We start from the raw sequence: 223,706 nt of genomic DNA on the forward strand, positions 1-223,706 counted from the left end.
TTATTTCATTGGACTTGTTAGTAGAAATGAATTGGGACCCCTGATAGAATAATTTTTTTTCTTCAAATTCTCCCTTTTAACTAATTTTCTGTGTTCTGCAATCTCAGATATGATATAGAATCTAAATATCAATAGATTTGTGGTATGAAAAGTCTTAAATTCTACAATTCTGAGTTTGCCAACTACAGTATGCCATAAGGTAGCAATAAACAATTATGAAAAAGTATCAAAATTTGCACTCACAAATTTTACATCCCCTTTTCATTGCTTTCTTGCAATATCAAGCTTACTGTTTGTGTCATATATGTGCATATGTATGTAATCAGAATCTTCCATAGATTTTATATCCAGTATATAAAATGGAAAAATATAGTTTCTTTTGGGTGTATCTATAGCAACAATCTGAATTTATTTGCTATAAAATATTGCAAAAAGGGGTGAAAAGATGTCACATATTTTTCAATCGCTTGAAGTAATACCTTATCTGAAGCTGTTTATATATATCTTTCAGTTAATCCAATGAAAATCATACATCTTTCGTCTCATTTTTTTGTAAAATTGTGTCAAGAGCTTTGTGTAGAAAAAAAGTGTCCATTAATTTCTGTACCGATGGCTGGTCTAGCTATGAAAATACGGAGAGTCAAACAGAAAATAGCCAATAAAACATGTAAAAAATAATCTTGATGATCTTATTAACCATTTTTGAAGGCTAAATTAGTACTCGGCTATCTAAAAATGAATGTTATTGCACAATAACTTTCATATTTAAATATCCACCAGGGCCAAAATGCGAAACTGTGAATGCTACCTTATTGTTATTTTTCTGTCATAACTGGGTATGACAGTTGTTCCCTGTAAAATTTTGACATCACAAGAGGATATTTATGAAGCCAAAAAGTAAAGTGATTTTTGTCTGATATCATTAGTAGATCTAGAAGTGTCTCAAATTCTCATGTCTAAATGTTATAGATTCTGGGAAAAAAAGAATTTATCCTTTCAGCTTATTTATACATTTAAGCTTTGTTAAAATTTGTTACAAAATACTAGCATAGATATAGTGTTACATTAGACTCTTTGGTTAACTTGCAGAAAGATCATCTTCTGAACTAATCAATTGAAACCAAAGGAATAAAAAATATTTCCTTGAAAATTGGCTAGAAGTATATGGGAGGGTTGGGATCTCACAAAACTGTCTACCCCTGTTTCCCCAAAGTTTGTGAAGCTCCAGCCGTAGTTTTATATTTTCATTTAAATTTTGGTTCAATTTTGTGTTTCAGAGATTAGTGAGGTGTCCATGTTTGCTGAACTAGTAAACATTTTTGTTTAGGGAGCCAGGTGAAGACTGCCTCCAGATGGGTTTTTTTACGCTGTGTTGAAAACCCTTTGATGGCCTTCAGCTGTTTTCTGCTCTTCGGCCAGGTTGTTATCTCTTTGACATATTCCTCATTTCCATTCTTAAACTTTCTTTTGTGTTTTATGGCCAACAAATATTCTTACAGTGGGAACTGAAATGAAAATAAATATTCTTAAGATCTACAATTGAAACCCAATATGATAGGAAAATCCCTTTTGAGGTAGTGAATGTGAAACTTTTGCAATGTTCTCAGGATCTCCACTGATCTGTCTTAATTAAAAATGTCAAGCTACATGATGGATTAAAGTATGATTATCTCCCCTACATGAAGTTTTGATAATGTTTGTAAAAAAAAAGAGAGAAGATACCAAGGGGCATTCAAAAATCACAAGACCAATGAAAACAGACAATACCATGGTCAAAAACAGACAAGACCGATGAAAACAGACAATACCATGGTCAAAAACAGACAAGACCAATGAAAACAGACAATACCATGGTCAAAAACAGACAAGACCGATGAAAACAGACAATACCATGGTCAAAAACAGACAAGACCGATGAAAACAGACAATACCATGGTCAAAAACAGACAAGAACAATGAAAACAGACAATACCATGGTCAAAAACAGACAAGATTGATGAAAACAGACAATACCATGGTCAAAAACAGACAAGACCGATGAAAACAGACAATACCATGGTCAAAAACAGACAAGACCGATGAAAACAGACAATACCATGGTCAAAAACAGACAAGACCAATGAAAACAGACAATACCATGGTCAAAAACAAAAATGATGTAAGGACTGAGAACTATACAAACTTACAAATTGTACATAAACTAGAGACTAAGTTCCTGCTTCACATGTGACGCCGAGTGTGTTGTAATAGACTTCAAATTGAATATTTGTTCAATAAGAAGAATTCAAATTGAATATTTGTTCAATAAGAAGAATTCAAATTTAAATACTTTCTCAATAAGATTTTTATGCTTCTGGCATATCAGTTTATGACAGGTCAACAATTTCAGAATCTGGTTTCACTATGAGAATTTCATGTATTGTAGGTAAATTGACCAAGATGTCTAAACCTCATTTTCATTTTCTCAAAAAAAACTATTTTTTCAATTGAGTTTCTTCTTTAGAATATAAGAACAGGTAAATAGGTATAAACTACTAGTCACTAATAAAGGCAACAGTAGTATACCGCTGTTCAAAACTCGTAAATCTATGGACAAAAAACAAAATCGGGGTAACAAACTAAAACTGAGGGAAACGCATTAAATACAAGAGGAGAACAATGACACAACATTAAAATGTAACTAAATTGGAAGATTCAATGAAAAACAGCCTTGCAGAAAAGATTAATGTAAATAATGTATTGAAACAAAGACAATCTTTCTTATTAGTGTAGTGACCATGTTGTCTGAGTAGTTCATCTATATTTCACAGTGATTGCTAGCATGTCATCACTGAGGTTGTGAGTTTGGGCCCTCCTACAATCAGGTGCATTTGAATCCAATCTTAATTAACTAGGATAGCAAGTTTTCCTGTGTGGAAGGTCATGGATCTCTCAAGTTCTCCACTATAAAACAATCCACTAAGATCTAGCACAGTGCATTGAAAGTTGCATTAAAATCAACAATCATCATCAAATCAAGAGTGATAGAATGGACACTTCTCTCCTGCATAAAAAATGCAATTCAAACAGACTCCATTAAATAAAAATCATTTATTAAAAAATTCCTAAAGCTTTATCAACTGCTTTTTGTTGTTCTATTTCTGACATTTTCTCATAATGTGAGAACTCCATTGTAAAATTTGCCATTCCATGGGTATTGCTCCTTAAAACAGTAGAAAAACCCAATGTTTCTGACAGAGGTGTGATAGCATGTACCAATTTGATATCTTCTTCACTATCAACATTTTCTATATGGCTTCTTCTTTTTCCTAAATCAACCATCACTGCATGTAAATTGTCCTCATCTACAGTTACCTGAAAAGAGAACAGCAAAGAAGTTATTTCTGTTATACCTAAAAACTAGAGGCTCTCAAGAGCCTGTGTCGCTCACCTTGGTCTATTTGCATATTAAACGAGAGTGCACACGCTGAAATGTCTTGCCTTCTTTACTATAAATAATTGATATTATGTTGATGGTCCTAAAAATAAAGCTTTATTACAACTGTCACAAAATGTTAACATTAAAATTAACCAAGAAAACTAAACATTAACCAATGAACCATGGAATGAGGTCAAGGTCAGATGAACCATGCTAGGCAGACATGTACAGCTAACAATTCTTCCATACAACAAATATAGTTGACTTATTATCGTGTAGTCATCTGTTCTCGATAGTAATCAGTTCTCGATAGCAATGGCGTGGTTAAAACAAAAGTAGTTTGCAAAATCGCACATGTTTTCTATTTGTCGATATTTCAAGGACAGAATAAAAACTAGCTTCAAGCAAGCATTAATTTCAACATTTCAAGTTTTCAGACATTTTACAACAGTTAAATAATATTTTCCGATGTTAACCTCCTTTTCCTTATTCCCAAAACAATCCCAACTTCATCACACACGGTTCATAAATAGCACGTTTTCAAATGTGAACAAAACTTAGCTCGAAAAGAAGGTCAAGTCCACATACGTAATACACAATTGTAAGATGTCGTGTGATGTCGATATGAAAAAATAAACCAGATGCTCTGCAGGGCACAGCTTTATACGACCGCAGAGGTTGAACCCTGAATGGTTGGGGCAAGTATGGACACAACATTCAAGCTAGATTCAGCCCTAAATTTGGATTGTGATTAAATAGTTGACACAGAATAGGTTTCTGACACAGAATGAATGTGGTCTAATGAACTTAAAATATTTTTTTTGCCTTTGAGCAATTCACTATGCTGTTAAATATTAATCAATCCTCTCAAAAAAATGTTTGAAGAAATTTTCTTTTTATTTATGAAATCTGAAATGAGAAAAATTTACCCCCCCCCCCCCCCCCATTTTTTTTCACATCCCCCTTTCCCTTTTTCCAAAACTGATCTCAATTCAAATTTCTAATGGAGTTTGCAACAATAACTACTTATCTAAATACATCATAAAATTTTAAAATGTAAAATAAAGTGCTTGTTATCACTGAATGGTAAAGATTGTTTTAATTTATCAGTTGGTAGTAAAAGTGAATATACATTGTATATTGTATAAAACAATGATTTAAGTTGATTCAACTACTATTCTAGACAAAGAAAGATAACTCCAATTGAAAATTTCTTGCTATTGCACAATATTGTGCAATTACATATTTCTTGCTATTTTGCAATACTGTGCAATTGAAAATATTTGCTATTGCATAATACTGTGCAATTGAAGATTTCTTGCTATTGCACAATACTGTGCAATTGAAGATTTCTTGCTATTGCTGAATACTGTGCAATTGAAAATTTCTTGCTATTGCACAATACTTAATATAATAATTTTGGATCCTGATTTGAACCAACTTGAAAACTGGGCCCATAATCAAAAATCTAAGTACATGTTTAGATTCAGCATATCAAAAAAGCCCAAGAATTCAATTTTTGTTAAAATAAAACTTAGTTTTATTTTGGACCCTTTGGACTTTAATGTAGACCAATTTGAAAACGGGACCAAAAATTAAGAATCTACATACACAGTTAGATTTGGCATATCAAAGAACCCCAATTATTCAATTTTTGATGAAATAGAAACAAAGTTCAATTTTGGACCCTTTGGGCCCCTTATTCCTAAACTGTTGGGACCAAAACTCCCAAAATCAAACCCAACCTTCCTTTTATGGTCATAAACCTTGTGTTTAAATTTCATAGATTTCTATTTACTTATACTAAGTTATGGTGTGAAAACCAAGAATAATGCTTATTTTGGGCCCCTTATTGGCCCCTAATTCCTAAACTGTTGGGACCTCAACTCCCAAAATCAATTCCAACCTTCCTTTTGTGGTCATAAACCTTGTGTTTAGATTTCATTGATTTCTATTTACTTATACTAAAGTTATTGTGCAAAAACCAAGAAAATGCTTATTTTGGGCCCTTTTTGGCCCCTAATTCCTAAGATGTTAGGACCAAAACTCCCAAAATCAATCCCAACCTTCCTTTTGTGGTCATAAACCTTGTGTTAAAATTTCATAGATTTCTATTCAATTTTACTAAAGTTAGAGTGCGAAAACTAAAAGTATTCGGACGACGATGCCAACTTGATACTAATATACGACCAAAAAATTTTCAATTTTTGTGGTCATATAAAAATGTATGGAATGCAGATTGGGCCATATCTGATGAACTACAATATCTAATTCAATTCAATTATCGGAAAAGTATTGGCCAGTAAAATATTAATAACAGCTGTGACAATATCTTATAACATTTTTGAATTGGTTCAATAATTTAAAATCATCTAAAATGAATATCAAATGCATATTTTTGTCCTTGAGTGATAATTCCTATGATATCGGTTAAAGATTCCTTAATTGATCGAAAATGCTAAAATTCATAAAAAAATATGTTTTCTAGAGACAAATGATAGTTAATTGATATTTTTCCTCAATTTGCCTCATTTTAAATTTTCTATTAATATCAAACATGCTCACCATACTATACTTTTCACAACTATCGAGAACTGATGACGTATTGCACACAATATCAAAATTGAGCACAACAACAGATGTTTTGATTTTTTCTTGATTTACGCAAAAGAAAATCTTGAGGATAATAGGAAAAGAATAAAAGTATCTACTAAATTAACACAATCAGCTTTGACCACATTTATTTGAAGAATTGGCAATACGGAGCAAAAGTTTGCCACACTATCGAGAACCGGTAAAAATAGGATACTTATAGTTTAAAAAAGAACAGACCAAAACACAAAATCTTATCACCAAGCAATGAACTGTGAAATTGAGGTCGAGGTCAAATAAAACCTGCACTACTGACATATAGATCATAAAATATTTCCATACATCAAATATAGTTGACCTATTGCATAAAGTATTACAAAAAAGATCAAAACTTAAAAAAAATAACTTTGACCACTGAACCACGAAACTGAGGTCAAGGTCAGATGACACCTGCCAGTTGGACATGTACACCTAACAGTCACTCCATACACCAAATATAGTAGACCTATTGCTTATAGTATCTGAGATATGGACTTGACCACAAAAACTTAATCTTGTTCACTGATCCATGAAATGAGGTCGAGGTCAAGTGAAAACTGTCTGACGACATAAGGACCTTGCAAGGTACGCACATACCAAATATAGTTATCCTACTACTTCTAATAAGAGAGAACTCAACATTACAAAAAATTTTAACTTTTTTTTCAAGTAGTCACTGAACCATGAAAATGAGGTCAAAGACATTGGACATGTGACTGATGGAAACTTCGTATCATGAGGCCTCCATATATAAAGTATGAAGCATCCAGGTCTTCTACCTTCTAAATTATAAAGTTTTTAAGAAGTTAGGTAACACCGCCGCCGCCGCTGCCGGATCACTATCCCTATGTCGAGCTAAGTCGCAGGCTCGACAAAAATCTAATAAATTAATGCATAATTGAGTGTTTGTGAAAAATAGTGGGCAGAAAAATAAATAATAGAGAATAATGGGGTGCTTTGTAAATAAAAAGACAAGAAAATCATGGACAATATAGTATACATGGCTCCTATCCAGACTTTGTATTGTGTTCCCTAGTCAAAAATGGCTTAATATACTTCTCAATGAAATTTAATTTGCTGAGCAAGCTGATTTTATTCATTAAATAACAAAATGGTAACCATTGCCTACCTCCATTTTCATCATAGGTTCTAATAAAATAGCTTTGGCCTCCTTCAGTGCTTTGTGTACACATTTTGAAGAACAAGCTGTGATCATGGCTTCTGTGGTAGACCTTTCTATCTCAGCTTTATATAATTCTACTTCAACATCTACCACAGGAAAGTTTAAAATTGGACCTGAAATGGAATATCAAAGAACCAATGCATTTTCCATAAATTACAACTTTACTTATAATAACAAATTACATGTAACAAAATAAATTTGATGTACCATATGTGCATAGCCACATACTCATTATTGCTCATGTCTAAAATGTGCAAAATTCAATATCAACAAGTGAAACTGCGAGCTACATTTGTACAGCTCACTGATCATACCCCCGCCGCAAGTGGATAATATTAATAGTGTAAAAATATGCAAGTGTTCGATAAACAGGAAGTTGTCGAATGATGAATCTGAAAACGCATCACACGATATAGCTGACTTATATAAATCCTGAAACCAAATTTCAGAAATCCTTGTATTGTAGTTCCTGAGAAAAATGTGACGAAAATTTTCAACTTGGCTATCATGTGTAAAATCATACAAGTGTTCGGTAAACAGGAAGTTGTCAAATGATCAATCTGAAAACGCATCATACGGTATAGCTGACTTAGATAAACCCTGAAACCAAATTTCAGAAATCCTTGTATTGTAGTTCCTGAGAAAAATGCAACGAAAAACATTCATGGGACGGACGGACTGACTGACGGAAGGACAGACAGAGGTAAAACAGTATACCCCCCCTTTTTTAAAGCAGGTGTATAATAAAAAAAAGCAACACACACAAACACAATTCAATCTAAGGAGTACTTTTTATGGTTAGATTAATACATTTGAATAAAGCTATTTTTAGCATTAATATATGAATAAAGCATATTTGATATTAAAGGTGACAGAAATCCAAAACCAGATGCTCCGCAGGGCACAGCTTTATCAACCGCAGAGGTCGAACCATGAACAGTTGAGGCAAGTATGGACACAACATTTAAGCTTGATACACCTCTGAATTTGGATTGTGATTAAATAGTTGACACAACATAGGTTTCTGACACAGAATGAATGTGGTCTAAGAACTTAAACTTAAAAATTCTAAATTGGACATTTACATGTACCTATTATGGTCCAATATCCAAAATCAAACTACATGGTTAGAATCAAATAATGTTCAATTTTAGACCCTTAAGATCTCAATGTGAACCAATTTGATAACCGAGCCCAAATATTAAAAATCTAAATACATGGTTAGATTCAGCATATTAAAGAACCCCTTATATTCAATTTTTGTTGAAATCAAACAAAGTTAAATTTGGATCCCAATGCAATTTAAACCAACTTTAAAACTGGGTCCATAATCAAAAATCTAAGTACATGTTTAGATTCAGCATATCAAAGAACCTCAAGAAATCAATTTTTGTTAAAATCAAACTAAGTTTAACTTTGGACCCTTTGGACCTTAATGTAAAAAAAAACAGATGCTCTGCAGGGCGTAGCTTTATACGACCGCAGAGGTTGAACCCTGAACGGTTGGGGCAAGTATGGACACAACATTCAAGCTGGATTCAGCTCTAAATTTGGATTGTGATTAAATAGTTGACACAGCATAGGTTTCTGACACAGAATGAATGTGTTCTAATGAACTTAAAATTTTTGTTTTCTCTTAGAACAATTTACTATGCTGTTGAATATTAATCCTCTCAAAAAAATGTTTGAAGAAATTTTCTTTTTTATTTATGAAATTTCAAATGAGAAAAATTGAACCCAATTTTTTTAATCACATCCCCCTTTCCCTTATTCCAAAACTAATCTCAATTAAAATTTCTAATGGAGTTTGCAACAATAACTACTCATTTAAATACATCATAAAATATTAAGATGTAAAAAACCTGCTTGTTATCACTAAATGGTAAAGATTATTTTAATTTATCAGTTGGTAGTAAAAAGTGAATATACATTGTATATTGTATATAACAAAGATTTAAGTTGATTCTGGACAAAGAAAGATAACTCCAATTAAAAAAAAATCTTGCTATTGCACAATATTTTGCAATTAGATATTTTTTGCTTACTATTCTGGACAAAGAAAGATAACTCTAATTAAAAAAAAATTTCTATTTCACAATATTGTGCAATTAGATATTTCTTGCCATTGCGCAATACTGTGCAATTGAAAAGACTTGCTATTGCACAATACTTAATATAATAATTTTAGATCCTGATTTGGACCAACTTGAAAACTGGGCCCATAATAAAAAATCTAAGTACATTTTTGGATTCAGCATATCAAAGAACCCCAAGATTTCAATTTTTGTTAAAATCAGACTAAGTTTAATTTTGGACCCTTTGAACTTTAGTGTAGACCAATTTGAAAACAGGACCAAAAATGAAGAATCTACATACACAGTTAGATTTGGTATATCAAAGAACCCCATTTATTCAATTTTTGATGAAATCAAACAAAGTTTAATTTTGGACCCCGATTTGGACCAACTTGAAAACTGGGCCAATAATCAAGAATCTAAGTACATTTTTAGATTCAGCATATCAAAGAACCTAACTGATTCATTTTTTGTCAAAATCAAACTAAGTTTAATTTTGGACCCTTTGGACCTTAATGTAGACCAATTTGAAAACGGGACCAAAAGTTAAGAATCTACATACACAGTCATGACAGTTAGATTCGGCATATCAAAGAACCCCAATTATTCAATTTTGATGAAATCAAACAAAGTTTAATTTTGGACCCTTTGGGCCCCTTATTATGTTGGGACCAAAACTCCCAAAATCAATACCAACCTTCCTTTTATGGTCATAAACCTTGTGTTTAAATTTCATAGATTTCTATTTACTTATACTAACGTTATGGTGCGAAAACCAAGAAAAATGCTTATTTGGGTCCTTTTTGGCCCCTAATTCCTAAACTGTTGGGACCTAAACTCCCAAAATCAATACCAACCTTCCTTTTGTAGTCATTAACATTGTGTTTAAATTTCATTGATTTCTATTTACTTAAACTAAAGTTATTGTGCGAAAACCAAGAATAATGCTTATTTGGGCCCTTTTTTGGCCCCTAATTCCTAAACTGTTGAAACCAAAACTCCCAAAATCAATCCCAACTGTTCTTTTGTGGTCATAAACCTTGTGTCAAAATTTCATAGATTTCTATTAACTTAAACTAAAGTTATAGTGCGAAAACCAAGAAAATGCTTATTTGGGCCCTTTTTGGCCCCTAATTCCTAAAATGTTGGGACCAAAATTCCCAAAATCAATACCAACCTTCCTTTTGTGGTCTTAAACCTTGTGTTAAAATTTCATAGATTTCCATTCACTTTTACTAAATTAAGAGTGCGAAAACTAAAAGTATTCGGACGACGACGACGCCAACGTGATAGCAATATACGACGAAAATTTTTTCAAATTTTGCGGTCGTATAAAAATTAAGAATCTAAATACACGGTTAGATTTGTCATATCAAAGAACCCCCCCCCCCCCAATAATTCATTTTTTGATGACTTTAATGTAGACCAATTTGAAAACGGGACCAAAAATTAAGAATCTACATACACAGTTAGATTTGGCATATCAAAGAACCCCAATTATTCAATTTTTGATGAAATAGAAACAAAGTTTAATTTTGGACCCTTTTTGCCCCTAATTCCTAAACTGATGGGACCGAAACTCCCAAAATCAATCCCAACCTTCCTTTTGTGGTCATAAACCTTGTTTTAAAATTTCATAGATTTCTATTTACTTATACTAAAGTTATTGTGCAAAAACCAAGAAAAATGCTTATTTGGGATCTTGTGTTGGTCCCTAATTCCTAAACTGTTGGGACCAAAACTCCTAAAATCAATCCCAACCTTCCTTTTGTGGTCATTAACCTTATGTTAAAATTTTCTAGATTTCTGTTTACTTATTATTTAAGTTATTGTGCGAAAACCAAGAAAAATGCTTGTTTGGGCACTTTTTGGCCCCTTATTCCTAAACTGTTTGGACCAAAACTCCCAAAATCAATCCCAACCTTCCTTTTATGGTCATAAACCTTGTGTTTAAATTTTATAGATTTCTATTTACTTATACTAAAGTTATAGCGCGAAAACCAAAAGTCTTCGGACAACGACGACGAAAACGTCATACCAATATACGACCAAAACATTTTCAATTTTTGCGGTCGTATAAAAACACAAATATGTAAAAATAAAATGTAGGGTAAAAGCTTGCAAAACATGTATTCAGAGAGCTAAAAAGAGACCAAGATTCAAAAGCAGTGAAGTTAATATGCAACTGATAATCTGATAAAAAAAATTCAGAAAGCTGCATTTAAATTATTAACAAATATAAACGATAACTTTAAGGATGATTTTTTTATCCTTATTTATACAAAAATATTTATACTTTACCAGAACTGAATGCAGATTTGATTCCTATTTCAATTGCCTTCAATTGGTTTCTATGTAATTTTTCAAGCGTATTTTCACGAGACTGAACAAGCTTAACATGTTTGAATTCCTTCTCCTGTAGACTAAAACGTATTGACATTCCGAGGACCACATGTTGTTTAACATTATTGATCACTGTATCCATTGTTTCTTCCCACGATGATTCTCCTTCACAAGTTTCTCTGTAAGCGACTTGTAACGGACCCATATAAACATCCAACTTGTACTCTGTTAAAAGTCTCTGTCTTATTATGTCCAGGTGTAGCTCTCCCATGCCTCCTAATATGGTCTGACCTGTTTCTTCATCTACTTGTACCTAAAGGATAATTTTTTAGTTAACTAGATAGTTTAAAAAAAGGGAGATAACAATATATGAAGATTTTTTGGTTACCAATTGGCAATTTATTGGTTGCAAATTAATTTTTTGATGTGTCTGTAGAGTATGTAAATGAATATTCTAGTGGCTTTAAGGAGGCTTGCGGGTACAAAAATTTTAGCAAAAAATTAAACATTGTTTTTTCATTACAAATTTTATTTATCACACTATATTAAAGTTATTACTTTAAAGGGGCACTAGCTGTCAAATTCATGGTCACCGATTTGACTCAAATTCTCATATTTGATTTATAACAATGTAAAACATTTATCCAAATTATCAAAAGTCTAAAATAAACAGTTTACAGAGCATGGGGTAGATAATATATACCGGTAGGTTCGTTTCGTGTGTATTTTAAATCAGATGCCATCTAATTAACTATTGATTTGACCTCAGATGACCATTATAAGTGATGTAAACATAAATAAAGATATGAATAGATTAAACCAACACGTGCAATTGGATTTTTATAGGTCTGTTTGATTATATTTTATAGATTAAAAATAGATGTTTCTCATTGTTTTTAACCGTATAAGAATGATTTTATGTGCATTGAATTAGTAATCAAATGATTTACCGTAGTTTCACTTGCATTGTTGACATTCTTTTTTTTTTTAATAACCAGAACACGTACAATGCATGTGTTGTCAATCTCTAGCTAGGGGTTAAATTGAAGTTCACATGAATACGGATTTAAAGAGGTCGACTCAATCACTTGCAAATGAATAGTGAATAACTAATTAACAATGTTTCTTAGCGTAATTTGACAAAATTGAACATTTTCGGCTGCAAAAAGCGAATTGTTATTTCACTATTTCACTTTCATTATTGATTGAACAGAAAAAAATCAAACTTTCGATTTTTTACATATCTTGTAGCTAGTGCCCCTTTAAGATATGGTACAAAAATAAACCCCAAAAATCTATTCAGTTTGGCCCCAGATGACTTTTTAAATGTTTACATCATTGAAAATGCTCCCAATTATCTCCCTTCGGTGCAAAAATGCCATTTTTTTGGCATTAAAACTGAAATATCTTTTTAAACTCATCAGTGATCTATATTTTTTATTATTGTTTTTAAAAAAGCTGTACATAAATTAAATAATTGTAAAATTTAAGTGATTTCTGTTATTTAGTTCTTTTTTTATTTCGATATTTCTCCTATTAGTTCAACAGAAAAAAAGGACATTAAAGGGGCACTAGCTACGATATATATATAAAAAAATAAAGTATGATTTTTTTTAGATCAATCATTAATAAAATTGGAATAATGAAATAATAATTTGCTTTTAGCAATCAATTTCCTTTCCTTTTGTTGAAATAAGCGATTAAACATAATTTTTGACTGATTCACTTGCAAGTGAAAACGTCATCATCATTCTAACCGGTATTCATGTGAACTTCAAGTTAACCCCTAGCTAGAGATTGACAAAGCATGCATTGTACGTGTACTGGTTATTTAAAGAAAAGAATGTCAACAATGAAAGTGAAACTACGGTAAATCATTTGATTACTAATTCGATGCACATAAAATCATTCTTATATGGTTAAAAACAATGAGAAACATTTATTTTTAATCTATAAAATAAAATCAAACAGACCTATAAAAATGCAATTGCACGTGTTGGTTTAATCTATGCGTATCTTTATTTTTGTTTACATCGCTTATATGGTCATCTGAGGTCAAATCGATAGTTAATTAGATGGCGTCTGGACTAAAATACACACGAAACGAACCTATATATTATCTACCCCATGCTCTGTAAACTGTTTATTTTAGACTTTTGATAGTTTGGATAAATGTTTTACATTGTTATAAACCAAATATGAGAATTTGAGTCAAATCGGTTACAATGAATTTGACAGCTAGTGCCCCTTTAACAAAAATGTTTACTTCTTTCGAAGGCAGCTTGTGCGCTTAAATGAATGGTGACCCCATTTTTTTATTTCAATTATCTATTAAGTATATGATAACATTCATTTATAGAAAAATAAAGCGAAATCATATACATGTATTAGAAAAAAAAATGATTTATACCCGTGAGCCCCCTTAAGTGACAATGTTAATAAACTGTAGACACAGAGAGATGTGGCATGATTCTCAATGAGACAGTAAACCATAAACACAGAAAAAAGATGGTTCACCAAGAGCCAGATTCTCATGTGATTTATTTTTGTACACCAACTTATAATACAAATGATCCAATATTATTTTTTGAATATAAAAGACAACTTTTGCTTAGTTAATTATATTACAATGCAAACTCTGTCGTCCCCATTTTTAAATCAGTCAGATAAATTAAGGAATTATCCATAGCAACTGTTGATCAACTTACAAAAAGTGCAAGATTAATTGATCAAATTTCATTAAATATGGCATACAAATATTGTGATCATAGTTTTTAACAAACTAATACTTATCCCATCATAATATCTCCAATGATAAAAACATCACAAATTACTTCTCAATTAGCAATACCAGTATATTTGAGTGATATATTACTATACAAAATAACTATTGAGATACTCTACCGTGAGACTGGGATCCTCTCTCTTTAGACATTCCAAGGCTAAATCTAACTTTCTCTGAACTGAAGGAGATTCTGATTCAACAGAACACAGGAAAACTGGAGGGTGTATATTGATACCACCAAGGACTGGAATTTCATCAGGATCATGTTCTGTCAATCCTTCTAGTTTACGATGATGATGGAGGTTTTTAGCTGCCATCTCTGCTGTAGCCTTGCTTGCTGTAAGAGTGTCACCAGTCTGGGTCTATAAAAATTAAATATACTGTTTGTGACAGTTTGTGACAGATAAGACAAAATTTATGTGAATAAAAAGTCATAGAGTGGCTAGGATATGTTATAATTTTCACTTCTGATACATAATAATAATGTCCTTACTGGTTAAAAGTAGTATATTAGTGTAAATTTTTTTATAGGATTTGGTACCTAAATTAACATATCTATATTAGGTCTCAATATAAATATACCTTCTTGAGTCCTGCTACACAGATGATGTTTCCTGCCGTGGCTGTGTTTACATCATGATATTCATTAGAGTATACTTGAATCAGCCTTGATGGTTTCTCTCTAATATTCTTATTGGCATTATAGATCTCACCTAAATTCATAACACCAGAATACAATCTAAGAAATGTAAGTGGTCCCCTGTGTTTATCATGTATAATTTTAAATGCATAGGCGCATAAGTCTGTCTCATAGAACTGAACCAAATCCATTGTTTTTTCTAAAGGACTAGGTAAATAATGAGTAACAGCATCTATCAATGGCTGCACTCCGGCATTTTTTAGTGATGAACCACATAGTACGGGAACAATATGTCTGCTGATGGTGGCATTTCTCAAAGCTAAATCAATGTCCTCGGCTGTAATGGCACTGTCTGTTATAACACGGTCTGCTATATTTTCGCAGTAATCTGATAAACTTCCAATTAAATTGTTTCTAAACTTTGATGCTATTTCCCAAAGTTCTGGATCAGATTTAGAATCTAAATCTTCTATACGGAACATTTGACCTTCAGAACTCCTTTCAAAGTCATATGTAATTTTTTGCATTTTTATAATATCGATAATGTCTGTAACTCTATTACCATCAAGTATAGGAAAGTTGACAAGTAGAGGTTTTATTTTCAGTTTATCTTGAATTGATTTTAAACATTTCTCAACATCTGCTTTTGGTTTGTCCATTTTATTCAAGAAGACAATGCTAGGTACTTTGTACCTGTTAGCTTGACTCCATACTGTTAAAGTTTGAGCTTCAACTCCTGTAAAAAAAAAACACACAGAAAGAAATAATTTTGATATTTTTTTATCCTTCATACTTTTCAATTATAGGATCTAAATCTTATATGACAGTTTGTCCCCAACTCCCTATATATTTGGTAAAAACTGACTCATAATAGATTTCATTATGAACTCATGTCTCTTAGAACCTTTTGCATACCACAATTAGGAGCTGTTAACCAACAATCCCAATAAGCTGATTAGAAGACGAAAATAATCCATATAAAAATAAGAAGATGTGGTAGGATTGCTAATAATTATTAAACTAGAAAAAACCCGTGCAAGGGCAGCTTGAAGACTACTTGAAACGATTATGATGATACACAGATTGGATTTGTTTTTCTCAAACTGTTTTTATGCACTAATGCATTATGTTGATAATTTTTATTAGTTTGTCCAAGGATTTGTATAGTAAGACTATACAAATCCTTGGTTTGTCAGTTCTTCTTCCATATGAGTTTGAATGTCCAATTAGTAGCTCTTGTCTTGATGTTGCACAGGTGCTCCTAGAACAGAGCAAATAACTCAGAGAAGGACAATCTAGAACTTTCAGATCATTTAAACATTTCTCAGTGGCGCTAGTTTGTAGTATTTCTTTTGTTTTAGAAAGGTGTGAGTCAAATTCTGTCTCTGTGTGATACAGGTGCTCCAAGAACGGAGGAAATAACTCAGAGAATAAGAAGACAATCTAGAACTCTCTGACGATTTAAAACATTTCTTCGGTGGTGTGAGTTCTGTCTATGTGACTGGGTGCTCCGAGTAAGGATTAACTAAGAGAAGAAAACAATCTTATTTATAAACATGTTTCTCAGAGTTTGTTATAAGTTTTAAGTGATGCAACTTTAATAAAGTTATTCAAGTTGTAATATTTAGTGAAAGTGTTTGAGTGATGCGAGTTTGCTGTGGGCTGAGTTGTAGGCAGGCAGTAGGTCCACAAAAGTATATATAAAACACAGATCAATAAGGGTTATCCAAATTTGGATATTTTCTAAAAACTTGTTTTTTTCTGAGGAAAAAGATTGTTTCAAAAACAAATTTAGGAAATACAAAACACTGCATCTACACATCATATCACAAATATTTCAGACTTTTTTTTTTTTTTTTGAGGACTTGGTAAATAATGAGTGTTTGTGTTACTTAAAGTGTTTATAATGAGTTGTGGCTCAATGAAATCGGTCTCTTTCTTCAGTAGCATAGATTATAAAATTTTTGAGGTTTAATTTGTACTCCACATGTCCTCTTTTCACATTTATCTTACCAGCAGAAGCATCAATAATTGTCACAGCTCCATCCAAAACTCTAAGGCTTCTTTCAACTTCTACTGTAAAATCTACATGACCTGAAATTATACACATCTGGGTTATTTTTTTAATTTCTGCTGCCCAAATAGTATTTCAGAATTATTCTCTTTCCTCTTTAAAATATTTAGCAGGTCAAATATGCAGGCAAAACAAGACAATATTTTGGTCCATTATTCTTGACACACTTTTAATATTGTAAGAGAACTAATTAGCTGAATACTGAGGGAAACTAAAATATATGCATTTTCATCTTGATTTATATAAAACACTAACTTCTTTAAAGGAGTAGGTCCGGTAAGGACTCATTTTGGCCTCAAATTTCAGTTTCATCTGACGAAAGATTTTGACCACTTTTTAAACACTTAAGTGTCTATTTCACTTGATTCAATTAGTTTATGTGAAAGATTTTAACTGATTAAGTCATTAAAAACGATCTGATTGAAGCTCAAATATGAAAAATCTCTCAAATATGCAAAAACCAGGTGCTCCGCAGGGCGCAGCTTTATACGACCGCAGAGGTCGAACCCTGAACAGTTGGGGCAAGTATGGACAAAACATTCAAGCGTGATACAGCTCTGAATTTGGATTGTGATCAAATTTTTGACATTACATGTTTTTTTTTACACAAAACAAATGTCAAGATTTTACAAATCAATTAAAGATTTCTTCTTCAAACTTTTTAAATCTAAAATTAAATAGTTGACGCAGCATAGGTTTCTGACACAGAATGAATGTGGTCTAATGAACTTAAAATAATTTTTTTGCCTTTGAGCAATTCACTATGCTGTTGAATATTAATCCTCTCAAAAAAATGTTTGAAGAAATTTTCTTTTTATTTATGAAATCTGAAATGAGAAAAATTTAAACCCCCCCTTTTTTTTCACATCCCTGTTTCCCTTTTTCCAAAACTGATATCAATTCAAATTTCTAATGGAGTTTGCAACAATAACTACTCTTTTAAATACATCATAAAATATTAAAATGTAAAATAAAGTGCTTGTTATCACTGAATGGTAAAGATTGGTTGGTAGTAAAAGTGAATATACATTGTTTATTGTATAAAACAATAAAAAAAACTTCATCAGCAACATTTTATATTGGCAAATTTCCAATGAAGTTATTTACATAAAGTTATTGGCAAATAAAAATAGAAAATGACATCATAGTCATGTCTGGCAAATGTCCAACATACATTATCTAAAAACATTTTAGATAAGATAAGGAAAAAAAGCTTCATCAGCAACATTTTATATTGGCAAATTTCCAATGAAGTTATTTACATAAAGTTATTGGCAAATAAAAATAGAAAATGACATCATAGTCATGTCTGGCAAATTTCCAACATATATATCAACTTCTATTCTATACAAAGAAAGATAACTCCAATTCAAAATTAATTGCTATTGCACAATATTGTGCAATTAGATATTTCTTGCTATTGTGCAATACTGTGCAATTGAAAATGTCTTGCTATTGCAAAATACTTGATATGGAATCCTGATTTGGACCAACTTGAAAACTGGGCCCATAATCAAAAATCAAAGTACATATTTAGATAAAGCATATCAAATAAGCCCAAGAATTTAATTTTTGTTAAAATCAAACTTAGTTTAATTTTGGACCCTTTGGACCTTAATGTAGACCATTTGAAAACTGGACCAAAAATTAAGAATCTACATACACAGTTAGATTTGGCATATCAAAGAACCCATTTATTCAATTATTGATGAACAAAGTTTAATTTTGGACCCCCATTTGGACCAACTTAAAAACTAGGCCAATAATTAAAAATCTAAGTACATTTCTAAATTCAGCATATCAAACAACCCCCAGGATTCAATTTTTGTTAAAATCAAACTAAGTTTAATTTTGGACCCTTTGGACCTTAATGTAGACCAATTTGAAAACGGGACCAAAAATTAAGAATCTGCATACACAGTTAGATTCCGCATACCAAAGAACCCCAATTATTCAATTTTTGATGAAATCAAACAAAGTTTAATTTGGACCCTTTGGGCCCTTTATTCCTAAACTGTTGGGACCAAAACTCCCAAAATCAATACCAAACTTCCTTTTATGGTCATAAACCTTGTGTTTACATTTCATAGATTTCTATTCACTTAAACTAAAGTTATTGTGCGAAAACCAAGAATAATGCTTATTTGGGCCCTTTTTTTGCCCCTAATTCCTAAACTGTTGGAACCAAAACTCCCAAAATCAATCCCAACCTTTCTTTTGTGGTCATAAACCTTGTGTCAAAATTTCATAGATTTCTATTAACTTAAACTAAAGTTATAGTGCGAAAACCAAGAAAATGCTTATTTGGGCCCTTTTTGGCCCCTTATTCCTAAAATGTTGGGACCAAAACTCCCAAAATCAATCCCAACCTTCCTTTTGTGGTCATAAACCTTATGTTAAAATTTCATAGATTTCTATTCACTTTTACTAAAGTTAGAGTGCGAAAACTAAAAGTATTCGGACGACGACGACGACGCCGACGCCAACGTGATAGCAATATACGACGAAAATTTTTTCAAATTTTGCGGTTGTATAAAAAGGGCACTTTTCAGATGGTTTTTGTCAAAAATGAAAGTGGCCGCATCCGTGTTCATCCACAACCTTTATATATGTTATGTATTATCATAAAATACAACTTACATTGCAATATTAAGGATGAACACGAATGCGGCCACTTTCGTTTTACACGGAAACCGTCTAAAATTTAACTAAAATGATAGAATTTTGAAGATTTCAGTAATTTAGCATGACTTAATGGTGCTACAACCAGATATATGTGCATTGTATTGTCAAAAACAGCCCATATTTATGTAGCAGAAGCATTCAACTGTCCAATAAATAACTAAAAGTTTACATTTTAACAATTTTGTAAAACTGTTATATTTTTGGGCCAAAAAGGGGCCTTACCGGACCTACTCCTTTACATGTTTCAATAAATGTTTTCAACTCTTAATTTAGTATGGTAAGTCTTTATACTTTAATGTTACATATTGATATCATATCTGCTAACCATTATAAAAGTTATGCAGTTCAACACAACTGCCAGTTTTGTTGGATTCATGTCAGAACAACAATTATATAATATGTGTTTGGATCTCCTTATGCTGTGACTTCGTCAGTCAATTTCCATCAAATACTGTAGATAAATGGAAAGAAAACTTTGAGGTGAGACGGTGACATGTCACAAAATACATGTTTGCTTGGATTGTTGCGGTGGAATTATTGTTTATGCATAAGATCAATTGAATTTAATTCTAAATTCCATTTTTAACTTTAGAAAACCATGAAAAAACGTTGTACGTCACGGTCACATGACTAAATTATGTCTATGGGCTGATAACAAAATAACTTCAGCCAATCAGAAGTCGCGTTACATCCAAAATTAAATTATACATTGTATATTTAAGGCATGACTGTAATATTTTTTCTGTCTATCATGTCTATGAAGAAATAACATAAAAAATTTGGTGCACACTGAATAACGCACGTAGCGGCTTATTTAACAGTGTGCACCACATTTTTTATGTTATTTCGATATGATATCAATATATAATCATTTCTTATAATTTAATTCTAAATTCCATTTTAAACCGTAGAAAACCATAAAAAAACGTTGATGACGTCATGGTCACATGACTAAATTATGTCTATGGGCTCATAACAAAATAACGTTAGCCAATCAGAAGACGTGTTACATCCAAAATTAAATTATTTAAATATAACCAGACCTGGTGTATCTATAAGGTTTATTTTGTGTTTTTTCCAATGAAGTGTGATTGCTGCTGATGATATTGTCATTCCACGATTTCTCTCCTGTTCCATGTAGTCCATCACAGTATCTCCATCATCAACATTACCTACAAAAAGCAGATACAAGAGAATATTTTATGATAATCTAACTAGCTGATATTTTAAAACTGAGTCAATCTAGTAAATAATATTAATGATGAGAGGGATGATATTTGTATAACTCAAAATACTTTATCCATGATCAGGACATTGAGCTTGATATGAAATAATTTTGTTCTTATATAAATTTTCAATTATAGAAGCATCTTTTAATTTTGACATAGAAGATATGCAAATAAAACCGAAAAGCAAATACACAGAAAAACTTGGGCATTCCAATACATATAAATATTACAATAAGTGAAAATTTTAAAGCATATGATTATATGGATTTTTATATACAACATGTACAAATAATATTTAAATCTTATTTGTTAATAAGCATTATTGTGTTATCATGTGTTCAAAATGAGTACTAATCTCTGTTCACCAATGTATGGATCTAAAGCACTAGTGTAATTAATCCCGGTATAAAATAACTAGTGCAATCATTAATCTGGTACAAAATCACTAGTGTAATATAATCATTCCTGGTTCAAAAACACTAGTTTGAACATACCTTGGATTGAAAACTTTCCACTTCTTACATAAATCATCTATGCAAGTTTCAAATACACAAAAAACTATTAAACCACATTTTTATATGTATTTCCCCTTCAAAAAATCCTTTTTAAAACCTTACATGTATAATGTTTTACACTGGACCAGGATAGAAAAACCTAGTGAATCTTTGTTGGTGGATAAAAAATCAACTGGAATTTTCTTCTTCTGGATAAAGTACACTGCCAGAGTCAAACCACTGTTGCAGAAGTAGTACCCCTGTCAGACTGTACTAGTTCTAAAGGTCCTGTCTCACTCTCCCATGTAGTCCAAATAATAACATGTATGTTGTCTTGAATGGCTATTTTATTTTTTGGCTACATTGTAAATTATGCTTTGCTGAACCTTACTTAGAAATGCTCATAGCAGAAAAATAATATAGCCATTCAAAACATTGGAATTATTTGGACTTCCTCCCAGCAAAGATGTATATAAGATATTAGTTATACGTCCTTGCTCCCAGGTTGAACTAAACTATTATGTTTTGTGACATTATTGAGAATTTAGTGTTGAAGGTAGATCTTTGATAGTCTGTAAATGAAATTGAGAATGGAAATGGGGAATGTGCCAAAGAGAGAACAACGCGACCATAGAGCAGACAACAGCAGAAGGTCACCAACAGGTCTTCAATGCAACGAGAAATTCTTGCACCTGGAGGCGTCCTTCAGCTGGCCCCTAAACCAATATACAAGTTCAGTGATAATGAACACCATACTAAACTCCAAATTGTACACAAGAAACTAAAAGTTAAAATAATACAAGACTGACTAACAAAGGCCAGAGGATCCTGACTTAGGACAGGCGCAAAAATGTGGCGGGGTTAAACATGTTTGTGAGATCTCAACCCTTCCCCCATACCTCTAGCCAATGCAAAAAAAAGAAAACGCATAACAATAAGCACATTAAAATTCAGTTCAAGAGAAGTCAGAGTCTGCATGATGTCAGAAGATGTAACCAAAGAAAATAAACAAAATGACAATAATACATAAATAACATCAGACTACTAGCAGTTAACTGACATGCCAGCTCCAGACTTCAATTAAACTAATTGAAAAATTATGTCTTCATCATATGAATATCAGGCACAATCCTCCCCGTAAGGGGTTTAGTATCATACCATCATAACATATATGAGAAGAACATAACCTGTGTCATGCCAACAACTGGTTTATTAATAATAAATGTGTTTAGTTTCGATGCAAAGACCCTACATGTATAAGTGAATTAATAATAACGGCAAAATATGCAATCTTTAATGACCTGACAACAGTATCGTAACTATATCCCTTCTTAATAAGTCTATTTAAAGGTTTTGTTAGCTTCTGAGGTGAATACTGACATTTTGTGCTTTATAAAGAATATTTCCATAAAATATTGGAAGTGGAATACCTGAACGTATAAGAAGTTTGCATGTTGATCTATATTTACGAATGATGTCCTTAAATACCGATGATAAAATTTAGTAAAAAATTTATTCACGACTTTTCATGACTCAGGGTGATTTAGAGATTGGTATATTTTATAATTTGACATCTATGATCTACCTTTCTTTTTTAGCAAAAAATAATTTGTTCAATGTCAGACAGTCGGACACTGTCATCTGTCAGTCCTTTTGTATTTCTGTCACTTTTTTTTCAAGAACATCTTGTGTGCAAAATGGATAACAATGAAAAGTGTAGATTATTGTTACCAATATGCCTTGTGAATCCAGAGTAAAATAACATTCTCTCTGATGTTGTTGTTTTTCCGGCATTGATGTGGGCCATGATGCCAATATTTCTGATATTTTGCATTGGTTCATCCTTTAGACCTGTCTTTGTTGCGGACGACTTTAAACGTTTAAAATGTTTACAGAAGCATGTTAATTTGTGCAAACAGTATCGCCTGTACATCATTTGGTGAGGTATGATCGAGATTCTTGAGGCAGGGGAATATAAGTAAGAGGGAGGGAAACCAATGATAATTTGTTAAGAATATCTAAAAGTCACACCATCATACGGACGTAGACTGGATAAATACGGAATACGATCTTTACGTTTTTTCCCTTCCATTCTGCCCTTATTTGTATACTTTAATATTTGTGTTCGATATAAAAGTCATACATGTATCACATTATTAGTTAATGTCAGTATCACTTATCAGTATATATGAGGGATCATATGAGGGATAAGGGGACATGGGAATGAGGGGAGAGAACCTAGAGTCAAGGGGCGGGAACTGGGGTAAGAGTGTAGTCAAATAGGGATATTCTCATTTTCAAAAAATAAAGCTCGACTAGTCCAACAGGCAAGGAGGGCCATGTTCTATGTATTGTGTAAAGCGAGAAAGCTTTGTTTACCAATTGATATTTTGTTACAATATTATTTGATGCAATGGTTGCACCTATATTAGTGGTGCTGAAGTGTGAAATCTTTGCAAAAAACCGAAGATTAAAAAATGTACTCCAAATTGTATTGACTTAATTTGTTTATGGAGAGCTTGCCGGTAGAGTACCTAATGCACGGCCGACACTCGGCTAAACGAGAGATTGGTCGGTTAATCTATATTGAGTATGCGGCTATATGGGAGATTGGTCTATACGTCTGTTAAGAGTAAAACGCACAATTTAATGTTAAACTCTATTAAATATACAGATTTTTGGCATATTATAAGAACCAAATCAAAAAAAGAAAAGTGTCTGACAAAATGATATCTATCATAGAACATTTTCCACTTGTAAAAATATTTCATAGTCTACGCAGTTTTCAGTAAAATTAAAAGGCGTCGCGCAAGTATGTAGTATTGATGCTTATACGCAGAGCATTTTTTTTAATAAAAGTCGAAACAGTTAAGAGTTATTTATCCACAGTTATTTTTGTTACCTTTAAATTTTCCCATAGAAAAAGTTAAGAATGAGATGTTCCTGAGTAAAAAATGATAATACGGTGCAACAGTATCCTACGGAAGCGAATTAGCGCCACACATTTTTTTTTTATTTTTCTTCCTATATTTGCGTTATAACGCAAACCTTTGCGAAATAACGCAAACCTCAAATATCTTGATTTCAATTGTTCATTAAGTTTTGTAAAAAATGTCCGTCTGATATTCATTTCGGTTGTGATTTACTAGTGAAAGCATTTTTATTTTGACTTTCTTTGCATTTTATTGAAGGGTGTGTCACTTCAATATAGCTTAATATGGATTGGCCGCTGGAATATGCATGAATTTATTATTAACGTTTTCAATCAGCCTCAATTTTTGTGTCTGTTCAAAGTAGCACGTTCTCTCAAATCCGACTGAAAGTGTCTTTCTAATACAACACAGGGTACATATAACGTGTTGTCATTCACATATGCACATGATATTTGTCACTGGACGTTAAACCCTAATTCGTAAGCATCATCCAATTGGTTCTTTATTTCTATTACTTAATCATATGTTGTTTACAAATCATTCTCAAGAAGTAAATGGAAAGGAGCGAATGCAGCTACATTTGGTCATCTTAAGTTTTAATACATTTTATTCCGTTTAGTTCCTTTCTTCATAAGTGTAGAGGAGAACGGCAGTTGTCCGCATGTAAACTTCTAGCATTTGTCAACAATATGAGTGCATCGCAATCCGTTACTGTTTCAACACCCAGGGGTGTTTCATGTCTGTATTCTTAAACAATTATTATTTTTTCTCTCTTTTTTAGCAATGCATCACTCTCTACTGTCCTTATATATTATTCTATATTCTGCTATTCCATCCAGATTATCGTGTATACCATGAGGGTTCGGATTGGGGGTGTTGTTTATTTCTGTATTCTTTAAATTGTTATGTCACGTTTCTTCCGTGACTTTTTTTCCTTTTACCTTTTATTTATCTTACTCATTATTCTTTCTCTATTCTTTATATTTTAGCATACAAATATATTTTACCTACTGATGTTTAGTTACATTACGACGTTTATCTCTGATTTATATACTGGTTACCAATGTAGATGACAAATTGGTGTCATTCATGACAATTGAACAGAATCCACATGACATATGCGACCATTCTTGGATGAAATTAACATTACTTTTAATAATATAACACTTTTTGACACCGTTTTTATCAATTTTCAATTTCCATTGTTTAAATTGTTCATTGTTCATGTGTTGTTTCCGTATATTTTATGTTTCATTGCTCATGTGTTGTTTCCGTATATTTTAGCCTCTCGTCTTGAGCCTACCCATTTGATCCGATAACACCCCATATAGCAATAAAATTATACTTTTATTGCCATTCATAACTCTTAACAGACCAATTAACAGACCGGGTTTTATACATCCGACCCATTAACAGACCAGGTTTTGAATAAAGATTGATTTATGTCACCAAAATACAGATTTTCGTGAAGATTTTTCATACAATGATTTCAGTATGGTTAACAAACATAATGCCTGTCTTTTTTCGATGTTCAAAATATTGCATGCACGTAAATTCAACTAACGTGTCATTTTGTGTACAGTTTGTGTGTGTAAAATGTGTATAAATTTATTGATGAGTAACCCGCCTTTTCATTTTATAGATCGTACATTGAAGCTAGAAAACTGATAATTACACCACTGAATTCAGTACATTGAATTGTTTTGTTAGACATGAATATTTTTTATGATAAAAATATATTTAAAAAGTTATACAATGAAACATGCTGAACTTTCAATGATTCTCTCGATAACACCTGATTAACAGACTTTAGCCAACCCGATTAACAGACCAACCGCCGATATAGCCGCATACTCAATATAGATTAACCGACCAAACTCTCGGTTAGCCGAGTGTCGGCCGTGTAATGTCTATTTGCATTAAAGCCAGAATGGTTGGTTTTTGGCAACGTATTTTAAATGGTAAAAAAGAGAAAATATATGTTGTATAGACTTGACGAAGGTAATGTGCATCACTCTAAATGGTTATCATGTATCACTGAAGAAATTTTACTTGAATGAGGTTCACTATTTTATATTATAATCATTGTTCAGTGGAATAACCAAACAGTGGAAAGAAATGTTATTCTGTCAAGACAAAGTTAAACAGTTTCTTCATGAAAAATTTGTTGAAAATTGGAAAGCACAAATATTTAACTCACCTAAGTGTATCAATTATAGAACTTTTTAGACTGAATTTGGTTTTGAGAAGTATCTCTCTCTCTTCTCCCACCTGATCTGATGTATAATATTATTACATTTAGATGTGGAAGTTACAAGTTTCCAATTGAGGCTGGTAGATTTTTTTCTATTGATAGGTCTGAAAAAATCTGATCTATGTGATAAGGAACAACTAGGTAATGAGTTTCATTACATATTTAACTGTAACTTTTTAGTGCTGAAAGATGATAAATTTATACCTGTTCATATCTATAGCAACAGTAACATTAATAATCACGATAAATATACACTTATAGGCTTGACAAAATTTTGCAAAATTGTTATGTCTGTATATAAAAGAGATGTTAATAGAATAGCAAAAATAAAGTAATCTCTCAAATAGAGACTGCTTTTGTTTTTGTGAAAAAAAACAGTAATAATCATCTCTCAAATAGGGATTGATAAAACTGTAATAATCATCTCTTAAATAGAGATTGATAAAACAGTTATAATCATCTCTCAAATAGATATTGATAAAACAGTAATAATCATCTCTCAAATAGAGATTGATAAAACAGTAATAATCATCTCTCAAATAGAGACTGATAAAACAGTAATAATCATCTCTCAAATAGAGATTGATAAAACAGTAATAATCATCTCTCAAATAGAGATTGATAAAACAGTAATAATCATCTCTCAAATAGAGATTGATAAAACAGTAATAATCATCTCTCAAATAGGGATTGATAAAACAGTAATAATCATCTCTCAAATAGAGATTGATAAAACAGTAATAATCATCTCTCAAATAGAGATTGATAAAACAGTAATAATCATCTCCCAAATAGAGATTGATAAAACAGTAATAATCATCTCTCAAATAGAGATTGATAAAACAGCAATAATCAACTCTCTAATAGAGATTGATAAAACAGTAATAATCATCTCTCAAATAGAGATTGATACTCTGAGGATTGATAATGCAAGTTATTCTCAAAAAGAACATATAATAATCTCTCAAATAGAGACTGCTATTAACAGAATAGCAAACACTGCTTTAATAAGTAAATTGTTCTCAAATAGAATAACAAAAAAAGATATTTAGTATCTGAAATAGAGTATTAAAAGCAATGAGAAAACGTTTTACATACAAAGAGACATAATAATCTAAAAGAGTATTTAACTGATTCAAAGAAGGAAAAAATATTTAAACACGAAATCAATAAAGAAAAGATAAAGAACATTAAACTAACTGCAGAGCTTATTACTAAAAAAGAGGAAACAATACCAAAAAAATAGAAAGAAGAAAAAAGATAAAAAACGAATGTATAAACAGGTGTCGTATCCCCATAAGAGAAATCAAATTTGAACTATTCTATATGTTACAAAGGAGGAAACATATAGGCTCGGGATACCTGATTAGGATAAGCCTAGGTCTACATGACCATAACCGAAACACCTTTTTTTTAGTATACACACATCAATTCTACTACAATCATGCAATTGTGAATTTCTAGAAAAATATGGAAATAAATGCAGAAGAATGTATTCCATAAGCGGAAATATTTATCATATATATACACTGAGTTTACCAGCTCTTAATTACTCTAAATGTATGCACATAGGAAATTGATATAAAAACGAAGGATTATGATATATATACTGGATTGGTCGTTGACCCGATTGATTTTAACAAATCATGTTTGTAATATTCAACCACCAGCTGCAATTACATCAACTTCATATGTATATGTTTGTTCATGCATTAATTATATTTGTTGTTAAATTGTTGGAAAATTATTTGACGGAATTTCGTCATGGAGTAAAGTGGTAGGGAAACTAATCTAACTTAGTAAAATAACAAAAATACCGAACTCAAAGGAAAATTCAAAATTCGGCCCCGTAACTTGCAAGTAGAAGGATAAGGGGAGTGACTCATGATTTGTAGTAGGATATGGATGTGGGAGTTGGATAACAGAAGTGGGAATCAAGGCCCCCATATACATCATCATTATGTATACATATAGTTATAGAATTATTTGCAGGCATTTAATAATCATAAGAAAGTATATAAGCTGTTTATCAGTGGCCCAACTTGATATATCTAGTTCAAAAAATCATCGCTTTTAAACTTATCTAGTCATGTCGTTTTATACCCTTCTAACCAAATATGGAAAGCGTAAACTGATAAATAGACATTTGAGGGTTTTTTTTATGTTTCAATAGCACTGCTTACTTAAAGCCGGCGTGCATTTTGAGTTTAGACGAATATAGACTGACGTTCGCGTTATAGCTTTTCAAAAGTTTTGGTTCTTATACATCCTTGGATTTCAAATATTCGGCTTTAAGCGTTCGAATTCCCGGTGAAGGTAGATCATGATTCAGAAAAGTCAATGACTTCGGACGCATAAAATTTACAAAGTTTTCAATGTTTTCATATCCAAGTTCTATAACCGTCGATACTATCAGTCCCCGATGTATCATGAATCTATCATTAGCTCAGTAGTCAGTTATTCGACACTGACATGATTTATAACAATCCCTTCTGAAATTGTCTTTTTACTTTTTAGTCATAAAGCTCTTCAACTGTTTCGATTCATATACATCCCTGGCTTTCAAATATTCGGATTTGAACATTCGAATTCCTGATGCAGGTAAACCCAGAAAACCCTTCAAACCTATATATATGCATTTTATAAAGCTTTGGTTTTTTGTTGTTGTTTTTTTTTTTTTACAGCAGTGGGTCGATACCGCTCAGTCCCCGAGGTTTCAGTTGCTCAGTAGTCTGCCACAGGATTGACATGATTAAGAACAAACTTTTCCGTTAAATTGTCTGTATATAAAGTATTACGGAACTAAGGTTTAAACTCCCAAGGCAAAGACTCTTTACAGGAGTTCAGCAGGTCACATGTTTTCATCCGTTTGGTTATGTCATGCTTTAGATTTATGTGGCATATACACAAAAACTCTTACTGATTCGGGAGGTTTCATTCGGGAAAGATCTCCACTTGTCTGACAAATAATATTGCATATTACTTAATATTCGCGTCCTACCAAAAATCACCCTTCTGTCTAGACGAATAGAGAATGACGTTCATGTTCATGATGTATATGGCAAAATGTATGTGTTGGTGGAAAACCATGACGATATGCAAGTTCTTAGCGACTAACCTTTGTTTGCTTTGATAGGAGTAAATGACAAAGACATGAAATAAGATAATCCTCGAAACATTAATTTTGTTTCCAACCGTGAAAGTCTATACCAAAAAGATAGTTTATGGTTATTGCATAAAAATCTTTGAATCTTATGGGAGTTTATTGCAGTGCAAAATTCAACAAAATTCCTTCATGCCCGCGTCACACTGTCCCGATTTTTACGCCGATGGCAACACGATTATGGAAATTTTCAAAATCGGGACTGATCGTATCCAGATCGGGCTATTCGTAGTGCCATCTTTACCCATCGTAGAACCATCGGCCACTTTTTCTTGACTTCGGGGACAACTTCGGGAAGGGTTCTAAATTTTTTAACATGTTAAAAAATCCCCGAAGGTGCGTCCGATGTTGAGGGTTCGTATTGAGTTCGTATCACCATCCTCACCATCGTAATGTCACCGGAAATGCATCTTTGAACATCGTATTGCATTCGTGTTTCCATCGTTTCCATCGGGCAGTTTTGACATTACGATGTCTACACGAATGAATCACGAAGCTACCCGAAGGTCTAACGATGGCAACACGACATCGTGAAGACCGCGTAATCTCGTCGTGTTGCCATCGAATAAAAGTACGAAGGCGACAAGATGGAACTACGACGGCAATAAATCCAGCTAAATGTAAGTTAATTTTCGCGATAAAATACATTTAAAGTGCCATGCGCGATATGCACTGGTCAGTCTAATACGACAGTTAAGGAAGACGTTCACAAAACATGGAGCTCATATCATATGATTCTATGAGAACAAGAAAGGCGACAGCGTTGTTTCTATTAATTCAAATGGAACAAGAAGAGCAGCTATTACAGGCTCAGGATTTACTTTTACAAGTAAAATATTATTTTTTGTCAATTTTTCATATCAAGTAACATAATGAATCATAACCGCGCCTCGTACACCAACACTGCAGGTACACGTATATAGGGAAACCAACTTTTTCTTCATTATTCTGGTTTTTTATGTATCGTCTTAGTTGTTGTCACACGAATGTTTACTCCATAACCATTTTGTTTTCTATATGTCATATTTTGACGCATTTGTTGCTTTCCCCACATCCTTCCTTTTGTCTATATTATTATGATATTCTCCTGGAAAGAGCTCTTTTTGAATAAAAGGGATCAACGAACCCATTACTTTACCTTTAAGATAGATCAGTAAACATGGGCATAATTATGGGTAATTATTCAGACTAGTGCACACATTTTACAGTTCAAACAAGGCAATGCCGAGCGTGGCATCCCCTCGTATGTAACATATTGGGGACAAATATGGACACTTTATTTGTATATGACACATGCAGAAAATGGTAAATTGAATATGCATATTTGATACATAAACTATTTTTTTTAGAAATTAACCAAAACATTCAGTAACTGGAAGTACCTTTAATATTGTCTTTAGAACCAGCAGGTAAAAAATGAGCAACCGATTTCCTGTGTATTATGCTATTTCAAGGAGAAAAATCTGGGGTTGATATTCCCTAAATATTCAATATTGTGTTGTTCAAGGAGAAAAAAACAAGTCCATCTGCATGACCTTGACCTTTGGCCTTGAACGAAAAAAATGTCAGATCATTACAAGGAGGAACAATATACCAAATGTGGTTAAAATCTTTTTTGAAGCATATTGGTTTTAGAGTGTACACAAGGGTGATATTGCCTTGTATTACAAGTGCCACTGTGACCTTGACCTTTGAACTTTAAAGTCAATAGCGCTTAATATATTCTTAACGAGTAACACCATACCAAGTTTTGAGCATTTTGGTTCTAGAGTGTCCATAACAGTTTTATCTACACGCAACTTACATGTAGTAGGCGAGGGGATAATAAACTAAGTTTTATAAGAATTTGACAAACAGATCGATTTCCCGCTATACATGGCAGACTTGTACAGAAACGATATGTTTTCGAAATTCTGTTCGTATCATAAAAAAGTTCAAAATAGGTAGAACGCATTTTTAGATCGTTTGTACATTGTACACTTGTATTATGTACATACATGTACTTACAATTTAAAAAGCGTGATGCCTTCGGTATATAATTTAAATGCATGGTAAGCTGTACACGACGTCTTTTAGACATCGTATGGCCATCGCGCCATCGTGTAGCCTTCGTAATCCATCGTGTAGGCTTCGGCGGAGATATGAAGCTTAAATACCCGTCTTCGGTTAACCTTCGTATGTCCATCTTTTGCTATCGTATATAATTTCGGCACCATCGTATAGACTTCGTTATTCATCGTACTTGCTTCGGTCACTTTTTGGTATTTTAACGAGATCGGGACCAACTTCGTACGAACTTACAATTTTCGCATTCGGGTATCCGTCGTATATAAAAATCGGGACAGTGTGACGCGGGCATCACTAAAACATGTCCGCAATGAATGCTGACAGAACCGTCGGCGTCGGGTATGTTTTGCCCGGTATGTTTTCCCGTGAAAGACAACTTTCAAGCGTAAAAAAAGAGAATTTGAAATATTGTTCAAGTTAGTCAGATAACTGCGAAGATGGACGACAAAATATTTAGAAATCCAAAACTTTGAGAAAAAAAATGACAAAATTAGCTCTGAAACGTAATTACTGTAATAAATTCATTATTTACTCGCAAGACATTCAGTCCATCTACATGCGACCTATTATCTCCCAGCCCTCCGCCACCCCCTGCTAATCAAGCTGTGTTTAGAAGAATAAAATCGCCTGATGAAGAGCAAAATTCAATAAAATTATTTCAGATAAACACGTAACTGCTTACTAGGATTTCAAAAGGTAGACCGATATTACTGGCACTATTATGTTTATGATTTTTTTACATCGAATTAACCGATTGGTTTCTTTTCGTTTATTAGACATGTTAGACAGTAGAGTGAAACCGAAAAAGTTTAAAAGCAACAGTTACACAACTTCAGTGTAAAGGATGTAAAACAAAAATAACAAAATTGCACGTTTAATCTTCACATACCGTTTTCATGTATGTCAGGAGAGTAAACAGAACTTGATAAATTGAAAATACTTTTTGAACTAGATAACTAATACTTTTTGAACTGGATATCTAGATTACATATCAAGTTGGGCCATAAACAGCTTGTACTTGCTTATGCTAATCAAATTTTTATAACTCTTACATATTTGTGATACTGCATACTGAATTAATCTTTACTAATAATAGGGTGTATAAATTTTACAACTTGGAGGCAGTGTCCGATATTCATTGTGTTCTTTATAATAGACGCCTGAATTAAGTTTATGGTTGACTAACTCGACTTTAAAACCGCCGTATTTATACTTTTAAGTGAATTTTGAAGCACGCTAGAAAAATATTTAATATATAGATTATAATGGCTCGAAAAGACAACCGTCGGAATATATGTATGGTTTTATGTTTTGTGACAGTAGTCATTATTGCATTACTTGCTGTAGTTATATACCTTGCCGCCAGGGGGACTAACTGTCCAGGTAAGTAAAGCTTGTGTTATTATTTACAAATCTTTTTATAGATACATATTCTTAGATAACAAGGTCACTTCTATTCTACAGTAAGACAAGACAGATGTTATGCATTCCGTTAGAATTCATGCAAACTTATAATTCTGAGAAAACAATTGAACACGAAGCTTAATTGCTCCATTTGATATCTATACTTGTTTAGATCAATCACTCATCTGAATCCAAATTTAAAGTAATGATAGTAATTTCACAGTCTCGTGAAAGGTCACTGCTTAACAAAAGTACAAATTCTCTATTTATCATTTAAAAAAAATCTTCAAGTTTTGTGTACTATAATTTGCTAATAGTACGAGGTCGTCATAATTGTTATTCAGTGTATGATTTCATACTGCAAACATATAGTAAATAAAACAAGTGTTGTATGTGTATATACAGTGAGTGACACCTTGTATTGGCTTTTTACAGAAAGTGAAATGTCTTCGATCTTAAAAGAAGAATATGGAGAGTATAAAGGAGAACAGGTTTTCCAGTAAGTTACTTTATTTCATAAAATTTAGGTCAACCACTGTAGCGTAGTTTGACTCTTGAATTGGTGCTTATAAGACAAATAATTTGCAGCTGCTAGTCTCATGTGTCAGTCAAAGAAAAGGGGCGGTATATCAGTTAACTTATACATAAAGGCTTTAACTTCTACATGTTCTAATGATTAGAACCCTAAGGTGACTGGGGAATAGAAATATGGGCATTTTGGGTCTTCTTTCGACTGGAAACCCTAGAGTAAAATCAGTGTCAAACGGTGAGTCGCAAGTTTGATTGTAAGGGATGTATAAGTACACGGCCACGTCAGTCAGAATGGGGAGCGGCTGAATCCGAATACTGGTGTTAAGAAATCACTGCAGTCTCTCGGAAAGTTAAAAACCGTCCACCTTGCAACAATTCTCCTGTTGGAATGATTGATTTTCTGTCCCTATCCAATTGATCCTAGTTTCCAGTGTCAGTCCAAAAAGTCATAAAGCAACCATTTATAAATAATCATGGACAATTATGGTATGCTATGATCTAGTGGGGGGGGGGGACAATCACCGTGTTAATTCGGATTGATTGATTGTTGTTTGCTTAAACATGTATCGTCCAGTAGCAAACGTGTTATCCATATTTGATACGAAAACAAAGCAACGATGAATCGAATAAGAAGGTCATGTAATGCTAGTCAACGGGAATGAATTTCAAATGATATATAGTACGAATTAGGGAGCTACCATTTGATTTTTATGGGGGGGCTAGGATGAAATTTGAAAAAAATAGGCAGGACAGGAGTTTTGAGTTAAAAAAAAAAAGGCAGGATGAGACACTTTGCAAAAAAAAAAGGCAGGATGACAATTTAGGTAAAAAAAGTCAGGATAAACTAATAAAAAAAAGGCAGGACCGAATAGAGTGAAAAATAAAAAGGCAGGACAGAGATTACAACTAAAAAAAAAGCAGGACAAAATTTTTCATCCTAGCCCCCCCCCCCCCCCCCCCCATAAAAATCAAATGGTAGCTCCCTTATGCGACGTCAAAGAGGAAGATTTGGAATGCATATTGATGAGCTGAATGTAAACGGACAAAAATACAATACAGAAGGGGGAATATTGGAGGGCTTTAGAGAACACTTTGCAAATATTGCTAAACAAAGTGATAACAGTCAATTCGACCAAGCATATATTGAGCAGGTAGACAATGAATATGCTACTATCATAGATATATGCAAACATGACTTCAGGCATATTCCAGTAGAGAAGCAAGAGATCATGAATGCCATTAAAAGTCTTAATCGAAACAAATCCCCAGATACCTATGGAGTCACTGCTGAAAATTTAATTCATGGTGGAGAAATAATTGCCTCATATTTACAAACTCTACTAAACAGTTCTTTTGAATTCTGCTTTACACCCGATGTTATCAAATTTGGAATATTAACACCAGTCTTCAAAAATAAAGGCAACAAGAATGACGCAAAAAACTATAGAGGCATCACAATAACTCCAACTCTATCAAAGATCATAGAAACAGTACTTAAATTTCGCATCAATCCCAAAATTATATGTATACAAAATCCACTCCAGCGAGGCTTTACCAAGAATGCATCTCCTTTATATTGCTCATTAATTATGGAGGAATTTCAACGAGAGAACAAAGATCTGAAAAAAAGAAACAATATTTGTTATGCTAGATGCTAAGTCGGCCTTTGACGTAGTAAAACATTCGAGCCTTATAAGTAAATTATTACACATGGGACTCACACCGCAAGAAATACTCTTGGGGCTGGGATGAAATTTGAAAAAAATAGGCAGGACAGGAGTTTTGAGTAAAAAAAAAGGCAGGATGAGACACTTGCAAAAAAAAAAGTCAGGATTACAATTTATGTAAAAAAAAGTCAGGATAAACTAAAAAAAAAAAAGCAGGACCAAATAGAGTGAAAAATAAAAAGGCAGGACAGAGATTACAACTAAAAAAAAATGCAGGACAAAATTTTTCATCCTAGCCCCCCCATAAAAATCAAATGGTAGCTCCCTTAGGAAGGAATTATTACAGTGTGAACTAAAAACTATACATTTTTATTAAATAACTGGGTCATCTAAAATATCATGCACATGTAGCAACGCCACAAGCTGAGCAAGAAAACTCAATCTTTAATAATGCATATCATCAGATACATATACATTAGTGGAAATTAGAATGGAAATTAGTATGGCGTTCATTATCACTGGACTAGTATATATTTGTTTAGGGGCCAGCTGAAGGACGCCTCCGGGTGCGGGAATTTCTCGCTACATTGAAGACCTGTTGGTGACCCTCTGCTGTTGTTTTTTATTTGGTCGGGTTGTTGTCTCTTTGACACATTCCCCATTTCCATTCTCAATTTTATGTAATGCAATTATATGTATCTGTCATCTGTAAGTGAAAACAAGGACATATAACTAACATATAATATACGTCCTTGGTGCAGATGATGTATGTTTTTTTTTCTGTTTTAGATATACACTACAAAACAAGAATAACGTAAAAGTACAGATCATTAACTTTGGAGGAATAATTACCAATATTTTTGTTCCCGACAAAAATGGAAAAATAGCAGACATAACTTTAGGATACGATAGTTTAGATAGTAAGTTTACTTTATCAGACTTTTTGCACTTTTTTATAAAGGCCGATGACATGCATTTCATGCTGAGTTGGTCAGTTAAAAATGAATATCTTGAGAAGCCATACATACAGATGTGTTGCATGTTATAAATGAAAATAACGTGAAAAATGATAGGTAAAGTAGGTCCTTTAGAGAAGTGTATATCTTCCATTGCGGTAGTCACTTGCTATTGCTATTCTTATCGCAACCATAATTATCTTCTCCAAATATTAACAAAGCTTATTACTTTGAAAATGGCGATATTTCAACAATATGTAGATACACTGTATATTATCATATACTTAGACTAAATAACATATGAGAGAGACTAAATAACATATGATTTTTACTGTATGATAATAGCATTAAATTAACGTAAATTCCATATTTTTCGAATTGGTGCTTAGCGGGCTGATATGAAACATCGAACAATGAATTGAACCATTAAGTTAATCTTGCTTTTGATTTTCGTGCTCACTTTGAAGTGCATGTCCTACGTAGAGAACTAAAATCGTTTAAATTTAAACTTATTATTCTGTTGTTTAGGGTACACACAATCTGGTCCATATTTTGGTGCTATCATTGGACGATATGCCAACAGAATAGCTAATGGTACATTTGAGCTGGATGGAAAGAACTACACGTTAGAAGTAAATAATGGTCCAAACGCTCTACATGGTGGAAAGTTTGGATTTGATAAGGTATGAACAATTGAAATAAAATGATAAATTGCATTAAAAATATATCTTTGGTCAAGTCGCCAAGTTTATATGAGACACTTGGCAACAACAATCAAAAAAATATATATAAAAAAACTAACAACATGACCGAAAAACAAAAAGTTAACACACAAAAAAGACAACAAAGCTATAGGCCAGTAAACTAAAATAACTTCAACGATAAACATGCAATTGATTTGGAATTATTATAAGGTTGTTTTACTTTTCATTTATATTATCGATGGCATTGAGCTTTTTTTTTTAAGATTTCAAGGGTTTGAATGTTATCACATCCATCCTATTTTTAACATGAATGGACATCTCTCTCTGATCTTCAAGGGAGTGATCTGATTTCATCTATAGATGAATGTATTAACAGATTGTTATGCCTACTTTATGGATATTGTGGTTTCTGGTCTGTGCGTCCGTTCGTCCGTTCGTCTCGCTTCATGTTGAAGTTTTTGGTCAAGGTAGTTTTTATAAAGTTGCAGTACAATCAACTTGAAACTTAGTACACATGTTCCCTAAGATATGATCTCTCTAATTTTAATGCCAAATTAGAGTTTTGACCCCAACCCCACAGTCCACTGACCATCGAGAATGATAGTGCGATTGGGGCATCCGTATACTATGGAAACATTCTTGTTTTTTTATGTATTGTACTATTCTATCTCCACGTTACCAACTTGTCATAGGAATGACGAAGAATAGAATCTAAAGCCAGTTTTTTATACAGCCGATTGCATAGAGTGTGTAGGCAAAAATAACATATTTGGTTAGCTTGCTTGCTAGCTGAACCGTGAAGTCATTATTTTGTTAAGTAAACTACCCTCCTATAAGAGCAGACTAGTCCGGCAGATAACCAGTCTATGTGTCTGTTGGACTAGGCTACTTTGAAAGATGGGTAGTATACCTGAACTAATAATGACTTCACGGTTCAGCTAACAAGCAAGCTAACCAAAGATATTCCCTTTGCCTACACACTCAATGAAATCGGCTGTAACTTCTATTTCAGAAATTGTTATTGCACTGTCTGGTTCCACTTTAAAATGAAATAAAAGAAAAACCTTGTAACTATGTAAATGTGTTTCAGAAAGTATGGGAGGCTTCAGAAGATGATGATATCTTAGCCTTGAAGTATGTCAGTGCTGAGATGGAGGAGGGTTATCCTGGAGAAGTGACAGTCGTTGTTACCTACATGCTGACGGAAGACAACGAACTTGTCATCCATTATACCGCTAACACCACAAAGAAAACTGTCATAAATCTTACTAATCACGCATACTTCAACTTGGCAGGTCAGGTAAGTGTTTGTAAAAGAGAAGCGAAAAATACCAAAGGGATAATCAATTATTGATTATTTAAATTGATTGATTTTATAGGGAATCATTGAAGCATGACTGTAGCCCCCCCCCCCTATATAGGTCAGTCAGCGGGCCCCTTAGGAAAAGTTCTGAATCCGCCACTGAAATACTTGAACACTTGGGAGTTATTTAGTGTGCTTAGTAAGCACATCATGCTTCACATGTGGCACCACCCTGTAAATAAAAGATTAAAGGCTTTCTAGCAAGGGAGAGTGATAATAAAAGTAATTGGTGACAAACCCATTAAACAGCAATTTGAATGTTATGTTTAGTTGATAATACATAAGCAAGCAAAAGCTGGTCACTTACCATGCTGCAAATAATATCTTTATATGATAATGACCAAGAGAGTGTGTTAAAAGATTGATACACACAGATATCAAACTTGCATTATAAGAGACATGATTGGCTTCAACAGCCTCAGGAATATAGAACAAGCAAACAGAAGGATAGTTAACAAGTTGTCCATTTTCTATTCCTGAATTGTGAATTTTAAATTCAAATTAACTGTTTTATTTAAGCTAGAGAACCACACATTCTAGTGAACTGAAGTTTGCCATCCTCCCCAAAATTGACCAGACCAATTTTCTGTTCAAAAGACGGTGTATGTTTTCATACTAATAATACGAAATGGTATATACTACATTGTATATAGCTATAGCTTAGAATTGATTTTTTTTACAGTTATGTGTAATAAGTAATTTTTATTTTTTTAATTTTTTTCAGGGAACTGGTGATATTTTGAAACATACTGTAGAACTGAATGCCGACAGATACCTTCCCGTAAACGATGTTTCTATTCCAACAGGTTCAGACATAAAATGATTTTACTTATCCCCTCCCCTATCCCTTTTATGTCCCAAAAGTGTGCATCTGTATATTGTAATGGAAGGAATTATAAAGTTACCTTTTCTCCCTTGAGAAGTATGTACATTGATTATTAAAGATGTCAGATTCTATAATATCTTTGATATTGACAGAATTAACTGTTGGTGACATGCAGTCCAATAGTTAATGCAAATCCAAAAACCTCCGAAACATCGGCGTAGTTTCATGATTTAACATTGGATGAGCAGTTACTGCTTATGTTTATTGTCGCCTACCAAACACCCTCCTTTTCTCTAATTATGATGGGCATTCAAACTGGTTCTGATCAGTTTCATAAATTTTGATAGAAACCACATTACTCAAAGTTGTATCTTCCAATTTCTCGCCATATCCATATGGAACTTCTCCTATTTTCATTAGAGAAAGAAGATCACTTTATAATGTTAACTTTAATATAATATTCATTAGAGAAAGAAGATCACTTTATAATGTTAACTTTAATATAATATTCATCCACTTTCCATATTTTTTTTTAAATTTTAAATGTATTATACAAACACTAATAAAGTAGTTTTGCAGAATCTATATATATTTATAAATGAGATGCTCGTCAGATAGACAAGTCTGACCAGGAACACTTGAAAATTTACTGTTCCCAGGTGTGACCAACAAATAAGATGTTGAACGATCATAGCTTTTATTTATCTTTTCAAAGGCGATCCTGAAACAGTAGAGGGAACTAAAATGGACCTCAGAACTCCCATAAAGTTAGAAACAGTGATTAATGATGTGCCAGGCAATGTAGGATATGATCATTGCTATTGTTTTAATGATGCTGGCTGGAAGAAACTCAGAGCAAGGTAAACTAGCATTTAACTATGATCATCAAGATATCTTACATCGTCGAATCAAGACCATTGAAAAGGAGTGTGTTAGCTTTTTCATATTGGAATACGATTTGTATTCGTAATTCCTTTGCTACTTGCATCAACCATACATATATGTTTGCTTCTTCATATAGGGACAAGACTCCTTGACCTCTAAATCCACTATTGTGTTTATGATTACAGGTCAAACTTTTATTGGTACACAAAAAAACCCAGTCGACCTTTAGCTTTCTGGATTTGAAATTTAGTGAAATTTTGAACTGTAAATAAGAAGAGAATAACGTCTTCTGATGAAAATTGAGAAAAACCCAGTCGACCTTTAGCTTTCTGGATTTGAAATTTAGTGAAATTTTGAACTGTAAATAAGAAGAGAATAACGTCTTCTGATGAAAATTGAGAAGCAAAGCGATACCATAGACAATATTAGTTGATTGGAATGAAATATCTGTCCATAAGTGTTAACAAAGATGTTTCAATGTTAGTAGCATCATTAAATTCAAACAACATATTTTTTGTCTGTAAGATGTTTCCGCCTTATAGCATCATTAAATTCAAATAACATATTTTTGTCTTTAGATGACTCGAGTTATGAAGCAACTTCAAAATTCTTTGTAAGATGAGTAATCTTTCATATGCATTCCAAAGGATTATGTGGGTTGCAGGGCCAAATCAGGACACTTGTTTTTTTAAGAATTAAAATATATCAAAATGATGCCACCAAACACGTATCACTGAAGGGTAATGACTTTTTTGCAGAGTTTATGAGGAGGTTAGTGGTAGGAAATTAGAAGTATACAGTACTGAGCCCGGTATGCAGTTCTACACTGGGTTTTATTTAGATGAACCCGGTAAAGGAGGTGGACATTATCATAAATATAACGGGTTTGCATTAGAAGCACAACATTATCCAGATAGTCCAAATAATGTAAGTACGAGCCTAGAAGTGTTATATTGACTATAATTATACTTATATGGTATGAGTCTCTCATTACAAGGCAAATGTCGTGACCTTAAGATGCTCACTTAAGGTCACCTAATTCTGTCCACCACGTGGTCTCTGGTGTCTTCGCATTATGCAAAAAAAGTTCAATTAATGACAACAGAGCACTGCACTGTTTCTGTCAGTTATAATTTGTCAAATTAATTATCTATAATTTATTGAAACGTATCCACGAATCGTAATTACAATCCCTTCCTATTCACTTCGATTTGGAAATCACTGATTGAAATCTTCATCGAATTTGTACTTATCATAGACATATGTATATTTTATAATTTCCCATCGTGGTGCCCTAAACAGTGCAGTACAATCATACATAACCAGATAAACAGATTGATAAATAAAATAGAAAAGTGATTTTTATAATTGAATATTTAACAGAAAGGAGCAGAGAAAAAAAACTTACTACCCGAGCAACAAGACAGGTGTATAATGTTCTGCGTATAACCCACCAGTCTAGAGCACCTGCACGAAATCACCCTGGGGTTTTTGTTTGGGTTGGCATTGCTCAGTGTTTATTTTTCTATGTAGTGTTAAGTAGACAGATGTGTATCTTTACATTTTTTTGTGGTCTCTCTTATTAGTTTTGATTTTCATTTTATTATCGCCAGCCATTTATTAACATTGTGATCAAAATTCATTTTTTTTTTCTTACAGAAAAATTTCCCATCAACAGTGCTATCACCAGGAGAAACCTATTTACAGACAACATCATATAAGTTTGGATTAGTATGAGGAGTATAGATGAAATAATAACAGAAAATGACACAAATGTTTTGAGCATTACGACTCAGTAGCTGTCAGACCCAGAAATGATAGCTTAAACATGTTATTGAATGCTTTAAAAAAAGATGGAGATTTACTATGCAGTCTATTTGTTGGGTTATATGACTTTACTTATACTAAAAGTGTGGGTTTTAATGAAAATGTGTAACAATTTGTATGAATAAAATTCTTTTGATATTTCTTTTAAATATTAAGCTTTGTGGGATCCGATAAAATGATGATGTAAACGACACTGTCAAGTAAAAAAAACAACACTTTTTTTACAATTTTATTGACCTTCCGACATGAAGTTCACATTTCTACCTTGTCACGTTTATACATAATCATTTATCATATTTATCCTAAAATGAACCATTGAAAAAATACACGAAGGCCAAAGTATCATCCTTTGTCTGTTTCGGTGTCTTCTTTGTCTTTCGATAAAGCATCTTGATAAATAAGAGCTACTATTTCTTCTAAGTTCTGTTGTTTTCCAGTATGCGCTTTATTTACCACTGCACCATCTAAACATGGATCTTGTGAAGATGAATGTTGAGTATTTCTTTCCAATAACTGATGCATTTGGCCTTCTTTCGTTTTTTCGAGAGCTGAAAGCATTTCTTTGGCAGTTGGCTCCTTTGTCTGATGTCCTTTAACTTTGTTAAGTCGTCTCTCTAGAGAACAAAAACAAGAAAATGAGGAAACAGGTTCATTGCGTATGTTATGGCTAAATGAGCATGAATAAATAAATCGATAAAAAAAAGTGCTGACCAGTATAAAAGAATGCAAATGACCATGGATGAGGGTCTACATGAGGTTTACAGAATAGAGAAATATTGACCAAAAGTGCAAAATAAGTTGAAAAAAAAATGATAAAGAAAACGGTTTCAATACGATAATACATAACAATAAAAATATATGATATTTACTACATGCAGGCTGCGGACCCTTAGCATGATGATGTGTCTGACAAACTATTTTTTAAAGTTTAGTAACTACAAAAATTGCACTGATATTATGTTACTAGTAACCAATATAATACTTATGTAATCAGGATAAGGGATTTGACTAAATATATTGTTGACCAGCTATTTGCAATTTTTCTTAAGCAATTTATCCATCCCATGCACTGGAAAGCAAAAAAGAGGACAAGGCTACTTTCCAAAACCAAACATGTCTTCATTCTTAACACTGTAGACTGTCAAATATAATTAGAAATAATCATACCTAGTTTGAAAGAGGGGCGTAAGATAACAAAGGGACGTACTAACTGAGAAGCCAGAAAGCTGACACCGCTATATAAAAAACAAAATACGACCAAAAGACACAGAAACAAAAGTTTACAAAACTCAACTAAGAAAACTAAAGACAGAGCATCACGAACTTCACTAAAAAACCCGGAGGTGATCTCGAGTGCTCAAAAGGGTTAGCTGCTACAGCTCAACGTATTTAATGCACAAATACATTGCACTGGAGCCTAAAACGTAAGGCATGATCATGCAGCATATTTTATTCGGACATTTAAGGCTACTCAAGGGAATAATTAATATACAGGAATTAAATAGTGTCGACCGAATATACATATTTTATAAGAAACCGAAGTCTTAACAAAACCTAAGAATATAGGATATGCATATTGGCGGTAGCACATTTTTGTCTCTAGATTAGAAACCAGGCTTCTGTGACACTATGACAACCCCACTTGCATTGTTCCCAGCACCCTAGACACCTTGGTTAAATAGCCTATGTAAAACATAGCTTTCATTATTCGGTTGATGCTGTTTGATTTCATCTAGGGTTGTAACTCTGTGCATGGCCAGCCATGTTGACATGCTATGTATAGATCAGCTGTTACTTACAATGCAGTCACATGCATCAATATCGTTCTAGTTTGTAGTTGTTAATACAATTGTATAAATTATTACATTTATTACTAATTGTTAATATTCGATTCTGAATTTACATGTACTAGATGAATTGTATTATAGTCTATACAGTATATTATGTTTTCACACTCCTTTCAACAACAAAAACACCAACTATCATTGGCCTATCATGAATACCTACTTCGGATTAGGACTATTTCAGAGAAAAACGTAAAACTTAAATTGATTACTGGAATAATAAAATGAAGTTTAAGTTTCAGTGTCAATAACAAGATGCAAAATGAAGAAGAGGCGAAAGATACCAAAGGGATATTCAAAGTTGTTTTTTTCAAACTGAAACTGACAATGCTATATGGCAAAAACGACTTGAAAAATAATCAAAAGACAAACGACAGCCTGAGTACACAACTGACAATGCTACATGGCAAAAAAACGACTTGAAAAATGATCAAAAGACAAACAACAGCCTGAGTACACAACACACAATTTAGAAAACTAAAAACTGAGTAAGAAGCCCAAGAAGAACGTTTTTCACAAACAAACCAAAATGATTTTGCTTACCTATGATTAAAAATAAGATTAAGAAAATTAATACTTCTATTGTATACGTAGAAACCTCATTATCACTAAACCAGTATATATTTGTTTAGGGGTCAGCTGAAGGACGCCTCCGGGTGCGAGAATTTCTCGTTGCATTGAAGACCTATTGGTGACCTTCTGCTGTTGTCTGCTCTATGGTCGGGTTGTTGTCTCTTTGGCACATTCCCCATTTCCATTCTCAATTTTATCGTATACCTTAAGGATTGACCGGAGTACAGCAAATATGCATGAGATCAAAATGCATGACATATTTCCCACTGGACGTTGAGAAAACCAATCTTTTACAATATAGATCAAATAATAACAATCTAAATCCCCGAGCCTCTCTAACTGAATATCTCATATCTGAATCACTTTTAAAAAGACATGAATAAATCATTTCAGATAAACTGACTGTACGCCGACCTATAATTGTTATATCTTCTTCATTTTAAATCTGGTGTATAATTGTCTCATGAATAATAATACCACATCCTTTAATTTTAATATTGATCAGCAGTATTAAAGATCTGACAGAAAACTGAGATCATTCTACCGCCCCAACTACATAGTAAGCATGAATAGAGACATAAATATAATATTATTCTACAGTACACGATTAATCAGCATGAATAAAGGTGTGAGTATATCACTTGAGAGTACATGCAGAATCATCATAAATAAAGATAGAAATAGGTCAGACGTTAACGCACAGCGGCGAATATTACATGCCTTGACTTGACGGTAATCTTCAGAAAATATAAAGTGAAAATTACATGTTTAACATACCTAAAGAGTCTATGTACCGCTCTGAACTGATAAGATCATGTAACGGTTCAACTGGGGGTCCATTTTCTAATTTATGTCCTGTGCTCTTCATAATTCTTGTTACCCGGAAGTAAATAAATAACATTGAAATTTTCACAAATGGTTATTTCCCTTTTGCCATTGAGTGAACAAAAATAATCCATTTCATGTGCAAATGTGTTTTCAACCTGAAACTAAGATAAGACTGTTCTTGGCCAGAGGAGGATTTAGGGGGGGGGGGAGGGGGCTCAGCCCCCCTTTTCTTGGAAAAATTTGGTTGCTTATATAGGGAATCACTGAAGCGTGTCCGGAGCGGGGCCCCTCTTAGGCAGTCAGTGGGCCCCCACTTATGAAAATTTCTGGATCCGCCACTGCTTGCTAACTTTTGCTCATAATCTATCATGGAACAGATGTTTCTATAGATCTCTATATAATTATATATTGGTTTGGATGGTTTTAAGTAATAACTTACCGTACTAGTAATTTACCACTTTTCTCTATTTTTATTCATTGTTGTAATATTACCATTACTAGTATTGTCTTTTCTCTATTTTTATTTATTTTTTAATATTACCATTACTAGTATTGTCTTTTCTCTATATTTCAGCATCCCGTTGTTATATTCTTGATCTATTTTATTTTTTGCTTATTTTTATTTATTCTTAATAATTTTTTCAATTTATCCTGCCTGCACTTATTCTCTATTCTGTCATCCCATCTGGCCTAGACATTCGTTTAAAATATCTATATTTCTACTGGGACAAATATTAAACAGTTGTTCCTGGCTAAATGAAGGGTATAGGGTTTTTGTCCCAATATGAACAGGTCATGTTAGCATTGTTTATAAAAGTTTCCAAAGAACTACTGTTAGATTGGACAATTATACGTCACAGTTGCAGTCTGATCGCAGTTGTTCCGGTATTCTAATCATTTGATTTTTGCTTGGTAATTGTTTCTTGTGCAATAATACCACATTTCCTTATTTGAATACGTAAGACGGCAACACCGTATCCTAAGCGCCTTTTCTTTTATTTGAATTTTCTGAGTCAGTGAGAGGTTTTGTGTTATGAACTAATAGCCTACAATCACAGGCACTTGTATCAGATTTTCTTCCCTTTATACCTTTATATAACACATTAAGGTATAATGGGGGTACTGAGAAATTCTGAGACAAGTCAGCGGCCTGTGCCTATAATACGACGGTCTTAAAGGTTTTTTTGTTTCTGTATTCTTTAGGTTTTTTTATGTCATTATTCTTTATATTTTGGCAAGCCATTCTACTCTGTATTTTAAAGTCCTATTTTCTGTATTTGTTTCATTTCCTGTGCTCTTAATTCTGCACCTTTTGCCCATTATTCTCTATTCCACATCCAGACCCTCATTCAATCATATAATATTTTGTCTTTTCCATTACAATACTAAAAGTTGTCTTTTGACCTCCTTTTCCCCAAGATAGAGAACAACAATAAAGTGTGTTTTCTTGACTTTTGGTTGTGTAAAATGCTTGTATGGATTTTATGTGCCTTTTTTTCTTTTTTTCATTATACAGTTGTTCACTGTGTTATTGTACAATTTAGGGAATACATATTCCAATTGTTGTTTGTGGTGGGAGCGTGGCCACAACAAAGAAAATATTGTTCGTCACAAGATCATCATTATTTCGATAAACAGGTTTGGAAAAAGACATAAGTCAATTATGATTTATGATTTACATGTACATAACCATAAATATTTATAGATGACGTGATTTAACTTTATACTTTAAATCAAATTTCCATATTTATGAATGATAGTCCTTTAAACTGATCAAAATCCAAGTTGAAAAATAGTATAACGAGATTTTACCGCTACTGTAATCATCGTACGTTAAAAAACAACAACAACATGTAAAATAGTTACGTGACAAGAGGTGAATGACCCAAGAGGGGTGATTGTCAATACTTATGACCATGATCATACCAGTCAGTATGCGTACTGATTCGTGCTATCCTTAACAAATCATTCAAACATCTTCCGGTAAACAGTAGCTCAAATTCATTTCTATTTAGACTTGTCCCTGTTTATACTAAATTCATGCAGTAAATGATATAAAAATGCACATTATAATAATTGTTATTTGCAAAATACACCCATGTCGGTCAAGTATACACAAATACAAACATATCTAATACAGATGTATAACACACTGTCCTAGACTGGACCAAAAAGTAGAAAAGTAGACGGGGCCTGTCTTTCTTTCTTTCTTTCTTTTTCGAAAAGTAAAATAAGAAAAATACCGAACTCCGAAAATTCAAAACAGAAAGTCCGTATTCAAATGGTAAAATCAGAACCTCAAACACATCAAACGAATGGAAAACAACTGTCATATTCCTGACAGTAGATGACAAACACAGTCGTTCATACTACTGTAAATTCATTCAGTTTGTTGATCAGCCAGTTAATGTTTTCAACCTCCTACTATATATATGCTTCATGATTGACTGTAGAAATATTATTTGAATAAGGATGAATATGAATCAATTGTATAAATTATATTTAAAACATTGAATATAGTTAAAAAGGTTATTGGATCTTTAATGTGTAAAATCGGCCTTTCACTGACTGTGACACACCTAATAACCTACATAATGGCATATAATTTCGATCAAATGCACTTACATTATGTCAGCAGAACATAAAAAAAATATTGGAATTATGATATAATTTGGTTAATGAGTCCAACATCAAAGTCTATTTCTTTTCTTTTTTTGCCTATGAATTCTTACTCCTGTCGTCATGTACGGGTTAATACATGTATAAACTTTTAGGTTATCATGGTGCTCACCAATGAAAATCAAATAAGACCTAACGTTCAACATTTGAATTGTAGTGGTTGGAATACGCTTGCTTCTCAAAAGCCAATGTTGTCATTATCTTCGAATCGTATTGAATTTACCTAGGCTATTGTCAATATTGTAAAATGGACTTTGGCAATACAAGTTGTAAAATGGACTTTGGCTACTTTAAAATTGACTTTGACTACTTAAGAATTCGAAATCGTATCCAAAAGATCAAAAGTACACTCTTGAGAATCAAAGCAAATAAATGAATGAAAAATTTATGTATAAATATCTGTAAGTCTAATTGGCATATTTTTAAACAATATAAAGAGGTAAAGCAATATACATTTCGCAATTTTGATATATGTTCTGCGTTCTGCTTATATAATACACGTACAAACACATCGATCAAATTCAAAATATTGTTCAATGATTGAACAAGGGCGATACTGACTATACATATACAACATTCTATTTTGAAGCAGGTTCTGTTCAAAATTATGCACCTATGCATGACTTAAATTTGATTAATGAGTCTAACATCAAAGACTACAAAGCAATTAAGATACACCTGTGAATAAGGTAAACCTAATTTATGTGATGGCAATAGATGTATGAATTTCATAAATGATATTGAAATGACAATTTAAGTGACTCCATTAAAATATTTTAAGTGAATGTCAGTTGCTTAACCTTTTGATTTTTAGTTTAAGCTAACCTTGATAAGGTCAGTCATCAATGTTGTAGCAAGATCCTGTTACAAAGAAGACATGTACAACTGCATATTTTTTCGTGTTTTATATCTAAATTCATGAAAAGAGTATTAAAATAAAAACGCATAAGTACATAAGTACATAATGATTATGTATCAAAGACTTTGGGGTAAAATATGCATTTCCTATGTTAGCTGAAACTAAATCGAAAGGTTAAGTATTATAACAGACATCCAATTGAACTGATCTATAATGGATCAACTTTACTTTTCTATCTAAAAAATATTTAAGTCTGTTGGTATACATTAGAGAAAATGGGTTTTGAACTAGCTTTAAAAAACTTTAATTACTAGTAAATGTACTCTTAAGTCGGTGCGTTGTATCCTTTTGCTAGTTGCTTTTGGCTTAGTAACGATCGATCTGATTAGCTAATCACTTTTCAACTGATGTGTACCGCTTGGTCATATGTTGTTCTGTCACACTACTGTCCTATGTTAAGAAGAAGTTTGAGTTCTCATATAAATTTTTAAGCCCCCTAAATAGCACACAACTATAGATCACATACCATCAAATAAGTCCTCCGTAATAATGAAGGCGTAACCGTGTGGTTATGTTGGATATTCATGCACATGGATACATTTGTGGGTTTTCCCGTCTGGTCGCAGATCATAATTATATATTTGAGAAAGTTGTTTAACGAAACTGGATGTTTATAAAAAAAACCCAGAACGTACGCATAAATCGCAAAAATCTGAATAACATTATTTGAAGCAAGACTAAGGTTGCGTTCTGTATAGCAGAAATAGTTGCCTCTGGACATTCTAAAAGTAAGCAAAAATCTCTCAGTGACCAATAAATCTTTCTTTTATCTTATTCGTGTTGTTCGATGGTTACTAGAAGCTCCCTTTACTGAGGCGGATTTAGAGGGGGCAGGGGGCCTGTGCTCCCCTCTTTTCTGGAAAAAAATTTTGGTTGATTATATTGGGAATCACTGAAGCATGACCCGAGCAGTCTAAGGCAGTCAGTGGGCCCCCACTTATAAATTTTTTTTTGATCCGCCACGGCTTCAGTTCTTTTAAACTAATTTATTCCTAGGTGACCCCCAAAATACGTAACGTGATGATTTGATTGATTGTTGATTGCTTTACACCACATTAGCACAACAAGTCTATATCGTAACGTGATGATAAATCCGTGCAGAGATGAATCTATCATCGGCAGAAAATTAAAGATACTTTATTTGTTTACTGTTTCGAAATTGTTATTTTTTGTCAAAACATCCTGTTTTAATCAACTTGATATTTTAACTTATCTTCTTATTACTGTTTATATATTCTTATATATAACCTATACTGTAAATAAACTATGCTGAAAGGTACATGATGATAATAAAAATAGACTACATTTCTAAAAATAATAATTTAAAATAGATATATTGAAAGATTGCATATAGATATGATCTATATACAACTAAAGGAATTTTGCCCAGTTGCAATGCTTCAAGTTGCGTGTTGGCAATGAATATATTTTGTTCGAAGTTAAATAAATATAATTGTTTAGAAGTATAGCTGACATTAGGCTTGGTCTAAAATAACTGTTATTTGAGTAATTTGTACGACTGCACGCTATGTTAGTTCAATTTTAGGTATAAAGTAATACATTTATACTTATTACAATATATATGGAACTAATGAGGGCATTTACCTACAAAATCTACATATATATTTAATGTAATTACATGGAGTTATTCAAATAAAACAAAACAATCTCCGAGCAGCACGTAAAGCCCAAACAGGGGCAACTTACACCCGAAAAACCGAAAAAAACGATAAACATCAATTGGCAACACCCAACAACAAGAAAAAACAAAACATCTAGCAGACAGCATACAGTTTCAATAAAACCCGTCTTGATCGCACGAGCCCATAAAAGAGATGAATAAACAAAGGGATTACCAAGAATCTCACATCAATACCACTTCCCACAAAATGCCAAAATAAGTACTATCAAACTAGAGGCTATCAAGAGCCTGTGTCGCTCACCTTGGTCTATGTGCATATTAAACAATGGACACAGATAAATTCATGACAAATTGTGTTTTGGTGATCATGATGTGTTTGTAGATCTTACTTTACTGGACATTATTCTTGCTACAATTATCTCTATAATGAACTTGGCCCAGTAATTACAGTGGAAACTATATTCTAAAAATTTACAAAAATTTACGAAAATTGTTAAAAATTGACTATAAAGGGCAATAACTCCTTAATGGGTCAACTGACCATTTTGGTCATGGTGACTTTTTTGTAGATCTTACTTTGTTGAACATTATTGCTGTTTACAGTTTATCTCTATCTATAATAATAATCAAGATAATAAGCAAAAACAGTAAAATTTCCTTAAAATTACCAATTTAGGGGCAAATCCCCCCCCCCCCAAAAAAAAACCAACAACAAGAGAAACAATAGAAACAACAAACAACACGAACTTATCAAAAACAAATGCATAATGTCCAAGGTCTGGGTATTACATCTCTATAATTCTGTATTAAAAATCAGAAAATAAAATAAAAATAATTGGCAGTGATACACATATAGAATAGTTTTACAAAATTTGTCATTGTTTTTTTCTTTCACAATAATAAAAACAAGACAAATAAATAGTTGTTCATTCAAAGAAATAACAATGCAAGCAACAAATACGAAATTACAAAACAAATTGCATGATGTCCAATCCCAATGTCTGAGTTTTACATCCCTATAATTCGGATATTTAATCCTTATCGAAAATCAGAACAGATGGCATAATTAAAACCAAACAAAAGTTCAAATTTTAATCAGATGACCAATATTATAAAACTAATCCAGTACTTTGTACCGAAAACCACTTGTTCTGTCAAAGTGGTCAAAATCTGTAAATAGTTGTATTGTATTTAAAAAGATTGAGAGTTAATGAAATGATAAGTATTTATATGTCTTAATGTAAAATTGAAAAGAAATTCATTCTAATCTAAATCTTGGGATTACATGTTGAAAAGAAATAAATTCTATACCGCAAAAATTTTAAAAGACATTTTGGAATGGAATTACAAATATGTTTTATTTACACTCAAATGATTGTCTCGTGATAAATTCATAATTAGAAATTCAATTCTTTCCATTAAATGACTGAATATATAATTTGTCAATCTATCAAACTTTTAATTTTTGAATTTAGTCATCAAATTTATGATTTGTTTTGTGTATGACTCTGCTTGCTTTTAGTCATACTAGGGGTACTTTATGATTATTAAGTACATTGAAATAAAATATGATGGATAAACAAAAAAATGTTAAATATTCCGTGAGACATAAGAAAAACAGAAAAAAACAAATTACATAACTATACAGTAGGCTAAGAATTGTTAAAAATCCTGTAAACAAAATCATAAAAATAATAAGAAAACAAAACAAAATACAGAACTATAAGCTACGTTTATTAGAGTTGTTGACTTCTGTGTCATGTTGGTCTCTGGTCAATCATTCCACATCTTCTTATTTTTAAAATTACGAACTATGTGCGTCAAAACCCTTTTCTAGATAGAATCATTTTTATTACAGCGTGGACAAGACCATTTCTTGGTGCGCTCAGGTTATCAATTGACTGTGTCAGATTAGGTGAACGTTAGTCTGTTACGATCATTTGTCATGTCGTACGTGTTATAGAAATTTATACTGTAGGGTCGCCAAAGGTTCTAAATGCCTAAATCAAATAATACAAATAACTATAGCAGAGGACTTTACCTTGTGTGTTAATTACTTAAACTTTTTTTTTTTGCTTCTCGTGAACCTGCATGTATTTTACACTTTTATACTATTTAAATCCCCATATGAATGCCTCTGACAGACTTGGTTAACGCAAAATCACAGTTATCGATAGCCGATGACAAACAAGTTTGAATAAATAATTCATCATTCAGTTTTATTACCAACAAAAGTATTGCGGTTGTCTACGCTGTTATGAAAATGATTCTAAATACACCAAAAACATAAGTTTTCAGAACGAAGACATTTGATTATTCTTTCATTAAAACTCGAGAACTTAACTCCAAATGTTTTTTAAATACTTACTAGTAGTAAATTCATATTCGGAGATCAATTCCGTGTACCATTCTAACCACGTCATCTTATGGATGTATATATGGTGTACCAGTAGTCGGTCGGTCTGTCAATATGTAAATGGTGTATCTACTGCAGAGATGCCAACTGTTTAATGGTCTGTCAATATGTAGCCGGAATCTGAATGGCCTATCTACAGCAGAGAAGCCAGTAGTCGACCGGTCTGTCCATGTGTAAATGGTACACATACAACAGAGATGCCACTTGGTGGACGATTTGTCTATATGTATCAGAAATCTGAATGACCTATCTACCACAGAGAAGCCAGTAGTCACCGGTTTGTCCATGTGTAAATGGTACATACACAACAGATATGCTACTTGTTGGACTGTATATACCAAGAATGTAAATTTTCTATCTACACCAGAACAACAACTCTGTCCATATCAGTGTAAAGGGTATATCTTCAGCAAAGATGTATATCTGCAGCAAAGAAGCAAATTGTTGAACGGTCTTTTGCAGAAACGTGAATGGTATGTTTGCAGCAGAGAGGTCAGCTGTCTGTCTGCATATACCAGGCATGTGAATCACAAAGGGACATATCTATAGACAGCATGCAGAGAAGTCAATTTGAAACGGTCTGTCCACGTGGAGCAGAAGTATGTTACTACAGTTTCTACCGCCGAGATGCTTATGGTCGAATGTTGTCTTCATATAGCACTAGCAGGAATATAAATGACATATCAACCTCAGGGAAGTCATTTGTCGAACGGTCTATCCATATGGTGGAAAGTTAATAAATTAGTAGTACATAGCTTTGAAGTCAATCCTATGAATATCTCAACTGTCATTACAAAAGCTGGAAAGGCAATGTAATCTAACTAATCTTGGTGAAAAATCTCCTGTTATTTCTAAAAGAAAACAACAATATTATGGTCAGTTCTTTTATAAATTGTTATCTTAAAATTATCATTACCCAAAATATGCCGCATTTTGCACTGACAGCCGGAAGTAAGCAGTCCATATCAGCACATCCAAATTGATACACCTTTATCGATTGCTTTACGCGAGACCAAGGCTGATAACCCCTTTTCTGCATTGGTAAACTGATATGCAATTCTTACTTCCGGGTCTTCAAACAGGAAATGTAACTGTAAATTCTGTCAAATGAACATTCAGATGCTTCGATTGATTGGAAACTTATTGGCATTATTGACAAGATTAGAATTATTGAAATGAATAGCTGAAATGAATAGTCGACATAAATAATTAAAAAAAATAAGCTGAAATAAATAAATGAACTGAACAGCTGAAATCAAATGTATAGCTGAAACGAATTGCTCAAAAAAATAAATAAAGAGAAAAGTTGAAATGCATAGTTGAAATAAACAGTTGTAATGATTAGTTGAAAAAATATTGATAATTTGATACCAGATATTTATGTTGATGATCATTGGAAAGTACTCTTGAGTTGATAATATAAAAATAAGGATTAATATGTGGTATCCTTGGCTATGAGACAACTATATATCCACAAGAGTTCAAATGACGAATAGGAAAGTTTCTTTTGTGTAAATTTATAGTGTCTATGTCCTTGGCATCATTTTATTACATTATTGTCATTATCTCACTATGCGGTATGGACTTTGCTCATTGTTGAAGGCCATATGGTGACCTATATGTGCTAATTTCTGTATCATAAGGTGTCCTTTGAAGAGTTGTCTTATTGGCAAGTGCACCACTTCTTTTTCTAAATCTGAACTAGAGGCTCTTAATAGCCTGTGTCGCTCACCTTGGTCTATATGCATATCAAACAAAGAAAACAGATCGTCAGATGGATTCCTGGATTCTGTTTTTGTGATGGTAATGTGTTTGGAGATCTTGCTTAACTGAACATTCTTGCTACTTACAATTTTGTGTATCTATAATGAAATTGGCCCTTTTGTTCCAGAGGATTTTTTTTGGTAAAAACAGATGAAAATTGTTAAAAATTGACTTTGAAGGGAAATTACTCCTTAAGAGGTCAACTGACCATTTTGGTCATGTTGACTTATTTGTAGATCTTACTTTGCTGAACATTATTGCGGTTTACAGTTTATCTCTATCTATAATAGTATTCAAGATAATAACGAAAAACTGCAAAATTTCCTTAAAAAATACCAATTCAGGGGCAGTAACACAACAACCAGTTGTCAAATTCATCTGAAAATTTCAGGGCAGATATATATTGACTTGACAAACAACTTAACGCCTCGTCAGATTTGTTCTAAATGCTTTGGTTTCAAAGTTATAAGCCAAAATCTACATTTTACCCCGATGTTCTATTTATAGCCATGGTGGCCATCTTGGTTGGTTGGCCGGGTCACCAGACACATTTTTAAAACTAGATACCCTAATAATGATTGTGGCTAAGTTTAGTTAAGTTTGGCAGAGCAGTTTTAGAGAAGAAGATTTTGTCCTTCAGGGTTTAACTGACCATTTTGGTCATGTTGACTTATTTGTAGATCTTACTTTGCTGGACATTATTGCTGTTTACAGTTTATCTCTATCTATAATAATATTCAAAGTAATAACCAAAAACAGCAAAATTTCCTTAAAATTACCAATTCAGGGGCTGCAACCCAACAACCGGTTGTCTAATTCATTTGAAAATTTCAGGGCAGATAGATTGTCACTTGATTAACAATTTTACCCCATGTCAGATTTGCTCAAATGTTTTGGTTTCAGATTTATAAGCCAAAATCTACATTTTACCCCTATGTTCTATTTTTAGAAATGGCGGCCATCTTGGTTGGTTGGCCTGGGTCACCGGACACCTTTTTAAAACTAGATACAATAATAATGATTGTGGCCAAGTTTGGTTAGGTTTGGCCCAGTAGTTTCAGAGGAGAAAATTTTTGTAAAAGTTAACGACGACGGACGACGACCACGGACGCCGGACGCAAAGTGATGAGTAAAGCTCTCTTGGACCTTCGGGCCAGGTGAGCTAAAAAGTCGGTATTATTTTTTTAGTTTTTTTTTGCACGGTCAATTGACTTAATCTAACACTAATATATCCTACACAATCTTCCCTGGCGAGATAAACTGTATATTTAGTACGTATGGCTTAAGGGCTATTTGACAACATCAGCTATGATACAAGAAAATTACATCACATACAAATTATTACGGTGTATCCTTTGAGTTCTGACCATGGGTTCACATTACTTGTTTTAATTACTGTGATCGAGGCGCTATTTACGGTAATAAACTGATAAAGGACCGACCTTTGTAGATGTTTATATCACATTTGATTCTAAAATAGTATCATGATAAAGATCGTCATGTATTGATACGGCTTTGGGCTTATAATAAAATCCATCAACTCAATTGCTTATATTACAAATATTTCAAAACATGGCAACTAAATTCGTTTCTTTGATTTTCTCTTTATGATAACAACTAATTTAACACTTTTGCTGGCCTGGGGACTGTTCAGTTTTTTTTCTTCCATCCGAGAGCAACTTAACGTGTGATTAAATTTCAGAATTTCAAAAATTTTAAATTAAGAATTGTTATAATTAAATCGACCACAGACTAAAAGTTAATAACTGCAAGTGGAAAAAACTAACAGAAATTCTTGATCAATAGAAATTTTACCTTTTGTGCAAAACTTGACAAGTGAAGAAAAAATATTAAAAAGAAATTTAATAATTTGATATTGATTTTTGACAATGTACATGATGATAGCCAATTTAATTAAGTAACGCTGCATGGCACAGTTTTCTGCGGTGGTCTACCCCCTTTGGAATACAAACATTAGTGCGGTTTAAATTTTGCATTAGTCATGAACTTAAAGTTTGGAAAAATGTTAAAATATTTTAACAAAAGTAGTTTCTCGTGGATAAAATATAATTATCAGTTCAATCTGATAGATCAAACAATTTATAAATATTATATCTACTGTGAAGAAAAAATCTTCAAATATTTGAATGATCAATGCGGGTTTCCTATTTAGTTCTTTTTATTGCAAATCATCCCTAGCAGACAATAAGCTCAGTATATCATAACATATGTTTTGCCTTTTCGGGGGTGACTTTATGTCCATCAGGTCTGAGATCCTTGTAAGACGTTACAGAATAAAAAAAAAAGACATAAGACTGAAAAAGCACCAAAAAAAGATTACCAAAACATCGGTATTTTTTTCATTATTCATCGTTTTCAGAATCTGAAGAGCTATAATTAAGAAATTTCATGTTTTCTTACACCAAGATAAAAATAACAATACTTCATTGGTCAAATTCCAAGTTAAAGGACGGAAGAATTTGTTAAAAAAACACACTTGATTAAAACGAAAACAAAACTTTTATGAACTGGTATCACCAAGATACTTGATTTTTTAACAGACAACGTAATTGTTATGGTTTGTAGATCATGTGTTTCAACAGACAATCCTATGAGAACCAACTGTGCTCCTCATTTTTTCGACTCCCGCGTTTATTTATACAAGACAGGCTTCATACAGGAAAATCTTAGGAAGAATTTAGATAAGCTAGAATTATTATAGTTCTGCTATATAGATGATGTTCTCATTATAAATCAATTTAAAAGTGTGGTGACTGTTGAACGCATCTATCCAATCGAGCTTGACATAATTTATACACGATGATAGAGTGTAAAGTATGACAAGATTAAAAGCTTTAAAAAGTATCTCGAAAATATCAGTATTCTTTCATCCTTTATAACTGTTTCCAACTATTCACATGCATTTGGTATTATATGATCTGGTCATTTTAGACACAGGCACTTGTCTCAGAATTTTCCCCCCTATATACCTTAATAGGTTTTTTTTCTAAGACAAGTGCCTGTGATTTTAGTGCAAGAATATTGATTTTGATGTCACTATATCGGGCGCGACATCCCTAACCCCCTCCTTATAAAAAAAATTGTAAAATGTATTACCCCCCCCCCCCCCGGGCCCCCAAACCCCTCCTTATCATTTTTTTAAGATGTTTTCAAGTTACAGCTTATAAAGTCAATCCGGTATATAAGACTAAAATGTCACTATTTTTTTCATCAGTTCAATTAACCAATAGGCAAAACGCGACACTTTCATACCTTTTTCGTCCCAAATTATTTAATGTTAACAACACAATAAACTAATATAAGCAAACATTTCATTTTAACATAAATTATTGGTTTGGACAGTTTAAAAGCAAAACAAAAATAATCAGTTGTTGGATTTCGTCAAAATGTTGATAAATGATTGAATAGTTCCTGCTTGCTTTTAGTGTTATTTTTTCTCTTATTTATCAAATATGTATTCACCAAATGTAAACTGATTTTATTTTGGGTAAACATCAATTTTACGGCTTTTTAGAAGATCGATTAGCCCAGATGTCAGCGGTAATGGATATAGGAAAACATTTATAACATTTATGATTTAATAATACAGTTGACGAACTTAGGCCTAGGTATAGTCATTCATTCGTAGCTACTATAGGGGGTCTTATATTCATACACCAGTGTAATTCCATATAGTCAAATATGATTTTGTATGGAAATATAAGAAGAGCGAACATAGTTCCGTACCATTTATTGGAAAAAGTAGTGTCAAAACTATGTGAAGGAAATATCTAGTTTTAACTTTCATTTATATGTATGAAAATGACATATAGGAATGCAAATATTGTTTGCCAAATTGAAATATGGCCAAGTTGAGAAGATATTATAAAACGTTGCATAAAATAAATCTTTATATTATTATGAGTAGAGACATATAATACATGTATATATTTTATGTCTCTCACGGCTATGGGTGACCTACATATATATAGCTGTTTAAATTTTCTTGCTTTTGACTCTATATGATAGATGTCCCATTGGCAGTCACACCACATCTTCTTATGTTTGTGATTAAAATGTTCTAGATTATTTACATATTGTAATTAATTTATTAATTTGATTTTAATTTGAAACGATTGCGTTATACTGTTTTATATATTATTGTAATTGTTTTTTTTCTTTTTTCAAATGCTTCTGCCACAAGGAGGATTACTGTTGCAGTATGTAGTATATGCTGCAACAGTGTCTCCTGAAGCATCGCCCTTTGGTATCTTCCGCTGCAGATGCACAACTATTTATCAGCTAATAATGATGTTATAAAAAGGGGAAAAGGGAGTTTGCCATTTTCATTTTAGATACGACGAGAATATCGTACAGGTTCTAATGAACTATCCCCTATATGTGTCGTTTGCAATTAACGAACTGACTCTCAACCCCCCGCTAATTATATATAATAAGATAAGTTATTTATAACAGTAAACATCTTCTATGATATTAATGATGATGTGAACCCGAGCTGCATCGCTTAACTGTACTTATTATTATGTTTATTTATATATATATTGCAATATCTGTCAAATTATATTATACTGTATAATGTATGTTGCTTATATTGCATATGTATTCAATAATTGAAATTGTTGCTTGTAAACTATATATCGTGAAACTAATCGGGATTTTCGATTTTCATATACTTTATACTGAAAATGGCACGATTCACAACTATATGAACTCAAAGAATTAATAAAGAACGCATTTTCAACAATAATATTGTATCTGCTATTGAAGATATATTCGAAAATAGAAGCCAATATATCTCTAAATTAACGGGGTCAAATTATTCTAAAGCCAGCTAATGACCGTTATCATTACTCTTGAAATTCGGTATACAGTATATGACATGTGGTCAGCGTAACCGATTAATAATATATACACTTGCAGCCGATTGCATACAGTGTGTAGGCAAACATTTCATATTTGGTTAGCGTGCTTGCTAGCTGAACCGTGAAGTCATTATTTTGTTAGGTAAACTACCCTCCTATAAGAGCAGACTAGTCCGACAGATAACCAGTCTATGTGTCTGTTGTACTAGGCTACTTCGAAAGATGGGTATAGTATACCTGAATTGATAATGACTTCACGGTTCAGCTAACAAGCAAGCTAACCAAAGATATTCCCTTTGCCTACACACTCAATGAAATCGGCTGTAAAACACTGAACGTTTCTAAGTAAGCATTCCTTCGTATATGATATAATCTAAACCCTTTTGGCATATATTTGTACTCCCGAAAGGAGAGTTAGCTACCAGAAAATTGGAGCAATATCGTCAGAAAAGAATGCTTAACTGCTGATTAGGTATCGGGCATTAGAAAGCTGATCATGCATTATTATAACGGGCAGAAGTGCTGCTCACGCACTGAAAAAGAATTCTTTAAAAATGCTGATCAAGCATTAAAAAAAGGATTTTTCAAAAGTTCTGATCAAGCATCAAAAAGGGACTTCTTAAAAGTGGAGAGCATGCATTGAAAAAGTACTTTAGCGCTGATCGGGATTTGAAAAGTACAGTTTCTCTCTTACGAAAGCTAGTACGCTGAGTGTAAGGTTAAATTAAAGGTTCGACACATAAGCTGTTAGAATATTGAATGTTACATATCTTTTTTCACTATCAACCCGAAGGTTAAACTTGTTAGTACATTTATTTATGCACCTATATATGCATGGTACAATGTGATATGAATCCCAATCACTGACGTCATAGACTAAAAATTTAATAACAGTTGTATTATTACATATACTTTTCTTGATATATGCAGCTGAGTTTCCCATCAGATATTTTTCTTTCATATAAGCACCTGGTAAACAAGTGACTTTATATATGCTTGTGTATTTAAAATGTATTTGAAAATTCGGTCAACGGAAATATAAGATTTTAAAAATGCCTTCAGGTGAATATAATAGAAATCATTCATAAAATAAGTTGTATCATATTCAGGGATTTAATGTATGTGCCGACAAAAGACTGCCACTGGAAAGTATATATATAAGTATTTGAAAAGACGTTTAATTTTGTTCGTCTTTAACCATGTGAGGTCATGGATGTTTACAAAAACATATGTATAATCTCTTGTTAATTGCATAAACAATGTTTAATCTGAATGGGTAAAGATCGTATGGGGATGGGTCGGTTCCTAACACGAGCTGTTACAGAGGTGTACTTGGCCTTATTAGTTCGGTTCATTATAAAATTACGTTGATACTCCTTTAGAACAACCTTATTAGTTCAGGTCAATTCATATCACTTAATTCACTGATAACCACGGTCCACGGTAGAGTAAAATGGATTACAGCTAAGGATTATCTCATCGTACTATTTAAAATACTTAGATTATAGTACTCCTGTTTTACTAAGTACGGGGAGAGCGAATCCCTTTGTATTAGGTGTGCACTAAGCAACTGAGACTTCGACAAAAATTTTAACAGTGCAAACCCTATCATACATTTTTAACAAAAATAGACGCATAGCTACATAACACGATTTCGTAGAAATTTTAAATAGATTTGACAAATATCTGATGACTGGATTTAGTCGTATCTTTTAATAGACCGATTGATTCATATCTGATTCAGTACTTTCAGATACTAAGTATAAAATTAGCAACTGTATCATATATATAATCTAAATTCTGAAGCTAAAAATGGTGGCTCGTTCTTTCCACTCAGTACATGTGAGTGTCCCTCCCTTACTCCCAACCCCCGGAAACTTCAAACATTTTTATATTGGTAATGGAATATCAGAGACACCTCTCCAGCAGAGACAAAATGACGTATATATATATAGAAGTTATCGGTAATTATATTATGTTACCAAATGGGCTACATAAATAAGGCCGTTCGTTTTCTCGTTTGAATTGTTTTACATTGTCATTTCGGGGCCTAAAATTATAGCTGACTATGCGACATGGGCTTTGCTCATTGTTGAAGGCCGTACTGTGACCTATATTTGTTAATTTCTGTGTCATTTTGGTATCTTGTGGACAGTATCTCATTGGCAATCATACCACATCTTCTTTTTTATATTCAACAATGAGCAAAAAATGAGAAAATAAGAAAACAAAATTTGTTTAAATGTAAAAATTATATGATATTTAAAGGGAACCTTCGAACGTCATACATTTCATTTCATTCAAATTCAAATTTATTTCTTAATATTATTGAATATAGTCCAATATACTGAGGTAAAGTTTGCAAGATAAAACAAACAAGAATAATAATTATATCAAACTGTATGTATGTTTTGTTTAATATTAGTGTGCTTTTATTTGTCTGTGCGTTTTTCTTTCTTTCTGACAAGTATAGGTCATTGACGCCAAGATAATTAAAAAAACAATGACTTTTTTTATATGAATACATAGCAGCAATAAACCATATCTCAGAACATTAACAAAATAACAGAAATTCTTTCGAGTGAAAAAAATAATATGGTCTTTAAGGGAATATTTATATCCTTTTATATGTCAAATGTACTCCTTAAATTTTTCATAAAATATACTAATTTGAAGTTTTAAAGATGAAATTGTAATAAAGAAAAAGTATGTTTAGTTTAGTATTGACGACACGTGTTTGTATTTGGGTGTACGTTTTTCTTCCAGACGGACACGTATAGGTGTACGTTATGCCAATGTGACTTGACGCAAAGCAAATAAAATAAAAACCAATGACCTTTTTTTATATATGAATACATAACAGCAATAAACAATATCTCAGAACATCAACAAAATACAAAACAGTAATAAAAAGTATCTCAGAACAATACGGATCACGAGATCAGTTTGTCACAAACAAATCATCAAAGGTCGGGGAAACCCAAATTTAACAAGATTTAAAAGATACACGACAAACAACATCTGATATAAATGTATGTCTTTATTTTCTGCATCCTGTTTGAAAATTCAATAATGTGAACCTTGAATGAAAGTTTCATGAAATAACTTTCGTTGCGTACCACCAAAGACGAAACATGCCGACGAACAATAACAACAAAATCTCCAATTTCGATGTAAGATGGTTTAATCAGTCTGTGAAATTGAATGACGTAAAAGGTTTAATAAACCACCGTGTTGCACACCATTTCTAATGCAAAATATTTTAATAAATCCAATTTAAAATTGGTTTTCATTTTCAAACTGAAAACGACTTTAATCTCTTTGTAATTTTTAAATAACAATGGTCGTTTAATTTTCACAGTGAATAATAATACTAATATCTTTGTACCTCATTCACCTGGAAATAAGAAGCCGCAAACACTTTTTATTACTGTTTAAAAAGTATTTATATGTTTTTAAAGCACCTTAAATTAATATTTCACTAAATGGTAAAATTGATGTTATCTTTAAAACTCTCGTTTTACAATGAAAATCTTCAATATACTAAAATGCCTAATAAAACCCCTAACTGTTTTTAAACAGTGTTCGAGATATTCTTTTCCGCACCAGAAGCTAGAAGTACCGAGTAGCCCCTATATATAGATGATTCACATCACCGGGTAGCCTGTGAAATAGTTTCGTATTCAAATGGCTTGGTTTTATATACTGTATTGTCGTATAAATCACCCATAGATAAAGGGTTAACTGTTACAAACCCAATCATCATAAATTCACACTGTGTAGGTAGCAGTACAAGAAGGGTTTTACACATCTTCGCTGGAGGTCTGTATATAAACTTCGTGGGGACTATGCGGACTCGTGTGTCCGTTCGGGACTATGGGGAAATAATATATTCTTTCAATAACTAACATGCAGTACAATGTATATAAGGTTTGTCTGTAATGATGAACGCCTCATTGTTCTCGTTGAAGGGTACTTGTCTCGACTGTGGTTGCTGGAGGTCGTTGGTTCGATCCCCGACTGGGTTAAAACATAAAGACTAAAAACATGTATACTAGTAGGTGTGAGATCAGTATTTGTCGGGTCGGAGACAGAATAGGTTGTCCGAATACAGTAAAATTTCTCTATATATATGAACAGTTCCTTGTTAGCTATCTAATAAAAACAATTACTCAGCGTGTGAGTCTGATACAAAACATAATATCTTGGCGGAGACCTCGTGAGCTTAAAAGTTGTGTCTTGACCATGGTATTTTCTTTTGTTAAAACGTCTTCACAAAATGAAACATCGTCGTCTTGTCTGCAGTCTAATTAAAATATAGATCTCTGATTTCGTTATACTACGCTATATTACAAATGAGTATAGCGTAGTATAACGAAATCAGAGATCTGTATTTTAATTACTAGTAGATTGTGTTTTCTGGGTCTTTTGTAGCTGTCTATATCGTATGGGTTTCCGCTTTATCGAAGGCTGTATGGTAATATGTTTTCATCTTTGAACTTTTGGAAATGTTATTATATTTAAGTCGTTTTTAATTTTTATCACGTTATCTTACTGTTGATTTTTATTTGTAAATAATCAATTTGCTTTAGTCTAGAATTTTAGTATATTGAAGGACTTTTTGTCTTATTTTAAAAATATGCTTTAAATTGTAAAAATAATCGAATTAGCTCTCGCCGCGATATAGCCTTTTTGTGATAATGCGGCGTAAAGCAATCAACAATCAATCAATCAATCAATCAATTGAAGTTTTGGCCTTTAGTGGATATAGGTGTCCAATTCGCAATAATACAACAACTCTTAATTTTGTCTTGGAGGAATACTTTGATATTTAATGAGATCACAGGAGAAGTTTGCTCAATACCTCTGCATAATCCACCACAAGAGTGTTTTTGGTTGTTAGTTACTGAATTTGGTGACTGGCTTACATATTTAACAGCATTAAATCCATGTTTACACCTGTTCAGTTTTTACCACCAATAAAGTCCCCCGACCCCTTTCGTGCTCTTAAAACATACAAATGGGACAATTTCTCCATGTTTAGCCCCACCAAACGGTTCCTCGTCTTAACATGCAAGTAAGTGCAGTTTTCAAGGAAATCTACAAAGTAATTAGTGTGTCTAAACAAGGAAAATGTTACATAATAATATAAATTTAAAACTAGTAATGCACTTATAGAAATTACATGTAAATATAAAATCAGCAGGGGAGCATCTCATTACATGTATGTCAATAAATAAATCATTTGTTACCGGGATATCCATAAGTTAATGTATGTACTTCACAAAATTAGCCATATATCTATGACTTTATTTCGTTGTATATATTTACAATAATTTGGCGGTGCTGGGGTTTCATTCACAAGGTCAAATTGGGCCATTTCTTCTAAATAATCGGGTTAAATATAACCATTTAAACAATTAAACAAGAGATGTTTACAAAAAAAATATAGTTTAATTGAAGGATCAAAAGTTTGATTTACACATTGAATAAATTTTAAAGAATGGTAGAGCACCATATTGGTGACAATAAAAACTGCAACTTTTCTTACAAAACGAGCTAAGAAGACCCCATACATCGTTTTTTAAATATCTTCCTGTCACTGAAGTCTTGAGACAAACAATAGTCCCAGCTATAAGTTGTCACCCCCCTACTGTTAGATGTTACCTGTCTGTGACTCACTTGTTATAATTATAACACCTGTTAGACTGCGGTTCACACATTTACAAGATTTATTTTTTCCTTTTGAGTCATCACATCCCTCATCTGTTTACTGTAGATTATTGTTCTGGACATGATAAATATGAACATCATAAACTTTAAATGGAAAAGTAGCCACACGAAATCCGGTAGCCCAACGACATCCGTATGACGCTTAGGATGTGAAAAACCCCTAGGTGTTCACCAAACAAAAGAAATTTAACTGGAAAAGAAGCCACAAAACTTCGAATGACGCTTAGGATGTGAAATAAACCCACTTCGTATACCCAAGTGATTGCAGCAACGGAGCTACTGTTTTAAATGTAAGATGACAAGTACACCCAAGTATAAAACAATACATACGAATGAAGAAACACTGAAAACGATAATAAATGGTCTGCTGGCCAATGGAACAGGGAATACCCCTAAATTTAAAGAAAAAAACTTCAAGCTGTTGTTTTTTTAATATTCGTAGTTCATGGTATACCATACCTTGGTATTAAGTGTAATAAGAATAAATTTATTAAGAGAAAAATGAGTCCTTTACCGTCCATCTGATCGCGATCTTTCGTTCGTTCGTCAGTCCGTCCGTCCATATCTATCCTTTGAAGCTCATCTTGGCGAGTATCAATAATTGATGTTCTCCAAGGTTTCCGAAATTGTCTACAATATTTTATTTTATCATGACAAATTCCATTCCATTGGATCTCTTTTATATGTCGTTCCCGTTTTATAGGACTTCAATCGTACTATTAAACCTCAACAATTTGAGACATGTCTCTTGGTATCAAATCGATTAAATATAAAAAGTATTTGATAGCTAGAAATATAAAAGTTATAAGAATTCTGACTTGCGATGTGATGTAAATATATCCAAACTGACCGAAATATCACTGGATTGTGGATTAGAAGTGCATGTTACCTCTTTAACGGAGTTTTATATTTCAAACAATGGCCAACCACGATGATGTGTATTCTTAGTTATTGCTACCACAATGGGAAGTTGATTTTTTGATGCGGTATTTAATATTTATATTTTCGACTTGTCTTTGTGAGAACGTCAAAGTGGTTCAACAATTTTAAATGACGCACATATTTTTATAATTTTTGTAATCACGTGTGTCATTTGAGAATCGGTTATTCTATTGTTGCGAGCAACAAAAGACGGATTTCCTCCATAATTAAATCTTCTTCAACAATTAATACATTCTCGTCAAACCTTAATTATAGCAATTCACGAAATATAAAGAATACACATACCTCAATCAAATCGTTATTGTATTATTTCATATTTATAATAATTGATTTGATCAATGTTATGTCATGTTTTGATATCTCATTTTGCGTATGCAATCAATACGGTTAGCAAAGCTTTTGTTCTTATAATGTGTATATGGATTTCAACCTATCTGATCAGTTTATGTGGCATGGGAAAAGGGGAGGGAACAAGAGTAGGGGGCAAACTATTTTGGTTCCCCAATCCCCCCCCCCCAAAAAAAATGAATATGTTCTATCATCAAACTTCAATATCCTACCATCAAACTACAATGTTCTATCAAATAGCGAACAGCGGTATCATCAAACTACAATGTTCTATCAACTACCGAACAGCGGTATCAACAAACTACACTGTTCTATCAACTACCGAACAGAGGTATCAATAAACTACAATGTCTGTCAACTACCGAACAACGGTATCAACAAACTACAATGTCTGTCAACTACCGAACAGCGGTATCAACAAACTACAATGTTCCATTAACTATTGAACAGCGGTATAAACAAACTACAATGTCTGTCAACTACCATCAAACTACAATGTTCTGTCAACTACCGAACAGCGGTATCAACAAACTACACTGTTCTATCAACTACCGAACAGCGGTATCAACAAACTACACTGTTCTATCAACTACCGAACAGAGGTATCAACAAACTACAATGGCTGTCAACTACCGAACAGCGGTATCAATAAACTACAATATCGGTCATCTACCGAACAGCGGTATCAACAAACTACAATGTTCTATTAACTATTGAACAGCGATATCAACAAACTACAATGTCTGTCAACTACCATCAAACTACAATGTTCTATCAACTACCGAACAGTGGTATCAACAAACTACAATGTTGTATCAACTACCGAACAGCGGTATCAACAAACTACTATGTCTGTCAACAACAGAACAACGGTATCAACAAACTACAAGGTTAACGCTATTACCAACGCACGTCAATGATCTATCAACAAACCGAACATCAGTATCAACAAACAAATGATCTGTCAACAACCAAACAATGGTAACAACGAAATAAAATGTTCTATCAACAAACTAACAACGGTAATATCAAACTAAATCTACAATGTTCTGTAAAAAAAAAGACGAATAAACGAACAAAGCTTCTATCGACAAACCGAACACCGGTATCAACAAACGACCAACGGTATCATCGAACTACAATGTTATATCAACAGACTACAATGTTCTATCAACAAACTACAATGTTCTATCAACAAACCAAACTACTCCATCAACAAACCCGACAACTCGATCAACAATAAAACATTTTCAACCAACAAATCAAACTGCTATAATAACAAACGGGCTCTGCGTTATCTATATATCAACAAGTTGAGGCAGCTTCTCCTTCGGCAGCAAATTATTCTTTATCAATAAGCACCAAAATTCCTATTCTAAAAGATATTGATTAATCAAATCTTCATTACGTCTCTATGTATATTGGTTTAACAATCCTGTAGGCCAAAATGACATAAGCTCTATATATATTGAGTCTAGTTATAAAATAGTAAGACAAAAGTCTTAATCATAAAACTGAATTCTATGCACATCTGGACAAATTGATTGGCTTAAACCATCTTAATTACGCATGTTTTTAAAGTGTATAAAGCTAAGCAACTAAATTGACTTAAAACAAACGATATTCGATTCATTCGTTGATTTATGAATAAGCAGGGCCCAAAGCAACATTTGATGTTCATAGAATTCGTATAAAGAGTATGTGTCTGCTTTTTGTGAAAATGCAACGACTGATAGCTTGTCAGTCGCACAATTGCTTAAAGGTGAGAAAAACTAGTTCCGTAATGCTCACGATTTCTTATTTAAATTAATCTTTTATGACAAATTCAAGACTATCAATAATCATTAATCATATGTTGATTTTTTTGTCTTCTGTGTCATGTATGGGAACTCCGTTGATCGAGGAAAATGAAACCGTCAAACTACGACAGGTGAAAACTTTGATATTTTACCTAGGACAGTTTTTATGAGCAAACATGTATTATTGTCAACAATACACATCATAAAAACAAAGGTGTAGATCAACGTAGATGTCATTTATAGCTTAGAAATCTGTAATTTGTCCGCTCCATTACACCAAATAATAAGACTTGATATTCATAGACCTATATAAACTAATCAATCTGATTTCTCACAAAATATATAAGAGAACATAACATAAGAAAAACTATTCATACACGTTTCAATAACAATCATAAAACGTCACAAAGATATGCTTTATCAACATATTTTCGATTTTTTGCTTGCTTAAATTATTTTTTTTCCCATCGTTTGTGTGGTCTGTAATACAGGGCATTTTGAAGGGTAATATGATATTCAATTATAGTTTGTTGCCATTTTAAGCAAGTTGATAAGTGTGTGTGCGCGCGCGTGTGTGTGCGTGGGTGTGAAGCAAACAGGGGATAAGTAACCAAGACGCATGCAAAACCTATATAAGTCGAAGAAAAACTGACAACAACAATACCAAAAGGAAAACGCAAACGGCACAGAATCAGGCCCTAATTTTCAAAACAATACACGGAACACTAACGAATGAGCAACACAAACTACGTCACTAAAAATGATAAACCGGCTTGGATGCTCCAAAAGGGTAAGCACAACAGTTGGTGCCTTCATGATATCCATGACAAATTAACATTTAGTGGTCACGTATTATATGCACAAGTATTGATACTTTGCCTAGAAAATACTTAGCTTAAAACAACTTTGCAAATGTTCAACTATTAAAAATTAAAATTCTTTGATATTTAATATGTATTTCCTTGTATCTCATTACGGAATCAATCAAAAGATCTGAACCTAGTCCTTTCTTTTTCGGTATCATATGTTTGTTTCTTATCAAATGATCTTTTTGTAAACATAAAGTACATTTGCACCTCCTCTGGTTTTCTATGTCCCAATTATACATTATGGTATTCTCTCGTAGATGCGTAAGCCTTAAATTCAAATGGATATTTATCCGTGATTATGAATTTACGAAATAGGATCACCGTGTATCATCAGTACACCGGATATAGGTACTAAGCAAGCGGGCATGAACGATTTTGACCTTACACGGTAACGAAAATCTTTGTTTTGCTTGATCAATATTCAATGTACATTTCTCAACATTTGAAATTCCTGCTCCCAAATAATTTTTGCATCGACTTTTTCCTATTCATAAAACAAGTTTGATATTCTAATAAGAACAATTAACTTGTACAAGCGCAAATAGTTGTGAAAGTCAACACCAACTTTCAATTTCGATACAGTTGTTGAGACATTTACATGTTTTATCTGAAAGAAACCTAATACAGGGCAAAAGTAATAGTCACCAATCATAAACCTACCTGTGATTACTCATTCCTTGAAACATTTTGGGTAATAAACGAGTATAAAAATAATGTTTTTGTGTACGGTGTACAACAACATAACTATGCACCGTACATAAGGATTTATGTGGTCAGCTAAACACCGTACACAACACTTTTTTAGGGATAAAATATCGAAAAATAACATATGTATGAAAGATTTCAATGCCAATTATTGAAACAGCAATACTTATTACACACACACATTGACCTTCTATCGAAAAAAGAGTTGCAATGAATATAAATTTATATCGGAAGAGACGAGGGCCAACTTCTTTGACAAGTATTTGCACATGCTTTTACAATGTTTAAGTAATCCCTCTTGTTTTGGGAAAATAATGAGACATCTCTAACCATCAACCTACGTCTAAATCATTTCTTAAAATAGCAATTATGTTTAGATTGAAGTACACATTGATATTGTGTGAACAAAACAAAGATTTTCGTTACCGTGTAAGATCAAAATCGTTCATGCCCGCTTGCTTAGTACCTATATCCGGTGTACTGATGATACACGGTGAGGATACAACTATAAAAACTGGATACTTTTTGTCAGGCTTCACAAATGAAAAACTTGCATAGTTAAAGCTGCTTAAGCATTTAAATTTAAGTAAATCCAGTCATAACCAAATGAAGCTATTGGGACACACTGTAGTAGTCGAGTAACTTAAGTTATTTAAAACTACATAAAAAGAACCCCAACAATTCTTCATTTCATGAAGAAAATTATCACATCCATAAGCATTCTAAGTCTAATATAAATTTCCATCTACTTTGTTTTAATATGTTTTTCTTTATTTTTGTAGCACCGTTCAGCCAAGCGATTTCAAAATAGATTCGTACTTAATGGATGACATATTTTCCATCGATCGTGTTTAACAAACAATTATCAATCAACAATCAAGATATAGGGACCAAAGGGTTGAGTAGAGTATTGAGAGATATATACTTATACCTAAACTTCTCCCATCCGACAAAAATACTCATCCCGGGAGTCCATGTTGGCTATGAAGGAAGTACAGACGCGGTTCCAGCCATTTTAAAAGGGAGGGGTCCCAACCCAGAGTAAAGAGGGGGGGGGGGGTCCAAGTATATGCTCCCATTCAAATGCATTGATCGGCCAAAAAAAGGGGGTTACAATCCCCGGACCCCCCCCCCCTTTTCCCCCTGGATCCGCCAATGAGATATAGATACAAAGCCTGGTACGGTCTGATAGAGAAGGTTGAACATCCAATTCCTCGTGTGAGAAGAGTTCAATGTTATTTGTGCGAAAAACCTTTTCTGGGGTTGCATGGTGTATTGTTATTACATTATGTATGTCCATACCCGAAATATCTATGGACTAATTCTATAGTGGCATTCAAAATTTCCTGTCTTTATTCGTCGATCCAGTTTCCAAACCTTAGTAACAAAACGGTTTATTGCAAATTATGTTTTTGTCTTGAATATGCATGAACTGATATTTCCTACTGGACGTTAAACAAATAACAAGCAATCAATCAAAATAAGTATCTAAGCGCGTGTATGATTCCTTCTATAAGAAGACGCCATCTCTGCTGTGTTTAGAAAATAGAGGAGAAACCAGAAGACCCATCAACAGTCCAATTTCAACAGAAATTAGCATGGTCAATCAGAAAAACATTAAGACAAATATAACAGACTCAATTTTCCACAGAAAACTAAAGATTGAACAACACGAAACCCACAAAAACCAGGAGGTGAACCTTAATGCTCCATCAGGATGAGTAGTTTCTGCTTCACTCGTGTGTTCATTATGTATTAAAGCAAAAATTTTGGAAAAAGAGGACGGCATTCTCGTAACGATAAGTGTAACATACCGTTGTAAACTAATACTGTATCAATTGGGAATATACACTTCATGCATATACAGGCGCTACACATAAATGGAAAGTTCACAATGAGAAAATTGAAATCATCTCTTTTTCATTAAATTTAATTCCACTTGAAACAACTATCTAGAATTTCCTGTCCGACAGTATGATAGATTAAGCACCGAATTCGAATGCCAAACTTAAGTCGATCCTTGTATAGAGCACGGATTCAACAACGACCGTCAAAGATCTTACTGAAACACTAACTACTGAGGAAACGGACAAACAATTCTAAAGAAAAAAAAACCACAAGGGACAGAGCGATAGAAAAATATCCAAAGTAACAATTGATGTATATACTGTTAAAGATAGTTCACATATTACCAGTGTTATATTTGTTTGGCCGAGAATGATGAAACATTTCATAAATGAATACCGACTTAATAAAATGATTGTGGCTATATTTTTCTGACGTTAATTCAGTAATCTAAATGTATGTTTCTGATTTTATTGAACCTATATGCTGAGAGTACCATGAGATGCGCACGCAGATCGTAGAGGTCACTAGCGTATTTGGTCGTATGAGGTCAAGTCATGGAATTTATCCCTCTTATGTTTATTTGAAAATAATGGATATCTTAATTGTTTTGAACTGGAATTTAATATAATTGTGACATTTGGAATACAAACTTTACGATTTGATATAGTTTTTGGATGGATTAATATTCTTACGATGTAGTTGGTGATGGATAATTTGTCACGTTGTCAGCAAACATTTGTTAATGAAATGGCTGAACATTCGAGCATTGACTCGGTATCAGAACTGTCTGGCACGGCCAAGACTAGTTCCAAAAGTGACAATATTTTTAGCATTATGAATGACCACAGGCAACTTATTTCGCCAGGTTATGATAACAATATCAGTGGGTTTCAAGCAAGCATTGAAAACATTAATGTTGGAGGAGGAGCCATAAGCAATGCTCCTGCCACTCACACTCCGGAAGTGGTCATACCTGATATTTACAATATGCTACTGCAAAATCAATTGTATATCCAAACTTTGATGAAAAATCAGAATTCTAAAACTGATCCTATACAAAGTTCAACAAAGGTAAACCCTAGACAATCGGCAACAATGGCCGGACCAAGAAAGGTCGTTAAAAATAAACCTAAAAAGGATGATTACCAATCGCAATTGGACAGTTTGTTTGATAATGATATGAACAATAATCAAACTAAAAACATATCTGCACCGTCTGAATTATATTCAGATATTTCGAGTGACGAAAGTTACGATAGCGATGATGAAGCATGTTCTGAGAATGAAGTGGATGTTGAAAAGGCAGAAAATGAAAATGTCTTGGAATCCATGAAAGACTTCATTAGTTCAGACGAAAAGACTGGTCCAAAAATTAATCCTGGTTTAGCCTCATACATGAACCAGGGACTGAGGACACGAGTCAATGAGGAAAAATACAAAGACCTCACAAAGAAATATGATAAGCCTGCCAATGTGAGCAGTCTAAAAGTTCCACGAGTCAACATAGGTGAGGATTTTAAATGCAATTAAATTGCAATTTAATAAAATTCATATTTTTTGAAAAATCAAGTGTGCAAATCAATTTATTATAAATAAAATAGTTTTATAAATGATTAAAAACTCGCAATAATATGTGAAATGTGTACACGTATGAATATTGTGTAAAAATCATTTACATACACACTATAATTTTTTTTTAGTGAATATATTTACTAAATTTATATTATAATTGTAGGTATTTGGAAACAAATGTCACTACGAAATAAAGATGTGGATATAAAATTACAACGATTACAGAATCTCTTGTCTAAAACAGCGTGTCCATTGATGTATATGATGGATATGTTTGTGGAAAAATCTTCAAAGAAAGAAGGAATGTCCAGAGAGGAACTGCAAGCATATGCAGTCACGTGCAGAGATACGTACCAGCTATTTCAAGCGTGTTATAGTGAAATAACCTTCAGGCGAAGGAGTTTCATCAAAGACGACATTCAAACCCAGTATAAAGGTCTATGTGATGATACCACACCAGTCACTGACATGCTGTTTGGGGATGATATTAAGGAAAAAATCAAAGAACTAGATGCAGAGCATAGTGTGTGCAAAAAAGTTGGGAAGGACCATAATTATACATATGATAATCCCAAGAACTCATATCAGTCTTCTAACAGGGGACGTAGCCATCATGGCCATGGAGGGCGTGGATTTCCTCATAAGTTTGGGAAAAGGAAACGCCAAATTGATGGAGGAAAACCAATCAAAAGAACAAGAAAATATGATGATGATGGTTTTTTAGACCGCAGCAAGACCTTCAACAAGAAGAAAAACAAAGACAAAAAGTAGATCATGTTATTTCTGAAAGTGGTGTAAGTACAAATGATCACTTGATTGATTTAACTGCATTAACAATTCAAAATCTTCCTAATAATTTTATTGGGGGGAAAATTTCAAAGTTTTTTCATCAATGGAAGGAATTAACATCAGACTATTGGATTTTAAATATTATTAAAGGTTATCAGTTAGAATTTGAAAACATTCCTACACAGCTTATTATGCCATACCCACTTGTATTCAGCAGTGAAGAAAATGAATATGTACAAACTGAAATAGATAAGTTTATTTCAAAAACAATTATTCAACCTGTTACTCCAATTAAGGATCAGTATGTTTCAAATATTTTTGTGAGACCCAAAAAAGATGGTACTTATCGAGTAATTTTAAATTTAAAGCAGTTAAACCTTGATATTGAACAAATACATTTTAAAATGGAAACTTTTAAAACAGCAATAACAAATATTACACAAGATTGCTGGTTTGGTTCTGTTGATTTAAAAGATGCATATTATTCTGTTAGCATCAATGAAAAAGATAGGAAATATCTTAGATTTTATTGGAATGAAGTTCTGTATGAATACACTTGTTTGCCAAATGGATTAACAACAGCACCGCGAATTTTCACAAAAATTTTAAAAGTTGTATTTTCCAAACTGAGAAGTAAAGGACATTGCAACACACCATATATTGATGATAGTTTACTTGTGAGCAAAACCTTTTCTGGATGTCAAAGTAATATAATTGACACAGTACAATTATTAGATCATCTTGGGTTTACCATACACCCAGATAAATCTGTACTTCAACCTACTCAAATTATTGTATTTTTGGGTTTTGTAATTAATTCAATAACAATGTGTATTAGAGTAACAACAGAAAAGGCAGACAATATAATTAAATTATGTAGTCGGTTAATTCTCAAGAAAGAGATTACGATAAGAGAGTTTGCACAAGTTATTGGAAAATTAGTAGCAACGGAACCAGGTGTACAGTATGCACCATTATACATAAAGTCTTTAGAAATTACAAAAGATTTATTGTTAAAACAAAATTATGGAAATTTTGATGCAAAAATGACTTTGTCAGATGGAAATATTTCAGATTTAAATTGGTGGGTTAATAATATAAATAGTAGTTTCAAGCCAATGACTTTAACAGATCCGCAATTTATTCTTAACACTGATAGTTCAAACACTGGTTGGGGTGCAGTTGTGCAAGATACATTGTTCAAAACCAAAGGGTTTTGGTCAAATGAAGAACAGAAAAACCATATTAATTTTCTAGAGCTTAAGGCAGCATATTTAGCTTTAATTTGGTTTTGTTCGTCAAGAAACAACGTTCATGTAAAAGTGTATTTAGATAACATGGTCGCAGTGAATTACATTAATAAAATGGGTGGCCGCATTGTAAAGTTAAACAATTTGACAAAGGAATTGTGGATTTGGTGTATACAAAGGAAAATTTGGGTTACTGCTTGTCATTTGCCAGGAGTTGCTAATATAGAAGCAGATAGGCTATCAAGATCAATAAATGTGGATATTGAGTGGAAATTGCATGATGATGTTTTTAATATTATTGATTGTTTATTTGGACCACATGATGTGGATTTATTTGCATCTAAATTTAATCATCAATTACCACGTTATTTCTCTTATTTGCCTGATAAATATGCTGAAGCAGTAGATGCATTTTCTGTAAAATGGAGAAATATTAATTGTTATTGCTTTTCACCTTTCAGTCTGATTGGGAAGATATTGCAAAAGGTGGACCAGGATCAAGCAGACATGACATTAGTGGCACCATTGTGGAACACTCAGAATTGGTTTCCACAAATACTTCATCGGATTGTGGCACAGTCATTCATCATAAACAATCGAAAAAATCTTCTGTATCAACCCCAGACTCCAACAAAGGAGCATCATTTGGTGAAATTGCGATTAGCAGTTTTCAGGATATCGGGGAAATCTTGCAAAATTATGGATTATCAAAGGAATCTTCCGAAATCATCATTGCATCTTGGAAACCAGCTACTCGACAACAATATTGGACATATTTCAAAAGATGGTTGCTATTTTGCAGTGAACGGGAAATTAATTCATTTAAAGCCACTGAGTTAAATGTTTTAGAATTTTTAACTTCGTTATATGAAATAGGTTTAGGTTACAGTGCTATTAATACTGCCAGAAGTATGTTATCGTCGTTTATGTCTGTAAATCAAGAGAAAACTGTTGGACAATGGCCATTGGTTAAGCGATTTTTGAAAGGCATATTCAATCTGAAACCATCATTACCCAGATATCAAAGAACCTGGGATGTTGAAGTAGTGCTGAAATATTTGAAAACATTATCACCAGTTTATATGTTATCTTTGCGTGTTTTAACCTATAAGCTAGTTACACTGCTATTATTGTTAACAGGTCAAAGGTTACAAACCATTCATAGCTTAGATTTAGATGATATCACTGTTACAGATAGTAACATATATATAGATGTGAGAAGTTTATTAAAATGTTCAAAGCCAGGGAGGCATTTACAACCAATAGAGTTGCCAGCTTTTATTGAGGATAAAAGTCTGTGTATTGTAACTGTTCTAAAAGAGTATTTAGCTAGAACATCATGTTTTCGGAAAACTCAAAAGTTAATTTTGAGCTGTATAAAACCATACTCGCATGTGTCTAAAGACACGCTTGGACGTTGGGTTAAAATTGTATTGCAATCGGCTGGTGTAGACATAACTATATATAAACCACATAGTACTAGATCAGCAAGTACATCTGCAGCACTACGGTGTGCTACTTCAATTGATACAATTTTAAAAGCGGCAGGTTGGTCAAATGAATCAACATTCAGAAAATTTTATGATAAACCTGTATCAAAACAAAATTATAATGATAATTATAGTGTGAAGGTTTTGAGAAGTCATATTTTATCAAATGCTGATAAGTCTCATGTATAACATAAGTATGATAATGCATATGTTAGATTTACTATCAATGACATTTTAAAATTTAGCATAACGTGCATTATATGTCAATGTGGTTTGATTTAATTTACTTTTGTACTTTGATAGAATACAAAGTTGATACAACATCTTGTGTTTTTTAAGCCTATAATAAATCATGATTGATAAGGCTGTAAATGAACTTGAGTAACAGATCACATATCTCTGAAATCTCATGGTACTCTCAGCATATAGGTTCAATAAAATTGTACAATTAAATGAGACTTACCTTAAGTCGAAATTTGATTGTAATTTTGTTGAACCTATTTATGCTGAGAGTTAACATGCCCTCCCTATCACTCGTATTCCCACCCAGTTTTCTTTCGGTGTATCATGTGCTTATGTGCTCTGTTACATTCTCTGAAAAGTGACCTCTACGATCTGCGTGCGCATCTCATGTTAACTCTCAGCATAAATAGGTTCAACAAAATTACAATCAAATTTCGACTTAAGGTAAGTCTCATTTAATTGTACAATTACTGTACATCAACACGATAAGTTTTAAGCACATTCTTCCCATCATTTGACCTACAGTAAAGGACTGGCAACTGGCCATCATATAACAATGCATTTATCTGTCATAAATTCTTTGTTTTATTAAACAGCAAATAATATATCAACTTCAGGGACATATTTTTACAGATAACAATAAATAGGTTAACCATCTTCATTTGATAACCCATAACAATAAAAATCCGGCATCCGGCATCTTAAAAACATTCAAACAATTTGTTTACAAATATCTTAATGTAAACAACAATAAAAGTGTCTTGACCTAACATAACGGTGGGAAATTTCTAACCTCCGTAAAATCAATTAAGATAAGATGTAAAATACAAGAACAATCAATCAATTAGCAAGTACATGTAATAAATTACTTATTTACTTATTGACATCATAATAATCTTATATCAAAGGCATAATGTAAGTTCAGTGGGTCGAGTTTTTTTTATTTACATATTTCTACACTAATTTTTTTAAATCTTAGAAAGACAAATAGTATTATGCTAAAGTTTCTGTTCATTTCGATGTAGACAAAAAGCGGGGTCTTGAAATTTGAAATTAAGTTGTCCATATGAAAAATCGAAAGTAGGACGTACGTCTATTAACACAAGACCTCACGTACAAAATTTAAAAACTACATGCACTAAAATCTGGACTTTAATCTCATTCAAACACGTTAAACTCGACAAACCTCGGTCGTAGTCTTTCTCCTTTAACTGGAGGAATCGAATCGACCGAGGTGTGACGAGTGGACCCTTCGATTTAAAATAAAAGGGGGATAATCCAGTCATCAAGTGCATGTGGCATGCATGTGGCAACATGCAAGTAACATGTATGTTTCCCCAAACAGTGATGGGTTTGTCTATTTCACATAAAACCTGTTCCAATAATCATGGATTGTTATATGGTGTTAGTATTGCAAACATTTAGTGTTGGTTGTTAAACGTATTGTGCAGTTAATATTTGCACTAGTTATTAATCACACCATGAAGTCGAGATTCGGATTAAAATCCGAAATCAGGACATGTTGATATTGTAAAAGATACCTCCATCATGCATACAGTGCAAGCACTTTAATACAATTGTGTGGTTTATTAGCTGGAACACCAAACTTAGTGTTTAATCTTTTTGTAGTCGGCGCTAAATTAAAGGACAAACTTCAATCTCACTTCAATATATCCATGGGAAATTCAGATTAATATTATATAATGTTTTCAAATCTAATATAAATAGTAAAATTATCAAAAGTTTTAATATAAACATTCTTTCAATTTACATTATCAGAAGTGAAATCTGTCCTTTAAATCAGATTGGAAAGCTACAAAAATCGTACCCATCACCATTAAAATTATTGTACCTCGTTTTAAATTTCAAAACAACTTTGTAATCGGTACAGCCAAGCACCAAACATATATAAACCATGCCAAAGACATAGCATAATAAATACTGGAAAAAATTGAATGTCCGAATAAATGATTTCATTGACTAGTTAAAAGATTAAGATTTATATGTCAAACAAAACGTAAAGAATCGAAGATTTTCGGTTTGTCAATAGTTATAACTAGGTCAAGGGTCTATTTGTTCTTTCAAAAATAAAATTTATGAACATGAATGTTTAAAAAAATCTAATTTTGAGCACTATATTCCTTGAACCACTTTGAGAAAAGGTAGAGATTTCAATCAATAGTAAATAGATTAAATCTCCATTGATTCGACAATTTGAAAAGTTATGAATGCATTTCAATATGCATAAAGTAAATAGTGTATAAAAGGATGGTTTAAATCTTTTCAAATAGGAAAGGAAAGAGACACAAAGAAAAATCAGATATTTTGAAGTCTTAAGAAATTTTTGGCTGATTTTAAGATACATCTTTTTACAGAACTCGTTTTCCCACGAATATAACAAGTTCTCTGGCAAAATTTGAGCGCTTGTCAACACGACATTCAGATAACTAGATTAAAACTATTAGGATCAGCTTAAATAAAAGATCATAAAACATTCCATGTTGGAAGCTCGTTAAACTATGACCCATATTGATTTTAAGACTGATAGAAACTATAAGCAGATAAAAATCAACATGCTTAAAAACCTACAGCATTTAAATTATGCAAAAGATCAGGGCTAATAATAGTCCCGTCTTAAAAAAAATCAACTCAAAATTTACAAATTAAAAATTGCACATGCGTGTATCATCATTCAAACATATCTATTACTTCACATTGGCCAGCTGTTGTAGAAAATAAAAGCTTTGAAATTTCTATATCAATTAACTTGATAAAAAAAAAGCAAAGCTCAGAGAACAAATAAATTAATGACGTATATTGCATTGCCCTTTTCTCTACAACGACCGTTTGAAACAGTAGAATCTCATTCATTCTTATATAAATTAAAATCATTCTTGGCATCTGGAGACTTCTTTGAAGAATCTCACTCAATAAAAACCTGTCAAAAGTTGTAATCATCAAAAGCAACCATAATGGCTACCAGTTTTTGATTTAATTGGTCCCATGAATCATACGTTCATATTTTGCATAGAGAGTCAAAACAATATTGCAACTGGAGATAAGCAAGGGAAAACGTTCCATTGCACTAAGCATGCGTTATAAAAAGCAACAAAGTCGTTTCCAGGAGTTCTTTTTGATACACTTTTCTGTCGTTTTGACTGGCGGTGAGAGTTTTTTCTCCTTTTTTGATCTTCGTACACTTTTGTTTCTTTTGATAGGAGGTCCAGAGAGCGCCGCAATGATGGCAGTGTCAAATACTTCTTTCAGATTTTTTTGCGTTAAAGCTGAACATTCTACATAGTCTGCAGCTCCAATTCTTTCGGCTAAAAGTTTGGCCTCACTTTCCGGGATTGGTTCTTCTTTGTAATGAGCAAGTTCTATCAACACTTTGACGTCATTTCGCAAGTCACTTTGTGTACCCACTAAAACAATGGGTGCTTTTGGGCAATGTTTTCTGATTTCAGGAACCCATTTTTCTGTCACATTGTGAAATGACGTTGGAGTCACAACACTAAAACACAGTAAAAAGACGTTGGTATTTGGATAACAAAGAGGTCGTAAGGAGTCGAAATCGTCCTAAAAAAGAAAAAAGAAAATTCACATCAGCATATTATATTTTACAATTCGGAAGCAAAAACACAAAAACTTGATCATTAGTGTACGGTTTTTTAAGGAAGTTAAGCAGACATCTGACAAAACAAGCAGTGCATCTGTCATTGTTTTGTCGCGGGAAATTTTTGCAATACCTACACAACTAAGGATACATGTTGTGTTTACCTGACAGTTTACATAAGTCATCCGGATCCTATACAGTTATTTGACGACAGCCAAAACATTCTTGTCACTTTCAGTTCTCATTTTTCACTTGCTTGTAAAATGTATTATTAAGTAGTTATTTTTTTCACTCGTGAAATATTTTAAAAGCCATGTTAAGTATAAATTTCGCTTGGTTGAATCATCTAAATACTTTAATCGTTTGTTATAAAATGTCTACTCCTTAATACGGTTAATTCTCTATTTTTCTACATAAATAGGAGATTACTTCACATTTATTAATAACAGAAAAGTAAAATTTTTATTCTCAAGTGAAGTGAAAACTTTTAGATAAAAATGACAGAATTTTTTAATGTAACATACGTATAGTTGCTGCAATAAATCATGTGACATATTTATTGATATACCATATACATGAAGTCATCACAGATGTTTATAGATGTAATTAATTACAGAGAGGTGCAAATGATTTCTATGAACTTTATGAGGTTAAAATTAGTATGCAAATTTATGCATAAATAAGTACTTAATGGCGAAACAGTTTAGAAATATTCTCGACATGGTGTTACCAAAAGGTTTATGATTTTTAAAAATAACAAACCCATTCAGTGTAAATTGTCCGTCGTTTATGAATGACTACAAACACCTCTTTTCACATTTAAAATTTTCTTAAGTTCGTCACTGTTTGAAATGTAATTTTTATCTCTATTCATAAAGAATATTTAAATTTTACATGATCATTCATGAGAGATACCTACTAAAGTATGTAAAATCAAAACTTCAAATATTCTCCCTGTCCTTAATGATTCACTTCAATGGGAATTTTATTGGTATTTTATATTCGTTTGGATAATATCCAGTTAGTTTTAAAATTTGTTTAAAAAAATACATGATTAAATTTCAGTATTTGTTTTTTTTGTCAATGATGAAAAACGAGAATTTCGTAATCCGGGAATTTGTTTTGAAGTACTAAAGCATTTATTGCAATATTCTGTTTATCTACTTAGTGTTTCAACTTCTTTCTTACGTAAGGCGTGGGTAATACACAGTTTAAATATACATTTTCCAAAACTTTTTTTACATTTAGAGTATCAAATTGTATCATGCGTAGGACGGGGATAAATAGAATTGCAACTTTTGTTCAGTGTATTAATAAATAATGCATACATATGTAAAAAGGATGGGAACGTTTTTCATCCTTTCTTTTTGGTAACTATTGTTTTGGGGAATATTATATAATTGTCGAACTAGTTAATGAGGCGAAAAAACAGAGACGGAGTATACGTTAATCGACAGCAACCCAAAAGTCACAAAAATAGCATAAAAAGACGAATATTTAGTGGAAAGATCGTGGCAGTTGAATTGAAAAAATAGACACTTCTCAAATGACACGCGTGACATGCTGACATATGATCAGTGTAAACAATAAATTATGCCCTTCAGGAAAACAAATAACCTCTGCATATCTCCATTTGTTCATTTATTTGCATACCGCAGCGTAACTGCGTGCGCTGCAACTGACAACTTTTCAACTGTGCAATTTGAAAACATGTTTTCATTCCTAATCCCATGTTTTGTATTTTGTGCTTTGACACGAATCAAGGTTATATAAAAGATGCTTTAATTTTTTTAAAGGCCACAGTTCACCATTAATATTCATATCAAATCTTTTTATTTACCAACAAGGTTTCTGCGGTTCTAGGCAAGACTAGATTTGATCTATTAGATAGATAAAGCAACAGTTAAAGCTTACTTTTGTACTTTTATGGGACTAGTCGTTAGTATTCACACTTCACAGTAGCAGAATAAAACTTATTGTCAACAATATTGTCACCTTGAATGGACCAGTTTAAAATGTATTGTTCATTTCAAGTGTCCCCCCGCAGGACTGTTTTTGTACTGACCAATTCGATCGTCTGGTGTCCATGTCATGTATGGCGAATCTCCCTACAGGTTTTCAATAAGATATATCAAGAGATAAAGTACTGACCACCTATTTTACAACTGTTTTACACCTGGTACGTGGTTATACAAAACAATCCTCAGTCAGTCCCTATCATTATTACATACATATTAATGATAAACAGCTGATGTCTTCAGGTTAAAAATTCAGACTAAAATTTCAACTGTTTCTATTTGAATTTTCTTTCAGTTGTATTTACATAATTGCTGTACGTATTAAAATGAACTGACCGCTTTTCATAAGTAACAGAAAGAATGTCAAATTATTACAAAAGAGAATTATTAGGACTCGAAATACAATCCGTGAAATTACTAGCTCCCGTAAATCATTCACTTTCTGCTCTAATTCGACTGAAAGAATATAAATTAAAGAAATCCTTTCTCTTTTCAAATCTCGAGAAATGGGTCAATAAGAAGAATTTCTTATTATTTAATCAAGTAAAAATGTTTGAGAAACTGCCAGCTTTCTAAATATTTCTTATGCTCTAAATAAGAAAAAAATGTGGCACAGACAACAGGTCATTTATTACCCAGTTATATATTTGGAAATAGAAACTAATAAGAAAATAAGCACGCAAACTTTAGAAAAAAAATAGAATGATAGCGATCACAAAGTGTTTCTTGTCGATGAAGAACCAGTATGTAGGTAGACAAGAAACTCAACACCTGAAGGCCGAAATGGTACTATGCCAAACCCCTTGATGTAGTATCAAAACATTACCCAACCGATTTTATAATTCAGTACTAGTATACCCAAAAAATAATGTCGGTCGACAAAAAAAAAAATCAGAACACTAACAAGCCGAAAATGTCCAACGATTTAACCCTGGATGTAGATGTATCAAAACATTTCTCAAACAATCTTCTAATTGCAACTTATATCGAAAAATATTGTCGGTCCCCAAAAATAAATATGAACACCAACAGGCAAAAATTGTCCTAAGCCATAACCCTTGATCTTGACATATCAAAACTATTCGCAAACGATCTTCTTTAGTTCAAGGTATTCAAAAAAAATGTAGGTAAAAAAATAATTTCAAAACATAACACCAACAGGCCAAAACGGTCCTATGCCAAAATCATTGATGAAATATCAAAATCTTTCCCAACCGACTTTAAAATTTCAGTATATCGAAATTGAATGTCAGTCGTCAAAAGTTTTTTAAACACCAACAGGCCGAAATTGTCCGATAGCAAACCCTTGGCTTGATGAAGTATCAAAACCATTCACAAAAGATATTCTTATTTTAGGATATCTAAAAATAATGTAGGTAAAAAAAAATAACTTAACATCAACAGGCCAAAATGATCCTATGCCAAAATCCTCAAGTTGACGTATTATCAAAACATTTCTCTAACGAAATTCTAATTTCAGCACATCCAAAAATAAGTTATTATTCCGTTTTGTCATCTCCCTGTGGGAGCCTTGTTTTACATTGATGATTCATCACCAGAAGCAAATGTAATATTCTGACAAAAATATGAGTTAACCAAAATATAGATAGGAATAGATACAGATAGAGCTGATAAAGTATACACTGCTGAGTTTTCAATCAACAGTTTTATCAACATCACATACATGTAGGTGAAATATTACTTTGTATATATAGATAATAGATTTCACTCAACTGATCGACCTTCAGCTAGATTTTTTGTATTACTCATTGTAATTTTTCATAAGACAATCTTGATTGAACGTGTTATATGCTTGCATTCAATTGTGAATGTTTAACAGTTGTTTGCGACTTCTACAGTATAAAGAGGACCTAAGAAATGCAGCGATTTCAATGGGTATGTCCTATGACTGCCTAACTTCATAGTACAGAAGGATTGTCAGAGCTTCTTACACAATGCTGTCTCCCAATAAGTATGTTTGAGTAATTCTGTCAAAATGTTTAACCCCGGTAAAAAAAATATACAGGGAAGAAAATGTCTAAGTAAAAACGTTCGGTTCTGGTTCCAAAATGAAAAAAAACAACATTTCTGTGGTTAATTTGTAATTCATGATGTATATTGGCCATGTACCTGGTGAGATAATCAGCTGATCGATGTTACAAATGCTGATGATTAATACCTTCAGGTAAACATGACATAATATATCAAGAGATTATTTTAGGTATCAGAGGGTCGATTTTCTAGATAATTGTAAAGTTCATATCTACATTGCAAATATGATATTCAAATAACACAATTATCCCACGTTTTAAAATTTATTTTTTTCAATGAAATAAATAAATACCAATCATTTTCTGTTTTAAATCGTTATGAACAATAGTGTCACCAATACCTTAATGACAGAAAATTGCTTCCAGGTGTGCTGCGACATTTTTAATAAGGCATTAAAAATTCTATAACATGACAGTATTTTGGCATTTTCAGCACTTTTCAATCTTATCAATTATTAATTAAGATAACTCACCTGGCCAGCAGTGTCACATAGTTGAAGTTGGACAGGTGCTTCGTCAATTGTTATAACCACTGAAATAAAAAAAAATAGAATATATTATAATTAAATAAACTCAATCAGCTAGACATCGTTAACAGATGTTTCTCGTCTAATTTTGATTTTGCAGTTTTCATGTTTGGCTCATAAATATTTCACATGTAAATTACAGTATAGTATTTCATTTTTGTACATATAAATAATGAAAAATTAAGTTTTTCTGGCGATGTGTGAGGTGCGCGTGCTTTTCCTCTATTTCTGAAGTTATAATAAATCTTTCAAAAACAAAAAAGAAAAGAAGACAAATAACTGTCAGAAGAAAAACTTACCCGAAAAGTTGTCGAAAGCTGTTGGTGTGTATTCCGTGGGGTATCCATTTGTAGTATAACTAACTACTAAACTGGTTTTACCTACAGCCCCGTCGCCTAAAAGAACACATTTCATCTTTGCTTGAGGGTTGGGTTCATCACCCGCGGGTAACAAATTAGTATTATGGTCCATCATAGATTGAGGCGGCATCGTCAACTATTTAATTTTCCTATTAATTTAATTTTCTATGTAATGTCATAACAAGTGTTTTTTTCTGCTTCAATTATATTCCCACTATATATCAATATGTTATTGAATAATTTTCCAGATGTATATTTTTGTTAATCCAAACACTATTTAACACATGGAATACACATTACTTCTCTTATGTACCGTGTTTACCTGTGTTCACGTTATTCTTGTCAAATGATATGTGTTACCTTACTAATATGAATCACTTAGAAAATAGACTGTTTTCATTGGTTCAAAACTGTGACGTAAAAACATTGACTGATTCATTCAGTCTGTCAGTTCCATTTGCTGTATATTAAGAAATCTATAGATCAAAGAAAAATGCAAATAAATAGTCACCACATTTTAAATCTACTAAAACCAGATTTTAGTAATGAAATTAAAATGAGGTTAATTTCAACTGGACTAGTTCATCAGTATATCAAAATACCATAAACAGAATAATTGAAGCGTTTAATACGGTCATGAGAAACGATTTTCTGTTGTGAACCATATACATACTTCAAAATTTCGGTTTTCCTTACGCTAGTAAAAAAAGCTTCAAGGGTGTCATTACTGAAAATGGAAAATAAACCGACGAGCGATTCGGTTTTTATTGCCCTCTTACTAGTCCCCCCTTTGGAATCAGCTACTATAACATCTCGTTATCAAGGACGTACGTATATGTTAGACAGTAAGTTAGTTAGAAGACCTTGAAAGCATGGACAGAAAGAAAAAATAATCTACTACGATTTTACAATTATATACAATATAACGCTACATCAGAGACATATAATATTGTATTATATGTCTCTGGCTACATTAACTTATCTTGTACACAATTCATTTTGTTTAAACTTTGAAAGTAGTTTCCCCCATTCTCCGTGACTAAACGCTTGTGTGCATATTACTAGGGTGTTTATTTTCTGTCGTTTAGGACTAATATCAATACGAACATACAGAGTTCGGATTTTATAAGTTATATAGAATCCGGCTATGAAAAGTACTTTAATATGAATGATATTTAAAAAATAATCAGCGATCTTTTTAATTTAAGATTTCAATAATGATCATAGACAATATTGCGTGTAGATTCTATACCTTAGTTCTGTTGACTAGGTGCCGACTTAAGAACAAAGACTTGATGAAATCTTTATCATAATCCGATTGAATATTTATAAAGTAAATCTCTTTGATATGATATAATTAGCTGTCCGGGTCAAAGTAAGGCTAAGGTAAATTGATTACCTAAAAGATACTTATGATTCAATTAAGGTGTTAAAAGGCTTAAAATATGTCATTTATTTAATAAGTAAAGCAAATATCGCAAAAGTACAATGTCTGTGAAACAAAAGCTGGAATGTGCTAAAGCCAAAACATAAACATCTATTTAAAAAAACAACTTTTAAGTGTCCGCAGGTGACAAGACTTTTCATGATTAATTCCATTGCACTTGACTAAGGTCAGATAACTCGAAATTTTTCCTCGTTATTTTCGCACCTTTAGGCATCAACAAAATTTTCGTGTATTCAACAGTCATCAATCAAATGTTAACTAGAATTTAGGACAGGTATCGCACAATATTATCTTGATATTTTGTATTTCGAGTTTTCTTTCTCGAATATCGTAATATTTTGTAATACAGTCATTTCTCTGATACCTTAATTCTTTGTAATTCAGAGCATTATTTCTCTAATATCTTTTAAATTTTGTAATTTAAGCATTTTTTATCTACTATTTCAATGTTTTGTAATGCAGCATTCTTTGAATAATCCTTTATATTATTTTTATCAAGCATTCTTTCTCTATAATATCTTAATATTTTATAATTCAAGCATTCTTTCTCTAATATCTTGATGTTTTGTAAGTCAAGCGTTCTTTCGTTATTATCTTAATAGTTTGTATTTCAAGCATTATTCTCTAATATCTTTGAGTCCTTTGGACATCGTTCACTCGTCATTATTTTTTTTCAAATAAAAAAAAGATTTCTTTCAAAGTTTCCCACGTGCATTTTAACAAAATTTTCCCGAAAAAGGTAAAAAAAAACAAACTGAACAAACTACTGTGTTTGACATATTTCGTTTGTTTGGCAAGTCACAGTTATCCGTAAATATTGAAAACACAGTAAAATCGCCAGAACATTATCGTTTTCGATAATAGCAAACATTGAAACATTTAATTCAGTGTCAGGCAGTCATTGCCTTTTAAAACAAAGATAAGTCAAGCCCGTTACTGAAAAAGAAAAATCTTCGTGACTTTACAGACATTTTCGAATCTGAAGTTCATCGACATTAAAATTGGGAATGCCGGAAATCGGTAACATGTCAAAGAGACAACAACCCGACCAAAGAGCAGATATGAGCCGTAGGCCACCAATGGGTCTTCCAACACAACGAGAAAATCCAGCACCCGAACTCCAAAGCATATACATGAAATAAAGTTAATAAAAAACAAAAACATACAAGACCAAAACAAACTAATGTGTAAATTATGAGACCATATACAGACACATTGAGTTCGAGGATTAATAAATAGTGCATAAAACATGAATATATATTAGAGACACAGTCTTGCTAAATACTGCATAAAACATGAATAATGACGCAGTCCCACTTAATATTGCATGCACAAAACATGAATATGTAAAATATGAGGCCTTATAATAGACAGTTTCACTGATTACTGCAAAAAAAAAAAAAAAAAAAAACGAAAATAAGAGTACTTTAAAAGCAATCGGAGACATATTATCATGCAGACATGCACGGGAATAATGGGAAAGGCCTTCCAACACATATAGTGTTGAAATGATCAGTGTGTTACAGTATATATTACAAACCATGTACTATTAACTAGTTTACATTTATGGGACGTACATATTTATAACAAACATGTATAAAGAAAACAGATTAACATAGAATATCAACGTATTCGTCAACAGGTTAGGAAGAAACTTTGATCCTGGTAGCATGGCCTCTAAAATGTTCTAACGTCTGCTAACCACGCAATACGTTGTCAGCTCGTCTCTTCAAATATATCGTTTTACATGTGAACAACGTAATAGTTACTTAGAATTTGTATTAAACACAACCAACCGTATATCATATAATAACAGACTCGGTATTTTATTAATTCTAAACTATTATTTCGCGTGCACATTTGAAATTTTTGACGATTCACGCGGCGCCGGGATCAAGAATGGCGAGCTAAAGTGAACTTTATAACACGTAATATTATATACAATACCTTGGATAAAAATGGACAAATATATCTTGTGACAAAAAAATAACATAGTTTGTCTATACCATCAAATGTTCACGATGTTTGTACCCTTTCACAACTCCCACTATCCGCTAACAGCGAGTTGTCTCCTCAAAAGGAATGTAAATTGACGACAATCGGTCTACTTTACAGAAAGCATCGAATGTTTTATTTCCATCCCAAAAATTTCTCGATTATCAGCTTGTGTGTGTCTTAACACCAGCATACACTAAAGGTAAAACAATCGAGGCCCAAATGAATGGCATAAACCGAGGGTGCACATATCGTATTCTTTAATTGGAAACAACAAAACCTGACAAAACGCACCTGAGTGAAAAGGCACTTAGTTTCATTACGTCTCAATGGAAGAAATAACTTAGTTTCATTACGTCTCAATGGAAGAAACTACGAGTACCAATATTATTACAAACAGGAAGTATTGCAATCATATTAGATATAAGGTCTACCTTAATAAATCTAGAAACAAACCTTTTCCAGCCTAACCAGGATCAGGGATCAGTGAAAAGTCCTGGGTGATCCAAGCCATGCAGATGATGTGTATCTAAATAATTTCAAAGATTAAACAGGCATTTTGCATAACTTTCTATGGGGACAGACATCGCCGCTGTTTTAACATAGTCACACACTATCGAATGGACCCCTCCCCTTTTCATTAAGAGTGGTTCTACCGGATATCAGATTCCCATTTAACGTATAGAACAAGACATTTTATATCTGAAAGGAGTTACATTATTAAAATACAATATGATACAATATGGTTTATAAAAAAAATGGTACAAGTAAAATGTCAATAGTTTAGGTCCAGTTGGAGAAACTTAACTTGATGAGCAAAACGACGGGAGTTGCACGTGGAACAGTGTCTGCTTATATTTCGCGGGTACATGAGATCACATCCGTTTTTTGGTGGGGTTCGTGTTGCTTAGTCTTATGTTATGTTTTGTACACTTGTATAGACTGATGTTTGTCTTAAGGTCGTTTTTTTCGGTTTTCGTTTTTTTTTTTTTTTTTTTTTTTTTCGGTTTTCGGGTAGGTTTTTTTTTCGGTTTTCGGGTGTTTTTTTTTTCATGGCATGGTCAGATTTTCTCCGACTTATATGAGTTTGAATATCCCTTTGATATCTTCCGTCTTTCTTTCATTTATTATTTATCATATTGACAATTTTGATGCATGATATTTATTCCTGGACAGAGACACATGGTTATTAAACTGAGATGCCGTAACTTTGAAAACCGGTGGAACTGGATAAATGGAATATTTATAACGAAAAACATTAATCTATATCTCATTTGCGTCACAAGATTAATTTGGCACTTAGTTTCATTACGTCTCAATGGAAGAAATAAACACATTCCTCAGTATTGCATATACTTAATGCCAACAAGGGTCAATGTTTTCTAGTAGAAACGTTTAACAGTTCAACTATATCGAAACACAAATTCTCAAGTCCTTAATTTCTACAGATTGTCATGCCATTACTCCTTTGATGTCGTGACAAAAACATGTTTAGTTTTTGTATAAACTTAGTTCACCTTATATAAAACATTTAATAAATTAATATCCATTAGAATTTTTAATATTGGTTCGTACGTTTATACTTCATTTAATTGCGTAATAAACATAAGTATCCTGTTACTTCAACGAAACAATTTTATTGTCATCAGATATGCACAAAATCCTCCGCGGCTTGCGTGCAGATATTTCCTATTTCTTCCGTTACTGGACTTTTTTTTTCTCATAACAATTAACAAATAATACTAAGAGTCAAGTTAGTACAATATCAAACAGAGGGGATATGTTGTAATTCTTTCAAATATTAAAATAATTCATTAAACATGTGTTTTGCAGATTTTGTTAATAAATTGTAAAAAAAAAAAGATTAAAAAAAAATTAATTGTGTCGATAAAATTAAACGGCTAAGACTGTATGACGCTTTCATATCGAATGACATTTCCTTAATTGGAAAATACCATATTGAGTTAAAACTGTCGAGATCATTTATTAATATATCTTTGTCATAGATAACGTGAAACGTCATCCAGTTAAGACTATACTAAGTAAATATATTTGTACATATATGTCCCATTAGCACAGTTTAACACCTTTAAGTATAAATATATTTATTATCTAATTTTCCATCTATGGAAATGTCGACTCTGTTAAATGACGTGCTTCTTAGTCATATCTAAGTCCAACAAGAGTGCACACGCTGAAATGTCTCGCCTTCTATACTAATCATTGATATTATGTTGATAGTCCTATAGGTATAAAGCTAAACTTTATTACAACTGTCACATCAACTTAACATTAACCAAGATAACTAAACAAAGACCAATGAACCTTGAAAATGAGGTCATGGTCAGATGAAACATGCCAGGCAGACATGTACAGCTAACAGTGCTTCTATACAACATATATAATTGACCCATTACTTATAGTTTAAGAAAAATAGACCAAAACACAAAAACTTAACACTGTGCAATGAACCGTGAAAATGAGGTCACGGTCAAATGAAACCTGCGCGACTGACATAAAGATCATAAAATATTTCCATACACCAAATATAGTTAACCTATGGCATATAGTATTAGATAAAAAGTCAAAACTCAAAAAATTCACTTTGACCAATGAACCATGAAAATGAGGTCAGGGTCACATGACATCTGCCCGCTAGACATGTACACCTTACAATCATTCCATACAACAAATATAGTAGACCTATTGCATATAGTATGAGAAAAACAGACCAAAACACAAAAATTTAACTATAACCATTGAACCATGAAAATGAGGTCAAGGTCAGATGACACCTGCCAGTTGGACATGTACACCTTACAGTCCTTCCATACACCGAATATACTAGCCCTATTGCTTATAGTATCTGAGATATGGACTTGACCACCAAAACTTAACCTTGTTCACTGATCCATGAAATGAGGTCGAGGTCAAGTGAAAACTGTCTGACAGACATGAGGACCTTGCAAGGTACGCACATATCAAATATAGTTATCCTATTACTTATAATAAGAGAGAATTCAACATTACAAAAAAATTGAACTTTTTTTCAAGTGGTCACTGAACCATGAAAATGAGGTCAAGGACATTGGACAGATGACTGACGGAAACTTCGTAACATGAAGCATCTATATACAAAGTATGAAGTATCCAGGTCTTCTACCTTCTAAAATATAAAGCTTTTAAGAAGTGAGCTAACGCCGCCGCCGCCGCCGGATCACTATTCCTATGACGAGCTTTCTGCAACAAAAGTTGCAGGCTCGACAACAAAATAAGGTTTTTTTGGGGGGTCAAAAAGCAATTTTAAAGAGGTAAGGCAGCAACCATTTGATTTTCTGGGGGGGGGGGGGGGGGGGGCTATGTTTTTTTTTGGGAAAAAAGTTTGTTTCCAGTTTTTGGAGAAAAAAATAATTTGTTTTTGATTCTGAGAAAAAAAAAATGTTTGTTTCACCCTCAGCTGCCACTATATGTAATGCTAAAATTGAAAGAAAAAAATTGTTTTCGACTTGTCGCGAAAAAAATATATTGTTTTTCGCCGCAGGCGAAAAAAAAAGTTTGTACAGAAAAAAAAAACATAGCCCCCCCCCCCCCCCCCCCCCCAGAAAATCAAATGGTTGCTGCCTAATGAGCTGAATATTGTGAGATTTTTTTTTAAACAGAATCAACTTAATTGGGTAAGTGAGACAATATTAACATTTTGGTAAAAATATAACATATTAAAAAGAAGATGTGGTATTATTGCCAATAAGACAACTCTCCACAAGAGACCAAAATGACACAGAAATTATAGGTCACCGTACGGCCTTCAACAATGAGCAAAGCCCATACCGCATAGTAAGCTATAAAAGGTCCCAAAATAATGTTAAACAATTCAAACAATTCAAACGAGAAAACTAACGACCTTAAAGAACGCTCTCTGAAAAATGCTTGACCTTTTTAAACTGACATCCACAGTAATTTATGCCAAAGACTTTTATAGACTGGACGATTTAAAACTTGACATAAAAAGATATCTATACCCGTGGTCACCTGTCTTGTGAGGACTGCAGGTTACCATTTAGATGAATATTTTGTTCGTTATTTATGGCGTAAGATTGTCGTCTTAGTTACGTGTGCTTCTATTATTCAAAACAATTACAGTTTTCCGTAACTGTCATAACTATCAAAGATGTAATCCGCTGTACCAGGGACTTTCTATACTAACTTAGTATAGAAAGTCCCTGGTTGTACTATAAATTAATTCGGGTCCTCGGCAGAGTCGGATTTAGGGGTGGGGTTCCCAAAATTTCTAGATATGCCACTGCTCGGTGCCTAAATGGTCTAATTGTTCATCTATGCAGTGTTCACTGTCAAACAAGGGATTCGAGTTCGAACCCCACTCGACTGATAGCATAGAAATGTCTAAAACGATGTTACAACTGGGAACAGATCTAGAACTCCCCGTTTAGGGGCAGATGCAGAGGGAAGGGCGTTTGTACACCCCATTTTGATCGAACAAGAACTTCAACTTCATCTAAAACTACCTTGATCAAAACTTTTAACCTGAAGCGGGACAGACGGATCGTGTCGAACGAACAAACGGACGGAATACTTAATGCCCCAAAGTTAGGCATATACATTCGCGTAATTTTGAAGCTGTGAAGTTATAAGTAAAATATATAAAGCAAGACAATTCAATCTGATTAAAATTTAGATCTACACTCGCGTGCTCGTATATGATAGGATAACGAAATTTTCATTAGATTGCAAGTCATTTTGTTTTATTAGGTTCCCATTCCTATTGAACTGTAAAGTAACAACACATCTCGTCAAGATATATGGCTGTCTTAAAGGTCGTTTAACTTCGTTAAAGTAATTTCAGCCAACGTAAAGATCTAACCCGAAGAACCCACATACCATTTTCATATTAATCGCCATGGTCTAGTCTAATAATCTAGATGATAAAAATCAAGACCTCCTAAACTCACGTTATCTACTGTCACTGTGACTTTCATTTTCCTTTGTATAAGGACTAAAGAACAGTACTATAATGCATATGTCATATTGCACAATACCTATACATGTAAGTTAAAACACTGCCAATCACTGATCGTTATCTTACTGCTTGTTAAAATAAATTGGATTGTATATAACTGGTATCCCTGCAACCTTCTAGAGTGATCGATATTCATGTTCAAATGTTTGTTTTTCACGCTGTTTATCGAGGGTTAGAAATGGATTCTGTCTGATGACAATTAATCAAAGCTTGTCTGCTGACAATTTGGCAAAGGAACAAACATACACCTTCTAAATAAATAAAGTATACATGATGACGTTTACGTAAATGGTTTAATTGCATATAATTAACGGAACAGTACTGGACAGAACTGGCGACTTTAGGGTAGTGTTCCGGACATGAAATTACTCATATATGACCATTTAATAATGAAAAAATATCAGCTAGTGTATCTATGAAGAAATCGTATATTTTACAGCTTTCAATATTTTTATCACATTTTTAACTTTGATTGTAAACTGAAAATAACAATGCTCGATTTTTGGTGCGATTCGCGTTGCTCAATCGTCAGTTTTGTGTGTAGTAAGTAGTGTGTGCGGGTTGTTGTGGCTCTAACATATTCAAATCCGATTTGCGAGCTTGCGACCTGATGTCTCATTTAATACAACCTGTGGCCTGTGACTTAAAAAAAAAAATGTGAAAAACTTCACTTTAAGTATTTCAGTACTTTAAATAGTTTGCCGTTTACATTGACCTAGTGAACTAAGACACGGTTAAAAGAGTTCCTGAGACCTAAGAGGGTATCCTACTGGAGCTTCACTGTGTGTGTTCGTACCCCCTTTTTGGGTCTTGATGTTGTCTGTTTTTTTTTGTTTTTTTTATGAAATGTGGTTTACAATTCCCTCTGGTATTTTCCGCCATCTCCTTTTTCTTTCTTCAAAAATATAACACCCCCTAGAAGCTGAGTGTTCAGATTAAAACTGTTAATAAACTTAAAATTTTATTGCTGAATTTCATCCTTGTGGAGATACGTTACCAAATGAGCTATACAAATTCATCGAAAAGTGAGAGAAAATACCAAAAAAAAAAAAAAATACTCGCCATACATGGTTAGGCTGAAAACACCTGCAGTCATGTTCGTCATATTATTTCAGCAAATGTTTACTTTAAAAACGAGCCGCCTGAAAGAATAAAAAAAAACCTAAATGTACTCTCAGGTGCAGAGGCGGATTTAGGGGGGCCCGGCCCCCCCCCCTTATTTGGGAAAAAATTTGGTTGCTTATATAGGGAATCACTGAAGCGTGACTGGAGCGGGCCCCCTTTTAGGTCAGTCAGTGGGCCCCACTTATGAAAATTTCTGGATCCGCCACTGAGGTGTATCATGTATAAGCAAAACTACTAATATATTTTTTTAGAAGATATGGAATGATTTCAGAGAGACCCAGTCATATCCACCAAAGACCAAAATGATAAAGATGTAAAGAACTATATACCTAGTATACAAATCATCGTACGACCTTCAATTTTCATATGACCTTCACTTTCAACCTTTTTTGCGTGCACATTACAATTGTAAAAATAAATTCGTCGTCATACATTTTCTCATATCCTGACCTGAAGCTGATCTACTTTATCTCATTGGGGAAAGTTAAGAAAAATAACAAAAACGAGGAAACGGATGTCTATTGAACACGTTTATTCCGGCTCAGAAATGCAAAACATAAGAATGAGCTTTTCCTCATGCCAAGTTTTCCCATTATAAATGTATATAACCAGTCTGATTTAATTTTCGTTAAATTTTATTTGTACAAATGAATGCTTTTAACATCATGGTGTAAAAGTGTAATTTAATTGATACTGTAGGCGATTTGTAGCCCCGGTTTCGTAACTATATAAGTAAGAATACATTATATATCTTGTTTTTTGATCAATCAGTTTATTCTTAAAATTACAGATATAATGAAACTTTTACAAAGGTGGATCTGATAAATACAAAGTATTAGTCAACACCTATTGTGAAGTAAGTGTCTCAATAATAAGTGGACCAAGAATTTAGTTAGGCAATTGTTTAAAAGGTTGAATATTTGACCATAAAAGACCATCTTCACGGATGTAGAGTCCCGTTGTAATTTTTATTTCATTGTCGACCTTAATATAAAAGATTTGATATTTGGTCTCGTAAAAGTTGCTTTTAAAACATTTCTCATGATGTTAAAGTACATTCTCCATAAATAATTAACTATAGTATGCCAAATCACGTTCCTGATTGTGTATAATTGAAGGTTATCAGAGTTATCTTAGAGATGGTGGTAATGAAAGAAAAACTATTATTGTCAAGAATCATAAGTGACCCGGATGTAAAAGATTAGCACCTTTTTGGTATAAGTTTGGAACATAACGTGTTCCACCGTGAAGTGGGACACTGGGAACTGTTTACCTCCTGGGTCATCTGATCTGAGCACACCAATTGTGTTTTCGTGTTTTGTGTGTTGTTATGACTGTTGTCAGCTTGTCTGACACTTATGTCATGGTTTTGTTTGTCATGAACATGTTGATTGTATTGCTTAATTCATTTTTTTTATTCCTATTAGATCTTTATTATACAGATAAATTACGCATAAGTACCAAATGATTTTATTTATTTTAAAATGAGACTACTATAACACAAAAATAACCGCAAGACTAAAATTCAAAATCACAATACGTCCTATGGTTGATACTTTGTCACAGTTTCAATCATGTTTTTTTTCTGAATGTATTTAAGCCTAACACCAAGAGGACACAAAACAATGAAAAACTCGAGATGATTTCCTTAGTTGAATAAACTGTGATAATTTTTGTATAAAACGATGTCTCGCTTTCACAACTCGAGTCGCAGGCGAGACAGAACAGTTGGCCACAATCACGCGATTTTCTTAGTGTAATTGGACTACAAAGTATAAGTAACTTCCCCCTTGTACATAATATGAATCTCAGAACATGCTATAAATAAGTTGATTTATTGAAATCTTACAGGTAGGCGTTGTGATAGATAATTTGTTTCACAAACGCTTTGATCTATATATAATTGTCAGGTCACATTATAATACAATAAATTAAATACATTCATTAATTTTCTCTTTTCTTATGTCAGAATTGAATATTAAACCATAATTATGAGTACCTCCCATAATTTATCAAACAAAAACGATAATTATTTGAAGTCAGAAAAATATCAGAAAATCCGCATGACATTTCTTAAAAAAAATACCATTCTAGATGAGATGTATAAGTAGGTTTTGCTAACGTATTGGTTTGTGTGGTTTCAAACTTTTGCTGTAGATTCCTGTAGGTAAAAAATATCATCCGAATATGGTTGCAATATCACTTTGAAAATATTCACCTACAGGTATTAATCGCGATTGGCAATCTTGACAATTTTGGTATATAAATTTTGAAAATATATAATTTTTTTCAATCATAAAATTATCCGGATTTTGTGAATAACTGTATCTTATGGCACTGTTTAAGGGAAAATGTTTTTCTGATTAAGTTTAGTTCAAACAAGTTTCCACATACGACATACGACAGGAGACGCAAGAGAATGGTTTGCACCTGGGTCTGATGTCAGTTTATCATAAATCTTTCATCAGTTTGAAATTTTTGCAAATTGTTAAATAGTTATCAAAGGTTCCAGGATTATAATTTAGTACGACAGACGTGCGTTTCTTCTACATAAGACTCATCAGTGACGCTCATATCAAAATATTTATAAAGCCAAACAATTTCAAAGTTGAAGAGCATTGAGGGTGCAAAATTTCCAAAAAGTTGTGCCAAATGATGCAAATTTATTAATTTTTTTTCACAAATGATTGTATAACTTGATTCTTCAAACATTTTTTTCTTAGTATTTTTCCACATTTATACAAAGATTGGAACTATGTTCAAGGTTATTTAACTTTAAAAGTACACATCGCCTAATCATTGTATAGTAAGGGAGATAAGTCGGGTAAATAAAAAAAAAATAAGTCAGTAATTTGAATTAAATTGTCTCCCATGTACATAGCTTCTAGACCGTTAAATTGGCCAATATAAAAAAGAAGATGTGGTATGATTGCCAATGAGACAACTGTCTTGTAATATTGGTAGAGGCCATCCGGGATGATGGTCAGGGAAATTCGGACTGCCACTGGAAAATGAGGGTTTACTGGATAGGGACAGAAATTTGGCTTTACACAGGCAACCTACGGACCCCTCTAAAAGCTGTTGTAAGGGTTCTTAACGTGCAAAAAGCGTGGCACTCTTTTTACATGAGGCATCGGATTTCAATCTAAAAGATTCACTATATCCACAAAACACTAAATCAACAACACAAAATGTCGACACTTTTGTTAACATTCTTTCTAAGAAATACTTATAATTGAATAGCAGTATTGTTAAGAAAAGAATGAGATATAAACCTAAAGTTTCACAACTTAATTTGTGTTTGCTTTATGCAGACATTGATAACTAAAAGCATTTCAAATTGGACAGCGGTATTGAAAATTTGTAATGAAAAGAATTAGATGTGGAACAGAATTCCTGATTATTTTTTGTTTGCTTAAGATAGATCATAGGTATATGTTTCCCCTGAGATATATTTTCTTATACTTTGCCATAATAAAGACTTTACTATGCTCTTTTCAAAAGTAGAATAAAAAGGATGGGTCACTATGCTATTTTTCAAGCTATGAGTCGTTGAAAATTGCCTTAATTTTCTTAGAATGATCATGAAAAAAACACATTTTTGTGAATTAAAAAAATCTGAGATAGAATTTTGCAATAAATTGTGAGAAGATATATATAGATTTATATGTTTTAAGAAAATAAAAAAGAAAAAATATGTTAACGAAAGTGTTTTCTTGCTTCAAGTAAAAATTAAAAATTTCCCCATCATTCCAGTATAAATTTTGAACTAAGAGTTATTTCCCCTTACATGGCTTAGTTGAAAAATTGATTCTAAAACACAAATGCTTGGTTATTGTTTAAATATTTTGATTAATGCTTTAAATCAGCAAGATTTCTTTTGTATAAATAAACAGTCTAACCAATAAAATTGCACATCTGTCTACAAATTTGTAGATTTAAGCAATTAACTAGACTGATTGTGTACTGAGATAGTGACAACCCAAGATGGCGGTTTATACAATGAATCTATCTACCGACCGTGCAAAGGCTGTATAGCCAGTCAAGGTCGTTAAAAACTTCCATATATATAATCTATCTTAAGAATGAATTCTTTTATACAAAAAAACCATGCATATATATAGCTTTAAATCCAAAAGAATATTCATTTTGACTTAAATATTTGGATAAGGAGAAGAAGGTTCACGATGACCTAAAGTTGACCACAAGATCGCAACAATTCTACCAAAACTCACTAGAAACAGGTGCGCGAAATCCCGTGAATACTATTAATAAAAAAAAACCTTCTGTTTGTCCTAAAGCATGTCTAATATTATAAATTACGAAGCAATGACCTCTAAATTACGCATAATTTCAATAATATAACGTTAGTTTTGGTCCAATCTTTCCATAATTTACAACAGTTTTTCGCATAATCTTTGTTTGACGTAACCTCGGCGAAATTTAATGTTTCTAATGATAAAATATTAATCTTATAACCATTTAGTAGCAGAACATTTTACATCGTAGGCTTCAGTCAAGGTTTTCCAAAGTTTTGATGAGAAAAAAAAATATGCAAAAATCACGCATTTTGATAATAGGTCCTTTCTCAAAATCTGTCAAAATGTCTGGCGATTACAATTTGGAAATTGGTTGAGAAATAACAATTAAATAAGTATTTGAACCTAAAAAAAAAAAGAAGAATTAAAGTAACTTAGTTAATATTGAAAGTCTTTGAAAATGGCCTTGGTGCGAAATAAACTGTTCCCGATTCTTTGAGAGGACACTTAGTAGTCTGCATGAAATCCTTTATATTAACTTTTTCACAGATTTTACAAGGCGTCTCAACTTTTTGTTTGCTAACATACTTATTAATTTTACACTCTCTATGCACATATTAACCTTTCATGACTCAAAAAAATAGAAAGCAATTGACACATATATGACTGCATGTGTAATGTGTTAATTTATTGTAGATGTAAAGTTGACCAATTATTTCTACTTTATTTGAAGTTTTCTGAATTCATTTAATCTTCAATATTTCCAAGTTTTCTTGAATAAAAAGCCAATTGGACCAGAGACATTCAATTCAGTGTATTATATGTTTCTGATTGAAATAAGCAGTTCTACTTAAGTTGATTTCATTTCAGATGGTTAAGTACTTTGAGTTCGACTGAGCATCTTTACAGTAACTGCAAGCATTATTTTATACAATGTGTTATACTTGTACTTTTTGTTTTCCATATTTAATCAGAGATTTTGTACTATTCCTTTATTAATTCTTTTGTGTATGTTCTTTTATTTACCATTAGTCATTTTAATCGTAAAGATAAACTAGAGGCTCCAATGAGAATATGTTGCTCACCTGATATTTTTATTTACAATTGATGCATGAAATAATTCAACTGTTTTACTTTTGCTTTAGTTTCAGAGATATAAGTCAAAAACTGCATTTCCCCACTATGTTCCATCTTTAGCTATGTCTGCCATGTTGCAGGCAGGGTCATCAGACACATTTTTTAAACTAGATTACATAATGCTTATTGTGGCCAGGTTTTGTTAAAATTTGTCTCAGTTGTTTTAGGAGAAGCCATTTGTAAAAGATTACAAAAACAAAATAGAAAATTTGTTAAATTTGACTTTCAAGGGCAATAACTCCTAATGGGGACAATTGACCATGTTGGTCATGTTGACTTATTTGTAGATCTTACTTTGCTGAACCTTATTGTTGTTTACAGCTTTTCTTTATCTGTAATGATATTCTAGATTATAACCAAAAACTGCATTTTACCTCTAGGTTCTATTTTTAGCCATTTCAGCCATCTTGGTTGGTTGGCTGGGCCATGGGACACATTTTCTAAACTAAATACCCGAATGATGATTGTGCTCAAGTTTGATTAAGTTTGCCCCTGTAGTTTCAGAGGAAAAGATTTTTGTAAAAGTTAACAACGACGGAAGCCAAGTGATGAGAAAAGTTCACTTGGCCCTATGGGCCAGGTGAGCTAAAAAGAGGGAGGATTCATATCTGGAGAAACTAGTAAATCCCCTTGTGTCATATTGCTTGTCCCATGTCAGTGTCCCAAACCTAGTCAGTTGAGGTTTTTTCTTAACCATATCTTAGAATCATACATTCAGTGGCAGATCCAGAAATTTTCAAGAGGGGCCTTCTCCAGTCATGCTTTAGTGATTCCCTTTATAATCAAACAAATTTCCCACAAAGAGGGGAGGGGCCATCAGCCCCCCTCTTAATTCGCCTATACATTGAGTGTCTGTTATTTTATGTGTTGATGGCAGACATTGAAAGTCTATAGAAATAGGAAGATTTGGTGTGAGTGCCAACGAGACAACTCTCCATCCAAATAACAATTTATAAAAGTAAACCATTATATGCATGGTTATATTCATTAGCATCTTTTTAAGGCATGCTATTGGGTACCTGTCTATTGTTGAAGACAATGTGTTGACAACTTGACATTTGTATTTAGTTAAATTGTTCTGTCAGTCACATGTTTTTATTCGTCTGTCAGAAAATTAACATAAGCTATTGACGCCACTATCTAAAGCATGCCATTCATTGTAAGAAAGACACAACAAAGATAATGCAGACTTTCTGAAGGAATTGATAATCAGCAATTGCTGCTTTTCCTTCAAGAATGAAAATCACACAACTCATCTCTTAATAAGAGGCTGAATATTAAATTATTTTACATTGAAATTTCATAAAATAGCAACTCACCTCCTTGAACATCAATTAAATATACTCTTTGTGTGTTGTAACATTATGAAGGATTACTATATTTCTCTTTTTTGGCCATTTTACACCCTAAACTGTATTCTTGATATGAAAATATGAATCTATACAAGGCAAAACTATTTCTCCAAATATAAAAGTTTCCTGAAATTGCTTTACTGGCAGATGGCAATAAAGCAATCTATCAATTTTATCAACATGAGTAAGTAATCTGAGCTTAGATTTTATTATCCATAACTTGATGGTAACATCTGAGTATCAAACGTTCTTCTGATATAATTATAAACATTAGAAGCTCGTTCCTCTGTCATTTTGCCATTAGTCATTATAGTTCTGATGTCACTGCATAAAAAGCTTGCCACAGTTTTGTAATTATTGCACAAAAATAAACAATGAACGTAAGATAAGTGAGGTATAGATCTATAGAACTTAACCCTGTTCTGCTGATCAGTATTTAGATTAATAGGACAAGATATTGCACAGTTCTTTCTGTTCTCAAGTTGACATAAATCGACTACGATAGATGCCGTTTCTAACTGGTTTTCCGTAAAAAACAATGTCATTTTAGACTGAATCAAATGAACTAAAGTTTTGTCAACATATTTAGTCCAGTGTAATATTCTTCCTTTCTCTTCTGGTTTACATTTATCTTTTTCAATAATCAGACAAGGACGCTCATAAAAGTCACACATTCCAAGCAAACGTTCGGTCATTTTAGCACGATTTGTTCCATTGCTGAATTCAGACCATTGTTTACGATCAACTCCCATGCGGACACTGACAACATAATCACAGCTGTCTAACTGGGCAGCGACTACATTTATATTATGATTAAATCTTAGAGTAGAAACAATGTCCTGAGCACCATTTATTTCACGTGAATCAACGATTATCACAGATTTGTTATTAGACAGTTTTGTTGTATTCAACAATAAGTCACTGTCTTCTGTAAGTAGTGAATTTTCCTCTGTAATTGTTAAATCTCTCCTTGTCAATAAAGCAGTATCATCACAATAACTATTAGTTTTGTCTACTGACTCATTATTTTGTTGTTTAGCAATTAAATGTTTACGAAATTCTTCCTGTTTTTCTTTTTGTCTTCTAATACGTTCTTCTTTCTCCTTTGATATTGTCATATCTGCACTAGCGTCTAATATGTGAGAATTTGAGAGCTGATTACTTGTAACATTCGCTAAGTTTTGTTTGTTAGTTTTTTTTCTACTTTTAAGTGAACACATAATTTCTGGTGATATTACTTCCTCTTTCTGTTCATCATCACTACTTGATAACAACTGACGACTGTTTCTATTACTTGACTTCAAACTGACTGTACCATGACCTTGAGTCATGGCAGGAGAATCTATGAATTTTCTTCCTGGTTCTGCAGGTGACATAAGAATCATGTTCTGATTATCGGATTCTTCTTCACTTGAAGAATCTGCTATTCTTTTTACCCTCTTTCGCTTAATTGGTTTCACAGTGGGCATCACTTTATGTCTTGTCGGTTTTGACCATCTTGTCCTTGGTCCAGCAAATGATTCATTGTCAATGATATTGCCTTTATCTAATATGGTGATTTCATGTCCCTCCAGAAGATCGTGTTCCTCTTCTTCATCACAAACAAAACTATCGTCATAATACTGTGACTCTTCATCTTGGGGAACCTGAGAATACACATCAATATTATCATCATAGTCATATTTAAGTTTAAATTTACCACCCTGACCAGTTGGGCTACGTACTGACTTTAAGTAGATGGCCTGAAGTTCCTCATGCTGACCTTGAGAAAGTTGAGTACAACCTTCAGAAACAAAACTTTCTTCCATCTGATCTAAATCACTACCTTCTTCCTCATCTGTAGAAGCTTCCTCATCTTCAGACACATCCGCTTCATCTACCAAAAATGGATTAGAAGGAGACTTGGATTTTCTTTTTTTATTTTCATATGAACCCATTTTGTTTTTATCAGATGAATCCCTTTTGTTGCCATCATATGAATCCCTTATATTGCTATAAGAGGTTTTTGTCTCATTGTTGGTAGATTTGTTGCTCTTATCCTTTTTGATGCTCATTATGTCTTCAAAATCACTTTTATCATCAAGTAATTCATCTACACAAAACGAAACTGCCTTTTTTGGTTTCTTCTTCTTTAATATACTTTCCTCCTCACTAGAGGTTGAGGAAATATTTTTCTTAACTCTAGCACTAACTGGTCTTAATGGTGTTTTAAAATCATCGAAATCATCTTTTTTCCTTATGTCAGGAGTTATTGGTGAGTCTATTATGAGTGTCTTTTTACGTTTTTTCCTCACTACAAAACTGTCATCCAAAGAAGGAGAGTCCTGATTTATCAAGGGTGTCCCCTGATCAGGAAGATCCATTTCCGAGAAATCAGATTTCAGACCATCTGGTGACTTTTTTTCAAGATTCACTGGTGAAAAGACTGTTTTTTGACTGAGCAGTCTCTTCCCAGATAACACTGGAGAGGGTGGCATTTCAATGTCACCATGAAGGTCACTTAAACTGATGTTATTTTCGTCCTCATTTTGCTGAGTCAACTCATCATCTTCAGCATCAAAATTCACTGGATTCACATTAAATGTTTCTTCCTTCCTTGAAAAAGTTGAGGATGTTCTTTTATTACCCTTAGAAACTTCACCAACTTTGGTATTTGACAATTCCAGTTCATCACCATCTTCCTGTTCAAATTCTACTTCCTCTCCTGCAGGTGACAAAGCAGGTTTTAGGACAGTGGAGTTTTTAAATCCGATTAATCTTGATTTGTCACACATGAATGACAAAGATTTCCTACTAGATAGAAAACTTTGACCTAGATTTTTAAGAACTGATTTCTGAGAAGTTGTTTCACTCAAACATGGTGATGGTGGAATGATATCATCGTCAACATCAAAGCCAAGGTCAAAAAGAGGTACATCTGACTCCTCCCCATCATCACTGAAAACATCCATGTTATCCATATTAACAATTTCATTAATCAAATTAAGTTGTGACGTGTCCAATTTATCATGAGGTTTAATAGCAGTAAATGCTCCAGGGCTATCAACAGCAGCATTATTTTTCTGATGGTCAGAAGTACTTGAACAAATGCTTTCATCATTTCTAAATTTTTCATTTTTCTTTTGTTTAAATAAGAAATTCACATCCATATTGTCTTTTTCTTTTTCGAATGGGACTTTGAATGTTCCACTCTGTTCCCTTTCACCAGAACTTCTGTCTGTACTATCACTATCATGTACAAATGCTAAGGCTTGACTGAAAGTATACTGTGAAGGGGATATAATCCTTTCTGTAGACTGGCTTGTGTTTTCCTCAACAACTGCTTGAGTTTTTATAGCCTCCAGAACACTGTCATTCATAAATGAATCATCAAATAGAGAAACGTCCATAGATTTGCATGAACTTATTTTTTTGTTTTTAGAACTGGAAGATTTACTGGTTTCAGCTTCTCCTGTTCTTTGCTTTTCAATACAGCTTACAGATCCTCTAAACAGCTCTGCATATTGGCTAAGCTTCAACGATGAATCTTTATTCTTAATTCCTTCATTACTTTCATCTGAATTAATTTCTTTTAGAAAATCATCGCTTGCCAACATAAAATTTGCCTGAGTGTCCAAAAAGTCATCTGATCCAGAAAAGGAATCAATTTCCATTTCAACGTCATTTTCATTTAACTTGTGTGTTGGTACCTCAACAAGATCTGTCACTTCTTTTTTGTTATTAGCCGAATCACTTTGTGTACTGTCATCACTTATTTTATGTCCTAAACTATCAAAGGTACTTGTATTATGTTGCACTATAGGACTAGTTCTTTTACTTTTATTTGGTTTATTTGTTAGTAGTTTAATAGGGCTATCAAAATCACTTGATATGTCCATATTAAAATTAACCGCTTGCTTTTGTTGAAAGTTGCCATTATTTGATAAATTAAACGATTCACCAAATGCATCAATATCTTTGTCTAAATTTCCTTTTTCACCCATATCTTGTCCAGATGTTTTATCATCACATCCATCTGAACATTTTAGACTGCTTTTGTTATGTTCAAAATCTTGGTTATTTTTCTTTTCAGTCCTACTTGTATAGTTTGTATTTAAACCGGAATATTCTAATGTCCACTCTTCAACCAGTCGGGCCATATCTATTTTTGGCAGTGTTGTCAAATTATTTATATTTTCAACTAATACTTCAAGTTCATCCATTGAAGGAGCTTCCGGCACAAGAAATACTTCTTGATTTGTTTCTGTTATTTTCTGAGGAGAAACAATGTCTACAGGCATTGTGAAAAATATTGGTAAGAGTTTAGTAAAATCTTCACAATAATCGTCTTGTGGTTTAGCTTCCGTTTCAGATATTTTCTCATAGTCAGAAGCCTCCATTTTAGATAGGGAAGCCTGTTCTATATCTATTTGTACATGTGTACTTTCTTCATACCTAAACTCATTACCATCTTCATTTGATTTACTTCCTTGGCTCTCTTCATCAATGCCAGGCAATTCAGGAACAGTTTCAACGAAATCATTAACATCAGTGTCAGCAATCACTTCAACCACTGAAATGTTCCCACTAAAGTTTCTTTTCTTTTGTTTATGCTTTTTCTCACTCCTATCAAAATTTCCATCTATGCATATACTTTTTCTGTACGCTTTTGTTATTTCAACAGCTTTAATTTTAGCAACATGTTCATCATCCTTGTCATCCTTTTTGTCAAAAATTGCTGGAAGGTCATCATCATCACTTTCACCCGATACAACAAATGCATCAAACTCTGGCAGCTGATCACTTCTTCTTGGTTTGTTTTGACTATATAAAGACTTCTTTTTCTTTCCATGTTTTATGGTGGTGTCATTGCCAATGAAGAATTGCCTAATATTTCCACCGTCTTCATCATTTTGACCTGGTTTTAAGATATCAGCCTCATTCAGGAAAACTTCCATTTCCTGGCCGTAGTTATCCTCGTTAGGATCTAAAGCCTCTGAAAAGTGAAAAACAAGAAAGAATTATAGCTTTATGAAACCAAAATGACTTTGTTTGTTTATGTGTTACATATTTGTTTTTCGTTCATTTTTTTTTATATAAATAAGGCCGTTAGTTTTCTCGTTTGAATTGTTTTACATTGTCATATCGGGGTCTTTTATAGCCGACTATGCAGTATTGGCTTTGCTCATTGTTGAAGGCAGTGCAGTGACCTATAGTTGTCAATGTATGTGTCATTTTGGTCTCTTGTGGACAGCTGTCTCATTGGCAATCATACCACATCTTCTTTTTTTACATTTGTTTAAAAGTTAGTTTTAAGGATTTCCTAAAATATTTCTCTACAGCATAATTTCCAATGATATCTGCTGGTCACTTACAATTTAATGAAACACAATAACATTGCAATGAATTTACATCTTTTTTTCTCTGATCATTTGTCATTATTTTTCAAAATATAGTGTTGTGCATTGTTAATGAACTTTGGTTCATCTTTTCAAAAAAGGGGTTTGAAACAGTACTTTTTTCAACATCAAAATATAAAATGGGTTTATATGGGAACTAATTTATATCATTTGCAGAGACACATTTTCCATATTCAAATATATATAAATCTTACACTGTAAGAGTAATATCATCAGGAAATTAAAGATAAATTGTATTGCAGTTTACCCAGTTTAGAATTGTGTAGTTATGCTTTTAGTTCCAACAAAACTATTGATAATTGTCAATGATTCATAATGATGATTATAGCAATGATGTCTTAGGCTTAAAGGTTGATGAACTCTTAAAATTCTGACAGTGATACAGTTATATGATAGAATATCACAGAAATTAAGAAGAAAATAAATATTCAATTAAACCTATATCATAAGATTACAGCAAAATTGGTTCGTAGAACATTATTTGAATTTAGTTTACTTATTAAAATATTGAATTTACTCATCATAATAAAAAGGTAAAGCAATTTAATATTGTATCATCTACTTTAAAACATACCTTGTAACTCTAGAAACTGTACCATTTCTACAAAGTTCTTTGTTAGGTTGGAATGATCAACAACAAATGTAGGTTGCTGTCTATTTTGCCATGGAAACCAATCTGACAAGGAAAGGTGACTTTCAGTTTCTGTCTGAAAAGTTCAAAGTAAATTATTTTTAATGTATTATATATAAAAACAAGAATGTGTCCCCAAGTACATTATCTTTTTCTATGTTCAGTGGACCGTGGAAATGGGGTAAAAACTCTAATTTGGCATTAAAATTAGAAAGATCATATCACAAGGAACATGTATACTAAGGTTCAAGTTGATTTCACTTCAATTTCATCAAAAACTACCTCGACCAAAAACTATAACCTGAAGCGGGATGAACGGATGAACAGACGATCAAATGAACAAACAATTGAATGGACGAAAGGACACACAGACCAGAAAACATAATGCCCATAAATGGGGCATAAAAATGTCTGTTTTCTTTTAGAGTCTCATCAATGTTGTCTTTCTTGTTGATTTTGAGATTTTGTCATTAGATTTTTATATGATTGTTCTATCTTTGGTGTTATAATTCCAGTTTCAGCAATATTAGCTATTTCGTTGAGGTCAGTTATTATTGGTGTATGAAGCCTGATTGCTCGATAGAACTTTTACATAATTTTCAGACTTGAAAAAAAATAGCAATTATTTGCAATTTAAGAGGCCAAATGATTGCTGCTCTAGGTTACATAACAATTCTCAGAAAGAGATCATATCAAAGAAGGAACCATGGAAATAAAGTTTATGTCTGTCTATTTTGCTGCCAACTAATAATAGTTTTGCCAAACGTATTTGGTAAACCTAAAGATGAAGAGTAATGGATGTAAAAACTCATCACACAGTCAATCATCATTACATAAAGGTTGATTCCCAAAATCAGTAAGCCTGGATTTAAAGTTTTAGAGAAAAATGTAATGAAAAGTTCATCATGTTCATAAATGACCATTATGTGAAATAATACTTATGTATTCATTAAACATGTAATTACCTATGAATCATCAAACAATATTCTGCTGAAATGAATCTTGATACCAAATTTCAGGAAACTAGAATTTGTAGTTCCTGACAAATTAAAATTACATAAAAAAAAATGTGGGACAGATAGAAGAACAGATGTATACCAGTCTATTAATGTGTTTTTGTCTTTGTATTTTACCAAATTGAAATATATTAACCAGTTCTAGTCTGTAAAAAAGAGACAAAAGGTACCAGAGGGACAGAGATGTAAGTTGCAAATTATATTCTGTGAGAAATTGAAATAGTACCTCAATTTTAATTTCATGTAGTATTTTCATGAAGTCAGATTATTTATATGATATTCATAATGTCAGACTTTTTTGCAATGCATTTACAACTTAATTTAACAAATTACTCAAATGTTTGAGTTTTTCAAGACAAAAAGACCGACAACATAAGGCTGCCATTTGAAAAGTGGGACAATTATGGACAGAGATACAACAATAGCAATTTTGTCAAAATATTGATTGATCGATGGTAGGAGTTTTAACTCCACTTTTAAGCAAAACTTTTAGGTTACTACGTAGGTCAGTTTTTATGGGCGAAGGAAGCCAGTGAGCAGCTAACCTGTTGTGTTGTTAGGGAGGCCCGTGCCTTAATATAGATTTAGAAAAAGTTCTTATCTTCTTAACACTAACCTTCAAAAGGAAAACTAACAATCTTAGTAAATTAAGATTGGAGTTGAGTGCACCTGCACGTACTTGGTTTGAACTCACAACCTCAGTTTTGACTGGCTAGTTAGTACAGTAGTAGAACTACTCAGTGGCGGATCTAGAAATTTTCATAAGTGGGGACCCACTGAATGACCTAAGAGGGGGCCCGCTCCAGTCACGCTTCAGTGATTCCCTATATAAGCAACCAAATTTTTTCCAAAAAAGGGGGGGCCCGGGCCCCCTGGCCCCCCCTAAATCCGCCTCTGCTACTTACATCACTTAGGCATTAAGGTTCTAGCCGTCAAAATAAGTTTTGTTTGAAATTTCTCTGAGGAACATATAAAATCGTTAACAAATATTCACCTGATTGGTTTCCCCTAAACAAAGCATAGTAGACTTCTCTGGTAATGTTTTCGTGGATGGGTCACCATCATAGAATCTTTTTAGCTCTTCATACTCTTCCTTTGATATCCCACCATCTCCATTACTCTTACTGTCTGAAAATTAATCAACAACTATATAATTCAGAGCAATCTATTTTGGATTTCATAAAAAAGTATTATTCCACTGTTTGTACTTGTTTGGCTTTTTAACTATTTTGATCTGAGCGTCACTGATGAGTCTTATGTAGACGAAACGATCGTCTGGCGTATTAAATTAAAATCATGTTACCTTTGATAACTATTTATACATATTGATGGTTTACTCATTATATTGATAGCCCTCTTGAAATACAAATATGCATATTCTTGGTGAACAAATCTTCATAAATAAGATAAATGTAACAAGAGTGCACATGCTGAAAATATCACACCTTCTTTGCTAATCATTGATATTATGTTGATAGCCTAAATATAAAGCTTTACTACAACTATCACATAAACTTACTATGATCCAGGAAAATGAGGTCAAGGTCATATAAACCAAACAAAAAATACATTTACATCTCACAATCATTCAGTACACAAAATATGTTTGACCTATGGCTTATAGTTTCTAAGAAAAAGACTAAACTATGAAAACTAAATATTGACCAATGAACCATGAAAACAAGGTCAATGTCAGACATGCCAGACAGACATGTACAGCTTAAAATTCTTCCATACAACAAATGTATTTGACCTATTGCATATAGTTTAAGAAAAACAGACCAACACCAAAACTTAACACTGAGCAATATTAATGAACTGTAAAAATCAGGTCAAGGTCAGATGACACCTGCCATTTTGACATGTACACATAAGGAACCCATAGACCACATATTGTTACTCATGATAAGAGAAAGAAACTTATTTTTTCTGTATAAGATGCAAATACTGTAACAACCATAAATTATGTTGGAAGATAACCTCCAAAATACCGAGGAATAAAAAACTAAATCCAGACCAAATAAAATCAGTTGATATTCCCCAATTCTTATCAAATTAGATCATTGATCATAGCATCTCAACTTTAAAAACACCCAATGTCCAATAACTAATATCTAATTTTATACACAAACAAGTTCTTTCCATCTCATTTACCAATACAAGTTGTATAATTTTAAGAGGAAAATTGTTGTTATAGTTTCATTTAAGGAAAGAAAACATTTAAATTCATTCGACACAACTTCATAGGGCAGCAAGCACACATTGATGAAATAAAATTCTATTAACTCTCTAAGGCAATTATCTATTTACAAGTTAAACCCATACATCAACAAAGTCCAAATTTAATGATTTTATAAACATTTCACAAAACTTGCTAAAGGTATGACCAGTTTCATCACAAACGATTGTTCCATTTTTGTGTTCTCCCTAAACAAAGGATACCATTAAAATAAAATCGCTGTAGAAGTTAAAATAATAAAACATTGTCATATCTGTATAATGTTTTGTTTAAGTCAAAACATTACTTAAATGAAAATTGGAATAAATCATATTTGAATGTGAATAGGTAAATATTATTTTAGCAAAATGAAACAACTTATCACAAAAGCTTCTAAAACCAGGAGATAACCTTCTGATTATTTTATAACTAAATGCAAAGCTCTCCCATGAAAAATAACAATATATATATATATATAAAATGTCCTCCCACCAAACATACCAGTGAATGGAAATTGTAACATTTTTGGAACAGCTTTATATTTGGATAGCCTTTTTTGCTTATGCAATTAAAAACTAGAACTGTCTTCCTCTGAGTATCACGAGAGACTCTTTAAAGAGCTGCTTCAACATACCCACAGTCAGTAAATAAATCATGTGCAAATTTATTTTCCCTCAATAATATATTTTTTTTAAAAAGTGCATCAAATGGAAAAGTTAAAATTGATTTTATTGTTAATTGTAAAAATTTCATTGTATAAACGTTTTCACTTAGCCATGTGTAGTAAAAGTGACATATAATTTAACATCTTGAAGAGGGTCTCTACAAATAAGAAGAAGTATTTATTTCAACGTTTCACTCTCTTTAAAGGGGCACTAGATACAAAATATGAAAAAGTAAAAGTGAAACAAAAGTGAACCATTTCGTTGACTGATTCCATCAACTAAAAATCATTCTTATACAGGTAAAAACGTTAATTAACTTATTTGTTTAAACTATATCATGAAATCAAACAGACCAATAAAAATTCAATTGCACAAGGTCACAATTTATCTATATTTATGTTAATATCAGGTTATGTGACTGTCGACAGTATTTCATGTTCATTACTTAATTAGATGGCGTCTAAACAAAATACACAAAATTCTGATATAAGTTATCAATAAACTATTCATAGATATCAGGACTAAATTTAGAATATACACCAGACGTGCATTTCGTCTTCATAAGACTCATCAGTGACGCTCGAATCCAAAAAAGTTAAGGAAAAAAATAAAGTACGAAGTTGAAGAGCGAGTACATGCTTTAGACATTTTTGCGCCTGTCCCAAGTCAGGAGCCTCTGGCCTTTGTCAGTCTTGTATAAATAAAGGCAACAGTGGTATACCGCTGTTCAAAACTCATGTATAACTCTTAATTTTAGTTTAATAAGTCCAATCTACCCAGAATCACATGAGTGAGTGAACAATCGATCACGTGACACAAATCAGAACGAGGTTGATCCTTTCATAAGCAAATTGGAACTTATTTTGTGAGGAAAAATTATTCGAATTATGGATTTTATTCTATGATCTGTCAGGAAATTGTATTTTATATTGGATTTATGTGATTATAGTAAAACAGATATCGTAAAAATACGTTTGAAAATTATAAAGTAAAGATTATATCTCAGTTTTCGATTTCGAAAACCGAGGGCACGTGTTTCCCAGAATGGCGGAGGAATTTACGATAGAACCTATCCAAGTGGAAGATTGCAATATATTTGAAAATCAAACAGTTATTGTGAATGATGATGGTTCTCTTCAAATCATTGGAGCTCCATCAGATAATGTGGCGAAAAATAGTGCTACTTCTATGTTTTCTGGAAAAATTAAAAAAGGAGGGGCTACGAGTACGAGTACCGCTACATCTGACCAAACAAATAGGACGGATTTAATTGGAATGTACCAGGAGCAGATGATCAATAATCAGAAACTTATTTTGGAACAACAGAGAGCTATTAACGCCCTGACTAAATCTGTTTCAGAGATAAAAAATGCGTGTATTCAAAACAAACGCGCACCGGTTACAGCTTCCAGTACGCATGCGCGTAGCAAGGTCAACAGGTCACCAAGTAGTGTAAACACAGCTGATAGTTTTTATGATAGCATATCGGAAGAAGAATCCGAAGGAGATTTTGAATCGTCAAATGAAGATGAGGAAGGTGAACCAAAGAGTAAACAGAGAAAAGTGGAAATTGCACCGACTAAGTTTGAGAAGATTAAAAGAGTAAAAAGTGTTCTTTCCAAAAAGCCTAAATTGGGGCCTTCCGTACACGAGGAAATAGCGAAAATCGTAAACCAAGGATCCGAGTCTACGGTAGACCATAGGAGCAAAGAGGTACAAGAGCTATTAGAAAAATACGTTAGACCCGAGAATTGTGATTATTTGGAAGTGCCTAAGGTCAATAAAGTTTTATGGACTTCGAAAGAGACTGACAAACGCTTAAAAGACTCTGATCGGAATTTTCAGAGAACTCAAGGTTATTTAGTGAATGGGATGATTCCTCTGGTTTTGTTGATGGACAAAAGTTTGAAAAGCTCAACAGAGGAATCTGAAGAAAATTTCGAATTGGCACTTGATTCTTTGAATATGTTACTGTATGCACACAGAGATATGTCTAGTCAGCGGAAAAGATTACTGACTCCAGCACTTGACAAAAAGTACTATGTTCTTTCCAATGAAGGGGAAAAGATTTCTTCAAAGTATCTGTTTGGGGAACAGGAGGACCTCGAAAAGAGAATGAAAGAAATTGACGACAGTGTTAAACTGGGGAAAAAGATTGGTTATACTAAAGGTTTTGGAAAAGATAAAACAAGAGAGCCTGAGAAATCAAACAGGGACAACAATAAGAGCAATGGGTTTAACAGTGGATATAGCAGTGGTTTTAAAAGTTCTTTTTTAGCCAAACGGGCCCAGATCAACCGAGAGGGAAAGAAAAACAAGAAAGGCAAGGGAAATCTGGGCCACAAGAAACACTAGTCACAAAAGATAATGTAAGTACTTTTATGGTTAATGAATTACATCATCTTAAAAATTTACCTGCCAATTTTGTAGCAGGAAAAATTTCAAACTGTTTACCAGTATGGAAAAACATTACAAGTGACATTAACCTCTTGAGCATTGTGTCTCAAGGTTATCACTTAGAATTTGAGACTGAACCTTGTAATAAATGTTCACGTAAAGAAATAAAATTTAATGACACTGAGCAACTCATTATTGATGACCTGCTATCAAATTTGTTGAATAAAAGTGTCATTGAATTTACTAACCATCAGTTTGGGGAAGTTGTATCTCACATTTTTATAAGACCTAAACCTGATGGATCTCATAGACTTATTCTCAATTTAAGTAATTTAAATGAACATTTGGAGTATAAACATTTTAAAATGGAAACTTTCAAGTCAGCTGTAGAATTAGTAAAACAAAACTGCCTCTTTTCTAGACTGGACATTAAAGATGCTTTTTATAGTCTAAAAATTAGTCTTGAGGACAGAAAATATTTAAGATTTAAATGGAAAGACAACTTTTTTCAGTTTACTGCTATGCCTAACGGTTTATCGTCCGCTCCTAGAGTGTTCACTAAACTACTAAAACCAGTGCTCTCCTCTTTGAGGAAAGAAGGATATGTAAATTGTGCATATATAGATGATATTTTACTCATCAGTGACTCACATGAAGAATGTAGTAACAATGTAAAAAGCTCTTTGATGTTATTTGATAGCTTAGGATTTACTATACACGATAAGAAATCAGTTGTTACACCAACTACAAAAATTGAGTTTTTAGGGTTTGAAATAGACTCAGTTAATATGACTGTTAGACTAACCGCTAAGAAAGTGGCGAACATTGTAAATTTAAGTGTTGACATGTTGGGAAAAGTATTTATTACTGTGCGTGAGTTTGCTAAACTAATTGGGAAATTAGTTGCAGCTGAACATGGTGTTTTATATGCACCTTTGTTTTACAAAACCTTAGAAATACAAAAAGACTTTGAGTTAAAAATAAATAAAGGAAATTTTGAAAGCAAAATGAAGCTTTCAAAGGAATCTAGAGACTGTATAAATTGGTGGATTCTCAATTTACCATATAGTTTCAAACCTATTGTTTTCAAATCGCCAGACAGAAAAATTGAGTCGGATAGTAGTATGATAGGATATGGTGCACATGATGTTACAAATAATTTGGATATGTCAGGTATTTGGTCGAAAGAGGAGAGACAAAAACATATAAATTATCTTGAGCTAAAGGCAGCCTTTTTGGCCTTAAGACAATTTTGTGAAAATTCACACGGAGAACATGTCCAATTATTTCTGGATAACACTACAGCTATAAAATATTTGAATAAAATGGGCGGAAGAAAAACATCACTTAATAGACTAGCTAAACAAATTTGGTTATGGTGTATGCATAGGAAAATTTGGTTAAGTGTTTTCTTCATAAAAGGAAAGTTAAACATTAAAGCAGATGCACTTAGCAGGCAAAAGCTTAATGCTGATATGGAATGGATGATAGTAGACAAAATATTTGCTCAAATCATGGACAAGTTTGGACCTTGTGACATTGACCTTTTTGCCTCAAAATATAATTACAGGTTAGATAAGTATGTTTCATTTGGACCAGATGTTAAGGCTTTTGCAGTTAATGCTTTCTCTTTGAACTGGAGTGATTATTACGCATATATTTTTCCACCTTTCAGTGTATTGAGTGCTGTATTACAGAAAATTTGTCTAGGAAGAGCAACAGCAGTAGTGATAGCTCCGTTATTTTCGACACAACCTTGGTTTCCTGTGATGCTGAAATTAGTATGCAAACAACCCTACATTCTACCAAAAGTTCAAAATATCTTACAAAATCCAAAAACAAGTCAAAATCATCAGTTAAAAAATATGAGACTGGGAGTTTTCATGGTCTCAGGGAAAAATTGTGTGAAAGAGGCCTTTCAAAAGACGCTGCCTATATCATCATTGGATCATGGAGAGAAAGTACACAAAAACAATATGGGTCATATATCCAAAAGTGGATGCTTTTTTGTAACGAAGAAAAGATTAATCAATTTAATCCATCTATAAACAATGTTCTAAAGTTTCTTTTCAATTTATTTGAAAATGGATTGGGTTACAGTGCTTTAAATACTGCTAAATCTGCTGTGTCAAGTTTTGTGTATTTGATAACTAATGTTCAAATTGGAAAACATGTCCAAGTAAAACAGTTTATGAAGGGAATTTTTAACAAAAGACCTTCTCTTCCAAAATATAATGTCACTTGGAACATTGAAATTGTGTTAAAGTTCTTAAAAAGTTTGAAACCAGTGAAAGATATTTCATTAAAGAAGTTAACATTAAAATTGGTAATGTTGTTGGCTTTGACAACAGGACAAAGAATCCAAAGTTTGTTTCTTATTGACATTCGGAACCTTGAATTAGGAGAAACATATGTAAAAATTAGATATGGAGATTTGCTCAAACAAACAAGACCAGGATATCAGTTGTCAGAATTGTTTATTGAGGCATATAAACCAGATTATAGAATATGTGTTGTGTATACCTTAAATGAATATTTAGAAAGAACAGCAGCACTTAGAAATGATGTAACACAATTATTTGTAAGTCATCAAAAACCGCACAAAGCTGTAAAAAAGTGTACTATAGCTAGCTGGATTAAAAAAGTTCTTGCTTTAGCAGGCATCGATATGACTATTTTCTCGCCTCATAGCACAAGAGGAGCTTGTACTTCTTATGTGAGTGGTAAGATACCTATAGATACTATTCTAAGAACAGCAGGATGGAGAAAAGATAGTGTTTTTAGAAAACATTACAAACGACCCACTACTAATGACAGTACATTTAGTAATGAAGTCTTAAATTCAAATGGGAAATAAATGTTGTAAATATCATGTGTATATAAAGGATATATATTTTACAAATACTATTGGAAAGATACAGTTGTACATACATGTATATATCAAAACGGTGGAAATTCAAAATTTTACCATGCTTTACACCTTGTAAATTGGAGTTCAATTTGTTATAACAGAATATGATAAAAGTACAGAAAACTGAACTCTAAAGACTCATGTGATTCTGGGTAGATTGGACTTATTAAATTAACAAATTAAACAAAACTTACCTAAGTTGAAGTTTGATGTTAATTTGGTAAGGTCCAATCTCCCAGAATAACATGCCCGCCCGTGATTGTGTTTATGCCCTCCCAGTGGATGTGAATTTCAGTTTCCTGACTTTTCCTCTGAAGTCTGATTTGTGTCACGTGATCGATTGTTCACTCACTCATGTTATTCTGGGAGATTGGACCTTACCAAATTAACATCAAACTTCAACTTAGGTAAGTTTTGTTTAATTTGTTAATTTCTTGTGTACAATTTGGAGAAAATTTAGTATGGCGTTCATTATCACTGAACTAGTATATATATTGGTTAATGGACCAGCTGAAGGACGCCTCCAGATGCGTATCTTTCTTGTTGCATTGAAGACCTGTTGGTGAACTTATGCTGTTGTTTGTTCTATGGTCGGCTTGTTGTCTCTTTGACACATTCCCCATTTCCATTCTCAACTTTATTTGTTAACTATAAAAAAGAAGATGTGGTATGATTGCCAATGAGACAACTATCCACAACTGTCTATTTCAGACTTATTGCAATTTGGCTATAAGTATTAGTATTTTATAAATAAAATATCAGAATTTCAGTTAAATCGATGATCATGAATTTAACAGCTTAGCTGCACTTTTAACAGCAAATAAACCTTGACCAGATCAAATATTATAAAGGCAATCAGCTAATTACAAGTAGATACTGAGCTAAAACACCCATCAGCATAGTATGTACATATCTAATGGTTTAATACACATTCATTAAACTTTTGACTTCATGTAGATACTCACTCATGGTTCCATACACTTAAATAGGTTCCATACACTTTTCAAAATTAGTAGATAAACAAACCAAACTATCGTTTCCAAATTACTATAGAAATTTTGATCATATCGGTCCTTTTTATTTCTCTTCATTTATACAAATAAGCAATACTAAAAGAAGATTGTATTCAGTCATATCTTAATATAATGGCCAACTGAAATAACTGCCTGTAAAAGCTTTCAGTATCAGAGTGTAAACCCACTCTTGATTCTAAAAATGTTTGCGAAAGTGCTCTCTTTTCTTATGATATTATTTATTCTTAAGGCAACTGATTGTCAGAATTTAATAGACTACAAGAAACTACACAATGACTTATTCCATGATTATAATCCAGATATAGCACCATTTGACACTGAAAATGGCAATTCAAATAAAAAGTTGATTAAGTTTCAGTTTTATAACCTTGGAATAAACCAATATGATGAAGTAGATGGAATATTATTGTTGACTTAAATGACAGTGCTTACATGGCTAGACTCTTCACTGCAATGGAAACCGTCTGATTATAACAATATTACACAAATTGCTGTTTCTACAGGTAGTCTGGTTCCCACATATTATTCTAATGAGTAATGCAAACAAACTTGAACCATTTGGCAGTACCAGTCCTTCCAAAGTCAGCATTTCATATGATGGGAACATAGAGTGGTACACTGCTCATGTAATCAATTATAAATGTCCAGATAATATTAGAAAATTTCCATTTGATGAACAAAAATGTTCATTACCATGTTCATTAACATTTTTTGGATGAGAACCAAGTATTAAAGCAGATATATCTTGAACCAGTACCAATGCCATGCAGTGACTATTTTGAAGCTAAAAGCCCAGATTGGATGGTACAAAGTTAGGAAGTTAAACCTGATAAACAAGGAAATTCTTCTTTGGCAGTTGTTCTGAATATCAAACGTGAACCACTTTATTATAACATCCTCGTATTTAAACCAATAGATGTATTAGCATTATTGAATCCACTGGTTTTCCTGCTTCCCCAAAACTCTGGTGAAAGAATATCTTATGGAATGACAATATTGCTTTCATTCGTGGTCTTCTTGACATTGGGTCTGATAAAATACCAGCTACATCAAATCCCATATCATTTCTGATTGTCTTCATTGTCTTAGTGTTTATAGCAAGTGCTGTCATACTGTTGTTTAATATCACCAACTCCTACTTCTTTCACAAAAATGACAAGGAAATAAAAGGATTTCTGAAGCATATTGCAAAGATTTTTTACAGAAAAGGGAGAAAGGAGAAGGTCTCTGCGTTTAATGAAATTACTATCTTCTACAAAGACATGGCATAAGGGTTAGACAAGTTCTGTTTTGTAATGTCTTATATTTTTATGTTTAGCTTGATAACTGTATATTTCATTATATTACTATACTAATACAGGCACTCACACTCCATCTTCCTATATCTATCTACAAACATTGGGAATGTATTGTATTGGTGGTTATAAAAAATGATAGCCTAATTAAATGTGAAATTAATCAGACAATTTCCCTTACAGTGTGACATAAGACAATGATAGGTGTTGTCAATACATTTTCAAAGATGTTGCATCATAATACATTTGGATTGCCTGGAACAAGACATAATTACTTATATTTTATAAGTTATTTCATTAAAAAAATCCTTGTATATTGTACCTTCTTTAGGTGTATATTTCATTAGAATTATTACTCTGATTCAAAAAACATATATAAATAAACTCTTCATAGATACCAGGATTGAAATTTTATATTTACACAGATGCTCGTTTCATTTACAAAAGACTCATCATTGATGCTTGAATAAAAAATTGTTACAAAGGCCAAATAAAGTACGAAGATGAAGAGCATAGAGGAACTAGAATTCCTAAAAGTTTTGTCAAATACAGCTAATGTAATCTATTCCTGAGGTAGAAAAGCCATAGTATTTAAAAAAATCACAGTTTTGATATCAGTTAATTTTTTATTATGAACATATCAATGATAACTCAAGTCAACACAGAAGTTCTGACTACTGAGATGGTGATACCCTCGGGAAATTCCACCAGCAGTGGCATTGACCTACTTACATATGTAAAGTCATTTATCGATTAACATAAAATAACATAGTTCCTATATTGTTTATATTGACCTAGGGTATAAGTTTTAAAAATCTAAAACAAATAAAAATCTCAACAACGGGTTGTCCCTTTCATCTTTAAATTTCAGGGCAGATAGATCTTGACCAGATAAACAATTTTACACCTTGTCAGATTTGCTCTAAATGCTTTATTTTTTATGTAATAACCAAAAACATTTAACCTCCATGTTCTATTTTTAGCCGTGGCGGCCATCTTGGTTGGTTGGCGGGGTAAAAAAACACAATTTTTAAACAAGATACATCAATGATGATTGTGGCCAAGTTTGGATTAATTTGGCCCGATAGTTTCAGAGAAGAAGATTTTTGTAAAAGGTCATGAAGATTTACGAACCTTGGTTAAAAATTGACTATAAAGGGCAATAACTCATAAAGGGGTCAACTGACCATTTTGGTCATGTTGACTTATTTGTAAATCTTACTTTGCTAAACTTTATTGCTGTTTACAGTTTATCTCCATCTATAATAATATTCAAGATAATAACCAAAAACAGTAAAATTTCCTTAAAATTACCAATTTAGGGGCAGCAACCCAACAATGGAATGTCTGATTCATCTGAAAATTTTAGGGCAGATAGATCTTGACCTGATGAACAATTTTACACCCATGTCAGATTTGCTCTAAATGCTTTGGTTTATGAGTTATAAGCCAAAACTGCATTTTACCCCTATGTTCTATTTTTAGCCATGGCGGCCATCTTGGTTGGTTGGCCGGGTCAAAAAACACAAATTTTAAACTAGATACATCAATGATCATTGTGGCCAAGTTTGGTTTAATTTGGCCCAGTAGTTTCAGAGGAGAAGATTTTTGTAAAAGTTAACGACGCCGGACGCCGGACGCCAAGTGACGAGAAAAGCTCACTTGGCCTTTTAGGCCAGGTGAGCTAAAACAATTTATATTGTTTCTTTTTTGTAAGTTCACATATCCCTATAAATGCACAATCTAAATTTGAATATTATGCATTCATTTTTAAATCAATTATTTAGAAGAATTGTTAACAATATAAACAAATCTGTGTATATATACACTGTTTTAACGTTATATAATAAATATATTCATGCATCTCTTTTCATTTCTTTTCAGTCCTTTTCAGTTCTTTTTGGTCCTTTTCGGTTCTTTTCTGTAAATCTTTGGACAGTCCTGTTTTAATTACACAGTCTTGTAACTCAAAAAGTTTTAATATTATTTTAAAGTACACTGATGGATATTAAACCATCATAAGAAATAATTATATTAATTTTCATTTAATTTGGATAAGTCGTTCTCAAGTTAAGGTGCAACATGTTTACGCCGGACAGACGAAAAGACGGAAGCCAGACATTTGCATACCATAATACGTCACGACAAAATTTTGACTGGTGAATAAAAACTGCTGCCTCCCAAACTGGGGATCCCTATTATAATAAAACTTCCACCAGTATTGGCATCGACCAATTAGTTCAAGAATACCAGGCTTAATAAAGGCAACAGTTGTACATCGCTTCTCAAAATTCATAAATTGATGGAGAAAAGACAAATACGGGTTACAAACTATAACAGAGGGAAACACATCAAATATAAAAGGAAAACAATGACACAACAGAAACACTAAAATACAACACACACAGAAACAAACTTTAATATGACAATTTAGTACACACAATCCATCAATGATGATTTTAAAAAGACAGCTGGAAGGCAAAATCACCAAAAAGTTGTGCAAAAAACGGTAAAAAAGTCTCAAAAATTATTATAATAAAATTGAGAAAGGAAATGGGGAATGTTTCAAAGAGACAACAACCCGACCATAGAAAAAACAACAGCGGAAGGTCACCAACAGGTCTTCAAAGTAACGAGAAATTCATGCACCCGGAGGTGTCCTTCAGCTGGCATTTCTTGAATAAAACAGAAGTAAACAAGAATGTGTCCTAAGTACACGGAAGGCCCATCTGCACTACCATTTTCTATGTTCAGTGGACTGTAAATGGAATAGAATATTTAATTTGGCATTAAAATTAGAAAGATCTTATCATATAGAACATGTTTACTAAGTTCCAAGTTGATTTCAACTTCATTAAAAACTACCTTGACCAAAAACTTTAACCTGAAGGGGGACAGACAGATGGACGAACACACTGACCATAAAACATAATGCCCATGAATGGGGCCTAAATATATATATAAGGTTTTCAACCAAGTGCAATTTCAAAATTTATTGTTTTAGATAACTTATATTTTTTGGACATATAGATATATTTCAAATAATCCTACCAAGTATAAAAGCTTTATGTCAAACAGCCTCTGATGGACATACAATCTGACATACAGAGACCCTGAAAATATCCCAGTCTCACAACACAATGGGGACATATTGTTACCTGTGGGACCTAATACTAATATGGGGGAAAACCTTTGTAAATCATAAAATGACTTGTCAAGTTATATTTGATTTAATTCATTTAATTGAATAAAATTGAGAATCATTGAATGGAAATGGGGAATAGGTCAAAGAGACAACAACCCAACCACAGAACAGACAACAGCCGGTCACCAACAGGTCTTCAATGGAGCAAGAATTTCCCGCACCCGGAGGCTTCCTTCAGCTGGCCCCTTAACAAATATACTATACTAGTTGTGAAACATTTAAGGTAAACATGTTTTGTTTCAGATCTCTGATATAATTTCAGAGAAAAAATGTCATAAAATTAATCATGAAATAAAGTGTTAATTTCAGGAATTCATGCCTTTTCTTTCATTGTTTCTTACATTTAACCTTTAACATATTAAAATGAAAAATCTCCTCCATAATCAAATATCAATTCAAATATGACGTGCTAGCCTACTTTCGCTTTGTGAACACATCCATGCTCTAAATCCAATAAAATTTGTTTGCACTTCTTCAGAATAATGAATTCCAATTATCGTGCACTTCATATATTTCCCTTACTTTTAAACTCTTAAATGGTGCACACGATGTTACTAATTCATTTATTATGACTTATGTGTTGCAATCCAAAATTGACATATTTGACCTAGAAACGACAACCGTTCATGCTGGCTGTTCAAACTCCTCCCTCTGAAAAATCACAGTACCAGCCATTTGCTTCTTTACAGACAAAAAAGGGAGGTGCATGGAAGATCATACACAAACGTTTTTACACTTATACTTATTGGACATAGAAATTACCTTAATTGTCCTATTCAGAATGGTAATAATTAATTCAAGCTATACTTTATTGTAGTTTTAACATGGAGGCATTATAGTTGTGATTATCTTTGCTCGAGCGATAGTTAGAGATAAAATAACACAAATATAATGCCTACCCATGTTAAAACTACAATAAAGTATAGATTGCATCAGTTATTTCTTAATTTTGATATTAAAAAAAACCTTTCAACTCATATTCCATTAAAAGTAATATGTTGGAATAGTTTTATATTTGGAGAGCAATCATTCCAATTATTCCAAACACCTTTTTGGACAGCCACAACAATTGACCTGGTCAGATATTTTAGAATCGAATTCATAACAGTGTGGCTGTGGACATTGATTGGCGCACTTTAATATCCCATTGACTGGGACAGATTAGGTGAATGTTTGTCTATAACGCCCATTGCTCACGACGTCCTTAGAAATAATAGACATTTAAACTGTGGGGTTATCAAAGGTTCTCAACGCCTAAATAAAATAATTCGAAAAACTAATCAGGAATTTGTGTTTTGAAAAAGAATGACTTACTGGCTTCAAAAGTTGCAATGCATGTGTTGATTGATTGATTTAAGAAATGTAACAATTGCGATTGTCGAGTTATGTCATCTTTTAACTTTTATGTGGTCTAAAACTTTATTTTAGAACGAATGCATAATACACTTTCAAAAATTGTGCAAATACAGAACATATAGACAAAAAATACTTCTGCCCTGTTTTTTTTCGTACTTTAAAATTATTGGATAGTAAGAAAGCTATTTGGATTAAACCTTGTGAAATTTGCATGCATTTACGGCATTGTATTGGTAAAACTGTTCTGATATACTGCTACTATACTTGTGAAAAACACTTGGCAACAGAAACACATTCATCTTATTTATATTGAAATTGACCCAATTTAAATAGAAATGGACGACTTCGTGCATTTTGTGATCGCTAATAAAATGTGTTCCAGACCATACACGTATGGTCCAAATACTCATACGGCCCGAACACATACATGATATTCTGTGCGTTATAGGTTGTCTATTCATTTTTTTCTTTTGTTGATGGATTTGACGTCTTTCTGTGAGTGATTATTTGTTTTAAATGACTTTAAACTTACTTGCAAATAATTTGAAACCAAGACTTGAATTAAATGTCTAAACAAACCATGATTTTTTTAAAACATACATCACATCCATTGAAAAAGACTAAAATTCGCCAGGTCTTTTATTTCAACTTAGTGAGTTGACTAAAGCAATATTGCGGACCATTTTCCAATTTTCATGCGGTATCCTTATTTTTTTTCTCTCGCTCAACTTTCGTGTTTGTTTTTACATGGCAAGACCTCTTGGAGCTTTCATTCTATAAAGTGTGTATTTTTCTAATGGTTGAAGGCCATACGGGGACCTATAGTTTGCTTACGCTTGTTGGTCCCTGGAAAGAATTTGTATGATTGTCTATCACACCACATATTCCTTTTTTTACATGCAGTTATATCTATGATAAGAATGAGAATTGAATTGTCATAGAGACAACAACCCAACCATAGAGCAAAACAAGCCCAAGACAACTTGTAGATCTTTCGTATCAAGGGAATTGCCATAAATATATTTATTTCAGGTTAATAGTATTAGGCCATACTCAATATGGAAATAGATCTTGTCGTCAACTTTTGCAACCAGCTTCTATGTTTCTATAATGCACCGTTCATCTTTTTTTGGCCTCGACCTTTCCATTGGACGAAATTTTGATTTCGATTATTTTTAAAAGATGCATTTAATTACAAAATCATACTGGACGCATTTGTTCCTCCTGTCCAAAGTAAGGAGCCTCTGGCCTTTGGAAGTCTTGTATGTAAGAGTATAAACTACACAGTGCAACTTCCAACAAAAATACAAGATTTATTGAATTTCAAATGCGATCAAAAGTAAAAATTTGCTCGCAGCGGAAAATGCAACAGTTTGATTTTCAATTGAAATAAAATAATTGTTATGATTTACACACCGTTACTTTTTCGAATACAAATATTCGAAGTATATTGTTTGTTGTTTCCTTTATAAAATTGTCATTTTTAAAAAGACCACTTTGTGACTTCGATATTTAGTAGACTATAAAAGCGATGTTCATTATCTTTCGTCTGCTGTAAGTTTAATTAAGTTATTTTGCCATGAATGGCATCTCGTATGTTTTTAAATTTAAATAAAGGGGAGTCAGATTGTCTCATATGTCAATGATACACACACCCAAAAAAAACCACAAAAAATAAAATAAGGTGCAACATTCATTCTCCATCGAAAGAATACATCACATGAATGTAATTTTTGTAAGAAAAATACAAATTTCGTGAAAAGTTGTGTGTTGGACTTGAAGAGCCAAGGCAAATTGACAAATATTTGAATAAACGGATCGATTTATGGTTTATACCAACAACGAAAAAATGTTTTTTTTTGGTCATCTGGAACTCTTCACAAACAAAGCCCACATGGTTAGCATTGAATAAAAAGAAGGTCACTCTTAAATGATTTTGTTCTCTTAATCAATAAGATATTTTGTGAAATAACGCGGGTCCCCATTACTTTAAAGTTTTGGTTTTTTTTTTACAATGAATAAACTTTTATCATTATTTATTGATATCAGCTCTGAACATTATCATTCTTAAGGAGGCTCGCGGGTATAAGATTTTCAGAAAAAAAATAAACATTAATTTTTCGTTACAAATTTGATTAATTACCTTAAGTAGTTGTTACTTTATCATATGGTACAAAAATTATTCCAAAAAAATCAATACATGTTGGCCCAAGGTGACTTTTAAAATTAACATATCATTGAAAAGGCTCCAAATTATCTCCCTTTGGTGCAAAAATGCCATTTTTTGGCATTAAAATTGAAATATCTTTTTTAACTCATCGGTGACCTATATTTTTTATTGTTGTTTTCGAATAAGCTGAACAGAAACTAAATGATTGTAAAATTTAAACAATTTCTGTAATTTAGTTCTTTTTTTATTTCGATTTTACCAATATTTCTCCTATTAGTTCAACAGAAAAAAAGGACATTAACAAAAATGTATGCTTCTTTCGAAGGCAGATTGTGAGCGTAAATGAACGGTGACCCCATTTTTTTATTTCATTTTTCTATTAGGCATAAGATAAAGTTCATTTATAGAAAAATAAAGCGAATTCCTATATTAAATAAAACTAGAGGGTCCAAGGACCCTGTGTCGCTCACCTGATATTTTTATTTACAATTGTTGCATGATAAACGCAACTGTTGTACTGTCGTTTAGATACTAAAAAGTGCATTTGAAACCTATGTTTTATTTCAGCCATGTGGGCAGGCAGGGTCATCATACACAGTGGTCCCTGGATATCCTTGTGGTGATTTAAACCAAGTTTGTTTAAATTCAACAGTTGTTTCAGAGGAGAATTTTTGTAAAATTTATCTAACAAGAAATGCAAAGTAATGAGAAAGTTGTGAAGTAGTTTTGTTGTTGCGCAACCCCCCCCCCCCCACTTTGCCAAAAAAACCAAAAAGGTAATAAAAAATTATCATATAAGGGCAATCTATCCTATTAATGATTTCTGCAAAATTCAGTTGATTGTGCAAGGGTTGTATAGCCAGCTGAGGTCGTTAAAAACTCTCTTTCTTTTGTTGTTGCAGATAGATCTTGACCTGATAAGCAATTTTACCACATGTCAGATTTGCTCTAAATGTTTTAGTTTTTGAGTGATAAGCCAAAAACTGCATTTTACCCCTATGTTCTATTTTTAGCCATGGCGGCCATCTTGATTGGTTGGCCGGGTCACCGGACACAATTTTTAAACTAGATACCCCAATGATGATTGTGGCCAAGTTTGGTTTAATTTGGTCCAGTAGTTTCAGAGGAGAAGATTTTTGTAAAAGATAACTAAGATTTACGAAAAATGGTTAAAAATTGACTATAAAGGGCAATAACTCCTAAAGGGGTCAACAGACCATTTTGGTCATGTTGACTTATTTGTAGATCTTACTTAGCTGAACATTTTTGCTGTTTACAGTTTATCTCTATTTATAATAATATTCAAGATAATAACCAAAAACAGCAAAATTTCCTTAAAATTACCAATCAGGGGCAGCAACCTATCAACGAGTTGTCCAATTCATCTCAAAATTTCAGGGCAGATAGATCTTGACCTGATAAACAATTTTACTACATGTCAGATTTGCTCTAAATGCTTCGATTTTTGAGTGATAAGCCAAAAACTGCGTTTTACCCCTATGTTCTATTTTCAGCCATGGCGGCCATCTTGGTTGGTTGGCCGGATCACCAAACACAATTTTTAAACTAGATACCCCAATGATGATTGTGGCCAAGTTTGGTTTAATTTGGTCCAGTAGTTTCAGAGGAGAAGATTTTTGTAAAAGATAATTAAGATTTACGAAAAATGGTTAAAAATTGACTATAAAGGGCAATAACTTCTAAAGGGGTCAACAGACCATTTTGGTCATGTTGACTTATTTGTAGATCTTACTTTGTTGAACATTTTTGCTGTTCACAGTTTATCTCTATCTATAATAATATTCAAGATAATAACCAAAAACAGCAAAATTTTCTCAAAATTACCAATTCAGGGGCAGCAACCTATCAACGGGTTGTCTGATTCATCTGAAAATTTCAGGGCAGATAGATCTTGACCTGATAAACAATTTTACCCCATGTCAGATTTGCTCTAAATGCTTTGGTTTTTGAGTTATAAGCCAAAAACTGCATTTTACCCCTATGTTCTATTTTTAGCCATGGCGGCCATCTTGGTTGGTTGGGCGGGTCACCGGACACAATTTTTAAACTAGATACCCCAATAATGATTGTGGCCAAGTTTGGTTTAATTTGGTCCAGTAGTTTCAGAGGAGAAGATTTTTGTAAAAGTTAACGACGGACGACGACGACGACGACGACGACGGACGACGGACGCCGGACGCCGGACGCCAAGTGATGAGAAAAGCTCACTTGGCCCTTCGGGCCAGGTGAGCTAAAAATGATTTAAACCCGCGAGCCCCCTTAAAAGTGAAACTGTAGTAAGTGATGGTAAAACAAATATTTAAAGCAAATTCCTTAAATGATTTGTGAAAAGAAAGTTTCATTTTATGTATCAAAATGTGTTAACAAGTGATTATTTAAATCCTCACTTAAAGGCCTCCGGTAGACTGAGTGAGCATAAAATCATCGCCAACGACAAACAAGTTATAGGTGAATTTTTCAGTATAATTACTAACAAACGTTTTACCGTTGATCACACTGTTATGAATTTAATTCTACAATGTATTGGCAATTAGCTAATTGCAGGCAAATATTGAACTAACACATCAATAAACAAAGTAAACACATATTAAATTACTAAATAAACACCATACAACTTCAACTAAGCCTTATTCTTTCATTGAAAAGTGAAATCCCCCTTAGGATACAAAATATCAATTTAGATATACAAAATGATTTTATTTTTTAACAAATATACCAATAATTGGAAATTGTTTTATTTTTCAATAGCCTCCAGCCTTTTAGCATTGATTCTTGCATCACTGAAATAAAGAAGTATAAAAGCTTCCAATATCAAAGGTTGAACTCATTTTTGTTCTAAAAATGTATGTGAAATTGCTTTCTTTACTTTTATTATTATGTATTATTAAGGCAACTGTATGCCAGAATTTAACAGACTACAAGAAACTACACAATGACTTATTCAAGGACTATGATCCAGATATAACACCATTTGACACTGAAAATGGCAATTCAAATAAAAAGTGGATTAAATTTCAGTTTTATAACCTTGGAATAAACAATTATGATGAAGTAGATGGAATATTATCGTTGACTTCAATCACACTGCTTACATGGCTGGACTCTTCACTGCGATGGAAACCGTCTGATTATAACCATATAACACAAATTACTGTTTCTACAGGTACAGTCTGGTTTCCACATATCATTCTATTGAATGATGCAAACAAACTTGAACCGTTTGGCAGTACCAGTCCTTCCAAAGTCAGCATTTCATATAATGGGAACATAGATTGGTCCCCTGCTCATGTAATCAACTCTAAATGTCCAGCTAATATGAGAAAATTTCCATTTGATGAACAAAAATGTTCATTAACATTTTTTGTATGGGAACCAAGTAAGCAGATATATCTTGAACCAGTATCAATGCCATACAGTGACTATTTTGAAGCTAAAAGCCCAGATTGGATAGTACAAAGTTGGGAAGTGAAACCTGAAAAACTAGGAAATATATCTTTGGCAGTTGTTCTGAATATCAAACGTGAACCACTATATTATAACATCCTGGTATTTACGCCAATAGCTGTATTAGCATTACTGAATCCACTTGTATTTCTGCTTCCTCAAAACTCTGGTGAAAGAATATCTTATGGAATGACAATATTGCTTTCATTCGTGGTCTTCTTGACACTGGCGTCTGATAAAATACCAGCTACATCAAATCCCATATCATTTCTGATTGTCTTCATTGTCTTAGTGTTTATTGCAAGTGCTGTCATACTGTTGTTCAATATCTTCAACTGCTACTTTTTTCACAAAAAAGACAAGGAAATCAAAGGATTTTTGAAGAATATAGCAAAGATTTTGTGCAGAAAAGGGAGAAAGGAGAAGTTCTCTGCAAATGATGAAATTACCATCTTCTACAAAGACATAGCATTATGGTTAGACAAGTTCTGTTTTGTAATGTCTTATATTTTCATGTTTAGCTTGATAACTGTATATTTCATTATATTACTTTACTGAATAGTAAAAGAATAGGAATTTATTACATTGGTGGCATTGAAATATAATAGCTTAAGTGAAAAAAAAGCTAATAATTTCAAAATGTGAAATCAATCAAACAATTTCACTTACAGTGTGACACAATACAATGATAGGTGTTGTCAATACATATTCAAAGATGTTGCATCCTCATATGCATTTGGATTGCTTAAAACAAAGACATAGTGACTTGTATGTTATAAATTAATCTATAACTTATTCCATTTAAAAACCCTTGTTTATTGTACCTCATGTATATCTCATTAGAATCATTACTCTGATTAAAAAAACATATATAAATAAACTCATCGTAGATACCAGGATTGAAATTTTATATTTAAGCCAGATGCCCATTTTGTCAGTGGAGCTTGAATCTAAAAATGTTAAAAAGGCCCAAAAGTGTACAAGTTGAAGAGCATTTAGGACCAAAAATTCCTAAACAATTTGCCAAATACAGCTAAGGTAATCTATTTCTGAGGTAAAAAAAAGTCTTTGTATTTAAAAATTCAAAGTTTGGTTAAATAAAGGCAACAGTAGTATATCGCTGTTCAAAACTCATAAATCCATGGACAAAAAACAAAATCGGGGTAACAAACTAAAACCGAGGGAAACACATTAACAGTTCATTCATAATTATAAGTCAAGTCAACACTTAAGTGCTGACTACTGGGCTCGTGATACCCTCTGGGAATTAAAACTCCACCAGCAGTGGCATTGACCTACATATGTTAAGTCATTTATTTATTAAAATAAAAGAACATAGTTCCAATATTGTTGATTATAACCTAGAGTTAAGTTTTATAAGAATGTGGCAAGAATTGTAACCTTGAGAAAGCCTACAATGACATTTCAGTAAATTTTATATTTCAAAACAAGATAATGCTGATATTAACTGAAGTTTTATAAAAATCTGGCTAGAATTGTAACTTTGAAAAAGCTATCTAGGTCGTTTCAATAAATTAAGTATTTCCAGGGGACATACATTTTTTGAAAAAAGTCCACCAATTTTCGAAATTGTCCAAGATATTTCTGATATTAACCTAGAGTATAAGTTTTCTTAAACCATGGCAAGAATTGTACCTGTAAGAGAACAAACTAGACCAGATGGATAGACAGACAGATATATAGACATCCATTACTTCCATGTCCCCACAATGTCTTACGCAGGGGACAAAAAACGTACATTTCATTTTTCCCTTCATGTTCATGTAATCAACAAGAGTACCAATGATGTTTCATGTCAAAATAGAAGTGCTGACTACCTAGTTGGTGATAGCTACACCAGTGGTATGAACCCAAAATTATTTTTTTAACCAAAGAACAAGCTTACACATAAGCACACCAGACAAATGCAAGGAGCACCAGTGATGCTAGAATCAAAATGTTCGAAGATTAAATCAAATATAAAGTTAAAAAAACGCTGAAAGGTCTGGCCTTCTTTACTAATCATTGATATTATGTTGATAGTCCTATATATGAAGCTTTATTACAACCGTCACATAAACTTAATATTAACCAAGAAAAATAAACATTGACCAATGAACTATAAAAATGAGGTCAAGGTCAGATGAACCATGCCAGACAGGCATGTACAGCTAACAATTATTCTATACAACTAATATAGTTGACTTTATAGTTTAAGAACAAGAGTGCACACACTGAAATGTCGTGCCTTATTTACTAATCATTGATATTATGTTGATAGTCCTAAATATAAAACTTTATTACAACCGTCACATAAACTTAATATTAACCATGAAAACTAAACATTGACCAATGAACCATAAAAATGAGGTCAAGGTCAGATGAACAATGCCAGGCAGGCATGTATGGCAAACAATTCATCAATACAACAAATATAGTTGATCTATTGCCTAAAGTTAAAAACAACAACAAGCCAAAACACAAATACTTTACACTGAGCAATGAAACAACAAAATGAGGTCAAGGTCAAATAAAACCTGCAGGACTGACATATAGATCATAAAATATTTCCATACAACAAATATAGTTGACCTATTGCATATAGTATTAGAAAAAAAGACAAAAAATCAAAAACTTCATTTAAACCACAGTACCATGAAAATGAGGTCAAGGTCAGAAGACACCTGCCAGCAAAACATGTACACCTTACAATCATTCCATACACCAAAAATAGTTGACCTATTGCATACAGTACAAGAAAACAGACCAAAACACAAAAACTTAAATATAACCACTGAATCATGAAAATGAGGTCAAGGTCAGATGACACCTGCCAGTTGGATATGTGCACCTTACAGTCCTTCCATACACCGAATATACTAGACCTATTACTTATACTATCTGAGATATGGACTTGACCACCAAAACTTAACCTTGTTCACTGATCCATACATCTGAAATGAGGTGGAGGTCAAGTGAAAACTGTTTTAAGGGCATGAGGACCTTGCAAGGTATGCACATACCAAATATAGTTATCCTATTACCTATTATAAGAGAGAATTCAACAATAAAAAAAAAATCTATTTTCTTCAAGTAGTCACTGAACCATGAAAATGAGATCAAGGACATTGGACATGTGACTGATGGAAACTTCATAACATGAGGCATCCATATAAAACTATGAAGCATACAGGTCTTTTACCTTCTAAAATATAAAGCTTTAAAGAAGTAAGGTAATTATGCCTAAGCTGTCACTAGATAACTATCCCCATGTCCAGCTTTCTGTGACAAAAGTCGCAGGCTTGACAAAAAAATACCTAAAAGTTGTGTCTAATAGTTCAATATTTCATTGACAGTTAATGTACAGAAAATTATCGTATTAACATTTTGTTTCACAAAAATTGCTGCCTTCCAAACTGGTGATCCCTAGTAGAATAAAACTTCCACCAGTATTGGTATCGACCACTTAGCTGTGAAATACCAGGCTAACAATTTAGTACACAAAATTCATCAGTGATGGTACAAAAAAAGACAGCTTGGAGACAAAATTCCTCAAAAATTATGCAAAAATAGGTAAGTAAGTCTGCAAAATATTCAAAGTATATTTCACAAATGTAACAGATGTAATAAATTTAAAAAAGGCTTTCAATCAAGTGCCATTTCAAGATTTGTTTTGATTTTTTTAGATCATTTTTATTTTTTGCACATATATTTCAAATAATCCTACCAAGAATGAAAGCTTTATGTCAAACAGCCTCTGATGGACATACAAGGGGACATGCAGAGACTATGACAATATCCCAGAAGTGCAACACAATGGGGACATATTGTCACTTGTGGACCTAATTATAATATTGGGGAAACCTGTAAATCAAAAAATAACTTATATAATTTATTTGATTCAATTCGTTTTATTGAAACTTTTAAGGTTAAAATATTTTGTTTTAGATTCTGTAATCAAACTATCAGAAGAAATAAAATGCCCAAAATTTATCATGAAATTAAGTGTTAATTTCAGAAATTCATGCATGTTTCATTTATCGTTTCTAACATTTTACCTTAAACATGATAAAATACTCCTCCATAATTTAAAAAAATCAATTTTGATATAAAAAAAAACAACTTTCAACTCATGTACCATTAAAAGCAAATTGTAATATTTATATTTGACGAGCAATCATTTCAATTATTCCAAACACCTTCCTTGGACAGCATCAAACATTGACTCAATCAGATATAATACAGGCAATTACCTAATTGCAAGCATATATTGAATTTAAAAACACATAAAAAAAAAAAGTAAATACATATTAAATTACTAAATAAACACCATATAATTGTGTTCATCTAAGCCCTTATTCTTTCATTGAATTGTAAAACTCCTCTATACAAAATATCAATTAAGATATACAAAATGATTTTTTTTAGTAAATATACCAATGATTGAAAAGTGTTTCATTTTTTAAAAAGCTTCCAGCCTGTGAGCATTGATTCTTGCATCAATGAAGTATGGTACTATAAAAGCTACCTATATCAAACATTGAACTCATTCTGAAAATGTATGTGAAAGTGCTTTCTTTACTTATGATATTGAATATTCCTAAGGCAACTGTATGCCAGAATTTAACAGACTACAAGAAACTACACAATGACTTATTCAAGGACTATAATCCATATATAACACCATTTGATACTGAAAATGGTAATTCAAATGAAAAATGGATTAAGTTTCAGTTTTATAACCTTGGAATAAACCATTATAATGAAGTAGATGGAATATTATCGTTGACTTCAATCACACTGCTTACATGGCTGGACTCTTCACTGCGATGGAAACCGTCTGATTATAACAATATTACACAAATTACAGTTTCTACAGGTACAGTCTGGTTCCCACCTATTATTCTAATGAGTGATGCCAACAAACTTGAACCGTTTGGCAGTACCAGTCCTTCCAAAGTCAGTGTTTCATATAATGGGAACATAGAGTGGTCCCCTGCTCATGTTATCAATTCCAAATGTCCAGCTAATATGAGAAAATTTCCGTTTGATGAACAAAAATGTTCATTAACATTTTTTGTGTGGGAACCAAGTAAGCAGTTATGTCTTGAACCAGTATCAATGCCATACAGTGACTTGTTTGAAACTAAAAACCCAGGTTGGATGGTACAAAGTTGGGAAGTAACACCTGATAAACAAGGAAATATATCTTTGGCAGTTATTCTGAATATCAAACGTGAACCACTATATTATAACATCCTCGTATTTACGCCAATAGCTGTATTAGCATTACTGAATCCACTGGTTTTCCTTCTTCCACAAAACTCTGGTGAAAGAATATCTTATGGAATGACAATATTGCTTTCATTCGTGGTCTTCTTGACACTGGCGTCTGATAAAATACCAGCTACATCAAATCCCATATCATTTCTGATTGTCTTCATTGTCTTAGTGTTTATTGCAAGTGCTGTCATACTGTTGTTTAATATCATCAACTCCTACTTCTTTCACAAAAATGACAAGGAAATCAAAGGATTTTTGAAGAATATAGCAAAGATTTTGTGTAGAAAAGGGAGAAAGGAGAAGGTCTCTGCAAATGATGAAATTACCATCTTCTACAAAGACATAGCATTGTGGTTAGACAAGTTCTGTTTTGTGATGTCTTATATTTTCATGTTCAGCCTTTCACGAATTTGGCTATACTTTTTTGACCTTTTGGATTATAGCTCTTCATCTTTTATATAAGCTTTGGATTTCAAATATTTTGGTCACGAGCATCACTGAAGAGACATGTATTGTCGAAATGCGCATCTGGTGCAAGAAAAATTGGTACCGTTAATGTTATTGATAACTGTATATTTCGTTATATTACTATTCTAATACAGGAACAAAGAATAGGTATTTATAATATTGGTGGCAATACATTTATGATAGCCTCAGTTCAATAAAAGCTAATAATTTCAAAATGTGAAATTAATAAGACAATTTCACTTGTGTGACATAACACAATAATAGGTATTGTCAAGACATTTTCAAAGATTGCCTAGAACAAGACACTATTGCTTATAATTTGTAATTTATTCCATTAAAAAAACTTGTAAGTTGTACCTCCTGATTAAAAAAAAAAATATAAATAAACTCATCATTGATACCAGGATTGAAATTTTATATTTATGCCAGACGTGCATTTTATCTACAAAATGCTCAACAATGACGCTCAAATATAACAAGAGGCTCTCAAGAGCCTGAATCGCTCACCTTAATTCTTTTGGTTAAATCTCTCATCAATGATTATTTTGGCTTTTCAATTTATTTAAATGTTCTTTGGATCGTCCTATTTTCTTCAAAAGCCAAAAAAAAAAATCATTTTCTCCTATGTTCTATTTTAGCCATAGAAGCTATGTTTCTTGACATTAAAGGAAATAAAATATAAAATTTATACTAGATACTCTGAAACTCATTTAGCCTAAGTTTGGCTGAAATTGATACAGCAGTTTCAAAGGAGAAGATTTTTTAAAGTAAGTCAACATGATGAACAAATTGTGAAAAAAGTCTTTAAAGGGCAATAACTCCTTAAGGGGGCTCGCGGGTCTAAATCATTTTTTTTTATTTAATATAAGATTTCGCTATTTTTTTTCTATAAATGAACTTTATCTTATACCTAATAGAAAAATGAAATAAAAAAGAGGGGTCACCGATCATTTACGCTCACAATCTGCCTTCGAAAGAAACATACATTATTGTAAATGAACTTTTTTCCTGTTAAACTAATAGGAGAAATAGGTAAGTAAGTCTGCAAAATATTCAAAGTATATTTCACAAATGTAACAGATGTAATAAATTTAAAAAAGGCTTTCAATCAAGTGCCATTTCAAGATTCGTTTTGATTTTTTTAGATCATTTTTATTTTTTGCACATATATTTCAAATAATCCTACCAAGAATGAAAGCTTTATGTCAAACATGTATGATGGACATACAAGGGGACATGCAGAGACTATGACAATATCCCAGAAGTGCAACACAATGGGGACATATTGTCACTTGTGGACCTAATTATAATATTGGAGAAACCTGTAAATCAAAAAATAACTTATATAATTTATTTGATTCAATTCGTTTTATTGAAACTTTTAAGGTTAAAATATTTTGTTTTAGATTCTGTAATCAAACTATCAGAAGAAATAAAATGCCCAAAATTTATCATGAAATTAAGTGTTAATTTCAGAAATTCATGCATGTTTCATTCATCGTTTCTAACATTTTACCTTAAATATGATAAAATACTCCTCCATAATTTAAAAAAATCAATTTTGATATAAAAAAAACAAACTTTCAACTCATGTACAATTAAAAGCAAATTGTAATATCTATATTTGACGAGCAATCATTTCAATTATTCCAAACACCTTCCTTGGACAGCATCAAACATTGACTCAATCAGATATAATACAGGCAATTACCTAATTGCAAGCATATATTGAATTTAAAAACACATAAAAAACAAAAGTAAATACATATTAAATTACTAAATAAACACCATATAATTGTGTTCATCTAAGCCCTTATTCTTTCATTGAATTGTAAAACTCCTCTATACAAAATATCAATTAAGATATACAAAATGATTTTTTTTAGCAAATATACCAATGATTGAAAAGTGTTTCATTTTTTAAAAGCTTCCAGCCTGTGAGCATTGATTCTTGCATCAATGAAGTATGGTACTATAAAAGCTACCTATATCAAACGTTGAACTCATTCTTGGTTCTGAAAATGTATGTGAAAGTGCTTTCTTTGCTTATGATATTGAATATTCCTAAGGCAACTGTATGCCAGAATTTAACAGACTACAAGAAACTACACAATGACTTATTCAAGGACTATAATCCATATATAACACCATTTGACACTGAAAATGGTAATTCAAATGAAAAATGGATAAAGTTTTGGTTTTTTAATCTTGGAATAAACCATTATGATGAAGTAGATGGAATATTATCGTTGACTGCAATGACAATTCTTACATGGATGGACTCTTCACTGCGATGGAAACCGTCTGACTATAACAATATTACACAAATTACTGTTTCTACAGGTACAGTCTGGTTCCCTCCTATTATTCTATTGAGTGATGCAAATAAACTTGAACCGTTTGGCAGTACCAGTCCTTCCAAAGTCAGTGTTTCATATAATGGGAACATAGAGTGGTCCCATGCTCATGTTATCAATTCCAAATGTCCAGCTAATATGAGAAAATTTCCGTTTGATGAACAAAAATGTTCATTAACATTTTTTGTGTGGGAACCAAGTAAGCAGTTATGTCTTGAACCAGTATCAATGCCATACAGTGACTTGTTTGAAACTAAAAACCCAGGTTGGATGGTACAAAGTTGGGAAGTAACACCTGATAAACAAGGAAATATATCTTTGGCAGTTATTCTGAATATCAAACGTGAACCACTATATTATAACATCCTCGTATTTACGCCAATAGCTGTATTAGCATTACTGAATCCACTGGTTTTCCTTCTTCCACAAAACTCTGGTGAAAGAATATCTTATGGAATGACAATATTGCTTTCATTCGTGGTCTTCTTGACACTGGCGTCTGATAAAATACCAGCTACATCAAATCCCATATCATTTCTGATTGTCTTCATTGTCTTAGTGTTTATTGCAAGTGCTGTCATACTGTTGTTTAATATCATCAACTCCTACTTCTTTCACAAAAATGACAAGGAAATCAAAGGATTTTTGAAGAATATAGCAAAGATTTTGTGTAGAAAAGGGAGAAAGGAGAAGGTCTCTGCAAATGATGAAATTACCATCTTCTACAAAGACATAGCATTGTGGTTAGACAAGTTCTGTTTTGTGATGTCTTATATTTTCATGTTCAGCTTGATAACTGTATATTTCGTTATATTACTATTCTAATACAGGAACAAAGAATAGGTATTTATAATATTGGTGGCAATACATTTATGATAGCCTCAGTTCAATAAAAGCTAATAATTTCAAAATGTGAAATTAATAAGACAATTTCACTTGTGTGACATAACACAATAATAGGTATTGTCAAGACATTTTCAAAGATTGCCTAGAACAAGACACTATTACTTATAATTTGTAATTTATTCCATTAAAAAAACTTGTAAGTTGTACCTCCTGATTAAAAAAAAAAATATAAATAAACTCATCATTGATACCAGGATTGAAATTTTATATTTATGCCAGACGTGCATTTTATCTACAAAATGCTCAACAGTGACGCTCAAATATAACAAGAGGCTCTCAAGAGCCTGAATCGCTCACCTTAATTCTTTTGGTTAAATCTCTCATCAATGATTATTTTGGCTTTTCAATTTATTTAAATGTTCTTTGGATCGTCCTATTTTCTTCAAAAGCCAAAAAAAAAATCATTTTCTCCTATGTTCTATTTTAGCCATAGAAGCTATGTTTCTTGACATTAAAGGAAATAAAATATAAAATTTATACTAGATACTCTGAAACTCATTTAGCCTAAGTTTGGCTGAAATTGATACAGCAGTTTCAAAGGAGAAGATTTTTTAAAGTAAGTCAACATGATGAACAAATTGTGAAAAAAGTCTTTAAAGGGCAATAACTCCTTAAGGGGGCTCGCGGGTCTAAATCATTTTTTTTTATTTAATATAAGATTTCGCTATTTTTTTTCTATAAATTAACTTTATCTTATACCTAATAGAAAAATGAAATAAAAAAGAGGGGTCACCAATCATTTACGCTCACAATCTGCCTTCGAAAGAAACATACATTATTGTAAATGAACTTTTTTCCTGTTAAACTAATAGGAGAAAAAGACGTAATATCGAAATAAAAAAAGAACCTAATTACAGAAATCGCTAAAATTTTACAATTATTTAGTATATGTATAGCTTATTTGAAAACAACAATAAAAAATATAGGTCACCGATGAGTAAAAAAAGATATTTCAATTGTAATGCCAAAAAATAGCATTTTTATACCAAAGGGAGATAATTTCGAGCTTTTTCAATGATATCTATATTTAAAAAGTCAGCTGGGACCAACACAAATTGATTTTTTGGAATGATTTTTGTGCCATATGAAAAAGTAACAACTACTTAAGGTAATTTATAAAATTTGTAATGAAAATTAAATGTTTAATTTTTTTCTGAAAATCTTATACCCGCGAGCCTCCTTAAGGGGTCAATTGACAATTTTGGTCAAATTGACTTATTTGAAGATCTTACTTTGTTGAACATTATTGCTGTTTACAGTTTATCTCTATCTATAATAATATTCAAGATAATAAACAAAAACAGAAAAATTTCCATAAAATTATCAATTCAGGGGCAGCAACCCAACAACACATTGTCTGATTCATCTGAAAATTTCAGGGCAGATAGATCTTGACCTGATAAACAATATAACCCCATGTCAGATTTGCTCAAAATGCTTTGGTTTTTGAGTTATAAGCCAAAAACTGCATTTGACCCCTATGTTCTATTTTTAGCAATGACGACCATGTTTGTTGATAGATTATAACTTCTGATACCATTTATAAACTAGATACCCTAAGGAACATTCAGTTAAAGTTTGGAAGTATTTGGCCCAGTAGTTTCAGAGAAGAAGATTTTTGTAAAAGATTACTAAGATTTACGAAAAATGGTTAAAAATTGACTATAAAGGGCAATAACTCCTAAAGGGGTCAACTGACCATTTCGGTCATGTTGACTTATTTGTAAATCTTACTTTGCTGAACATTATTGCTGTTTGCAGTTTATCTCTATCTATAATAATATTCAAGATAATAACCAAAAACAGCAAAATTTCCTTAAAATTACCAATTCAGGGGCAGCAACCCAACAACGGGTTGTCTAATTCATCTGAAAATTTCACGGCAGATAGATCTTGACCTGATAAACAATATAACCCAGGTCAGATTTGCTCTAAATGCTTTGGTTTTTGAGTTATAAGCCAAAAACTGCATTTGACCCCTATGTTCTATTTTTAGCAATGGCGACCATGTTTGTTGATAGATCAAAACTTCGGATACAATTTATAAACTAGATACCCTAAGGAACATTCAGTTAAATTTTGGAAGTATTTGGCCCAGTAGTTTCAGAGGAGAAGATTCTTGAAATAATTTAGGACGACAGACGACGACGACAGACGACGACGGACGCCAAGTGATGGCATAAGCTCACTTGGCCCTTTGGGCCAGGTGAGCTAAAAATGTGAAAAAGGCCAAAGTACGAAGTTGAAGAGCATTGAAGACTACAAATTCCTAAAACTTTTGCCAAATACAGCGAAAGTTATCTATTCCTTAAGTAGAAAAGCCAAAGTATTTGCATAAACAGCTGAGCCATGAGCGTATGATATGCCCTTCCTCTTGAGAAGTGAATTATTATGCAATAATCATAAATAGTTTCTGACATACAGCGCAACATGTGAAAATCCACAATCACTCTTAAATAAAATTTTGAATCATCACCAAAAAGTATACAGATCTTTATAAAGATTAATATAACTAAGAAGTAAGTAAAGTTATAAGCAATAGTCATAAATTATTTTTGAGATACAGCGCAACATCTGAACCCCACCCCTTCTTTTTTTTACAAAAACCTAGATATCTCTTAAATAAAATTTTGAATCAAAACCAAGAAGTATACTGATCTTTAGATTAGTTTTACTAAGAAGTAAGTAAAGTTTATAGCAATAAACATGAATCGTTTTTGAGATACAGCGTAACATGTGAAAACTCACTCCCCTTTTTTACAAACTGCTCAATTTCTCAAAATTGAATTATAAATCATCACCCAAAAAGTATTTAGATCTTTAGATTAATAAAACCAAGAAGTGTTTAAAGTTTTAAACAATAATCATAAATTGTTTTTGGAGATACTGCAGGACAAGTGAAGAAAATACACCCTGTTTTAGCTACCAAGTCCTGTAACTCAAAACGATTTTATCTTATTTTCACCAAAGAGTATTCAGATCATTTGACCATCATAAGAAACAACTATGCTAAGTTTCATCAAATTTGGATGAGTTGTTCTCATATACAATGTACCATAATAATTTTGACTGGCGTATAAAAATTCAAAGTTTTGTTTATAGTAAATTTATAATTATGAACAAATAAATGATAACTCAAGTCAACACAGAAGTGCTGACTACTGGGCTGGTGATACCCTCAGGGAATTAAAACTCCACCAGCAGTGGCATCGACCTACTAACATATGAAAAGACATTTATCAATTAAAAAAAAAAGAACAGAGTTTCAATGTTGTTGATAGCAACCTAGAGTGTAAGTTTTATAAAAATCAAGCAAAAATTGAAACCATGAGAGAGCTTACTTACTAGGCCATTTCAATAAATTTAATATTCCCAAACAAGATATTGCTGATGTTAACCTTGAGTGTAAGTTTCGTAAAATCTGGCAGGAATTGAAACCATGAGAGAACTTACTTACTAGGCCATTTCAATAAATTTATTAAATATTCCCAAATAAGATATTGCTGATATTAACCTTGAGTATAACTATCAAGTTTCATAAAAATCTGGAAAGAATTGAAACTGTGGGAGATCTATCTAGGTCATTTCAATAAATCTAATATTTCCAAGGGACATATCTCTTTTAAAAAAAGCCAATCTTCCACCATTTTAGAACTTGTCCAAGATATTGCTGATATGAACCTAGAGTATAAGTTTATAAAACCGTGGCCAGAATTGTACCTGTAAGAGGGCTATCAAGACCAGATGAACAGAAGGACAGATAGACAGCCACACAGTATTTCCATGTCCCCACAATGTCTGATGCAGGGGACAAAAAAAGCACATTACATTTTCCCCTACATGTTCATGTATTTAACAAGAGTACCAAGGATATAGTACTCTGACTACCTGGTTGGTGATACCTACACTAGTGGTATGAACCCAACATTACATGTTTTAACCAAAGAACCAGCTTAATTATAATTAAGCATACCAGACAAACTTTTCTGTCAACAATATGGGCATTAGTGATGCAAGAATCAACAGTGTTGGAGGACTATACAAATACATAGATAAAAAGCAGTAAAAAACAAAACTACCTAAATTATGTGTCGAAATAATTCAATATTTCATTGACAGTTAATTTATAGAAAATGATCATATTGATGATATTTCATTTCACAAAAACTGCTGCCTTCCAAACTGGTGATCCCAATTAGAATAAAACTTCAACCAGTATTGGCATCAATCACTTAGCTGTAGAATACCAGGCTAACAATTTAGAACACAAAATCCATCAGTGATGGTCTAAAAAGACAGCTGGAAGGCAAAATTCCTCAAAAATTGTGCAAAAAATCAGTAAGTAAGTCTTATAAAATATTAAAAGGCTATTTCACATATATAACAGAAATAAATAAAAAATATAAAAGGTTTTCATTCAAATGCAATTTCAAGATTATTTTTTTTAGATTACTTTTTCTTTTGCACATTTAAATATATTTCAAAGAATCCTACACATTTAAATATATTTCAAAGAATCCTACCAAGAAGACATACAGAGACAATGACAATATCCCAGAAGCACAACACAATGGGGACATATTGTTACTTGTTGGACCTTATACTTACAATGTATATGGGGGGAAATCTTTGTAAATCAAAAAATGACTTGTCAAGTTATATTTGATTAAATTCATTTTATTGAAACATTTAAGGTAAACATGTTTTGTTTCAGATTGAAATAAAGTAACAGTCTATTATTTGAACTTGGAATTATTTTTACAAAATACTTGTATGGAAAGTGTTTTGAACCACTCAAAACATTATATTACCAAATAAACATGGAATTTATCAAAAATTTCTAACACAAGAAATTGTGCAAATTCCATAATTAAAAATAAGTTCAATTAATAGCCTGTTAAGTGTTAATTTCAGGAATTCTTGCCTTTTCTTTCATTGCTTCTAACTTTTAACCTTAAACATATTAAAATGAAAAATCTCCTCCATAATGAAATTTCAATTTTGATGTTAAAAAAATCCTTTCAACTCACATTCCATTAAATGTAAATTGTTGGAAAAGCATTATATTTGGAGAGCAATCATTCCAATTATTCCAAAAACCTTTTTTGGACAGCCACAATAATTGACCTATCAGATATGATATACGCAATTAGCTAATTGCAGGCAAATATTGAACTAACACAGCAATAAACAAAGTATATACATATTAAATTACTAAATAAACACCATACAATTGTCTTCAACTAAGACTTATTATTTCATTGAATTGTCAAATTCCCCTATACAAAATATCAATTTAGCTATACAAAATGATTTTTTTTAAGCAAATATACCAATGATTTGAAAGTGTTTTATTTTTCAATAGCCTCCAGCCTTTCAGCATTGATTCTTGCATCACTGAAATATTGAATTATAAAAGCATCTAATATCAAAGGTTGATCTCACTCTGGTTCTGAAAATGTATGTGAAATTGCTTTTCTTTACTTATGATATTGAGTATTCCTAAGGCAACTGTATGCCAGAATTTAAAGGGAAACTTCGCAACAAAAATTGATATTATGTTCATTCTGTATAAAAATGCTCAAATTCATGAATATTAAAGTTTTATTCTGCTAGATAAGAGACCACCATCGATTTTAAATTTAGAGTATCAATTCTCTCCGGTCGGCCATTTTGTTACCTTCTCCGATCTGCACCCAAGATATTTCTAAGGACCAAAACTATAGTAACCCGATGTAGTCGTAATTGCGTGTCGATATCTTGTCAATCGTACGGTTGTTTTATCCGACTTGTTAACTATAACTAAGTTGATATTATTTTTGAGATACAGCGCAACATCTGACCCCCCCCCCCCCTTTTTTTTTACACAAAAACCTAGATATCTCTTAAATAAAATTTTGAATCAAAACCAAGAAGTATACTGATCTTAAGATTAGTTTTACTAAGAAGTAAGTAAAGTTTAAAGCAATAACCATGAATCATTTTTGAGATACAGCGTAACATGTGAAAACTCACTCCCCTTTTTTACAAACTACTCAATTTCTCAAAATTGAATTATAAATCATCACTAAAAAAGTATTTAGATCTTTAGATTAATAAAACCAAGAAGTGTTTAAAGTTTTAAACAATAATCATAAATTGTTTTTGGAGATACTGCAGGACATCATACTGAAGAAAATACACCCTGTTTTAGCTACTAAGTCCTGTAACTCAAAACGATTTTATCTTATTTTCACCAAAGAGTATTCAGATCATTTGACCATCATAAGAAACAACTATGCTAAGTTTCATCAAATTTGGATGAGTTGTTCTCAAGTAACAGTGCAACATGTTTACGCCACACAGACAGACGGACACTGAATATTTGTATACAATGTACCATAATAATTTTGACTGGCGTATAAAAATTCAAAGTTTTGTTTATAGTAAATTTATAATTATGAACAAATAAATGATAACTCAAGTCAACACAGAAGTGCTGACTACTGGGCTGGTGATACCCTCAGGGAATTAAAACTCCACCAGCAGTGGCATCGACCTACTAACATATGAAAAGACATTTATCAATTAAAAAAAAAAGAACAGAGTTTCAATGTTGTTGATAGCAACCTAGAGTGTAAGTTTTATAAAAATCAAGCAAAAATTGAAACCATGAGAGAGCTTACTTACTAGGCCATTTCAATAAATTTAATATTCCCAAACAAGATATTGCTGATGTTAACCTTGAGTGTAAGTTTCGTAAAATCTGGCAGGAATTGAAACCATGAGAGAACTTACTTACTAGGCCATTTCAATAAATTTAATATTCCCAAACAAGATATTGCTGATGTTAACCTTGAGTGTAAGTTTCGTAAAATCTGGCAGGAATTGAAACCATGAGAGAACTTACTTACTAGGCCATTTCAATAAATTTAATATTCCCAAATAAGATATTGCTGATATTAATCTTGAGTATAACTACTGTAAATTCAGAAATTATTGCATTCATTTATTATTGCGATTTTGTCATTTTAAATTAAATGCGATTTTTATTATTACGATTTTGAGAAAAGTCATGCTTAATTCAGTTAAGATATTACAAAATGCGAGTTTTAATTATTGCGTTTACAACTCTGTCGCATTATTCGCAATAACAAAAACCTCGCAATAATTTCTGAATTTACAGTATCAAGTTTCATAAAAATCTGGAAAGAATTGAAACTGTGGGAGATCTATCTAGGTCATTTCAATAAATCTAATATTTCCAAGGGACATATCTCTTTTAAAAAAAGCCAATCTTCCACCATTTTAGAACTTGTCCAAGATATTGCTGATATGAACCTAGAGTATAAGTTTATAAAACCGTGGCCAGAATTGTACCTGTAAGAGGGCTATCAAGACCAGATGAACAGAAGGACAGATAGACAGCCACACAGTATTTCCATGTCCCCACAATGTCTGATGCAGGGGACAAAAAAAGCACATTACATTTTCCCCTACATGTTCATGTATTTAACAAGAGTACCAAGGATATAGTACTGCTGACTACCTGGTTGGTGATACCTACACTAGTGGTATGAACCCAACATTACATGTTTTAACCAAAGAACCAGCTTAATTATAATTAAGCATACCAGACAAACTTTTCTGTCAACAATATGGGCATTAGTGATGCAAGAATTCTGATGCAAGAAATATTGGAATTAGTTAAAAAGTAAAATTTCAAATCATAAATAAGTGTTCTGTGAAACTTGAATTGTTTTCGGAAATCTAATTAGTTCATAATTCTTTTATGTAATAAACTTTATTCAAATAAATTAGGATCTTCGCTCCACTGATCACCTGCATGGCTAAAGGTATTAGTCCCAAAGGTATTGCAGGGGGTGTGACACGTCCTGTTGAGCTTGCAAATTCATGCATCGTTTCACTTCTTGGGGTATTGGTCAGTGTACATGACCGATAACTTACAACTTTCCATTTTGAACTATTAAGTGTATAATATGCATCTCTATCTTGCGTGTCCGAAAGTGATATTATATACTAGTCATTACTAAACTCATACGCTTGTTTATAAATAACATTTCTGATGTAAAGAAAATTATTTATAAAAATATAGATAATACCTAAAAATAAACAACAGATTTGATGAAATAAAAATATATATACATATTTTTTGTCAATGGTGAAGGACAGATCGGACCATACCAGAAATTTTGATTAAAAAAAATATACGCACTTGTCGACCATTCGTATATATGCCAGGATAAAAAGAAACGGAACTATAGCGAAAATTCAAATATATATATGTATACATTGTACATAAGAAAGAAACATACATTTTGTGTAAATTGGGGTAAAAGTTTTGTTAGTAGACTAGTCCACGTATGCCAACAGTATGTAATCCTCAAATGTCGAAAGACTATTGTATACCAAAAGAAGAAGAAAAAGAAGAAGAAGAAGAAGAAGAGATTTAAATGCTGGTCGATATATAACTTTCTTTTGCTCATCGAAGTTATGGACATTTATATATCAATTAGATAGTTCTCGAATAAAGGAAGAAATTCTTCATCATCACAATTGTTCCAACATGCATGTTATATGTACGCAACTGGACGTACACTAATAATCCCTAAGGGATATGATTATTTTCCAGGAAAACTATATAGTATCAAAGTTTCAAATCAATTTCGGGATTTATTTTCTTTCTTGATATTCAATGACAGCAATTTAAAGAACAAACTGCTTGTCCGCTTTATGGGTATTCTTGCCAGTTGAAACAGACTTATAACATTCAAACAATAGGGAAAGATGACATTAAATTCGTTCTGGTTTTTTTATACATTGTTGGTCAAATAGCAAAAGTATTATATATAGTTGGGCCCGATATAGTTACGGTGTGAGACGAAGACTATTTTGTTAAGGACATTCCCGATTATGTATAAATTTTGTTGATGTTTTTCACACTTGAAAAGCATATATGTTCATAAATTTCGAATCCATTCCAAAAAGATTCTTAAATTTCTCTCAATTTTTTTTTTAAATTTATCAAATATCTGAAGTATTCGTGCGTTGTGAGGTTTGACATATTTTGATGAAAACACTAATTCTTAAATAGGTAATTAAAAATAACTTCGGATGGACTAAATTATATAATTGCAATTGTTAATGATCTGTTTGAAATATTTAAGGCTGCCGATCCTAATCTAAGATAGTACAATTTTTAGTTCATACACTCGTGATTAGAAGGCTATTTTTATTTATGAATTTATACTTCAATTAAAAAAATTAAGTATTTTATCGTTACTGAATTAATCAAAAGTCATAATTCATTTAAAAGTGATCTTATCATGCTTATGCAAAATATAAAAATATACAACAGCTATCCAGTTATTGTGCGACCTTATTATTCCCGTTAATTAATTTTATTTTTTTTACATTTCTGCAGGGACGTCTATATAAGTCTTTGATTTCTGTGTCTAAAACTTTGACTGACTCCCGTTTTCAATTCATACGAAATGTTGTTCACACCTTCAAGCCAGTAAACCGTGACGCCTAGATTTCACTAAATGAGGATCAAAGGATTAGAATTACATAATGCTAATCCTTTAATTACCTTGATTTAACCGACGCACTCAACATTCTTTAGGTGTCTCAAAACAATACACATTTTATTTCCACCGTACAAGCAAGTGAAAATGTTTGCTGGAATGAAGCAAAAAGGTCAGAATACAAACGTGTATTTTTATTACACTATTGATCATGTCAATTTCATATGTTTGTTTAAAGTATTTGTTGAAAAAAACATAAAAATGTTCTATTGTATGAATTAATTTTATTATTAAAATTCGTTTCAAAATATCCACACGATCTAATTTTAAAAGTTGCATGGCTATCACTTATTTTTGTTGGTTAATAGCTACACCAAAAGTCGTCAATGCGCTTTAAATCGCGTTGTTAGATGGTTTACGAACAAGACTTAAATGAGATATTTTCACTCCCGGCATGCATCAAAGACTTAAACTACGTCACATAAGTCAGGAAGTTTCAAGAAATAAAATTAATAATTCCCAATTTTCTCCTTTATTTGATTTCATATCAAAATAAAACTTGGTGAATATGTTTTTTATGGTATTATAAACATAATAAGATGAAAAGTGAAAAATCGTGAATTATCCCTTTAACAGATTACAAGAAACTACATAATGACTTATTCAATGATAATAATCCAGATATAACACCATTCGATACTTAAAATGGTAATTCAAATAAAAAGTGGATTAAGTTTCAGTTTAATAACCTTGGATAAACCATTATGATGAAGTAGATAAAATATGATCATTGACATCAATCACATTGCTCACATGGCTGGACTCTACACTGTGATGGAAACCTTCTGATTATTACTTGAACCGTTTACCAGTACCAGTCATTTCAAAGTCAGTGTTTCATATAATGGGAAAGTAGAGTGGTCCCCTACTTTGTAATCAATTCCAAATGTCCAGCTAACATGAGAAAATTTTCATTTGATGACCAAAAATGTTCATTAACATTTTTTGTATGGGAACCAAGTAAGCAGATATGTCTTGAACCAGTATCAATGCCATACAGTGCCCATTTTGAAGCAAAGCCCAGGTTGGATGGAATAAAGTTAGGAAGTAAAACATGCTACAGAAGGAAACATATTTTTGGCAGTTGTTCTGAATATAAAATGTGAACCACTATATTATAACATCCTCGTATATACACCAATACCTGTATTAGCATTATTGAATCCACTGGTTGTCCTGCTTCCACATAACTCTGGTGAAAGAATATCTTATGGAATGACAATATTGCTTTCATTTGTGGTCTTCTTGACACTGGCTTCTGATAAAATACCAGCTACATCAAATCCCATATCATTTCTGATTGTCTTCATTGTCTTAGTGTTTATAGAAAGTGCTGCCATACTGTTGTTTAATATCATCAACTCCTACTTTTTTTCACAAAAATGACAAGGAAATCAAAGGATTTTTGAAGAATATAGCAAAGATTTTATGCAGAAAAGGGAGAAAGGAGAAGGTCTCTGCATTAGATAAAATTACTATCTTCTACAAAGACATAGCATTAGGGTTAGACAAGTTCTGTTTTGTGATGTCTTGTATTTTCATGTTTAGCTTAATAACTGTATATTTCATTATATTACTATACTAATACAAGAACAGAGAATAGGAATTTATTATATTGGTGGCAACGAAAAATTATAGCCCCAGTGAAATAAAAGCTAATGATTTCACAAGTGAAATAAATCAGACAGTTTCAATCCTGTAACTACATACAATGAAGGGTGTTGTCAAGATGTTTTAGTGATGTTTCATAATAATGCATTGGGAATGCCTAGAATAAGACATAGTTAAAATGTACTTATATTTCACAACTTATTTATATTAACAAGCTCAGATTCAGATTCAATATTTTATTAGAGTTTCACCACTTGTATAACATTATTACCTCATCTCAAATGTAATCAAAAGAAAAACTAATCAAAGACATCAAATAAAGTAAAATTTTGGTTCATTTCAAAAATGTTTGATGAATTATTTCCCCTGATTGATCACATTTACATAACAATGCATTATAACATATCTTTTTTTCATTGATAAACAAGTAAAAGCTGTGTCAACCTTATACCTAAACACTTTTATTAACACTTATGTATGTAGTATTTAATGGTAAGGTTGTGAAGTTTATAAATATTTTTAGTATGAGCTTCACTAATGAGTCTTATGTAGACGAAACGCGCATCTGCCGTACTAAATTACAATCCTAATACCTCTGATAACTATTAAGGTGTTTATGAGCACCAAATGAAGAAAAAGTTTACTTGAACTATTGTAAAACATTACCAAGGGACAGAGGTTGAATTCTAATGTAATGCCATATCATGAATTAGGAAGACTATGATTGATATATGAGCAAAATTTCAGGCTGTTTAAGTTATGATTTTAAAATTCATGGTAGTGAAAATTGTATTATAAAGTCATGCTACAAAGTATTTATAGCCAATAGAAATAAATGCAAAACTGGAAAACATGTATTAAAAAACTTTCATATAATCTTAATATCATCCACGACTCACTCCATACTTACTGTATGAAATGGATAAAACGGGAAAAAGCTGACAAAAAATCGTTGGACTCTTTTTTTAATTCAGTAATGAAGATAGTTGATATACGTATTCAACATTTTAAAGAACATTTTACTATTAACAATAACCACAATAAACCTATTTCTCGTATCAAACATAAACTAAAAGACCTAGCCAAGGAATTTGTTTTTATCCCGGCCGATAAAGCTGCTAATAATAATATTATTGTTTGACGTAAATTTTACATTGAGGTTCTGAAAAAGGAAATCAACAATTCACCAACATTCCAACTGACTCCATTTTCAGAAAACGAAATCTGTAACAAACATAAACTTTTAGCCACCGCTTTTACAAGCAGAGCCAAATACAATGAAAGTCCCAACTATGTATTGGCTTCCGAAGCTACACAAAACCCCTTACAAATATAGATTTATTTCGTCTTCAAGCCATTGTTCAACTACTAAATTGTCTATTCTTCTTACCAGCACACTTGGTACAATTAAAACCCTTATAATAAATTGTTCAAATAAGGCCTTCGAACATAGTGGAATAAATTACTTTTGGAGTGTCAAGAACTTGTTGGAAGTACTTGATAAATTGCATGCTTATATTGGTGAATTTGAATCTGTTCAAAGTTTTGATTTTTCTACCCTGTATACCACATTGCCTCACACTCTCATTAAAAAAATTTCACACACCTAATTAAATGGGCATTCAAAAAATCAGAATGTGAATATATATGTTCAAACTCTTTTAGGTCATTTTTTAGTAGCAATAAACAAAAAACTATGTTAATTGGACATGCTTTGATACTATATATGCCCTTGAATTTTTACTAGATAACATTTTTGTTCGCTTTGGGGATTCCGTATATCGTCAGATTATCGGAATTCCAACGGGGACTAACTGTGCACCACTTATTGCGGACCTCTTGTTGTATTGTTATGAGTTACAATTTATGACAAAAATAAGCAAAGACCCATCAAAACAACATCTGATAAACAAATTTAATAATACTTTTAGATATTTGGATGATATTTTGGCTCTCAATAATGACCACTTCAGTATGTATATTAATGAAATTTATCCTGCTGAACTTACTTTAAATAAAGCTAATACTAACAATGACCACTGCCCTTTCCTAAATCTTGATATCTATATCACTAACTGAAAGCTGAATACTAAAATTTATGATAAAAGGGATGATTTTTCATTTCCTATCGTTAATTATCCGTTTTTAGATGGTGATGTTCCCTTGTCACCATCTTACGGTGTTTATATTTCAACTTGTACGATTCACTCGTGAATGTAACAATGTTTTAGATTTTAACGAGAGAAATTTATGTATTACTGAAAAATTATTACACCAGGGTTTTCGATATCACAAACTAGTCAAAACATTTACTAAATTTTATCATCGGTATAAAGACATCATTCGTAAATATAGCTCAACATGCAGACTTCTTATACGTTCAGGTATTTCACATCCAATTTTTTATGGAAATATTCTTTATAAAGCACAAAGGTGTCAGTATTCACCTCAGAAACTTATAAAACCTTTGAATAGACTTATTAAGAAGGGATATAATTACGATACTGTTGTCAAGTCATTAAAGATTGCATATTTTGGCGTTAATATTGAGTCACTGATAAGGTCTTTGCATCGGAACTAAACACATTTATTCTAAAAACAGTTGTTGGCATGACACAGGTTATATTCTTCTCATATATGTTATGATGGTATGATACTTAACCCCTAACGGGAAGGATTGTGCCTGATGTTCATAAGATGAAATCATAATCTTTCAGTCAGTTTAATTGAAGTCTGGAGCTGGCATGTCAGTTAACTGCTAGTAGTCTGTTGTTATTTATGTATTATTGTCATTTTGTTTATTTTCTTTGGTTACATCTTCTGACATCAGACTCGGACTTTTCTTGAACTGAATTTTAATGTGCGTATTGTTATGCGTTTACTTTTCTACATTGGTTAGAGGTATAGGGGGAGGGTTGAGATCTCACAAACATGTTTAACCCTGCCGCATTTTTGCGCCTGTCCCAAGTCAGGAGCCTCTGGCCTTTGTTAGTCTTGTATTATTTTAATTTTAGTTTCTTGTGTACAATTTGGAAATTAGTATGGCGTTCATTATCACTGAACTAGTATATATTTGTTTAGGGGCCAGCTGAAGGACGCCTCCGGGTGCGTGAATTTCTCGCTACATTGAAGACCTGTTGGTGACCTTCTGCTGTTGTTTTTTTATTTGGTCGGATTGTTGTCTCTTTGACACATTCCCCATTTCCATTCTCAATTTTGTTTGGTATGATTGATTATTGGGACATTCAGTTGTTACTTTATTTGGATAATTCATGTTTACAATTTACCAAAAAACTGTAGTACGACCCAGCTACAAACATGATTATTGTGCCAGACTAAATATATTTGCTGGTACCAAATCTTCCACTTACCCAGACATGTGTAATCGTTATCAGTAATCTTAATCAGCTGTAATCGATTACATCATGCAACGTAATCCCATTTAATCAGTAATTATGCTATTGTAATGAAATCAATTACATTGGGAAAAACAGGTGTAATCATGATTTATTTTAATAGATTACATTCATATTATTACTTGTTGATTTCAACTTTTGTATATGAAAACTGTTTTTGATAGACAATATAATAATAAGAAGATGTGATGCATATATGAAAAAATATCAGGCTAGTATTCACTATCATTTTTGTGAAATTACATGGAAATTCAATACCGTAAAACATTTACTCCCAATTTGACTTTGATGGTCAACATAATTGAGCCCACTTAATTTATAAAGAAATTAAGAACAAACTTTTTTTTTTTTTACAATTTGTATAAATTTTGTTTTCCATAAATATTTTTATATGTGCTTTCAAACTACAATTGTATATCATTAAGTATTAAAAATTTTCAAACAATTAAAGAAATAATGAAAATAAACTAATTACAAATTGATTGATATTGCAATAAAGATAATTAAAAATTCTTATTCCCAAGCTCACCTATTGTTTGTTAAAAAATGAAAGTAGTGATTTTACACCTGAAAAAAACATATGGACGTGTCAATTATATCCCCACAGACAATAAAATTATACTTAAATGGGTTTTCATTATTTGTTCAAGTTTTGTGTTAATTTGGCAGCTGGCAAGGTTTAAAAAATAACCAACAATGTTTTATCTTATACCCAGAGAAAGAACAATTGTCTATGATATCAAACTTTACATATGTTACACTGCTTCTTTTCTAAATTCTTATTAGATGAATAGGTTAAGGATGTAAAAAAAACAACCAAAATTAGCTTTCGTGAGGATAAAATCTTATTAAGAAATTCTTTAATACTACAATATACAATGCAATCCTCCTAAATAATCATGATTACTTTAAAGAAAAGAAATCTAATGTAATCAATTACATGTAATCAATTTCATTAAAATTAGCTGTAATCATAATGTTATCAATTACATTAAATTAGCAAAGTAATAGTTATTTAATCAATTACATTTCAAAGAAATCGACCCCATCCCTGCACTAACTTGGGACAATTAGGAACAGCAGGACATGAGAACGAACAGTTATTATCACTTAAAAAGTATATCTCATCAGATCAACCAATGCATATTTAAAATTAAATGTCCATCCCTACAGCTACATCAGCCTGCTTTTTTGCTTTCTGTAATTCTCGTATCAAGGCTTCAAAAGGAGACCAGGCATTATCAGCGACGTCACAATGTGAGAGGAAAAGTTATCAGCACTGTCACAATGCGAAAGGAGACATTATCAAGATTTCTTTAGTCAACCCTAAAACTGTCTTTGGTTCACATTGTGGCTCGCAGCTGATATTTTACGATATCAATGTGTAGAAAACCTGATTATCTATACAAATTAACTAAGACTGGCTTGATACCACAGAGATAATTCTTTGATACCTTTATGATTTAAACTATTAAAACATTGAATTTTCATTCAAGTACAGGAAATATTGACAAAGTTGTAAGTTCCACATTTACCTATTTAATTTTTTTTCTTTCTGAACATTAAATGTTTGATCTGCAACTGAAAACTTGCATATGATCTACTACAGGAGCAGCTCATGTCATTCTATTGATAAATAACTTAAGTATCAAATAAATCTCACACGAACTCTTGAATTTCTTTTTATCTCAATTTAAAAACAAAATAAAAATGTTGATGTAACATAACTTCAAAATATTGAAGGTCGATACTACAGCAGACATCCCCCCACCTTCAGGGGTATTTTTTACATTTCTTCTAACTGCCTAGGTTCTTTTTGTCATGCTAGGGTTATTAACCTTACCATTTGTGGTGTGATGCAAGCTATGTTGTCTGTCTAATATTTTTTGTATATTCTGTTTGGGTAACTTACCATGTGAAGCAAGCATGCTGGTAATTTCTGTCTATTCTGCTTTGGTTACTTCCAATGTGAAGCAAGAATTCTGGTAATTTTTGTGTATTCTGCTTTAGTTACTTACCATGTGAAGCAAGCATGCTGGTAATTTTGTTCTGGTTGGATGTAGTTGCTGCCTTTGAAGGTTTAAATTTCTTACTAACAGTGATGAACATTTTATGACATTTTGGTGTCCAGTCATCTGGTACCATGGCAGGATTATTCTGGTAGAAATGTAACGTCTTTGCACTATTTAATATAGCTTTATGGATACTTTTCTTTGAATACTGGCTCTGATTATAAATCTAAAATTAGAAAAATCATGTATGGATAAATTATATTATCATATACTTAGGCCAAATAACATATGATTTTTACTGTATGATAATAGCATTAAAATTATGTCAACTCCATATTTTTTCGAATTGGTGCTTAGCGGGCTGATATGAAATATTTATCACATACTTCGGAAGTTATCACATGCCTTTCCGTCAATGTTATCACATACCTTTCCGTCAGCACTCGGCGATTTCCGGTATATGTTTACAAAATGGCAGAACTAAACAGGGCAGACGATATTGTGCCTAACGTAAATGAGGTTGACGAGACAGCAGAATTCATTGAGGCAATGAAAAACAAGAATACTAAGCGGAAGACTGCAAGTGATGTCAATATTTTCACTAATTGGCTTTCGGCAAATAATGAGCATAGAAAAATGGAGGAAATCCCAGTGTATGAACTTGACAAGCTCCTCGCACTTTTCTTCATGAAAGTCACCAAATTAGATGGGACTCCATATGAACCTGGAACAGTAAAGGCCTTCCAAAGTAGTATCTCCAGATATATGACTGATAAGTTAAACATTAGTATAATAAGAGACAAAGAATTTAATCATTCCAGAGAGGTTCTGTCGGCCAAGATGAAAGAACTTAAGACCATGCGACTAGGTGCAAAACTAGAGGCTCTAAAGAGCCTGTGTCGCTCACCTTGGTCTATGTGCATATTAAACAAAGGACACAAATGGATTCATGACAAAATTGTATTTTGGTGATGGTGATGTGTTTGAAGTTCTTACTTTACTGAACGTTCTTGCTTCTTACAATTATATCTATAATGAACCTTGCCCATTAGTAACAGAGAAAAATATTTGGTAAAAATTTACATAAATTTACCGAATTAATGAAAATTGTTAAAAATTGACTATAAAGGGCAATAACTCCTTAAGGGGTCAATTGACCATTTAGGTCATGTAAAACTTATTTGTAGATCTTACTTTGCTGAACATTATTGCTGTTTACAGTTTATCTCTATCTATAATAGTATTCAAGATAATAACCAAAAACGGCAAAATTTCTTTGAAAATTACCAATTGGAGGGCAGCAAGCCAACAACCGATTGTCTAATTCATCTGAAAATTTCAGGGCAGATAGATATTGACCTGATAAACATTTTTATCCCATGTCAGATTTCCTCAAAATGCTTTGGTTTTTGAGTTATAAGCCAAAAACTGCATTTTACCCCTATGTTCTATTTTAACCGTGGCGGCCATCTTGGTTGGTTGACCGGGTCACGCCACACATTTTTTAAACTAGATACCCCAAAGATGATTGTGGCCAAGTTTGGATTAATTTGGCTCAGTAGTTTCAGAGGAGAAGATTTTTGTAAAAGATTACTTAGATTTATGAAAAATGGTTAAAAATTGACTATAAAGGGCAATAACTCCTAAAGGGGTCAACTGACCATTTCAGTCATGTTGACTTATTTGTAAATCTAACTTTGCTGAACATTATTACTGTTTACAGTTTATCTCTATCTATAATAATATTCAAGATAATAACCAAAAACAGCAAAATTTCCTCAAAATTACCAATTCAGGGGCAGCAACCCAAGAACAGGTTGACCGATTCATCGGAAAATTTCATGGCAGATAGATCTTGACCTGATAATCATTTTTACCCCTGTCGGATTTCCTCTAAATGCTTTGGTTTCAGAGTTATGAGCCAAAAACTACATTTTATCCCTGTTCTATTTTTAGCCATGGCGGCCATCTTGATTGGATGGCCAGGTCAACGGACGCATTTTTCAAACTAGGTACCCCAAAGATGATTGTGGCTAAGTTTGGATTAATTTGGCCCAGTAGTTTCAGAGAAGATTTTTGTAAAAGATTACTTAGATTTACGAAAAATGGTTAAACATTGACTATAAAGGGCAATAACTACTAAAGGGGTCAACTGACCATTTCAGTCATGTAGACTTATTTGTAAATCTAACTTTGCTGAACATTATTGCTGTTTACAGTTTATCTCTATCTATAATAAAATTCAAGATAGTAACCAAAAAACAGCAAAATTTCCTCAAAATAATCAATTCAGGGGCAGCAACCCAACAACGGGTTGACCGATTCATCTGAAAATTTCAGGGCAGATAGATCTTGACCTGATCAACATTTTTACCCATTGTCAGATTTCCTCTAAATGCTTTGGTTTTTGAGTTATAAGCCAAAAACTGCATTTTACCCCTATGTTCTAATTTTAGCCGGGGCGGCCATCTTGGTTGGTTTGGCGGGTCACCGGACACATTTTTTAAACTAGATACCTTAATGATGATTGTGGCCAAGTTTGCTTCAATTTGGCCCAGTAGTTTCAGAGGAGAAGATTTTTGTAAAAGCTAACGACGACGGACGAAGACGATGGATGATGACGACGGACAACGACGGACGCCAAGTGATGAGAAAAGCTCACTTGGACCTTTGGGCCAGGTGAGCTAAAAAGTTGATAATTTTTTTTTGCATATATCCCCTTTAAAATCAACTAATTAAACATGTTAATAATGTAATAATACCTTATCAAAATGCAAACAAATTTGTTTAATAAATCAACCAAAAAATTAAAAAAATATATTAATCACAAAAAATAACACAAATTTGACATCATGTTTTTGTGTTTATTGTTATTACGGAAAAAATCAACAAGGGGGTGAAATAAAAATTCTAAATAACAACAGATAAATAATAAAAAAAAATGTATGATTATCTTGATTATGTATACAACATTTCATTTTCACTACTGAATAAAAGTAAGCTTAATGTTATTTTTATTTTTAGGAAATCCTAGATGTCCTGTTGCTACTTACCTAGAGTATGCAAAGAGAAGACCTGAAGACATGATGGAAGCTGATGGTCCTTTTTATTTAGGGATTAACCGAGATATCAAAGATGGAGTATGGAATCGGAAGCAGGCCATGGGAAAAAACACACTTTCTGATTTTGTGAAAACTATGTGTGAAGAGGCCAAGGGCGTAAAACAAATCATAGTGCTAGGAAAACAACCTTCACCGCTCTCACACATGAAAAAATCCCTCCTTCTCAAATTATGCAAATTAGCAGCCACAAAAATGTTCAATCAATTAATGAATATTGTAGTGCTTCCTTGGATCAGCAACAAGAAATGTCTCATATTTTATCAAATGTCGGTAGTGGTGGTATCTCAAAACAACTTAAACAGAAAAAAGGAACTGATCAAAACAATAATATTGATGACATGCCATCTGATGATGATGACCAATTGCTATCAGCATCACAAGAAGCTGAATTAGGCCTTGTTTTGAAAGATATTACTAACTACGAGTCAAATGATGTCAAGAAACCAAATGAAATACCTGAAAAAGTCCATGAAAACTACAAAGAAAGACAATTCAGATGTTTTCTGGGGCTCATATAACTGGAAACATAACAATTAGTTTTCCAGCATAATTTATCAAATAATTATATAAAATACATTAATCTTTTCTTTCTTTCTCTGTTTAGCCATATAAGAGAAGTATTTAATTTATTTTTATTCAGTTTTCTGTAAACTTTTCACTTTTTGAAGTTCTACTTGATTAAATTACTTAAAATGATCAATATATTAAACTTATTTTTCTCCATTGTTGAAGCATATGATAAAAAGATCATAACATGGAATTTTTCATATCGCATGTATTATCAGCCCTCGGTTTAATATCAGCCCTTGAGCCATGCGGCTCTTGGGCTGATATTGAACCTAGGGCTGATAATACATGCGATATGAAAAATGCCATGTAATAATCTGATATTATTTCCCAAATAAATATTCTGACATTGTAATGACCCAAAAGAATTGAGATATTGACAAGGTTATTACGATATTAAGGAGGCTGCCTACCTTGAGTGTTCAAGGATAACCCTTTTTCATAACTGGGACAAGGTATTCTTCCTAAAGAAATTTGGGAAAAAGGCATTGTCATCTTCACAAAAGAAAAACATAATCCTGTATGACAAATGGCAAAAAATCTAAAGTGTCAAATTTTTAACTATACACTGTCAATAGTATATCTGAGTTCACAGTATAGATGAATTGCTTGACATGGGCAATCATAATCACCTCACTGGAAGTTAGGTAAGGTATAGATGACACAATGACCATCTTGTCCACAAAACCATAATAAACAGTGTAGGACAGTCGGGCCAGCCAAAATTGTTTTGGGCCAGTACAAAAATTATTTCACAGGCCCAAAATGCTAATTGGTAGTCCAATTATTTTACTCAATTTTTTCTCCGTGATGAGTCATAAAAAATGAAAAAAAAACACACATGAAACCTCACTGTCCAGTGCCTATAATATAGATCAATATAGGGTTTTGAAGAGGAAAAGGTGACCTCTCATGCCATGAGAGTAGCGAGAAGTGAAGTTCCATTACCGGTTTCGGTTGCATAGTGATGTAGTGCTCATCACTGAAGATTTTGTTGTGTGTAAAATTAAACATGTACAGTTTTCTGCGAATTGATCACAGGCAATTGTTTCTATCCATGCGAAGGTCGACTATCCATATAAGACCTTCGTGTGGATAGAAACAAGTGCCTGTGGAATTGATATATTAAAATTAGTACTGAGAATTTCCACGATATTCTATCCGGTCAGTCTTTTCAAAAGTTTGTATTTTAGTACAAAATGTCAGTGCAAAACAAAATCAAAAGACATTTTATAAACGTAATACTTTCTTATCACTTGTTTCTGTCCTTGGGGGTTCCGTGAAAAATATTTTGACAGCTTCTCATTTGTATCCGTGTTTGGAGTTCTTTTCATAATTCCCTTGTCCTTGTTTAGTTTAGTGGGTCAGACGAGATTTTACTGTCAATGACTGTCGTTATCTTTTATAAAACAAAATTTGTTGAGCGATCACCATTGCCAGTAAAGCCTTATTTGACCCACTTAACAGGCAATAATCATGCACGAAGTGTTTAATTATTGTCATCCGCCATGTTGGTATTCTATTGCACTGATTCTTCTTATATATGTATATCCTTCCAATTATGGAACACCTCCTCAACTTGTACATTTCAACGGTGTGACCAGAGGATATCCGAAAATGATTGTTCCGAAGTTGGGGTGTGTTATTTATAGGAGTATTTACGATTTTGAGAATAATAATGCACTCGCCCAATGATTTATTTTTGGGTCAGTAACTATCTTCCTTTTTACAGTTTCTAATCGCCCAATCAAGGTTTTGGTCGCATTTGGCGACCAGGCGACCGGCTGTGTCCTACACTGATAAATTTAAATAAACAGTATCATGTAAATAACCTGTTCTTCTTTGCCTTCGGTAACAAGCATTACAATACGTCCTTCTCGCTTTCTGCCAGTTCTTCCCATTCTTTGTACCAGACGTATCGGACTCTTATGGGCATCAAAGCATACTATAAGGTCTACATCACCAATATCTAGACCCTCTTCACCAACACATGTTGATACCAGAGTGTTATAACCACCCTCACGGAAATCTTTCATTACCTGCAACACGTGCATAAATATAAATGGAAAACTTTGCTAATTACTGCATATGAATATATTTGGTTGTGTATTTCACAATTTTAAGGATCGTATGTTTTCATGATCAATAATACGGTAAATTCAGATTTCATTGCAGTTTTTATTATTTCGAAAAAACGCAAGAGGGTTATCATCACAATAATTAAAACATGCATTTTGAAATTTTGTCTTTGAATCAACAGGATTTTTCTGAATATTGCAAAAATAAAAATTGCATCTAGGTCTAAAATAACAAAATCGCAATAATAAATGCACGCAATAATTTCTGAATTTACAGTGTACACAAATACAAAAGAAATTTAGATGCACCCTACATGTTAACCTTGTTTACTTTACATAAACTCAATTGAAATATTAAAACAACACTAGAGCGCCAAACATAAAAATCCAATATAACTGAATAAAAGGACAAATGTACTAAATGCCCCAAGCCAAATATTGCAGATTTATTGTTCAACTAACAATTTTAAGTCTTAACTATATTAGTTATTTCCATTAATCCATTAAAGCTACTTATACTCTGGTTCAATTTGTGGGTTATTCCCATCAAATTGAGAAAAAAATCTTTATTTATGAGTCAATAATTTGGATAACATAGCAAAATTAAATAGATACTAATTTATTGACAAAATTAAACTTTTTAAAACAACTACATACATTTGTTTATGTTTCCTACCCTTACTGAAAGAATGTCAATTTAGATTCCAAGAAATCTAGATTCCGTAAGATTTGCAGTTTAAACACAAACATACAACCGAAGTTGAGGCAGGGGGGGCTCTTGATCTGGCCGTAGGGTAACCCCTTTAAGCAATTAAGGAAAGATAGATATTATCAATACACAATTCTTCTTTTTTCTTTTAACTTTTTTAACTCAGGTATATCCAACCAAAATCTTTTTAAAATTTAATATTAGAAGTACAAATTAATACCTTTAGTTGTTCTTTCTGTGTAAATCCTTTGGTAGACTTTCCAGCAGAGGACTGGCCAATAAAACTCATCACTTTAACCAGGGGATGATGTTGTTTCAATATATTAGTGATTTCTGATACACTGTCACGATACTGGGAGAAAATCATCACTCTAGTCTCACCATCTCCTATAATATAAAAATAAGGAGACGTGATATGATTGCCAATCAGACAACTATCCACCAAAATTCAAACGAAGTGTCTTCAACAATGAGACTGAGAAAACCCCATATTTTTTTAAGCATTATATGTCCTTAAATTTCAACAAAAGTAAAATTTCATTCATTTGGAATATTCTAGTGTGTTGGTATTTTTTTATTTTTATGTTCATGACCACTGGACATTAAGCAACATACAGTGACTTAATCAATTTATTTCCATGGATATGATATTTGATCTCTTCCTATATAAAATTAACTTTTTCTTGAAAATTTAAATGAAATGTTCAAACTCAAATGATTTACAATGATATTGAAGTTTGAATAAAAATTAACCACATACTTAATCATAGTCAAAAATGGAATGATAATTGCTGTGTCTTGCTTTCGAGACTTATGTCTTTAGAGCAACTATTAAAGTTAGTATGAACAATTTACAGAAATTTTACCTGAATTGAATGTGTTGAAATGATCAAGTACCACTTGTTCTAACTTCTCCATCTTAGGGTGACCTGTTACCAGGGGCTTTTTACTGCTCTGACTTGGCCTGAAAATAACAGTTTCATAACTATTTAAAGTTTACAATTTTATTATACATAAGTATGGCAAATTATCCAAAAAAATGCATACAATCTCTAAAATAGAAACTTTTCTTGTACATAACATGAATTGATATGGGAAAATATGAGATGAAAATCCAATTATGTACCAGTACCTCTTTTTCAGAGCATAACAAAAAACTAAACAAAGCCAACATGACTTTATTTGTGTAATTCTATTAAGAAAAAACATTTTTTTAAGAAGTAAATGTCCTTACTATGAACTGGAATAGAAACTTGTTCTTTGAAAATTGATCAAGATAGTTTTGGATAATTGTTTTTTAAAACTCTGCAAATTCTAGAAATAATTGCTTGCAATTAACATTAAATTTTTGAAAGAGTAAAAAATTAAAGATTTATTATTTGGATTGAAAAATATCTGCATACAGATTTATGTATCAGATATCAGAATGAGGGTTCTTGTTATTGTTAGTCCCATCTAGTGGCATTAGTTCCAATAATAAAAAACTTGCAATTACTTCTAAATTTACAGTAAGATAATGTCATTCAAATGAAACATTTATTTCCTGTACCATATATTTATTACCTGCAGTCAGGTGGTGCAAACTTTTCTCTTAACAAATCCATCAATTCATTGAAGTCATGATTCCTCAGTAATTCTGTTTTTGTACGGCCATAACCTTTGTCTCCATGTAATATTCCATCAAGGTAGTTAAATAATGATCTTGATCCATGTAACTGGAGCAGTTCAAAGCCATGGTACAAACTCAAAGCTAGAGCAAAATCTCCTTCTACCATACCATAGTTGTTTCTCTGAAATAGCGAATGACTACAGTAAGCTAACAAAATTTCAAAAAGTGGGTTTTTGTGACTGGAAGAATAATGTGATCAAAATTCATTATGAATATGTCAAACTTGGATTTTTTTCTTATGCAAAAAGGGGAGCTAAGTGACTAGGGGAGCTAAGTGACTAAGTGAACTAAGTTGTCCAACTATAGTATCACCAGCCTGCCAATACTGTAATTGTGAGTTTAAACCCCACATGAAAGGTGCATTGGCTCCAATCTTAATTGATTGTCAGTTTACTTGCCGAAAGTGGTGGTTCTCTCCAGGCACTCCAGTTTTCTTCATCAATAAAATATTTAAGGGGAATTAACCATATCATTTGTTAGCTACCTGAAGTCAAAATGTATCTAAATATAGAATCAGCTGAAAACTTTACCAAATCTATTGATGCATAAAATAAAGGTCAAGTTTACTAATGCATATCTAAGGCCATCATCCTCTTACAGATGTGTACAGAACTCATTTTCAAAAAGAAAAAAAAACTCTTTAAAAGGGAGGCAATTCTACTTCCTAAAATGAATTCTTACTTCTTACACTAAATAACAAGCCCACTTCAGACTGAACTCATTAGTAAAATTTAATCAAAGCAAATTTAGATAAATCTAAGCCATATTAATCTTCTTTTGATGAGTCTTTATATTTTTAAAATATTTAGTTTTTTTCAAAGGGAACTAAATTTTTGTTTCTGAACCATCAGGGTTTTTTTTTAATTGACTTTTTTGTATTTCAAGACTGTAACTGAAGGATACCTGCTATTAAGGAGAAAACTATATGTGACTATGTAATTTATGATTAGAAGAATTATGCCATGGCAGAAGATTAGAAATCAAAGCAAACTTATATCTTTATGCTATAAAGACCATTATTTTTATCAGACATAGTAACTACCAGCTACCTTGGAGTATATTGATAAATACAAAAGGCGAATAGCATTTACAAAACATAGATTTACCTGTAAATTAGGTGGTGGGTTCTGTCTAAAGTCTTCTCTTGCTTTTAAAATTAAGAACTTTGAAAAACTAGTGGTATCTCTGTTGTATATTACACCATGTCTTTTTAATTTGTTTATGGTAACATCCAAAATCTATCAATAAAAAGAAAAGAAAGTAAGACATATCAAATATACATGTATTGAAAATAAGTAAAACTGTGAGCTACTGCTCACTGATGATACGCCTGCCGAAATATTTCAGTAAACAGGAAGTTGTTGAGTGATGAATCTGAAAACCCATCACACTGTATAGCTGACTTATATAAACCCTAAAACCAAATTTCAGAAATCCTTGCATTGTAGTTCCAGAGAAAAATGTGACGAAAATTTGCAACTTGGCTATCATGTGTAAAATAATACAAGTGTTCCGTAAACAGGAAGTTGTTGAGTGATGAATCTGAAAACGCATTACACAGTATAACTTACTTATATAAACCCTGAAACCAAATTTCAGAAATCATTAACAAGTAGTTCCTGAAAAAATGTGACAAAATATGGATCGACAGACAAAGGTAAAACAGTAACACGTAAAAATATATTATTAAAAGAAAAAGCATTAAAAGAGGGGTGAAAGATACACTAACCGGGAAATATAAACAGTAATTTTCATGTTTCAAAATGAAAAAAATTATTGTAAGAAACTTGAGTCTTTTGTGATCAATATATACCTGGACATATTTTTTCTTGACACTTGTTAATTCATCTCCCAATGGGACAACTATCTTATCAACTTTCCTTTCATGAGAGTATGGCTTAATGTCAGGGGATTCCTCTGTACGTATTTCTATGTGTGATATCAATAGGTTAGCAAGCACCTGTTGTACTGCCTGAAAGTAGATCAAAATTCATGTGTTTTTATGATGAAATGGTCACTTTATTTTCAATTCAAAATAAAGTATGATAAAACATGTAACAATTGAATGTAAAGGTATGAAATGAATGCCCCTGCCTGCTTCCACATAAAATTTTCCCATTAGTTTTAAGGCCATAATTCCATAAATGTACCTTTTTCAAAACAAAACACATATTTTTCAGTTTAGCTGCTACTCATCATAAGGTACTCACTAATCAAATCACTCATAATTTTCAGGTATACAGAAAAACAATCTAGACAAACTGTTTGATTTAAGGGAGCTCACTGGTCTAAATCATTTTTTTTTAAATATAGGATTTCGCTATTTTTGCTATAAATAATCTTTATCCTATACTTAATGGAAAAATTGAATAAAAATATGGAGTCACTGTTCACTTAAGCTCACAATCTGCCTTAAAAAGAAGCATGCATTTTTTTTAAGGTACTTTTTTTTTGTTGAACAATAAAAGAAAAAAAGTTAATTTGAAATAAAAGAAGAACTAAATTATAGAAATTGCTTATATCTATAACAGTTTAGTTTAAGTTCAGTTCACTTGAAAAAAAATAATAAAAAAATATAGGTCACCGATGACTTAAAAAGGTTATTTCAATTTGTATGCAAAAAATGGCATTTTTACACCAAAGGGAGATAACTTGGACCTTTTTCAATGATATAAACATTTTAAAAGTCATTTGGGGCAAAAACGAATTGTTTTTTTGGGTAGATTTTTGTACCATATCATAAAGTAACAACTAATCATGCTTATAGTGTAACAAATACAAATTTTAAGGAAAAAACAAATGTTTCAATTTTTGCTGATTTTTTTGTACCCTCTAGCCTCCTTAAAACAATAGAATTATAAACATGACAAACCTCGCACCAAAAATGAAATAAATACCTTAATATCACCTCCAGGCGTAGCACTCAAAGCCAATATACGGAATTCTGATGTGTACTTAATCAATTCTCTAACAACCTATAATACAAGAGTAAAATATATACCAAAAAAAACACATAACTCTTGCTCACATTATAAAATTTAACGCAGCAGTCCTTTACTTTAACATTTAGTTAGATATCTAAATAAATCTCTACTCATATTTCTAAATGCAGAAAACATAGAGTTTCAATGTCCCCTGTGTTGCACATATGTCTGGGTTGTACTGACATGAGCAACTCCACAGGTGCCACATGTGTAGAACAGGAGCACCTGAGATCACCCCAAGTTTCCAGTTGGGTTCATGTTGCTAAGTCTTTAGTTTTTAATATTGTGTTTTGTGTACTATTGCTTGGCTGTGGTTTTGTTTTTAGCCAGGATGTTGTCAGTTTATATTTGATTTATGAGTTTTATTGTCCATCTAGTATTTTTAGCCCCTCTTTTATATGTTCAAGGGCATTAAATATAAAAAATAGATGACTATTAAAAACACCACAGTGAATAAAGGTATTCTGCTGCCTTTTACTGTAAATTCAGCTGACAGTTTGCCTAGTTGGCTGTTTTCATATGTTTTGCAAGGCAATAAGTTTAGTTACCTTTATCTGTATACATATATATATATAAAGTGCGAAGAAAATCAACGATGTTAGAGTAAATTTGATTCGTAACTTCCTCACCGGCTCCGAGGCTGGAACCTGTACTTATATATATATACAAATATATATTACCTGACAGTAAGCATGGTTGCCTGTAGCTTTGTGAGCTTCATCTATAACCAGACATCTAACATCTACAGCAGGACAGGTTCCTCTGCTTAAGTCGTTCATGATCACTTGAGGTGTCAAAAAGAATACTCTCTTTTCCAACCATACTTTTCTCCTCTCTGTAGGTGCCATTGTGCCTAAATTGTTAACAGACAATCGATTTACTTGTAAGAACAGGTTAATTGAAATATTGCCCCTAAAGTGGGAATGTAAAATAAAAAAAGTTTTGAGTAAAATAACACACTCACACCCATAACTATGGGATCATACAACATACATGTACAACTCCCCTTAAAAACAATTAATATTAGTCTTAGTCATCATTTAGTATGAACTGGAGCTTTTGGGAGTTGTTTTTCAAATTGTGCAAAAAAATAATATATGACTATTCATCATTTACCTGTCATTTCTGCAGTATCTTCCTGTGGTACACCCATTATATTGTAGCAGGCTTCAATCTGTTGTGCTACCAATGGTTTGGTTGGAGCCATAAAGACAACTTTTCCTTGTGGATACCACTGATAAAAATTATACATCACAACGGCAGCTATAAATGTCTTTCCTAGACCTGTCGGCAGTGTTACCATGGTATTCTTCAGCAAGGCCTTACCAACTATATTGTATTGGTATTCTCTAACCGAGTAGTTGGTGGGATAGATCCATAACTTTCCAGCAACTCTGTCAAACCCTGGTGGTACGTTTGTCTGTGTCAATCCCTGTGTTGATACTGGGAAGCTCTCTGCTCCAATTGATATGTTACATACATCAGATGTTCCTTCATGGCCATCATTATCTGTCTGCCGGCCATCATTAGCTGTGTGTCCACCATCATCACTATAGTCATGCAGACTTCTCTCCATGGCCTAAAAATGTAGAATATGTAAAGATACAAAAAAATTCTATGCACCTTTTTGGGTTTGAGAAAAAAAATGATTTACCTGCATATATTTGTATTATAAAATTGTGGTTTCACGCTAATATGAAAACAACATACAACTGAATTTGTGGGGTTTTTTTTGTGATTTATTCAATAAAGTGTAATTTGTTCAATAGCATTATACTTTTTTTCTGGATTCTTGAATCTAAGTAGTTACTACTATCATCAAAAGCATCCACATCAAATCTATTTTTAAATGCTTTGGGTTTTTATATATCTTCATGTAAATTTTTATTTCTTTTATAATACTACCGGTATGTATTTAATTTTAGTTGTGAATACCTTATATTTTCTTTTTTTAATTTGAACAAGATGTTGTATGTTGTCTTCCATGACCCGGTTCCTTTTTTTATTTTAATGTTTTCTTTTTACATGCACTTTTTGAAATCTATGAGAAACACTACACAATTATTGACGCTGATATTATGATTTAATTACTACATGTACTACTACTACTACAAGAGGGTGTTAAACCACCTTGACTTCCCATGAAGGTCTTGCACAGTCAGTAAAATTATAGTTTAAATGTAAATCGTACCTCTGCCAATAACTGATCATCATCTTCATCCAAACCCTCACAAAGATCAATAACATCACTGCTGCCTTTATTATCTGTTTGTACATCTTTTTTCTTTTGTCCCCAACTCTGAAACAGAGTAGCCTGTTTTCCTTTGTTCATGATGAAAATTATTTTATCATTTTCTTTTATCCTGGTACATTGGAAGTACCCAATACTGCAAAATAAAATATGAAATATTATAATTAATATTTTCCATAGTTGTCAACTTAACAGAGACGCATATGTAGTGTGTATATAATACCTAAAATGACATAAGGAATTATCAAAATTCAAAAAGTATTGGAAGTATTTAGTAAAGTAGTAAATTCAGAAAATTTTATAATGTTCACTATTGTGAAAATTGCAACTGGATCGGTTTCGTAAAAATTCATTTTGCATTTATTGACAATAGCATTATTTGTTTCCATCAGTTACTGAAATCAAGAAAAAATCATTCATACTGGGAATAGTATAAAAACTATTGTTGCTTGTTATAAACTGAATTTTGAATAAAATAGGTCTCAGTTGGTTTTATGTTGTTGCTGGATTTTTTTCTTGTTAATGTTTATCCCAAATCTGCTTTTATTTAGACATGTATATGTTCCAGACCGTATGAGTATTTGGACTGTATGCGTACGGTCTGATTAATATCATTAAGAAGTTGCTTAAGTTTATAAGTTACAAATGCATGTAACAGATCAAAAAGTTCAATTGAAATTGAAATAAAAACTTTATTTTTTAACTACATGGATTTAAAATAATTCACGCTAATTAAATCTGTTAATATCTTGATTTTAGCATGTCGATCAGTAATACATTACATGATTGAATTATGATCATTGAAATTGACGATATCGGAAGTAAACATAATGTGGGACTGGAGAATTGTTTAGAATATTAGAAACTTTACAAAAACTGCAAATGCAAAGGAACATGAATGAACTGCAAACATGTAAATTTTAAAAAATATGGTAATAAGTGTCACTTTGGGCGAGAGTACTACCAAAATAGGATTCAGATATACAAATGTACAATTAAACAAATATTTAATTACAATTGTTCATTTGTTCATTTTATCCATCTAATTGTAATAATAACAATTTATAAAAATAAAAATAAAGATTGTGATAAATGTTTGTTAAATTTAACCCATATGATCCAATAACATGTATGGTCAGCTCGTACTGGACCATATGCGTATACTCATACGGTCTGACCGTAAGCGTATGGTCAGACGGTACGAGTATACGTATACGGTCTGGACTGTATGTGTACGGTCCAAATACTCATACAGTCTGGAACATATATATCATAGTAATAAGCAAGTCATGATTCATCTATGAGATCAATTTTAATGTCAGTGAAGAAATCATTACTTAATACCAGCTGAACTCGGTTGTACTGTTTTGCAGCTGTATTGGTGTTGAAGTGTCTTGTTACCATAATTATTTATACATTTATTTTTTTTAGGCTTTGGTTGTTTGAGAAGACAATTACAGTCCCAGTTGACCTGAGAATCTGTTCCGCTTGAACTTTTATTCATGTATGTGCCTGTCCCAAGTCAGGAGCCTGTAATTCAGTGGTTGTCGTTTGTTTATGTGTTACATATTTGTTTTTTGTTCATTTTTTTTACATAAATAAGGCCGTTAGTTTTCTCGCTTGAATTGTTTTACATTGTCTTATCGGGGCCTTTTATAGTTGACTATATGCGGTGTGGGCTTTGCTCATTGTTGAAGGCCGTACGGTGACCTATAATTGTTAATGTTTGTGTCATTTTGGTCTTTTGTGGATAGTTGTCTCATTGGCAATCATACCACATCTTCTTTTTTATATTTTGACGTTAACAACAACCACTTTTCCATTGTGGCATCATCTATTTTGTGTTTTGAAGTCAAAATTTTATGGGAACCTTTGAGATGTCCAATAATGGTGAACAAATAGCGATAAGGTGTATGAATAATTTCTGGGTGTTGTTGAAATGTCATTCCTCAAAGAAAAAATAATAATGATTTTCTCAGTAATATGAATCAAAATAATTTGTATTATACAAAATCAAGGACGTATATATCTGGAAATGTTAGTTATACGTCCTTGACAAAATTTAATGGTTTCAAAAAAATAAGTTGGACCTTTTTTCTGTTTTTCTGGGCTAGATATTTTTAAAACAGAGTTCGTCTTCTTTCTTAGGTTACACCTGACACATACTATTTGAAATCATATTTTCTACTGGATGGTGGTTATACATGTATTTTCCACTGTCTGTTGTTTAATATTTTCCATATTTGGAAACTTGTTTACATTTTCAACTTTGAAGTGATGGCGCCACGTGAAATTATTCACCGTCGTTTGAACGTTTAAAATAGTTTAAGAACCTAGAACCTACAACCTTAACTCTAACTGTATAGGCCATAACGTACCAGTTTCGAACCACAGGAACACTTCCAAGTCATATCTTGGATTTGATTTTTTTATTTTGAGTTCACTTTTGAGGCCTCTAATTATAACGAAAATATAAACATAGACGAAAAATATGTTTTTTTAAGTTTTCATGTTCGATGTCATTTGGTCTCTTAATTGTGGAGATCTCAGTGTCTCATTAGGAGCACACCACATCTTCTTTCTAATTCATATTGACGGAAGATACTAATATGATAATTCGTGTAACAAGATATAGTGATAATCCAATTAAAAGATTAAAGTGAAATGTTTATTTAGACTGAATGATCCAATTATCACCTAATATCAATACAATGTGAGTATTACAACCGGCACACGTTCGCGTAATTAAACTGTGACATTCCAATCAACCATGGAAGTAATATTGAATATTACTTCCATGAATCAACGAACACGCATCTTTAAATCACATATGGTTTCTTCTTCTTTCAGTACAGAATCGGACTCTTCTTGAGTATATATAAATGACTCTTGCTCGTGAAATCATGAGACCTTCCCTTAAAGGCTTTTCAATTGATAAAAATTATTTACAGAAAAATTATTTACAAATAAAAATATGTACATATGGGGGAAGCAATACTATTATTTTCATTTTAAAGTTGAAGACCAACTTAAATATATATTTTAAGCAGTTTAAGCAAGTTGAATTAGTTTGAATAATTTCAACAGGCAATCTTCTTTTTTTTTCATCATCAACAAGGTATTTTGTATTCAAATATGTTCCCGTTTAAATATAAAGTCATTCGTTCTCTTCAATAGACTTTTGTCTAAAATAGAAAAAAAACTAGAAAAAAAAACAATATTTTGCGAGTTTAAATATATCTACCCCTATGATCCATTCATGTCTTTTATTTCCCCGACAAGGTCCGAATCTGACGACTCAACCATTATATTTTTTGATAAAATTCTTTATCATTTCAATGATATATCATACCTTTCCTATAACAACATTCATATTTCAAGGTGATTGATTGAAAACAGTTAAAATAACTTGAATAAATCTGACCGCAGTTTTTCAAAGCAAATTTGTGTTATTTAATTTTCCGTTCAGGTCCGAGTTTCACACTCAAACAATATTTTTCAGATCATTTTTTTTTAATTTTATTATTATACTGTTAATTTAGTTTCACAAAATATAAAGTTGAAAGATAACCATTGAGTATAAAAAAAGTAATTGAGGTTAGAATTAGTCCAACCATAGATTTTCAGGCCCCCGCTTCAGGTCTTTTCATTTCTCTTTTCAGGTCCAAATTTTAGCTTCAACAATATGATTTTAATTTAAAAGATCTAAATTTTAATGAAATATTGACATTTACAATTAATAAAATTCCAACTTGAAGAAATTCCATCCAATAATAAAAAAGTTATTGCAATTTGAATAATTTTAGTGGTATACTTTTCTATAGAAATGGCTATTTTTCTGGCACCAGTAATATAGTGAATTTGTTATTTAGCCAGTTCGTTGTAGAGTGAAATTTAATATATACTTTTGAAAAGTACGTTAAAATGTGAACTGTCAACATACTGATATACCATTAGTTTAATAAGAAAACAGCTTATCGTTAAAAACATTTATTAATGTAAGTGTAAATAGCTGATAAAAGAATTTATAACAAGAAAAAAGAAAAAAAAATATTGCCGGAATATCCATTTGTTGCAATGAAATCATATATAAACATAAAATGTGAAGTTGAAATTCTGTCCATGATCAGTCAGTCTATTTAATGCTACAATTTTATAGTCAATATAAGAATGAAATCTCAGATTTTTTACTGTATGTTTTGTTTGAGTGAATATGTGTTTTAGTGGTTGCAGGTCTATATTCAACCCGGATTTGTATAGTAAGTCTTAATCCCTGACTCAACTAGTGCATCAGCGATCTGTAAAATTCTATAATCTGGTAATGGAGTTTTTCAACTTATATTGTATGGTGCATTTTAATTCATTTTATTTGTTCTCATTTTTATTTTATTGCTCGACAATAATAGATAAAAGCTTATCCAGTTCGTGGCTGTCATTTATCCCAAAGTAAACCTTTTGGTTATTGGGTATGAAAGCGTCTAATCAACACTGAATTTTTGTTTTGATTTTTTTGCCTGTCAAAACTTGTCTATCCCAACTGATTTGGTTGTAATGTTAACACCGGACTAAAGCAAGAAAACATGGACTCTAAACACTCAAGGCTAAAAAGGGACATAGAGTCTTTATTTTCTTTAGAAGTAGTGGTTGAAAAGATATACATACCGCACGAAGTATGTCGGTTTCCATCTGTGGCATTTAGACTTTTAGATTATCCAACTATTTTAATTGACCATGTAGAACACGATCTAGCTTCCAAAATTAGAAGGAAAGTTTCATCTGATCCCTATTACGAGCTTCCGAAACAAATAAACGAACTAACCGACAAACATGGAAATTTTGAGCTGAAAAAGGGGAAATCTTGCCTTCTGAAACTGCCTTTCAACACAATGCAAACACATTTATCAAATACACCTATGTATGTCATGATTATTGATAGCTACCCACAAGTTCCAAAGCTTTTAGGAAATACAACCGTGCCTTTGGATGAGGTAATAAAGGATATTGCTGAAGATATTCGAAAAGTTGGAGACACTGTTCCATCTGTACATGGGGACAAAGGATTATTTAAAGTGTTCAATTTGATGGGGAAAGAAATAGGTTATATAATACTAGGCTATAGATTGATGTGCCTAGGATCTGGTCTCATTCCACATATTCCAGAGAGAGAAATTGCCAAACGCCAGTCAGAAAGCATTCAAGAACATTCACAGCAGATAGAAGAAAGCATTCAAGAACAATATCATGCACCGACGAAAAGCAACAAAAGTGCTAGTACTGTCCAAAGAGCAAAAACAAAAGAATCAAAGAAGTTGTCAACATCACAAGATATGGGTTCAATGACAGATCCTGAAAAACATGATGTTCTGATGCAAACAATAGATATGTGCGACAAAGAAATTCATGTTGCCTTATCTGATATTAATACAAAAAAGCCGAGAGACTTGCAAACTGTGTCAACTCAAACTCAAAAGAAGTTGAATAAAAATAGAAAAGAACCCAAACTTGTTAGCATAGAACTTAAACCCCCAGCTGATGACAGTGACGATGAATTTATTATAAATAACATTGTGCATCCTCCGCCATTATTTTACAACAGTGAAAATGAACCAAGAGTAAAAATTCAAAGGCCTTACCTGTACTACCAGGATGATGCTTCTAGTGTTTATACAGATGAATTAACAATAGATGATTTTTCAGATGAAGAAAAGACGCTTATAAGTAAACCACCAAGAAATGTACCACCTCAAAAAGTGCCATCAACAAAGCCCAGAACTAGAGAGGAAAACCAGGTGAAAATTCAGCAGCCGTCAGCTGAAAAAGCACCTGCACTTGGTCAATTCCAGAGTTTAATGCTGGGATTTCCTGGATCAATGACAAATGGACCTTTATTTCCAATGCTGACAGCCTTATTAAATGAGCTTTCTAAAATACAAGATCCCAGATTTGTTCAGTCTGCAGTAAATCAAGTGAATGTAGCCACACAAGATAGGCAACAGCCAAGACCATGTCCTGTACCTCAGCCTCGCATGATGACACAAAAGTCTGAAATTATAAATTCTCCAAATAAATCAAAACTACATGATAATAAGGAAAATATTCAAGCTGGTGAAAAAGATGTACAATTAAGAGGACGTAAAACCAATAAAGTATTTACAACACCTTCTGATGGTGTTTCTAAAAAGAAAGGATGGATAAGAAAAACTCCAAATGTTAGTGTCAGCAAGTCCAAATTAGCATATGGTCTAACAAATACTCAAAGACTGAGACTTGCAAAAGTAAACCCTGAATGGTTAAAGACTATTGAAAAAGAAGAAAAGGAAGCAAAAGCTTTGAAAGCAAAAACATTCAAAAGGGAAGATGAAGAATTTGAAAAAGGAAATCTTTCTGATACACTAACAGAAGTAAGACGTTTGGCAGAGAAAAACTTAAATCAAATGGATGATACAGTAGAACAAAATGAGTCAAACTTTGATGATACAGTGAAATCTACGATGAAAAAGAATCGGAGAAGAATCTCTCCACCAAGGAAACCAAAACCATCTGCACCAAGTCCTGTAAGAAAACGATCAAAATCTCCAAAACACAAATATCTGAGTAAAGTGCAAATATCCAGTAAATCTGAATCTAGAGACGATGATTTTACAACTTCAGGACAAATTGAAAAAGAAGAACATGTTTCTGATGAAGAAGATGCAAAGAGTTTCAAAAGCATTGAAGTGCGAATACCTAGTGCTCAGATGTATGAAGATGATAGTGACTTTGCTGACAGTCCTAAAAGTTACAAATATCCTGGACACATGGATAAAAGTAGATCTGAAGAAAGTAGTCCAAATGATAATAAGTTTCCTGGATTTATGGATCATAATGTTTCTGTCCCTGCGTCAATAAATGGTAAAACTAATGAATCTCTAAATTCAACAAGAGATCATTATTATGAACATGATGAAGAGGATTACCAACCATTGGAGTCTACAAGATATTCTAAACCTAACAAATCTCATGATGAAATTGACACACAACAGTTTCAATCAACAGAAGAACCCGAACTTCAGAAACTTATGAGTTCCGGTGAGAAATCGGAAGTTTCAGATATTTTAAGTACATCTCGATCTGAAGTCTCACCAAATGTAATACCTCCTTTTGATTATAACATGACAGCCGCAAGATTTCAAGTTCTTAATCCGAAAGCTTCGATACAATCACCATTACCAGCCATTCGTAAATCGCAAACAAAACTAGACGAATCTGGTAGAACATCACCCGTGGTTACGCCAAGATCACCCGGTAGTTCTCGTCATCCTACTCCAACACCAAGAAAGAAAACAGCTCAGAGAAAAAGAATGGACTTTAAACCTGATTCTATTCATACCGAATCAGTCAGTTCGTATATTCCCTCAGACGAAGAAGATATTCTTGGTAATGATGGGTACTCAGATGACTTTAATGACAATAGTAGCTCAAGAATGTCTCCTATTGTAAGCCACTCTAACAAATGGATTCCTTCCACAAAACTTGGTTATACTATAAGTTAGAACACCATTCAACAACATTTAGTTATTCTATAAATTGTAAAAGTTAGGTTAAGTTGATATGTATATATAGTCATTATATGGCTAGTTATTGATTAAGTACGTTTTTTTTTATTTTGAAATTTTAGATAGTCGGTACACACATTTTTTTATTTATTAAGAAAATGAAACAGAAACAAGTTTTTTTTTAATCCATACAAGTATAATATTGTGCATGTAATGTATAATGTACTGTAAGATTTCCACATTTTTCAAAACAAATTTTGTTTTTAAACGTGTCTGACTTAATTTGATAACAATTCAAAATTAATCTAATGTACAATTGAATGGATCATATTCTACATTTTCAGATTTTCTTCTTGCAAAAAAATGAAGTCCTGAAACAATTTTACCTGTATAATTTGTGTACATGATCTTTTTTTTATGTTTTTATTTATACTGTGTATATTAAACATTTCTAGTTGCTTTTCATATTTCTCGAGGATTAACTTAGGTGAAATTAAAAAAAATCTTGAATTTGAAATTGATACTATAGGCTAGAAGAACTTAACTTGAGAAACAAAATAAGTTAAAAATATTAAAAGGTTATGGAGCTTTTTCCTTCTAAAATTCAGATTCTAGATTTGCCAATGGTCAAGGATGTCATTTTGCAATTAAAAATGCATGCAATAATTTCTAGAATCAAGAATCTTATTGCATTAAATTAAATCTCCCAAAGTTCAACATTGACTTTTTTACTTGTTTTATTTTTCCATCTATTTCATGACAAATATGATTTTGTTTTCTCTTTGTATACATATAGTGTTCACAAATTTATTTCTATTTCACAAGTATGCATTGATCAAGACTCATGCATTATAATATTTGTTCCATTTTCCATTATGACCTTTTGATTTGTTATATCAATTTGAGTCTTTTTTTGAACAGTGATTTTTTTTTTAATTTGATATTTTTGTGATTCAGGATACTTTAAGGTACATGTATTAAAATTTTTAACCTTCAATTGATAATTTTTCATATATAATAATAAAGTAATCTTTGTTTAAACTATATTTTGAATCATCATATTTTTTTACTATGAATCAAAATGGATAGATATTTACATGTATATATGTAAAGAATATGGAGGATTATTTTATTAGAAAATTGTTCACATTGTATAAAGATATTTATTATTTATAAAAGAAATATTATCATCAAATGACTACATTGAATCATTCTTGAAATACAATATATTTAAAAATACCATTGAAATTTTTTGTTGTAAAAGTATCAAAATACTCAACAACAAAAATGATTGATTATTGGTTGCTTAAAGTGACAAATATTTTATGCATGTTCAGCACTTCTGGACAATCAATGAATATCACAAGTTACAGTATGACCACTAACCTGAACAAGGATTTTACAGACGGCATAAAAGTTCTGTGACTTGATTGTAACCTAGGCTAGTCATTCTTTCACACAAGCGATCACAGGCATAATTGTTAGGTATGAGTATGTTAAAAAGTCTGAAGGACCCAGTGGCGGATCTAGAAAATTAGTATGGGCCCACTCCTTTCTTGCTTCAGTGATTCCTTATATAATCAACCAATTTTTTTCCCAAATAAGGCCCCCCCCCCCCAATCTAAATGTGCCTCTGTGAGATGGATTACATCAGAGAGTTGAAAGCTTTTCTATAATCTATATAATCTAAATCATGAACAATAGATTTTTTTCCCACACAGCAAGAAAGAGGGAAAACTTAGGCCAGACAGATAGACAGCTGGACGATGGACATTTGTACACCATAATACGCAATCATTTTGACGTGCATTTAAAAGAAGATGTGGTATGATTGCCAATGAGACAACTCTCCACAAGGACGACACAGAAATTAACAGCTATAGGTCACTGTGCAGCCTTAAACAATGAGCAAAGCCCATACCGCATAGTCAGCTACAAAATGAAATAACAAATGTTAAAACAATTCAAACGAGAACTAAAGGCTTAATTTATTTACAAAATAAATGAACAAAACCCAAATATGTAACACACCAACAAGTGAAAACCACTGAATTACAGGCTCCTGAATTTGGACAAGCACATACACACAGAACAGGGTTAAACATGTTAACGAGATCCCAACCCTCCCCTAACCTGAGACAGTGGTGTAACAGTGCAACATACTTCAGAACAAACTATAAAAATCAGTTGAAAAAGGTTCAGCTTATCAGATGGATTCAAATAAAAATACATCTACCAAAAACACAGTATAGAAGTGGCCATACTTGTTTATTCCAACAACATAAGGAAAATAAGTACAAATGTACAGATAAATAATTATCAAAGGTACCAGAATTATAATTTAGATCTTCAATAGAGTACTTGCAATAACTGACAGCCAATTAAAAGCCACCGACAACCTATTCAACTAAGAGTGCACACGCTGAAATAGTCCTTAATATAAAGCTTTATTACAACTGTCACATAATCCAGAAAACTAAAAAATGACCAATGAACCATAAAAATGAGGTCAAGGTCAGATGAAAATGCCAGGCAGACATATACAGTTAAGATTTCTTCCATACAACAAAAGTATTGCTAATATAATAGTTTAAAGAAAAACAGACTAAAACACAAAAACTTAACACTGATCAATGAGCCGTGAAAATGAGGTCAAGGTCAAATTGTATCTGAGCGACTGACAAAGATCATAAACTATTCCCATAAACCAAATATAGTTGACTTGTTGCATATAGTATTGGATAAAAAGACCAAAATCTAACTTTGACCACTGACCCATGAAAATGAGGCTAAGGTCAGAGGGCACATACCAGCTAGACTTGTATACCTTGCAATCATTACATACACCAAATATAGTAGACCTTTTGCATATATACAGTATATGAAAAACAAACAAAAACACAAAAACTAAACTATAACCACTGAACCATGAAAATGAGGTCAAGGTCAGATGACATCTGCCAGTTAGACATATACACATTAAAGGCCTTCCATACACCAAATATATACTAGATCTACTGCTTATAGTATTCAAGATATTGACCACCAAAACTTAGCCTTGTTCACTGATCCATGAAATGAGGTCGAGGTCAAGTGAAAACTGTCTGTCGTGGACGAGGACCTTGCAGTAAACACACATAACAAAAATAGTTATCCTATTACTTATAATAAGAGAGAATTTAACATTACAAAAACTCATCGTTTTTCAAGTTATCACTGAACCATGAAAATGAGGTCAAGGACATTGGACATGTGGTTGACAGAAATTTCGTAACATGAGGCATATATATATATACTAAGTAAGACAAGCATATATTATTGCTCTCTTATCCCTAAAGATCGTGCGACAGAATCTATGGTGTTCACCAGTTGAGTTTCACAGGAGCGATGTTGTCTGAAACCGTGTTGGTAGTCCACTAAAATGATGGGTTTTTTTTCAAGTGGTACATTATGATCATGGCGGAAGATGATATGTTCCATTGTTTTACAGCATATAGAGGTTAGATAAACGGGTCTGTAGTGGACTGCTTGTATGCGACCACCTTACTTGTAGATAGCTGTGATGTTAGCTAGCTTCCAGTCTCACGGGTGGTACTGACCCAGATGCCAAAGTCTGGTTAAATATGTTTGTCAGGAATGATGATATAATTTGGTCCACTGCCTTTTTTAGGATCCGAGTTGGAATCATGGTGGACCTATGGCTTTTGATGTGTCCAGCTTTCTAAGTAGCACTTTTTTTACGCCATTTGCTGTTACTCTTGGTTTGTCTATGTCTTCGATGTTGCCAACATGAGGGTGTTTCCAAGAGATGGCATTACATTACATTTTGAAGTTCAGCTGCTATACTTAATGAACAGTCGAAATATTCGTTTGTGAATACAATATCATACTGTTCATTAAGTATAGCAGCTGTCCCCTTACTGTCTATTAGTTCTCAGTGTTACCGAGTTGTTCTTCAAGGTTGATATGTTGACTGTCTTTTTTCCTGGACTTTATGTATTGCCAGAATTTCTTTCCCATGGCTTTTTCTGTTCTTCATCACCATTGTCATCGACTAATATGCCCCTGGTGTATCGATCGTTGACCCCCGTCATGGTCTACTTAAAAATACCTCTAGCTGTTGAACAGTTCTGTATTATTTTTTTCCAGTTTTCTGATGTATCGTATCTTTAAGCTGTATTGTATCTGCCTTGACGTTTTCTGATTAGTCGCTTGATGGTTTGGTTAATCAAAGGTACATCTCGTTTTCCACTAATTGTATTTGAGGAACATGTTTGTGTACACTGTTGACAATTGTGTCTTCGAAAAAGTTATTCCAGTTATTTTTTACGGAGTTAGTGAGATCATCTTTGTTTTTCAAATGATCTGTAAAGTCTTGTTCAATATCATGTTGATGACTATTCATGTCGGCTTTTTGTAACTAATAAATTTAGACATTTCTTGATTGTTTGCTGTATGCTTTTGCTTTGATGTTGAGTTGGAACCTATCCATCTCTGTTTTTATTGGTCACTTTTAGCGGTTACCGCATAGCTAATTCCAATCTATCCTGTACGGGTTACTGTAGTATAAAGGGAACACATCGAGATCACTACTAGCAATTTGTGAATAAAGAAGTGTTTCACATCCCAGGATTATATCTGTAGTTTGTTTGATGCCCCACCGCCCCACCTACGATTGTAGAGGGGCATTATGTTTTCTGGTCTGTACGTCCGTCTGTCTGTCTGTCTGTCTGTCTGTCTGTCCGTGGGTCCGTACGTCCGTTCGTCCCGCTTCAGGTTGAATTTTTTTTCGTCAAGGTAGTTTTTGATGAAGTTGAAGTCCAATCAACTTGAAACTTAGTAAACATGTTACTTATGATTTGATCTTTCTATTTTTTTACCCCAATTCCACGGTCCACTGAACATCTAAAATGATAGTGCGCGTGAGGCATCCGTGTACTGGGGACACATTCTTGTTCTATCAGGTTTTGAAGATCTCTATCATGATATGTTTAATTGGAATTAAAAAAAAAAATATCTTGTCTCATGAATAATCCGCTGGTGAGAATTATTCCTTCCGTATTCTCTAGTCTAACCTGTTTTTGCACCAAATCACAACCGCACAAACACATCAAACGAATAGTATTGACTTGTTGAACACAGTTTTCGAAACTAATAATATCCATGCAGTTATATTTCCCCTTAAATTATATCTCATGCATATACTTAGAATTTGATATTATGTTTTATTTTTATGTTTAAATTAACTATAAAACATGTCAAAAACTGCTTGTGAATGTTCCAATAGTTCAGTTCAGTTCAGTTTCTTGTATATTCCTCCATTAATTGTGGAGCACTACCCAAAGGGTATAGTTTTAGCAACTATGTACACCTTAAAACATAAGGAAACAAATAATTATATACAGATGACTGAATTTGGTTATAATAATCACTAAATGATAAATATCATAATTAATTCAATGGATTGTCATCATAAAGTTTTAAAAGATATATAATAATTCATATGTGCTGGGTTGTAAGAAAATTTTAAGAGACAACTGCATATATTTACAAATAAGAATTAAAATGGTCTCAAATTAAAATTACTTATAATTATTATTTAAGAGTGCTATAAATACATCAGGAACTATAATGAAAATTATATTTTATAAGACTTATGTAAAATGGTAGGGGTTTGGAAAAATTTGAGCTACATGTAATATATATACATAAATTTTCTTCACAGTTTATTTTACTATATGGGGATCTTGTCATTATTCTTTAAATTATAACTGATATCTTACAATTTTAAAAATAGAGGATTTATTTCAAAATACATGTACTTATAAGTCATAAAATAGTAAGATGATATACTATTAGTAATGAACTGTTTTATTTAAGGTTCTTTATTTTTGGCAATCAATCAATCTTTCGATCATCTTTCATAGTCTAATTGGACCATCGATTTTTTATATGGGTTAGCATGCTTTGCATTTGTATTTTAAATGAATTCATAGTATTATTACAGATTTCCTATTTAACATGTTAAAAAAAATACTAGTATCAGTTTTAATATTTATGCTTTTTAGAGACTTTTTATTAAAGTAATGAATATCAATTTTAATATTTATGCTTAGAAGACCTACTTGCATATGATAGAGATTTCTTATTTATTATAAATTAATAAGTGTAACTTTATGATTCTATATTTTTTTCTGCCTATAAATAACGTGACATGTCCGGAAAATAGTCACTTGAGTTTCGAGAGTGGACCGAAAATTAGAATAATATAAACTGGTCTCGAATAGTTGCATTCTCATTTCCTCTACTCGCTCTTCCATTACTGATGTAAACAAAAACCAATAAAATCAGAAGATTCAACTCGTACTATGTCGTCTTTAAGGAAGGTAAATGTTTATTCACACTGTTAACGTTCAGTGTTCCAACCATATTATGATATTTCCCTATTAAAATGCAATGATCGTCTAAAAAAAAAGGGGGTGGGTATTCTAACCCCACCCCCTGAACCCACAGGCACTTGTCTCAGAAAAAAAATTTCCTATATACCTTATTATAACACAAGGTACTTAACTTCCATTTTAGAAAAATGTTAGGTGGTGACGAAGTTCCGTTATATGCCGCTTTATAGGCTGTCAACCTCACTAAAGCTTGTTATATCGTAAATCTAAATTGATTTATCTATACAATGGTGTATCACATGCCTACATTTGTTGTCGGAATCATCCGTAGCAATCCTACCAAAGTATGTCAATCGTAACAATTTTGCTAACCTCTGAAGAATTGGCAATAAACGGCCGCAGTAAATGATATATTATGATAATTGTTGTAAAAAAAACCTGTTAGTTTTCGTATGAATTGAACTTATCATACAGTTAGTAAAAATGTATGATATACCGTGAAAAAATCTAACAAGTGTTGTTTGTGGTATGTCTAAGTTACAAATTTTCCCATGACGTCAATTATGTCTTGCAGACTCTCTCTTGACTTTACGTATTAATCATTAAGACTTTCCCATAGAATTGACCAATCGGAAACCGAGATATACAAGGAGCATGACGCGTTTATTGCCAATTCTTAAGCGGTTTGCAAAATTATAACGATTGACATACTATGGTAGGATTGCTACGGATGATTCCGACAATACATATAGGCATGTTATACACCATTGTAAAGATAAATCAATTTAGATTAACGAAAAAACAGGCTTTAGTGGGATTAACAGCATATAAAGCGGCATATAACGGAACTTCGTCACCACCCAACATTTTTCTAAAATGCAAGTTAGGGAGCTACCATTTGATTTTTATGGGGGGGGGGCTAGGATGAAAAATGTTGTCCTGCCTTTTTTTTTAGTTGTAATCTCTGTCCTGCCTTTTTATTTTTCAGTCTATTCGGTCCTGCCTTTTTTTTTTGTTAGCTTATCCTGACTTTTTTACAACAATTGTCATCCTGCCTTTTTTTTTGCCAAGTAACTCATCCTGCCTTTTTTTTTTACTCAAAATCCTGTCCTGCCTTTTTTTTTCAAATTTCATCCTAGCCCCCCCATAAAAATCAAATGGTAGCTCCTTTAAGTACCTTGTGTTATAATAAGGTATAAATAGGAATTTTTTTTCTGAGACAAGTGCCTGTGCCTGAACCCATCCACCTCTGGACATATAAGCACAGGTGTTTGAAATCCTTACTGGCTTACAATAACTTATAGGCGAGTGACATTCAGACCTAAAAAATATTTTTAATGCACCTATCTAACACACGGCTTAATTATATATCTTTGGAAAGTGAAAAATGTGTAGAATGCATTTGACCCGGTCGTAAAAGTGAAATATGGTGCATATTTTTTAAAATCCGGGTCAAAGGTCAGACGCGAAAATTATCGAAGTTCACATCATTTTAGATTTATGAATTAATTTGAATCAGCGGGGTTACGAAATATATTTTATTTTAATTTATTCAACATAATAATGTTGTTTGTCCGATTAAAAATTACATACGCTGTATGCAAGAGCGGTAATTGACGTCATTTTGACGTTTCTACTCTGATATGAGAATACGATTCTTTAGGCAAGATATGAATAAACACGAATGAATTTGACATTAAAAATACTATTTTATGTTGCAATGTTGGTTCTAGCGTGCACAATAATGATGTTTGTTCAAAGATACAAGTATAAAAGTGAGATAATTATCTAAAGCCTACCAACCACGTCAAGGTCGGAGACCGTCTGGCAGGTTATTTTTTTAATTTCGTTTTATATTTTTCTATTTGTAAAATAATTTCAGGGTACACCAAAGTTTTGTTTTAATCTTAAGTGTTCATGTCCAACTCTTGGAACACAATGTAAAAAAAAATAATCACAAAATGCGACATTTCATCTCGCGAAATATTAACATTAAAACTCATTTTTTAGAATTTAAATCAAGTCTGAAGAACTTCCTCTTCTTCGTCATCATCAGGGCTCTGTTGGCTTGTCAATATATTACAACAGAGATCGCTTCCCTGGCAAGGACATAGTTCTGTACAACAAAGGTTTTGTTCAACACAAACACATTCTCTACTGCAAATTTTTTTTCCTTTGCAAGAACAAATTAAATCCTGAAGAAAGTCTGATGACACAAGTCCAGTGAACAGAACTGGGGTTGGACCATTGCAACTTTTTTTCCAACCGTATTCATAGGGTGAACCTATTGGCGGCTTTGCCTGATGTGATGTCATCCATATCTTTGTTTGAATGCTGGCTCTTAGAACATGTTGTTTTAAATGAAGCTTCGCTTGGTGGAAGGCAAACAAGAGAGCAGTCTTTGCTAGTTGCAAGTCTAACACGTAACTTGTTCAAATCATGGTGACTTGACTTATATTTGCCTTTTGGATCATACAACTTAGATACAAGTTTTCTTGCAACACAGATGGAGGTATCAATATCTGAGTTACCTAGCTGAGATAGACCCGCCAGTTCTGCAGATGACGACTTTAAAATCTTAAACACAGACTTTTTCCCAATGCCAAAGAGACTTGATGTGGTGTCACAACCAGTAAGAGCATGAGCTGCTGGTAGTATTTCACGGGTAATGTTTGTAAGGGAACTACACAGCTCATGCACTGGGATGTATCACCTACCATCCTTACCACTAGTGACAGCAACCATGTATAGCCATAGCTGATCCATGTTAAGCATCCGAGGGAAGTAATGCACAGCGAGAACTAAAACATCAGTGTCAGAACATTTAACAATCGTTCTCCCTCTTACATTACACATCTTAAAGTGTTCGTCAGCATGAAGGGCATGTAAAACTAGTCTTGTGTCGGCTTCCTCTTGTGTGCTAAATAAGCTGGTACAGTCAGTTATTTGATCGTTAGTTATTTTTTTTACGATTTCTGGATTTGGGAAAGTGCCTGCCAGAAATAACGTTTGTCCGACAGGCAGTGTGTTACTTGCACAATAAGATTTTGAAATAAATTCCCCGATGAAGCAGACCAAAGCTTGTTTATTTCTTTTGTTTGCCAGAAATTTTTTCCAGTCGGGGATACTGCTTCCTTCATTTACATGATAGACCCTGTGTCCACCAGCTGCTTGAGACCGACGTTCCCTTTCAGCCGATTTGATAGAGTCTGGTATGTCATATCTATCAAACACATCTACAATTGTTGATGCCGACTGAAAGAGAGTTGACAGCTGCTTCAAATAGAAATTAAGCAAATCACCAAAACTAGAAAACCTTTTCACATCTAACGATTGAATAATAGCCATGCCATCCCTAATCACAACCGTGAGTGATGGGTCAAATGCTGGAAGATTAAAAGATGGACATATTTCGCATTCAAGCTCATGTGCAAGATCAGATTTAACACATTTTTGCATCGTTCCATCGTCATGAAAAAGAGAAGTGGGTATGGGTCCAATAGGGAAAGAGAGCAATTTTTCAACAGTAACATCATCTCTGCATTTCGTCAGTGCTAGGGCACGACAAAATATGAGCTCTGGGTTGATGTTACCTTGAACTGTCTCACCTGATCTGCATTTTAACTTTGTTTTTTTGTTCATATCTGAAAACGTCTTTATATTAGAGCGTTGAATGGGCCCATAGAAGCTTCTAGACATACCTTCAGACAAGGCAGAATCAATGAACTTTTTGGACATGTCAGTCAAAAGTGATTCTTGGACTTCCTTTGAAGCTTTAAGACCAGTTGAAATATTGACTAACTCAGGAGGATGCTGTTGAATGTCAAATAGATTCACCATTGTCTCGTGTAAGTGACTTATTAAGTCTATGACTTGCTGTTCGTCCCGCTTCATAGATGCAGGTCTGCTTTCGTCATGCATGTTATCATCAGCAGTAACCAAACCTGATCTTATTTTCATTGAAGCACTGAAGTGGCCTACTATGTGTCTTGTTACATTCCATCTTACATGTCTTATCAGTGCAGATTTTTTTCTGGTCAGACCAACAATACCACCGTTCCCTTTACTGTCTTTAATAATGCTTTTTTCGGTGGCCATATCACTCCAGACTCTATTGAAAGAACCAGCTTTTTGACGAATAGCAAAAAATCCGTCATTAAAGCGTGCTTCAACTTCAGCGGGGAGATTGGTCATATCAAGAAGGTATACAGGAGTCCATCTTGAATAATTATTCCTGTTGGTCACAAAAAATAATGGGAGCATAGCACGGATGGAACTCAAATGAAGTGGCCATATACCATTTCTTTCTGCTCGAATGTTTTGTAGCATAATACTCACAGAATTCAGGAACATGTCCCAAAACCTCACTGTAGGGGACACAGCACAGCTCCATTCCTGAAATTCTTTCATTGGAGGCACTAGATGCATGTCAACTAAAGAGGTAAGGGTGGCTATATCTTGAATCCATGAGGCCATATCACCAGCAAATATATCATAGCACCGGAAAAGGGCGTCCCAAATAGTTTCTGGTAAGTTGATTAAACGATTTGTGGTCCTACACCAATCAAAAAAAGAGGATACCCATAGCGACATCATTGCCTCATATGTAAGAGTTAAAGCTCTGACTGCTCTGTTAAATTGTTTTCCAGAAAGCATCTGTTCAACGGTACACCCAGCATATACTCCCGAATCGACTAGTAGATCTGACAGACCCCATCACCCCAGAGTTTTCCAATAGAAGCAATAAAGCATGCTACGGTGTGAAACCCTCCTAAACGAATGATATGACTCTGGAATTCAAGAGGCCTGGACCATTTGATCTGCTGTGCAATAGCATACAACTGCTGGTCAAAGGTCTGAACAGAATACTGCTGGCCGGCTTTGATACACACATCAACACACCTTTTCATTGTAGTATATACAGTAGCCATATTGCTTGGTTTTGAGTCGACGAAATACCTTGAGGAACATATGTGCCATTCTCAATCTTTTCGATCTCATGATCGGCTAAGCTAGTAAGAAATCGTCTTAGCTCGTTATAAGAAGCACAAAATCCATGACTATGCAAAGTTTCGATCAGACTTTTAGAACCATATACATGATGCATTTGTAATGCTAAGCCAAGATTGAAAGGCGTGAATGAATTTCTACTGATTGAAACTATTGTTTCTGCTAAGGCCAAACATTTTCTCAATTTGTCCGTTGGTAGGGCATTGTCTTTATTTACAGTTTCATAGGAATCTCCATCTATTAGCCAGCATATGAATGTTTTTAAAATAATCGGCATAATTTTCTGAGACTGCCTTACGGAAGTATCTGCAGGTGACGGATATGCATCACTTTGGATTACAACATCGCCAATATGCTTACGCAATATACCAGCAGCTTTGTGTAATATCAAATCTTCGTCACAATCAGGAGTTGAAACAGTACATAAATCATGATTTCTGAGAGGTTTCATATCAGCTTTAAGACGGTTAGCTGTACTGATGGCTTCAGACAGAGAAATTGAGCTACTGTAAACAATATTGGACATGCCTTGTCCTTGTCGACACTGTATGACAATAGTATTTCCAAAGTGTTTTTCAAATTTTTGTTGAAGCCTATATGTTGTGTAACTTTCCCGTAAATTTTGGGGAAGAAAGGGAGTAAATAGTTCTAGTAAACCGTTCATGTAGAATACCTTCTTATACACAAGCAAATCTTCCTGGATTGTTGAAACAAATTCAGCAAAGGCACTTTCATGATCTGACTTTAAAGGTTCTTCAATTTCAAATTTAACCGGATTTCTCAACAAATATTTTGTGATGCAAGCTGAGTGGTATAAAGCATTTAGAGCAAACATCTCTGATCTTATTTTCAAAACCATTTCACTGTCGGATATATTTTTTGCAGTACGCATAATGCATTGGATTCTTTCGGCCGATGATATCTTGCGTAATTTCTTATCTTGCCTAAACGATTTGTATTTACAAAATATGCAAACCATCCAATCTATCTCAGGCAATCTAGATCGTGTCAATATTGTAGACTGAGTATCATCTTTGCACAAGGGTATTTTTGTAAAGGAAGATGTAGATTGCCCTGTTAATTTATTGTCTGCAAATGTGGTCAAGTTTTGTTTACTTGTAAAAGCTTTATAACAACTTTTATGATATTTTATTCTATCAAGTGGTGCTTCCTCAACCGTTTTGTATTCATCAACAAGTCTCCTATAAACAGTGTCCTTCCGTTTATTTACGGCAGAAAGAAAAGTTGTTTTTCCCTTTGCAGCTGGAAAACATAGCCGCTCTGTCGTAAATACTTGACAAACGATACATCGTTGCCAGTCAATGGACAGTCTGCCTTTTTTAGCAGCAGGAGGGGTTAGTTTAACAGGACTACACGTCAAGTTTGACATTGTCCGGAAAAATACTAGAGTTGTTCCCGTTAATTATTTTTCTATTACTGTGTCACAATAACTTTCAAACTGATACTTATCAAATACCTCTATAAAACACTATCTTTTTTAATGTAATAAATTCATTAAGTATACATCCTTTATTCAATCAATTTAAGAAATTTATATTTCAATTGGTCTTGTTAGTTTTGTCAAATTGACATGCTCCTTCTTCACGAATAAATGATTATAATATACAGGTAAAGAAATGAAAACGGACAAAATGATTATTCCGTAATTGCGGTGGAATATTGATGAGTGCGTAAAAATGCAAAAAATACAGAAAAATACAGTTAAAACAATATGTATCTAATTGATTAGGCACTTGGAATAATTATTAGATATGATTCAACTTTAAAATAAGATCAAATAAGAAAAAACGACTGAAAGAAATAGAAAAGAAGTTGTCGGTTTTTGAAATAATGACAAAATTGTTATAAAAATGATTTTTTTTATGCAAAAAAACACAATATTATTTTTTTAAAACTATTTGATAATACTTAAATATGCAATGCGCTAAAAATCAATGCATTTCCTTTATAAAAAAGAGAAGCTTAAAGCAATTAATTTACGTTGAAATACAGGTGGTAAATTCTAATTTTGAAAAGATTTCTCGACTTTAATTCAATTTTTACAAAAATTGCACCGTACGATTTTTTTACGACCGGGCAAAAAATGAAGTTCAGATATTCATCTATCACTTGTTAAAAAATACATCCGTGTGTTAGGTGGGTGCATTAAAGTCGTTAACTAGACGTCTTTTCTGAAAATGTCACTCGCCTATTATTATAAGGGGGCAAATATATACCAAAGTCGACTATCACGGTAGAGCTTCTCTCGAAGAGATACGATAACCATACAATATGACGGTAGAGTAGTTTATTTGGTTTGTTTTAGTTTGTACTTTTTTATTTGTTTTGTATTTGAATTATGTTTTAATGTTAAGGTTCATCATAAGGAATTTAAAAATATGGCCGTGTTTACCCCTCAAAATTTACTATGAGTACAGAGAAACTGGTACATCTAGGAAATTGTTACAGCTAATACATTAATGCTAGCAAGACAAATCTTTGTTTGGCTTGCTTGCTTTGCTTGTATCAATGTTTGCTCAAGCATGACAATTAAGATAGGCGGGGCTTCAGCTTGTATACATCATACTTAAATTTTATTGGACGTTATGTTTGAAGTTAAGGACACTAAATTTTAAAACATCACAGTCAAGATGACAAATATAAAGCGCAATAGTAGAAATGGAAGCCAAAAAATTGTATTTGTTTTTTCTCGAAGATATGCATTTTCATCATCCAACTGAAAAGACTGTCCTCAAGTACTTTTAGTAAAATAAAATAGCTATTCGAACACACCTACTCTGATTTAGTGATTCATTACATAGGTATTTCATTTGACCCATATATGTCATCTTTTAGTACTGTGATTTTTTTATGTTATAAAGTCAACCTGTAGCTATGATATATAAAAATGATAGAATCTGAAGCGAGATGATGTATAAAATGTTCTTTCTTTGTACGTTTTCAACACAAAATATTAATCTCAAACACACCCTAACATAAAAAGGAGCACTTGACTTTCTAATAAAAGGGATAACTTAAGTAGGGACTTAATGTATCCCTTTTATCTATTATGTCTATTGTTATTGAATATTGCGCACTTTGGATTAATTTTGCTTGTAAACCTTCAAACTGATTATTCTTTGTTTATAGAGAAGGCGATAAGTGCTTTCTGTTATGTTTACTTTAGTAAGAAATTTTTTAAAAGTGAATAGAAACAAAGAAAATAACAATTTTCTTCTCAAATACGAAGTGTTTTATTGTAAAAAAAAAAAACCCAACCATTTGCATAAGTTTTCAATTTATCTATTACATAGTTAAGCAGAACAGTTAGATATCAAGTCGACGACATGGTTATCTATCAAGTTGGATGAAGAAAATACCTCCAATTTTTTTTTAAATTAATACGGACGGAGAACATATCAATCTATAAGTTTACTTATTTCTGTGCCTGTCCTTCCATTACGTGACTCAAGAAAAAAAAAAGAAAAAAATTGGTAACAATTGTATCAAAAAGAGAAAATCGAGCGAACCCTCTTATGTTAGGGTGTGTTTGAGATGAATGATTTGTCTAAAAAAAACGTACAAAGGAAGAACATTTGATACATCATCTCGCTTCAGATTCTATCATTTTTATATAGCAAAGCTACAGGTTGACTTTATAACATAAAAAAATCACAGTACTAAAAGATGACATATATGGGTCAAATGAAATACCTATGTAATGAATCACTAAATCAGAGTAGGTGTGTTCGAATAGCTATTTTATTTTTCTAAAAGAACTTGACGACAGTTTTTTCAGTTGGATGATGAAAAAACAAATACAATTTGTTGGCTTCCATTTCTACGATTGTGCTTTATATTTGTCATCCTGTGATATTTTAAAATTAAGTGTCCTTAACTTCAAACATAACGTCCAATAAAATTTAAGTATGATGTATACAAGCTGAAGCCCCGCCTATCTTAATTGTCATGCTTGGGCAAACATTGATACAAGCAAAGCAAGCAAGCCAAACAAAGATTTGTCTTGCTAGCATTAATGTATTAGCTGTAAGGCATGGCAGGAACTAGATCTATAAAAGTTATATGTAGTCTACTTTTCAGAAAATTAAAAACATACCTGGATTTTGATGTCCAGTTTTTTCCAGTCTGCAGAAGATAGCAAAAAAAACACACCCGAGTTTCATTTGATATGGACCACTCATTTACACAGTTTAAATCACCTATTGTCTGCAGATGTCTATTGTCAATCTATTGTCCATTTAAATCAATACTACTCACAACATGTATTATATGAGGGGAGATTCTCAAACCTCTTTCCCAACTTAGTTTATTTTGGCACCTTCTGCAGGAATGAAAAAAACTGGATAGCAAAATCTAGTCAAGTTTATAATTTTCTAAAATATAAAATGCATTTAAAATTTATATATCTAGTTCCTGCCATCCCTTAAAACTTTTGCAGGTGCATAGGTTTGTCTGTACTCAGAGTAAAATTTGTGGTGTAAATACGGCCATATTAGGCAAAAGGTTATGATGAACCTTAAGACTTGGGGTATCAGGTCCGTTTGTGCCCAATACACTTTCGCACCCTACACATTAGCACTTTGCACATTCGCATCCAAGGTCCGTTCGCGCCTAAATTCCAGTTGAATAATTGGAAAATCATGATTGTTGTTTTAAATTGCTTTCAAATTGGTGTAAATACTGAATGTATTTATAACTTGGTATGAGTAAAACTTTGAAGATTTTAAATGAAAAACACAAAAGATAATTGTTTTTAACAGATTGGCCCCTTTGATCTGAAACAATGAAACAATAAAATATAGGAACCAAAATATAGCAATTCACTATTATAACCGAAACATGATAAAATTTATTCAACACCCAAAAAAACGTAGTCAGAATCTCACTTCATTTTGAAACAAGTCAATGAAACAAAGTTGTAGCAATACACTAACGAGGCCCCTCATGGGGGGGTCCTAGTAATCACATAATCACCATTTTTTTGCCAATATAATCACATAATCATTAAATATTTGCTTATCTTTAGTAATCAAATAATCATAAACTAAAAATACAGTCCTAGGTAATCAAATAATCATGAAATATTTGGCTTAATAATCAAATAATCATTAAAAAAACGGCCAAGTAATCACATAATCAAAAACCCCATGAGGGCCCTCACTAACCAAAACATGATTTAAGAGTTATTCACCACAAAATAAAACGTTGACATAATCCCACTTAATTTAGAAAGGACAGAGACATATATACGTCTCTGGAAAGGATTATTATTTTTTTTTAACAATACACTATCCAAAACATGATTAAGATTTATTCAACATAAAAAAAAATGGTGTCTCACTTTATTTTGAGACAATGACAACAATTATACTTATAAGAATAAAGTATTACAAAGTTATTAAACACAAAACCAATTAAGATTGGGCACGAAAGGACTTTGGGTGCAAACATGTAGGGTGCGAAAGTGAAATGGGGCGAACATAAGTGGTCAACTACACCCCAACCCAGCCCTTCGAGGGAAGCTCTACTGTGAAAGTCGACTTTGGTATATATTTACCCGCTTATTGATAGGATTTCAAATTCCTGTGATATAAGACACAAAATGTGCACCATAATTCAGTTACCTTGTTTTGTAAAACCCATTGACATAATGGTTACATACATGTACCTACCTCTGGATCCTCCACTGAAACTATGTGAATTAAAAAAAGATGTGGTGTTTGCTTACATCCTTGTTCTTCAGTCTCTAGTGGAATGTTTTCTCATTAGGCAATCATGCGACATCTCTTATTTAGGTCTGTCAAAAACTCAAACAGTCTCTAAATTACGAAAGGATTGTGCCTGATATTCATATGATGAAATCATAATCTTTCAATCAGTTTAATTGAAGTCTGGAGCCGGCATGTCAGTTAACTGCTAGTAGTCTGTTGTTATTTATGTATAATTGTCATTTTGTTAATTTTCTTTGGTTTCATCTTCTGACATCAAATTCGGACTTCTCTTAATTGAATTTTAAATGTAAGTATTGTTATGCGTTTACTTTTCTTCATTGGCTAGAGGTATAGGGGGAGGGTTGAGATCTCATAAACATGTTTAACCCCGCCACATTTTTGCGCCTGTCCCAAGTCAGAAGCCTCTGGTCTTTGTTAGTCTTGTACGTATTATTTTAATTTTAGTTTCTTGTGTACAATTTGGAAATTAGTATGGCGTTTATTACCACTGAACTAGTATATATTTGTTTAGGGGCCAGCTGAAGGACGCCTCCGGGTGTGGAAATTTCTCGTTACATTGAAGACCTGTTGGTGGCCTTCTGCTGTTGTTTTTTCTTTGGTCGGGTTGTTGTCTCTTTGATACATTCCCCATTTCCATTCTCAATTTTATAAGATTACATACAACAAATTCTTACAAGGTTTCCAAATCTTGACAGGTAGTCTTACAAGTACATGTATGTGAAAATATGGTCAGGTAAACAATGTAAATTAAACTAACTTTTGTAGAAATGTAGAAAAGTAGAAATGTAAATTGTGTGCATTTGCCATAAATTTGTGTATGTTTATATCATGTATATAATGTACTATAAATTTAAGTCATAATTCATCAATATAAATTCAAAGAAAAATTTGGGCAACTATTTGAAATAAAAGAAATTGTGAATTTAGATTTATATATAAATAGAACATATTTTAATTCATGAATATGTATTTTTACAAACAAATTGTGTTTGCATGAAGTCCAGAATAGTAATGCATTTAGATGTTACTATATAAATAACACATAGCTGCGAGGGTGATAGAGCAGATTGGTACCCCGAGAAAACATTGTCAACCGCGGCGAAGCCGAGGTTGACAATGCCTTTTCGAGTGGTTCCAATCTGCTCTATCACCCTCTTAGCTATGTGTTATTTAATTTATTATACTGAATGTCCTATCATTATTGGCTTTTACAGATTACTTTTATTTTAAAATTATTTTCTATGACGTCACGTTCATAACAACGTTACCGGCATTAGAAAAAAAACCAACAAAAGTCAAGCAAGATGTTTTATTTTATTTATTTTAACAGTCCATAATAAAATCTGAGCCAAAACCTAGAACTTAAGCATTGTATAAAATTCCTTGATGTGAATTCAATTCATTGTTCTTTGAATTATCGATTACTGATTGGTCTAGACGAGAGGGTAACATTAAAAAAAATTGTCACCGGCTCAGCCATGTGATAGAGTAAATTGACACCCTTGCCGTAGCCAATCAAAATATGGCATTTTAACGTGAAGTATAATAAAGTTATTTATCTCGTAAACATGGTGAAAAGAATAAAGAAATAAATTTTAATAGATACATGTACCAGGATTAAAATTTTGTATGCCAGGCACATGGTTCTTCTACAAAATACTCATCATCGACTCTCAAATAAAAGAAATTAATAAGCCAAAAATTATGAAGTCTCAGAGCATCGAGGACCCATTAATAGGTTGTAGTCACCGAATGGTGAATTTAAAAAAATCGAAAATCTTAAATTGGTACATTAAGTTGAAAGAGCATTTAACAGGCTATTATTTGAACTTGGAATTATTTTTAATTATAAAATTTGCATTATTTCTTGTCACTTGTGTTTATTTTTTTTTTTTAACAAATTCCATGTTTATTTGGTATTATAATCTTTTGAGCGGTTAATAACACTTTCCGTACAATGTATTTTGGTTAGATAGTGTTGTGCGTGGCACAGTACATTCTTTTGAAAATATACTATTTTTTAGTTTGTAATAGAAAGTGTTATGCGCAGCACAGAACAATTCAGTACAGAAAAAGCATGAAATTTATTAAAAATTTTAATAACAAGAAATCAAGCAAATCCCATAATTAAAAATAATTCTAAGTTCAAATCATAGTCTGTTATTTGTAAAGATAGCTGCGGAACTCTAACTCTCATGGTCCCTTTTAATTTTTTTTGATTTTGCGGACCATAGAGCTACGGATTTTTCCTAATTCAAAACGTTTGGAATTGCGCAATTAGTCAAAAAATAACATAAGGACCTTAGAGCTACGGTTCTGCAGCTATACTAAAGAAACAAAATAATGCTAAAAATATTGATAGGATCTTTTATCGAGATATTTTATTTTTTTACAAATGTCTGGAAAAGGCTGACTGTATTTGGGTCTCAAATCAAAAGAAAATAAATGTAGAATCTGCTTTAATTTTGGTAAATTACAATTTATAAGCTCAGTCTGCACCGTTAGCCACTAGTCCGATGCCCCAGACTAGTAAATTTTGATTTCGGACAAGATTTAAAATTTAGTTTCCGGACTAGTAGATGCAAAAGTATTTAGCGCAGACTATTTTTAAAAAGCTATTGAATCAAATATGAATAGAAAAATGATTATTGGGCAAAATATTTTCCACTGTAATAAAGGAAAGAATCCAGGCTAAGGAGCCTGAACATCTGAAACAAATTTCTTAACCTCATCTAAGTATGTACTTCATTTTGTTTATTTCAGAGTTCTGTAGAAGATGAATACTGGGATACATCTAGGGCATCTGCAAAGAAAAATAAAGCATTTAACCTGTTTGATGATACAGTAAGATACACATATCTAAACTTAGTGGTGCTTTTGCTTTTTTATGCCCTACCTTAGTAGGGGCATTATGTTTGTCAGTCTATGTCTCTGGTCATCTGTATGTCCCGCTTCAGTTTTTGATCAAGGTAGTTTTTGAAGAAGTTGAAATCCAATTAACTTGAAACTTAAATACACATGTTCTTATCATATAATCTTTCTTATTTTAATTCCAAATTAGAGTTGGACTGTCCATTGAACATAGAAAATGATAAAGCAAGTGAGGCATCATCACACTATGGAAACATTCTTGTTTATTATATGCATTTATTTTTGTAATTTTCAAGTTTATAATTATGAATTCAAATTTTGTAAGGATCAATGTAATTTTTGACTTCCAAAGTGATCTAGTTCCATTATGACACAATTTTAATTTGAGTTACTTCCCCTGGCTGTCATTTTGAAGTGGTTAATGGTTGATTTACATATTGGACTAACCAAGTTGAAACATGTCATGTGGTATAAATAAGTAGGATAAGAGATACTTACTAAATCAGTGCAGAGTGTTCAAAAGAAATTTGAAAAAAAAATTAGAATTGTTCAGAATACAACTTTTACTACCGTCTAGCAGTCCATAAAACAAGTTGAAATAATATATCCAATCTCTTTTTCCCTTTTATGGTCACTTGCATTTTATATGCTGTTTGTCAACAGGTGTCTGTAGAGACAGCGGATGATTTACGGAAGTCCAAGAGGCTACTACGATCATTTGATGATGACGATGATGAGTCAACTGATACCATTAACTGGGATGGGACACCTTCGGCTGAAACAGGTGATACATGTACCATTCTCAGATGTTTAAGTTTTTTGAAGTGTATAAAATATTTTCAGGTTAAATCTACCAGCTCTACAAAATTTCTGTATAATTATTTGTTATAATTAGTTCTGATTAAATATTTTGATGGTACAGGTAGGTAATACAATTTGAGAAGATATTGCTGATAGATTTGTGAAATCCAAATTTCATGTTGCTGGCTGGCTCCATAATTAAGACACTCTAGAACAGGATTCAGTACACCTTTTTCATAAAAAATGATAGATAAAGGAAATAAACATGTGATTTAAGTGAAGGATATATTACAATACCTGCAGTTAGTATGAACATAAAGCCTTATTATAGTAGAGTGATTGTTATTTATTTTCTATATTTGTTGATATTTTGAATGTTTGATTTGATTGTTTGCATGTGTGCATAAGAGTCTGACAATGAAAATTGTAGTATGACAATTAGATAATAAAGATTATTACTGTCCTATCGATGGAGGGAATTATGACAAGAAGTTGATTAACAAATGTAAAACAAAAATGTTTTCTGGCAATTTATCAGCTTATTTTAGTAACAAAAAGATAAATTTACTTTGATCATGTGTTGATGCTTAACCAACTAGCTATTAAAAAGTATTGATAAGCAATGGCAAACAAAGCAAACTGTTCAGATTGCCTTTACAGTATTTATAATTATCTTTATACATTTACATATTTGATACTTCTGATAGGCAGAAAAAATGTTTCTTCTGTTAATTTTATAATTTTGACTTTATTTTACAAATTGTCATGTAGCATGTGTATCAAAGCTAGCATAGATATTTTCAATTTATACACTATAGTATTGTGAAAATAAAGCATGTTCGAATGTTATATTGTATCTGTTTCATACCAATATATGCTTGCATTTATCAAAAGCCTCAAGAACACCACAACCAACCACTGTTTCTCCTTCCCCAATGCATCAGCCAATCAAATCATCCCTTTCACATGACAAAACAAGAGAGAGGCTACAACCAATTCAGCAGATGACACATACAAGATCCCAAAGTTTTACCATTGGTGAGTTTTCCTCCAAACACGTGTGGAACTTTTGTGTGATTCACCATATTTTACTAATTTAAATTTTGCAGTTGCACTATGCAAGTTCTGTTAGCATTGACAACATAATGTTCTTCAGAGTTTGCAAGTACAATGTAGGAAATCTAGTAAAAAGACATCTGCTAACTTACAATATTATTTTTGAAAAAGAATCTATAAAATTAAACCAATTTTAGGTAAAGATTGCATGAATTGCAATCAAAATCTTTTGGACTAACTTGATATCTAAATATTCCAAGGCTGATCACTGACTTTGATACACAAAATATAGTGCATTGCAATTTGGTCATAACATTCTATACATACTATCCATGAACATTCCCAGGAATTTATCGATGTAATATATGCTCAGATATTCAAGGCACAAATTGATGTTTCACTTGTCAAGAAATTTACATAACTTTTGCAAGGTGCAGGAATCTGATATCTGTTCTAAAATATAAATTATGTCATTGTTAACCTCATCTTTAAAAATTGGAGTTATCTTCCTTTGTCTAGAATAGCTGTTAAATCAACAACAACCAATGCAATATATAATTTTACTTCCCACTGATAAATTGAAGCAATATTTAATGTTAAGTGCTTACAAGCACTTTGATTTTCATGTTCATAATGCTCTCTAAAAGTTGTCATTGTTTATGTTTGCATACTAACCACCATGTTAATTTTCCAGACGCACAAGATCAAAGCACTAAAATTGAAAGTATGAACATCCTTGCATGCTCCCTTTTCATATTATAATTTTGTTCATTTATGTATATTCATATTATTCCTCATGTTATCATTGCAAGCTTTATATTTGTTTGTGTTGTTTCATTTTGTTTAAGTTGACCTTCAAAACTTTATGAGCTTACTTAGCAAGTTACAGTAATGATTTTATTGAGCTTTTCTCTGTTATTGTCATCTATCCTGACACAATATTCAGACCCACAACTGGATGTCAAAATCAAGTTTGCTCAATTGGATTGTTTTACATTTTTCATTTTGGCGGCTTTTATAGCTGACTATGCATTTGTGGCTTTGCTCATTGTTGAATGCTGTACGATGACCTAAAGTTGTTAATTTATGTGTCATTTGGTCTCTTGTGGAGAGGTGTCTTATTGGCAGTCAAACCACATCTTTTTTTTATATATTATGTAATCATAGTCTTTGAAATACTTTGGTTTCATGTATTTGATATTGCAGTACACGTACCAATATTCATAGATTTAGGGAATTTGTACTTTCTTGGATACTAGAGTTCTTTGCTTGAAAAATTCCTCAGGCGCGTATCCAGAAGAGGGGGGGGTGTGGTGTGGTTCTGAGGGTTGGAACCCCCCATTTTTTTTGGACGATTAATGCATTTGAATGGGGACATGTACTTGAAACCCCCCCTTTGTCCTTGGTTAGGAACACAACCCCCACCTTCTTCCCCACCCCTTTTTAAAATGGCTGGATCCACCCTAGTTCTTCATGCAAGCAAATAGGAAATTTTGTGTTGAAATTTATCAAAGTTCATCTTTTTACCCTGAAATCCTTGAAAATCATTATCCAACAAAGCATGCATTGTGGAAATACATTTGAATATCTAGTTTTTGGTAGAAAATGCATAAATGCATAAATCATTCATGTTTTGACCATTTTTCTTGTAAGAGTTCAATACTTTCATGACAGTAGCAGACGATTTTTTTTCAAAAATTGTTAGATATTTAGGAACAGTTTGATGGTAGTAAGATTCAGCCTGAATTTTATGTGACTAATTTACACATCTCACAATGATAGATAATATTTTGGTAAAATGGAGCAATGGCTGAACAGATTTGAAAACTTGTCCAAAAACCATTTTAATACATGAATGGTTTTAGCTATAAGAGAATTCCTTCCTGGTTGCCTACAGCCTAAAACATCTATATTCATATTATATTCATATTCATATTCATATTCATATTCATATTCATATTCATATTCATATCCATATCCATATATGATTATGTCAGAGCTTTTTATTGTATTTTATTAACATAATTCATTGACATATGGTATATACATGTATGATTTAACAAAGCTTGAATGTACATTTAAAATGTAATCAGAATATATCTATCCATGTTATGATAGTTTGAAAAGATTTTTGATTGTTGAGCAAGACAACTTTTAAAAATATCAGTATTGTTTCAAAATGTAACTTGAATTGAAACATTCGTTATGACCATTTGGAATATCACTTTGAATTATAAACATGATTAAAGGAGAAATTACTCTCAAATAATTCTTAAGAATTGTTATAGATTGAAATTTAAGGTATACAGGTATTTTATTTATGATAAGAATGAATTATTGAAAGGTTTTGTTTTTTCTAGGTGCAGGAAATGTGTCATTTCAGCCAGATTCTGGGTCGATGTTGTACAGCAAATCACAGGAGAAACTATCTACCAGTTTGTCTAACACATCTTTGAATAATCAATCAATTCATGATGGTAAGTTACTTTGGTTATCAGATACCATCCAATACTTTCTTAGATATTGATAGAACAGATTTTGGGTGATACTCAGAGAAACAGTTACACTGGGGAAAAAAATAGGTTTTTAAAGGGGTTGAGTAATATGTTATGGCTTGTAACCTTTGTATTCATATAGACTAAATGAATTACCCATGATGCAAAGGATGATGACAACCCACCATGTTTTGTGTCAGAATTATGTTGTGATGATGAAATATTGTTGTCATTTAATTATGACTTAGTCATTGTCTACAGGAATGCAGAACAAATATTGAGAAAAAACACATTTCAAAAAATATTTGTGTGTTATAAAAGTTTTGATTCCGTTATTTTTGTTTTTATTACATAGTTGTTATATCCAACCAACCTAAAACTCCACAAACAAATGATCCAAAGAAATTAGTGGAACAGATTCAATTTTTACAACGACAATTAGAAGTAAGTATTGAGTGTGTCCCAAATAGATGTTGAATATACACACATCTGTCAAAGTTTAGTGGAGGGTTGGCGCTTGCAATTTAGTTTAACCCTGCCACATTCTGTATGTGCCAGTCCCTAGTCAGGAACCTGTAATTCAGTGGTTGTCCCTTGTTGCTGTGTTACATTTTTGTTTTTCATTCATTATTTTGTACATAAATAAGGTCCTTAGTTTTCTCTTTTGAATTGCTTGTCATTTCGGGGCCTTTAACAGCTGACTTTGAGATATCGGCTTTCCTTATTGTTGTGTTATTTGGTCTATTATGGATAGTTATCCAATTGGCAATCATACCACATCTTCTTTTTAGCTCACCTGGCCCAAAGGGCCAAGTGATCATTTAACATCACTTGGTGTCCGTCGTCCATCGTTGTTAGCTTTTACAAAAATCTTCTCCTCTGAAACTAGTGGGCCAAATTAAACCAAACTTGGCCACAATCATCAATGGGGTATCTAGTTTAAAAAATGTGTGGCGTGACCCCGCAAACCAACCAAGATGGCCACCACGGCTAAAAATAGAACATAGGGGTAAAATGCAGTTTTTGGCTTATAACGCAAAAACTAAATCATTTAGAGCAAATCTGACATGGGGTAAAATTGTTAATCAGGTCAAGATCTATCTGCCCTGAAATTTTCAGATGAATCAGACAACCCGTTGTTGGGTTGCTGTCCTTGAATTGGTAATTTTAAGGAAATTTTGCTGGTTTTGGTTATTATCTTGAATATTATTATAGATAGAGATAAACTGTAAACAGCAATAATGTGCAGCAAAGTAAGATTTACCAATAAGTCACATGACCAAAATGGTCAGTTGACCCCTTTAGGAGTTATTGCCCTTTATAGTAAATTTTTAACCATTTTTCTTAAATATTAGTAATCTTTTACAAAAATCTTCTCCTCTGAAACTACTGGGCCAAATTAAACCAAACTTGGCCACAATTACATTGGAGTATTAAGTTTAAATAATGTGTAGCGTGACCACGCCAACTAACCAAGATGGCCATCATGGCTAAAAATAAAATATAGGGGTAAAATGCAGTTTTTGGCTTATAACTCAAATCAAAGCATTTAGAGCAAATCTGACGAGATTAAATTGCTTATCAGGTCAAAATCTATCTGCCCTGAAATTTTCAGATTGTTCAGACAACTCGTTGTTAGGTTGCTGCCCCTGAATTGGTAATTTTAAGGAAATTATGACGTTTTTTGTTTTTTTTTATTATTTTGAATATTATTATAGATAGAGATAAACTGTAAACAGCAATAATGTACAACAAAAATGGGCAATTGACCCCCTTAGGAGTTATTGTCCTTTATAGTCAATTTTTAACAATTTTCATAAAATTTGTTAACTTTTCTTACATTTTCCACCGAAACTACTGGGCCAAGTTTATTATAAAAAGAGATAATTGTAAGCAGCAAGAATGTTCAGTAAAGTAAGATGTACAAATACATCACCATCACCAAAACACAATTTTGCCATGAATCCATCTGCGTCCTTTGTTTAATATTCACATAGACCAAGGTGAGCGACACAGGCTCTTTAGAGCCTCTAGTTTATATATTTGAATGGTAACTATAGTTATTCCCAACATAGGATAGTTTTCTGGTCTCTGTGTCTGTTTGTTTGTTAGTTTTCCATTCTCTATCATGTTAATATTTTTGGTTAAGGGAGTTAATGATAAGGTTGTGGTCAACATTAATTTGAAATTTGTAACCAATATAATGTAAACTTTTAAAATTATGATCAAAATTATGCATTCGCTACAGAATTGATGTTTTACTGAACATGGTAATTGGTTGGATAAATGGGAATAGTGTATAAGGGCATAACTTTATACAATGGTGAACCTTCATGAAATTTAATGAAACTTTGACTAAAATCATAGTAATCACTTATAAATATCAATAAATAGACCACTTTAAGTTTTTTTCCCATGAAATAAGCGGTAAATTATGTGCCCCTTTATGACATCATTTACCAGATAAATAAATATCCCTGTGCTAATAACATTCATCAAGCGTCTTAGTGATCTTTATTGTGCATTGTAAACTAGAAATAATGTTTGTAGGTGATTAATTTCATTTCCACTCTTGAGAGCAGTGCGGATTGTCAATTATGAAAACTCAGTTTGCCAAACAATCAGTGCAATAAAGAATCATAGTTTTACAACCACTTGCTCAACATGGAAGTGACAATGCCCCTAAACTTATGAATGATGTTCACTAAAACCAAAGTTTTTGAAGGAAATGTCTCGAAATTCTAAAGTTACTTATTGAATTTTATAATAACCATTTGTTAATTAAGCAAATGGTTTAAGAATTTGAAATGAAATTAAAGAGCCCCTTCTTTATAAAAAAAAACATGGCTGCAAATGTAAACAATATGGTGGAATCAACATGTGTTTGCTTGTGTGTACATTTGTACAACTGCATAATATGTACCCCTGTAGTACAGGTTTATTGTTTTATTTTCAGAGAGCCAAGGCCAGTGGAGGCAGTAAGATTCCTGTTGATGAGACAGTACAGAGAATTATAAATGGAGAGGTATGATGCAAAAAACTCAATGACCTCTAGAGGTGTTTATATGATCTTCAACAATACATAAATGTCTATGCGAAATGTATCATTCTTAATTCCCTGAATCTCTACAACATTTACATTAACTTGACAGATTTTTATAAATATCTGCCATCAAAACCAATTTCCTAAATAAAAAAATAAACACCATTAAGGTGTAACAGAGGAAACAAAAAATGTGCTACCTTACTTGGTACATAAATATGTGGTCAAATTGTTTCTTTAAACTGACAATTCTTTTTTACGTCATAATTTTTCTGGCATCATATAATGATATAGTGAGTTTACTGATGTTCTACTTTCTATTTAATATTACTTACTATTTACAACTCAGTGATCTGAATTTTATACTTTTACAATATAAGTGACCTTGCATTCACAATGTTTTATAAATTTCAGCAATACAGTCTAGAGATGTACAAGTCAAAGGACGACAAATTTGCACTTTTAGATCGAGCTATAAAACTTCATGATGGGAATGCTATTACAGCAGTGAGTATTACATATATATAGGCAACAATAGTATACCGTATTTCAAAAGTTCTAAATAGATTGAGAGAACAAATCCTGGTTACTGACTTAAACCACGGGAAACACATCAACAATAAGTGAAAAACAATGGAACAACAGAAACACTGAAGTGCAACAAAAACAAATGCCAACAAACATAGACAAGAAACTATTTGATAACAACTGTCATATTGCTGACTACATACATCTGACCAAAAAAATTTTAAATAACAATAAATAAACTGATTTTACAACAACAACATTTTAGGATCAAGATTTCGTACATTGTTAAAGAATAAAGATTAAAGTCATTCCTTTCCTGATCATATGCGTAATATTTTAGAGATTTCAATTAAACAGTCCTCCAAATCATAAAACTAACTACTACAACATTGTACAACTGTAAAATTGAAAGTGTTCAAAATCAAGTAAAACATTATTCATTTCATGACCTATAACATATAAGCTTTATTAGTAACTTTAGCTTTAAATTGAATTGTATGCCAATTGGATTGGTTAATAAGTGGGTAAACTGGTATGGAATGGTATCTACCATCATAATAATATAAAAATGAAGATGTGGTATGATTGCCAATGAGACAACTCTCCACAAGAGAACAAAAGACATAGAAATTAACAGTTATATGTAACTGTGCAGCCTTCAACAATGAGCAAGGCCCATACCACACAGTCAGCTATAAAAGGCCCGGAAATCACAAATGTAAAACAATTCAAACAAGAAAATGAATGGCCTTATTAATGGACAAAACAAAAATGAACGAAAACAAAATATGTAACACAGAGTTAAAATAATCTTTTATTATCTGTCCTACAAGATAAAGTAAAATAAAATATTTTAACCTATACTATATTGTTAATTTCAGATCATCCTTTTTATAAAGAAAACAATAAAGCCCTCCATATTTAATCTAGAGTTACAGAGAAGGCCAGTAGCAGCTAATCATTTGATCAGTTATATGAAAGCTCATTTTGACTTGAAAGAATTAGAAGATCTACTTGGGTAAGTATAATTTTATACTCATGGACACATACCATAGTAAATGAACACAAGTACAGAATCTTGCATTGTGTCAATCTAATAAACAGCAAGGCATTTAGCAATTTCACGGATATTTGATACATGTATTGTAGTTATGCCAAAGTCTCCATACAAACAAATACAAAATGTGTACTCTGTTAAACATTTAAATTCATTTTTGAACTATACCCACACAAATCATGAACACTGGTATCCTACAGATAAAAGTTTTAGAGTCAATAAAGGAATTCCTTTAAAAGAGCAATATAGGTAGCAATACACAGTTAGGAAAAAAACTTAAAATTGACACTCATAATTTTTAAACACCCTCTTTCCCCTCCTGTCTAACAAAGAAGGCTTTATATGTGTGTTATGCATGTATATACTTATAGAAAGAGAATCTTCCATAGATTTGATTTCTAATGGTCATAAGGGTGAAATATAATCCCTCTTGGGTGTAACCATGGCAACAATCTGCATTTCTTAGATACAAAATATAGCAAAAAAAGGGGGGTGAACATGTCACAAAAGTCTCCAAAATTTGGTCTAAAGGAAAATTTCAATCAATTACAGTAATACCTTTCCTGAATCCATAGGTTTATATCTATCAAGTGGTCCCAAAAAAATCATATGCTTATCTGCTCGTTTTTCCATAAAATTGAATTGAAAAGATCGAGCGCAAAATCTTTGTTGATAAACACTACAATAATGTATGGACCTATGAACGGTACGGATAGGAAAATACGGACTGTCAATCATATAAATGGCCTATAAAACATGTTAAAAACAATCTTAATGTTCATATAAACCCACTAAGAAGGCTATATTATTCTTCAATTATCTAAAAATCAATTTTATTGTACAAAAACTTTCATATTTAAAAAATTCACAGGGGCCATAATGCGAAACTAAACTTCTAACTGTGTATTGCTACCTTAAGGATTAACATTTTTTTTCCCAATTCCACTTTAAATGGATTTCTGTTTTCTACTAGCTAAAACGAGCAAATTGGCCTGCTAGTTTTGAAAATCGGTTCAGAAATAAATATTTTATGAAGGTTAGCAGTTGACACTGAAATGCAACAAAAAAGTGATTTTATGAAACATGCCATGTCAAAGTGCATTTTCTCCTTTTTTAGTCAAATTTCTAAAACTATACCTTCTAAGCCTGTCTTTTCTTGTTTAAAAACTTAAATTAACCTTAACAGTAGACAAATTTTACAAGTTAAAGCTATTTTAAAGCTCTAGAATGTCAATTTTGTTGTGTATTACCATACCAAAGCCTTGGTTAAAATTTAGTAAATACTGAATTCATTTATAATAGCGGGAAAAAATTTAGGCTTAATTCATGCTAAATTGTGACTTTATACTTGCTAAAATAATAAATTTGATTTAGTCGCATGAAAAAATATAAAGCGTTCCCTTCTAAGGTTTCTACATAACGCGCAATCTTCTTTTCCAAGGGGTAGCCAATAAAGTTTCAATTTATGACGGAACCAAGTCTTTGAGTCAAAATGTCTATATTGGTTGCTAAGGACAATAAACAACAAAACTAACATATATTGTCATTCTAAAGGTTGTTTCTCCCTCAGAATTGTATCTATAACCTAGTTATCAATAGATTTGTGGTATGATTTGTCTAAAAAAAAGCAATTCTTTGCTTTGTCAAATGCCATAAGGTAGCAATACACAGTTAGGAAAAAAACTTAAAATTGACACTCATAATTTTTAAACACCCTCTTTCCCCTCCTGTCTAACAAAGAAGGCTTTATATGTGTGTTATGCATGTATATACTTATAGAAAGAGAATCTTCCATAGATTTGATTTCTAATGGTCATAAGGGTGAAATATAATCCCTCTTGGGTGTAACCATGGCAACAATCTGCATTTCTTAGATACAAAATATAGCAAAAAAAGGGGGGTGAACATGTCACAAAAGTCTCCAAAATTTGGTCTAAAGGAAAATTTCAATCAATTACAGTAATACCTTTCCTGAATCCATAGGTTTATATCTATCAAGTGGTCCCAAAAAAATCATATGCTTATCTGCTCGTTTTTCCATAAAATTGAATTGAAAAGATCGAGCGCAAAATCTTTGTTGATAAACACTACAATAATGTATGGACCTATGAACGGTACGGATAGGAAAATACGGACTGTCAATCATATAAATGGCCTATAAAACATGTTAAAAACAATCTTAATGTTCATATAAACCCACTAAGAAGGCTATATTATTCTTCAATTATCTAAAAATCAATTTTATTGTACAAAAACTTTCATATTTAAAAAATTCACAGGGGCCATAATGCGAAACTAAACTTCTAACTGTGTATTGCTACCATAAATATTTATGTTTCAGGATGTTAGGGAGGAATGAAGAAGCAGCAGTACGTATGATATATTTAACTCTTGTTTATAGATTATTCCAGTTTATAAGGTGGTACCTAACACTACAGGGAGATAACTCTGTAAAGTCAGCTAAACGTTTTAATTACAATGTGTTGTATAAGGAATATTAAGCTTCTCAATAATCAAAATTGGTGTTTTTCAAAACTGCTATATAACCAGTGTAATTTTTCTGACAATATGGTTGGTTCAAAATTTTTGAAATTTTTATATTTATGTTAAAGGGTCAAAGTAAAAACTTTGACAAAATTTTATGAAAATTAAACAAGCCAAATTAATTTTAGTGAAAGTGTTGGGTACCACCTTACTAATCAATTGCAGAAGGTCAAACAAATGGTTTTTTTTTGGAGGACATCACGATAAGAAAATTATTTAATTTCCAGCATAAATTAAATGTTAAAATAAAAAAAAATATTGGATTTATAGCTCTATTATTTTATTAGTTCTTATGGAGGTTTTGACACTCATTTAATTTGTTCAACAAATACCTTTTTGCAGTGATATTTAAAAAAAATCAACTAGAAAACTATTTCATCAGCCCCTTTCCTTAAGAATTAATCAAAAGCTATTGGTCATTGGTTTAACTAATGGCCTTAGCTTAAAAGAGAATCTGCAGACAATAGAGGAACATTCAAACTCATAAGTCAAAAATAAACTACAACCCCATGGCTAAAAAAGAAAAAGACCACCAGACAAACAATAATACACAAAATTTATGGAATCTTCATAAAAAGGAACTTTTCCATCTCATGAAAAAACAAGTTGATCTGAAAAGATATAGATTTGTTTCAATGGCATATACAGAAATACCGTAAAGGAATTACATTCTGAAATTCTGAACACTATAATACAAGACAGTTTTATTACTAAAAAGATTTTTTTAAGTTTTCAGTAATTGTTGAACTGATGAAAATCAAAAAACAGCCTTTTAACTTATTTTCAATCCATCACAATATTAAGTTCAGGTTTATAAATGTGGAAAAGTATTGATTAGTTGTTCTTTCATTGTGTGTTGGAATTTGTAAACAATTGTATTATTTCCTTTTAATTAACAGATGTTGAAGTATAAGCAAGCAGTTTCTATAAGTGATGCAGGTGCTAAACTAAAATCATTGGATATGTGTTTAAGGTGAGTATTTTGTTCTTCCCATAATGGTTTAATTATGCTTAATATACAAATGAATAGGGTACGCCTTTTGATTTTACTAATAGCAAGAGTTTTTGTTCTATCAGTAATTATAAGCTGTATTCAAATAAGAATTTAAAATACTGACTTGAATTAAGCAGTAAATTTTAGATTGAAATCCTGAATGCTCTAACAGTGAGTTACTATGTTTGATATAACAATCATGATTATGATAAAAAAAAAAGTAAAATCACACTGGTTTCTCCGATTTAATAGATAGCAAATGTTTTAAATTATATTTTACATAGAATCATTAGGTAAGAATCATTTTAACATTCCAAGTACCGATAAACCCCTAATATCATGCACAGGATCACAATTTCGACAGGTATGTTATGATGCACTTGAAAGAACGCTGCCTGTAGTTCTTCCAAATTTAACATTTCTAATAGATTTCTATCAGTTGGCTATGATTTATAATTGTTACAATATTTAATTTATTGACACACTTCTTCTCATGAGAATTTTACTCAATACTATAAATTGAGTTTTACTCATATTTCAGACTTTCAAATATTTATTTGAATATTTCAATACTTCAAAGTTTATGTTCAGTTTTCACATGAGTTTTGACTTATCATTAAATCCAAGCAAATAAGTACCTATTAAACTTTAGGGGTCACTGAACTTGTTTTCTTGCTACATATTGAAATAGGTAAATTCATAACACTTTCTATTGTAAAAACTACTTTATAGGAGTCATCTCCCCTTATTTGGTAAATTTTGATAAATCTAATGAAACAGAAACAAAGTGTTTTTGCAAAATTACAACTGCAATTATGTTTAAACATACAATTTTCTATATTCATTCAAAAGTCTTGTACAAAAATTACATAAAACTCTAAAAATTTGCACATTTCACCAAATATATAGACCAAAGATGTCTGCTTATTCAAAATCCAAGATGGAGGAAGACACCGAGCCTTCTTAAAGGAGATTAATAAACCTAACTTACACAGCTCAGCTAGCTAGCCAGCAAACCAAAGATATTACCTTTAGCTAAACACTCAATGCATTCTGCTGTAGACAGGTCTTCATGAGGTGGTTTTCATTTCAAAGGTATCTAGACAAAATTGAATTAATGTCTAGTTATATTCAAGCCATTTAAAAATAAAATGCCAGGCCAGCATGTTCTTCAAATTTAGAAAAAATTGCTGAATTTAAAAATACATAAAACTATCATCTAAGTTATCACTAATATACAACACAAAATATTGTGATAATTGTTCATTAAAACGTTTTTATTCTACAAAAACTTACAATATAGCTATACTCAAATATTTACCTCTTGCTTATTATTTTACTTTTCCATGTTATTTTTCCAATCTCATGGAACTCACTCAATACCTCAGCAGATCCATTTATAGCTATTTTTAGCTCCGAGTGTTCCTCTTGAAGGTTAATTGAGAAATGCACAGATCAGAATAGATGGAATAGCCTTCTTGTCTTAACTGCAAATGTTGCTGATGCCATAAAATATATATATGCTTATTTTGCAACTGTGAAAGCGTTCTTAAAACTATTTGTAAAAAGAAAATATTTTTTAATAATTGATCTTTACAAACCATATATCATACATGGTTGTCTCATGTTGAAAGTGGTTTATGTCAGTTGCCCTTCACTTCATTTTCATGGTAAATTAAAGTCCATCACCAGAAGAAAAAAAACATTCAAAATTAATTTTGCATGGTTAAGTGATCTTTCAGCTGCTTTGATCATTTTATCTTTTTAAAAGAAATCATTGTATTTTCTAGAGTTTTTAGATTTACTTTCATGGGTTCTTGATCAATGTATAATAGTCATTTGATAAGTTACTCAAATTGTTACTTCTATTTAATTTGGTGTAAATATTGAATTATATATTTCAGAGCACACTTCTCAGCTAATCCACAGCTATCATCTGAAACACCATTGTTACAGGAACACATAGCATTATTAGAAAGACAAAGACCAATAGAGGTAAATAAGAGTTAAGTTGTATGATGATTTTAATTGTATTTAGAGACATTTACCTATAATTATTCAGCTATCATCAATTAAGCAAGTTATACATTTCAATGTGTGTATTCCTGTATTACAGTGATACATGATATATATCCTTAAAATGACGAAACGCAAGTCTGGCATACAAAAGTTTAAGCCTGTTATCTCTGATTTTTTTATGCACTGTTTTGAGTTGATTTAAGAGTATGGGTCAGTGAGCAATATCTCACAAAGCATCTTATTTATGGTTTACATTTCAGGATTCTGATAGGAAAGCAGAATTAAGTGGAACAGTAATGATGTTTAAGCAATATCCACGTAAAGCTTCTATACTTAACATGTCAGCTGTTACCACACTTTACTATTGTTGTTTTTATCATTCCTCAGAAGGGGAGGTAAGTGACAGCCAAATTAATTTGTATTGTTTTAATAATACATTGGAAACTTTAGATAAAAAAAATGTTAGCAGCTGATTTTGGCTCATTTTGCATTTAGAATATAATTGTGAAAAAAAATCCCTCATGTTCAGGATATTGAGCTGACGTTCAGAAGAAGGTATAAATAAAAGAAAGAAAGCTTCCAGTATAAAACTTCACACCTTAAATCTGGAAAATCTTTGCAAAAAATAAACCATGTAGGAGTAATTGATTATTTACCTTTAATATAAAGATCTGAGAACATGCGACCAAAAGTACAAGGAGTAAATGTTTTAGTAGATTCCAGATGAGTAAATCTTAAAACCAATGAATTTGAATTCCCACCAAAAAAAGTTTTACGCAAATTACAAAAATTGATCATAACATTGTACTATAAAATTAAAAGTGTCCATGATGACTATGAATTTATTCAGAATTTGAGTAATTTTTAAATTATATTAGATCAATCGTTTCTTGAAATGAGTGTTTGTAAGTACAGTCAGGTTTCTTCGAAGAAATTGTTTGAGTTTTTTGCTTGATGAAACAAATATTTTTGTGTCTTTCAGAATCATTTGGCATGTCCAGAAGCAATTAGAAAACAACACCAGGTAAGACAGCTTTCCTATTAGTATAAAAGGAAAGATTTTATTTTCCCTATTTCTTAAGAATTTTAAAGTTTGAAACAAAGTTTTTAAATTATTTTGATATATGACCCCTTATAAAACTAATAACTAGCGGTTGCATTGTTGTAAATGTTGCATGGTCTGCTTTCCTATACATCTCAACACTCTATTAACCTTTTTAATATTTATTGGTCAAAATTCAAACCAAATAGTTTTATTTTAGTTGACAGATAAACAGTTTGTATGGACAGCTTTATCTGCCAGAGCTAGGTTAAAACAGTGGAATGGTGTAGACGAATTACTTACAACAAAGGTAATTTATCTTAAAACATAAATCTATGTACTGATTACCATGAAAGTTTACAATTTAATATCGTCTTAATGTAAATTTAACTATAACCATAATATTGTAACAAACCTAGGGTTACTATAAAACTGTTTAACTCATCATCCATGAGGAGTGGAATAAACGGCATTGTGGATAAACATATTTGTAATAAACATAACAATATTTATTTTAGTAGTATTTTGACTTCTTCTTTCAATATAATAAACATCAAATACACATTCATCATTCAACAGATAAAGCAATAAATCGGGTGGTCAATATAAAAGGTAGTTGACGGTTCAAGAGATTGATTCAGAATGACATGTCTGTCTACAAGCTCCTATTTATGTCTTTTGACACTTACTATGACGTTAGAGTAAACATCTTATCGTCCAATCAAAAGCAACGTTTCTTACGTCTTTTGGCTTGAAACGTTCAAGAAGACAATCCTATTTCGTTATTACTAAATAAATACTCGTTATTGAGTTGTCCTCATTTTGTCCTTCTTGTCCGAATTATTTTTAAAAGCAAATAAAACTAAAAGGACATTTCTACATAATGCTATTTTTAAACGGACAGTAAATTCCTTTCTCGATACGGCGTATGAACTTGGGTGTAATTTACATAACCTTACGCATTAGATATAATGCTTAAATGAGATCAATGAAAACCCTGTTCTATCATAAATAAAAACAATGTTAATGAAAAGATAGGCACAAACATAATAAATACGCAATTTACCTGCATTGATAAAGTGTTAACTTGAACAAATAATAATATGAGATCGCAAAGTGAAAGTACAGAACGGTGTCATGGCAGATGTAAACAAGTTGAATCTCACGACGATATTTGTCAAAATAAATCACTATATGACGGGATAATCAAAGTATTTCATAGGTAAACATTACCAAGATATACATATAAAACTGGCCCTTATCGCTTGCAAAGTACAAATAGTTTAAATCATGAGTATGAAAGTCAATGCATTTATCAGTGTTTGTGCACTCTCGAGAAGTTGACCACCCGGCAATATCCAAATAGATATATGTAATATACAATAAATAATAGGTTAAATAATAACAATTATCAGTCCAGATTTGTCACAATTTCCCCCACCCAAGTCTTAAAATACTCCTGTATTTTCTGGAGGTAACAGTATACCAGTACTTTTATTTTTTACTTATAGTCTCTGTGCTCTTCAATCTTTAATGGAATATATTCACACTGTTTAATTATATCATCCACACTTCTGTGTCTTCAGGGAAATCATCTTTCTGTCATCTGTAGATAATTTTCATTATTACACTCAGCAATTTCTGATATGACATCGGACACATTTAAAAACCATAGAGAAACACTAGAGCCATTCACGAATTTCTTCCACTTATCTACAAAAACACAGTATCACTTTAACATCAAATAATAATTTCTGTTGACGCTGCAACTATAATTATTAACTACCTTGGAAATATCACAATATTCCACCAAATTTTCTAGAAAACCCCCTCTTTTCAACCAACTCTGGGGTGATCAGTCCCTATAGGCAAATCTGGGCTACGTTTCTAGAAATATCACATAACAACTGGATGCATTCACAACACTGCACCAATACTTCTTCATATACACTATATCTCAACACATGAATAATCTTATTCATAAAAAAATAAAAATAACGAGTGATACACATTTAAACACATAAGCACAATAAATTCTGAATGGCGTCTTGTCCTCTTCTTTGGTTTTAACTTTACTTCTTGCTAGATTATGAGACACTTTCTTTTATCACTTTAAACCATTTTGTGATATCGTTTCCATTATATTCTGCGAGTCTATATATGTGAAATACTTTTCCTGCTTTCTTTGTCACTTCAATATTCCGTAATTTATTGGTACTGCACGAATTTAAATAATAAATCTTGTTCTAAAATTTTATCAAGGTAATATCACAAATAATCACATTATTTTCATAAAACATATTTTTGCCAGAGTTCTCTTATGTTTGTCCATAAACTGAACCATGCATATAAAATCCATTATCTGTTATTTTTCTTGACCCCCTATTTGATTTATTCTGCTATTTATAATTTGAGTCTGAATTTCATTTCCAACATCTTGAAAATCCTTTAATTAACATAAAATTCGACTTCTGTAACCGTCAACTCCCGACCTATTGAATAAACGGACGGTTGTCTCACTGAACCGTTTCCATAGTTGTATTTGGTCTGACATTTCTAAAATTCTGTGAATTTGGGGGTTTATTCTCCCTAAATTCATGACCATTATACATAGAACATTGTCTATAAAAATGATCAGGCGAGTCACAAATGAAGCAGGTCCTTTGATTCTGTGTATTGCTCCCGTTTTGGTAATTTCTGTGGCCAAATCTAAAGTTGGATCGGTTGTTCGTATTCCGAATCTGATTTTCTAACTTATCCATTCTACTTAAAAGCATTTGAATGGTTCTGTCATTATTTGGCTGTTGGGAAATATTTTCATAAGAAACAGAGCGGACACTAGTTTTCTTTTGACTTGACTCCCCTAAAAGAGCCTCATATCTTTCAATTATATCTACAGCGTCAGCGACCGTTTTACATTCTCGATCTACACAACGACATTTCATTTCTATAGGAATCGACTTATATAACTGATTGAGCGCCAACACTTCTTGTGCCAATGAATCTAAATTACAATAAGCCTTTTGTACCATCTGACGGAGGTCATCACCAAGAGCAGCAACTGTTTCACCGGAATTTCTTGTTCTCATTTCAAAACGCGATAACCATCTGTTTTGTTGACGGGCACTTCCGAATCTTTCTTCTAAGCGTCGGACAAGAATACTATAAGGTCGGCGTTCATGTGTAGGAAGACTCATATAAAAAGTTCGTGCAGGGCCCTTTAAACTTGCAGCAAGTGTCAATACTCGATCTTCCGTACTCCATCTGCCGAGTTCTGCACAATCTTGAAAATGCGAAAAATATTCTTCCCAACCATCTGATCCACTATAAGCATCTGGACGAATTGTAGCAGGATGTCCAGCAATCGGCAACTGTTCACGGCAAAATCATGGTGTATTTCCCCATTTTCGTTCATGAACGCTATTATTTTCAAAATACGAAACACCTTGTTCACTTTCAAAATTCCGTTCCGTCTCTACTGTATTTCTCTGTCTAGCTATGTCGTCTCGTACGTTGTTATTAAATTCACTGTCAATATCACCTTGTCCCTGTTTTGTTGTATTTAATGCAGAGTCTTCATTATTTTTCTCGACCGTTTCACGTTTATCCATATTAAACTCGATTTCTGAATCAGATTCGTCAGACATTGAAAATTATTACTAGTTCACTATAAATATCGTTGAAAAATTAAGATTTCTATTCAAACTTAAAAATCACAGGCGAGATATTCGATCACTGGATGACAATTATTTTTGTCATCCCACTTCTGACACCAAACTGTAACAAACCTAGGGTTACTATAAAACTGTTTAACTCATCATCCATGAGGAGTGGAATAAACGGCATTGTGGATAAACATATTTGTAATAAACATAACAATATTTATTTTAGTAGTATTTTGACTTCTTCTTTCAATATAATAAACATCAAATAAACATTCATCATTCAACAGATAAAGCAATAAATCGGGTGGTCAATATAAAAGGTAGTTGACGGTTCAAGAGATTGATTCAGAATGACATGTCTGTCTACAGGCTCCTATTTATGTCTTTTGACACTTACTATGACGTTAGAGTAAACATCTTATCGTCCAATCAAAAGCAACGTTTCTTACGTCTTTGGCTTGAAACGTTCAAGAAGACAATCCTATTTCGTTATTACTAAATAAATACTCGTTATTGAGTTGTCCTTATTTTGTCCTTCTTGTCCGAATTATTTTTAAAAGCAAATAAAACTAAAAGGACATTTCTACATAATGCTATTTTTAAACGGACAGTAAATTCCTTTCTCGATACGGCGTATGAACTTGGGTGTAATTTACATAACCTTACGCATTAGATATAATGCTTAAATGAGATCAATGAAAACCCTGTTCTATCATAAATAAAAACAATGTTAATGAAAAGGGAGGCACAAACATAATAAATACGCAATTTACTTGCATTGATAAAGTGTTAACTTGAACAAATAATAATATGAGATCGCAAAGTGAAAGTACAGAACGGTGTCATGGCAGATGTAAACAAGTTGAATCTCACGACGATATTTGTCAAAATAAATCACTATATGACGGGATAATCAAAGTATTTCATAGGTAAACATTACCAAGATATACATATAAAACTGGCCCTTATCGCTTGCAAAGTACAAATAGTTTAAATCATGAGTATGAAAGTCAATGCATTTATCAGTGTTTGTGCACTCTCGAGAAGTTGACCACCCGGCAATATTCAAATAGATATATGTAATATACAATAAATAATAGGTTAAATAATAACAATTATCAGTCCAGATTTGTCACAATATAGAGACAATTATGAATAATATTTCATGTTTATAATATAAAAAAGAAGATGTGGTATGATTGCCAACGAAACAACTACCCACAAAAAGACCAAAATGACACAAACATTAACAACTATAGGTCACCTTACGGCCTTCAACAATGAGCAAAGCCCATACCGCATAGTCAGCTTTAAAAGGCCCTGATAAGACAATGTAAAATAATTCAAACGAGAAAACTAACGGCCTTATTTATGTAAAAAAATGAGGTTAATGAAAGGGTTTACAATGTAATCATATGGGTACTTTGATATAAACTCAGTTTAAGGTGTATGTAAGTGACATTTACCCATACAATTTATGTAAGGTGCAGTTTTCAGATTGCATTGTTTCAATTTATCAATTTATCAAAAATAGGTGAAACTATCCTGTTTTTTACAGTTTACTTAAAATTTTCACTTTCCTAAGATGGTGTATAAATAATTAAAAAGTTGAACTTTTCAGAAATAATATATATCATTTTTAAAAGTACATGTAAGATCATGTAATACTAATAAGCTTGATGAACTACTGTTATTTCAAGGTTTGTTATATTATGATTGTTATAGGGTTGGTTTGGTGGTACTAAAGCGAGAGCTGTGATTGGTTTTGATCGTGTGTGTCAGATACTCAACCAGTGTAATCCTCCATTAGAGGTAAAGTACTTAGCTATTATAATGTATTCAACCGCAGCAGTTAAGAAGTTATGTAAAAAGGAAAGAGCATCTTAATTTTGTCTGAAAGATTATTTGTGAAGTAAATTCACAGATTTAAAAAAATTTTTTTTTTAATAATGTGATTAATTAGCTAATTTGGCTCGCTAAACATTCTTTTTATCTTTTTTAAAAAATAGTACATTCATGCCATAGATTTTTAGTATTCATTTCATTTACAATTCAAAAGAATTAAGTTTTATTGTGGAAGGAATGATGTAATTTATTGGGTTTCAAATCCATTAGTAGATACTCTCAATGCCTGTATAATGCGCTGGTAGATTACCGAATGATAAGACTTTGCATAATGTAACATTTAGCCATTAATCCTTTTTACAGGTTCTTACAAAATATTTGAAGTTGATTGATAATACAGAGAAAAGATTAGAACTGGCTAAAAAATTTAAATGTCATAATGTCGTTATTGAGGTAAGTAACTTAACAAACAAATCATTATTTATCTTTTAACTTGATGAATATACAAGATTACATGATAGATGATGAGTCCAGCTTAAGAGTATAGAAATTGTCCTATCAAGGTCAATAAAATTATCGGCCTTTGATTTAAAAGGGATTTTTTTCTCAAAATTTTGAATACACTTTTAGAGACACTTATAGGTTTTTATTGCTCAATCTGTAAATTTCAAATTTTATATGTTAATGTTGAAAATTGAATTATAATTGGTAAATTATTTTTTAACCAGAAAATTAATTTTGCAACATATGACCATTTCACCTGTCCTAAGTCAGGAATCTGATGTACAGTAGTTGTCGTTTGTTTAAGTAATATATACGTGTTTCTCGTTTCTCGTTTTGTTTATATAGATTAGACCGTTGGTTTTCCCGTTTGAATGGTTTTACACTAGTAATTTTGGGGCCCTTTATAGCTTGTTGTTCGGTGTGAGCCAAGGCTCTGTGTTGCAGGCCGTACTTTAACCTATAATGGTTTAATTTTTAAATTGTTATTTGGATGGAGAGTTGTCTCATTGGCACTCACACCACATCTTCCTATATCTATAAGGGATTCTTATAAAAAGACACCTGGACTTCCTTCAACGTAAGAAAAATTGCAATTAACAGCATTGGGATATGGGAACATATCAATGTCAAAATATGTTACATTAAGTTGACCTCTAAATGTAGCCATTGAAAACCAAAAATAATAATAAATGTCTCATCCCCTTAATAAATTCTAGTAAAAGAATCTGGTATGCAATTACCTGCAAAGAGTACACATCCTGACAATGATTTTTTATTTTAGACACTAGCATCCATGAAAGATCGTGCACAATTAGAATTTTATGGTAGAAAATTACAGCCAGGCACAATAGAGGCAAGGAGTGCTGCTGCAGCTCTTAATAATTCTGTAAGTTGTTATAACACACCAATTAACTGCTACAAAATGTTATGTTTTCTATTGTTAGCAACAAAGATTTTTTTCAAACTTATGCTTTTTACAGTTTCAGCATGCCATTTGATATTTTCTACATGTCAGGTTATTCAGTGGATCCAAGATTGTGAAAAAAGGGCCCACCAAAGCAATGTTAGTGTTGGACTTTGTAAAAAGCCTATACATTAAGTAATCGTCCCTCTTAAGTATGCCTCTGTCAACTGACTTGATGGAACAGCTTAACAAACTTTGTTTCTTTATGTAACACAAGCTTTTATTTATCAATGTACAGTCTCTCATTTCCTCAAGAACATGCTATGGTAAAGCAACAATGAAATGGCAACTATAGATATAGTTAAGAATTGTTTAACTACATTTTATACTGAAACTAGTTGTGTTTATATCATAGATATAGTAGCATAGCTATATTTTGTATAATGTAAATTTCATCATGGAACACTTTCTCCACAGTCTGGTGTTCATTAAAGGATGAAAATAAGTTTGACATTTGTTACGATTTGAAAAGCTTTCGATGTAGTTAATTTAAGTTGCAGTATAAAAACAATATAAGGTCAATGTCGTAGAAATATAAACTTTTTTGTATTTTGCGCAAAACTGGGGAAGGGCTCGGTAGAACCTCCCTCTTCCCCAGTTTCTCAGCCTCGTACAAAAAAGTTAATATTTTTCTTTCATTGACCTAATATTATATATTTATTATATTAACGAACTTTGCTAGATTACTTCCTTTGAAATACTACCCTGTTATGTTGCTATGGTGCAATATGATGATGTGACAGGGAGTTAAATGCCATTTAGTCAGCAATCAAAACATTAAAAAAAAGAACAAAAGACATCTTGTTTACAACATATATCTTCAACTAAACCTGGTGCAGTGTATATTATACAAATATAGCCTTTGTATGAGGTCGATACAAGGATATGTTGACCTGAAAGAAGTATATTGACTGAGGACGAAGTCTGAGGTCGATATATCCTGTATTGACCTCATACAAAGGCTATATTTGTTATATTTTTGATTTTAGACCATGATCAATATGCATATTTGAATCAAAATCATCATTTGATTTTGTTTGAAAGATATCATATTGTCTCCTTGACAATAACAGCATATAATAGTTGATATTTATTTTTATTTTTTTGTTTGTCTGACATCTTCTATACTTGAAGATTTGTTTTGGTAAAATAATCTATCACAGATATCATTTGTTTCAAAACGCTTAATCTGAAATTCATAAATGACATCAAGTCGGTTTTTAAATATTCTAAAAATAACCGTGCAATATGCTCTGCGCAATATGCTTTTTGCTATCCGCTGTTTTCTCTCTACCTTCAAAAATATAGTTTAACATGTGACTATCCCTAAACGAATCAAATTTGTTAAAATATACAAATTAATAATATTAGTTCAGATTTTACAAGCTATGATTTTATGTGAAAAGCAGTTAGCTTGTTATTGGTTATAAATGTTTTTTATATGTATATCTTCATTAAAGGAAATGAAATCAGTTTAAAAGAGATATACATATTTATTAGACCTTTATTGTTACTTTACAGATATCAGATTTTCAAATGATTTTTGTTTTTATTTACAGAGTATAAAATGGAAGAATTGATGGCATGTGATATTGACTGTGATATTTTGTGCAATAAACTTACATTCCAAGAGACTTCATTGATGTGTAGACAATGAGATAAAACAATGAATGAAGTGATATTTCATTTGAAAACTGTAAACTAATGAATTTTGCAAATGTTACTGAAACTCTTTAAGGTGAATTTTTACCTTCATAAATATCCTGGCGATATCTTTATGAAGTAAAGCTACCAGAAATTTTACTTGAAAATATTTTTGTTGTTGGTCTGATTAAACAACCAACATCAAATCCAATGATTATGGTAAGATCTGCCTCTGTGTTATGTATCCCATGCTGGGTAACATGTATTGCTATTTGCTGTTTCTCTAACAAACATGCAGAACCACAAAACCTGGTCAACTCTGAATTAAATAATAAGCCAGTGGCAGATCCAGGAGGAGGGGTCTGGGTGGGAACCCATGTTTTTTTTAATACAATCAATGCATATTGGGAGATATAGTTGAAACCCCTCCCCTTCCCTTTTCTCCTGGTTTTGAACCCCCTTTAAAAATGGCTGGATCTGTCCCTGTAAGCTAGGCTGTGTTGGTATGTTCTTGTGGATGGCTATCTGTGATCTAGAAATTAAGAATCTAGCTGTGTAAGTGTAGTCTGACAACACTATCATTGTGAGTTTAAAGCTTGCTTGTCTGCATTTGACTTTGATCTTAATTGACTAGGATTACCATTTTCCTGCCCAAGGTCAATGGTTATCTTTGGGCTTTACAGCCCCCTCCTCCAAGATGATCTGTATGCCATGATAGAGCAAAGAGTGCTGAAAGTGGTGATAAACACTACAAATTAATAAATCTTTGTAAGAGTCCAGATGTTAAAATAATTCATGATCATATCACATTTATATATCTAAAAAAACGGATAATTTAATCGAATATCCCTTGAATCTTCAATCAAACATTGTTAACAGCAATGAATCACGAAACATATTTACAATATAAAAAAAAAGATGTGGTATGATTACCAATGAAACCCTCTCCACAAAAAACCAAAACGACATAGAAATTAACAACTATAGGTCACCGTAATGTTTGCCAAATATTTTGTCTTATTCCACCCAAAATGGACAGACATTCAAAACAGAAGTAGTCACTGGTGCTGTATTGTTAGTAGTCAAATCACAAATATTTATATGTAAATAGTGGTTGTTAGTTGACTACAATGTAAAGGAATAGACCACTTTCGAGTTCATCCGTCACCGGCAAAAACTCGTCAATTATACACGCCTTTATGACGTCATTTACCAGATAGAGGGGGTCGCCTGTATCCCTGCACTATATACGTTCATCAAGCATCTTAGTGATCGTCATTGTGCAGGATAAACTAGAAATAATGGTTGCTCTGTAGGTACTTGCTGACAATTCCCTAATGACAGCAGTGTTGATTATCATTTTTGAGAATTCAATTTGCCGAATAATTTGTACAATACAGAACTATAGTTTTCCAACCACTTGCTCAGCATTGGAACGGAAGTGAAGACGCCCCTAAACGCACAAATGACGGTGATAAAGGCGCGTATAATTGACGAGTTTTTTCTGGTGATGGATGAACTCGAAAGTGGTCTATTCAATTCCTATTGTTAAGCATTTGTATGAAGACAATATCTAATGAACATATTGAATTTTGCATTGTTAAAACTGAAAAATAAAATGCAATTCATTTTTATTAATGTTTATTTGTGTATATTATTTTTCAAATGAAAAAATCTCCGGACCCTCCCAGATCTCCGTGATATCTGGTGTAGATGATTCTGTTTCCTTGGCACCCAGAAGCCTAAAAGCTGACTTTCTGGAAGACTAATTAATGTGCTTCTTCAGATAATGACAGTGTTGGTAGCACATAAGGAAATGCTATGATTTTTAAGGAGCTTTCTTTAGGCAACCCCTCTGAATGGTTTCAGAGACTAGTTTATTGTATTCGTAGGGATATGTCGGATATGACCATAACAAAAAGTCATACTCCTGACTTGGTACAGGCATTCTCAAATGTAGAAAATGGTGGATTGAACCTGGTTTTATAGCTCTAAACCTCTCACTTGTATAACAGTCGCATCAAATTCCAATATATTTATAACAATGTGTGAAAAAACAGACAAAATAGGTTAAATTGTCAATATAGGGATACATCCGTCATTACCATGTCACAATCTAAATCATAACAAAACACATATAACAAAGAAGCATAAAAAGGAAATATAAAATTTAACAAACACATGTACTATACAGTTAAGATAAAATACTAAAATTTATTCTCATAAATTTTACCATGCCCTTTTCTTTCCTTTCTTGCAAATTAAACTTACTATTTGTGTCATATATGTGCATATGTATGTAATCAGTATCATCCATAGATTTTATATTCAGATATATTGTTTCTTTTTTATGTATTCATGGCAAAAGGAAATTAAAGCCCACAACTATGACATGTGTCCCCTCGCCATATTATATATTTGCCTGTCCTTGTCGGGATATTGCGATTCGATGGTTTTTATTTGTCATATTTTTTCCTTTATTGTTTTATCATCAATCTGTTAATTTTCTCATTGATTTGTTTCACATCGTCCTTGTCATGTGGAGGCCTATGATAGCTTACAATAATGTATGGGTTGTGTTCATTGTTAAAGGTTTTACACTGACCTACAAATTCCAACTCCTGAATACATGCATCTTAATGCATGTTTGGATAAGTTTTTTCGTTGAGTTTCTACCTTACTGATATTTCGTTAGTCCAAGGATAAATAACACTGTGAAAAAAAGTTTATAACACCTTTTTATTACAAAAAAAAACGACAATAAATACAAAAATTTAATAAAATGAATCATGATTTTTTTATATTACAATATGTACATAAACACAAAAATAATGCAAATACTTGTTTCCTCCTTGCATATCATTTAAATACAATAATAAGTTATCCTGAATCAGAACTTTTTTTTTTAATCTTTAGTAAAATGATATTTCTTTAGTCCAAGGATGGACAACACTTTGAAAAAAAA

At 32.3% G+C, this 223,706-nt stretch overlaps 8 protein-coding genes across 10 annotated transcripts; 4 read left to right on the plus strand and 4 right to left on the minus strand.

Annotated features, from left to right (window-relative positions):
• Positions 1-3,075: 3,075 nt before the first annotated feature.
• LOC143068734 (ribosome-releasing factor 2, mitochondrial-like) lies at positions 3,076-23,548 on the minus strand. The gene is made up of 8 exons (XM_076243002.1): positions 23,289-23,548; positions 20,878-21,006; positions 17,089-17,169; positions 15,018-15,811; positions 14,555-14,797; positions 11,609-11,963; positions 7,179-7,345; positions 3,076-3,354 (listed from the first exon to the last, which is right to left on the minus strand). Exons 1-8 carry the CDS (start codon positions 23,491-23,493, stop codon positions 3,094-3,096), a joined length of 2,235 nt encoding a protein of 744 aa, XP_076099117.1. The 5' UTR covers positions 23,494-23,548; the 3' UTR covers positions 3,076-3,093.
• A 9,594-nt stretch (positions 23,549-33,142) lies between these two features.
• Positions 33,143-42,275, plus strand: LOC143068725 (galactose mutarotase-like). Its single transcript, XM_076242989.1, has 9 exons — positions 33,143-33,357; positions 33,814-33,877; positions 36,366-36,496; positions 37,061-37,215; positions 38,327-38,536; positions 39,324-39,405; positions 40,141-40,285; positions 41,069-41,237; positions 41,970-42,275. The coding sequence occupies exons 1-9, from the start codon at positions 33,240-33,242 to the stop codon at positions 42,045-42,047; spliced, it is 1,152 nt and encodes a 383-aa protein (XP_076099104.1). The 5' UTR covers positions 33,143-33,239; the 3' UTR covers positions 42,048-42,275.
• A 30,124-nt stretch (positions 42,276-72,399) lies between these two features.
• LOC143068726 (uncharacterized) lies at positions 72,400-77,740 on the plus strand. Its single transcript, XM_076242990.1, has 3 exons — positions 72,400-73,436; positions 73,665-74,295; positions 76,002-77,740. Exons 1-2 carry the CDS (start codon positions 72,635-72,637, stop codon positions 74,270-74,272), a joined length of 1,410 nt encoding a protein of 469 aa, XP_076099105.1. The 5' UTR covers positions 72,400-72,634; the 3' UTR covers positions 74,273-74,295; positions 76,002-77,740.
• A 94-nt stretch (positions 77,741-77,834) lies between these two features.
• LOC143068727 (rho-related GTP-binding protein RhoU-like) lies at positions 77,835-86,188 on the minus strand. Its single transcript, XM_076242993.1, has 3 exons — positions 85,782-86,188; positions 85,429-85,487; positions 77,835-80,849 (listed from the first exon to the last, which is right to left on the minus strand). Exons 1-3 carry the CDS (start codon positions 85,969-85,971, stop codon positions 80,370-80,372), a joined length of 729 nt encoding a protein of 242 aa, XP_076099108.1. The 5' UTR covers positions 85,972-86,188; the 3' UTR covers positions 77,835-80,369.
• Positions 86,189-102,371: 16,183 nt separating this feature from the next.
• Positions 102,372-104,516, minus strand: LOC143068728 (Fanconi anemia group M protein-like). The gene has a single exon (XM_076242994.1). The coding sequence runs from the start codon at positions 104,243-104,245 to the stop codon at positions 102,401-102,403; it is 1,845 nt and encodes a 614-aa protein (XP_076099109.1). The 5' UTR covers positions 104,246-104,516; the 3' UTR covers positions 102,372-102,400.
• On the minus strand, positions 104,245-171,287 carry LOC143066773 (uncharacterized). The gene is made up of 16 exons (XM_076239584.1): positions 171,140-171,287; positions 168,914-169,109; positions 167,839-168,301; positions 167,403-167,575; positions 166,636-166,713; positions 165,552-165,710; positions 164,845-164,976; positions 163,633-163,859; positions 162,936-163,033; positions 162,290-162,456; positions 161,115-161,321; positions 155,600-155,819; positions 110,232-110,365; positions 108,165-108,297; positions 104,384-107,166; positions 104,245-104,250 (listed from the first exon to the last, which is right to left on the minus strand). Exons 2-16 carry the CDS (start codon positions 169,052-169,054, stop codon positions 104,245-104,247), a joined length of 5,121 nt encoding a protein of 1,706 aa, XP_076095699.1. The 5' UTR covers positions 169,055-169,109; positions 171,140-171,287.
• A 2,178-nt stretch (positions 171,288-173,465) lies between these two features.
• Positions 173,466-177,707, plus strand: LOC143068729 (uncharacterized). The gene has a single exon (XM_076242995.1). It carries the CDS (start codon positions 173,554-173,556, stop codon positions 176,503-176,505), a length of 2,952 nt encoding a protein of 983 aa, XP_076099110.1. The 5' UTR covers positions 173,466-173,553; the 3' UTR covers positions 176,506-177,707.
• Positions 177,708-182,760: 5,053 nt separating this feature from the next.
• On the plus strand, positions 182,761-222,383 carry LOC143068730 (spermatogenesis-defective protein 39 homolog). Of its 3 annotated transcripts, XM_076242996.1 has the most exons (20): positions 182,761-182,894; positions 196,433-196,513; positions 197,204-197,324; positions 198,236-198,379; positions 199,092-199,121; positions 200,758-200,874; positions 201,248-201,336; positions 203,849-203,917; positions 204,350-204,442; positions 205,345-205,481; positions 207,862-207,889; positions 208,964-209,037; positions 210,963-211,053; positions 211,338-211,472; positions 212,060-212,101; positions 212,340-212,429; positions 217,510-217,596; positions 217,993-218,082; positions 218,915-219,019; positions 220,657-222,383. In XM_076242996.1, the coding sequence occupies exons 1-20, from the start codon at positions 182,877-182,879 to the stop codon at positions 220,675-220,677; spliced, it is 1,662 nt and encodes a 553-aa protein (XP_076099111.1). In that variant the 5' UTR covers positions 182,761-182,876; the 3' UTR covers positions 220,678-222,383. The 3 variants fall into 3 exon arrangements, with proteins under 3 accessions (XP_076099111.1, XP_076099112.1, XP_076099113.1); XM_076242997.1 differs by lacking the exon at positions 199,092-199,121; XM_076242998.1 differs by lacking the exons at positions 198,236-198,379; positions 199,092-199,121.
• The last annotated feature ends 1,323 nt before the right edge of the window (positions 222,384-223,706 follow it).

The sequence above is a fragment of the Mytilus galloprovincialis genome, chromosome 3 (assembly GCF_965363235.1).
Source record: "Mytilus galloprovincialis chromosome 3, xbMytGall1.hap1.1, whole genome shotgun sequence".
Classification (NCBI taxonomy): Eukaryota; Metazoa; Mollusca; class Bivalvia; order Mytilida; family Mytilidae; genus Mytilus; species Mytilus galloprovincialis.

What these genes read in the sequence shown, in the direction of transcription:
- LOC143068734 (XM_076243002.1), bottom strand. Translation starts at nt 23,493, where the DNA reads ATGATGTACAGGCGATACTGTTTGCACAAATTAACATGCTTCTGTAAA. An exon ending in AAACCTTATAGATACACCAG is followed by an intron (nt 17,170 to 20,877) that starts GTCTGGTTATAT and finishes GTATAATTTCAG; the next exon opens with GTCATGTAGATTTTACAGTA. An exon ending in GTGTAGCAGGACTCAAGAAG is followed by an intron (nt 14,798 to 15,017) that starts GTATATTTATAT and finishes TAATTTTTATAG; the next exon opens with ACCCAGACTGGTGACACTCT.
- LOC143068727 (XM_076242993.1), bottom strand. Translation starts at nt 85,971, where the DNA reads ATGCCGCCTCAATCTATGATGGACCATAATACTAATTTGTTACCCGCG. An exon ending in AGCTTTCGACAACTTTTCGG is followed by an intron (nt 85,488 to 85,781) that starts GTAAGTTTTTCT and finishes TTTTTATTTCAG; the next exon opens with TGGTTATAACAATTGACGAA. An exon ending in TATGTGACACTGCTGGCCAG is followed by an intron (nt 80,850 to 85,428) that starts GTGAGTTATCTT and finishes TTTCTTTTTTAG; the next exon opens with GACGATTTCGACTCCTTACG.
- LOC143066773 (XM_076239584.1), bottom strand. Translation starts at nt 169,054, where the DNA reads ATGAACAAAGGAAAACAGGCTACTCTGTTTCAGAGTTGGGGACAAAAG. An exon ending in ATGATCAGTTATTGGCAGAG is followed by an intron (nt 168,302 to 168,913) that starts GTACGATTTACA and finishes CTACATTTTTAG; the next exon opens with GCCATGGAGAGAAGTCTGCA. An exon ending in TCAAGAAAAAATATGTCCAG is followed by an intron (nt 164,977 to 165,551) that starts GTATATATTGAT and finishes TTTTATTGATAG; the next exon opens with ATTTTGGATGTTACCATAAA.
- LOC143068726 (XM_076242990.1), top strand. Translation starts at nt 72,635, where the DNA reads ATGGATAATTTGTCACGTTGTCAGCAAACATTTGTTAATGAAATGGCT. An exon ending in AGTTCCACGAGTCAACATAG is followed by an intron (nt 73,437 to 73,664) that starts GTGAGGATTTTA and finishes TTATAATTGTAG; the next exon opens with GTATTTGGAAACAAATGTCA.
- LOC143068729 (XM_076242995.1), top strand. Translation starts at nt 173,554, where the DNA reads ATGGACTCTAAACACTCAAGGCTAAAAAGGGACATAGAGTCTTTATTT.
- LOC143068725 (XM_076242989.1), top strand. Translation starts at nt 33,240, where the DNA reads ATGGCTCGAAAAGACAACCGTCGGAATATATGTATGGTTTTATGTTTT. An exon ending in ACTTCAACTTGGCAGGTCAG is followed by an intron (nt 38,537 to 39,323) that starts GTAAGTGTTTGT and finishes AATTTTTTTCAG; the next exon opens with GGAACTGGTGATATTTTGAA. An exon ending in TGGAAGAAACTCAGAGCAAG is followed by an intron (nt 40,286 to 41,068) that starts GTAAACTAGCAT and finishes ACTTTTTTGCAG; the next exon opens with AGTTTATGAGGAGGTTAGTG.
- LOC143068730 (XM_076242996.1), top strand. An exon ending in TTAACCTGTTTGATGATACA is followed by an intron (nt 196,514 to 197,203) that starts GTAAGATACACA and finishes GTTTGTCAACAG; the next exon opens with GTGTCTGTAGAGACAGCGGA. An exon ending in TCAAAGCACTAAAATTGAAA is followed by an intron (nt 199,122 to 200,757) that starts GTATGAACATCC and finishes TGTTTTTTCTAG; the next exon opens with GTGCAGGAAATGTGTCATTT.
- LOC143068728 (XM_076242994.1), bottom strand. Translation starts at nt 104,245, where the DNA reads ATGAGCATCAAAAAGGATAAGAGCAACAAATCTACCAACAATGAGACA.